Raw genomic sequence first — 288,358 nt, forward strand, 5'->3', positions numbered from 1 at the left:
TGGGAAAAAACGTATGCCCCCAGTTTATATCGTGAGCACATGAAAGGAAAAGAACGTATTTAATGTAACATTTGTAAACAAGTGTAGCATAGTCTCGAAAATACTAGCGTTGCAAGTTTACTTATGAATAAAAATATCATATTAGGTTCTTGTATAGTCGAATTCGTTTAGGGTATTAGTGCTCAGGAGGCAGTTAACAGTTTTCAGGGCTTCTCGGCCTTTAGTCCCTTAATTTAAAAACTCACAAAAGTCTGTAACAACACACCTGAAGTAAAGATATTGCAATATTAACATGAATGTATGTCTATCGTTACAAACCATCTGCAATACATCTCTAATATCTAGTTTTCTGTTTTCAAGACCTCAATTTTGTGCTCTCCCGCTCGCGGAAACTGATGACGAAAAAAGCTAAATTTGCCATTTCGCTGCAGAAAACTCCCTGCAAATGATAGTACCAACTGCTAGACGGTTTCATACTCCGGTAACACTGTAAAATCTGAAAATAAGCTCTTGATATATGTGTAATCCTTACCGTTTGTTCACTCTTCCATGGGGCCCCTGCTAAAATGACAACTCCACTAGAAGCTAGCTCAGCGTAGGCATGTAATCGCATTTCAAAATCAAGGCTACTCAACTTATTTTCTTTCTATAACCGAAACTCAATTTTTGCCACTGAAAGTTCAATTCTAGCAATTATCATTATTTTAAAGTACAAATATGCACTTCTATCCATTTATTGCCTCTTATTTGTAGATTTGACCCTCGAATTCGACATTAACAGCTGAAAACTGTTTACTGCCTCCTCAGTTAAAAAGAAACCTCATGTTTAGTCCAAATTCTGAACATTACATTCAGTAATTAGTTGTAAAACCTAATTTAGTGTACATTTTAACAAACGGTGAAAATATATAGGGGACCAGCATGTCAAGTCATTGGATAATATACATGTCTTGCGCATACTTTTTAATACCACTATACAAATGCACTCGCGAAACTGAAAACAACACCGTGTTTATATCATTAGGTTATCTCAAGCTTCGCTTTGTAAAGTAGTTATGAAAATGATGAATATATATAATATGATATCAAATTAATATGTTGCTATTTTTACTCGTTCTTCCTTATGTATGTCTACAATTCCAAAGTTTGACCCCAACAATATACGACAATATTATTCCTCGTTTTGATCAGTTAAATATACTATAGATGTTCTTAGTTACAAAGTAAACTAGGCAAGTGTTTCGCTATTAGCAGTTACAATTTTTGTACCCGATTTATACTCATTTACCACATAATCTCATAACAGAATAATCGGTTGCTTCAACTGAGAAAATATTAATTATCTGGCTTGTAATAAAACAAGAACATTGTTTCCAACAGAACTTTTAATTAACAAATACTCCTCAATAAGTGTTGACCTAGGTCCAAAATAGAGCCTTCATTATTTTAGTTTCATTTGCACAGTGCTGTAGTAATAAAATAAATGTTAAAGAATGCATATGTTTTTCAAACATAGATATCGTCGGATTATTCGGTTTCTATCCAAAACGTACGGGGCGCGTTACGTCAGAGCTGCACACGATCTGTATTGTCGCATGCTGGACATGTTTTAAAAACAAACTTAAACAGAATAGGAAATTGCTTCGTAATTAATATAAGCTTTGAACCTGAAATTAATTTTACAATTTTCATTACACATACAAATCGAATATGTATTTTTGTAAACTAGAAGTCTTATCAACGAATAAGAATGTTTTCAAAAATTCTATGATATTTACTGGTATTATACACAGATCAGTGCAGAGTCTAATTAAATACGTGTCAATGTGTTATGGAATTACAAATTCATTTATATAAATACGCGTATAGGTAAATTGATAAACATTTAACTAGCATAAGGTAAGTTAAGCGATGATAATAATTATAGAGGCACTTGTTACTTCTTTGTCGAAATTGATTTGAGCGACCTGGGAGTTTCCACTTTTTTTCTATTTTACTACTGTCATCAACTTAGAAATTTGTTACGACATAAATCGTTAAACAGGAATGGTATGCTAATTTTGAAAACAACTCTATATGTAACTAAATGTTGACTGCTTTTTAATATTAATTTTATTTGAATAAACTGCCAAGGTGTTTGAGATTCTATTTTGTAGACATTTTTGAGTAGTCTTTGACCCAGGAGACAGTCTGGCAGATATAGCAGAAATCGAATTCCTCGTAAGAAAATACACTGTTTATGTTGCAACAATTTAGTCATTGTAGACGAACATCTTTTTGTTTGTATATGTAGATGTTACGTTGATAAAAGAAAGAAATACTTAAAAGTTTAGTATAATTTTAAACATCAGTGTATTAGTATACGTTCTAAATTAAATTCAGTTAGTAAAGCCGAAGTTATTCAGTTATCAAGATTTTGGCAATGAAGCAGCTCTGACTTTAAGAGATCAGTGGTTATTTTATAACGTAGGTCAGTACTTTGATATCTAGGGCAATCTTTGCCTGAATTGCAAGCAAATACTCCCAAAAATCTCCCTAAAATGCTATTTTGTCACATGGTCCGACCTGTAGCAGAAAAAGTGACGATTTTTACGGGTACAGTTGCTGGCCGTTTCGATGGTTATGTTTTAAATCAGATCAGTGCTGCAGTTAAGTAGTGCTGTATGATAATTGATAACAGTTGTTAGATGATTTTGTAGTATACAACTACGCAAAATAATAGCAGACTGTATGAATTGTACAAGTTAGAGTTTTAGTACAAATTATGGCAGTTTTCTTAACAAGAAAATCTCTTGCTTGGTTGAATTCAACTCAGATTATGACCCATTTTTTATAAAAAGAATTTTGATATTGTTTTGAAACTTCACACATTACGTCCTTCTCATAACACGTACTTTCATATCAAGTAAGAGAACTCTTGACCGAAGTCATTCAACTTATGGCCCTTATTTGAAGCAACACACCTGGTTAAAGTTTTAAATGCAAGTTGCTATTATTGTCATATAAAATTCCAAATTTTAGCGGGTTGCGATAAAATGAGTCAGTTACACTTGGCACGTTATGGCTTTTGTTCAACTTTGAAATTGTCGAGTAGTTAAACGCACAGTCTTATGTAAAGCTCTTGTTTTATTTACACTGTCTTGTTTAACTGGCCGAAAATTTGGAAAGCGTGAGGCTGATGACATGCACCAAATGTATTTATACATTCCAGAGCGGCGTATCTATTTTCAGCTTTTTTTTTATCCGTTTAGAACTATTTGTTATGTCTATTGTTTTGTATGTTGATGGTGTTAAAACCTTCATTCAATCCCAACACTGTTTAATAATATGTCGCCTCTCCTTTTTATGCCTAAACCATTTTTATCATTTCTTCTCCCGTTTTGTAGCAAATTACCCTTTTAGATCATTACTATAGTATAAAAGTATGTAATTTCAAGGACACAAAATTGCATGGCAATCAAAATAGTATTTCGTTGGGACATAGTATATTTGTTGATTTCTGCTTTTGAACATAAAATGAACGGGAATTTTACTCTCTCGTTTAGATTATAATTTATGGATTGACTGAATCATGAAGTCCAAGAAAATAAGTCCCCGTGAATATTAACAATTTCACAGTAATTAAAACGTATTGGTTGCTGGGTGTTTAAAGCAACCCGACAACTACACCTTTTTTTCCAATACAGTTTATATCTATGATTGACCTACTTTACAACGTGTGACCACGGCTATGTTTGCTGCGCTCAAAGTTTCTGGGCAGAATACTCTTTCCGTTGGTGGTTTTATATATCAAAATATCCCAAGCGTAATTTCCCATTCAATTCAGATTAAAACTGTATAACTGTCTTTTGAATAATTCCGTTTTGAGTTATTGTGCCGAGAAGCACACAGAAGCGTAATGTAACAGAGAAGTGTTGTAAATTAATCAGTTTTTGTCTGTTTCAGAGCAAATTAAATTCAACGTTCCTTTCGTCATTTATGGATATTACTATCATAAAAACACACAAATACGACACCAAAGATAACTTAACAAGACAAGACGACGCACAGTAAGTGGCAACTATACAAAAGTCGACGTTATTAAAGTATCAATTGAATTATTCAATATTTATCAAATTGTTAACATTCTGCCAGTTAAACTATAGCGAACAACCAAAGTGATATTCTGTTTGTGCGATTTTGGCCTAACTAATCCCAATCCGGACTAACTTGTACGTCGATGCAAGTTTTGACTTCTAGTTCCGCCCTGCTTTCTGTAAAATTTTACTTCGCTCTGAAAGTTGTATTCGCTTTCTATTTTTTAGTTTTCATGTGTTATCACTCTGATTAAAATGTATAATCTAAAATGCAGATCACGAACTAGAAAATAAGATTTGACAAGCATAAAGAGAAGCTGAAAATACACACGATATACACATTACTATATCAAGATATATATAGCTACCCGATATGAAATACGTTTTGCAGGGGGTTTCCAAATATACGCATTAAAATGAAAGTGTAATTTGGACATAAAATGTTTTAAATGACTGAAATAAAAAGTGTTAATTATGACATATTGAATTCATATTCATGCGAGAACATATCTTAACCAAATTTATTAACTACAGTTCAACTGTGAAAAATCATATACAAGAAATGTTATAAAAGGGAATTAATTACTTCGTGGGATCGGTATGATATGATTTAGTGCTTTTTACATAATAGAAAGTTCTCGTATGAACAATTAGATCTTTTTATTCATCTTTTTAAAATAATTTGTGTACATGTTTTGAAAAAAATCAGTTTTTATCTTAGAACTTTGTATTCGAATTTGCGACACTTGAATATCCGCCACCCTCTGCGAAACATATTTTTGTAACCTTTTTATTCAGTCGCGACAATCAGTTAGATAGTCTTCTTTTGGTATCTGTTTGAGACACTGGTATTTACCAGAACTTCCTGTCTTCTATATACTCCAGAAGAGCATTTTCTGAAGCACTAGAAATATTAGAAATAAGAACTGGCATGAACTCGGGTCCAGTGAGTAACATACACGTTTTCAGAGACCAAGAAAACTTTAACATTCTCGAACTTGTGTTTGGAGGCAATGTCATAAATCGGATTGAACCTTGACCATCCTTTGCTTGGAAGATTCTTAGTGTAAAGAACTTTAAATTTCTTAAGCACAGAGTTATTAAAGAAGCGTCGATTAACTGTATGAGTTACGGAAAGGCATTTGCATCAACAGTACTGCTAGAATAAAACAGCGTCCAAAATATTTCAATACAATGTACATTCCCATATCAAGTTCTTTTTTTCTGGGCCGCTTATCAAGGATTCTATATCTCATTTTGTGCTTTATATTGTACGTTGTACAGCGGATAGATACGAAATAGTCGTAAGACAGTCTTTTCCTGATTACATTCTGTGCGGTTACACAGAGAAGCTGACTTTGATAAATCATCACCTTTAAAAAAGCCACTCTGACCTGTGGGTGTCCCAGAAAAAAATCAAGACAATTTTCTAGTGTTACATTTTTTTTTATTTCACATCCCTTTCGACAAAAACGCATACAAGTTAATCCTTTTTACATAAAAGCACTGAAAATGTGAGGAAAATTGTTGTTTACAAATTAAGCGTATAATGTACTAAATTGAATGAAAACGGTAGAACATTCCCCCTTTTGCAAAACATGAATTCTAGAGTTTAACAAAATGCCATTGTTCACCAATCTTGCATTTTTATCAATATCTATCTTTTTTTACTCACTTTATCATAATTCATTGTCGTATAGATATTCTAAACCAAACTTAGAGGTAAAGAACATGTTAACATAATTAACCAAAACTTTGGGCGAGTAACGTTAATGAGTAATGAATAATACTAGTTTAAAATATACTTGACTGACAAACTACTATACTTACGTAAACATTCCGGTTTAGTGTACCCGGTAGAAACCATCTATTATCTACGCATTTATAATAATAGAAGGTATTGTGCGGATGTAAAATTTTTGAATGACTGAAAGAAAAAGTGTTAGTTATGACATTCAGAGTTTATGTGAGAACAAATTATAAGCAGACATTTAACAAAACATCCAACTGTAGAAAAGGGGATAACAAAGAAACTGGAGTTATATTCCACTTAATAAAGAAGAATTTGTAACTCACGTTGTGGTAAGGCATGATTAGATCCTTTAAATATAATGTTTAACTAGAAGAAAATAACAGTACTAGTAAAAAGCTTTCTGTGTTACAATTTTCCATATGCTTTTAAAAAATAAAAAAATATTTTAAAACTTTGTATTCAGTGTTTCAACTTCTCAAAACTTTGCATTAACTATCATCTGCTACGTGCAATTGTTTTACAAAGACTTCAGCCTTCTCATTAAAAGATATTCTAATTATGTCGAATATTGCTTAAATTGAGTTTCCATCTAATCATTACACAGGCAGAAAGCGTGTAAGAGATCAGGCACAAAATTTACAAACACACCTGTTGTATTCCATTTAAAGCTTTTAAGGTCATTGGCAATAATATATATGTATATTTGTCGAGTTTACATTGTTTCTCGGGCAACTTCCAGTAAAATGCAAAACTATTTTGACGACACAACATAAGTAAACATTTATGTCAAAAAAGGGACCTTTGAACTTAAAAAACATAAACGATCAATATGTTTAGTTTTATCAAAGCTATCATACTTATAAATATCTATTTGCATATAGATAACATTGTGCCTATGATTTTGAAGATGTGTCGAGGAGTATATCGTACAATAATATTATTTAACTAAATAGTAACTACAGGTCATGTTAAACGCTAAGCCTTAACAAATTTTGAAATTTAAACCTTAAGTGCGCACCGACCGACACAACATTTATGGTATATTTGATCCAGATGATGATATTTTAGATGCGGTAGTATTAATAACCCAAAATAATGTCGTAAATTTTCTTCTTAAAATATCTGTTTGAAACTACAAAAATAAATCTAGCCAAGACCTTGGTCATTCTAAATCCACTTCTTTTGATAACGCAAAGCGTAAAAGATAAATGAAATATTTATCCCAATTTTAAAGGCATTGAACTGCATTTACGACAACAAAAAGTAAGAGAAAATGTTTGTTGATATCTGAAAATCGATGCAAACTTAGTTACTGACAGATTATATGTCATGGAAACCCATAAAGATACCTGTTTTTACCGATGTTTTCATTTAAAATTGAAAAAACGTTTGTAATGGGATCGAGAGGTTTAACTTTAAAGCTTTATACTTTACAACAATGAGGTACATATTCCTCGTCAAGAGAGCAGCGGCCCGGGTTCTGTTTCCCAACCGAGCAAATTTTTTTCTTAACTAGGCTTTTTTAAGATAATTTAGAAACAAAATCTTATTATTAATGTTTATGATATTAACAAACATTAATTTTAAAGAAAGAACATTTTTAGTCAAAATCTGCAGGTAAAAGCCTTTAAATGTAAGCTGTCGCTTTAAACGTTTGCTCTCCATTACATGTCTTATTGATTTATACTTTTTAAGCCCAAGTCTCGCTGGAGGGTAGAAAGTTTTGTGCGTAGTAGTTATCGAACTGGGTAACAGAAGGGCCGTGGCTCTATCCGGGTGCCCATCCATGATATAATGTCGGAGAAGACACCTGAGGTCTTCAACGATGAAAAGCTGGAATATCGCCGTATGACTTCATCTGTGTCAATGTGACGTTAAATCCGACGACAAATTAATACATATTGTGAAATATCTCATTCCATTCTAAACATTTACTGTTTATCAATTTTGTTTTAGAAGTGCCCTATTATCTGTTGTAAAGCTGAATATGTACAAATCTGCATGGAATACCTTCAAAAAGTGTCATGATGTCACTTTCATGTACTCTTAGTACTGTAATTGTAACAGAAGACTGCTGTATTTCAGAGACTTCATGTCATTGTTCTAAAATTGTTTGACAACTGCTTCATATGCGATAGCAGCAGATGATAGATTTTAAATTTTTGTAAAAGGTTTCACATTTCAACATTTATATTTTAAAAGTAATTTTTGGCACATATTTTTCCTTGGAAGAAGTTATCCAACTGGCTCGCTAAAGGAAGGTAGTTCTACCCAACTGTCCACCCGCGTCTGAAATCATTTACGATTTATATCTTCCGTCACCAACAAAAGCTGGAAAGCCACCAAATGACCTATAATTCTGTTGGTGTGATGTAAAATTCAACAACAACATCTCACCAAATGAACAATAACTCCAAAATATAGAATGTATGAACTTTTGTTATCCATCAGTGTATTACAATGGCATCCTTTGCAATATACTACGAAAGGTACACATTTTAGAGCCATATAAAGACAAAGTGGAAAAACATATATTACATTTATTTTTTTGAATCTATATACATGTATTGTAATATCCTTCCTTTACAAATGTGACTCATCTACATATGTTCATTAAGTATTATTTGCATTTATAAAGGGCGATCTTTAAATTTCAGGTGAAGTACGAACAAGTTTTCCACAAATATGATAAATAATGGAGATTATTGCTGAGCCTTTGAATATAGGTAATACATCTTCATTCCACGTGTAGATTAACAAAAATACTATTTGTTGCCATCCCTAACTTTAATACGAAATATAATGATTTACCAGATGTATAGGTATAATTTATGGTGTCTGATTTTTGCCATTTCGGTATTTAGTTCTGTCGCAACGACCAAACAGCTATTGTCGTCCCCCCGCCAAACGCCGCCCAACCGAACGTCTCCAAACTAAATGTCGGTATGGTGCCACTCCACATATCATCGAGCCGAATTTCGCCCCGCCAACCGTCGAATATCACCCTGCCAAACTTCGCCTACCTTAAAGTCGTCCCGACAAAAGGGTCGACATTTGGCTGATGGCAATATTCGGCGGGTCGACATTCAGGAAAGTATTGTTATATTTCTTAAGAAGACTTTAAAACTTAGTTACTGACAGACTAAATGCTATGGAAACACATGAGAATTAGTGTTACTATTTTTTCCATTCAAAATTAAAAAACGTTTGTAAAGGGGATACTAGAGGTAAACTGCCTTAATTATAATTCTAGTATGGCTAACAATGCTTTAATCATCACAGCGATGTTAAGTTGATGTCACGCCGACGTGGTATTTAGCACCATGGACGCATCTAGAAAAAGCGCTTTCAAATTTAATCAGATATTTTCCTTGAAAACATGTTTAAAACGAAATGTCACATAGCATAACTATCTTAGTAATTAACACACACAAGGAGTTGGTTATTAGCTGTGCAGAATAAATCGTCATCGTTTGCGCACTAATGAAACTATTCCGAAAGACGTATTATCATTTTTCGGTCCTAGCATGTAATAAGGAGCGCAAAGACTAATCATTTGGCGCCATACATGCTCCAAAAAACCAAAAAAAAAAACCCCCAAAAACAACAGTTCTATCATATTCGATCTATATTTTACAAAACAAGATATATTCGATTGGAAATAATTTAGAGCAAAAGAGTGCTTTAACAATATTTATACACCCTGCCCTCGTGAAATTATAACGCATATCGTATAACCGCCCATCATGCATACAAAGTGTTAAATAAAATCTGGAATTTAGATCCCTCGGAAGCATCGAGAACAAGGCAAACAGTGAAAATTGCAGACTCGGTTTGATTGAGTCTGTTCATGGGCAGTAATGAAAAATGCAAAACTGCCCACGCCCCCTAGCACCGGCTTAAGCAGTATTCAATCTTCAAATCTAAATGAGTTGAAATCAATGATCCCTAAAGACCAGAAAATATAACAACACTGAGATGAAAGCACTCTTTTGCTCAGAATTATTTCTTTAATCTTTATATTTTAGAGTCGTCATGTACGTATTCCTTAGCGGTGTATCTGTTTAGACCCGGGTTCAATACCCGACTCCGGGTGTTTATTTTCTTGATTTGGCTCTGTATCTGACAGTTTAGAAACAAACATATACGTTCTCTTATTATGACCAAACGTTAATTATATAGAAGAATCATTTTAAGTCAAACTCTGGTGGACAGTGCCTTCAAAAACAAGGATAAACATCGAACAGAAAAGTTACTTTCAAAGCACGCTGCCTTTCAAATGAAATGTGTGTATATACATATACGCATGTGAACACAGACACTACTGACACAATAGACATATAAAAGAATTCAGTTGGAGCACCACGTTTGAAAGGGTTAGTGGCAAAAACACGAAAAACTTAACAATCGCACATGTAAAACAAGAAATTTGAATATTGTTTCTTCATTTAGTGTCTCTGAAATGTGAATGATACTTGTATTGAATTCTAAAGAATATTTTTGAAATGTACCAGCATGCGTACATCTATATTAAAGGTGCAAGTGACTTATTGAAAGGAGTTGAATATACATATTGCGGAGGAGTATATATCCAAAGTGAAACACTTCTTGGAAGAAAATGTAAGTACGTGTTTTCTCAGAAATTATGAAAATCTGAAATTTCTCTACTTACATTAAACAATTTAAACATTTTATTTAAATTAATGTGATAAGGCAGCACATTTTGGCTGAGTTCCTAAAAGCGCGTTGTATTTGAATTAATGTAATATGGCAGCCCAGCTCAGCAAAGTTCTTAAAAGTATGGTCTATTCAAATCGTTGTGGTATGTCAATACAGTTCAGCCAGGGTCTTAAAAGCACGGTTTATTCAAATCAGTTTTATATGTTTTAACTTAATACAACTCAGTTGGAAATGCAATGTTAAATACAATATGTTCTGTTTTACAGGGAAATCGCGATATGCCATAATTTCTCAAGGTTGTTTGTACATATATACTAACAAGAATGCGAAGAAAACAGAATGTTCGTATTCTTTAAAACAGTTTGTAGGGTAAGTGTAAGTTGAATTAGGTTAAATTTGATAAACTTGAAATAGGATATGAGGAATTAATTACTCAATTAAGTGAGTTTGTAGGCTTTATTTAATAACATAATCACATGTCTGACTGGTTACAATGTCTGCGAGCACTTGTCCCTTGAAGAATTCATTCATACTACAATAAATGGTTTGTATGGATTGCAAAGGATCGGTGATTTATCCAGATCCTGTTTTATTTATTTTCAAGGCATAAACATTACATTATTATAATTGGTTAACGCATGTATATTCTGCTCAGTCTGCATTCCTATTTCAGTGCGGTGGAATGTGGTCCTGAAAATGGAGAGGATATTTGTTTCTGCCTCAGATACAAAAATGCACGAGCACCTTTAATTTTCTCCTGTGATACCTTGGATAGAAGAGAAGTATAAAAGTCATTTAGTAAAATATAAACTTACTATTTGAATAAGAAAAAATGAGAAAAAGAATCATTGTAAAGACAACGAATTCATTGTTTGAATGAAGTTAAATTACGCTAGTGTACATATTGTTCATTTTCATAATGTAAATGTCAATGATAATCTTAATTATATATACATGTATCTTAATAGTTGCCTGAACAGATTCGGGCATGATGAAAGACATTTGTAGGTAGCACTTTCAGAAAAAGAAGATTTTTCATCCCTTAAGTGTTGGTATCTGCACTTTGTTTACTAAGTAGCTATTATATATTTTAGAAATGGATTGATAATTTCTGCTCAGAAATTTCGGAAGTTCAGTCAACATTATATAATGTGTCGGCGTGAGTAGTTCTAGTTACGTCTTTAACTTTAGTAGAGGTTAATTAAATTTTGCTCATGTCATTGGTATGTGTCAGTTTCTAGATTTAACTCATTTTCGATCTGAAATTTTAAAATATAGATAATCCCAGTTTGCAGTATTCTTCAGCAAAAGATTTAACATTTTGCTTCTTTAGCAGTATAAATGCGTTTTTACTGCTGATGTGGGTATAAATGCAATGGTTGTAATTAAAGGCCCCTTTAAGGCCTTCATTCGCACATTGTTAACACACTCATGAATTTCATTTCAAAGTTATTGTGTTTTTCATTACAGGAGTAGATGTTACAAAACAAATAAACTTAAAACAGATTTACTTCATAATAATTATGATATTATTAGATTATTGATAAAAGTCATTTCAGAATCAAGAAATCTTTATTTTTCAGTGATAGCGGATTCGGAAGTGCAGCCACAGTGCCTAAGAATAGATTAAGTAAGACATCGTTAAATAGAAAACATTTGTTTTTGTATTGAAATGTTGAATATAGATAGCAATAACTATTTAACAAACTGATTTTACATCAACTATAGGCACAATTGATGTTGCATGTATACCTCGATTTAAAAACAGTTTTCACTATAAGGAAAGGAGTTTTGATAACTGAGCCTTCTGTGATTGCAAATAAAACTATTCTGACAATGTGTTATCATTTTTAGGAACAAAGCTGCTTAGGTAAACATATGAGAAATATGTACCCCGGAAATTATAACAAAAACATTGACTATGCTAATTTAGTCACAGAAGACTTGAAACATCAAGTCGAACAGCTTATAAACAGGGTGTATTATTTGATTGAAATAAATGTATGGTAGTCTGATGTGGAGTGTACGTTCATGTTACCATTCTTAAAGCAGCTTTATTGCTTTTAATTGAATAAATATACGTAATTCAAAATCGTCAGCAATTTTTTATGATATACATTTGTATTTTTTTTTAAACAAGTCATGTGAATTTTAAGGTTAGAAATGAAATGGAAAATTATCGTAAGCACATGCTGTACAAGACAGTTATTTCCAAAGAATGCTTGAATTAATGTTAATGCTAGCCCAATAATTTGAGCATTCAAGTAATAAGTTAAGACACATCCGTGTTAAGTCTAAGAATAACAAATGATTGTTCCTAAAAAAACTAGATGTAACAGAAAAACAAACAAGCAACTATTAACAATAACAAATTATATTTTTAAAATTTACATTGCAAATACTTTAAGATATCAACTTGATGTAAATTCTAATATTTAAGAACAGTTCATGGTCACATTTGAATTTTAATTCAGTCGGTATTAATTCCAAACTTTTCACAAAATTCAAACTGGATTAAAGCCGGGGCTAGGGGGGCGTAAGAGGTTTTGCACATTTCATTTTCTCTCATGAATAGACTTATCAAACCTAGTCTGATATTATTCTCCTTGGTTGCATTCTTTGCTTCCCAGGGATCTTTTTTTACAGATTTTAATACATATAACTGCTGTAACCAGGTCGTTACCATAGAATATGAGTCCCCTCTTCAAGGAAATCTTAATGTAAATCCATCAAATGTTAAATGTCCAAACTGGTAATATTTTGTTATTGAGAAGTTTAAGTTTTTCAACAAGATCTTAATTTAAGTTCTACCTAACCTCATACAGTTTTCTATGTAAAGCATCATGGAAGGTTCCAGAACCTTCTTCAATCAGCTAGAATCAAAAGTTAAATTCTGGCAAAACCTAGAATATTCCGCACTTTGAAGAATATAAGTACCGTTTTTTCAGTATTCGTGATAAACCCTTGTGCGGAAAACTATAGAATATAAATAAATTGACATTCATGAAGTCCAAGAACTAGGTCAGTGTTCACACTGAGCCATCAATATAAAAATAATAAAGTAATATATAAGGGGAAATGACATGTACATAAACATGTCAAGAATTTTTCTAGACCGTTCCTCATTCTGAGCTCACGGAAATACGTCTAGTAAATGAATGTTATTCCTGTTTTCTAAACACAACTGAATCAAATCTGTTCCGTCATATTTTAGAGGTACATCACGGAAAGGAAGAACCAGCAAGGTATGACGAAGTTAAGGAAAGCCATTTCAAAGAAGCAACATGTTCTCCAGTCCAAGCATGTGGTATGTAAACGACAATGCCTGAAGGGCTGCAGTTGCGTTTCTATTTTATTATTTAGTGTTATCAGTTTGAACGGAACACATGTATCATCAGAGAAAGGGATTTTGAAATGATAATACGTAATAACTTAAAGGCTACGAAAAAGAATTTCAAAGAGGCAACTGGGTTCTAAGTTATATTACAGTCTTTCTTTCAGAAGACGATAGGAAATATGACTTTCCGAAAGTATTACGTGGAGCAACGAGCACTGACCAGGACAGGTTTTATGAAAATGTGGAAACTAAACATACAAATACAACTTTTCAGTCAGGTAAGGACTACCATAGTTGATTTAGTTGTTTATTGGTTTCTTAAAAAGAAACGTGCGGTACTAAATCTTGAGTGGCATAAGTCTTTGAAGTTTTCTGAACAAGGCAGTCTGAAAGACAGCTAAATCCTCCGCCATTGTTATGGAAAGTGAAAGGGTAAACATTTGACCTTGAGCTGTGACCTTGACCTTGACCTGACATGGCTGACCTATAAATTATGCACATCGTCTTAATGAGGTGATTATTTGATCCAAGTTTCATGAAAATCCTTCAAGGGGTTTAGGAGATACAGATCTCAAACCTTTGACATTGAGTTGAGACCTTGATCTTGAGTTGACATGGCTGACTCATGAGTTCTTGATGAAGTGATCATTTGACCCAAGTTTGATGAAAATCCTTCAAGCGGTTAAGGAGATACAGAGTGGACAAAAATGAAAAGCTCAAACCTTAGACACTAAGTTGTGACCTTGACCCTGAGCCGTCATGGATGATTCATCAGTTCTGCACATCGTCTTGATGAGGTGATCAATTGACCCAAGTTTAATAAAATGCCTTCAAGGAGTTGAGAAGACATAGAGCGTACACAAAATGGAAGGCTAAAACCTTTGACCTTGAGTTGTGACCTTGGTCTTGAGCCGACATGGCTGACTAATGGGTTTTGCATATCGTTTGATGAGGTGATCATTTGCCCCAAGTTTCATGATTATCCTTCAAGGGGTTTAGGAGATACAGAGCGGACACAAAATGGAAGGCTCAAACCTTTGACCTTGATTCGTGACGTAGACCTTGAACCGACATAGCTGACTCATGCATTCTGCACATTGTCTTGATAAGGTGATCATTTGACCCAAGTTTCGTGAAAATCCTTCAAGGGTTTAGGAGATAAAGAGCGGACACAAACTATTACGGAAGGACGGAAGGACGGAAAGACGGAAGGATGGAAGGACGGACATAGACCATTCCTATAACCTCCCACCACTCGTGGCGAGGGATTGAAAATAAATCTCTCTGGTGCATAATATTTTATTACAAATTTTCTGAAAAGCTGTACGAGACTTTCACAAGGCGAGTCTTGAGAGAAAGGGATTTTTCTGAAAAAAAAAGTTCAATGTTCATACGATGAACGAAATATTTTTTGAAAAGATAACTACATCTTAGTTTTATTTCATTTTTTTTTATTTATGTCTCACCGACAAAATCAAATGTCATTAGGGGACTATCCAGTTTTGTTAGTGGAGGAAGACCCCAGGTGCCACTCCGTGCATTATTTTATCAAGAGCGGGCACCTGGAAAGAACCACCGACCTTCGGTAAGCAAAATTACAACAAAATGATAATTTTAGAGAATAAGCTGACTGGCTGCTTAAAGCAAGTGGTTGCTCAATACCTGTGGTCACTAAGTAAACGCAGGTTTAACTGTATACGTGTGGCTTTTATATGTCTGTGAAAGCAATTAAACAATATATAACTATAGATGTTACTCTTTTCTATATTTCAATAGAAATTTCCAGAGTGAAATCGAAAGCTTTTACAAACGAACTTAAGCTAACGATTGGTAGAAGACAAGGTAAGTATAATTTATACAAACACCGCGTTCATTTTGTTTTTGATTAATCAGCAATGTGTATCCAGACAACTTCATAGGTATTTTAATAAAGCAGTGTTTTATGAAATCACGACTTTCAATTTTTGATTTAATATATGTTAACTTGGCTGAACTTAGCTATTTATCTGTGATTTTTGGTAGCAGCATTAACAAGTATGTACAAATCATTTGTTTAATATTCTAAATTTGAATGTAACATTACAATGTGTTATGTATAGTCTGTGTGCAGATTTTAGGTAGATGTCTTTGTAAATTATATCGTTCGAAAGGCAACGCACTTTGCTGCCGAAGGCCCAATAATTTGTTACAAATTGTATGTATTTTTATGTATTTGTGATGGCATTACAATATCATTTATTACGATTTAGGTTAAGAGGTGTTATCCGTATTGATTTGTGTAAAATGAAACTAAATATCACAACTGAGTGCTTATTTGTTCAATTTGTGATAGTCAGTAGTTCTTGTAACTGATGAAATATTTTGTTAGTTACTGCGGCGGTCTGTACATCTACTTATAGAATCGTGTAATGAAATCGAAAACAACATAGAGTTGTAAATTGTAAAAGCCTTCATTATCATTATTTTTACAAACAGCTAATAAAACATCAATGGCGGAGAAAGGACCATTGCATACTACAAAATCTTTGTTCGCAAAAGGCTTGACGGCATCCAGTCCATTTACTGAATCATCCTTCGGGTCTATACGTAGTGCTGCAGAAAAATCCTTATCTCACCTGTCTGTGAGAAGGCAGGAAAGCTTGTATGACAATGATACAGACGGTAGAAGAAATAGCGACTGCACATCACGAAAAACAATTTCTGAAAACGCGGAAGAGTTGAAAAGCATGAAGGTATGTTTAAGTGTATTTCCATTTACCTAGCGCTGCAATGAAATTTTGTACTTTTTTATATATAGAAGACTTGCACTTCATTAGTTGATGTTGATAATCATTTAAAAAATAAATGTTTTATGTATGTTAACTCTTTTAATATTTTCAGAGGTTTGAAAGCTACGAGTATTTTTGTGACCAGAAGGAAAAAGCAAAAAGGTAAGTCATTGTGGTCGAAATAATATTACTTTTGTTTGAATACATTTCGTAAAAAATGAACTGCTTTTTTAATGATGTTAAACTTTGTGGAAATAATAGTCATATAATCCTCAATATACACGCTAATCATTCGAAACACACTTCTGCATTTCAGGTTATTAGATAGAATGACTGACGGAGTATTTGCAGTTATTCCTGGTGAATCGACAAAACACGTAAGTGGAAATCTTAACACTTCATTATATCAATTGCTCGGTACCTTCTAAATTAGAAACAAAACTTGGTGTGTTTGTTTCCTATGACACATTTACCATTATTTAGCAAGCAACTGTGTTACTGATTTTTTTTGCAGGTGCTTTGTGTCAAGACACCAAAGGGATTGAAATATTTTCGTATACATTGGCGGGTAATATTCTTGTTTTCCTTTGATTTACTCAAGGAATAATAACTTTTTTCCTTCGAAGCTATTATGTTACAGAATTTAAGTACAAATGATTGTTACTACAGGATTGTTAACGTTATTACCCGGTTAAAGGAAACACTTCATGTTTTAGTATTTTTTACATATAGTGAAAACGATTATTGTGAATTTCCCGTTTTTAAACGTCCCAATTTTGCCCTTCTAAAATGAAAAACACAGACAACTTTCCTGAAGGTAATTATCGGATATCCAAATCTTGAAATGCATCAGACTTTTTCCATATATAGTGAACACCAATAATTCATAATACTAAGAAATTTGTATAAAAATGTTACCGAACCGTCGTGTTTTTAGCCCACCATCATCAGAATTAGACTATTCAAATCACTCTGCGTCCGTGGTCTGTCGTCCGTCCGTCCTTCCGTCCGTTAACAATTTCTCGTTATCGCATCTCCTCAGAAACTACTTGGGGGATTTTGACCAAACTTTGTCAGAATGATGTACTGGTACTCTAGTTGTGTTCCCCTGAAAATAAGACTGGTTCAACAATTTTTGAGTGAGTTATGGTCCTTTGTTTATTTTTATAATTTACATAGATTTATATAGCGAAAATCTTCTTGTCCATAACCTACAACATTCAAGTTTGGACGACATGTATATTTTTGAGTGGCAAGATGAACCTTGACATGAGTTGACCTTCATCTTAACCTAGTGACCTACTTTCACATTTTTGTACCTACAGCCTTCAAATTTGGACCACATGCATAGGTTTGTGTACCGAAACAAACTTTGACCTTGACATTGACCTAGTGACCTATTTTCACAATTTTGAAGGTACAGACTTAAAATCTGGACCTCATGCATAGTTTTGTGTTCCGAAATGAAATTCGATCTTGATTTTGACTTAGTGACTTACTTTTACATTTCTCAAGCTACAGCCTTCAAATTTTGACCACATGCATAGTTTTCTGTACCAAAATGAACTTTGACCTTGATATTGACCTAGTGACCTAATTTCATATTTCTGAATCTACATTCTTCAAATTTGGACCACTTGGATAGTTTTGTGTTTTGAATTATAACTTGACCTTGATTTTTACATAGTACCTACTTTCGCATTTCTCAAGCTACAGCCTTCAGATTTGAAGCACATGCATAGTCTTGTGTACCAAAATGAATATTGACCTTGAAATTGATCTACTGGTCTACTTTCACATTTTTCAAGCTACAGCTTTCAAATTTGGACCACATGCATGGACCACATGCACAGTTTTGTGTACTGAAATGAACTTTGACCTTGATTTGACCTTGATATTTGGAACATTAAAAATGGCTAAATGGTGGGCGCCAAAATCACTCTGTGATCTCTTGTTAATAAGTGCTTTTTAATGTGTAAATGGTCGATATTGTTAGGCGCGACACCATGTGAAAACAACACACAATCATGTGAGACAATTGACGTATACCTCTCAGATAACTGTTTGCTTTTAAAAGCTTATTCTTAACTTATTCCAATTTTAAATTCTTCAGGATTTTACGCGGCGTATGATTTTAATTTTTCTCTTAAAAAGTTCAGTACTATTACACATCATAACAGAGAGCGCAAAACAAATGTTTATTATATGTTGCTCTACCATATGCATTTCCTTTCTTTTCATAATGTGTATAATCGTTCATCTACGTCTTTTGAATAGGAGAAAAGCGGCCTTGATCAACAGCAAAAGTGATTTACTTTTAACCGTTATCACCTTTTTTTCGAGATGACTGGGATGATATAATCATTAAAATCCTAGGCAAAGCAAGTAACCTGCATTCCGTCAGTACACGTTTAGCAAAAACAAACAACTAGGCACGATCAATCAATTCATTATATAAAATATGTTCATGATTCAAATACTGTTTATAAGGAATTTTTTCGTTATATTTAAAACAAAATCACCGGATTTAACGAAAACATTTGCTGGTCCCAAGGGGTTTACCTTTTTAATACAAATAGAAGAATATATTTTGTGTCCAATAACAAGATAGACTGAAGTGGAAACTTTTTAATGACCTTTGTTGTTTTAAGGAATTTTTAAGTAATGTATCAAATTTTTAAATTAAAAAAACAACAACAAAACAAATGTCATTTATAATATGTGAATGGTAAAGTCAATTGATTATATGAAACAAAGAGTGAAAAAAGATATTTCCGGAATTTACACTAAACAAATTCGGATACCGTTTGATTTTTTGAACATTAACTTTATATTCATCGTTCATAATACTCATGTACTGTTTCAGAATGAAAGAGTGTCCCTCTACAGATCGCATCAGTGTGATACATTTCCTTCTTTGGACGATTTATTGTCTTATTACAGCGCCAATGAGTTACCAGCAGCGGATTATGGAGCTAAACTCCAAAAGGGATACAATAGTATGTCGTAAATATGTGATATGTTACGTATATGAAACATAGAAAACAACGTACAAGTTGCACTAGGTAGAATACTACAATGTACAATAAACCATTGATGTTGACGTGTGGTTTAATATCAAACAGTATTATAAAACACAACAGTGTTGCATATATATATACTTCTGATTTTGTACTGTTTAAACCTTATTGTACTTTTGGTTCATGAATGTAGTGCTAATATAATTTATACTAGGCATACACGTAACAATATGCATATTGGCACAGAATCAACTAGTTTAAACATATTTTATTGCCAATATATACATATATAAACAGATAACTACGTCAATTGTACATATAATAGGCAAAAGGGTCGACCCACAAGTTCTCGCAACATTAGTAACGGGTCTTTCCTAATGCAAATACATGTATTTACATATTTAATTTACAACAATGACAACTAATAAAGAATCAACTAACCATATAAATGAAACTGTCATATACATCCTAATTTATGCTTTGTCTGGTTCTGTTCATTTTTTGTATGTCAAGGTTTTGAAAACTATCGAGCTGATATCTGTTGAAATTATCCGCAACATACAGTTGGTTAGCTCCTCAAATTAAGGTATTTGACTTTCAGACGATAGGAAGAAGATCATTTAAGTGTATATCATCTGAAGTCAGGTAACGGCCTGTCTGCATTTTGAGGTAGTTCTGCGTGTTTGAAAATACATTAAACCGTATTTTTTCAAACTTCTATGTACCAGTTTGAAAGCATTGGTCATTTTTTTCAATTTTAACAAAGAGTTTCTATGGAAGATGATACTTTGTATGACATTTTCGCGTACAGAAAATTTCCAAAGTGTATACTTTTCCTGAAATTTTTCATAGGTGTAGGTTTAGTTATTTTCATTCATAAGGCTAAACAAAATTCATTGGTCCTTTCACAATTCACCAAATATAAGTTAGATTCTTTGCACTGCTACTTGCTTTTTATTATAATTTTATATGATTTGTTTTGTACGTCAGCACCTGTCAACTCGTCAAAATCATTCTTAAGGAAATACAGGAGCGGTGACTGTTCAAACACTCAAAACACTGGATATAATAGTTTCTGCAGTATTTGTGATAACCGTTTAACAGCTACAAGGCATTACTCTAGATATTCCGAATAAATGACGTTACGCTGTCGTTTCTGGTTAATCAATCGAGCAGCTGCCTGAATAGGCACAGTATACATATATACGTACAGGGAAGTGTCCCACTTCGTGTTCGTCATTATGAGACTCTGACATAAAAATTGTCACAAACTGACATACGGGCCTCAATGTATCTGTAGTTTAATTGCAGGTATTTCTTCATCTATTTGTAAATTATTGAGTTATTGAGGTAAATGTCAGATTTTACACATAAAATACCTCTGATGTTTTTCTGTATTTTATAGCTTCCATTTCCATGTAAATTTAATTAAATTCGGTTCAATAATAAGAAAGTTGATATTTTTTTAGACTTCAGCTATTAATGTTTTTATCTCCAAAACCACTATAATGAGCCTTAAATTGTCCAATTCAAATCCGCGCCAATGTAGTTGGATTTCACGGCTGTATCGTGATTCCCGTGAAATCTAATATTTGGCGGGACATAAACCCTTCAAATAGACTGGACTAGATATCTTATAGTGCACAACATTTTATGACAGTCTTGAGACGAACTTATGTCATTTTGATTTTTATTGGTAGAAATTTTGCTCGATCGAGGTAAGAAATTTATTTGTTAGATTTTTGTATAATGTTTGAATTATGATTTCTATTTAGTAAATTTTTGTACATTCTACAGAATTTCATAAACGTTTACTTTTCGGCAAGAGATAAGCTGATTTCGGTATGTCAGGCTAATTAATTAAAATTTTCAGACTTTTGGAAACTTATTTTGAAAGAGGAATCTAAAATGTTTCGTTTGTATAAGCTCTAAGATTTGTACTGAAATTTGTGTAACATGATAGTTGCAAAGTACTCTTTGTCATAAAGTATGCCAATCATTTCGTTGTAAATTATGGAACGCCGGTACTGCATTGCTTTGTAATGTATAAATGTATATGTTTGCAAGTATTGTACTATGTATTTAATATGTAATTGTAATTTGAAATTATTGTGTGCCAATCTATAGCATACCTATACAATGTCCGTTTTGTTGTATGGTAGTTGTTCCGATGGTTGTTGTCCCTAGTTCGTCCATCCTGTCACAAAAAATCCTTCTATAAATATATTGAAGACACACAAAACATGTATGTAATTGCATATGACGTGATGAATTTACATGAAAATATAAAAAATAGTGTTTTTCTCACCTAAATTCTGTTTAGGATCAGCTACTGGTATTTGTGGAACATGAAGTTAATATTCAGTGGCAGTGAGTATAATTAAAGAAAAAGCTATACACCAAGACATTGTTAGCCATGACTCTAATGCAGTGTCACTTCGATTATGTTGTTCTGGTATTTCAGTTTGACCAAATACTGGAAGAACAGGCTTCAAATTACCCAAAAAAGCTTATTCGGATTTTCCTTGGTCCTTAGCAATTTAGGTCCTTGAACTGGTTACCATTGGTTCAAAGCGTTGAACAGTAAACTCTCTGTCATGTACATAAAATTAAGATTGGTAAAGCCCCTGAGTACCTGAATGATAAATATGTACCCCTTAGCTCAATGCATGAGCAATGCACAAGGTTTAGAGTAACTGCTTTCCCTGGTCAGGATTCCAGCGTTTGTTTTTGTACAACGATACTGGGCATTTCTCATTGCCCAAGGTTGAAAGCTTTGGTAAAAAGACATTTGCCTCCAACGGTATTGTTTTGTGGAATCACATTCCGCAGGATCTTAGATAGATTACTTGTCATTCAAAGTTCAAACATGCCATCAAAATCCAAATAATGGCCAGTTAGTTTATATACTTTCTAATTTCCTTTTTATATAGTCACTTTTATGTTGCGCATGATATATATTTCTGTTATTAATACTGATCCCTAGGTGTGTAATACTTGCAATAATGTAATAATACATAAAACTAAATTATCTGTGATACACTTGATTTCAAGATTTAATTTGCAATTTCATAGTTAAAACAAATACATAAGTTTCTGTGTCATGCCGCCAAATGGAAGTAAAAGGAACTCTATCTAATAGCTGAGGACCAAAGCTGATTTATATCTCAAAATACTTCAGTGAAATTCATAGAAGTAAGCTTTTTATAACGTTATCAAAACTTTGGGGATTTTTATGACCTAATAAACGTAGTGAGCGGACATGTTTTCTTGTCCTGATAAAAATCGGTATATGATTTAGGACTATAGGAATTACATTAACAAATTAAATCATGCAATCTGATAAATAGAATATAATTGATGCAAATATGATTTAAGGAGGTAAGTTACCTTAATATTTGTATGTGCGCATGTCCAACCGGAAGCTAACGTGACGATTTACGACGACGTTTACGACAAACTAAATTTGTATATCCATCCTTCTGGGGGAAAATCATGAACCTGTTTCCTATCTGATGCTTCATGGTTATATAATGCAAAACTGATGAATACATTGCTGCAGAAACGCTTCGAAACAGTGTTGCCTTAAAATGACCTCACTGACGTCATGACGTTACGTGTCAGTTACCGCGCAAAATTTATAGATTTAATTTTGAAAGTACGTAATTCTGTGCAATTTCTCTACTTTAATTATTTTCAAACAGCCATTACTTGCTGAAATATTTTTTATGAGTAGGCGGAAATGACGTTTCCGCATGTAAAGACATTAGATATTTATAAATCTCTACTAGACAAAGTTAGAAGAGCAAATAATCAAACAGAGGTGACAATATGTAATATTTGCCCACGTGAAGACACAGATGTAACAGACTTTAAACAATCATTGCAGATCTTGCCAGCCACTGGAATATAAGATGCATTGACGCATTTACACCGTTCTATGGAAGGGAACACGTTCTAACCAGTCGTTATTTTAATGAGCCGAATAGAATTCATCTGTTATATTCTGGTAAAAAACGCTAACTTGTTACAATAAATCATGAAGTAAATATTATGTCAAATTTCGACACATGTACCTTTCAGCAAAATTCGCTTATATGCCCCAGGTTTTATCAAGGAAAGCGTCAGGCCAAGCAGGATATTTCATTGCACTATTTGCAATGTAAACAATCATAAAACATGTGACAATAGAAATCGCCACGGGGCATTCACAGGAAAATTCTACAACTGTAATAACACTGGACATATATCCCGCTATGGCAAAGTTCAGTCAGGAGGATCTTAGAGAACTGGGTTCACAACTGGCACACATACTGAGTTGAAAGCTCAGCTCAGAGATGAAATTATACAGGAGTTAAAATGTGACATACTTGGCATTGTCAACCAAGATACTAAACATCTACAGGATGAGGTGAGTTCTCTGAAAACTTAAATATTAATATTAAAAGCACACGCGGAATCATCTCAATTCTAGCATGATGAACTGACACAAAATGTGCGTGGTATGAATCTAGATATTTCAGGAATTCCAGGAGGTACTGGCAGGACCAATGAAGATATTGAATCTAAAATTCTCGAAGAAGCCAGGAAGAGAAATATCCACCTCACAAGCCGTGACGTTGATAAGTGCCACAGGAAAGGTAAAACTGTATATAACGTTAACAGAAGAGTGATTATCAAATGCACTATTTCGAAGGTTGGCAGCGCCTGTATGCTTCTCTAGGAAGTTATAAGTCGATGGTATATAAGTACAGGAAAATTTGACTCCTTATCATGAAAGTCTGGCCTTCCATGCGCGACAGTTAAAAAGAGGAAAATACATAACAAAATGATGGGTAGCAGGCTGTAAGGTGTATGTTCAGCTGCGAAATGAGAAACCACGTTCGAGTGATATTGGGCAGGGATGTGATCTAGGAGATAAGAGACAAGGGTTCGTTCGCAACCCGGTGAAAGTGCATAGTTTGACAGCTGTCAAATACTGTGACCATGAATAGAAAGTTTATATACCTGTATATTGTATATTGTATAACATAGCAGAAGAAATTGAAATCGTTGTATATTTGTCATACGTACTCCACTTGAAAAAGAGACAAAACTTTAATACACATGTATATCCATTTTGTACATTCTTACTTATTCCAGTTTTTTCTTTGAATGTAAGAAGACTCCATAAATCAATTATTTCTTAATTTTGCGAAAATCACACTTACTTCTAATTAGACAGTTCAGGGGAAACAATTCATACGACAACAATGTCTCTTAATGTAAAAGTTATTAATCTTTATCCATATTTTTTATTCTTCGTAAGGTACTTAATATCTCATATTATGTGTATATTTATTTGGTTGCTTTTAGTGTAAAATTTAGGTGTATCTTCCACGAGAGAACACGGTATGCAACATTTTCACGAGTTGGCATAGCCACAAGTGAAAATGTAAGACATTTGTTACTGAGTAGAAGATATTTTGATAGGCAACTTTCTTTTTTCCCCCTTTGTTTTGACTAAATTAACTTATTTTGTAGTTGTTTTATAATTTCATACCTTAGAAATGTACTTTTGATATTAACCATTGTTAAAAAATAATCAAATGTATTTCACACTATTATTTCAATAGTTTGCTGAAATATTATTATAATACGCTATGTATCAACGCCTGTATGCCCGTCGGCATACTTAGTCTGTCTGTATTCCTGTCGATTATGTAAATATTTATGTCTTTCAGCTAAATTAATGTTGTTTATTTTTGTCGATGTAAATATTTGTTCGTTCTGCTGTAATATTAATGTCGGCTTTGTCAACGTAAAATCACAATGCCTAGTACTACTAGTATTATCGATTATCTTTTTTTTCACATCAGTACCTTCCGTTTGTACAAGGGAAACAATTCCTACGATAACATGTTTTCTTTTATGTTAGAGTCATTGATTTTTAACCCTAAATTGTGGCATTTGAATGTGCTGCATGACTATCTTGCCTGTATGTAGTCCGTCCGCACGACTGTCCGTCTACATTTAACTATGTAACATATTACTTACTTAATATATCTGTTTTCATATTAGTTAAAAGTTTCATAATGTAAATATTTTGTTATGTTGCCGTGTGTATGCATAAATGTCCGTCTGTGAACAAGTCTACACATCCGAATAATTCTGTACTTTGTATTATGCGCCTGTTAGACAACATTAGGATGCAAGAATGTAATCAAAACTGCACGAAATAGCAATAAGTGGTACAATCAAGAAAATTACTTAATTGAAGTCTATATATACATGAAACGGAACCCGGGGACCAGTCAATTAAGCACCTGACGTCCATAAATTGTAGGAATTTGACTGCTAATGCTACATTCTATAGCCTGTATCAGAATATATGACGTGCAAAACATGTAAAAAGTGTGATGCCACCATAAGATATTTATGTGCTACCAGACTGACAAAAATTGACACATGAATTTTCAAGAAGTCCCGAAAATCAAGCATAAAGGTAGAAATTTTTTCAAATGAACGCTATTTATAATGCCTTCTCCAGTTTCTTTAAAAGAAATAATGCGTCACAGGGAAAGTACCATGCATTTTTGTAAATGTGTTGACACAATCTAACGAAAAATGTCATTTAATTCACTCAAAATAAACGGGACACCATAAAAAAGGCAAACAATGTATTTTGCTATTAAAGGGAGGTAATTCAGATTCGTATTATCATATTTGGTCAATTGCGATTGATAATTTGTTTCCCTTTAGTGTGAAATATCGTTTATTCCGTATTTCTCACATAATTAGCGATGTGCTAAAGCAATTACGTGACAATATTTCAATAAATCAACAGTTATTTTAACCAACCATAAAGCCTCCTATTTACCGTTCAAATAAACCTTTGAAAGAGATACTTTTTTTTCTTTTTTTTCGAATATAGTACAAAAAATGAAGTTAAATTAACACCAGCGACTCCTTCAAATACAGAATTTTCTAAATTTTATACAAATTAACACAAAATGTATGAAAATGAAAAAGATCACGGTCCAGCTGTATCATTTCAGACATTCCCTTGGGTTTTACTTTAAAAAAAAGAAAAAGGACGCTTTTTTATTCTTTTTGTCAAATATTCATTTCTCGGATTTCCGATTTACACAGAGTTATCTGGTTCCCGTTATTGCTTACTGCATTCACAATTGAGCCCGCCCGCTTAGCTCAGTAGGTAAGAGCGTTGGTCTACGGATCGCGGTGTCGCGAGTTCGATCCTCGGGCGGGGCGCATGTTCTTCGTGACTATTTGATAAACGACATTGTGTCTGAAATCATTAGTCCTCCACCTTTGATTCAAGTGGGGAAGTTGGCAGTTACTTGCGGAGAACAGGTTTGTACTGGTACAGAATCCAGGAACACTGGTTAGGTTAACTGCCCGCCGTTACATGACTGAAATACTGTTGAAAAACGGCGTTAAACCCAAAACAAACAAACAAACAAAAGCATTCACAATTGTGCATATATAAGCTTGAAATTCAGTCTTATAATATAAATATGCATAGAACAGCATCTACGTTGCAATATAGCTTTCTGAGGCGGAAAAGAACCTCTCCGTCACACCAGTACCAATAGTAATCCCGTTTTTATGATACATTGTGATGAAAAATCTATGTGAAGACTGGTTTTATGTTTTAAAAGTTTCAAAACAGGCATTATCATGCAAATAAAACACATTCATATTGTATTTCTCTGTTTACAGCCACCCATATGGCATGGCAATATAACAATTCAAGGTGACCTTTAGGTCATATGGAACCAACTCAATTTTCACAGGCCCAAATTATAATGCTTCCGGTCATGGGCCTTTCCTGACATTTTAACCTTTGATGCCACCTACTCAGGATGAAGGAACTAAGAACTACCCAAGAACTATCGAAAAACTGCAGGAAATGTGCATGTTGAGCCACATTTTTGGGCACTTATTTTCTCTTTGAACTCGGTTACCCCTATTCCGGCAGTAATTTTTTTCTAGTTTTCATGAAAATGCTCTACTCGTAAAACATGCGTATTTCTCACACATCATTCCATATTATTTAGCCAGTAACCATGGATTACAGTTTCATTTTATGAAATAAGATAGTTTTCAAACTCATCCAATATATTTTACTACAATGGGTGATCACTTTACATGGTAATATACACCGCGGAATACCATATCGTTTATCAACCAATCAGCGATCTCGTTAGTTGGTTCCTTCTGACCTAGTAAAGTGACATTGAAAAGATTTGAATAGTTCCGTATTTGTTTCAAGGGCACTAAACTTATATATAAGGCGTATAATTATGCATTTTATATGCATTAATATTCAAGTAGTGATTTATCATTATAATAGAACAAAGGAGACGTAAAAGACTAAACAAAATGTACGACAAGGAACCCAATGAGTAGGGGTTGGTCAAAGTCGGACCTGAACGTAAAATAGCAAATTTTGATGTCGGTGTGCAGTCCCGCAACAGTAGAAGAAACAGGGGTGCCACCGGTTGGCCGTTGTAGAGAGGTTAGACGCCCACGACGCCCGGGATGTGGCCATCCTGGGTAGGGTTTGGTTTCCGAGCAAGGTTGGACTTCTGTGTTTGGTTAGGAAATCTGGCATTCTGTACCACTACAGACTTACAGCAGCTACGTTTGCCTTAGTCCCAGATTGAAAAGCTTTAAGCCAGCTATTTTGCGTACAGATATGGTCTGAGTTCCATATAAATCATTCAATTCATTACATATTTGTTTTACATTTATACCAAGCAATGTGCAATATTTTGTGTAGCCGCAAATTCAGTCTTTTCATTCAAGTAACATCGAGGTTACAAGGTGACTTGTACAATAGTCAGTGTATCTGACTGCAACGATTTCAAACTAAGATATCTCAATCCTTTTAAAAGAAATTTACACGATACAAAAGGGTATTACTGACTATTGAAATAGTTTAGAAAAACTTTTAAATGAAATCACGATGTTTTCATCTTAGTTTTGTACACATACTTTGAACTAAAAATGTACGTACTAGAGAGTGCGAGAAAGATGGGCGTCAGCTGCATGTTTTTAATGGCATGAAAACAAGGATGAACATCCAACAGGCAAAGCTACGTTTTCGAAACGCAGCATCTCCAAAGCGCACCCGACAGAAGGCGGATGCTCACAAACACACGCACACATAAAGCCAAACCAAACACTCGAGGACAATACGAACAAAAAAATAAATAAACAAACCGTATTTTAGATTTTTCCATAAGCAAGTTTTTTCTGAAAACATTTGTGCAAAGTCAAAACGCACTATTCGTATGGGCAACGTCGAGATGATGTGACTTTAGTTAACATGTTCACCATCGTCAAACGTCATCATCAGGAAATGTAAGATGAGCCATCGATATAGTTAGATCAAAGAAATCACATTTGCTGTAAATAGTAGTTTTGCCTTAAATATATTTCGAAGAGTATAGGACTTACAATTCTATTATTGTATTAAATATCAATAAAACCTCCGGCTTCAGGGGTACATAAGTTTCCATCAACAATAAAATATTCATGAATATTCGTGGTGCCATACCTTTCTTACATAACTCCTCTTGAACGTTGATCAACAAGGAATAAATCATCATCATCATAATCATCCATCATCAGTAACTACTCCACCGTTCATTATCATTAGTTTTCATCATCATCGTCCATTATCATTTATCATTAAATATCTTCGAAATTCGTTCGTTATCACTCACCCTCGCTTTTTATCATTACTTCATATCATCATCAGCTCTCATCACATTTATCATCAGCATTTTAGCTAATCAATTATTCATCATCATCAATATCATCATCATCTTTTCGTTAATTGTTATCATCATTCATCAACATCGTGCATAATTATAATCATTATTATAATTATTCATTATATCACTAATATTCAGCATTATCAGTCATCAGTATTCATCTTTACCATTTTTTTTATTACCATTTCTTATTATCGTCTATCTTAAATTATCATCATATTTTTTTCATAATCAGTGTTCGCCATCATTGTCATCATCCTTTTTCGTCATCATCATTGCCATCTATTATGATATTTGTAATTATCAAACATCAATCCTTCATCATCTCCATTTATCACGAATCATCACCATCGTCAACACATTTCTTTGTTTTTATGACACTATTGTAAAATCAGACACCTGATAAATTTTGTTCCCTTGGTCAATATGACTTTCTGCTTGTGAATAGTTATAGGTTGTTAGCTTTGCATCGGGGAATATGCGAGAGTTATGATATATACGTTACCAGTACTATTGTAACATAACGGTGGACAGAAAGTGAACGTGTATAGATTGAACAAAGATGACATCAATGTCTATATAAACTTGCCGAATTATTTTCTGTGATGCGGCATCATTATCACTTTTTGTAGTGTAATTCTAAGGAAAAGCTATACCGGTCTGCAATTCCTGTTCGCAAATAAGCTTGTCATTGGCCGAATCCTATGACGGGTGTAGAGTCGGCCATATTCATGTTTGCAAAATAGATTAATGAAGTTTAATCCGTGTCTGATGTATTCAAGAGCGAAAAGAATAGGAAAAAGTAATTTTGAATCGTGTGTGAAGTCGTGACGGAGCTCATTCATGAACACAAACACTTTCTGTTACTATCTAGTAATCACAGTCTTCATTGCCGAAAGATGTGGCATTTATTGCATATCTGAACGTTAATAAAATAATGCACGTTCGGAAAGAAAATGTTTTAAGCTAACCCATTTATAGTTTGATAACAGTACAAAATACATGTGCATGTCAAATTACGTATGTGATTTGTCAAATGGCTAAAAAGCTTATTCAACTATGCATATAAAAGATGTGTCTAACGATACAATATTGAAATAAAATTGTATTAATTGAACAAAGATGACATCAATGTCTATATAACCTTACCGAATTATTTTCTGTGATGCGGCATCATTATCATGTTGTCTTCTCGTTTTTTAGACAACAGCTCTATGGCCCTTATAAGGAATTAAAGATGTAAATCTGTATTTTATTCATTTTTTACATGTAAGTTGAAGTCGCTAAAAAGTCCGAAACCATACAACTATAAGATCCGTTACGGTAGTACAAAGACTGAAGTTCCAAAAGAATCACAAATATACATCAAGAACAGCCACGTTCCAGGAACGCAGGTAACCAAACCAAAAATCTTACAGCAATGTTTGTATGTTTGTGTAAATGATTGATAGATATACAAAAGAACATAGACAAAAAACCCCCAAAATAGTCAACTATGATGAAACGAACGCATACAGGAATACGGTTGGAGACCACCTTGGAACTGCCGCAAAAACACCATTAGGTTATTGCGCGCAAACCATCACAATTTATTCACTACATGTTCCAGATCTAGAGGACAATGTAATAAAAATTATCCCCGCCAAGAGAATTGTGGACCTACGTTTCGCTAACAAAATGCAAAAATATGTAAAACGCAAAGAAATGTATATTGTCAGATTGTGAAAACAACATGTTCACATGTACTCATTACTTTTGCAGAAGGCAGAACAGAAAGAGAACATAATTAAAGTTACGATGAAACAGGCAGGAAATAGTGAATTTCCAGTGAACTTAATGAACTGCCTATCATTGAGTCTTCTCGCAAGACAGAAGTCTAAAGCGTAGCGTTCAAGTATTAATCAGCTGAGGACCAAACGTGATGTATATTATATAAAACTTTGATCAATTTCTTTTGAATAAAATTTAAAATCTAGATCCCTCAAAAGCACCGAGAACAAGGCAAACAGTGAAAATTGCAGACTCTGTTTGATTGTGTCTGTTCATGAGCAGTAATGGAAAATGCAACACTTCCCACAGCCCCTAGCACCGACTTAAGTAGTATTCAATGTTCAGATCTGAATGTTGAAATCAATGATCCTGAAGGACCAGAAAATATAACAACTCAGAGCTAACAAAGCTTGGCATAACCTTACCAAACCTTTGGAAACGTTCTGTGAGCTAGATGCAAACAAGTTTGTCAATGATATCTCCATAGAAGCCCAGTATTAATTCACCTTGTCAAGGAAGAATCTTAAGTTAACTATGAAATTTAACAAGAGCTGTCGGATGACAGCGCGCTCGACTATTCGAAGCATTGATTTAAGATTAGGGTCATAATATTACAACAGATTTTCGACAAAAGAAAAAAAATAGATTAGACAAACCATGATCCTTTATTTGTGGATTTCGATAAGTCTAGCAATGTGTGACCATTATGGTTATGAAGTGTTCAGAGTTTCAAAGTCAAACAGTTTAAACAAAATATGGAATGGTATGAAAAATTTAACTGATTTCCAAGGCCGAAAAGGGCCATAATTCAGCCAAAATAGTTGTCAAAATTATGTACGTTTGCCTACAGATGGAAATCATGATGATAAACAAGTGTTCAAAGTTTAAAAGCCATATGTCAAATAATTTTGACAAAACATGGACTTGTACAAAAACAAAACCAATTTCCAAGTCCAAAAAGGGCCATAATTCAGCCAAAATAGACAGAGTTATGTACTCTTGCCTATAGATAGAGAATATAATACTGAACAAGTGATAAAAGTTTCAAAGCCATATGTCAAACACTTTACACAAAATATGAACAGGTACGAAAAACTTAACCAAGATTTCTAAGTCAAAAGGGGCCATAATTCAGCCAAAATTTTTGATGGAGTAATGTACTCTTGCCTATAACTGTACATGGTGATGGTAAACAAGTGTTGAATGTTTCAAAGCTTTATCTCAAAAGACTTTGTCAAAATATTAACTGGTACGAAAAAATTAACCATGATTTCTAAGTCAAAAGGGGCCATAATTCAGCCAAAATCCTTGGTGGAGTTATGTGCTCTTGCCTATAACTGGACATGGTGATGGTAAACAAGTGTTGAAAGTTTCAAAGCTTTATCTCAAAAGACTTTGTCAAAATGTGGACTGGTACGAAAAACTTAACCAAGGTGTGACGCCGACTCCGACACCGACGCCGTGGTGAGTAGGATAGCTGCTCTACTTATTCGTCGAATAGTCGAGCTAAAAACCACAGTTGAACTCCAATTTAACAGCTGAGTAAAGTATTTGTGTAATTTATGGAACCTCTTGAGGTATTTTTTTTGTAATATATTGATTACGTTCATTAAACTATTTAATATCACAACACAAGTAAATCTGATTAATTGGCAATCTTTGAAGATTAGTTTATATACATTTTGTACGTATATGGAATCTCCAAAGTAATATGTTTCATGCTTGATAGGAGTTTAAATTGTTTAATAGTAATAGTATTTTAATTAGGGAACCGTGGATACATTACCTTATCATTATTCTTCGAACCTTACTTAATCGCTGAAAAACGTTTTGTATTCACCTACAGAAATTGTGGATGATTGATCTTAAAAGTGTTGTTTTTTCGTCAAATGTTATATTAGAATTATAATCCTTTTGAGACAGGAAGTTTGCTTTTATATCAAAACACTAGTTAAAAGTACACATGACTGACAACCTACTATATGTAGGTAAAGTCCCGGTAGAAATAAAACCATTTGTTATTTACGCATTTAATTGAAAGAATGTAAAATATTTGATAACCAGAAGAGAAAGTGTAATTTATGACATTCAGAGTTTATATCAAAACAAATTGTAACGAGAATCAGCTATAAAGAAAGACATCACAGTGAAATTGAAAATATTCCACTTAATAAACAGGAATAAGTAAATTACGTTGTAGTACGTTATAAATTAGATTTTTTCTAAAATGAGTTCAACTCGTGAAAGTGTTAGTAAGTATGTAATATTTTAGTCTGTTTTAGCTTCTGTGATACATTATTCTACACATTTTTTCATAAAATAGGAACAATTTTAAATTTTGTAATAACTGTTGTGTTAATTTAAAAACCTTTACTATCATTTGCTAGTGCAATTGATAATTTATAAAGACTTGAACCGTGTCATTTAAATATTTCCTAGATATGTCAAAATATTCCTTTAAATAAATCGCGACCTGGTAGTTTTCATTTGATTATGACAGGGGCGGCACAAATTGATAGTTTGTGTAAGGGGTTATACTTTGATATTAGTCGGGTTTTGCATTGTTCAAAAATTTAAAGGTGCAGATATCATTATCGTCAATATACAGGGCATGATTTCCCCGTGCAGCGTCTAGTTAAATGCACGGACATTATGTGACGACACAACATCTTAAACATATCTGCCCACAAAAACTTAATTTTGACATTGTCGAACGTAAATGATCAATATATTTAGTTTTATCAAAGCTAACACATTACTGTAAATGTTACATTTTGCCCATGATTTTGAATAAGTGTAGAGGAGCATTTCCTATGATAGCATTATTTACTATAAAAAGCAACTACAAGATTATGTTAAACGACGCTAAGCCTTAGCATATGTTGAAAGTTTAAGCCCCAGTTCGTACCGAGAGACAACATTCATGGTACTTACATTAAGTTAAGATGCGGTAGTTTTAATAACTAAAAACAATGTCTTAAACTTTCTGTTTAAAACTAAAATGATTTAGTCAATTTTATATTTTGGTTGGGTTTAACGTCGCACCGACACAATTATGGGTCATATGGCGACATTCCAGCTTTGATGGTGGAGGAAGACCCAAGGTGTTCCTCCGTGCATTATTTCATTACGATCGGGCACCTGGGTAGAACAACCGACCTTCCGTAAACCAGCTGGATTGCTTTCTCACATGAAGAATTAGAATTCTTGACAACGAAAAGTGTGGAAATTAGTGAAATTTCATATGAAAGTTATAGCCACTTTATACATTTGCTCTCCATTATTTTTATTATTACTTTATACTTTTAAAAAGCACAATTATCACATCTACATAAATGTTTCATTAAATGCTTATGTAATGTCTAGGCCTACTTGGATTAATTAGTGCGATAACATATTGCTTAGATATACAGTTTGTACAATGTAACATGAATCACAAAAGATGGAGCGTAACTTCTAGTATAAAGTGAGGGGCCTCCGTTGCCGTGTGTTGTAGGTAAAGTCGCTGGCTTCAGATCACTTGACCCTCCCCGATGTGGGCTCAAGCCCCCTAGAAGCATGGCATTTTTTCTTGTAGGAAGGCGTTAAACTGGATTATCGAAGATCGGTGGCTCTACTCTTGTGCTCGTCTGTGAGAAAAGCTGGAAAGTCATCTTATGAAATACATGGCATCTGCAGTTCAGATCGAATATATCTTGAAAATTTCATATAATAAATAGTTTTTAACAAGAACGTGAGGTGTGTAAGTTGAAAACACATTCTTTTTTAACTCTAAGTCATACAATGTGGGAGTAGGTGTAAAGTTATACAATATTGTGAAAAATAGAAGTCGGTGACTCCTATGTATTTATGTGTCTGCTAGACGTACACATACTGTGAAAAAACATACCAAAGTTATATGTGTTTTTATCGAGCCGATTTTTCTAAGCTGGATTTTAAGGCAGAATTTGTAGCTTAACTTGATTGAAAACTTTTTCAGTTCAGTCGTCACAATATCGTCTCTCTCTGACGTCTTACGCGTCAATTTCATTTCGCTGAATATTGCACCATTGAGTAGCATTTTTGTATGCAAATTAGTGACAATTAATTTGTATTTTTCATTTTCATGACATTCAGAGCGCAGGAAAGGAAAAATGCCGAGAGTACTCGGAACTGGGCGTTGCACGAAAAGTGACACCAGGGGCCATGTTTCTGACATAGTAACAAAAAATTCGAACAAAATGGCGACAAACTAAAATCAGAACTCTGTCGCATATATGCTGAATTTTGTGCAGTATAAATTTCAGGACGAAACTCGGCAAAAAAAGAAAAAAAAATATATTGCGCATTCCACCTTACATTTTTAAATTTATGGAAAAATGAAGTTTTCAATTGTGTGTTTCTATTAATATACTGATGGAAACCCACAGTAAAGAAATATGAAATATGTAGGAAAGTGAATACCGGTATCATGTGATAAAAGTCATTTAATATCTACATAAAAAAATAAGAAAATAGATACTCAAAACCTTCTTTGAAGCTGCAATGTTATCTATATATGATCCTAATCTTAAGTTTGGCCGTTAATACAAACATGTCACATGCTGATAAAATTTAACTGCACCAAGAATATTTATAAAAGAATAAGGTAGTTTTCCCGGAAGCATTGCAAAGTAGGCCCACAACAAAAAAAAAAGCTGTAACGGAAAAAGTATTTTAAACGGGTTACTTCAAAACTTCAACAACAAGTACATTAACAATATATGTAAAATTCAGAAAATTTGGGGCGGGGTGGTAAGGGGTAATAAAAGGATCGGATGTTAGATAAAAGTAGAATAAGGATGACATTCAACAAGGAAAGCCACTTCCTTTAAACGCAGTATTACTACAATAACGCAGACACGCACCTACAAAACACATATATGCACGCACGCAGCCGAATAATATGTTTTCATATTTGCACATCACTTTTAAACTATGTGAAAAAAGAGTGAACTCGAAAAAAGAATAAACTGCAAAATTTCAGGTATGTTTTAATGTGAATATTACTTTCATTGTCCATGTGTTATATTAAAATGTACAATATTCAAGTTTAACTACGAATGTAGTTCTAAATGTTGATCGACTTTATGTTATGTTTTAATTCAATAAATAATTCTACTTGTAAAAGTTTGTATTAAAAAAAAATATTTTTTATTTAAAGTTGTAATTTAAAACAACATTTTATTAAACACGGAATTAGATCGCCACTCGTGTCTATCTGCAAATCTAATTCAGGGACTTGTACAAGTTCATTCGGTGTCATCAGTACACGTGTACTAAGACGGGCAAAAATTTCCATTGGGCACGATAACTTACTTATGGTAAAAGGAGAGAGTCAGCTGTTACAAGGAAGCATAAATGCAAGGGAAAGGGGTGGGATGGAACGATAAGCGTAATAGGGCTAGTGAGGAGAAAGAGGAAGGAAACGCTAATAACAAACAAGACAACATACACAACACAAAGTACGAAACGGACTGAAGACAGGTTGAAAATAGGGGCACCGCCTTGGAACGGTCAGTAACCTATAAAAAGTAAACTGGGGGTTTAAACGCGTTTATGGTATGCTAGCCTCGCACTTACCCTATTTTCAACATGTTAGACAAGACAGCGTAAATAAAATCGCTCCCCGCTGAAAAAAAAACTCTAACATTAGTGACAAGCGTAACGATTAACTGTAGAGGGGTAAATTACCAAACATGCATTGTATTGTTTTTCGCATTATATCCTCTTTTGATATTTTTTATATATTTTAAAAATATTTGTTTGAAATAAATATGTTTAATTATCCGAAATTTATAAACTACATCTTCAAAGTAAACCTGGTGTGTAAGGCCAAGTTTTAAAAGTGTTTTAAGGTTTGTGTTAGAAAAAAGTAGTTACTAAATTTTACAACATGTACTACCTTCGTGCTACGTACCTGAATCACTTTATCTTGTAAAACAAATAAGTTGCGAAATATAAACACCGTATGATGTCGGTCGCTCGAGGGACATCTCCATCAAAGTGGGGGCAATGGACATTTTCAAGATTGAAATAGTTTCTTTTATCATATATTTTCGTTTCTAGGTTACCATTCACAATTCTTGAATAGAAGTCCAAAAATGACGTTTCTATGTCTGAAGTATTAGCCTTGTAAAGCTGTAACTATTTTGGATAAATGTGTTTTACTTTTTCTAAATATATGGGTTGTCCATATCTAAAATGTCATCAAGGTACCTCGAAATAGGTTGGGCGCAGTTAGTCCCCATCGGGATACCAATAACTTGTCTGTAAGTTTCATTGCCAAATGAAAACATATCCACAACCTTCAGAATGTTCATAAATTGTTACTCATGCTCGCTGACAAATATTACGGATGCTTAAATCGTTTGGTCAGATCTCCACGTTAATAAATCTAGAAATGATAAGTTAAATAGACTGTCCGCATTATAAAGATGTAATACAGCGTTTATACCGTTTCTTTTATCCGACTTTTGAACAAGAGCATAGCAAGCATGTGCTACCTGATTATGTACTACCCTACAAGTTCAGTGAAACTGTTAAAGTACTTGGTTCTTTGTATTGTGGGATTCAATTTTAATATACAATACTGATGACAAAAACGAAATAGTTTTCTATGATTACTGGATAAGACAGTGAAGTCCAACATTTTCCAGAAAACGTTACACTAAATGATCAAAACATTGTTATTTTAAAACCGACTCAGATTTGACACAACCACACCACCTATTTGGGTGTCGACGCTTTTCTCCCCTACTCGAAATATCTTTTTCAATATTAGAAAGATTAGTAACCTTTATTGTTGGCGTATAATATTGGTTTTTTACTACCCATAATTTCTATATTTAGACACGACTGTCCAAAAAAATCATAACTTGAAATAAATTTGAATATCAAACGGACGGCATATTTAAAATATCTATATCTCATGAAGTAAACATAATGTAAATGTCTCTAGATAGCCTAGATAGCTTTGTATTTAATTGTAAACTAGTTAAGATGATCTTATTTGTTTCAAGACCATGTTGAAATATTGAACAGTAAATTTTTACTTTTAAAATATTACAAATTCATATAATTTCGCATTTTTGTGCTCCCATATGTGTCGCCGCTTCGTCCTTCCCGAAGTCCGTCCGTCCCACAATTTATGTCTTGAGTTTTACTCATCCGTCACTCGCTCGAGTTCAGCGAGAATTCATGAGATGAAAGCTATTGCCCTTTGATTATTCAACACTATTATAATTTAGCAACATATCTTGAAATATTCCTCAGCAACAATGCGCTTAAATCCATCCAGCTAAACTTCACATGAAGCTTCGCAACAAAGAGTAGAAACACATATCTTCCTGTTCCAATGGATGGTTTTTACTTAGTTATTGCCTTTGATCTTTCAACAGTAGTAAACTATAACGTCATCTAACTATATATTAAATATAGCGCCATGATTTTTAGAATTACTGAAACGTAATGTGTGGATGTCCAAAGGTTATTCACGAGGTAATGTTTTGATTAAATTGGCTTTTTTTCAAAAATAATTTGTTTATTATTGAGGCGATAAGCTCCAATGTTAAAAATCTTAATATTATCTGCCTACGAGCAGCTCTCGAAATAGTCTGAACATTTCAGCAGTACAGTAATAACATTCCTGGCATATAAACCTGTCCAATTTCTTCGTGATTCTTTAGATAGTTATGTCATACAGCTCCGTGTTATTCATTCAGATACCATTAGACAATATAACATAACGGAGGTGAAGTAATTCGCCGTCTATAAATGAAATATCCGTAGTTTAGTTTAATTATATTTTATTGCTCTCTGTTTCAAACATACACACAAGAGTACATACATTTTTAACACACAACAACAAAAAAGGGTTGGGCAACGAGTTATTTCAACATCAGAATAAATAATCGTATAAATGGAACGTTTCGTCTTTGTTGAGGTAAAACTCAATAACATGATATAAAAACTGTGTAATACGAGGGGTGTTCAATAAATACCCGGAAAAGTGCTCTCATTTCTTTATTTCTGGTCTCATTTTGCAAAAATTTGAAAATACGACGGATATGAACATACTGAATGCAAATACCTAAATTACAGATTTCATAACATGCACAGTATTTATTTGTCTCCTAGGCAACGCCATCACCTCACAAGTGGCCCAACGTCATTATGATGCTGTCATATCACACTCAATTAATCAATACAACTCGTGATTACCATTGTTTATCACCATTAGATGCATTTTACACCTTCCTAAGAATAAATAAATACTGTTCATATGATGTTCCTGTTGTATTGAAGAAATTGGACACTGAACTGATGCCCTACCAAGGAGCTCTTTAATTTATTAAATGTGGCTGAGCGTTATTTTTCATGTCTGTAACACAAGTCGTCAGCAATATTCTCCTGACCACTTTTAAACGTCACGTCACACTAATAAAATTTTGTTTTCTTCAGGGCATTGTCCCTTAAACCTTTTCCAGCATAGCATTTGTCTCTTTCCTTGATTTTAGATTCAGAACACAAAATGTTATCTCACATCTCCGTTCAACACGGATTTTCAAGCGACAACCAACTCAGTATGCCTGCCAAATACTTTAATGATGTCACATTTATAATTTGACGTTATTGGCGTAACGCTTACTTTTCATATCAATATTCACCGAATTTAAGAAAAGGTAGCTTGAAAAATAGGTAAGTGGCAAGTAATGTTTTAGCGCATGTAAAATAGAAAAAGAGACAAAATTGGGCCGGATGACGTCACATGACGTTGCCATGGGGACTCGCATTTACTTATTATTTATCCAAAGACAATCTAATTTTGATATATCAACTCAGTACTCCCTAGTCTACATTTTGTAGCATTTTCATTCATTTTTGATGATACTTGAAGAATTGAGAGCACTTTTCCGGGTATTTATTGAACGCCCCTCGTATGCATCTAGATATGCGAAATGCAAGATGTATGTAACACAAAAATACAGACACAATATTTTGAATTATTTTCTTTTCGAATCACATTGACAGAATTTATGTTCTTTAAACGGACATGTGATTCCATCTAACATTTCGTTATTATTAAGACCTTGGTCTATAAATAGATTTACGATATTTCAGACTGGTTTTTAGCACAGTTTCGTTCATAATAGACGTCGATATGAATTATCCTATGGATTATAAATATATCTTAAATAAAAGGAATACTTGTATTAGGTCCGACTTGGCATAAAATACAACAAATAATGAGCACAACATGTATAGAATGTAAAATGGAAGTATATATTTTTAAAAGCAATTCTTCCAGATCAGCTGCTAGGCTCTAGGAGAGGTAATCGCTGAGTGGAATTGCCCCAGTAACGATAGAAGAAACAAATGAACACATTCTACGACTTGTTTACCGAGACAGCGTACATGTTTTATTTTGTTACGGAAATAATGTTTACATTTACGATAGAAGCTGTAATATTATTTGAATTTAATCCAGCGTTTTTGACAATTTTCATACTTAACAAATTTGTTATGTATGAAACATGAATGCTGAAAGTAATATTGTAAAACGTGTCTTAGCTCCAGTTTGTTTTATGGGGGTAGATGTAAGCGATTTTTGTTATAAAAACATTTCCAACAGTATTTTAGGTTACATTAAGGCGGTTTTTTCCTTGTGGTGGTCAACTTTCCTAACCGTTGTATTAGGGAAAGAACAGGACTAGACCACAAGGTTAGTAGCATGGTTCGAACCATAAATGTCCTCCAGACTGATAAGATAATCGTTCCTTCAGTGCTTCCGTGCTTTGATTATATTTTTTCGAAAACAATACGCGGTCGAGAAAAATTACATTTTCCTCATGGCTACTTCACCATTTTGTTTTCAAAGTAACCATAAAAGACTTTGAATATCCTCTTAATTCTAAACGTTTTTGAAATTTACACAACTATTTCTAATAAATTTCATGATACTTCGACAAAAGTTGCGGCGAGTTTGATGCAAACACAGACATAAAACATATATGTAGAGTAAACCATTTTTGTACTTATATCATGTTATAAGATTTTTCAGAAATTTTTTCTAGTTGTTCTACGGCAAATTCTACTCACGAGCGAATATATCGTATGCTATATTGTTTTTCATCCAATTTGAATTCCCCATGACGAAGTGGTCGCTGGCTGCGGATCTCTCGCCCCTCTTTGAGTGTTGAATTCTTTCCTATGAAGGAGCCATCCAACTGGCTTCCTAAAGGCCGGTGTTTCTAACAAGATTACCATTCACGTCTGTAATGATGCACAAAGGGTATCTAAGATATTCTGCCACCGTTAATGGCCGCCAAATAACCTATATATAACCTATATATTTGTTGCTGTGCTGTAAAATATGTAATCCAGTGGACAATAACACTAAGCAATAAAATGTATTAACGTTAGCTAATCGATCCTGGGGTCCCTTGCAATATAGTACGAAGGGTTCAAATTTTAGAACACAAAATGGAAAACATATATGACACATATCTCTGAATTTATATACACGCGTTGTAATAACCGTCCTTCACAGATGTCACTCATCTACAATATTTGTTTATCAAGTGTTGTTTGTAGTTTAGTAAAGGGTGACTTTTATATTTCAGATAAAGTACGAACAAGTTTTCCACAAATAATGAAGATTCTTGATGAGCCTCTGAATATAGGTAATATATCTTCTTCAGTGTTCAAATGAGGTACCTGTACTTGAGCATTCAATTGGATATCATTGATTTGTTAGTCACCGTAAAGATCTAGAATGCTTTCTATTTATGGAAATACTCCGAAGAATAATTTTTCAAGTTCATCCCCATTTATCAGTAACCTACTTTTAACTAGTGACTCACTTATTGGTAAATTTTTAGAACAACAGAAAATACACCCAATCACTACAAATACATATTCGTTTGTAACAGTTAACCATCAGACTCGATATAACTGTTAACAATGATTTATGCAAAATGTAATGATTGGATTGGATGTCGTAAACATTTTAAAAAGGTACTCGGTACTCCGATAAATAGTACATTTTCACCAAATATGTTTCCTTGTTGCCTATGTAAGACTCTTTCACAGTATAAAATTACCTCATCTGATGTTCTTGCTATTACGTTAATCTGTTGTAAAATGCTATCTATACTTGTTGCCGTTTATAAGAATTCGGTAAAACTAAATTTGTTAGGAAAGAACTTACATCACACTATGTGCCTGGATAATCTTGACTCTGTTATGCGACCCTGACCAACATGATGGATGTGAAACCGAGAAACTTTGTTTTCTACATGATTTCAATGTATAACGGTACGTTTTAGCCTTGTGTTTTAAAAAGAAACACTGACAAACAAAGAACTTATTCAATAAAAAAATCTGAAAAACACTTACAAGCTTCTGTTGCCCCAACTATTTTGTTGTTTAGAAGCAAAATTTCACTACTTTATAGGCCCATTTACACCATGTTGTTATCCCAGTGCATATTGACGTATTATACCCTTAAATTTGTTGACAGCGAGAAAACGGAAAAGAGCCTAATGGTCCGAGAGCTCGTGGACTTTTATTGCAAAAACTGAAGTCTAAAGAAGCCAATTCGTAAGTGTTAAAGCCTGCCTGTCTACATTTTGTTCACTTATGTCTTTGATAAGGGAGGTAAATATGTAGGGGTAAGGTAAAGTTTACGGCTACCAGTTGTCTCATTGTTTAATTATAGTAACTATCTGATTGTCAGTAAATATATATATGTCAAACAATGTCAGAAATAAGAATTCTATCTAAAAGAAATGAGTGCAAACTTTATATTCAAGGACAAATGTCAGTTGATGTTAAAATCACAAGAAATGGCATATTTAGAATTTCATTTTTATTCTTAAAAATTTGTTTGTTATCATGTCACTCAACTTTATTTACGTATGTGTGTATCACAACAAAATGTCAAGGTAAGCCCTAATGATTGCAGATCAAAGTTAATTTTCATGCAAAATTGATAACTTTACTTTCCGTAATTTGTTTAATTTGTCTTCACATTATTAGTCATTGAAGTTAATTCGTTTATAATGTTTGTATGTCAGGCAAAGTCAGCATTAAATATACCACTAAAACTGCCAAAAGTAAAGCTATTAAGAAAGGCCAAACGTCATATTTGTGGGAAAAATTGCATGAATAGCTTCCTGTTTGAAATATAACAGATATTTTTTAATCATTATTAGTAACTGCTTGTGATTCATTTTAATGTAGATATAAAGATTGAATTACGAATATATTACGTACCGAAATATTTAAATGAATATGTTCACAGAACAGCAACTACGGACCGAAACTTCATATTGATATGTTTAATTCTTACGTTGGATATTGAATTGAAATGAGCACATGAAAATTGCAAAATCTTCGGAAATTTCACAGCCTTCATGATTAGTTTGTATCAACTTGAAAATGTGCGTTGACCACTAACGTATGCAAGTATGTAATCTTGTATGAGTAATGTCACTTCTAATTTAAAAATAACTTATATGTACATCTATATCAAATATTTCTTTAAATATTGGACTGATATATTTCAATAGGTAGATTTGTGATTAGTTATTTAATACAATAATATTTTATTTTTCAAATAGCTAAAAGGGGGAAAAAGTGGAAAATGCATGGACTGACATGGGGTGGGGACGGGGGAATTACAGAACTGCTAGCATCTATGGTTCACACAAGAAGCACGGATTAACAGCTATGTTTTCGTTTTGTTAGGATTTTATACATTTTAAGTTCATATTTATCCAAGATTGTTTCATGTATATAAAAAGTGGATTTTAAACTTAATACTGTTACACATTCTCAAAGAGATGTTTATTGATCTAATCAAGTTGATAAGTAAAGTAGCATTGCATTTTCAGGTACTTTAAAAGAGACTGAAACATAAACATGTTCATTTTGAATACTTTTTCTGGTACATTTTAATGAATTACACTGACATAAAGTGGTTTGTCGAACAAAGTAGTTAGTACAAAATCATGTTACCAATACAGGATATTATGGCTACAAAAAGTTTAACGCCAACATTGCAGATAAACGTAAAATTTGAAAAAGACAAGACAATTAACTACATCGTCTTATAGTTAGCCATGTTGGCACTGAATCAGGGTCGCTGAAGAGTCAAGATTATCCGGGTACAAAGTGTGTTACATAGGAACTACACCCCTGTTAAAATGCAACTCATCAACTAAACCTTTATGAAGACAGATTACGAATATATAATATCATAAAAGACACGAGAGAAAAACAAATAGAGAGTCTTCGCTGATGTCTGATATGTCTGATGTAAGCGCTAGTAGAACAACAATAATACTATTCGTTTCGTTCCCTAGCTTCAGTACGAATTTATAACGTTTACCATTCGCCCGATCGAATGTCATCCCTCCAAACGTCGCCCGGCCAAATGTCGCTCTGATAAAAAGGGCGACGTTAGGCGGATCGACGTTTGGTCAGGGCAGTATTTGGTAGGGCGACATTCAACGGGTTTAAGTTTTTTTGAATGATGTTCGTTTGGGTGCCATAACGACGTATAGTTGTATTTTATTAACTTGGTACATCTTAATTAAAGGTGCCAATGATTTGTTAAGAGGAGTTGAATTTTCATATTGCGGATGGATACATGTCCTGTGCAGCATACTTTTTTGGAGAAAATGTAAGTACCCGTTTCCTTAGAATCTCTACTAATACTTAAAAATTTAAACATTTTATTCTAATTAACGTGATATGGCAGCACATTCCTGTTGAATTCTTAAAATTTCGGTTAATATATATCAGTGTGATATGGCAGTACAGTTAAGCCGAGTTCTATTAAAAAGGTGATATGGTTCAACTTGATTCTTGAAAGCACAGTTTATTAAAATCAACGTGGTGTGGCAGCATAGTTCAATCGAGTTCTTTTAAGAATTGTTTATTCAAATAAGTCGTGTATGTCAGTACAGTTCAGCCAGATTCTTGAAAGCACTGTATATTCGAATCAGTGTTATATGTCAGAAACGTTAAGCACATTTTGTTAAAATTAATGTGGTATGCCAAAACCTCTCGGCCGAGATCTTAATAGCACGATTTATTTGCCTTGTCGTGTTATTTTTATGTTTTCTTGTCATATAAAATCATAAAGTTTATATGCTCACCAATGGGTGCGTTCCACTTAAGCAAGTACTACGCATCGTATAGGGGCGTCGCACTTTTCGCTTATAGATTCTCTCAGACCATATCTGTCATTAATTTGTATAATTCCATTCATTTTTTACTTCCAGGTGTTCTTCTAATATTTTGTATTAATGCAGTCTGGCTTATCTTATTGATACATTTTGGAAAAACACTTCCTTATATTAATCTAGAGACTAGAGTTATTAAGCGAGAAAAAACATCGTTAAGCAAATAATAAAGTTAACTCTGATTTCTATTAATATTGATTTTGCCTGTTATACCGAAGTCTCTTTAAGTTTTAAACAAACAGGACTTTTCTTTTGCAACAAAGTTCTATAGAAGATGTTTTCTTTACAGGGAAACCACGGTATGCAATAATTTCCCTAGGTTGTTTATACATTTATACCGATAGGAATGCACAGAAAACAGAATATTCATGTTCTTTAAAACAGTTTGAAGAGTAAGTATAAGTTAAATTGGGATTGACATATGATATGAACTACAATAAATCAAATGAATAAAACACTTAAGTTTCTTTCGTCACTTTTATCTTTATCAATTCAAATGTTTCACTAGGTTTGGTTTAATGACCTAATTACATGCCTACAATGTCTTCGAACTATTGTCCCTATTCTTTTTCATTCTAAACAATCATTCATACTTCATGGAAACGGCCTGTATAAGTTGCAGAAGCTTGGTGGTGACCTAGATTTCAGTCCGAGCATTGATGCATTTCCTTCGGGTACCTATTACACACTAAAAGCTACATATTGCCGTGTGTACGAAAATAATTCAAAACTGAAAGGTGAAAGAAGCTATTTGAAACAAAATTCTAAAAAATGCCTAAATATTTGCAGTATATATCTGATATACCTGTAAAATTGATTGAAAGATACGATTTGTTATTCTGAGATTTCTTTCTTTACTGTGAAATAATCTAGCGTTACACCTGTTAACTAATGAAATCGAAATAGGTGAGAAATTTCTGTAAATGCCTATTCAATGAACATATTCTTAATGAACTGATAGCTTTTTCAAAGTACGAAGTATTGTATTTTTTACCAACATTGAGACATTGAAATAAAAAAAAACATTGTCATAGAATTTAAACTTTTCTGCCCTATATATTTGGATGTTATTAATGCTCCCGAAATAACATTAACAGATTCCTAAAGAAGCTTAAAAGACAACATGATATCACACGAAATAAACATTACATTTTACCATATTTGTTTGGCACATATTTACATTCCTATTTCAGTGCGGTGGAATGTGATCCCGAAAGCGGGGGGAATATTTGTTTCTGCCTCAGATACAAAAATGCTCAAACACCTTTACTGTTCTCGTGTGATACGTCAGAAAGAAGAAAGGTATAAAAGTCATATATTGAATATTATTAAGAAAAAAATATCAAAAAAGTAATTGCTAACGAGATTCGTGAAAACGAATTCATTGTGTGAATAATGTCAAATTACGTTAGTGTACATACTATCTATTTTCACAATGCAAGTGTGAATGATCAGCTTTATTACGTTTATATTTTAATACAGTTGTCTGAACAGTTTTAGGCAATATGAAAGGAATGATATATTTTAGATATGGATTGAAAAGTTCACCTTAGAAATATCGGAAGTTCAATCCACATATAATGTTTCGGCGTGAGTATTTGTAGTTACTTTTTCAATTTTAGTAGTTGTTAATCACATCTTGCACGTGTCATCGGTATGCTGCATTTAAATTAATTTCGATCTTAATTTCTAAATTTGGATAACATTCTTCAGCAATATATTTGATATTTAGCTTCGTTTGCAGCATCAGTGCGTTTTCTTTTTTTGTAATTGTTGCCGATGTTTTTTTGTGTGTGTGTGTGTGTGTGGATTTCTTTTTCATTCAAATCTATGCTGCAAGTGAATTGGAGTTCCCTTTAAAAATTTAGCTCCAAATGTAAATTATTCAAAGCATGATATTGTTCCATTAGCTTATTTTGTTTTCATACGTCATTTTATCACATGAGCTACGTAGATTATTACTCGACTTCAGAAAATTTCTTTGTTTTTCCAAAAAGCGCCGATTGTTCTCAAAGGTAATTAATGTCATAAGAATGTAAGGTATAGTTCAGTTCAGAGAAAACTTGTTAATGAGTTCGATTAAACGATTCGGATTTACTAATTCTCATGTGCGTATAATGCAGTGCTTGTGCACAAAGGGTCACTTTAGACCTCGATTATTTCCCTCCCCGCCTCCTTCATTTCCCTTCCCCTAGGATTTTTTCTATATCTTTATTTACTGAAAGTATATAGCTAGAAGTGTCATTCTAGGAATTCTGCCATCACGTTGTCAGGTTCTTTTTCCTTTACAGTTGTTTACTGAAAATACTGGTTGGCACCATTGTCTGTCATAAATGGTTTCAAATTACACGTATAAATAGAAAATTAGCAGCTGTATATTTTGTTACAAAGTACCGATTTTGAGTTTGATTGTTTATTCATTTGGTTGGGTTTAAAGTCGCATCGACTCAAATATAGGTCATAGGACCATTCGGCTTTGATTGTGAAGGGAGACCCCAGGTACACCTTCTTGCATTAGTTCATGAAGTAAGCAACCTTGACTACTCAGCCAAGAAGGCTCCCCATTACACATTTTTTCGGTAACGTCTGGTTACATAAGCTTCTTTGTCAACGGTGAGCTACATTCAATTTTGTTTTATATTTGGTCGTTTAAGTTAATAAGATATTCCATTCTCAAAGTCTGAACGTCTGTATCAAGATAAGATGGTGTATCAAGTCTATTATTTGAGAAAAGAATGAAATTGTAATTTAGTTTTAAGTACCGCTTACAATAATTCATTAATGTACTTTTACACAATTGCTTAACGCTAAAAATTTAGAATCTGATAAAATACATGTACAACAGTTAGAATTTTAGACTTATCAATTGATCAATTGAACCTGTTTATATACCTTGAGTATATATTGATAGAAATATACGTAATGCAAATAAAAATCCAAAGCCACTAGCGTTGAAGATAACAGTTTTTGATCAAAACTACTCTTGAGTTTATTTGTTTCTGTCATAAAGACGCGTTTTTTAATTTTTTTTAAGTAAATAATTATCTGTTAGGTACATATATAAAATGCTGAAAATTATAAGGAACCCGATTTAAAAATAGCAGAATTCATAAACATGCTCTACAGACATGACTTTGTGCTTTAAAAAAATATGGTCATCAAAAGTTCCTAGGGGGAGTGTGTGTGTGTGTTTTTATGGGGGTGGGGGTGGTGGTTTCCCTTCCAGCTTGGGGGCTTTGAAGGCTGTTAACACGCGCATGAATTTCATTTCAGGTATTTTCTGTTTCACTATACGAGTAGATGCTACAAAACAAGTAAACATATGCACATGTTAATACACGTCTACTGTATAACACAGGGAGCTACAAGGACTTAACTTTACTTAAATGCGGCTGATATTTCTAATACAAGTCATTTCAGAATCAAGATATTTTTATTTTCAGAGATAGCGGATTCGGAAGTGCTGACACAGTACCTAGGAACAGATTAAGTAACAAATTATCCTTATCCTTCTGAAACCAAAAGAAATCGTTTCTTTTTTTTTGTTAAAAGTTGAATATATAGATAGCGATTTATTATTCAACAAAGTAATTAACATCAACTATATATATATACGAAGGCACAGTTAATGCAGCATATATCCCTTGATTTAACAACAGTTTTCGCTATAAGAAAAAGACTTTTCGGTAACTGTGCCTACCGTGATTGCAGATAAAACTATTCTTACAATATTATCTTATTTAGAAAATTATTTACTAGAGAAAATATTACATAACCATTGACTATCCTAGTCTAGTCACAGAACACTTGAAACTTCAAATCGCACAGCATATAATTAGGACGTTTAATTTGATGAAAATTAATGTATGATAGTAATATAAGATGCGTGTCTTGATGTCCACTCCGGACATTTGCCATTCTTAAAGCAGCTTTCTTACATGAAATAATATGTGTAGTTAAGATAATAACAAAATAATGCTTGCATTAATGTTAATGCTAGCCCGACAATTTTAGCATTCAAATAATGAGTTAAGACACCATGTTAGCTCTAAGAGTAACACATCCTTGTTCCTACAAATACTAGATGTAACAGAAAAGCAAACCACCAACTATTAACATTAAAACATTTTATTTTTAAAAGTAAGAATGCAAATATACCTTAAAGTATTAAGTAGATGTTAAGTCTAATTCTAATATTAAGGAATAGACCAAATGCTGTCCTGTTCAAATTTAAATTCAGTCGGTGTTATCTGCAAATTATATGCAGAATTCAAACTGAATTTAGTATATCTAAAGAATATGAATCTAAATTGAATTTAAAGACATTTCTATCAACAATCTTAATATAAATCCATCAAATGTTAAATGTACAAACTAGTAATATTTTGTTATTGAAAAATAGAGGAAGGTGCTTTTCAACAAGTTCTTACTTTAGGTTTTACTTGACCTCAAACAGCTTCCAATTAATGCTTCATGGATGAATGAAAATAAAGATTCTGAAAAAAAAACAAGAACAGAAACATCCAAACTGTATAATATTGTAAATTCAGTATTTGTGATAGAACCTTGTGAAAAAACATAGAATATATATATCTTATTGACATACGTGATGTCTTAGAACTAGGTCAGGCTTTACAATTAACAATAAACCATCAGTATAAAAATAAGTCAAGTATAAGGAGGAATTACATGTACATAAAACATGTAAAGATTTTTTCTAGGCCGTTCCTCATACTTAGCTCCGGAAATAGTCTAGTAAATGAATGTTATCCTTAATTTCAAAACATTACTGAACAAACCTGTTATGTCAAATTTTAGGGTCACATCACGGAAGGGAAGAACCTTCAAGGTATGACGAAATTGACGAAAGAAATATCGAAGAAGCAACATGTTCTCCAGTTCAAGCATGTGGTATGTTAAAGCCATTACTCAACGGCAGCACTTGCAATATACTTTTATCATTTATTCTTATCAGTTTTAAATGCAACACAAGTATGATCAGAGAAAGTGCCTGTGAAATGATAATACTTTATAATTGAAATGGTTCATAAAAAGCATTTCAAAGTGGCAAATGGAGTAGTCTTGAAACATTTATTTCTTTTTTAAACTATAGTTATATCACACTCTTTCTTTCAGAAGACGATAGGAAATATGACTAACTGAAAAAATTAAAGGGAAAGACAATGTTGCCTGTGTTAATTTCATTTGCTAGGATTTCTAATATCATTCAAAGAAATGAAAGGAATTTCAAAATCGGCTTATAAATGAGGAAGTTATGAGCATTTAAATATTTGATCATAATTGCGGAGTTTTTGTTTCCATGGCAACAAAAAACAAAATGGCGGATTTCATAAATTTCTAGATGCATATCTGAACTGTATTTACATGTTTCTGTAAAATAATTTCTCTACCTTTTCCAGCTATAATGAACGAAATTACTATATTTCACATCCTACAATTAAGAAAGATATTAAATTAATCTATTTTAAAGGCAATTTGCTAAATAAATAATTCAGTGCAGTGTGTACATTTAAATGACGCCATAAACACACTTAAATGGCTGCCTCCATGATCAGCCATTTTCTTAAATTTCAAACTACCAAATCATTTTCAATGGTGGTCCAATTCTAAAAATTTCTTTCAGCGTTATGAAACTGAGGAAGTCTTTCATATAAAATAACTTATTTTCAGACATTCCTTGCCCTTTAAGTGGAACATTGAGCACTGATACGGGCAGATTTTATGAAAATGTGAAAACCAAATATACAGATACCTTTCAGTCAGGTAGGGACTTAGATGTGTACTGGTTTACTTAATTAAACGAAACGCGTGGTTACCAACTTAGACTGGAATTAGTTTTTGGAATTCTTTGAAAAATAAATCTTGTAGTTGCAAAATCTTCTGTGTAAAAATCTTCCTGAAAACTATTCGAAACGGGATTGCTGTAAATAGTTCAATATTCATAAGAAGAAGGAAATTGATTTTTTTTTATTTATTGTGTTGAATACTCTAACTCGGCATACTGTTTTAGTTTAACACAAGGAAAATCTTTGTTTTTGCACTACAAATTTATTTTCGCAAAATTGATTGTACTTAATATGCTACAGTCAAATCTGTGTAAAGCAACAGCCAAGGTAGTCACATAGTATGGCAGCTTAAAACATGACTTCTTAAAATTATAACAATATGACAATTTTGGAAAGTTAGTTGCCTGATTGCCTAAAGCGAGTGGCTGCTAAATACCCATGGCCACTTAGGCAAGTTTAATCTTGTACATATTTGGCTTTAATATGTCTGTGAAAGGCAATTAAACATGATGTAAAGCATAGTTGGTATACATTCTATGTTTCAATATACATGTGCTAAACTCCTTTGCTTGGCAAACAACGATTTTTATGACTTAAAAGTGTAACAGAAATTATAGAGGATAGAAATTTAATGATGAAAAATCCTAACTGCCTTTGGTGGGATTCGAATCAGGGTTGCACGGGTGGAAGGATACAATGCTGTAACCACTGAGCCAAACAATCGACTCCTGACGCAGGTGTCAGAGATTGGTTTTTAAACGTGAGGCTATACTTAAGCGACCGTAACACGATGTTTAGTCGTTAAATATCATTATATGCACATATGTGAGTATAATATTACAGAAAGACAGACAGAACTAAGAGTGCAGCCTGGTAAAATATATAAAAAGTTTACAGAAGAACTTAAGCTTAAAGTTGGAAGAAGACAAAGTAAGTATAATCTATACAAATGCAGAATTCATTTTGTTTGTGTTAGAAAGAAAACAAAGTATTTGATTAATCTGCAGTGTATATCTAGAAAATAACTTCATAGCTATTTTAGAAGAAAAGAGTGTTATGAAGTGATTAGTAACAAATTTGTTTTAACATATGTCGACTTTGACTGTACTTATGTGGATGCAAAGTTAACAAATATTTTACGCATACTGTTATGAAACTGTAGTTTTGTTTGAATATTTAAAATTTGAATGTTACGTTACAATGTGTTTTGTCTAGTTTGCCTACTGATGTAAGGTAGTTATGCAAGTTTAATAAACCGGAAGTAATGGCGTAACGTCATTTATCCGGAAAACGTAGAATAACGTCTGGATTCAGCGTACGGAAATGAAAATCATTTTATGAATTTATCAATACCTGTGGGTAAATTTATTACAATGGCACTGTTGCTATATTTCTAAGGTCAACATATGATATTAAAACATATGGCACATTAAACAATTCAAAATAATGTCTAATAATAAGCGTGAAATATCCGGTCCATTTTAATCATGGTTGAATATCTCAAAAATAAGCACACGGACCTATACATTTTATTTCACCAAATTATAGGTCATGTGTTTATTTATTTATTTGAGATGTTTCATAAAAACCTACATTCATTTGAAGAAAAATTCTATTCGCGAAAATGTTATGAAAGTTATGATTTTCCCATAGACTGCCATTATGAAATATTGCGTGAGGTTCAAATTTTTCAAATCAGTCTAGCATAAAATCAAGCACACGATCCTATCTTTTTTATTTACTGAATTTTCTAGATATATTCTGAAGTTTCGAAAAATCGGAGTTTAATCAAGGTCTACATTGTCGAAAACTTTTTCGATCCAAACGTGCAGAACTACCTTAAGGTAGTTGCCTTTATAAAAGATATGGTTCGGAAAGTACTACACTTCTTTTCTGGTTACTTATTGCTGCCAAAGGCCCATGATTAATTATAAATTTTATGATTTTTCATGATGGCATGATATAATCTTTTATTACGATTTAAGTTTAGAGGTGTTATCCGCATTGAAATGTGTAAAAATGAATTAAACATCAAAATTGAGTGTTTATTTACTTAATTTGTGTAATCAATAGTTCTTTTAACGGATGAACTATTTGTTTAGTTAGTCCAAAATGGTCTGAAAAAGGGACATCTACTTATATTTTCGCGTAAGAAAATAGAAAACAAAATGGTGATATCCCTCTTAACAATTACTTTTACAACCAAGCAGCGGTCAGTTCGTCAATGGGGGAAAAAGGACCATTACCGACTAGAAAGTCTACAGGTTCTCAATCGTCTTTGTCCGCACACAGCTTGGCGACATCCTTTTCAAGTACTGAGTCATCCTTCATGTCTATATGTGGTGCTACAGAAGAATCATTGTCGCATCTTTCTGTGAGAAAACAGGAAAGCCTATATGAAAACGCTACTGTTGGTAGTAATAATAGCGATAACACATCACGAAAAACAAGATATGAAAACACGGAAGAGTTTGAAAGCATGCAGGTATATTTAAGTGTATTTCCTTTCACCTAGGGCTTATTTGGAATTTCGTACTTTTTACCTGCGAAAGAATGTTGTTGCTTATGACCGTGATTTTATACAATATTCTTAATTTTAGAGATTTACGTGCTGACAATTTCTAATCTTGTTAATTGCAGAGTAAAACAAAAATGTGTTGTTCTGCATGCAGACATTCTTTTGTGCTTCATTACTTGATGTTGATAATCATTCAGGGAAATGATTTGTGTATGTTTACCTGTCAATATTTTCAGAGGTTTGAAAGATGCGAGTACTTTTGTGATCAGAAGGAAGAAGTAAAAAGGTATGTCACAGTGGTTGAAATAATATTCCTTTCTTTGAATACATTTTGTAAAAACTGAACTGCTGTCTTGATGGTATTTTTAAAAAAACAATTTTCAATGAAGAAGTCATATTATTCTCATGGTCATCCTATGAAACACACTTCTGAATTTCAGGTTATCAGATCGAATGACAGATGGAGTATTTGCAATTTTTCCCGGTGAATCGACAAAACACGTAAGTGAAAAACGTAACACACTGAAATTTTTAAATAACTCAAGAAACCATAATATCAATTACAACTGCACTCAAAATATGAATCATACAGTAATGCTGTCGTAAAATGATGTGTCTAGCGGTTTCCAACTATTTCTACAGGTGTATATATTAAAGTCAATTAACAGTCAAAACAGGAAGCTTACCAATTTATGGAATTAGGTGTATAAATTGTTCTGTTCTCTGCATCGCTCCACTCTGTCTTGCCCAGTTAGGAAATGCATGGATATTATCAACGGTGAAATAAACACAGAGTCACGCGTCATTAGAAAAGAGACAGTCATCTCATAACCATCTCAACTTAAAATATTTATAACTTATAAAGGAGGAAACTGAACTGCAAAACTTAAGTCTGTAGTTTATAACTCACTGTACACCTGAAATAACCTTTACAATAAGCACTAACCATAAGCTCCTCCTGCAAGAGTACCGGCGACTTGCCTTGCAAAATGTCTGACTAAAACTATCTAAAAATGCCTCCTAAAGAGAAGAGTTCTGGTCATGTGAAAAGTTTTGGCGGCAACTAAAAATAAACAGATGTTAAAGGGAAAAAAACTCCTATAACTCCAAACTACACATGTTAAAACCTACCCTAGTTACATTACTGTGTTAATGATCTATTTATGTTTGCAGGAGCTTTGTGTCAAGACACCGAAGGGATTGAAATATTTTCGTATATATTGGCAGGTATACTCTTGTTTCCTTTTGATGTATTGAAGGAGTATTAACTTCTTTCTTCCAAATTCATTATGTGACAGAATTTTAAGTTTAAATACTAAATAATTTTAACGCTATTGCCTAGTTAAAAGAGACACTGCATTTCTTTTTCAGTAATTTATTTATAGCGGAAACGGGTATAGTGAATGTGCGGTTTTCAAATGTCCCAGTTTTCCCTTCTAAAATGAAAAACACAGCGAACTCGCCCAAAGCGAATTTTCAGATGTAAAGAACGCATTTTCATGTCCAAAGTCGGGATATACATAAAAGTTTCACAAGATATAGTCATGATAGTGAACACCAAGAATTCACAATTAGAAATTTGTATCAGGACTTCACCTAACCGACTTGTTTTTAACGAGTGCTTAATAATGGTCAATATTGTTTAGGGCGACACGGAATTAAATTATAACTATACCATGCGAAAACAGCACACAGTCATATAAGACAATTCACGTAACCCAATGTTAAATCGGTTAGCATTTTACACGACATATGATTTTAGAATTTAAAACTTCAGTATTATTACAGATCATAATAAAAGAGATCGATTCTTAACTGTAATCACCTCTTCTTTGTGATGATTGGTACATGTATAATATAATCATTCATTCATTCAACTCAAGGTAAATCAAGTAACCTACACTCCGTCAGTACACGTTTAGCAAAAACAAACAACTATGCACGATCAATCAATTTATTATGATTCAAATACTGTTCATAAGGACTTTGTTCTCGCTTTATTTAAAAAAAAATCCGGATATAACGAAAACATTTTGCTGGTCCCAAGGAGTTCACTATAAACGGAGTTTACCTTTTTAATACAAATGAATTTTTAAATGGATTCATTTATTTAATATTAAGTATCAAGTTTTAAAAACAAATGTACTTTCGAGGATTCCAGCGCAAGGAAAACAGTAATATATAATGTGTGAATGGTAAAGTCAATTGATGATATGTCACGAAGGGTGAGAAAAGATACTTCTGGGATTTACATCAAACAAATTCTGATACCTTTTGATTTTTGAACATTAATTTTGTATGTTTTTATCTCGTTTATTATACTGTTTCAGAATGGACAAGTGTCCCTCTACAAATCGCACCTGTGTGATACATTTTCTTCCCTGGACGATTTACTGTCTTATTACACTGCTAATGATTTACCAGCAGCGGATTATAGCGTTAAACTCCAGAGAGGATACAACAGTATGTCGTAAATGCACATTGTATTATGAGCTAAATAAAGTTTCACGTATATGGAACATAGACAACAACGTATAGGTTGCAGTAGGTAGAATACTACAAGAAGAAGTGATGATGACGTTTGGTTAGTATCAAACAACATTTGGAAAGAAAACTACATCAATTTGTTACATATCTAATCTATGTACTTCTTATTTTGTATCGTTTAAACCTTATGGTATTTTTGGTTCATGTTTCATTTTAACATCGCATTGACATGTATGTAATGTTTATATAATTGACACAAGGCATACACCATAACAATATGTATATTGTCACATAATAAACTGAACATATTAATGAAACTGTCATACAACCTAATTTATGTTTGGTCTAATTCTGTTTCTCCTTTCGTGACAAGGTTTTTGAAAGTTTAAAATCTTTGTCGATACCAGTTTGAAATAATCCGCAACACTTATAACTAAGAAGAGAGGACGAAGACTGTTTAGGAGTATGTTATCTGCAGCCGTCCGACCGATAGCGGCCAATCCGCTTTATAGATAGTTCTGCACGGTTACAAACAAAAACAAACGATATTCTTTCAAAGCATAACTGTATTCGATAAAAACTCAGCCAATAAAAAATAGAGTCTTACTCTTGATTTTCTGTGTCACTAGTGCGAAATTATTTGTCCTCCGTCGATTAAACAAAAGACATTTGTTGTAAAATGGTACTTTTGATGACATTTTCGCTTACAGAACAGTTATGATCCATAATATTATTTAAAAACAAATATGATTTTTTTCATTAAGGTTACAACATTATCTACTTCTGCCATAGTTACTTTCCAACATTTTGAGCCGTTCCAAATGACATTCGTCAAACGTAACGGAGTGTTAGAAGAGAATTTATTAGCGTAAAACGGAAATTATCATAATTATGATTACAATTTACTTATAGTTTTGTTATCATTGTCAACACAGCATAGATAAATATCATGTATATATCTTATATATTTCCTTTCTTTAACACAATTGAATGGGAGATGGATTACTACTGTAAGTAATTGCTATGTCAATGATTTGTCGGTTCTGGATTGATTTTTTTGCAGCAATATTTAATAAATATTTGTTAAAATCATGCTTTGTTATGCTACTAGGAAATAAATGAAGAGTTATACAAAGGGCATTGAAAATTTATGACAATTTATCATACGTGACGTGTGACAGCATTTATACTACATGAATGTGGAACTCATGACATTAATATAGACTACTTGAAAAACGAACAAATAAGTGAGCATAAGAAAAATCAACAAATTATTGATTTGTTTTTTAAAAATGTTTGTTAAAAGGAGAAGGCAATAATTATTTCAACAGATTCATGATTCTTTCAAAATCAGTAAAACATTTGCATCTGTGTGGTTCTTTGAAACAGTCATAACTGATAGCAATATATGGTGGCTGCTTTTAAAGTAAAATATTGGTCTCACCAGGTGCTATGTTAAAATAAAAATGTATCCAATGCTATAAACTAGAATTGAACTACAAATGAGGGTGTACACGGCTGAGGCATAGATTTTTCCTGAAAAGGAAAATTTGAGAATTAATGGGCACTTAAATTTTGAAACAGGTAACTTAGTATCCTGGTCAGTATGAGATGGTTGTGGTCTACAAAAAACTTGATTGCATTTGATTTAGGAGAGAGTTTAGAGAACGCAAGTTTTAATAGAGTTTTAATAGAGAACTGTTCATTTGAGAAGCGCTGTACTTACTAAAAGACAAACCGTGTCGTTGACGTGCTTATCATTCCACTTCTACCAGCTAATGGTTATCGTTGCAAAACAGTTGAACAACATTGACATTTTTTGCATTTAATATGTATGTTGAAATATTGTGTATACTCTACCAAAAAAAAAATGAAGAACTCAAAAAATACTAATTACTATTCCCTTTAAAAAAGGCGTGTAATCTCTACAAAAAGCTGAAATGTTACCCGTAAAAGATGCTGTTCGTTGATAACTTATTCTTTACATGTACCTTATACAATTCATTTTGAATGTACAGTTATAATATCTGAGGTTGTCGGGCTGATAATTTCAGAACTTTCAGCCTTTTCACCCATTAATTATTTTCGTTTTTTTTAAATAAATGAATGTTGTTGTTTATTTTTTTTCACTGTAAAACATTTCAGCTAAAGAATCAAAAGTTGGCCCATGTTAATTGATTATCAATTTTCAAACGGAAAGATCGATGTATGAGCCTAGTTTAAGACATATATTATAATACTTTTACCCCTTAGAACTACAGTAATGTTTTTCCAAAAGAATTTCTACACTATTTTTGTAGCGGTTACTTGCAGAGAGTGAGGACATAGTCGTTCAAATGCATGTTCGGTGTATATGCGTTAGTTGGTGTGTTAGTGAGTCCGTTCAGATTTTGTTGTCCAGAAAAAAAAACTTTTACAGGCGTGGAGTAAACTTGTTCAAATTTGGCAAGGATGTTAACCTTAATAAGTGTCGCACGCAAACACTAGGTTCCTATCTTAAAGGTCATGGTCACACTTAGGGTCAAAGTTCATTTTTGAGCTTGTCCGGGTCATAACTTTTATAAGTATCATGGGGCAATATTTTTATTTGGCATAAATGCCACCTCCGTTAGACGTAGTGTCGTGCGCAAACCTTAGGTTTCTACCTCAAAGGCCAAAGTCACACTTAGGGGTCAGATGTCATTTTTTGACCCTCCCTTTCGTGTCATAACTTTTACATGCAGTGTCTCACTCAAACTTTAGGCCCGTATCCTAAAGGTCAAGTTTACAATTATGGGTCACATGTCATTTCAGATCTTAGGCCATAACGTTGACATGCATTGATCAATCTAATTTTGTTTGGCAGATCCCATAATACATATGTCAAATGATTTCCAGACCTTTCTGACGAATATTGAAGCTGTACCGGTAATTATTCGGGTCGCATTACTCCCAGTGCTCCCTTCGGCAGAAGTTTATACCATTAATTTATCAGAAACAGTTCACTGACAGCCGCTTACTAAAATCGATAAATTTCAGCCTAATTGAACCGGATGATAACTACACGAGGACCTGTTTTCTTTGTCTAAATTCATTATTGTTGATACCTGAGAAGGCTTAATCCAGAATGGCTGTTCCGAGTGTCAATTTCGTATTTGCCAGGCTTATAGCACCTTTTAATATTTATACAGGCTTGTAGTACAAAGATCATTGATTGTAAAAGGTGCACATTTAATTTCTGCTGAAATTGTAATAAACATAATTTATGATTGTCACCTCGGTTCTTGTTACAAAGCTAAACTATATTGGCTAACAGTTGGCAGAGTCCCAAGTGTCTGTGGACGAGTACACAGCTTACTAACCCATAGACAAGGCGAATAATATAATTCGGCAATGTGAGTCCAACTGAATTCGTTACACTTAACTTTGTTAATTAACTTTTTTATTTCATACCATAATAAAAATAAAATGACAGATAAATAAATATTAACATATTTTTATTATTTTCAAACACTTTACAACAGACAGTTGAAGTTCATATTCTTCTCTCACAAATGTATGTTAACGTTAAATGTGTGCGTTAGCATATTTTCTACCAGCGACAAAACAACTAAATTGGATAGGAAATATTCTTACTAGGAAAATGAGTGCTCAAACTTCTCTGTTTCGTGCAGAAATAAAAAAGGGACCACAGCTTTTTTTAAACATTTTGCTTGTGTCTGTAGACAAAAAGCTATGTACAAGGACAATAATTCGAATGATAATTGGACGATTTGTCCCGTACAACACAAAGAAAGTTGCAAGTATATGCAGTATAAATACAAAACATGAAATTATAAGTTACAGTACAATTCTTTTTTGTTTAACGTCATTTGCAGCAAATCTCGTACATATACAAAAGTCACATTTATTGTCACGCATTTACTATTAAATCTGTCCAGTCGAGTTCTGAAAGTTATTTCAAAAATATATCATTTCGGTAAGGACAAAGACAATGCATATAAAATTGATAAGGAATGAAGTTTCAAAACTGTAAAGAAAATATATAAGAATAAACTTTGTACAGTAAGCACAGAATTAAAAATAGCAAAATAATAGCAGACTTGGTTTGAGTCTTTTTATGAGAGATGACGAGATTTGCAGTTCCTCCTGCGTCCCCTAGCTTAGGCTTAATCAGAAATCTATATCAGTCATACGTCTTTAGCTTCCAACCACAGAACGTTCTAATCTGAAATGAATTTTAACCAGGAGAAGGTTGAAATGTTCATAAATCTTTTAAATTAATGCCTAATGTTTACATAACAGTCATATTTACAAATATTTCTGCACAAACCCACTATACACAGTGCGGAAAAGAATGTAATGTGTTTTAAGACACAGTGACTGAATTGTAGTTGTTTTAATCATAGGAAATAGGAAGACTTTGCCTTTGTGAAAACTGTCGCGGTTGTATTCACTTAACTCTTGCACTTTTTGTTTGCAAACGAAAACATTGACGGTTTTATTTGAAAGATTTATATCCAGCTGAAATCTTTTAAGGTTTAGCAGTATTCCACAACACAACAGAAATTATTAGTAAACGAACAACATCTTGACAAACAACTTTTCTGTCCAATACATGTTTTACTGTTCTGTTACATAGAATTGGATACTTAAAGTATTCTAAAGGAGTTGCTCCCCACCCACCCCTCTTCCCCCTCTCTCATCTTTTAAAAAGAATGTCATTCGTAAAGAAATAAATGTAAACAATTGTAAAAAACGATGTTTTACATAGTTATGTTTAGTTTAAACACTGGTACATTGTTGCAAATGCATCAAAACGAAGACATGTAACAGCTTTTTAAAAAGGGTGAGTTTTAAAGGCGCTGAACTGTCCAGAAATGTTGACCCTTCATGCAGCTCCTTTCCGGAATTCAATACATATATGAATAAATTGACAATGGTTTTGTAGAATAATATACATATATTATACGTTGTTTAATTTTCATGTAAAACAATACTTTCTTTCTATGATTTGGTGATGTTCAAACTTTTATCTCCGGAACATGGACCTAACTCCTAATTGAATATGAAAAAAGAAGACAGCAGGTAGTATTCTATGTATTATTGTAATTTGCCTAAGAATGCTTTAATCATCACAACGATGTTATGTTGACGTCACGTCAATGTGATATTTAGCGCCATGTACGCATCAAGAAATAGCGTGAAATATTTTACTTAATAACATGTTTTAAACGAAATGTCACATTGCAAAAATGTGTTGATTAATTTACACAAATACTGATATAGTTATTCGCTTTGCTGAATAATTCGCAATAATGTTAGCCCGAACTGAACTCTGCCGTAAAACGTATTACCGTTTCCGGCCCTGGCGTGTATAAACAAAAGCCTACTATTGGCGCCATGCTTGCGCGAAGAAACAGTTTTATTATATTTTTTATAAATTTTAAGATAAAGAACATATTAGAATCGAAATAATTTATAGTAAAACAGTGCTTTATCGCTGTTTGTACACTCGGGCGGTCATACGTCGTCCCTGCGCCCTCGTGAAATTATTACGCCCGACGTATAACCGCTCATCGTGTATAAATAGTGATAAAGCACTGTTTTGCTATAGATTATTTCTTAATTCAAGGCACGATCGGATACCTGGATAAACAAAGCAATGAAGATGATTTCCTTTCAAGTCCAGAGTGCGACCCGATACAGATCAGGTAGTAAGCGTATAACTGTGTTTATGCTTCTAGAATTGGACAGTCATTACCAGTGTTTACCTATCTCCAATTTTGTACACTGTACACTGACATATAGTACGTGAGCAAATTTATTTACTTGAGTATATCAGAAATATATACATTTCTAACATTATAAAAAAGTGTTTACATCAGGATGACGTATTTTCACTCGGTGCGTACTGCCTTATATCACTTTTGCAGATGATCCTCACTCTCTGAACCAGTTGTCTTATCTTCTTTTGTTTTCTTATTTGAATCGTTGTCAGTTTCATACATACTAACTTTCATTTGTACTGACTGAGAACATTGTCAGATATATCATCTTCTTCTCGGATGGACAGAAATGATGATGTTACAGATGTCATTGAATGTCTTCTAAAAGTTGTAGAAGTTGGTACCTTTGTAGATTTTCCACGTTCTCCAAATGAAAACAAATAGTTTCGATAAGATCATTTTAACACTTTTCATATAGCTATTTGTAGGTAAAAAATTGTTTAGTTACACTAGCCTGTTTGTTATGATTAATCATCAGCCTAACGTTTTAGTGAAGTACATTATTTTAGTTTTATCGGTCACCACTGCCAATAGTTATCTGTTCAGTAATATTCAGTGGAAACATATCTCATTACGTGAGACAAGATATACGCATGCACTCAATGAATTTGTAGAAGGAAGAGAACAAGAGAAATAACACTTTGGACCACTTAAGCATATGCAAACGAGCGGCATGAGATGTGTTGCAAATATTGTTACCTCAGACTCTGATCTACGATTTGAAACAAGATCCGTAAAACTAATGTGTGTAATTTTATTCAAATAACTTTGCATTTCATGTACTGATTCTTCAGGAATATCTATATATGGCGCTCGTATAGCTACCACGAATACTGCAGTGTCTGAACGACTTACATATATACATTTCTGGGCAAACAAAAACATTTCTGCTTTTATATAAAATTATCCTAAGGTATATGACACAGAAAATACACTTACCTATTGCAAGGCCCATGTGACCAGTCTTGATTTTTGATTGGAGCTCACCTAAAAATGAATTTGGTTTCGTTTCTAAATGTTCCGTCTTCTTTATTCCTCCTACATACAATGTAAACAAGTTTCAATATAAGTTTTTTTTTTCAGAAATATCTATGCATATGCTCTACTGATAAGTAGTATGACCTAAATATAAAAGCAACATAAGAATAAACAAATTCATAAAACTTCAACACAATACATAGAGGATATCTGTTTGCTTCTGTGTAAGATCGAAATATATATTTAACAGAGCGAACACAATATGCAATACTTTTGCGCAGTATTTAGATTTTTGTGTTCATGGGTGAAATTTATTTTGATCTTACACTGAAACAAATTTTCTCTTTTTATGAGTTGTCAATGGTTTTAAATAAAATATATATTCATTTTGCACGTGCAAATTCACATGCATTGTATTATGACGTCATAAATGTCTATGTTGAAACGCTGTCAACAAGTTATATGATATTTAAGGTTTCCTTTAGATTATATTACGATAGAACGTTTATCTTTATGATCCTATAAACTTGTATGTAAATATATCTATATCTTTACTGAAGAATATTTGCTAAGTATTTCCGATTATTTATGATTTATATTATTTCGCATTCAAGTGTAGTTTCGTTCCAGAGAAAAATAAAAATGATAATTTCACTGTTTGAAAATATTAATAGTTGTTAATAGTAAAAATATCATTTTAATTTCATTGATATATTTCAGTATTTCACCGAAAAGCGCAAATAAATAATATTCTTTCATGCAGACGAAACATCATAAATCTCTGTCTGAAAAAGGCTATGTTGTCTCGTCCAAGCTGGCTCAATGGAAAAAAAAAAATTATAAATACATATAGCAAAATCTGTTGTCTTGAAACAGTTTGAATTCGTGTTTTTTTTTTTGTAGAACTAATAGGGGTTTGGGTTTTGCCAAATCATTCTGACCGCGAAATTGATGCTTTATCCCTTCAGGTCAAAACTTGATTCAATCTTAAAAGAAATGTATTTTTCTTTTCTTTTTTTTTGCAAAAGATTAGGAAAAGTAGCGTATATGTTAAACAGAAATTAAAAGTAAAAGCAAACAAAAGCCGTATGTTAAATTATGACCAATTGTTATTAACCTGAAAGTCCTTGGTTTGCTAGTTCAGTACATTTTTCTCTGTCGCATATTGAAGATGAGAACAGGTCTGTTAAATTTTCACAATCAGCATCGGATTCCTCTGAATGTGATTCATGTTTCACTTTTTGTTGTGTCTGGCCTTCCTTCTTCCCTGAAACAAGAGTATCCCAGTCAAACACTACATTAATCTACCTTTTGGGATGTAAGTTGTCGTGATATGATACTTTAACAATATTTCACTATACGTTTGACATAGTTGATATGCATCAGCAAGCTTAATAGTTATATTGCAGTAACCCGGTCAAAAATGTGTTTCCATGGTGTAGAAGTCCTTAATTAAATAGATCCTGATTTTTCATTTTTCGCGCATTTGCGCGTAGACAGGAAGCCAAGTGGGCATATTTTACTCGTGGAATGAATTTACATAAAATAGGACACTTTTCATGCTAATATTTGCATGTTTTTGAGTTGTTTACTTGAAAACGAAAGTAGTGTGTTTATCCTGCAGACCGCTTTCTGAAATGCGGCAATATAATGGTACCTGACTTCAGTTGACTTGCATTTCACTGCATACTATTCAACTCCCCTTTTTCGATTTCTTGAAGCAAATGCATGGATATTATGTGGAAATAGGTCTATGACGGAGTGAAAATCTAGAAACTGTAACAAAATTGTTCTGAAGTTGCTGAATTTTATATGAAACAAAGACCAATTACTTTTATTGTTATATAGCCTTATAACATAGCATTTTGACTGCTATTTTAAAATGTGTGTAGAGACTGGTGCAAAACTGTTATTTTTTTCATAAAAGGGAAACAAAAAAAATATTGTTTTTTTCACGGATAAAACATCGTGATACAATGTGTATTGGCTTTGGCGTTTTCTAATCTATTTGACATTACATTCCCGTTTCATTTATTCCAGTCTTGAAATGGTCAGTCATGTATGGAAAACTTCGAATAAATACACTACTGTCAACATTAAGAGTAGTAATTAATAATTGTAGTGCACTGCCGTTTGAAATCCCGCTCGAAAATAACTGAGAAATATACCCACATGTACCAAATTATTCCTTGGTCTAAGACAAAAACAATATACATGTATCTCTTCTGGCGACCGCGACTTGATCCGGAAATGACGTCATCAATATGACGATCGATCATTATGAAAATTATACTGATATATTGCATTTAGAACATTTCTAAAATCCTCTGCAAAAAGTTAGGCACAAGTAGTTGCAAACAAAATACTAATTACCTGTCAGAAAACTGCATGCCCTTTCCGGACACAAATGATTTCCAAACGAAAGGAGAGTGTTTTACAAACTGCGTCAAAAGTTATTTATTTTGTTAGGTTTAACGTCGCACCGACATAATCATAGGTCATATGGAGACTTTCCAGTTTTGATGGTGGAGGAAGACCCCAATGTGCCCCTCCGCGCATTATTTCATCATGAGCAGGCACCTGTGTATAACCATTGACCTTCCGAAAACCAGCTGGATAGCTTTCTCACATTAAGAATTCAACGCCACGAGGAAGGCTCGAACCCACATCGGTGAGGGGCAAGTGATTTAAAGACAACAAGCTTAACATCTCGGCCACGGAGGCCCCTTCGCCATGCAGAAAAACTTTATTGAAATTAAGTGCACGAAATGTAATACTCTCCAAGACAAAAGTGGCTTTAATTAAAGCGGCTTGTTTGTCATTTATTACAATAGGTGGTAAATTGGTATATAGGAATAAACAAAATAATATGTACTAACTGGAGAAGTCTTGTAATTGTTTATTATTATACTTATCTTGGATTTCGCCAGATTTGCTACTGACTTCATAATGTTTTTCCAGAGGTTTTATATACATAACCTTTTCACGCGGAGTTTAATATCAGTTAGACATGAAGTTATGTGATTGAAAAAAAAATACAGAGTGGTAAAACTTGTTCAATAAGCAATGCAATGACCTTATATAATTCTTTATGAAATTTAGGAATCCAATACATTTCCAAAACATCAAGCTGGCTTGTGGAAGGTTGGTGGGGTTCTCCTCCACCACAAAAGCTGAAAAGTCGCCATATGACCTATAATTGTGTCAGTGCAACGTAAAGCCCAACAAAGTAAATAAATAACTAAATCCTATTCTGTTGAAGGACAAAAGGTGAAGGGTTTAGTACGATAAACTTACACAAAAATAAATATAGTGTAGGCGTCAATCGATGATGACATTATTGTCAATAAAGTCTGCTGGAACAATAACATACAGAGAAAATAATTCTTGCGGTTTCTTCTTGAGGGGTCATACAGTATATTTTGGTTTAGTGGGAAGTATATATTCTTTACATTAATCGCTTTTCATATATTATTATTAGAGAATAGACATTGTCTAAATACAGTTTACGTTTTCAAGCTCTTTATACATAAGTAACAGCATTCTCTCGACTGTAACTTTTAACTGATTTTTTTCGATGGATATCGCATTTTTGTCACATTAGCCTGAACTGTCTCAAGGTACAATGTATATAAATATACATGAACATGTTACTAGAGGTAGACTTGATAGATTATCAAACTTTTTCTATTCTTAATAGAACATGCTGCACCATTAAATAGAAATTTGTTGACTTAATATCGTTTCTTAAGTCATTACGTGACAATTAGGATATAGTTTTCATTGTAAGCATAATACATTTCATCTTCTGTTTTTTTTCTTAAAAAAAGAAGCTTTTACCTGCTAGAATAAACATAACATTCACTAAGATTATCAATATTACAACTAAAACATCGCTTTGTAGGAAGTTGTTACCTGCAATTATTCAGCATTCATGCATTTTCTGTATTTCTTATTTTCTGTTAAGCCACCAAATTTATGACGTCATAACTTTTTTCAGCCGCGTGCCCGGAAAAAGATACATGGGAATTTTCGGTAACTTACTTCAATCTACAGTGTGGAATAGGTCTTTATATTTCTCAATATTTTCCCCCACGGCGGCCCATATCCTCACAAACAGCAATGTACTATAGTCTAGTCCCTGAGGGGGTATCTGTGTGCACGAGAGGTCCAGAGACAATTTCTGTAGAAATGATTAGAGGAACATCTAAGATGCAAGAAAATCGAGGGTGAACACGTCCTGACATAAGACAAATGCGGCATTGCATACATATACAACTAAACTGTATCACTTGCAATGATAGGAACATGGGCATTATTTTCAAATATTGGCTCCATTTGTGCATCTTCTACCAGTTGTATGGTAAAGGCATTTATAAACAATAATTGTCTTTCAAAATTAGTAACACAACTTTGTGTATTTCTTTCCCTTAGATTTAAGGATATTTAGTTTAAAGTGTCAAAATAAAGTGAAATATGAAAGGCGTTTCATGGCTGCCAGTTTGTATAAAGTACGCAGAAGTACCTAAAATGCCAACTGTAAGTACTAAATAGTTAAAGTGAAGAACTAACTCCAGAAATATACTTTTTACTTCAAAACTAACATGTTTCGTCCATTGGACTTCATCAGAGTATAATAACAAAACAGTATGACGTCACAGGAAAGTAAGACGTCAATGACAACGTCAAATGACGTTAGCCATTTTGGCGTAATATTCACATATAGTATAGGATCAAAAATAGATACTTCTTCCCTGCAAAAATTGCAAAGCAAAAATAATATTAAAACAGGCAAGGAAAACTAACTAATATGCAAAAATACATTAGAAAGAATCATGTATGATAAAATGAAAGACTAAAATAATATTATGCCATGAGGTCATGCTGTATTCAATGTATGAATCCAACGAGTCTCTTTCAAGGGCCTAAACCAGTCATTTTTTACCAAGTCGATTGGCATAAAAGAAAAATCACTAAAAGAGCGATTTTCAAAATTGAAATGTTCAGATACATTTGTAGGAGTATCAGGAAAATGTATAATATCAAATTTATGGCTGTTCTTTTTTTGTGAACATTTCTGATGTGTTTGTCCCACATATTGTAACTTACACTTTTTGCATGTGATTAAATAGATAACATTTTCAGACATGCAGTTAAGATTTTTCTTAACATCGTAAGTTTTTAAAGTTTGAGAGCTTGTAAACTGTGCAGATTCAGTGATATTAACGCAATGAGAACACCGTATTTTATTACATTTAAGAACACCACCATTTACATCCGAAGACACCAGGCTACTGTGAACCAAGATATCACTGAGATTTGTAGGTCGCTTGTAAGCAATAATTGGTTTGCATTTAACCAGGTTTCGTACACTGCTTTTCTCAGATAGTTCAAAAAGCCCCCAATATTTATTAAGGATCTGACCAATGTTTGGTAGGGATGGGTTGTATACGCAAACAAAGGGGATAATATCATCTGTGTTCTGCCTGTGAATGGTCATGGCTTCTTTGGTTGACAATTCTGATGCTTTAGCTAAAGCATCATCAAGGATATGATTTGGATAATTACGATTTTGGAAATACGTTCGCAATTTCTCCAATTTATTTGTGAACAAATCATCATTAGAAGTGAGACGCCTGTATCGCTTTGCTTGGCTATATGGGATCCCTTTCTTGCATGAAAGAGGGTGACAGGATGAGAATTCAATGTATTGATGTGTACTGGTTGCTTTTGTAAGTACTAAAGTTTTTAAATCGAGTTACAAAGTCATCCTTTCATATTTCATTTTAAATAAAATTAGTTTTTGCCATACATTCCTCTGGTTTTGTTTTGAGGTGCTCTGTGCTTCTGGAAATACTATCCCTACATTTTATCATTTTCAGTATATTCAAAGTGCACTCTGGTGCATCTGTTCTAATACTGGTAATATCAAAGAATTAACTCTTTTCATATTCAAGGTAAACAAACCCAGGATAGCATGCTTTACTTGTGTCATACAAGGTACAGTCTGTAAATCAATGTGGATAGCGTTTTCTAGTAATGATAAAATAGTGTAATGATTTGGGCCATTCCATGACTTGCATTAATGACAAAAAGTCAAAATACTGATACATAAGCGTTGTAAACACTTTCTTAACTTTCACAGACGTTCTCTTCATTATTTCAAGAGTCACGATGCCTTTATGAAAGTCAGCGATTGCGTTTAAGTTATTATTTTACAATTTGTGTTCACTTTAGAAATCCACATATAAATTTTTCTTCTTGAAATCCTTGATATTTGGTTCTTTGAATTAATATTTGGTTAAATTCAAAAAATGTACCTGCAGATCAAGGACCTTTTAATCCAATATCACTCGAACTCGAAAATGGAAGACCCTTGGGTCAAACCAATCAAACAGAAGTCTCAAGAACTTTTGTTTCTTCATGGCTTAACATACTACCTCTCCGTTGACCTTGTAAACCTTTTAGCATTTCAAAGATGATTTGATGGTACTGTATCACAACAGTGTTACTTTGTTGCCATATACAATGCATAAATGGAATTATGAACTCACTTGAATTGTCATTATTACTCTTTTTTTATCTACATTTTGCCAGTCTTATATGTACATCATTTTCAGTGATTAAAAAAGTTACACATAGCACGTAATAAGCCAACCAACACAGCATTTTTACCATCTAGTTAGTAGTGGATAAGTAGAGTTTTATAAAATTTTAACATAGCTATTGTGTTTTTTTTTTCTCCGCTCAATATTGTGTGTACTATATCGAAGACAGAAACATCTAAGTAAAGAAAGATGGAGAAGAAAATGTTACATTTAAAGATACCTGCCAACCACTAAAAAGCTGTTAAAAATAAATTTTCAGTGTAAGCATTGTTTTGGTTTGTTTTAAATACTGAATCAATGTTTAGAACGTCAAAATAAAATAATAACATTGATATCAATAAAAAAAAAACCAATAAAACCTAGGACTGAATTACAAGTATTTTATGATTTGTTTTTATTTTTCATCATCTTTTTCTCAGTATGTTTTTAGTAATTATGTTTAAGATGTTATGAAATATCTTTATTTTATTTACTTTATTTATTTTGCATTTAAGGCCATCGGCCCATACACAATAGTACTAATAAACTTTGATAATGTGGCAGTTGACCTAAATCCAATCGACACTGTTTATTTTCCAATACAGGTTAATCTAATATTTGTTTTACAATAGATCTATGACGGATTATCTTTGAACATCCCTGGATTTATTGGACTCAACTGCCACATTATCAAAGTTTATTAGTATAAGACAAGCATAGATAATAAAATATGTGTATGTTGTCATGACAAAATGTTCAGGTAAAAGTATATGGTAATACATAACTAAATAATTAAACAAAACGTAAGTGATGACAAGATGTTACATCTAAACAAAATTACATGACATTATAAATAAACACTGTGCCTGGTTACATTGCATACCTAATAATTTAAAGTTACGATATTATTTCAGAGCGTAATTTCATGGCATAATATATAAACTGTGAAAGATTACGCAGTAACAAACAATTCTAACTAAACATTAAAACATTAAATTTGTGTATAGTTGGAAGACGCCAAAACTTATCAGGTATATATCTTATGCGATAATCTCATAAAGTGACATTCCAGCAGGAAATGAAACCGTTCTCAATAACAAATTACATGACATTATAAATAAACACTGTGCCTGGTTACATTGATACCTATAATTTAAAGTTACGATATATTTCAGAGCGTAATTTCAGGCATAATATATAACTGTGAAAGATTACGCAGTAAACAAACAATTCAACTAAACATTAAAACATTAAATTTGTGTATATTGGAAGACGCCAAAACTTATCAGTATATATCTATGCGAATTATCTCTAAAGTGGACATTCAGCAGGAAATGAAACTCGTTCTCAATACAGATCCAAATGAATGCAAAAACGGGTTTCTTTTTAAAAGCCCATATATCTACCTTTTTCAATCATTAATTGATGACATGATGTTCTAAAAGATACAATACTACGTCGGAATTTAACAATATCTATGTGTTCAAGGTAATCTTCATAAACAAATCTTTGCTTAAACCCTTTATATAATACCAGTTTCTTATTGTTAACCATTTCGACGTTCCAAATCTGTAGATACTGATCTTTTAATCTTGTTGTATATTGTTTTAAGAATACATTTGGATTATCTATTGCTTGTTTCTCCCATATATATCCAAAGCCATTACTATACAAATTTTTTCTCAATGTAGTAACCCAGTTTTTTATAACCAAGATGGTCCCAGTGTTTAAGCATATTGTAACATTTCTTTACATATCTATCTTCAGGCATATTAACAAAACGAATCCAAAATTTTATACATCTCTTTGAAGCCCAGATATACATAGGAAATCTAGCACAACCACCTAAACAGCAGCATTGCAGGCATACAATGGCGCATTCATATACCTTTTACAAGCATATACATGAACACGTTCTATACAATCCCTGACTTCTAAGCCCCAAAGTTCTGAACCGTATAGTAAAACCGGAGATATCTTAGCCTTAAAAATCTTAAAGAAAGTTTTATACGACATTGGTAACAAATTATACATACTCTTTAAAAGGAAATCGAACACTTTTTTTGCTTTAAGTACCACATGTTTAGACATTTTATACAATGACAATCTGCAGGTAAAATGTAAACCAACAGGCCATAGAAACTGTAAATGCTTTTAGTTAAAAAGCATTTACAGTTTCTATGGCCTGGCCATCATACATCCAGTTTTCATTTTTTGATGAAGTACCACCATTTTTGAATACAACAATTTTAGTTTTGTCAACATTAACCTTTAATTTCTACTCTAAACAGTACTGATGTAAGACATTAAGTTGCCTCTGTAATCCATTAACAGTATCAGATACTAGGGCCACATCATCAGCAAACAGCAACAACAAAATTTCAACATCATTTGGTAAAAGTTGTATGCCACGAATTCCACTACTTCTGATTACATTATCTAACTCATTTATAAATAGACAAAAAAAAATTGGACTAAGTTTACAACCTTGTCTTAAACCAAGGGGGCAAGCGAATGTTGCGGTACATGATGCATTACTTCTTACACATGCTTTTACAGAATGATAAATACTTACAATTGATTTCAATAGATTACCATATATACAATTTTGAATCAATGCTGTATATAATTTTGATCTATGCACAGAGTCAAATGCCCTTTTAAAGTCAACAAAGGCCACATACAACTTTTCATACTTAGGTATTTACTAATTATAGAATATAAAACAAAACCATTATCAATAGTAGAGTATCCAGAGCGAAAACCAGCTTTTGCTTCGGTGATTATTTTAAATGCATTACAGTAAAATGTTATTCGTGAAGTCAATATACTTATATACCCTTTACTAAAAATATTAACAAGAGCAATCCTCTTTAATTATCAGGATTATCAGTGTTACCTTTTTCTGCAAAGGAATTATTATTAAACTGAGTCCAAGTTGATGGGAAGTGACCAGATCTATCTATTTTATTAAAAAGTTTCCTTATATATGGTAATAAGATTTCTATTCCAAAAATAAAATGTTCTGCTATAAGATTGCCTCCCGAAGCTTTATTTGGATTAAAGTGAATTCCTATAATTTTTATGCGTATCTTTCTGCGCAGCCGACACTTTCTATGGAAAACTGAAATGAAGTCAACATTTTTATTGAAACATGTGACAGACAACCTTAAATATGAGGAATCTTGAATGAAATAACATTTTTGATAAGTTTTATCAGTAATCAAATCTTGATACTGGTTTATGTTGTATTGACAGGAATCATGCCTGTCAGGTATCTTGCCATTTTTGTGTTTGTGTTTTCACATCGCATTTTAGTACAAAGACAGTGTTGTTCATATAATGTAAGACAAGACAATATCACCTTTTAGATTATTTAGTATTCAATTATAGAAAGAATTAAGAATTTTTAAAAACTTTTTTTAACTTCTAGCAGATATACATGTTATCAATTTGGTCAGGTTCGCGCTATTTTTCATCCAAACAGGTGTGGTCTTTACATAAAATTTAGCCTGGTAACCCATACATTTTTAGCCATTTCTATTCTCACAATACAATTATTTATACACAAGGAAAATAAGAAAAAAATCTATGAAACAGTTTTTTCAAAATTTGAAAAAATGTTCTTCACTATGGGTATTTTTCATTGAAAAAAAGTTCACAAAAGTGAATAGAAAACAAGATTTATTTTTCATTTTTACCCATTATTGTAAGGATATAATATTACAAATATGACTATGATATCTAATAAGTATATAATAAAATCTGTAAAAAGAATCAACCTTATTGTACTGTCTTGATGTATATTTTGGTTGGTATTTATAAAAAAGCAGAAAATTATGAAAATGTTGAAAAATCGCTGGAAGTTTCAGCAACAGTGGGTGTGTTCAAAACAATTTTTCACAAAAACAAGCCTGGTGACCCATTGTTTTTATTTGTTCATTGTTTTCAGCACAAACTTTTCTATCATATATGTGAATTTGAAAAATTCTATGAAAGGAAAAGAACTATAGGAATTCTCTTTAAGAGATTTAACTGCTTCAATAATTTCATCATCAGTTATATCTTCCACTTCATCTATAGTTATATTTTCGACAAATATCTCTGCATTTACATCATTTTCTTCTGGGTCACAGCTAAACACTTGTTTGAAATGTTCAAACCACTGACTAGATGTAATATTCGGAGTATGACTCCCACTACCTACATTACTCCTGAGCTTATTCCAAAACAATTTAGAATTTTTGACAGAAGCTTCAAGTTCATATAGACACTGATTTTTATACATTTTTTTCTTTTCCTTACATAATGCTTTATATTGTTTTTTTTACATCCCATGTATAAAAATTAGAGTAGAGGTGTAATAACAATGTTTACAAAATGGCATTTGCTTGGTATATTCTTAAAGATGACCGTGTTTCGCACTGTTTTGCAATTTTTTAACAACTTTTACCATGCCGTTTTTTTCAATTTTGTATTAACTTATGGCATCTCCTCTAGCTCAAGTAGAGACAAATTTCAAAGTGATGGCCGCTATATAAAACGTTTGCAGAGAACTCATTTGACCATCAATTTTAATAAAAGAATCATCAAACTATTGGTTAACAATTATTAAACACAAAATAAAAATGTGGATATCATTTTATACAGTGTTCCTCAAGTAAACGGATTTAATGATACAGAATTCTAATGTCAACGTTGAAAAAATAAGGTCGAATCCTATGTTTCTGTTTTGAATTTTGCTTACTTTATTCAAAAATAACCTTGGGACAGATGTAAACCTACCTAAATTTCTTCCACTAAAGAGTGAAAGCAAAATAGAGAACTTTTACCAAATGTAACTCAATATTTTTACAGATGTGTAACTCTACCCCTTCTGTTTAAGTAATAAATTCACTTTGAAAAGCAAGAAATTGCTTATCAAATTTCTTTTTCCATTTTTGTACAATAACTCTATCATAATTCTTAAAAGAAGTAAAAACTTACTAGAAAAAATTGAAAATAAGGGGAAAAACAATTGGTCCCAGTAGGGCTTAAAACCTACGCCCCCCCCCCCCCCCCCCCCTGAGAATTTCAGTAAATGTGGGTTTATGGTAGGAATTGAATACTTTTCAAAAAGGAGGTACTCTATTACGCCTCTACTAGCTTAAGGTCATTAATGCTTCTACTAGTGAGGAATTTTCTTAGAAGCTTATTCATTTTGAGTTTCAATTCACTGCAATCTTTGTCATACCAAGTATTTTTAAAGGACATTCTATTCGAAGATTTACCCTTTCTCCTTTTAAAAGGAACACTACAACTTAGTATAGCTTTTACAAAATTCAAAACAATGTCATCAATATCAGCATCTTCATCGATTTGCAAGTCTATTGCGTCAAACATACCGCTGATTGCATTTTCACGAAGACCATTTTTAAAATGCTCACTATTTTCTGTTGATAGTTATTCTTCTATCTACATTTGAACATTCATGGCTTATATTCACATCTTGAAAATCTGGGCATACATATTCATTCACTCTTAAAGATAAACAAATAGGTAAAAGATCACTTTCAGACCGAGATGCTATTGAAAAATTGGAACTTTGTCAAAAATATTCCTTGAACAAATATAATAATCTACTACACTGCACCCAAGATGACCAACATAGGTAAAGTCGCCTCTTTTTGCATCCTCCCCTAATCTACCATTTATTATAAATAGCGCATAGGATATACAAAACGAAATTAAATCTCGTCCAAACTTATTTACAACATTATCAGAAATTTTTTCTTGGTATTTCTATATCATCGTCAAGAATTTCAAGATACTCCAGTATTTCTGGAATTTGTTTATCAATTTTCATATTATCTAAAAGACTCAACAGTGTCATCAAGAAAAGACGAGTTTTCTGGTGGCACATATAGATATGCAAAAATAACATCAGTTTCTAGTCCAAAATAGCTTTTATCAAAACGGAGAAAAATACCTAATTCGTTTAACCCCATAAGGCAATGTTTTACGAATATGAACAAGTACACCACCCATATTACGACCCCCTTTCTTGGATACTTTTGCATTACAAATAAAACGTGTAAAATAGAAAAAAGTGGAAACTTCACCAGTCGGTCAACACGACAAAAACAAAAATGTTGCAGGCTCGGTTTGATCGAGCCTGTTCATGGACGGTAGTGGAAATGCATGCTACCGTCCACGCCCTCTAGCCCCGGGTGAGCAGAACTCAACAATTGCACATGCTAAAAGTACAAAAAGCAATTTAGAGACATCCGCAGATGTATTCAAACGGCGGTGAACATGGAACCTTCAATGATACACGTGTTGAGGCGTGTAATTCCATGAAGAGCGGCGTTTGGTCCCCAGATAAAATAATGGGTTTGCCCTAAACGAGAAAACAATGGAAAACAATGGGCAAAACTAAACAAACTGGAATTTTGGAAGGGGATCTGAGGTTATGGAGCCTGCGTATCATGGGAACTGTCAAAAGACAAAATTAAAAAGCAGGCACCATATCCAAGGGGTGATTATACAATACCCAAGGCTATGAAAGCGGGAGTATTTGAACCACCCAGGCCGAAATGGTCATATTGAGAAACTAAACAGTACCAATAACACGACATAAAAGTCGTGCTGAACGATCTGAGAAGATCGAAATATAACAGCTCTGCATCATTCTTTTCTAGTAAAATATTCAGTACGCCATTTTTAAAGTATCCCCATTTCCCATGTCTATTCAAATCTCTAAGTTGCTCTCTCTCTCAGCTGATAAGATCATTTGCAATTTTAATTTCTCTGTCACGAAGCTTATCACGTACACTAAACAATATAAGTTTGCAGTCAAAACTTTTCAATTTTAATAACACCATTCTAGGTTGACCCTCTTGTGATGTACCTACTCTTTTGGCACTAATAATAGAACTTTCACCATACTCATTATTCGGATAAGCAACTTTCAAGACCTCGTCACTTACTTTAATTGTTAACATATCTTCTGGTTCCATTTCGATTTCAGACAAGCCGAATTTTCTCAAATTGTTCTTACGGTGTTCCTTTTGTATGTAATGCACCTGTTTATTTATTTTCTCAAATTCTTCACACCTTTGTACAAAGCTAAATGCCAATTCCTGCATATCCATACTCGTAATACCATTCTTATATCTTAATTCGTCCATTCCCGATTCCATGTGTGACAGCCGCGAATCCATTTGTAACTGTTTCGATTCAATATCTTCAACTTTCAGCTTAATGTTCATCATTTGCTGTTTTACTTCGACAATAGCAGATCTAGCAGACAATACTTCATTTCAATCTTGATCAATTCTACTTCTAGATTCATGAATAGCATCGAGTATTTGTTGTGTTTCTTCTGATGGACCCGGATTTAATTCAACATCCACGGCCAACAATAACAGCCTTTGATGATACTGAACATAAAAAATTACTGATTGTGGACATGTATCCGTCGGCGTGAATAAGGGTTCATTAATGCTAAAAGATCTGCTGGATTCACTTGATATCCCTGGACAAAATAGTACGTTATCAATCATTGTAATGTTCCAGTTATATCTCACTTTTGAAGTACACCATTTACATTGTCTCCCAAGTCCTCCACAGAAAAGACCAATCCGACATCTGTACGTAATTAAATCAATGCCCATATTTGCAAGGATAACCAAAGATACACTCTACTATAAAACACTATATAAAGAATATTATTTTCTAGCAGTGGTAGCCCAAAAACGCTTCCGTAGATTTTATGCTGCAAGTATTTTCACAGGTATTTCACAGGTATTTTCCTACATACATATCTACACAGTGACTGTCAAAAGGGCCCCAATAACAAAGACAACAAAAGACGGATTAGCTGTACTGGATGTCAATGAATAAATGTACACTACACTAATTCAGTAACTTCTCTATTGTTATATCATTTTTCGATGTTTATCAAAAGTAAAGTAAAGAAAGTTTATGATATATCTACCAAATTATAGTCCGAAACACCACTTTTATGTCCATATAAATTTCAATATATTTACTCCATTTTAAACACTTTAAATTTGTGTAAAAGTCTCAGCCCAGAAAAACACGTCTGCCTGACAACATACACTGTACTGTAGTTATATCATGCTTATAGTATATTAGTGTAGATTAATATTAGCTTATACTAATTTATGAAAGCTTTATGTTTGTCTGAACCACTCTCGAGTCCACTTCCTGGAATGACCAGTACTGTTGTCATATGAGAAGTCATGGTCATGACCCCAGTGGTGCTGGAACCCATGACCCACGGGCTGAGCGACCGACATCTTAACCACTAGACCACCGCTCCCCTTCAGATCTCTATTAAAGATCTATAGATCTATATTTAAGATCTAATAGATTTATGTTAAAACTTCACTAACATAAACCAAATATTATATACGTACAAAATTTCATTATATCATTATATAACAAATTCAGATAATTATTAGATGTTTTCTCAGTTTTGACGGTCATCTTGTAATTTTTCTACTGTATAATGATGCAACAGCGTCACTTTTCGATCTTATTTGAGCCGTGCCATGGGAAAACCAACATAGTGGCTTTGCGACTAGCATGGATCCAGACCAGCCTGCGCATCCGCGCAGTCTGGTCAGGATCCATGCTGTTCGCTAACAGTTTCTCCAATTCCAATAGGCTTTAAAAGCAAACAGCATGGATCCTGGCCAGATTGCGCGGATGCGCAGGCTGGTCTGGATCCATGTTAGTCGGAAAGCCACTATGTTGGTTTTCTCATGGCACGACTCATTTAACCTTGCATATTCCTCTTATCAATACTGTAACTGGAACCAGTTTAAAGCGCTCATGATAAAATAAATTAAGAAAACTGGTCAAATATAAATTATAATCTTAAGAAAATGACCAAAATTTTCATAAATGTACCCCGCCCACTCAAAATGTTACTATTTATGATGTTTAAAGGGCCAATTATAAGTATATGTATTTTATAGATAGCAAAAATTTAATTTTTGGCACAGTAAAAATGAAATTTGAATGAAAATCATTCGATTTATGTGAATTCCAAATTTGTTGATTTCCTGGGTTGTTTTACCCCACCCACTTTCAGAGCTGTGCATGTTACAAATACCTATCCAGAATATGTTAATAAGCTTATATTTGTTTCCATAGCATAACAAACATTTATGGATGTTTTGCCTATAAACTAAAATCTATAACACACGGAAAAGAATATTTTAAAACAACCAGCCATTTTTAGCTATTTTCTTCTCACTAAAAATTCCACATATTTGAAATCGCTAAAATTATTATGAAAAAGAGGGTATATTTGAATTGAAACTTGCGTTAATTATCAAGAACAAAATCCAAAATTAGTTATTAAATATACTTTAGATAGACACATCGAATAAAGAGCGAAGTTTTTAATTTTTGCGGCCATCTTGGATTTTCTCAGACCGCACCATGATGCGACACCATCACCCACAATTTTCTTACATCTTAGATGTTCCTCTAATCATTTCTAGAGAAATTTTCTCTGGACCTCTCGTGCACCCAGACACTCCCTCAGGGAATGTATTACTAATAAAAGTCGTCAACTATCGGCGAGTGTAGTGAATTGCAAGCATTGTGATAATACATGCTTTCTTTGGACGACCTCTGTAAATGTTAGTTTGCTCAGGACGACGCTATATATACAAGCAATCTTAGCCAATCGAGCGTTGTGAGTTCTGGAATGCTCTTCCTTTCCGTAAAGTTTTTTTTTGAAATCGGTATGGATCAATTATATATAGCTTCATCTGAAGAAACACAATTATACTTGGGCAGAAAATATGAACATTTTGGTTTTCATGGCCTTGACTTGGAAGACGGATGTTGGGAAAGTAAGGAACACATTACTTTGTTTTGATACATTGTTTTGCGAAGTCGAATTAAAATCTCTTTGCCAACGAACGTATTATCTATACAAGAAAGTTAATGATCTATTACCAAAGACCCCTCTGAGATATGATTTAGAATTGTTGTAGATACTTATAGTTTCATATTAAAACTGTTCATTATCCATCATGAAACGGTACTATTTGTTAAATAATCATGTTTATTTGTTTTAAACTTACTTTCATCAAACATAAACCCAGTTTTTATTTCACATTTGCAGTGTCATTCAATAACTGGAAAACTTTAGACATTCCAAATTATCTTTCAAGTTTGTTCATTTCATTCTCCTGAGAAAAAAATGTGGTTATTGTGACAGACCATACATAAAGGGGCCTCCGTGACAAAGTGCTTAGGGTATCTGACTTAGAACCACTTGTCCATCAACGAGCTGGGCTCGACCTCACTTAGACCGTTTAATTTTTCATGTGAGGATGTGATTGAGCTCGGCGATACTGTCTAGGTGTCCGCCCGTACTGAAATAATGCATGATGGTGCACCTGGGGTCTTCCTTCCACCACCAAAGCTAGAAAGTCGCCATATGACCTATAATTGTGTCGATGCGACATTAAACCCAACAAAAATATCAAAAGAACAGACATAAATGACACTTTATGATCACGATAAAATAATGTTATTTCAGTTGTTAATAATAATTTTTATTGTTTCTGTTATGAATCGTTTTTAACAAAGGCATCTCAGCTAAAAGAGAGGTGAGCATGCTATATAGCGTCTTGAGGTTTTTTAAATACATTATAAGAAAAAACTTGTTCCTGTGAAATTGCCGGTTTTTTGTTGTTTTCTTCACTAACAAAAGCAAAATCTATCATTTCTTGTTTAAAATGCTGAGAAAGACTTCATATTGGTATGACTGCTTTCATCTTTGTCTCGACTGCCTTTCCTTACTTTTGTAGACTTATCGTTACGTTCTTCGATATTTGCCTTATCTACGTTATATTTGTCTGTCATATACATTACCTTGCGTTTGTACTATAGGCTGGGAGGATATAGATATCACATTATCAGATTGTTCATCTCCTCCTTGGACAGATACAAATGAGGATGCAACAGAGCCTGATGAATCTCTTCTCAATAAAGGTGTCTTAGCCTGTGTATCTTTTCCAACAACTAGAATGAGAATGCATCTTAAACTTGCAAATCTGTTTCTACCCCATCAGGTGAATTCGAAAATTAAGGGTTACATGTACAGGGGAGGTAACAGCGAAATACGAGTATGGTTGGAACGGAAATATATCAGCTATTAGAATATGTATATGTAAGTTGCAGAATCTTGTGCTTATTATTTCGACTCGGTTGAATGCACCAAAATTGAAGTGTGGCTTTTTGCTTTATGTAATAAATTCTACCTGTATGTCAAGGATGTGCTTTTTGTAATGATTTCAGATACATGATTCTCATGATTCTCATATAATACTATACTATTGAATGAAAAACAGTCAAACTAGAACAAGTTGGCGTAATCCCATTTCAGCTTAAAACAGTGAATTGTACAGAAAGTAGGAAACAAATTATACGCACAATGACACTATACAGATGAGGCAACTACAGCTTCATACTGATCTTCAGAAAAGCCTACATAATATTACTGTACATTTGTATTTGATTCTACTTCTTAAAATGTTATGGTGTTTTCTAAGTAAAGTGTTTATTATTGGATTTCCTTGATATGGCAATATGATATTCTGATGCAGATAAATTGTTCTCCTGAAAAAAAGGAACAATCTATCATCTTGTAAAAACCCACTGACATCACTAAAGCAAAGAGCTAAGGTAATTTAATTAAGACATATTCACGTTACATATCTAATATAAAGTACATCAGCAATTACAGAAGACATATGTTTTTGTCTAAAAGCAATGCAAAGAATGTAGTAAAGAGGGACTTGTGTTATTTCAAAAACATGAAAAAGTGGAAAACCACATCGACATAAATGAAAAATGTTGCAGGCTCGGTTTGACTGAGCATGTTCGTGGACGGTAGTGGGAATGCAAAGCTACCGTCAACACCCTCTAGCCCCGGGTTGAGCAGAACTGCACATTTATACATCTTACAAGTATCAATGCAGTTTAGAGACATGCGAAATTGTATTTATACGGCGGTATACACAGAACCTTCAATGATACATAGAGTTCAGTTCGGCGGCGTTTGGTCCCGAGTTCAAATAATGGCTTGTCCAAAACGAGAAACAAATGGGCAGAACTAAACAAATGGAATTAAGAGAGGGGATCTTAGGTTACGGAGCCTGCATATCACATAAACTGCCAAAACACAAAATTAAAAAGCAAGCACCGTATCCAAAGGGGTGATTAACCAATACCCAAAGGTAATAAAACTTCATTTTTGAATTAGTTTTCGATTACAAAAATGAAGCAAAATCAGTATAATCGACATATCTATAATCTCTCTCTCTCTCTCTCTCTCTCTCTCTATATATATATATATATCTCTCTCTCTCTCTCTCTCTCTCTCTCTCTCTCTCTCTCTCTCTATATATATATATATATATATATATTGTAGGTTTATGTGTTAATATTCCCTACTTTTCGATAAATCAACTATTACAGGGTGAGGCTTACTTATAATATTATACATGTTGTAACTCCATCAGTTGGTGAACAAAAATTATACACGTGAAGAATTTTTAAAAGATTTATTTATTGAAGGTTTTAGGATGATTTCTTTCTCGAATGAGTAATACAATCTGCATAGCATACAGTATTTTGCATGTACATAATTTACTGATTGGAGATAAATTTCCTTTCCAACCTTACACATAGTTTTTGGCGGTTAACTCTTTTGTCTGACTATGAGACTTTTTTTATTTCATCTCAGGGTGTATAAGGGTTGTTTAAGCTTGTTCATTATGAAACTAATTCAACAGAAATAAAAAAAAAGCAATCTTATATCAATGAACAGGAATACAATTTGATCACCGTCCTCTTAAGTCAATGTTAATGTACACATATCATTGGTATGAAATGTTGGACTCTTATTTGAACATATACCCGTAAGGAAATGTCCATTTGTGAACGTCAATGTCTCTTTATTTGTTAGTTTTGATTTGTGAATGCAATATTTGTACTGTAGAATTTGTTTATTTCGCACGCTATTACAATGCATGGTGCTGAAAATTAAAAGTAACAATAAGACGAAATCACAATATGGAACACAATATGCTATGTAACTATTGATTAATATAACCTATGATAGGAAATACGAGTCAAAGTTCTACTGCTATGTAACTATGGATTAATATAACCTATGATAGGAAAGACGAGACAAATTTCTACTGCTATGTTACTATTGATTAATATAACCTATGATAAGAAAGACGAGACAAAGTTCTACTGCTATTATTATTTTTATTATTATACCAGATTTATATAGCGCCCTTTTCATGATCAATTTCGCGTTCAAAGACGCTTTACATAGTTCAAATGCAGCCACACAGGGCGCATAATTCATCCTCTACTAGTACAGACACAGAACGATCTAACCAGAGAGACAGAGTGAGACAAAGCCCCCACGACAGAGAGATCAGAAATCAGATACAGGCTTGTCCGGCTAACTTATCCTAGCTCGTTTCGAATAGACAGCCTGGTTCTTTAACGTGCCCAGTGTATAGCACTGATACACGCAAGGATTGCTTGGGTTCCTGACCAGTACACCTCTAGTTGGGTGGGAAACACTGAAAAGCGTTTCTGAAAATTCCCGAGTAGCTGCCGGGGATCTAATCCCCGACCTCAGGATTGGAAGGCCGGTGTGCAAACCACTGAGCTATCCGTCCACCCAATATGTAACTACGGATATTTATTTTGCATCCATGTAAAATTTATCTGTTAGATCTATCATGATATATATTTCTAGTTTTTATTAAATCAGTCATTATTATTGCAAAAGTTTCATGAACATTATCGGGTGGAAAGTCAATTCCGTTTTAAATATAGATAGTTTATATACATTATAAAATCATTTTCGACATTTTTTTTTTTAATTTCACTATGTAACACCCTCAACGCCTTATTTACATTTAGCAGACTTGATCACTAAAATATTACAGAAAGCTGTAAATATATGATTTTTAAACTCGTAATCTGATAATATCTGGAAAAAAAAAATAAATTCAATATATAATTGAGCCGCGCCACGAGAAAATCAACATAGTGGCTTTGTGACCGCACGGTCTAGACAGGATTCAAGCTGTTCGCTTTCATAACCTACTGCAGTAAGAGAAACAGTTAGCGAACAACACATATCCTGATCAGACCGCGCGGATGCGCAGCCTGGTCAAGATTCACGCTGATCGCAAAGCTACTTTATTGGTTTTCTCAAGGCGCGGCTCATATTATGCAAAACTCCCGAAAAATAATAAGATATAAGATAACGAAGTGAAATCTTCAATTACCTCATCGTTAGTTCTAATAAGTCCTTTAATTTCTGATCTGTTTCTTGTCATCACACAAGTATTTTCAAGAAAATGCGAAATTTAATTCGTCCGTTGACGAAGTGCCATTATAGGTTACTTTTTAATTCCAGCGTAATTCTGTAACTTTTATGTTAAACACAATATCACAACTATGTTGAACAATGACTGTTTTCAAGTCTTTAATTTTCACGTGTACTTAATGCTTGACTAGTAACATTTTTATTGGTTAACGAACTCATCAGTGGAAAATTTTGAACATGACATGAAACACTCAAATAAGTAATCAGCTATAATTAAATTCATATCTCGGAATTAAAAACAAATGGGCATCATTGAACTTGTGGCAATTATCGACCACAATACGTTGATGAATGAAATCAACATCAATTACTTCAACATAAATAGTGTTTTATTAAATATTGTTGCAGTATTATTCAAAACCAAACTCATCTGGTTAAAATGAATTAGCTAATTATAGTATACGAGTTCAATGAAATTACATAACGCCGGAATTTTAAAAGCAATGACAGTCTTTTGTGCATTTATGAAATTATAGAATTTAATGGAAATTATACTTGAAATAGAGTAGTTAGAAGAAATAAATGCTTGCAAAATACAAAATACTATTTATTTTCATCTTGTCTAAATGAATTAACAAATTATACAGTAGTACATGTATATATACATGTATAATACAAGTTCAAAGACATAATGATATTAAATTTCATAACCCTGATGTTTTAAAAATATAATCCTTGCATTTATTAAATTTCATGAGTTAATGGAAATAACACCTGAAATAGAAAAGTAAGACGAAATAAATGATTCAAAAATATAAAACCTTGTTTAATGTCATCATTTCTTATCCCATCATAGTGTTGAAATTTTAAATTAACTGTATACATAACAACAAGCCACTGCATTTACCTGTAAATTGCGGCGATTCATCGCAATTCACCGCGAACCTCCGGCACTTCATCGCGATGCGCCGCGACCATCATCGCGGGACACCGCAATCGATTTTATTGCATTTGGTCGCGGCGGACGCTGTTAAATGTATTGCGGAGATGCATGAAAAAACGCGCATCCCCGCGGCTCAGGAAATTGTCCGCGCTAGGGTCCAATCGCGGGGAAGCGCGGACTTTGAAAAATCCGCGAGCCAGGGACTGTAACCTATGATAAGAAAGACGAGTCAAAGTTCTACTGCTATGTAACTATTGATTAATATAACCTATGATAGGAAAAACGAGACAAAGTTCTACTGCTATGTAACTATGGATTAATATAACCTATGATAGGAAATACGAGTCAAAGTTCTACTGCTATGTAACTATGGATTAATTTAACCTATGATAGGAAAGACGAGACAAAGTTCTACCGCTATGTAACTATGGATTAATATAACCTATGATAGGAAATACGAGTCAAAGGTCTACTGCTATGTAACTATGGATTAATATAACCTATGATAGGAAAGACGGGTCAAGTTCTACTGCTATGTAACTATGGATTAATATAACCTATGATAGGAAAGACGAGACAAAGTTCTACTGCTATGTAACTATTGATTAATATAACCTATGATAGGAAAGACGAGACAAAGTTCTACAGCTTAATTGGAAACTGTATTACTTAACATCTTAATTATAGTATTATTTACTGCTTTGAGAAAAAATATTATGAAAATAAAAAATAACTGAAGTGAGTTGCTATTGCTTTTAAATAAATACTGTATAGAATATCCAAAACAGAATACTCATCTCATCGTGGGCCATAAGTGATCTGCATTTAGATTTGAGAGTGATGGTATTTTGGTTTTGTTTCGTGCTGTGGTCAGTTAATATAGTAATATACCCCCATAATATTTCAATATAAATTGCACACAACGACTGTTTTCTATAAAATCAAAACAAAGTAAATGTTTGAAATGAGCAGTCATCTAATATAAAGTTGTTTCTTATCTTCTTATAAAAACCAAAACGAATGTTTCTATGACACTAAGGCCTGTGAAAGAATTTGTTTTGATGTCTTTAAATGAAACGAATATTTAAGTTTATGTCCTTGATTGGGTGAACCAAGCTGTTAATATATAATAGCCGCCGGTTTCTTTTTGCCACGCCGGTATTTGGCAAATTCAGCCCATATTTATACGCGCTTTACAAAAATGAAAATTGCCTTAAATTGTTACATTAACCCACCTATTTTAAAGTTAGTATGTTTTGATATGATATCATAACTAGTTTTTTGTTAATCAGTACGAGAAAATTACATTTGCCATGGCCAAAGCGGTTTTGCCATGGCAAATCGGTCTTTTGCCATGGCAAAATGTGTTGCCATGGCAAAATAATTTTGCCATGGCAAGAAAATTCATGATTTTGCCATGGCAAAATTGCCATGGCAATTTTTTTTAAATTTTTCTTTAAAAGTGATTTTAACTATTTCCAAACGAATGTATTGGTAGAAATATGTTGTTTCACATCGATAACTCAGTTTTTTTTATTTTGCCATGGCAAAAACTGGCCATGGCAATTTTGCCATGGCAAGATTCTGCCATGGCAAAATTGCCATGGCCAGTTTTTGCCATGGCAATTTTGCCATGGCAAGTTTCTGCCATGGCAACTTTGCCATGGCAAGATTCTGCCATGGCAAAATTTTACCATGGTAAGTTTGCCATGGCAAGATTTTGCCATGGCAATTAATTTTTTTTTTCAAATATTTTAAAGGAAGTTTGATAAATTTAGTGATTATGAAATACAATACTGGCAGAAACAGAGAAGATTTTAGCTTTCTTGGCACATTTAAATCAGCAAGAACAGAATCTTGCTACATATATTGTTTCACCATTACTGGGATAAATGCTGAATGATTTTCAGCGGCAAGAAGTAGTTTTTTACTTCCTTGTTTTTATGAATGAGAATGTATGAAATGTATTTGTAATATTACATAACAGTGACCGTGTGCCATATGTTTTTCTATTTAGAACAATACAAATATTACTTAAATTACGGAACATATATATTCATCAAATAAGTAAGTTTCTTTCGTTTATGAAATACGATATTAGTTATTATCATAGTATCTTGGTCTTTGATGTTATATATGACTCGAAAATTTTAGCAGGCTTGGATAATCTAAGCGCCGCGCAAAAATAGAAACAAAATATCCCAACAAAAATGTTTAGCGCTTTAAAGTTTTTTTTATATTCTTCATCTGCAATCAGGTACTTAAGCATTCAAGACATAATTGTGAATACAGCGATTTTTATTGACGAATAGGAAAAATATGTATCCGATTTTCCCTTGCACATATATATATATAATTGTGTGAGTCTTCAAAATACGAGACAGTGGTTATATCGTATTTTTATTTAAGAAGAAACAGATATAATCTATAATGGATATAACAGACTAGTTTGGCTATATGGAAAGAAACAGATATTATAATTCACAATGTGTAGCAAAGCTGATTGTCAAGTAACTATCTACTTGCAAGGTACACTATATGTTATGAAATAAAGCCATTTTTATTTATTAACATAATACGTCAGCAGTGTAATTTTCAAATAGAAAAGACCGATACAACGTTTTCCGTATACAGTAGACACGTATTTTCAATATCTTAGTAATGCTAACTTAAAGTAGCCAAGTGTTATCTATTTAAAGTATCTTTACAAATCCTCGCGCGATATAGTGTAAACTTAATGAATCGGCGAGTCGAATGTTAAAATATTATCCAGAGGTACCTACATTCAATCAAACAAGAAGCTGCGTTTAAGTGGCAGGGGACAGTTTCGCATTTGGCCCGGGTACGTTTTTTAAATAAAATAGACATATGCACTTTACAGGCATATGCATGTATATTTCAACTGATTATTTATGATGTGTATAGAACTAAGGATTCCTGCGTACGAGTGATTTTTGTTTAAAATAAATATGTGCATGTATCGATTTTCCTAGCTCCATGTAGACGGCCGAGTCTAAAACTTTACCTGAGGTAACGGAAGTCAGACGAATTGGAAACAGTCATCCATCCATCCAGCTTCAGCTCAAATTTGCGGAAAAAGTAAACGGTCATCAGTCACTTTTCTTCCCACTATTATTTTTATCTGGCCACATGCTTTAAAAGTATGCATGTGTTTTAGGTCAGTCATTTGCAGATAATACGGTACAGTTCGTGCAAGATGTGCATTTTGGGCCTTTTTTGTGTAAAAAATTAGTGTCCTGAAATCTGCGTTTTACTCGTTTTTATCACAGAAGCAACAGAATCGGCAGACTGAAAATGTCACATAATGAAGTGCTATGTGTATGCAAGACATTCAATAATTGCCTTGAATTTCAGATTTACTGTCCCTTGCCCCTATAAAAGATTCGGCCAAAATTAAATTTCGGTAATCTCTTGATTTTGCGCAGTTTTGGGTAGTTTAGAACCTCTAGATTGATATTTTAAACTTTCTGGGGACTTAAAACGTTAAATGACGGCACAGCAGATCAAAAATATTACGGTATATAACAACTATTTACTGTTGTGGTAAAAATAGATGTTATGAAAAAAATATGAACTTTTAAACGTAAGGAACAAGTTTTATATTTGTATGATGTGTGGAAAAAAACTGGAAATGCTTGTTCTTTTCTGACGAAAATAAGAATAAAGCAGACTTTTCAAGTAAGATATGTTTAATTAACACACATGTCTTTAATCAAAGTATACTGTATGATAAATTACTTGAATGAAATTATCTTTATAATGACAAAACAATTCGTAATATGATGATAATTTTATGTAGGTTTTCTTATGGTTGAGAGTTCTTTTGCCACACGTAAAGAGCGCATGCCCGTTAAAATCAAAACATCCGCCCGTTAGCATAGTTACCAATTACTTGTGTAAAATCATCTATACCAAATTTTAGGTTGATGCAAGACTTCCAGTTGTGAAACATAAGTGATCGATCTAGGCCATTATAACTCTCCGGTTTAAAGGAAAACGTATCTCATGCGTTGTACATCTCCAGCGCATGATATCTGAACTCAAGGGCACGACATCTTATCTCGAGAGCATGACATTTTACCTCGAGCGCGAGACATTTTACTTCGATGGCATCTTATGTCTCATTTCGAGATGTGAACATCTTTTATTATACCTATTTTTTGTCTACAATGATAAAATCCCATTACCCGAGAAAGAGATATTTTGACTATCGAAAACTTTCAACCTTTATAACACGTGACTAAGCGAAAGTGACCGTTATGTCATGTGACCGCACTGATATTTAGAATCTCATATAAGGGCAATTAACTGCTTCAAGGCTATATACCAATAAAAGAAATTGCTCTTTGTTACATATAAAATTCAGCTACTTCAGAACAATTTTGTTACAGTTTTAAATGTTCACTCTGACGTAGACCTATTTTCCACAACATACCCATACATTTGCTTCGAGAAAACGAAAAGAAAAAGGGATGTTGAATACCTGTAGTATGCAGTGAAATGCAAGTCAACTGAAGTCAGGTACCCTCATTTCGCCGCATTTCAGAAAGCGGTCCGCAGAATAAGCACTCTACTTTCAAGTAAACAACTCGAAATCATGCAATACTTGCATGAAAAGTGTACTATTTTATGTAAAATTCATTTCACAACTGAATGCCCATTTGGCCCCTGATTTACGCGCAAATGTGCGAAAAACGGAAAATCGAGGATCTATTTATCAGGAACTTCTTTCGACTACTTCACGGAAGCACATTATTGTACGAATAACTGCTATATAACCTCATCGTTTAGCTAAATGATTGCCTCCCTTGTACACATAATTATAGTAGTGACGTCACTATTTAGTGTGTACACAGGCAATAACCGCGCTAAAGATAAAACTGTTAAATTAAATTAATTAAAAACATTTTAAAACATCTTGTACAAAAGTTTGTTCGGTATAATAAAACAAATACTATATGGCAGCGTATGTGACACTGATATTGTCAACCTCGAAACAGAATGTCACCACGCGGCATTCGCCTCGGTTGACATTCTGCCCTCGGGTTGACAAATTCAATTTCACGCACGCTGCTGTATGATATTTATATACGAGTGTCGACATCTATCTCGACGGTATGACATTATATTTTGAGCGCAAGACATCTTAGTTCAATCGCACAACATCCCATCATGAGAGCATGACATTTTAACGCCAGCACTCGACATGTTAATTCGAACGCACGAAATCACGTCTCGATCACTTTACACCTTATATCTACTGAAAATGTATGATATATGCGTTATAGAAAGGCCTTGCCACCGAGGGATCACTCGAATATGTTGATAGACAACCAATGGCAAACTGATTGATATGCAAGAAGTGTAAACTGCACCGATCTTGAAACGCCTGTGCCTTTGCACAAATGAGACTTTAATCTGTCCATGAAGTATTCCTGTGTACCAGTGAAGCTGTGGAAAACGAATGATTTCCTGCCAAGTGATCATGGGTTCTAATTCTGTGTTGAAATTTTAGTAAATGTCATAAGGCGACTATCCAGCTGAAGATCATGTGTTGTCCTCATTGCACTATTTCAAATACCGAGCAGGGTGCCTTGATATTTTGCATATCTTTAGTTTCTTGGCATTACCTCCTAGTATCACATTATCATTCTACATTTCCAAATTGATCCCTTAGTCATCTACACTCACCCCACAAATCAATTTCTGTTTCCCTTAAAATTACTTCTTTACTATATTTTAGATTCCTGTATCATTATTAATAATAACAATATTATCATTATTCATTCATTCCTTTCCCCACCTTTACCCCATCCCTACCACATGCCTCAAATGCACGGCATTACCATCCCGTATCATTTAAGTGGAAACTTTAACATCTCCCTGTCACAAACACTCTCCCTATTTCAAAATAATTTCACCTTTTTCTTGCGTGACCCTCTATCAAAACAGCCAACTATAAAGGCAAGGTGAGCAAGGTCCTCGTCTTTCAATATGTACAAGGAAGTAAAATTTAGATAATTATACATGTTAAGACTGCTGTCTTCAGAAAGTATACATGTAATAGAATGTATAACTTCCATTGGGCTTAAAGCTAATACCACATTATTTTACTATTGAAGATCCAAGCCTATTACATAATTGATTATAAATACATGTCTTAGTTTTCAGTAAGCATTGTCGACATTAAAAGTTCATATTACGATATATATCTGTGTACAAATTCTTGCAACATTTAATGTCAAAAGTGCAACTTCTAGTGGCAGATGATTTTGCGGCAAAACGTTTGCTAACGGTGGATGCAACATTTAATTTCATTCTTGCGACGTTTAACTGTACTTGCGACACTTAACGCTAGTGCGAAAGTAAATAGTGCTAAAGTAAGTTAGCGTATGTTTTGGGCCGTATGTTAAATGCAGGATACGTCAGTTCCTCAGTGAAAAATCATATAGATGTGGGACCGCTGTTTTGTGGAAAATACATATTTCTATTCTATAAATTGACGTAAATACACATGTTCTGATACTTGTAAAAATAAATATGGTCATTATATGACCTTCACATTCGTTATATAGCACATTCTAACACACCCCGATTTATTTCCATACCAAACAAAGAAGACTGAAACTGTTTATTATTATTCAAAAACACAAACAGATCGTACGTCAGAATCATTACGCCAAGCGTAACGTCATAACGGTGCACTGTTAAAGAAAATCACATGGAACATGCAAATATTTAGAGAATATCTTGAAAAATGTAGACAAAAATCTTTAATAACTTGCTAAACTCAAAAGTATAATATCTCAAATTTCTCGCCATGTGTGGCTGCGTTTCTTTAGTGAAGCGCCGTTGAACGTGTTTATCATGATGATGATGATGATAATGATGATGATGATGATAATAATAATAATAATAATGATGATAATAATAATAATAACTTGGTCATGCCTAAAAACCAACTTAAATACTAATGATTCCCAGCAGAACGTGTAGGACATAGCTCGATTTGTAAACTAGAGGTTTCCCTTGCCATTCATAAACAACAATTTAAGAGCTCTATCTCTCCGCAAAAATAGTCTCTGTGTTTAAGTACTGTCATTTAATAATAATTTCATATAAATACAACTAAAATTGCACCGATGCACTTAAAATTCGCTTGCCTGACACGTTAAACTTCCGAACAAATGCTAGCTATCTGCCATCGATAGGTATCCCTGAATTAAATGTACGACAGTGACGTAATAATAATGCGGGGTCACTGACGGCGACAAGAACGACATTATAAGCCGGTGGGTGACTTTCTATGGGTATTGCAAAATGCTCATTTAGTAACATAGCATATGTTGCACAAAACTATCTGATACAAATTTTTTCTTTTCGTTATTATAAATTGATGTATTCACAATCATTTCCAGAAAGCTTAAGTACCTCAATATTCGCAATTAAATTTAGATAAAGATTGACAGAAAACTTTAAAGCGCTAAACCTTTCTATTCGGATTTCTTTTCTTTTCTTGCGCGGCTTAGATTATCCAAGCCTAAAAAAATCCTCGAGTTACATATAACATAAAAGATTAAGATACTGTGATAATAATTAATATCGTATTTCATATTAAACGAAAGAAACTTACTTTTTATATATGTAATTCGAGAAATATATGTATTGTTCTAAACAGAAAAAATATATGTCATATGATTACCGTTATATGATATTACAATTACATTTCATCAATTTTTATTCATTAAAGCAAGGAAGTAAAAAACTACTTCTTGCCACTGAAAATCAATCAGCATTTATCCCAGTAATAGTGAAACAACCTATGTAGCAAGATTCTGTGCTTGCTGATTTAAATGTGCCAACACAAGAAATCTAAAATCTTCTCTGTTCCTGTCAGTATTGTATTTCATAATCACTAAAATTATCAAAATTCCTTTAAAATATTTGAGAAAATAAATTAATTGCCATGGCAAAATCTTGCCATGGCAAACTTACCATGGTAAAATTCTGCCATGGCAGAATCTTGCCATGGCAAAGTTGCCATGGCAGAAACTTGTTGCCATGGCAAAATTGCCATGGTAGAACCTTGTCATGGCAAAATTGCCATGGCAGAATCTTGCCATGGCAAAATTGCCATGGCCAGTTTTTGCCATGGCAAAATAAAAAAAAACGATATGAAACAACATATTTCTACCAATACATTCGTTTGGAAATAGTTAAAATCACTTTTTAAGAAAAATGAAAAAAATTTGCCATGGCAATTTTGCCATGGCAAAATCATGAATTTTCTTGCCATGGCAAAATTATTTTGCCATGGCAACACATTTGGCAAAACCGATTTGCCATGGCAAAACCGCTTTTGCCATGGCAAATGTAATTTTCTCGTACTGATTAACAAAAAACTAGTAATGATATCATATCAAAACAGACTAACTTTAAAATAGGTGGGTTAATGTAACAATTTAAGGCAATTTTCATTTTTGTAAAGCGCGTATAAATATGGACTGAATTTGCCAAATACCGGCGTGGCAAAAAGAAACCGGCGGCTATTATATTACAAAAGATGCATTTCCGTATTCGCTATTATCTTAAGGATTGAAACATCAAAAAACATCAAAGATATTTGATTATATAAGTTCTTAACTTATAATTATGGCTGATTTTAAAACCCTCCAAAAGAAAACGGTGTTTTACACTGCCAAAGCATTCCCCAGTTGTATAAGATAATTATTATTATTGCCAAATAGGGACTTCACAGACACAGTATAACTTTATGAGACGTTGTTTTGTTAAAATCAATTATTTTAGCGGAAACAGGTACCAAACAGAGGCAGGTCCATTATTTGACTATTTCAAACACAACCGGTAGATAGATTCAAATAGATTTCAATTCATTTGACGCTCAAATATTTGGAACTGTGTACGATAAGTATTACCTGGCAAACGAAATAATTTCATGAACAATAAAATTTACCAAAAGTTAAGTTTAAATTTTCGATTATTATCTGGCAAATTGAATTCAAAATACAATGAAACGGCGTTGGTGTGTTAACGTTTAGACATTACATGATAAAAACATCCATCTTCTGCCATACATATACAATTTTGTTAACCCTACTATATATATAAATTCCGATATTCGCTTCATTTGAGCCTCATCTGAATTCAGTATATCAGTTTAAACAAGCAATGGATATTTCTATGTGGCTAAGAAATGGCTGAGTGTGATGTGCAATTAAATTCGAAATATTACAGGAGTACATTGAAACGTTAGTGCAAATGTTTATACCTTAAATAATATCTATCTATAGTTAGATTCTGAAATATGAATAAAATAATTACGAGGATTTTTAAACCTATATTTATGCATCATTGGTATGGAATCTAGATAAAGAACTTAACTGAAATATGGCAAAATGATGCAATGTTCAGGTGTGGTCACCATGCTGTCATATATTCTCAGTATCAAATATTGTGACTATTTTAATGTATATACTAAAACGGCAGTAGCGCTCGACTATTCAGTAACCTTTCAACCATAAACTTTGGAAGATTGAATACAAAAATCGAAAATGGGGCATCACATTGTAAACACAAGAAAAGAGTTACGAAACCTACGCATTGCACGTTAGATCATCAAAATGAACAAGTATGTGAAAGAAGCAATCCATTCCCAAAGATGAGTATTGAAATGCCAGCTTAAAATTGCTCAGTTGACAAATGGGCATAACCTTGTTAAAATGCAAAAAAGTTAGGAACCTACGCACATATTGTCAGAACTTTACAATGAACAATGTGTAAAGTTTCAATCAATAAACAGGTGATAACTGAGATACCAGCAGACACCGAAGCCAACGAATAAGTGAGTGCAAAAGCTCTAACTACTTTCCGAAATCTAAAATGGAAATTATATGTGCCCTTTCTCAGTTTAACTATTAGACGTCCGCGTCTCGATTCGGTTAAGGCTTGATGTAAGTTGTTATCTCAGTAACTACTATTTGGAGCAGGTGGAAACTTAACATATTTTACTGCCATGATTTAACATACAGTGAAAAGGTTCCACATTTCAGAATTTATAATGTTTTTCACCTTTTCCGACCTAGCTGTTTTGGTTAAGTTTTTGTATGTAAGCTGGTAACTCAGTAACCACTGGTGGGAATGGATTTAAACTTCATACCATGTTCCCTGGGATATTCTTTCATTCATCATGAAGATTCCATTATTTTATTTGGCATCTTTAAAAAAGTTACGCTCCGCTTTTACTTAGCAATGTTGGTTGTGTATGAAAGCTAATATCTCTGTAACTACTTGTCGGAATGGATTGAAATTTAAAACATTTGTTCACTGTGATGACATACAATACACAGGTTACTTAACTTGTGATTTGCTTTTGGACAAAGTGATACCCGCATGACTTCGCATTTTGTTAATTGTAAGCTTTTATCTCATGAAGCATCATGAGAAGGAAAAGTTTAATGAATCTAAACTGACGCCATTTGTTCTTTATATGTCTATGTTGTCAGTAGTGTAGCCATTGCAGTGCCTTGGATTTTGAATAGTTGAGCTTTGCTGTCCTCCGACAGCTCTTGGTAACGCTCGTTTTTTAATGAGTTATTTCTGTGAGAGTGTGGTTACCACACTGAGAATTATAGGAACTAATACATATTTCAACAAGTTTAACCACTTAAAATATCAAAACAAGTATATGACCTAAAATTAACATTGCTTTTTACCAATTCTTTAAAATAACAAATGTGTAGATATCTAGAGTGAATAAATTAGAAAACACACATACCGCTTGACAGGCCTCTGTGATCACTGTTCAATTTTGAAATGAGCTCTTCCATGTATATCTTTGGTTTCGTTATAATCTGTCCTTTCTTCTCTACTGCTCCTAGTACTTCTTTTATCAAATAATTAAACAAATAATTAAACAAATAATTTTGTCAGAAATATAAAATAACATGTGCTCTATTTTTAGACATCAATACAAATCATAACGAACGTTTTCTTAGAATATTTTCTGCATAAGAAAACTAGAAACCACTCTAACAACCAAGGCGTTGTTCTATCTATTAAGAGTAGACATGATTTGAACGTCTTTATAATATTTTGCACAAGCTTTTACGTAAAAAGTATAAAATGAATATTTCCACGGATAAGTTAATAATAGCGATATTGATATCAATTTGTATTTTACCATAAGATCCTTGAATTGATGGTTTAATGTCTATTTCTCTTTTGCATGCATCGGGTTCGCGAGGACAGTTTATAGGTTCATAATCATTATCCTCTGAATATAATTTATGTTTTATATTCCTCTGTGCCTGTGTGTCTTTTTTATCTGAAATATCAATATCCCTGTATAGAATGAAGACCACCGGAATTAAGCAACTGTTAGTAATAAGCGGTCGCTTTAAATCACTCGCAAAAGTCTACTACAAAAATACATCCTATTAAACGACTTTTTCACTGTGTGACCAGCGACCACATAAACCGACCTTCTTAGCAGTTCAATTGCACGCAAAAGTATCTATTAAACTACCATGTACGAAACTTCTCACAGTCGGCTAATTGAAAATGTATACAATGAGGTTTTCTTTTGGGATCATGGAATCCATTTAATATCTATGTAACAGAATTTCGCTTAAGCCGGTGCTAGACTGGGGGTGGGGGGAGGCGTAAGATGTGTTGCGCTTTCCATTACCTCTCATGAACAGACTCAATCAAACCGATTCTGCTATTATTTTGCTTGGTAACATTCCATGACCTTTTTACATATTTAAATTTCTGTCAAGCAAACCTGCGAGAAGTGCTTGACATCTTAACACAATCATTCAACAATACTTATCTTAGTTTCAAACTTGGATGCGCGTTTTATAGAAACATATTTCTTGTCCTTAAAAATGCACCAAATCTATTAAGAGACCATTCTACTAAGGACCACTGTTTTGTTGTCTATTCATTCGAAGTCCAACGTTTTAAGAATTACTTTGTATGCCTGCCATTAACTGACAATATACATATCGGTTATATGCTAAGTTACGTCCATTTATAGTTTTATAATGCAGTACCATAATATGTTTTACCTGGTTGAAATGCTTTATCAAACCGTCTTTCATCTACCTTATCGTACTTTCGGTCGTCCTCATCTAGTTCCGCAGTTTCGTAAATATCCGCTATAACAAGATAATCAATTCATAACGAAATATGTAACAATGCAAAGATATTTGTACCGCGCATTATTCTAGTTCTATACAATTATTATTTATCAGCAAAAATTGTCTTTACAGACTTGTTCGCAGGACTAGTTTTAACACTGCTAACACTGTTTATTGCTCCGAGCTTTCTGAGCGTATGTTGAGCTGTGCACATATGGACTACATTTCTCTCTCAGTTGCGTGTTCGGTACATGCAGTTTAAATTTCGTTGACTATATATATATTCTGTTATCATAAACACTTACACTCTCTAAAAGCGGGAACTGTCCCTGCACTTCCGTATTCACTGTCACTAAAATATTAACAAAAATAACTGACCAAAAGACAAGTAATTTGATGTTGAAATGATATGTATTTGATTAATTAAAATATTCGTTGTCATCGAAAATGAGATAAGTAGTTTTATTGATCTCTGTTGAACTGGTTCAGGGTCAGTGTTTACCATATAAAGCGAAGCGGCCGCTAACGTTAATATTTCATTGACACTGACCATGCTATTTAGCTCCTGTGGCGGTTTAAAAAGAAAGTGAGAAAGTACAAATTATTACTACTTTTAGTTCTTAAGAAAAGCAGACATAAAATTACGCACGCTGACAAATAAAACGTTGACTGTACATGCGACATTTCCAAACGTAACTTTTTTATCCATTCCTAAAACAGACAAAAAAGCAGTTTTCACAATGTTACAGGATGACTGTGTTCAAGGAGCAAAGCAGTCGCCTTGCTTACGCTAATCGCGATAACTTAATTTGGAGGTCATATACCTTCCTTGCTCAACTAATCGGGAAGTTAAATATTCGAGTTTTTTAAAAAAATATTCTTTTCTACATCATCTTAATACATGTAATTAGCAAGCCAATGCAAATGTGAAAATATTAAGAAAATTGTACAAATGCGTCGACTGCTTATATTTTTAACTGCATATAGAAGTTTTAAATTTTGCTGAAAACGGACAAATGGAAGCGTATTGTGAAACGTGTGTTTTTGTCAATTCTTTGATCTGCATATTTATAATTAATAGTTGGATGCATAATTAATACGCAATTGGAGAAATGTTGTTTATTGTTTTATATATATAACAATGTACATATCCATACGTACACTACTGCGCATAAGATTTCTGTTTTAGAGGGCTGTGTTCTTAGTGAAACCATTTACCACGTCCTCGAGTTATTGAATTTTCTTATTATCACACTTCACTGGCGGGGAAGTTTTATTTTCTCACCGTTTCGATCAATTTATGTAACAAAATATCCATTAAATTGTTGGAAAAATAAAAAAATAGATGACTAAGTACCGTTCTTGAACTTGGCCATTTAAATCTGCTATTAAACTTTTAACTCAAACTGACATTTTTTTTTTATATTATTTGCAATGGGCTATGTTTGTTGAAATAAGTAAAATCATGCATTTTTCGTGAAACAATTATCGTCTAGAATAATTTGTTTAAATTTCATAATGATATATATTTGTGGCAGACGTTTTTTGTATAATAATATAAACTGTATTATAGTCACGATGTAAGTTTTGTCTGCTTCTAAATACATGAACCGTTGTATCAACTCTGGTCTGGTCTTGTGATAATTTCTCCAATGATTTGGTCTTAGTAGTTCTTAAACAACAAGGTAAATGCATTTAAAAAAAAAACACATTTGAAAAAGAGATACACACATGTGTGCATAATTTGTTTTCGTGACAGGAAGAATATAAAATATAAAATGTGCCATGTCCAGACTTCTGTCTGAAATTATAAGGAACACTTTTATGTATTTGATGATATCTACTAAGGGTACTTATACAATGCCAGATAAATGTTCTCTTGAATTTTAATGTGACTCTTGTACACAAAAATAGCTATACTTCTCTTGTCTCATGTGTATCACATGCAAATAATCTTGGTGGTTTCCCTTTTCTGTAATGAAGACAAAAGCAAATATTCTCTCCATTCTCAGGTTCAGATTCCCGAACACTAAAACAAGAAGAAATGCGCGTCATTATTCTTATGAAATATAAACTGGCGATCAAACAGTGTAAAAGTCCAAAAGGAACCAACACATATGAGTTTTAATTATAAAATAAAAATGATTTGGGGTCAAAATCGTTACAATAATTTTGAAATAAAATAAAGTTATGACCTGGTAAAAATACGAAAACCTGTCCAAAAACTACTGCCTTGAAATCTACATATCAAACAATTAAAATCAGTTTGAATATTGATAAAAGTCTTTAACTCACTATTCAAAATGTTTGAGAGAGAACGATTCTATTGGTTTCTTTGAATTCTTGTTTTTGTAGATATATAAGCAACCTTTAGATAATATCACATATCGCTGCTCCCCTGTTTAAAAAAAGAAATGTGTAAATGATTGAAACGAATCTCAGTAGACGTATAAAAGAAGTCACTTAAACTATTTCACATGTCCTGAAGTTAAAAGATTCTTACAAGTAACAATGGTTGTAAGAGAATAAAAAGTGGCCATATTGAAAAAGTCAACACAGCATAGGATGTTTTTCTTGAAAAAAAAAAAAAAAACATGTCCGTTATTTTACATAATGCCATCTTTACTGATTCTCAGAAAGGTGTTTTCGAAATATTTTTCTTGTTTTTACACTCTTTACTATATGTATGTCACACAATTGATATTATGCAATTACTCATGAAATCGAAAGCAGTATGCAGTCAAATATGTTATAACATAAGATATTGAGACATCTTTGTCTTAAGTTCTCATTGATATTTTAGTGCATATAAACATGCTAATTTAAAGACCAACTCCAGACAAAGCCCGCTTAAAGCATATCCAAGCATATTGAATATATAACGTTTGATCAGCTGCTAAATTTACACAATAATTTCTTCTTCCTCTTGTAATGGATCCGGACAACATGTCTCAAAGTGCTTTTATCTACGGAAACACTCACATGGGTCTCCAAACGTCCTCTTTTCCGCATGAACAAATAGTACCCCATAATGTGAATGTTCTACACCGATTAACAAATCTTGTGCACCTGCAATATAAAAGTATCATTTGGCGGCTGTATGCTGCATTTCAATAAAATATTTTGTTTGCGTTTTAACACTTTATATGGACTGAAACTTACTACTGTACAGACACTAAGAAATGCTGGAATTGCATGCATTTGTTAAAGATATAGTTAATATTACTTTCAGTATTATGTTATGTGTCCATGTGTTTGCTCGTAGCTTAAGCTGACAAAACTGGAAAGGCAATAAAGCGTGCATGTATAACACAGCTCTGTCGTGGTTCATTTTGGAATCTATAATGAATAAGATGGTTCGAAACAATCCCAACTTGTTTTTGCGAAATTTGTTTCGCACTGACACTAGTAACAAAAGTCGACCTTAAAAGGAAACTATAAGTTGCATGATGATTCATTGATATTTGTTCTGATAAAGTTGGAACGCTATAGGTATATAAAACTGCGTATACCGTACGAACAGCGTGCACTTCGTATGCGTGTATCGTTCGCTTCGTGTGCTATCACGTATCATGTACACAAACGCTTTTGTAACAGATCATGTTTCATGTATATATCAGAGTTTAATGACATATTGCAATAACACTCGAATTTACTGTATTTTACAGACCAATTTACAAATTTGTTTTTTTTCCATGACGTTCGTGTACGTTAAGCTTTATACAAAGTATCACCAGGAAAAGTATGTAGTGGAGATTTATGATTAAATTTGCGTGTGTAAAGAACACGCTTATAAATTGATTTGAAATGTTTTATTTCCATAAAGTTAAGGTGACACTACAATTTGACTTTCGGGTGAATGACATAAAATAAAAACAATACATTCAGTTGCTTCCAAAAAATGATATCGTTATGATGTAAACCAGTATTTTCCGTTCCCTATATAAAAACCATTCTTACGTCTTGATTACGAGTTTTGGTACCCGTTTTGCCAACAATAAACTTAAACAATAGAAACTTTTACTGACATTTGTGAGCTCATCAAACAATTTTAGCACAGTTGTTATGGAATGTTGTGTAATTTTTAATACTACAATGTCCTTCAGAGATACTTACAAAAGCAGTGCATATGAAGATGAAGAAAGAAAAAAGACATATCATGAAAACTAATTACAATTTTTGACAGGTAGAAAAGACCTATGACCTAATAAAAGTTTGCTGTTATTTAAACCTTCCGATTTGTTTTCTTAAAAAGGTTCTTCTTTATTGTAACATACAACTCATATATTAAAACAATAAAAGCATCGTCCGTTTTCTCTATTCAAGTCCGGTAATAATTCCTATTCTCTCAATCATCTGATATTAATTAGGGTCATTTGTAATGTTGGAAACAGATAAAATAGATACTTTATTTTTCAGATATATATTGAGGATTACGCACAAGATACGAATATGTAGTTACAGCTGCATTAACAACACGTCTATTGCATTTTAATATACATGTATATAGTAAACTCAGGAAAACACAATGCGTTGCATATATAACATTCCTTTATATAACGCAATTTCATCGACAACATTGCTACCAAAACTTCCAAATCATGTGTACCACTTTTGTTGAATTTTATCTCTGCAAACACCTGAACACATATCACATGAGAGTCTTAAATTATCTGAAATGTAATCATCTATCTTATTCTTACCTATATCCAAAGGTTTCCAAATAATCGGCATTGTCTGTTACATCTTTATTTATTTCAAATATGCTGATCTCATCATATCACTCGGCCTTTACAAAGCTCTCTGAAACACAACTGAGATTGCCATTAATCTCAATAAAGATACATCTTCAATTTATCTTTGAATAACTGAACAATCATAGTAAGAACAAAAGTCTTGCCTAATAGTGCTATTACCTATTACTGCAAGTCTAAACCATGCGACGAGCCTATGGGAGGCAATCAATTGGTTCTCTCAGCCCCGGGAGCCAAAGAACTTGTTAAACGATCACTTGAATAAATCTTAAGCTTTTGTTTTTCTTTCTCATGTTAGCCTAGAAAAAACATAGAAAAGAAATTAATAATTAATATTTTTTCATTTTTCCGAAAAGCGATCAAAACTGTTGTATCAGACTTTTTAAATGAAAACAACAAAGTTACTTTGTATCACAAAATGCATAAATTCTGGAGTTGTTAGTTAAATAAACGTTTCCAGGATTTTCATTTTCCTTATTTTTTTGTTTAGGAAACTGCATAAATTAGAAATAGATTAATTGGTTTTAGTTGCTGTTGTTTGGTGGTTTGTGTGTGTCTTCTTTAAAGCGACCAAAACTATATACTGTAGTATAATTTGCACAATTTCTGCTATTTTCAGATATCTCGGGCGCAGAATGCCTTTCCTTTAAAAAGCTGACAACGAAACATCTAGAGATGAAGGGTTCCAGATGTTTCGTTGTCAACCACATTTTCTGCTTGATCGTAATTATTTCAATCTAAACCAAAAGGCAAGTTTTACAACAGTGTGTAGCTTCGGAATTCATTTATTTCCTGGTTGCGCAACCAAGATTCGTAAAGAGAGGTAATAATATTCCTAAAAACTTGTATTTCTAAGGAATTTCCGAACATCGGTCAAATACATACTTGTCACTGTAAATATTTGACAACTATAATACAAAGGTCTTTTATTCAAAAGACTTCGTAGGAAGAGAATGTTAAATAAATTTATATATGCTAAAATAGGTAAAGGTAATTTTTGTGAAACCAGGAAAGTCAAATTTTGAAAATTCATGCAGAGATAATCTAACATGTAGTAAGCAGTAAGTGAATCCAAATAAGTGATAATGTTCGTTTGTTAACGTTTCGACCAAATCCATTACTTGATCAAAATCTGAGTAACTACCTTTAAAGACTGAACCATAAAGAAACAGTTCATTTCATAAACCTTATTCATCGCATTTGATTATCGGAAAATCCATTTGGTATAAAATGATTCATAAAATTTAAAGCTCGGTAACGAAATTATAAGTTTTCACGTGTAAAAGTGTTGTTACATTGAATTTCATAACATATTAAGTTTGATGTTGAAGTTAGTTATCGTCATCAGACCACTGGTGTGGTAGGCACGTACTACAAAAAGATTTTAGGTTCAAATCGTACAGTCACGCAATTCATCTTTTCTACCTATTTTACTCAAAACATTTTCTTGTAAATTTTACTTATTTCATAGTGTTCCTTTGTTTGCAATGATTCAGTATTTCATACAGATATGTCTAAGACAGAAATCGAATATTTTGACCTTGACATACTAATATACATTAAGTGTATAATTTATGGATGCATTATATATGTCACTGACGTTTATATAAAACACAATACCTTCGTAGTAAACGTAATGAACAAAACACAAAACAGAGATAACAATTTTAGGTTAATATAAATAATCAGAAAAGTAAGAAATATTAAATTCACTGGCAACATTTCATATTTTCTACAAAAAAAAAACAAAACAAAGAAAAACAACAAAAAAAAAAATCCGTAGACACTCTTACGAGTTACTTTAACTTTTCTTTTCTTTTTTCTTTTTTAAGCTTAATGATTTTATAATTAATTTCAGCCATTGTATTTAGTTCGATCCCCATTAGAGGCGTACATGACAGTCTGGTAACAAAAAACGTCTGTAAATCAGTTGTTGATTCGGTAATAAGAATCAATGCTACCTACAATCGAATGACATTAATAAAATGGTTTAAATTTAAGTATACGGTTACATCGCAAATAGAAGAAAATTGCCTCATGAAATATGATCGCACGGGTCATCGACTGTCATAATATATTGGGATATTGCTAGAAGATATGAATAAACACTATTTTTTTTTAAACCTAACCGATATTTATAATAGTTAAAGAAATTTGCGTGTCGTATTTCACAGCTGATAAGATTGTCACTTCCTACTTGTATTTGGTTGGTGGCATTTGTTTGCTTATATATATATATATATATATATATATATATATATATATATATATATATATATATATATATGATACATACATTTCTAAATATATAGACAGCGTCAACTTGACATGTATACTGTTTGTACGGTAGCGCAGAGAAGACATGCACAGATTGGATAACGTGATGTTTACAAACATGTATGCAAATAGATTTAAATGAAGCATAAAACCTTTAACATTATTGTAATTATAGACTAAAGGTAAGGGGAGCTTTCCCGGAAACACAAAGCACCCTAAACACAGTCATAGGACAAAATTTGAATATTTTTAATATTCTAACCTGTTACAAATTAGCTTAGAGGTATAGCCTACCGATTATGTTTAACACATTTTTTTCATGTATGGGTTCGAATCTCGTTATTGGCAGTTTTTTATTTATTTTGTCTACGACACAACGACAGAGGCAGTTTTTAGGATAATATGGCAGATGAGAACACTTTAGCATAATGTTAAAGATAATATTAATTAAATGCATTTACATAATGAATATGTAGACATAAACTATTATGTAGATACAAAATGTTTAAAGAATGAAACGAATAATACGGCAATAGAAAGGTAAACGGGTAGGGCATACGAAAAGAATATGGTTTGAAAAGAAATCATATTGATTCGAACTTATACAAAGCGAGTTGATGATTTGTTACTGTTATTTGCATTTTATCCGACTGAGCTGTTTCGCCATGTAAATATCTAGCAGCAAAATGAAAGAACTACTTATAATTATTTGTAAAATAATGTTATAGCAATGCGATTTGTTATTTCATCAATAACCATGTCGCTTCTGGGCGGTAATGGGTGTATCATTGGGGATTAGTACATTGGAGCATGGCCAAGAAATATAAATAAGAAAACATAACAGAAAACATTAAGCTTTCTCGTTATAGTTCGACCGCGTGTTTGGAGCCGTGACGGAATGATACACTTTTTCAGTTGGGTTATATCGATATTTGCGATTCATGCTTGGCTGAAAAATCTCTCTAGACTAGGTTAATATGTGTGTTTTGTTTACCATGAACTCAATTATATCGCTGGCGCAATTGTTAAAACGTTATGGTTATAAACCGTGAGGTGCGAGATTGGTAGAACGTAATGATTATAAACCGTAAGGTGTGAGTTCAATCCCAGGTTACGACCATATATTTTCTCTACTATACATTTTTTTCAATTTTATTTTAGTCAAACATTTTTGATTTGTTTGTTTGTTTTGGGTTTAACGCCGTTTTTTTCAACAGTATTTCAGTCATGTAACGGCGGGCAGTTAACCTAACCAGTGTTCCTGGGTTCTGTACCAGTACAAACCTGTTCTCCGCAAGAACTGCCAACTTCCCCACATGAAACAGAGGTGGAGGATGAATGATTGCAGACACAATGTCCTTTATCAAGTCGTCACGGAGAACACACGCCCCGCCCGGGGATCGAACTCACGACCCCGCGATCCGTAGACCAACGCTCTCCCTACTGAGCTAAGCGGGCGGGACTAAACATATTTGAAGACTCGTTTTAAAAAAAAAACACTTTACATATTTCGATCATAATGCTTCACTGTTTCTACATTTTGGTTTATTTTGCTACTTTTATTTCAATTTAATTCATGTCATATAATTTCAACTTCACTTGCTGCGTTTATTGACAACCTTCAGTCGTCAGTGTCAGCCTCTCAGTCAGACGATGTATCGGAATCAGGGTTAAGCTCGATGATCACCGGTGCTGGAAGATCATTAACTTATCAATTCAATGAAAAGCACAGTATTCTCGAGCAATGACTATTGAAACAAACGATTAAAACATGTAAAAAAGAAAATGTGAAATTATCAAGGCTCAAACCTTGAAAAGCAAGATTGTTAAGCTAATGCCATATCCTTTGGACCATGCATTCGTTTACATTCAATTCCTTAACTTATACCGTATTAGTATGTATTACATACGTAAAATCAATCGATTTTAAAGAAAAAATATAAAGATTAAATTATGAGGAAAAAAATGCAGCATAATAACGCACATCACAAAATCAGTTTTATTGGGGTGTCATTTACAAACATAGTAAGATTCTAGATTATTAACGTGTATTACTAAGGAGGTTATGACTACTAAATTCAGAGATATGTAGTACTTTTACATTTGAAATGAACACCTTTAACATTTGTCTTCTGGAGTGTTTCTTCGAGCCTTTATTCATGTTTTCCTTGTCCAAGTAGATCGTTAGTACATGCATATTCATATGCAATTCTACTGTCACTTGTATCAGTGGTCATATTATCTTAAGAAATATGTTAACACAATTTGTTAACGTAGTGAAAAATATCTTGTAGAACACGTTTGGTGTCTTCTACCAAATATGTCGTTAGTTAAATTAAGAATAGCATCAGGTAAAATCTATAATTTCTAGATAACACAATTATCTCAGTACAAAACCGCTTTTTGTCTTGAATATGTTATATATATATACATTATAAACAACAATGGTCCATATAGTAACGCATTACAAAAAGAAAATCGACTTCAGGCGAGGAAAAACCATGTCAACGCTGTAGGTCTTTGAACAGAATCTATATGCGTTATTAGACACGTGTACCTGTACTTCGATTCTCCTAACGGTAGCCAGTCATTACCCTTGTTTGGAATGTCTCATCCTTTCATGTGAAAACTGTCGAGCTATCTTGCGGAGGGTCGACGGTTCTACCACTGTGTCCTCTCTTGCTTGAAATATACCAGAAGGATAACCTGTTGTTTAACTCAACCATTAAAGCTAAGAAGTCTTTATGTTACTTTAAGCCGTGTCGTTGTGACTTAAAAACCATAAAGTACAAAAACAACACAATGCAAATAGAACAAAAGGAACATATCAAGAAAATGTGGAACGTTTGTGCATGACAGAAGTGCAGTTTCATTGTTTGTATTATTATACCTACATTTAGTTGAGATAAAAATTATTTTCTACTTTATTTGTGTAATTCGTCACTAAACATTAACCATTTAGTATTTGACATAAACAGTTCTTATTAATAAAAAGTGTTGTGTTATATACATGGATAGAAAAAACATGTGTAAATATGTAAAACATAGCATTAAAGAATTTGGCATATCTCCTACAATCTGTTGTTTAATTTTGGATTCTGATTTTATTTACGCCGCTTTTTTGTCCTTGTCCCACTCATGAGGAAAGTGAGATTCCAGGTTTTAATATACAGATGAAATGACAAGTTATTTTGATACTATCGTATCAATATACTTAACAAGGTAGAGTACGTTCGACGAAACCATAAAGTTTGTTAAAATGGTAAGGATTTGTATATTATTATTTTGTGTTAAAAGATTGTAAATCTTCAGGTTTTTTAGTGTCTTAACAAATAAATCTAAACATATCTTAACGCATCTGGCTACAAATAACAACAACAAAAACAACAACAAAAACAAAAACAAAAAACAAAAAAAAACTGATAACTCAATTTTGTAACAACTTTTACTGTTTAAAAAAGACAAGTTTAAAAGGCATAAAATAGATACGACTTCTGTGACAGACAACTTCCGTCAAGCTTGGAAAAGTGTATACATTGCAGTAAAACTTCGGTATAGGGAAAACAACTTGTAACTAAAGATTTTATAACCTTCAGAGACAAACATTGTAGTTATAGGCGTATGGTTGGTTCGATTTTATGTGTTTATGGATTTAAAGATAAAAAGTGTATAGTTATAAAGATCAAGATTACTTCAATAATTATATACCCGTTATAAATAATTTTTACATGACATTACGTGTTATTTTATTTACATTTTGTCGCATAAAGGTAGATTGAGATAAAATAAGAGGAATAACAATTTACGCTACATCTGTTGAAACATATCGTGTTTAGATTGTTTCTAATTCCATATCTTATGTATTTGATGAAGGTTGTATGATAAAGAAAAGTTAACTTGTGATATAATCAAGGTTTGAATTGAACTAAATATATTATACTTAGTGACTTTAGGAAATGTCTGTGTTTAAATCAAAATGGAAAATCTAGAGTCATAAGGAAAAGTAATGTTGCGTCAACGAAGCTTTCTCTTCGGAAGTTAATGAAATCAAGGATGCAGAATGGAAAACTTTAAAATACATTTTCTTCAGTCGCAGGAAACATACGACTCATTGGTGTATCGACTTTGCGCTATACCATAAATATTTCTAATGAGCTTACCGTTCAAATTCATTCTGTGTAAGCATACATTATATTAGCAAATATTGGCCCTATATCATAAAATAGGCTATGATATACACAAATGATTGTAACTTTAGTCATCTTAAATGCCATTGGGAAGTAATCAAACGTATATATGTGTACAAAATATTTAATGTATTTGTTCTTTAACTCATTGCAAGTGTATTTACCTGGTGTAAGTTCCGGCAGTATCATATTTTCAGCACTGAACTGTGAGACACAGTGAAGAACAATAGTAATATCAATCACTGACTGATAGTGCCATAATTTGCGTTTTCTGCCCTGATCTTGCAAATTCTTCTTTTTTAAATAATATTTGCTTACTTATTCTGTTTTGTAGCAAATCTCGATGAATGACTACACCGTTATCGCTTTCTGGATGGCAGAACGCCTTCTGGATGGCATATTGCTTTCTGGATGGCAGCTCGCTTTTTGGAGGGCAGATCGCCTTTTGGATGGCAGACTGGGTGACAAATGACATTACGATGGCAGATTGCTGTCAGAATTATAGATAGTTTTATGACAGATCGCTTTCTTGATGCCTATGATTATCTTAACAGGTATATTTGAAATGAAATATAATGTAAAAGATGTTTTAAATTACTAGTTTTTCACTGCTATGACTTACTTTATTGTAGATTTCGGCTTGAAATTATAAGAACAATCAAAGTAGCATGTTACAGACATTTTGTGATACATTCATCGCATAAATCTAGACAAATGTAAGAAAATAACTACATTGTGTAACATATTCAATTCATAGACTTGTAGGTATATTCTACAAGTTTAATAGTAGGGAACCACCAAAGAGGTATGTTTTGTGTCTGATACTTGTTTTAACAGTTACCTTTCTATAGTTCTTTGGTTTTCTTTAAGCAGTTTTTTATTTTACCTTCTTCTCCCCTTGTTTATCCAATTTCCTATTCTATATCTTTCATATACTGCAAAATCTTTTTATTTCCTGTGCACGAAATGGTGGTGGTGGTCAAAACAGCTATTGCGTTTGGACGTCAATTCATTGATTTCAGTTTTCGAGCAAAAAATGGTTCGGCCTTCTTGGGATTCATAGTTGTGGATTGACTAAACCATGAAATCCACGAAAAAAAGTCTACATGAATATTAAAGATTTCACAGTCAACGAATATATGTTAGTCAGAGTATGAAACAACCCATTTCTAAGACAATTTCTTTTTGTGGTTGGCCTGCTCTGCGATATATGGCTCATGCTGAATTATTGTGATCCTTGCTTCCGGGGAATCTACAGTTACCTTTTTTGAATACCAAAATGTTCAAAACATAGTTTTAAAACAGATATCCGTTATTAAACTAATAACATTCCACAAGCTTAATTAAAGCGTTTGTGTGCCTGTGATAAAGGCTTCAACAATTAAATTTATATAATAGTATTTCATTTATGGAACGGTTGGTTGGACACTTAATCTACCTATTTGAACTAACCTGTTCGCCAACGTAACTTTTGATGTGTTCCGTTAAATTGTCTCGGTGAACATTTAATTCGCTTTGAGCTGGGATTCGCGACCTATGTTTTGGTTATCATGTGCTGTCACTCTGATTAAAACGTATGCACTGTGAATCAGACCACGAAATACACGTTTAAAAACATATATGTATGACATACTTATAACTATATTTAGATAATTATATACGCCGATATAATACACCCGGTAGAAATACATTTGCGCATTTCATTTAAAGCGTGATTTAGACACAAACTGTTAGAATAAGTGAATTAAATAAAGCATCGATTATGTGAATAATGACATCTAGATTTATGTGGAAATAACGTTTAACCGGAAGTATAATTTATCGTTGAACAGTATGGAAATATATAAAAAAGGAAATGTGACGTTCATAATCGTTTTATAAAGAAGGATTGAATATTACCTAGAGTAAATTGGTATGTTATACTTTTAAATTACCTCCTTTCTTTAAAATGAAGTTCGCGTGTGATCAGTATTAATGATTTGATCATATAATTATTCTGTTTATATCTATTATACCTAATTCTATCAAAAATGGTATTTAACTTAAAACTTGCTACTACTGTCATTTTCTTTGTAAAACTCATGTCTCACAGAGGCTCCAAATAAGTCCAAATAAGTCTTTACTATTCTTATGTTTTCCTCCGTTATCATGTTGAAACTAAAATAGTTCTTGAAAAATATGTGATAAGATAGACATGTTTCGATTTATGGAAGGCCGTACACGCCATAATGTTATAATTGAAGTTTTTTGGGCAACAACTGATGGTCTCTAACCAATATGACAGCTAAATATGACTTTAGTCGGAGGACAGATAGTGTTACTGGTCATCAATATCTTTCCAATGATGAAAAAGAAGACATTTTTTTCATGCAAAAATAAGCGTAAATTTGAATATATTCTTTTAATATTTCACCAATTTTCTGGCACGTGTGCCTATTTATGCCTGTGTGTTTTTTCCCTAAAATACACATTTTATGCAATACAATTACGTTAAGTCTAGATCTGGGCATTAATTGACAGGAGCCTTAGGAAAAATGTCAATATTTTTGTAAAGTCTAAACATTTCTTAACTCCCTGAGGCCGATATCGTAACATACCTGCTGCGGCGGGATAAGAATTACCACCTGACGTCGAAGAACATTATCTAACCTTATCATAATCACACTCGCGTGCAGTCAGTTGAAAACATGCAGGGAACATTTATTAACTTTGGTGAAAATTAAAATATACTTACAAAGTACTCGAAGTTTGAACAATTATTTTTTATATCCAATTTCGTCCGTAGCTTATATCCAAATAGAACAAAATTTTCACTAAACAATTTTAACACACCTATTGCGTTTAATAGATATTTGAACATTAAATTCTAATAAATAGAAATGCATCACTGAATATTTACATCAGCATTACATAAATTTACACCTGTTTTTGTGTGAATATCAGTGGTTTATTTTGATGTATAATCTATTTCTAAACATGTACACAAATGTTGTGTGTCACGCGCTGAGACAGTTAAGTTGTAATATTTACATCCATCTTTGAATAATTATTAAATTTACAAACATACGTTTATTTACATATTCTTTTTTTTTGTATTTTATGAAACATGATTCGTTGTGTTATTTTTATCTATTTGTATCGTATGTGATGTAAGTGTACCAATATTTCAGCCTTCTAAACTTAACATTTTCCGACCATTCATTTATCTGATAATGGAATCGCATCGAATCATCATCCGACGGAACTGATATTTCAGAATCAGCATGATAATAAATAAATATTTTCTTCATTTTAAGAAAGATCTCTGGCCGACGACATTATTTTACTCTTTTGAAATACAATATGAACGAACACAGCGGAGATCGTGTTTTTATTTCATTTACATCACCGCATAGTTACAGACATTTATTTTAACAAGGGAACTAATTATTAGCACAACTAGTAGTTATTACAGCAAAAAAAAAAAAAGCAAAACAGTATGCAAAGTATTTTTGCTTTTGTTAAGATTATCAAAAATTAACAAGTACTTATCGCAATTATCATGATCTCGGTGCCGCGAGTATACTCGTCAATCGCCGTCCTGAGGAGTCCTGATAACGCGCGTATAGTCGCATATCGACGCAACAGGGGTAGAAAATATAACGCCTATAGTCGCATTTCGGCCCCAGGGAGTTAATGAAACTTCGTAACGTGTTTTTACTGGGTGATACTTAATAATGATATAGAGAAATAAGATGAGAATCATTCCTTCATAAGACAGAAACTACCCATACAAATAGTAACAGAGAATAAGGTTATCGTCTTCATGGGAATGAGGTAAAGATTCGCCCGTTATAACCAGTAAGTAATGTAAACTCAAGAAAAGATTAAAATTAAACAAACCTTTTACTGCGTTTAAAGTATTTTATCTTGTGTTTTGACAATTTTGCTACATTTCATGTGTATTCAACAAGGTTTCATGAAACAGCTTTTTCCCAGCAACATTTAGACGCTGTAAACAGGGGGTCATATTATTCACGCGAAAAATACTCAAATAAAGTATCACTATTCATGTTTTTCGTCCGTTAGTATAGTGGAAATAAGATATATATATATATATATATATATATATATATATATATATATATATATATATAAAATGGGACTAGATATACATGTCATGTTTCGATTTACGAACAAGAATGTTATAATGGAAAACTTGGTTTTGGTCTCTTGCCTGATGTGACCTTTAATAATCTGTTAATCCTCGTAAGACTTTATTCATCAGAAATTGCAATATGATCGATTTAACTAAATATTATAATGCAAGCTCCGGCGTGAGATACATTTAAGTTTGACGTAAAATTTTGTTTTGTTTGCATCAACAAAGATTCAATCAGTAAAAACCCCTTTTTACTACGAAACTGGACACATGCATACTAGTAAACACCATTTATGAAAATAGGGGGAAAAATCGCAAAAAAAGAAGATTTTTGGTGAAAGCATTATACAAGATGTATGTAATAGCATACTAAGAGTATAGAAAAGTATCATGGTGCAAAATGCATTTTTGTTTTGGGGGGGGGGGGGGGGGGGGGGGGGTGAAAGTTTAAAAATATTATTGAAACTGTGAATTTCTGGAATTGACCAATAATAATGCTAATATTGTTATAAGAAAACGAAATTTTGCATGGTATTAGAGAATTCTAACACAAACAATTTAATCTCATGACTATTTTCAAAACAAACATCCCAGATGGCTACCAAAATCCAAGTTGGCCGCCATTAAATACTCATTATACAGGAAACCGTTTAAGTATTTCACAAAGCTCAAATAGTATGAAAGATGACCAGCATCATAGAAGAAACACACATTTATTTCAAAACACACTAACTTCAGTCTTTAACAGATTCAAGATGGCTTCCCAATTCCAAAATGGCCGGAACAAGGTCATTTAGGCATACAGACACTGAATAGGTAAATAAATTCTTGCATCAAACATGATTCCAACTTTTCTTCTGATTTTTATTCAGTACTGACAATATTCTTCAAGAAAATGTAAGTTACAGACATTTAGAGATGGTCCTGATGTGTGCTGCAGCCATTGGAAATATGACAATTTTATATAGAAAAAAGAACAGCTATTTGATGTGTTCTAACCTACAAGGGAAAATTGGTACAAATTGAAATCTGGCCAGATGAGCATGGAAAAGGTTTACTTTGAGTGGAGTTTGATAGAAAATGACATATTTATTGCAATTTTGTGTTAAATATTATATTTATATAAAACAAAATTATCACATTTTCAATGTTTTGAGTGTATTGTATTTTTTGTCAAAAACTGCATATTGGCCTTACCGGTAGCCTAAAGATTGCTAATTTCTAGTAGTTAGAGGTAAAATTGAACATATTTAACAGTTTAAATGTGTATTTTGACTGCAGATCAGAGCAGAAAATGACAAAACAGGGCAAAAGAAGGCTACAGTTATGGTAACTGATTGGAAATTATGTCTTGACAGCTATTTTTGGCAAAATTTGACGAGTTGTCATACGTTACTGAAATTGCCATAAAACCTTAGAAACTGTTGATATAATACAAAGTACAAAATAAGCTAAAAAATAAGAAATGGTGTACAATCTAAGTTTCCACGACAAATTCTGTCATGTTATTATTTCATTGTGAAAAATGCTACCTGCATGCCGAGCATTGATCTCTCATGTCATTTTAGCAAAAAATTGCAAAGAAAATAAGGAAAATAGCTCTACAGAGCAAAATAAACTGAGGACTTTTTGAATCCGTCATTATGCCATTTCTTTCGCGCCATGTTTCTATTTAGTGAAAAAGAAAAAAAAAACTGAAAACAACTTTTAATGTAATTTTGCCTCAAAACCATGATTATCAGATGGAAAACGATCTTACTAAGAATAAATATCCATAGAGTACTCATATGTTTTGTTGATAAATAAGGAAGTTATCGCTGCTCTACGACAATTTCTACTGCTGAATGACTCGGCAATTTTGTCTGTATACTTCACTATTGCCCTATATTGAATCTGTTGGCAGTATGTTTTCCGTCTTAGGTAAACTGCATACTGTATCTAACTATAACTAGCTTATCATATGTAAAAACAATGATAATTATGAGACAAGTTGACAGAAAATCGACGATAATTCTGGTTTAAATGTTGTGCCAAACTGGGACATCTTTAGATGCATAAGTCTGTTTTTATGGGTTGATTCCAGAAATACGCAGTTTCATTGATATTTTTAACATTTTACCCCAAAATAGACATTTGCATCATGATTCTTTTCTATACTTTTTATACGTTGTTAGATACTTACTCAAAAGATCAATTCTTTGCCATATTTTCCTTTATTTGGCATTTTGGCCATAAATGCCTTTACTAACGTCAAATGAACAAAGAATGTTGTGGTAATATTAGGATCATAAGACCACACAATCATCTTTTTTAGAAATCAGCCACTTTCTTCCTAAAAAAGAATGACACCCCGAAATCAATGGTAGTTATTATAGATCTAACACACATGACCACATTTGAGATCTCAAAATGGTAACTATTTATAAACCGAATGTCATCGTAAAAGCAAAATTTACAAATTTTGGGGGGTTTCCCCTAAGATATTTGATGGTCTCAATATAATTTCATGGACATTCATAAATATGTGCTCCAGATGTACGTTGATAGAAAGGAACAGATTATCAACATCATTATCATCATCATCATCCATCATCAGCAACAACATCATTGTTCATCATCATCAGTCATTATCATCGTTCGTCATTATTATAGTTCCTTCATTATCGTCTTTCTGTATCATTCTTCATATTTTTCATCATCATTATAATTATCATCATCATCATCATCATCATTTTTATTCGCCATTATTCATCATAAGCATTTATTATAGTTAGTATTTTTTTATGATTATTCACCATCGTTCATCATTATTGATCCCAATAATATTATTCAGTGTCACCACTCACCAATATATATTAATCATCGTTTATCACCATCGTTCATCAAATATCATTATCATTGTTATTCAAATTCATTTGCATCATCGTTCATCATTATAGTTATTATTGATAATCATCAGTATTCGTCATCATCATACCTCACGGGTATTCATCATAATTTATTATCATCACGTCATCACTTAGCGTTCATCATAACATCATCACAAATAATAATGAAAGCGACTGAAAATCAGAAGAGAAATGAGCTATTGGTTTGTTAAGCACAGAAAGTTTCGACATAGTTACCTATGAATTTGATAATAAACTCGGTCAAAATGACTTTTTGTACTCCATAAACAGGTAATGAAGGTTGGCGATTTACTTGCTAGCTTTAAACCATACATTCAAGCACATTTCCATCTGATTGAATGTTTTATTGTTAACCTGAATAGAATAAAACCCATTACTTGTTTACCGAAGTACAGGGAAGTGTTTTGCTTCGTGTTCGCATTGAGTAATAGGTAACACTCCTTATTGAAGAAACTCTGTAGTGTTACCGTAGAAAGGCATTGAATATCATATGATAAATTACTTCAGATCTACATACACGTTGGCGATATAGATATTTTTAGATAACATACCTAACTTCAAAAGATTTTTTGATTTTCTTATAGAATTTGTCTTTTAAGATAGCATTCGTACCGTAAAAACCACACAACACAGGCAGTTAAGAACACTTATTTTAGTTTAATACAATGTATTTCATAGAAGAAATTATATTATAGGTTTATTTAAACAAAAACTATTTGATATACAAACTTATGACGCATTCATATTTGAACACGACAATCTTTCAAATAATATTATGTAATCTGAAAAAGTTTGAAAATAAACAAACGGTGTCTAAAATCATAAAGACCATTTACATATCTCCGCTTTACTTAATTTTCTTTTAGACAAATAATTTATTAATTACTTTTGCTTGATAAAAATTGATATATTTCAATAGGTTAATTAAATGGTTAATGATCTCATTTATAGACATAAAACTTTTCTAACAAAAGTATAGAATTTTAACAAGCAGAAAATGATGAATTTTTATTTTTGATATGATTTCATCTAACTTTCCGGCATAAAAGTCATATTTGCTTTATAGCTAAGTCATTCGTGAATTATATGTTCATGTAAACGATTGAATATCCTAGAATTATATTGGATTTTCAACTCCTCTGCAGTCAACTCGTCCCCATTTATGTCATTTTGTATCTCTTGACGATTTCGACCCCACCGCACACACACACACACACACACACACACACGCACACAACACACACACATACACACGCACACGCACACACAAACGCACGCGTACACGCACACGCACACACACACACACACACACACACACACTTTTAGGCACGTTTCGCAGGTTAAAACGTGCATTGACTAATGCGGTCGTGTTTCTCTATAAAGATACATGTACTTCTTGTTAGAACTAATTCGTGATTTATTTTTATTTATACCGAACTGTTTTATGCTAATTTATGATGAGAAAGTCATTTCATTTACACCATTGACCTATTTCGTGTGGCAGTCATAACCAGTTTAATTTGTCTAGATTTCAAAGACCTTTCAAAAACGTGCTAGTGTACATACTACTTAGTGAGGCAACCATTTGGCACAAAGCCACAAACCTTTAATAAACCCAAGTGCTTGGTGAGAATCTCATGAGTTCTCCCCCGTTAACATGCCAAGAAAAAGCACCGTGTACCTGGCGTGTCTATCAATCAGACATCTCACAGCAGCAATGTTATTTGACTTCACTGTCTTTAAAGATTACCTGAACATTTTCAAATTTACGTTCCCAAATGTTAGCAATTTTCTCAGATACTGCAATCATGGAGTTTTCTGACTATCTGCCTCGCAGGTATTTCTAAAGAACACACGCTTTAATTTCAGATCTTTGTTCGCTTTTCATAGCTGCATCTATTTTGCTTAGTGTATATGACAACACGTGATACAAAAAGTAATATCTCCGAAGTGGTACAATAGTTAAAAAAAACAACTTTGCAGGATAGTAAAGCAGTCATTCATGCATCAGCCATGTAAACTATGAGTTTCTTGCCTGTCAAACTTCTATGGTAGCGGAAAATTGTCGTTAGTTTTAGAAAAAACATATGAAAAAGCAAAACATATTCTTATTGCGCCGGGCATTTCGGTTGCATGAAGACTCGTATATGTCTGTATGCTTGATATGGTTTAATTGTTCAATGATAACGGTATTTTAATAAAGGAACGGTGAAAACTTTACATTACAGGATGAATTTCCTTAAACGTGTGGTTTTCTGTTAACGTTAAAAACAAGGAAGAATATTCAACAGGGAATGCCACGCTCCAAAAACGCAGCCTCCCCAAAAGGCACACACGAACAACCCTCGCACACAACACACACACGCGCACGCACGCACACACACGCGCGCGCATACACGCACACACACGCGCGCGCACACGCGCACGCGCACGCACACGCACACACACACACACAACAAACACACAAGGACAAAGAAACAAGTACAGGAACACAGTGGGACGCCTTGGAACGGTCAGTGGCAAAACCACCACTGGGGTTATTGTGCACCTAACCTCACTCTTACTCCCACCATGTTTCAAAGTCACAAGACAGTGTAAATAAAAGTTATTCCCGCCAGGTGAAACCCTAACATACATGTACGTAAAGACAACAGAAGGCATGTAATGTAAACCAGGAAAGAAAAATATATTTATATATAAATGCAATCCTTAAGAACCTAAAACGCATACATGTACTCACTGCCTTTGCAGAAAACAGAGCAACAAAGGAAACACCCTTAAGGGCCCGACGAAACAGGCCACAAGACGGGGAAATCATAATAGCTCAGTCCTGGTGGGATTTAAGAACTATATTAATCATAGAATCATCCACCTGTTCCGTCAGACACAATCAAAGAGGAAAGCGTAGCGTCCAACTGTAAAAGGGCTGAACACCAAACATGCGGTGTGTCTCAAAACAGTCGGGTCATAACCTCTTTTCATAAAACGTTTAATGACTACTGAATACAATTTGAAAATTTCCATGACCCAGAGAGGTTAAAGTCGCGTAGAGCTCGGTTTTGTGATCTTTACACTATTTCAAAAATTCACATGGCTGATATACTGCTATATTTAGGTATACATTATGATATAATGTACCCGGTGTCTTATTTACGCAAGGCGTGGCTTGGATAAAAATTTCGGAATGACTGAAACAGAAAGTGGAAGTTATGACATTTTGAGTCAATGTGAGAACAAATTGTGCTAAAAAATATGACAAAAATATTCTTTACAGAAAGGCATAACAAAAAAAAAACGGGACCTTTATTCAACATAATAAAGCGGAATTAGTTATTACGTAGGGGTATGCTATAATTAGAATTTTAAGAACGATATTCGTATATAAACCCAACACTGAAGGCTTACATGTATTAGTAATACGTTTACGTATTTTGTTAATTTCTGTAATACAATATTCTATACACTTTTCAAAAATAGGTATACGTGAGCTGTTAAAAAAATAACGTAGGATTTGTCTCTAGCTTTTAGATACTTTAATAAAACAAAACAAGAAATACATTATCGCGATTTGCAATTTTTCTACAAATTCTAGGCAAATGTGACGTGATTATTATCGTAAAGTTAAAAATTATAATTCCTCGAAAACAGTCACTTTCACAAAATCGAAGTACGGTGATAATATTTTAATGACGCTAACGACGTCTCGACTTCAGCGATATGCTTCCACTAAGTTTGCATTAATTCATAGTGCTTAAATTTTATAAGCAATACCTAAGTCATCATCAGTTATTTGGTTAGAATACTGAAAAGAAGTATGAACACTTCCGCAAATCATCTCAGACAGGCTGTGCACCGTGAGAAGTTTGTCTTGAAGTTCATACGAGGTACCATAGTTTGACGTTAACGTCGTATCACATTTTTTTGGTCTACTTCCCTCGGCTTTTAGCAAAGCTGAAACATTTGTAAATAGTTTGAATAACTTGACAATTAGACACAAATGACTACCATTGCTGTGGCGTCATCTAGATCAATTTATAAATTTCAGTTAGTGGTTGCCAAAATCTCTACATAACTTAAAACTGTCCAATTATCTTTGCGAATCGATGACGTTATAACATTCATTATTCAGTTTAAACATTGTTTAATTCCACCTCCCACGTCCGAATCAGACCATACTTTCTGTGAATTGCGCCTTGACGTGTTGCTGCACTTGGCACGCTTTCTGTTAAACAAGTTCAAACATTAGCGATTTCAAATCATGGCAGATGAAAAAGCGACTGCGCCGGATATGTTTAGCCTTGGTAGCTGAAACTTTCTTCGAGTCTCAGAAGCAATGTTAGAAAATATGACCAAATAACACAAAAATTGCGAATGAAAATTGTATATTTCACAATTCCCTATGATGCCGTTTGAAAGCAGAAATCTACGCTATGTTTTCAATAGCCCTCGTAATTCTCAACATTGCATTTATTTTTTTAACATTTTCAAAGCTTGCAATAGCTGTCATCAAATTCGTACACTTTGTGTTTCATAAAGGCTCTAACTTTGCCATTAAGGTGTATCCTAAATATGTTAAAATTTCCCTTTAAATGAATGGCGACGTAGTAGTTTTCATCTGCTTTTAACATTGGCAGATCATCTAAATAAAGTATATAAAGTGACCGGGTATTGAATGAGGCACACGCTTCGCGCTTCGCAGACACTTGTTGTATTCAATAACCGAATGAAAATTTAACAAACTGCAATTAAAGTTTATCTTCAATAATAACTTTTAAAATCTAGTGAGTGATGCATTGTTCAGAAATGAATAGATGCCGATAGCACTATCTTCGAGCTACAAAGCACAATAAACAACGTCAAGGTGAATGCCCAAATATGTTAAGACGACGTGACGTATATGTAAACATGTCTCTGCCCAAGATAACAGACCTTGACAAACGTAAGTGATAATGCGATCAATATGTCTAGTTTTATCAAAGAAAACAGATTCGCTTTTAATTATGAATAAGTTTGTACTTGTCACTTGTTATTTAAGTAAATGGTAACTACTAGAAAAAAAAAAATTCAAATTAAATTTTGACATTTCAAGCCAACATACACCCCGACATACAAAACATTTGTTGAAATATGAGCATATATACACGTCAAATAAGCAAAATCGATGTGGTAATATTAATAAACCAGATATCGAATAGTTTTATTTTTCAGACTGAAGTGGTAGAGCGTCCGCTTCGAGTGCGGGTCGGGTTCGATCCTGCCGCGTCATCCCAAAGACGTAAAAAATGGTACTAGCAGTTCCGCTTGGCGCCACACATTAAGGGGATAGTGCTAGGACTGGTCAGCCCGGTGTCAGTATAATGTGACTGGGTGGGGTATCATGCTACGTGTCTACGGCGTGATATTCCAGTGAGGCAGCACTATAAAGTTGGGCACTGTGCTCACTGCTACAACTAGACACCGTCGTTTATATGACTGAAAAATTGTTGAAAAAGACGTTAAACCCAAACACACACACACACAAAGCTGAACAGATGCCATATGACCTATAATTGTGTCAATGTGACGTTAAACCCAACAAAAAAAAAATATATAAGTCACTTTCTTTCAAAATGATTGTTTAAAATTTTGATAAGTTAGTCAAGGTCGTTGACATTACTAGTATCTTTCTTTTGAAGGAACAAGTTTGAAATTATCTGCTTAGATATTCAGTTTATAACGTAAAACTGTCATAAATTGGAGCATAACATCAGTGTTTAAAGTTCTTTTTGTCTATATAAAATAGTCACAATTTATTGATTTTGTTTCAAAAGTATACATATTAGGACAACATTATTACCTTCTATAAACCAGATTATGTACACATCTGCATTAAACCTAAAAAAAGTTGTTTATATTTCTTCATCTTACAACGAATAGAGATAGGTACACAGTATATTTAGTACAGGGAAGTGTTCCAGTTACTTGACAATATAAATAAACTGACGGGAACCCTGAGTTTCGGAAAATATAAAAAATATAGGTTAGTAAATATCAGGTGATTAATGACTAATCATCGTAATACATAATATATATAAGAGTTTGAGATATTGTGGTTTGTAATTGCCACCTTATTCTCATTTTCTGTTTATAGTAGTTGTATGAAAATGTCATACGCTGTTTAAATTTAACTTAACCATGTAGATCTGTAGAAATAAACGTTTACGGTGCATATCTACAATCCATAGATCATTATAATTTTTGTTACTTTTGATTGCTGACCAAACAAAAAACAAAAAAAAAAAAACAAAAAAAAAAAGCAGAATATATATGCAATACATACTGCTGGGATGAAAAACGTTTAACACTGCGATTTTGTCTGTCTGACATGGCAGGTAAAATTCAGTCAGTTAAAATATTGTAGGCCGGGGTTCTTTATATTGTGGCATTCAATTTTCAGAATCAAACAGTTTCCAATATTTACTTGATTACTAAATGAAGTGCAACCTTTACTTGATAACTTAACACTGAAAAGGAACGACATTATTACTTTACACTGACTCAGATTTAATACAACTACAAGCCAATATGGCAAAGAACGCTTTTCTCAGTACTACTTTACTGTATAGTTTTTTCGGCAACCTTTGTTTTTGTGTCATATCTTTGATACGTTTGCTTATATCTTACTGTAAGTCCACATAAATATTGTCGAACATACAAAGTATGTGCAGGGGCTGTGCCCATTATACCAAAGGTCAAGTTCTCTAATGTGTTATATTTAGGTTATTTTTTAGGTTAAAGTTTTTCAGCAACCTTTGTTTTTGTGTCCTATCTTTGTTGCTATTGCTTATGTCTTACTGTAAGTTCATATAAACATTGTCCAGCAGATAAACAAAGTAAGTTCAGGGGCTTGACCCATTATACCCAAGGTCAAGGTCATCAAGTTGTTATACTTAGGTTATTTTTAAGGTTGAAGTTTTTCGGCAACCTTTGTTTTTCATGGGTCCAAACCTTTTCGACCGGCGGTTTGTGGGGGGGGGGGGGGGGGGGGGGGGGGGTTAGCGGCATGGTATCCTCAGTGCATTATTCGTGACAAAGCCTCAAATACACATACGACTAGGCACTGAACTGTCATAATCAGTCATATTATGGATTGTTCTAATTAAGTATGCCATTTTTTTACATTCTTCTGTTGAAGCCCTGGACATACAATCAATTAGCACTGCATTTGTCTAATTGTGGTATAAAGTTGTGGAAATATCATTTCCCTTGAACGGACAATGAAAAACAAAAAATACATAACGTTTACATGCGTAAACAGGCTTAATAGTTAGGCCTACATTGATTTTGCAGACGCTCAAACCGGAACTGTAGTGATTGCGCTCAATGATATATTATTTTTATAAAATGTAAACGATTCTTGGCGCGGCCCGTACAGATTTCAGTACTCACACTACGGAAAGAGACATTTTTAGTCAGAATACAAGGGAAGGCCAAATGCAAATCAGAAATCAGGTTGAAAAGAATTATATGATGCTAAGTAAATGTTATATTAGACTGCAATTTATATCTCTTTTCCAAAATATTTGGGGGGGGGGGGGGCCAAACTATACTTTGGCCCCCCCCCCCCCACTCTCCTTGCTTTGGGGGGGGGGGCCTGGCCCCCGCTGCCCCCCCCCCCCCTTTCCTGCTCCTACGCCTATGTTTTTCTATGATATCTTTATTACTTTTGCTTATATCTTACTGTAAGTTCATATAAACATTGCCCAGCAGACAAACACAGTATGTTAAGGGGCTTGGCCCATTATATCCAAGGTCAAGGTCATCAAGGTGTTATACTTAGGTTATTTTTAAGGTAACGTTTTTTGAAAGCCTTGTTATAGACATATTTTTGGTTCTTTAAAAGAAAATGACTTGAAATTAAAATTATTTCTTTATAATGTTTGTTACAATCCGCATAATTCTGATTGTATTTTTGACCGAATTATGCCCCTTTCATACTTAAAATGTTTTGGCAATCTTCGCTTTCTTGATGATACTTTAGTACAATAAAAGACAAAGACCTAAAACTTGAAATGTATGTTTATCAACATCATCTGCATGAGTGGTAACAGTCCCAATAACTCTGATTTGTATTTATGACCAAATTATGCCCCTTTCATACTTTAATTTTTCGACAATCTTCATTTTCTGGACATAGCTTTGATACTTTATAAGATTATGACTTGAAACTCAAAATAGAGTTTTACCATCATCATCTGCATGTGTGGTAACAATCTCAATAACTCTAGTTTGTGTTCTTTACGGAGTCATGCCTCTTTTGTATCTTCCTTTTAAGGTAGAGGTCTCTTATTGAGACATATATTCATTTTACTGTCAAATCGCCGAACAGTGGAGCGCGCTGTCTTACGGACTACTCTTGTTATTTATAGAAATATACTTGGCATATAATGTTCATTATTAATACCTGATAATATTTAATACATTTATATAGTCTTTTTTAAACAATGTAATCTGGAAATACATCTAAATATCAAACAAACAAAATGTCTAAATACATTTCTGTCGCTTACTGAAATTGTACCCCTACAATTTATAAATGCTATTTCCATGACTGATTATCATGCAATGTACACAGTGTACAAGTCTGAGGCACTTTATCAGTTTATGACAGTGTTTACTCACAAACTATTTTCATGCTGCTTCATTCTTTTGCAAGAAAAGTAATTATGGTGAAAACTTTGCATTGATTATATAATTTATATTTTTTTTTTCTTTTGATACTATATATTAAATTATTCATTTCACTTCAGTTTATATTTATTTTACATTGGTAAGGGTCAACTTTTTCCCACTTTAAGTAGTTTATGGAGACAAGTACAAATCTCTTTTCAGGCTTCAAAAAATGATTTGTCTTATATGTCATTAACAGTTGAAAAATGTGCTAACCTAGTGCATTTGGAATAACGCCATGCTTTTAGAGGAATACAGAAACAGTGAATGGATGTCGTCATTCACCAGTTTCTGTTACGATGTAACTGACTATTTTAGAAATAATAGATTTATGAAACAATAATTATGTATATTTGTTTTTGTTATAGATTGTAATCAAAGAGTTAACCGTCTCATTTCATAGCAAATACAACGCCATTGTTTCTAACATTAAGCATGAAATTTAACTTTTGCTAACAGAAGTCAGCTTTTGATCTTACGATTTTCCCCTTGTATAAAACTACATTTTTCTTTATGGCTACGCCACTATTTTATCTTAAGTTTTTACTATCCAGGGAAAACATTGACTATCAAAAATTTCCACAGGATTTCAAATTGAATATTAGATAATATGAAATAAGGCACTGTCTCAACAGGAAATCGATTTCAGGAAACAGGAAATAACTCGTGTTTACCGCTTTAGTCGAGTCATTTAAGACCATCAGCTTACGCACAAATATGCGTTTGTATTAATTTGTAAGTAGATTTTGGATTAAAAAATCAACACTGCCCATATTTTTACTGATGTGCAAGACGTTGCGGTCCGGACAAGTTATGTGAACGCTTATTAGGCACAAGGAAAAAGCATAATTATGCTTATAAAACACCCGAAGTCAGACGCTCTTTGCAAGCGCCAAGAGTACTCAATTTCTAATTCGAAATGATATCCCATTTGGTAAATCACATGTTAGCGTAGAGGGGTCGATCCCGATTTTCGTCGATTCGGTAATAAAACTGTTGCAGAGTTCCGATACAGAGTGATCTCCCGTAAACGATTTACAGTCAACTAGTCCCATAGTAAACTCGTCCTCTAACCAACTCGTCTCCACTTTGGTTCCTTCACATTTTTTCATATTTGTCATTTTGTTCCCCACTTTTCGGCCCTTCCTTTTAAGTCTGACATTTTTTTGTCAAAGCTTTCCTAGATTTTGATGAATATAATTATGATGTAAAGTGTACAATTTGGCTGTATAAATACGATATCTTATGTAAAAGTGCAGAGTGCATGCACGTTTCGTAGCTTAAAGTGTACATTGTTTAATGTTGCCGTGTATCTTTTTTAAAGCTATTTCTTGTGTAAACTTATTTTATATCTACATATTCTTTTACTATTCGTCAAGTGAAATTCGTTAACAATTGGCATAGTGAAAGTTTACACACGTTGTTTAAAGTCTTACATACAATTTAAGCAAAGGATGATATGTATATTTCAGGTAAATTATGAATTCGTTACAGAACAATGATTTCAACAAATATGATCGATAATGACGATTATTAAAGAACCTTTAAATATAGGTAATACATTTTTATTAGTGCCTTTGACCATAAAAATGCATACCCCACTGTTTTCCTAAACTTGTTTGCTTTGTAGTTGCAGTCTACATTCTTGACTCGTTGTTTATTACTAGACTTTCGTTTCACAGACGTTTACTTCGTAGTCATTGTGCTTATTTTTGACTTTCGTTTCGTAGACGTTGCCCATATTCTTGACTTTTCTTTTGTATTCGTTATATATATTCTTGACATTTGTTTCATAAACGTTGTCTATATTCCTGACTTTTCTTTTGCAGTCGTTGTCTATACTTGACTTCAGTTTAGTAGTCGTGTCTATTTTTTTACTTTTCTTTCGCAGTCGTTTTCTATATTCTTGACTTTCCTTTCGTTGACGTGGTTTATATTGAATTTCTTTATCCTTGTCTTTATTCTTGACTTTCGTTTTGTAGTCGTTGATTATATTCTTGATTTTTGTTTCGTAGAGTGAGTCTATATTCTTGACTTTCGTTTCGTAGTCGTTGTCTATATTTTTGAATTTTGTTTCGTTGTCGTTCTATAAGAGTGCAAATTTCCTATTTACTATAATCAGTTCTAAATATTCTTGAGTTACTTGGGTATAAATTGCAAAAGAAGCTTGTAAAGGTATTTTGAAAGCAATACAATCAATTGAAATATGAATTTAAAAAACACGCAATTTCTTAGTCTATCTTCAGTTTTATAGTAAGTCCAGCTTTTGATATATTCGTTGTCAGCTGAAAAACAAGAACATATATCCAATACAATGTATACTTTCCAAAAACGCTACCTCCAAGCATAAGAAAGAAATTTGAATATTTTTTTCTTATCAAATATAAACGATGTTTGTTTATTTCTATAATTCTATCTTATAAACATGTATATTTAAGGTGCAAGTGACTTATTAAAAGGAGTTGAATATACACATTGCGGAGTACTACACATCCAGTGCAACACAGTTTTTGGGAAAAAATGTAAGTATCTGTTTTCCCAAAGTCTGCAAAATATGTATTTTCAGGTCATATTGAATCGCGGAGTTTATCATAATTTTACAAATAATTGAAATCCGCTTGAGCCAGTGATAGGCATCATGAAGGGGGTCGCACGTTTCTTTTTCTCTCTTGAACAGATTCAATTAAACCGTGTCTGCCAATTTGTTGCATTGTTGCATTCTATGCTAAGCCTTGGAAAAGTTATCCTTGTATATTTTACTTATGCAATCTTTGTTACTTAATTTACCGGCATCTTTAGAAACAAGTGAGGGACAGTACGCCTAATGATCATTCTAGTGACTGTTAGAGTCATTAAACGAGAAAAACGTCGCTATGCAAACACGGTATTTAACTTAGATACAAACAAAGGTTTCAGCATTAAATTCAACAAAAATTTACTTACTGAAAAACACAAGGTACCTTTGGTTTTAAACAAACAGACGTTTCTTTATCAATAAAATACAACACAATCCGATAAACGACTTTTAAAGTGTACTTTTAAAAACAGTATTTTATGTTTTACAGGGAAACAGAGGTATGTCATAATCTCTCAGGGTTGTATATACATATATGCTAATAGGAATGCTAAGAGAACGGAACAATCGTATTCTTTAAAACAGTTTGAAAGGTAAGTTTTAGTAACATTACGTAACATTCAATACAATAAAAAATGCGACATGAAGTCAATCAAGTACTGTTTTTTATTTGCCACGTTTATTTATATCTAACAAGTAAGTAACTGACCTTTATTATATGACGTAATTTCATGATCGATTGGTTAAAATGTCGTCAAACACTAGACTTTCTCTCATTTGAAAAAAAAATCATTATTACCACAAGAAAGCAGTTTTCAGATCAACAGGTTCCAGTCCGTGCATAAAATCATTTTCTTGCAGGCACCTGGGTTATTCATCCTCCACTAAAAGATTAAATTGCCAAATGAGCAAAAGTACTTGCGTAGCGGCTTAATGGCCTAAAAAAGAAGAAAAGATGAAAGAAGTAAAATCCTTAAACAATATCTAAATATTTGCAGCTTATTTCTAGATTAAACAATATTTTTAGAATTTTATTTTTCTTTTCTGTGCTGCAAAACGTTTCAAATCTAAACTATTATCAATTAAGGTGTCACCCAACATACTCTTTATAAACTCAACAGCTTTTTCAAGTTCGTTAGGTCTGCAAATTTAAAACAAATTTAATAAAGCATTGAAGAAGAAATTGTAACAAATAAACATAATTACATCTTAATCAACAAGACACAACGGGATCTTAAGAAGGTACTTCACTTAACAAAGGAGATACCTCGTATTCATCTAACATAAGACAGCTCTAGCATTCCATACTTAAACCCTTGATTATTTAACCAACATTCCTATTTCAGTGCGGTGGAATGTGATCCCGAAAGCGGAGAGAATATTTGTTTCTGCCTAAGATACAAAAATGCACAAGCACCTATACTGTTTTCGTGTGATACTTTGGAAAGAAGAGAAGTATAATAGACATTTAATAAATAAAATATATAAACATGTAGCATTAGAAGAATATACACAAATATTGCTAATGGCATTCGTATAAAATGAGATTATATTTGAATTATGTGAAATTATGCTACTACAAATTGTATTCATTTTATTATGTAAGTGTGAACGGTGGACTTTATCATGGTTTTGTGGAGTCATGAAAGGCTCTTGTGGACTATTACTAGAAAAAGCATATCTTAAGCTCCATTTTTGTCTTCTGTACTTTATCTGTTTTATTTTTCAGAAATGGATTACCAAGTTATGCTCAAACATTTCAGAAGTACAATCAAATTTATATAATGTTTCGGCGTGAGTAAATTCTAACTACTCTTTTACTTTTGCAGATTGTCATTGATATTTTTCGATTTTAACAGATAATTAAATTTTAACCGAAAATCATTTTAACCTGAACAGATTACTCAGTAATCAGTAAATATATATGTTCAACTGCAGATCAGATGTGATTTCGCTGATGCAACTTTATACACCAGTTGCACTTCAAAGGCAAAGTAGTCTTCGGGTGTCAGCTCTCTACTGGCCACTTTTTTGACATTACGAGGGGCTATCAAAAAATACGTAGACACATGTAACTGACTACTGAAATGTGGCGTTATCTATAATTGATTTGTTAATTTGTGTTTATTCATGTATAATTTACCTAATATGAAAAACAAATAATATATTATAACGTTATAAAAATGTGTTTCTTGTGTTTAAACGACCATATGTACGCTCCTATGGCGCAAGCCGAAATAATAATCAAATAAGAAAAATACTCCAACTTGTTTATGCATATTGTCCTGGTGATTAAAGACAAATTGCGCCAAAACAACACGTTTACGTTGTCTGACGTCATTATAATAAGTGTGCAAAATTATGACGTCATAATGTAACACGTTATTGAAATATTCAATGTTTTGTAGTACAGGTGTGAAATCGTAAAACGAAAAAAATGACAACGCCGAAATTGACGGAGTAGCGCGCTGCTATTAAATTCTGTGTTAAACTGAATAAAACGCCCTCGGAAACCATGAATATATTGTCAGATGCCAATTTGAAACCGCCGGTATGTAGGGCACTTGTGTATAAGTGGCACAAACGTTTTCGAGAAGGAAGGGAATCACTCGAGGACGATTCCGGAAGAGGACGGCCAAAACTTGTGTCTTCTGCAATGATTCAACGAGTTTCAGTGTTTTTCCTGCCTTAAAGTCCGAATTGCGCGGTCACAAATTTGACAATCTTGATCAGTTGCGATACGCCACGAGAACTATACTTTCCCAGAAGTCATGTGATTGGTACAGAGGCATTTGGGTCCGGAGACACACGAAATGTATAGAGAAAAACGGCGAGTACTTTGAAAAGGTTTAAATGACTGACGTCACTGACGTCGTTTTACTTGCACCGTGTGCGCCGTGCTGTAAGCAGTGACTAATTTTAAAATACCATGAAAATGTAACTATTTATTTGTTTACTGTAAAATTTTCAACATTTATTGGGTGAAAATTAAATATTTATGCTGTGTATATTTCGATTATCTGTTACAAACCATTTGCTTAATATACCGAATGTCTACGTATTTTTTGATAGCCCCTCGTAACGTAACATTACAAAGAAAATGACCAGTTTAAGATATATATATATATATTTTTTTACATGCATGTATAATTTCAATTGTATGGTACTATAAATATAAGTTTTAATGTTTGGAAAATATGTGCATGTATATCGTCGTATATCTCATATACACTATTACGTGGCATTAGAGCGTTTATCATTCCAACAAATGCCGTTTGCTTATGATTTTGTCGTTTCGTAGACAAATTGTTAATAGATTGTTACGATTCGTGTTTTTATTATTTATTAATTTTCGTTTGAGTTCATATCTATTGCTTGTGTTTAAAGATTGCTTGAAGGACTTCATCCGCGCACCATAAACATGCGAATGAACAGCATACCATAACAGACAGTATTGAACCACGATTCATATCATATTTGGTATAGAGGTAAATGAGGCAAATAAACATGTTAGAACATCACTAAACTGACGACTGATAGGGCTAAATTCTGCTTCAAGTGTAGCCGATACTGTTGAAATGAACTTTCGTATAATGTCGTTAACGTAATTAAAATATCTTTCCTTCAGTGACAGTGGATTCGGCAGTGCTGAAGCAGTTCCGAGGAGTAAATTGAGTAATATATTATTCTTCTGAAATTAACAGATAAAAATATGTATTTATATTTTATTGTACAGACATCCATGAAAGTTATTGAATTTACATCAAATACTTACGACATTCACAATTCATGTAAAATTTGCCCCTGGATAAAGAACAGTGTTTGCAACAAGAAATGGATTTTGAATAATTGCTGCTTAGGTGATTGTAACAAAAGCAATTTTTGCAAAACGTCCCCCCTTTTTTAGATAAAAATGTTCTTAGGTTGGTATATGCGAATTCTTTGAACGGAACTTAAATTTGACGTTGATATGCTAGATTAGTCTAAGAACATGTTAAACTTCTAGTTATAAAACATGTAAAATACATGTTGCAGTAATATGTGAAACATATTAAATGTCTGCTGTGGACAAGTGTCTTATTCTTGATTTCTAGAATAGATCAATGTACACGTAGGTCAAAATTACTGGTACATTTGTGTATAATATATATTGTCGGACGCATTGAGAATTATATAGAAATGATAAAAAATTATCACAGGCATACAGTTTATGACTTAAATCCATCTGAAGAATTTTTAAATTAACGCTTATGCTAAACCTTCAGTTGGACAATTCAGATATATGTATTACATTAAGATGGACCATTTTTAGTAGACCGTTTCTCATACTGTAGCAGACTGCAGCTCCAGTAAATGCTATCTTTTGTACGTGTTTTAAAATAATATTTTTTCTTATTTTAAATCATAGTTGAATTTGCCTTTTTCTTTAATATTTAAGAAGTACATCAAGGAAAAGAAGATCCTGTAGGTTATGACGAGGTTGACGAAAGAAATTACGAAACTCCAGTACAGGCATGTGGTATGTAAACAGCTTTGCCTCAAGGACACTTAGAATATTTATTTAATTATCTATTCTTCTTATCAGGTTAAAATGAAAAACACGTGTAATTAGAGAAAATATTTTTGTGAAAGTAAAATACTTATACCTTAAATTGTACCAACTTGATGGATATCGTTTTTGAACTGAAGTTACATCACATTCATTTCAGCAGACGATAGGAACTATGACTTTCCAAAAGTATTTAGTGGAGCAACGAGCACTCAGGACAGATTTTATGAAAATATGAAAACAAAACATACAGATACATTTCAGCCAGGTAGGAACAACCGTAGTTTATTTTGATATATTCGGGTTTCCTTAAAAGAAAAAGTTTACGTGTGGTATTTAACCCAGACTGTCATCCGTCGTTAGAGTTTTTTAAATATGAATCTTTTAGCTGAAAAATCATTTTGAAAAACTTCTGAAAAATGGTACAAGACTCTAAAGAGATAAGCCTAGAGAGAAACGGGGCAACTAAAATTTGTTCAAAGGTCGTATAAAGAATTAAAGATGTTTATCACAATTATTTCTAGCGGACGGAATATGTAATATTATAAACAGTTTCATAACTAATTTTCTTACTAAAATACTCCTTTAAGGGTTCATGCCTCTAGGTCAAATACTTTTTTAGGTACGTGCTAAACATCTTTCATGCCATTTACGTTTATATTTGACTAAGTCAAGGGACATAAATCTGTCTTTACTGAGTGAAACCTCAACATAAAAGCGCTGGTGCACAACTTCGCATGCTGAATTTAATTCTTGTATGGTTTCATGACTCTAGTCCATATACTTTTTGAGGTGTACACATGCGACACAAATTTGAAGGCCCTTTATGTACATTTTGACTGTCAAGGGCCATAACTCTGGTCTAACTACGTGAATTCCGGGATGGGGCACAAAAAGTAAAACCACATTTTTAGCAAGTCACATTTGAACTTTAAGGAGATAGATCTACGTTAAGATATTTTGGAATTTTATGTGACTTAGAGTCGGCTGAACCATTACTCAGCGAAATAGTTTAACTTGTCTGCCCACAATGTATTCGATGCGAGCATGATGAACTTCCTACGACTACTCCTTCCATAAATCACATTTAAAGGTAAAATATGCACGACCTATATTGTCAGTATATACGCTATTTTTGTTTAGCAAGTGCGCTGCATATTCGATAATTATTCCTTTTCGGTGGCGAATTGTGAAATTTGCTTACAGTGGTTACCGTTTGCTGTGCGATTGAGTGGCGCACAAAATATTGTGATGAACTCCTTTAAATAGATTTTTTAATTTATGTATAGATTACAACATCTCCTCATACATTTTAAGTCTTAAGCAAATAAAGGAAGAGTAGATCTCAAGCACAGAACACCCAAATCATAGCCATAGAGCAATGCTTTGAAACGTAGGTCCCATAACAAAACGAAACTGTAACGGAAAATAGTGTAGACGGGTAGCTAAAAGGATAAGTGGTGGGGGAAAGTGGAACAAGCATTGAAATCAACTTTCCTAAAATGCAGTCTCTCCATACCGTAAACCACCGCAGCGCAGACACACGGGTTAAAGAGGCAAACACATACATACAACTAACATACACAGATAAACAAACAGACAAGTAAGAAAAGACAACACAGTGCGGTACTGCCCGTGCAGTGTGGTCTTGCCGCACGGGCACACACAAAAGCACACACGCACGCACGTACACACACATACGCAAGAAAAAAACAACAGTTGGACACAACCTAAGGACGGCGGGTGGCCAAAATTATGCTGAGTGCGATAAATCGCTCATAGTACTATGGGATGCTATTGCACAGGAGTGCAATGGCAAACGGAAACGTGTGGGAGGGGTCGATGGAGGTAGTGAGGAGAAAGAGAAAAGAAACGCCAACAACAAACAACTCAATATACGCAACAAAAAATACGAGACGGACAGAAAACAAGTTGAAAATAAGGGCACCTCCTTGTAACCTATATAGAGGCAAGTTTAAACACGATAGAGTATACCAACCTCGCACTTAACCTATTTGCAACAAGTCAGACAAGACAGTGTAAATAAAATAACTCCCTGCAATAGATCACAGAGGATGTTTTTTTCACCATAAATTCATTTTCTAAATGGACTTAATTTCTATTATGCTACAGTTAAACCTGTGTCAAGTTGCAGCAAAGGTAGTAATACTGTATGACTGCTTACGGCATGACTCCTTAAGACATGTTGAGATTTGAAGGAAATGTTAATTTTTGAGAGTCATTCGACTGGTTACTTAGGGCAAGTTGCTCTTTAATACAGGTAACCGTTAAGGGTTTAACTCTCTATATATGGATTGAATGTGTGTGAAATGCACTTTATCAGTATATAAAAAAGGATAAATGTTTAAAAGGGAATGCCACGTTCCAAAAACGTAGCCTCCTCTAAACGAAACAGATGTGGACAATAATAACACGTACACACACGCAACATTACGAGGACAAATAATGGAACACAGTTGGGCATCGTTGACACAATACATGGCTGTTTAAGTTCTTTATGTTTCATTAGAAATGTCGAATAAATATATATACGTAAAGTGATTTCTTTTGCACGCTATGTTTATTCGGTAAATATCAATATTTGCTCATTTGTACGTATATTACAGATAAACCTGCACAACAAAAAGTGCAGAAAGTGCAACGAGATGTAAAATCGAAAGCGTTTACAGACGAGCTTAAGGTTAAAGTCGCCAGAAAATCGATTTCCACAAGTACGTACAATCTAAATAAACACTAAATTCATTTATTTGTGTTATAAAATAAACTTCTATCAATCAGCTCTAATTTTTAAAGTGTATACTAGAGTATGGAAACAAACTTAAGAGTTTTCTGGAAAAAAAAATGTTTTCTGATATCATGAGATACTTTTTTGATATATGTCGAACGTGGCTGTACTAATATAATTATCTGTGATTTCCTTTAAATACGAAATAGAAATTGTGTACGCATGCTGCTTGCTAAACAGTATTTGTTTTTTAAATTTGAACATTACGTTACAATATATTTGCTTAGTTTCTGTAGATGTATTTTAAAATGTAACATTCAAAAAGAACTACACTATATTCTGACTAGTCACTAAGCCAAACGCAAAATCACTAATTTTGTGTCTTTTACATTTTCATTTTTTAACGATTTTGGTTAAGTGACATTTTCCAAAACTAAATTATAAATCAATATTGAATGTTTAATAATACAATGTTTGCTAGTCAATAGTTCTTTTCGCTGGTTAAATATTTTGTTAGTTACCGCGACGGTCTGATAAAGGACATTTGAATTTGACATCTATTTATATTGTCTTGTAAGATAATCAAAAAGAGCATAAAGTTATAAATGAAGAAACCCTTCTTTACCATTACTTTTAGCCCGCCCGCTTAGCTCAGTAGGTAGAGCGTTGGTCTACAGATCGCGGGGTCGTGAGTTCGATCCTCGGGCGTGGCGTATGTTCTCCGTGACTATTTGATAAACGACATTGTGTCTGAAATTATTAGTCCTCCACCTCTGATTCATGTGGGGAAGTTGGCAGTTACTTGCGTAGAACAGGTTTGTACTGGTACAGAATCCAGGAACACTGGTTAAGTTAACTTCCCGCTTTACATGACTGAAATACCGTTGAAAAACGGCATTAAACCAAAAACAAAGAATTTACCATTACTTTTGACAACTGAACAGCTAATATTTCACCAAAATTCATCAATAGCGAAGGAAGGACCATTGCCACCTACAAAACCTACATGTTCTCAGCCTTCCGGACCAGTCTCTGAATCATCATTCGTGTCTATACGTGGTGCTACAGAAGAGTCCATGTCGCTACTGTCTGTGAGAGAACAGGAAAGCTTGTATGAAAATGATACTGACAGCAGTAATGATAGCGATAATACATCGCCTAAAACAATTTATGAAAACCCAGAAGAGTTGGAAAGCATGAAGGTACATGTAAGTGTAAATCATTTCTCAATGTGCTAAAGAGGCATTTTATACCTTTTACTTACGAAAGCCTACTTTTGCTTATGGTCGTAATTTCATACAATATTCATTATTTTATGGAAATTTATTTGCTGATCATTTCTAATCTTAGTAATTAGTATTACAGAAAATCTGTTGTTGAAACATTTGCATAGAGTCTGGAGCGTGTTATCACTTGATGTTGATAATCATCCAAGCAAACGTTTTTATGTATGTGAACATTTCAATACTTTTCAGAGGTTTGAAAGATATGAATATTTCTGTGACCAGAAGATCAAGGTAAGAAGGTAGGGTCATTTTTTTGTCGACATAATATTACTTTTGTTTCAGTGCATTGAAAAAAAATTAAATTGTTGTCTTGCTGGTGTTTTCGGAAACAATTATCAGTGAAAAAAATCATATAACATTCACAAATTCTACGAAACACACTCTCCTGCATTTCAGGTTATTAAATCGAAAGGCTATTGGAGTTTTTGCTATTTTTCCCGGTGAATCAACAGAACATGTAAGTTGAAAACTTTATTCATTAAATCAACTCACCGAATTACAATACGCCATTTTATCAGTTGAAAGGTAAACTTTAAATATGAATCATACATCGTGTGCCATTCCATTTCATTTGATACATTTATCGTAATTACGCCTAATACTGTGTTAAGGATTTATTTATTTTATGTTTGCAGGAACTTTGCGTTATGACACCAAAAGGCTTGAAATATTTTCGTATATATTCTCAGGTATATTTTTGTTTCCATTAAATTTACTCAAAACACATACATTTTTCCTTCGAAATCAAATAAAGCACTAAGTAGTTTGTACTGTCATTGCCTAGAAAAAAACATCTTAATTTGTTATACTTGTTATCAATCATGACTATATGTAGAAATAATGGATATCGTTTCTATCCGATGAGAACACTGATAGTAGTGTGCCAACGTCTTAAAATATGTGACTTCTGGTGGCATTCTTTGTTAATGTTCGGGTATAAGTACATGTATAGAATTGGTCTTAAGGACCAAACGTGATAATGACAAGAAATTTGAAGGGGTTTGTAGCTTTCTAGGCTTTCCATTACCCTATAATGAGCTAAAATGTCAATGAGCGCATTAATAAATATAACATGCCGCCGTAACCTCGTTATATTTTCATCTAACCTCTTTTCGTGCCTCAACGCCTATAACTAATTTAATAATAAAAGGGATATAAGTGTCAAGAAAATTATATGCTTATTGACATATTTATAAACTTAAGTTATACTTGTAAAAGTAACCTCGGATCGCAAAGTATGTTCTTGACATATATGCAAATCTTTATAAATGGTTTAACTGCAGAACAAACTATTTTGGTACGGTCATATCTTGGAGTCATATTGAGTCTTTAAAAAGTCACAGAAAGATCAAAGTTAAAAACATAACTTAAGAAAACGTACTTCTTAAGTATTAACGATAGCAAAATGATATTTATAGTGCGACTTCAAAATGGCACTGCAAGTGTATTTCCTGCATTTCAGGCAGCAATAAAATTTGAATTTGAACTTTTCACTTATAATAAACGGATGATGGTTTATTGTATACTGAGAATAAGTTTCGAATAGGAAAGAATTGTATGACTAGGATGGATAATGAATCATGCATAAATATATAAAATATTTGATACTCAACCAAGTATTTTCTGTCCGACCGCTTAGCTCAATTAGACGAGCACAGATCTACGGATAGCTTTGTTGTTAGCCTGATCCTCCTGCGAGGGGCATGTTCTTAATGACGAATTGATGATTGACTCTGTGTCAGGAGAGTCATTTTGTCCCCACCTATGAATCATAAGGAGAAGTTTACAGCTTCCTGTGGAGAACAGGCTAGTACTGTTAGAGAATAGAAAACACTAGTTAATTTAACTGTCTGTCGTTACATGACTGAAATACTATTGAAAAAGAACGGTGTTGAAGAGCGTCATTTTTATGCTAATGGAATGTAACAGACAACGAGATTTACAATCATATAATAATCTACTTTCAAGGTTTGATATCAGTTATTTTTGTACATAGTTATATCAGTATTTCTTAACGCCAAAACGTTCCTAAAAGTACTACAGCACATGCGTCAACTACTGGAACAGATTTTTCATTGAAATCAATTTATAGGGCGTTTTATATAATACATGAGGGGATTTGCACATCTGACGTACTAGTTTTGATGAAATACAGATTGAAGATTAATTCACCATGTAGTGGTCATACAGGTGACAAAGAAACATTTTATAAAATTGTTAGCCTATAAACAGAACTTTTAGAAAGGATATCCGTTGTATATTAATAAAATGTCCCCGCACACGAAATGTTTAGCTCCTTCTATAGAATACTTGAGTCTTTTTGAATTTTGTCGGTCTAAAATTTAAAAAAATCTACACGACATTATTTGTTTGACATCTCAAATGCATAATTATCACCAAAACATTACAAGTATATATTTTAAAAGTAGCAAGAATTGCGAAAAAAATCTTCTGTAAGTAGCAAGAATGGCGAAAGTAACTTCTGTCTTTGACAAAAAATGCACATATTTGACTTTAGACCTTTTTATTTGCTGTGACTCTACTATGGCCATATGAAGGCAACATCCCCAGCATTCTGACAATTTCCTTTTTTTTTTAAACATTGAACACGGCTGTCGGGCATTAACACAGAATGGTATCAAAAGGCGATTTCCTAGCCTCTTTATCGCAGGAAGACATACTTTAGAATAAGAATATGTTCACGGCTTTTGTCATTTTGAGCAATTTAAAAATATATTCATTTTGTATAAAGAGACTTAAAGACTTATGCATTCAATTTTAATAGAATTGTACTTCTTACAATATCAATGCCAGGCAAACGCATACAATTGAAAAATCAGGCTCGGTTTCACTGAACCTGTTCATAGATGGTAAATAAACTGAATTTTAGAGACTGAAGTGATTGGAGGATACGGAGCCTGTATATCAAGGAAGTAAAATACATGTATTATATTTGGATGGGGGGGGGGGGGGGGGGGGGCGGGTGTACTAGACGATTAGACAATACCAAAAGCTATGAAAGCGGTAGTATTGGAACCAGCCAAACTGAAACGTTCAAGTTTAAAACCAATACAGTACTACTTTCAAATAATAATGTAACTCTGGACGATCTGAAAAGATCGAAAGCCGTTTGATCATACGTGACATTTTACGTCCGCCACAAGGCACAAACAAAGCTGCTGTTATAATAAATCAGAAAAAAAGCTGAAACCCCACATTTCGTTCAACACGAGAAAAATGAAAATATTGCAAGCTCGTTAAAAATGTACCTGCCCTAATCGAGCAAAAAATTGGTAGAGCTAAATAAACTTGAATTCTTAGAGTGTATCTGAGATTATTGATCCTGCATATGTCAGAAACATTAAAGAATTGTAAATGGTAAAGTCTACTGATAGTATGTCGCAAACGGTATCAAATAATATTTGTAGGCTTTAATTTGTGAACATTTTCGGTAAAGTCAACTGCTATTATTTAAAAAACAGTATCAAAAGAGATTTGTTGGCTTTATATTTTAAAATCGTTAAAACAGTATCAATTTCTTTTCGATTTCTGAGCATTATTGTTTTTCTCCTTTCATTATACTATATATACATGGTATATTTTTTATTCAGAATGAACGAGTGTCCCTCTACAGATCACACCAATATAATACGTTTCCTGCTTTGGATGATCTACTGTCTTACTACAGCGCTAATGATTTACCTGGAGCGGATTATAGCGTTAAACTTCAGAGAGGATACAACAGTATGTCGTAAATGTGCAATGGATTAGGTGCTAGATAAAACTGCCACGTTCGAAAAAGTGACTGTTAATAAAAAACATATAGTACAAGAAGCCAAACTGTATTAATGATTAGGACGTGAGGTTAATAGCAAACAGCATCGTTGTGGCATAAAATTATATATATAATTTTAATTTCTAAACCTTCTTTGTATTTAAGAATCTACAATTCTGTTTTAATTTTATTTTCGCATGGCATTAGCATGTATGTAATGTTTAAACGATTTACACATGGCAAACAATATGTTTATTGTCACAAAATCAACTTAACATATACATGTACATATAACATATACATGACATTGTCATCCAGCCTAATTTATGTTTGGTCTGATTCTGTGCATTCTTTCGTGTCAAAATTTAGGAAGTTTGAACACTTCCAAGCTGATATCTGAATAATCTGCATCACTCAGTTTGTTGACAAGATAGGAAGAAGACTGTTTAGTAGTATGTTATCTGAAGGTAACGGTCCTTTTGCTTTTTGAGGTAGGTCTGCACGATTCAAACGTATTTTTCTACAATGTAGAATTTTATTAATCTTTATTCTTTCAAAGCACATGACTGTTTAACACTCAATACACTGTATATAATAGATTCTCGGCAACATTTATGCTATCCGTATAAGGGCAGCCAGGCCTTATTCTATGTTTTCTGGATGCATGACGTCACGCTTTCTCTTCCGATAAATCAAACGCACAGAACTACTTATAGTACAGTATATTAAACAAACGTATGTAGATTAGCGACCGCGAGAATATTGCCACACACCGTTGAAACAAACGATAATGAAACTTCTCCTCTATACAATGTTCTGGAAGTAGCTATATCATTAAGACAAAAGCAAATCTAAATTTAGAATCACTGTAGGTCGCTCAACAAAATGTTAATCTTATAGAGTTCTAAGACAATAATGAGAAGGAACTGCTTGCGAATAGTCCATACCGGGGTTGTTATGTAACCCTACCAAGGACTGTGTAATTAATGTCGACACTGCAACATTTTTCACTTCTATCTAAAAACATTATTTAATCAGGTCAAAAAAGTGAGTAAAGGTATTAGAAATATGTTTTTCTTCAAGTGTAAGACCAAAAACTCATCTTTGCTTTAATATTGTGATACTTTGTTTTCATTAAAGTATTTTCTACGGTCCGGCAAGGTCAAAAATGACACGGTGATAGATGAGTTGAAAAACCTGCATCTGCATTTATAGTTAGATAATTCTAACTTGTCAATGAGCTATTTATAAATGCATATATTTATTGACTTTCGTGTCTGTTTAGTTAGAATATTACTTTTCATTTGCATTGTTTGTATTGTTTCTTTAAACTTATTAAGTTATTAAGTTCATTTTGAAGTGCTAGAAGGACAATGTAAGATGTAAATACTGAAAATACTCATTATGTGATAGAGCAAACATGTTTACAAGTTATCTCAATTAGGGAAAGGTATGTTCATATTTAATGAAATGAAATATGTATTATAGTAATATATGATAAATTTGTTTGTTGGTCTTGTTATTTCAGTGAATGCAACATTCTTTAAACAAAAAGGTGGTTTATTATTATTATTATTAATATACCAGATTTATATAGCGCCCTTTTCATGATCAATTTCACGTTCAAAGGCGCTTTACATAGTTCAAATGCAGCCACACAGGGCGCATAATTAATCCTCTATTAGTACAGACACAGAGCGATCTGACCATAGGGACAGAGTGAGACAAAGCCCCCACAGAGAGATCAGAAATCAGATACAGGCTTGTCCGGCTAATTTAGCCTAGCTCTTGCGAATAGATAGCCTGGTTCTTTAACGTGCCCAGTGTACAGCACTGATACATGCAAGGATTGCCTAGGTTCCTGACCAGTACATCTCTAGTTGGGTGGGAAACACTGGAAAGCGTTTCTGAAAATTCCCGAGTAGCTACCGGGGATCGAACCCACGACCTCAGGATTGGAAGGCCAGTTTGCAAACCACTGAGCTATCCGTCCACCTGATATGGATGGGTCTGTAAGTATAGGTACTATACTTAAATTTGTCTATGAAAACACGAGCGATTAATCAAATTCTAGTGTAGTCAATTCCTATAACAAAAGTAAACATACAACCCTATGAAACATTAAATAGATCCAGGGCAGAGAATCAAAACTATCAAGCTAAAATGTGGACGCAGTGGTCGAGTGGGCTAAGACGCTTTCCTACGGTGGTGAAGGCCACTGGTTCGAATCCTGGCTATTCCCATTGCGGTGTGTCCTCGGGCAAGGCACTTTATCACGATTGCCTCAGTCGACCCAGCTGTAAATGGGTACCAGCAAATTGCTGGGGGTAAGGTATAATTGGTTTTAACTGTTCTTAAAATAGGGTCGCTCAAAAGCTCTACAGAGCTTATGTAAATTGTTTCACAAAGCGACGGTAAAAAAAAAATTTACCTTTACCTTTACCTTTAAAACCAAGATTATCTTCAATCATTGGAAAGATATGGCTAACATATTTATTTTTGAAAAAATCACCAATCATCATCATAAAAAGGACAAATACATACGTAGTTTTGATATTATTTATAGAATAATAGGAGAAAGTAACGATCATTTGAATGTTTGATAAACAAATCGCAGTCATTACGTTCCATTATTACAGTAACGTTAAACCAAACGATTTATTTTTAGAGTTTAAAATGCTACAAACATAATTTTGAAAACCAGACACTCTTATTTCATACTTAGAACGAAACATACTACATGTATCAATCTTTGCCTCAAAAGCTTAGGAAAATATAAGTTTAAAGGTATTTGCTGAATACATAATTAGTCGTCTGCAGTAAGCTATTTTCCTTTTTTTATTTATAATCAGTCAATCGTTAGGCTATCATTCTCCATCATATGAAATATGTAAGAGGGAACAATAGCTATGGCATCAAACGGTACAAGCAATTATCAGGTGGAAGAATAGACACCGAATTGGAACAGTCAGTCGACAGGACCTGAATACTAACGCCACCTATTTACCCTTACTTCAGCTTGATAGACGAGTTAGTGTAAATAAAACTTATTCTTGCTGAGTTAGGCTCTGACAAATACCTGCGCTGGCGTTGGTATAAAACATAGCTGTAGGTGTATTCTTGGAGTATGCACACGAATGTACACTATTGTATTTTTGGACTTATTTGTAAATCTTGATTTGACCTTACAAATTGATGACGTTATGACTGACTGTGAAGAGATCAAACACCAAAAAACGGGTGGCTGATTTGTGCCATTTCGAATTTTGATTTTGCACCCCGACTCCAAGAAGAGAACACATGAGAAAGTTTAAAAGGAAGATGGCCAAAAGTTGAAATGTTAGAATTCAAACGGCGAAGCCGCGGAGCGAAGGGAGCGAAGTTAGCGTCCTTTTGCTCTGAGACCTGTCATTATGTCCCGACCTCTCGCTGCATGGTCATGTGTTTTTGTTCTACAACACCGCTCTTTAGCGATTATTCGCTCCATGCCATCGCCATTTTACTTAAATCCGAGTAGTGACGACTTTTGCTTCGCACCCCCTTTTTCAGGTACGTGTTGCTAAATTCTGTCATTTCGTGTTTTCAACCCGCGTCCAACGGTAGTAAATAGCTTAAATGCCGGGGTCGCAAAGCGAAAACTGTACGTGAAGAGAGTGCAAGATAACATCTTAAAATTGCTCTGAGATGTGCCATTGTGTCTCCTAAATCTCGGCCTTTTGCTCCGCGTTCGTACTTAGCGTTGTGTTTTCGCGCTACGACACTGCTGTCTTGCGAATTTTGCCACTTAATACTGCCATTTTACTTCAATAGTGACGACATTTGCTCCGTGTCCCCGTTGTCTAGCACGCTTGGCTGAATTCTGTCATTTCACTCCGCAACCAATGGTATTAGCTGCGAAGCAAAATCACGAGAATTAGTAGGATCGCGGCGCGAACATCCTACGTACAAAAAGAGCTTTTTTTCTCTCCTCAACACCGCAAATACATCTCTTAAATATTCACTTATCACCCCACCTGCATCTACTGCTACCATTGGATTTATATTCGCAATTTAGATGTTCGATATTTAACAATATATACACAAGTATCAGCATATGAGTATTTTTTATATCACGATGTTATCAGTACTTGGAACCAAACTAAAAACTTATACATGTATTAGTTACTGTTAAATATATAGCATGTAAGCCTGTACAACAACTGAGCAAATGTTAATGTTACAAATATATCTAATAAAAATGAATGTGTGCAAAGAATGACTATATTCGTAAACTTTGAATTTCAGCAGCCATACAAAGGTAAAACAACCAACAAGGGGTTTCTACACAAAATGATAAAAAAATGTAAAAAACATGAAATATCATAAACATCTTGACACACATATATTGACACCTATTTATAATATTATTATACACAATTTTATCAAGAAATTAACAGATGATATCAAAACCATCATAGCTTCTATTTAGATCTTTTGATCAGAAATAATACCATAAATAAGAAAACGTCATGCAAAATATGTCACCATCTTCAAGTCACATTCCTCTTCATTGCGTAAGCTGCTTTCTACATAATGCTGACTAATTTCATATCAGCTTTATGTTGTTTTGTTGAATTCATACAGATATCGACGAGGTATTGTTTAATTAACATGATTGACAATTGAATCCATATAAATTTCACTTATATCTATTCTTAAAGTGTACGTAAAACTATGTACATGTACACCGAAATTATTGACAATGAAAGTGCTAGACTAGTTCCTAGACTATGATATACATTTGTATCTTTTTACATTTTTATGATTAAATGTAGTGAACTGAGCCAGTCTATATCCTATGACCAATTGATAATTTCAACATCATTCCTCCGTGAAAATCTCCAAAATAGACTGGGTTTTGTCTTTATGAAATTGAATTTGTCAAGAAAGGGAAAAATGTAGAAATATAATTATTATCAGTCTAGTGGCTAGTCTATGAAAATGCCACATGGCTATAAAAACCTGCTTAATATCAAAGCTATTAAACATATTGTAATATAACAACGCCAGTAATACAATAATATGCAATGCAGTTGTATAGTCCTCAATAAATGTATAACTGCATTTCCTTATTGCGGCGTCTACTTCTGCGACATACTGTTGTATTATTTTTGAAGTTTAACACTGTAATCCGCTGCGGGTAAGTCATTGACGTTGTAATAAGATAGTTGTTCATCTAGTGAAGTGAAAGTATTCTTCTTGTGTAATTTGAACAAGACATTTTTCATCCTGAAGGTCTAGTTATAAGTTATTTGAAAGTTATATAAGCTATTTGTTTTAAAAAGACTAACAAACAAGATTTCCAGTTAATTCTAACCAAAATTCTTGATATCACGTAACATGTGCTCTTATATATAAAGTGAAATCCTGATACTGTAATATAGCTTTATTATCTAGAGGCCATTTAAAGACTTACCTAAATTCGAAAATATTTCAACCCATGTGGTGTCATGACATAAAGCTCCTGAAATTATAAATAAAATATAAGATAGTATTAGCAGTTTGTCGCCAAATGCGAAAACTTAAACAATTTAAATATAGAAATTCGTAATCCATGCAGAGACAATATTACATTTCAATCACTTTGAGAGGAAACGGAAATGTGGGAAGAGCGATTGGAAGCATAGAACGCAACCAAGTAAAACAGTAACAGACTCGTTCTTGTGATTGAGTCTGTTAATAAAATGTAATGAAATGTGAACACCCTTCATACCGCTAGCACCGGCTTAAATGGGATTCGTTTTAAGCAAAATTAAATGTTCTTCATAATCGCAAAGGACTGGAAAATGTAACATCACTAAGTCCAAGTATGGAACGACATTTTACAACCGCCGCATGGCACTTAAAACTATTATTATGATATGTAATAAAATATGCAAGAGATCCTTTGGAAGATAGTCATTACGTATTGTGGTGAATCACCGCGAAAAACAATACCCTGTGTTTTATTCAGTCGGGATAAGAAAGGTTGGACATAAAATAAGGCCCTTTTAAACTTTTTATCGATATTTCAAAGGGACCGTCTCAACATAATTCGATGATATTATGTGCGGTAGGAAAAACATGCCCATATGGGTAAAAAAGTATGGTTTATTATGTCCCCTATTGGTGGTAGGGATATATGGCTTTGTCTGTTCGTTTTTCCGTCTGTCCGTCAGAACACTTCGTCCATAAATACCTCCAAAAGTATTTGAACTACCGTCAGTACCCTTTACTGATATGTTATTCAGCATTAGAAGTTGTGCACCTGTGTCCGTCGTCGTTGCCGGACGTGAACAATTCCACTTTAACTCAAATACTCACAATTGTGGTCGAATTGTAATACGATTTAATCAATATGTTTGTTTTTACAACCGATCGGACTGGATTTGAAACTGGATCAAAAAGTAGGTCACTCTAACGAATCATACAATGACCGTGTTAACATTGTAAAGGCCATGTTTTCTACTAGAACTGTAATGCTCGTCTGTATGAAAGCTTGAGCGATTTGAAATTGGGTCATCTGAGGTCTAGTATATGTCACTAGGCCGAATCAAAGCCTGTAGAATCATGACGTTTTTTTCTGTGGTTTGATAAAGTGGCCTTACAGTTGAATTTTTCTTTCTCCTACTCTGGTCTAGATTGCCCTGCATTGTGGAGTTATTTTATTTAATGATGTTTTGCAATAAAGGGGCATCTGTTCTTTCCTGATTCGTATCTATAGCGTTTCATTTAAATAACACAATTTATTGGTACGTTATCTATCTGCGTATAAAAAAACGATAACAAGATGATTGTTAGGAGTGTCAAATTAGATTTAGGAAAATAGTTACAAAGCTATGTCGAAAACGTCTAGTTTATTCAAACATGTCAAATTCATTTAAAGACCTTTGATCTTGTAAAGATTAGACAAAAAATATCCTTAGCAAAATAACAAGGATATAAAGAATTGCTTTAGAATAGTAAAATTGGATTTAGGGCAAACTCTACATAATGTGAGTCAACTGTTTACCTCTTTCTAGCTATATTTACAGAAATCTGTGTACGATTGGTTTTATTTTATGTGTTAGGTGCCTAGTTTTAAAAGTCCACAAAAGTACAGATATGGAAAAATTACCATACCCTCCAAGATTTTCACTGTAAATATGTACTCTGTTTTCAATAAGCGTAGATTATTATAGAGGAATTAGATTTAGGATTGCAGTAAAATCATAGACTTTCACAAAATCGAGTTTAGTCTTAGTGGGTATTTCGCGTTTAAGTTTGAACTAGTAAAGATAATATTTCAATATTTTACCTTAAAATATTTGTATTTAAGCCTGTTCTAGAAGCTTGAGGAGCATTGAAGATTTCCTTTTTTTATTATATTGATAATAAAGGACTGGGTTAAACGAAGTCTGCAGATATGTTAATTTGTTGCATTTTGGTTGCTTCCCGTGTTTCTACAGGATTGTCTAATAATTGTGATTTCTCCATAAACTTTATGTTCCTGAATGTCATATAATAAAGAATAAAAGTTCTATAAAATATTCCTTAACAATACGTTTGGTTGATACATGTTTATAATACTAGTAATAATAATAATATGTTAAGGTTTGCTAGGGGGCGTGAGAGGTGTTGCACATTTCATTACCTCTCATGTATAGGCTCAGTCAAACCGAGTGTGCTATTTTTCTACTTGGTTGCATTCTTTGCTTCCAAAGACTCTTTTTACAGATTTATTAACTATCGCAACAACAATCTTTAAATGCCGTGTGGCTGCTGTAAAACTCTCCCTGTACTTAGATTCGGTGTTGTTATATTTTCTGGTCCTTTGGGATCATGGAGATCATTCAACATGTGTAATAGAGTTTCGCTCAAGCGGGTGCTAGGGGGCGTGAGAGGTGCCGCACATTTTATTACCTCTCATGAACAGACTCAATCAAACCGAGTCTGCTAGTATTCTTCTTGGTTGCATTCTTTTTACAGATTTATTGCTATTTCATTTTAGGAAATTGAATTACCTTGTACAAGCCGTGATGATAATTCTTCAAGTGATAGACGTTGGTAAGACTTCTATTCCGTCTACTTCATTTTCTGAACTATTATGTATTGTCTGAAGAAAATGTCTTTCTGTCCTTCACAACTATGTACAAAGCATAATTTTTTCACAAAGAAATATTCAAACTGCGTTGGTATTGCGTTCACTGAAACAAACATTTTGACTTCTTAATCTCCATACTACTGAAATAAAGGACAGACAGATTGGACGAAGTCATATTTTATATCATTAAAGATATATTACACTATGAACGTAGATTTGACATTAAGTTACCTGGTGTGAAGTGTATCACTGATTTTCAATAAGTAGGTAAATTTTTTCCCCCACCTTGATATGAGACTTTATCAAGTATACGCATTAAATCTTTGGTGTTTTTATGTGGACTGTCTTGCAGCTATCAGGGAAAATAACTTTTTTGGGGTCTAATACTCAAAAACAATATATATTTACATTATCTGTCTGTCTAAATATAAATGTTCGTTACTGTCCCAGAACGTTTAAGCACGGTTGAAGTAAAATAGCATACTGATACAGAATACTGATGAGCCTTTCTGTCTTTCAATTTACGATATAAAACATTTTAACACTTAGGTGGGATATACTGAAACTTGGTTATTCAGACTATTTAAAAGAACTGTTTATTATTGTTTTACAACCTGGTTGAGTTCATGGAACAACCAAATTGGCATGCCGCTATATTTCAAGAAGAACGTAATTTCTATTAGCACTTTTTGTAAGTCAATCCTCTTTTCAATAAATAACAGGACATTAACAAGTCATACATTTTCAGAAAGTCTAAACTTTAATTATGTTTCATCAGTAAAAATACACATGATTCATGGCTTTGTTTTTCATATATGTACTGTTTTGGCAAGAAAAGATAACTGATACAATTTATGTTTGCTCAATAAAAGCGTCAGGATTTAAATATATCAGTTATGTGCAACACATATGGCAAAGACAAAATGGTGAAACTTATTAATAAAGATTTTTATATTTCGACATTTCTCTGTAATGTAAATTGATAATAAATAGTCAGCAACCATACAAATTTAAATTTCCGTATTCACAAATTTATTCTGCTTCCTTTAAACAATAAAACATGTTCCAATTTTATATTATGTTTAATAATCGGACACATATGCGTTAAGTTGTTTATATTTCTGTTCAATTATCGCATACAAATTATCATTTTCATGTTACGTTTGTTCGACGATAAAAACAAAACGTATTTGAATATCGCACAGACTTTGCTTTTAACTATATTTATATGTCCAATAATCGAAGACATATTTGATACATTACTGTATATATACGTTAAATAATCGAAGACATATAAAATTTTGGTACACACTTCTAAATATGTGTCCAATAATCGAAGACTTATTTAATGCATGCTACTTTCGATTATCGAACATATATAGTAGCATGCATTTAATAAGTCTTCGATTATTGGACATTAAACTTCTGAACTAAGCACTTTAAAAGCTAAAAAAATGTTGCTTTAAAAGTAATGTTTTTTAAGTCTCACTGGTCCTGCTAGTGATCTATCCAGTCGTCTTGCAAGCGGTCTTGCCATTCACGAAGTCAATCAGAAATTGTATATAAATAGTTTTTTCTTCAGTCAAAGTGAAAAGAATTTTGTTATTGTCTGAGATGAAATTTACAAACGCTTAAACTCTTGCATGAAATAATCAATAATTTGATGAAATAATCGATGAAATCGGCTATCGGATTTCAGAAGGTAATGCATGGAGAATAGATTCAGTAAATGTCCATTACAAACATAAATAAATATAAAGTCCCTGGCCATTTCAAGTTACAGCTTCCAATGAAAGGTTGAATAATGAAGAACGATAATAATGAACGTTTAAGGTGATGTCATTTTGTTTAAAACCTCAGGTAAATGAGAAGCCTCAAAGAAAGTCAAAATGTAAACATATGCAAGAAATGTGTGACTGCACTGGCGTAAAATTTCCTGTAACATTAAATCAAATATCTTAATTAGAAATTCAGAATAGTATCTCATTTACTGTATCTGGCTATGATTGTTTATATCAAACTTTCAATATAAAGAGCAATGTGATATGTTATTAATTAAGGAAAATAGATCAACTCAAAAAGAACGTTTTCTCAAAGAACCACAGTACTTTCATTAATTTTATAATACCAAACAACTTATACGGATTTTTGCAAGGACAAGAATTTATTTGACACAAGTGAATGTAGTTCGGATTCAAAATTTAATTTCAAGAATAATACAAAACTAATTGACAAATTAAAGGATGAGGCTGCAGGCATTCCAACTGTGGAATTTGCAGGATTAAGAAGTAAGATGTATTCAAATTTATTAGGAAAAGAAGTAAATGTTAAAATAATGTAAAGGTATTCAAATGTTAGTGGTAAATAGATCAATGGTACATGCAAACTACAAATTTTAAAATACTTTTTAGATAAAGGTCAAAGTATAACAGCATAACAGTTGAGTTATGTCCTTAATAAAAACTTCTTTGTCATGTTATTATAAAATATATTTTCGACAACTGTAATGATAAATTAGCCCATGGTTGTGGATGAAATAAACCTCTAATTTAGTGGTCACGCCATAAATAGTTAACTGAATATCTTTTTTACATTTGTTTGTTTTTGTCGGGCTTAACGTCGCAACAACACAATTATAGGTCATGTGGCGACTTTTCAGCTTTCCAAACCTTATAAGCACAAATATGGCTCAGGTGCACGACACAAACACACCCATACGCGCGCGCGCGAGCGCACACACACAAATCAGAGCAGAGCAAAGCAAAGAGTAACGAAACAATAAACTATACAAGCAGGAAAACAACACAATGCTCAACCTAGTTAGCATTAACAATAATTTAAGCAGCAGATGTAAAACTGAGACAATTACCAGCAAAGACCATATACATGAATTCCATTCGAAACAAAGAAAGTAAATTGATTTTTAACCTTGAAATTGAACAATGTGTTTAACGATCATAAATTTAAACATTTAGTGTGTATTCAACGAGTACGTATTGTGTCCCGTTTAGGACACGAATGCAATGTTTATAGATAAACGTCTTGATTGTTTGACATCATTTTACCCTACCACCAACAAACATTTCTCTGTATGCTGTAGATTACCTTTCTTATATGGCCTTTTCGCCAAAACAGACGGTTCTACTTCAACTGCCATTATTTCCCGGTCATTTTCTTTCACAGTAATCCCCATTTTGATAGAGTAAAAACACATTAGGCACATTTACCTTGTTTATCAACATATATTTGTAAAATAGATTTCGTTTTTCGCATATAACTGTCATTTTCCATGATAACTATTGATCATTTTACATCTAAGCTTTACTTTTTTTATCAACTACTAGAATCAGCAATTCTGTTTTACTGAACACTGTTTGAATTTTACTTGATGATTATAAGAAAAGTACTAGATTATGTTCATTAACTATTGTGCGATCAAGAGCATGTTTGTATTAGGGAGATTGGCCTTTTCGTGAGAAAATACCAATGAAAATTGTGACTAGTGATTTATCTGCATGACCAGAAATATGTACTTAAAATTTTTACTAAAGTGTTGTGTCGTGGAAAAGGCCCATATATCTGTCTAACAACTCCTGCTAGAAACTTTGTCTAAGCTCAAAAGTATGCATAGGAAGTTGGTGTCTACTCTAATGCAGAATATTATCGGATATTGCAGCCTGTTTTGCAACAATGTCCTTGACATTTCCATCTAATTAATCAAAATTAAATATTGTGCAGTTTCTGGTACTGTTAAGTGTTTTACTAGTATTCTCTCGATACAAGCAGAAATTCATTTCCTTACCTTCAGAAAGAGTAGCCAGGCTGAGCGTATTTTATTTTCTACTTGACCGAATCTCTAGCTATATCTAAAAACATGTTTATGCAAACAGCCAACTCTGTCATGATTCAAGAAAATGTATTTAGTGTCAAACAAACATGATTACATCTAGAGCTATTTTCAATCAAACAATGTATTCAATATTAGAATAAATTAGTAAGTCGTAGCAAAGTCATCAAAACAAAGTGAAAATTAAATCAATACAAACATTTAGGAATATATATTCTTGCCTCAGTAAAATGATAGTAACAAAACTATAGGATTTTATTAAGGTTACTATGTTTGTAATTTTTTTTTTATAACTAACCTGCTTACTTCCCTGTAGTGCGATCAAGTATACATTTCCTATAAGAATAAACGTAACACGTTGTAAGTGAGAGAGGGCGTATTTTGGAAACATATTACAACATATACTGCAGGTCAGGAATGTTATAAACGTGTGCAATGAGTGATAAAATTAAAATAATTTCTCATGTAAGGAATATATAGAAGGTCAAAGCAAAATGGATCGTCCACATTTACTAAACACATGCGATTTGCACATATTCACTTGAATTGTTCATCATCGAGGCATATTTGACTTACAATTTTGAAAAAAAATCTACGGCAAAACAGATAATGATAAAAACAATTGCATCATCATTAGCGTCAGACATTAAAAGTTGCTCCGTGGTACATTTTAATAGATTTCATAAGCCGTGTACATATGAATTTAGTGCTGTTATTGTCAGCCTTAGGTTCATATTTAAGGAGTGGTTACGATAAATCATGTCATCAAAGAGTGCTGGAATTTTTATAAATGAAATTAAATAGGTTGGAAAATATGTATACCTTTTAATTTTATTCTGACTGATATATCTTCGATTGTGATGCAGGAAATGTCGTTTTAAGAAAATATGATGGAACTGACGACGGACAGATGGACTCACAAAATAGTTTACTAAGAGCACTACGTAAGCTCAATGTAAGCTCAAAAGAAGAAAAACCAGACTATTATTTCTTATTTCATTTATCATTTAATATCTGCTTTCTGTTGTACCTCCTTTCGTTTTTTACTCATACATTATAATTTATTGAAGGTGTATTTATAACGAGTACTTAGTCTACTGGAAGCTCTAAGATTTTCTTTTCATGTATTTCAAAAAAGTAATACAGTAAGAGACCTGTTATTTTCATATTATGCAGGTATATTGGAAAGCAACAAGGAGTGTAACACATGGATATTTTCACGTGATTTTTTACCGATATGCGATTGGCTTATCGCATTTATGGAACGCCGCTTTTTGCAATAAAGCTGACATAGATAATTTTCAGTTGTTTTTCCTCTATAATATAGAGAAACGCTTGTGACCTGAATTCCTCCTTCATTATTTCATATCATTTATTCAAACTTTCAGCAATGATCAATATTGATACCTAGGTGTGCATAAGGAAATGATTTTTTGAGTTGCATTTTAATTTCCTGGATTATGGTCCTGTGTTGTTTTTGCTCTATATGTCAACGAAGTCCATATGAAGGCATGAATCGCATTTTTGATAGCTCTACTTAAGTATTTTAATAGTCAGGGAATGTAACCAGTTGAGCTAAAAGTTATGTTATACATGAAAGGGAGGTATAGTTGTTTTTGTGTTCAAAACAATAACTTTCAGTATTACGAAATACATATTTCACAGATCTACTTGTAAAACATGAAGAATGGAGTAAAATTTCCTACATTAAGGCGTAATGGTATAATAAAAAACAAGCACGCTATTCACCCATAATATTACTTTTTAGGCTTAGTGGTCACACATACGTCCATGACAATATCTAGTTTGTACTGGCCGCAGGAAATCTTTTAACTTGTGCTATAGCTATCTTTTGTTTATAGTGAAAACTTCGGAATAAGATTGGAGCCGTTACTGAGAAGACCACACACCACTAAGTAAAACGCTTTTGTATGCTGGGTAAATTAAAATTATTTCGGAAGGCCCGTAGAGTTAAACTTCTTAAGTTATTGTACGCAATTCATTTCGAAATGTTGCTTAGGTATGATATCAAAATTATAACATAAACAGACAATCATCTTCTATGCCTGTGTTTATTTCTTTGGATACTCTTCTTCTTGAAACACGATATGCTCATGAGCAATCGCATTTATCAAGCAATTGTCTTGAAGGATAATGTAAACAAAATGAATTGCATTATGGTTAAATGACATTATATAATGTTTTGTCTTCAAGCTGGCTTAAATGTAACAGAAACATATTCTTCCTAGCCATTATAGCAGAGTGTAGACATGACATATTTGAATAAACAGCTATCGATCAAATATCATACATGGTTTATTATCATTTCGCATGTTGCAATTGTCGAAACCCTCTGAATTCCTTATTGCAGAGAAGTGTTAAGTAGCATTACTTGATTATGTATTAACAGTAATTTGCCTTTGCTAGGCATGTAAATGTCAATTTTTTTAAGCAGTTACTTCTGTTCTGATATTTCACACATATTTCTTTGAAAAGCCGACATGTCTTAAAATTTAAGTCTTAAATTCATTTTATCATCAGATATGTGCAGAGCAAATACCTATCCACATTGTCACAGCTGGCATGCGTGCTCAAAGTCATGCGGCGGGGGAACACGTAAAAGAATGTGTGAATCATGTGTTTTGTATCAAGACAAATGGTTCTCTGAAGGCTGCAATGAGTTCTGCCACTACGGTCATAGCTATTTTTCCGGAAGATGTCACTGTCCCTCGTGGAGATATGGTGAATGTTGTGAACGTAAGACACAATTGCTTGCTATGTTTTATTACAACTTTATTGTCTTTAAAATCCTGTCAAAAGTTCAATATTCTCTTCTGTCAACAGGTGTGATTGTTTAGTAGACACATGTTCTCTTAAGCCCACAAAATAGGCATAGGAAATATATCAATATAAGTGCACCTTTACTAGTATTACTATAGAAAAATAACGAATAACAATACTTTCTTTTTATTATAATAACACATCAATATACCACACTGTCGTCCAGGCCAACAAAGCTGTGGTGGAACTCCGGATGGAATAAAATGTACGGAATGTGAGGATAGGTACTATTCTGATGGATACGATAATGGATGTAAAGGTTACCACACTCTTTAATTCTTGATTTTATTAAACATTAATTATCAATCAACAAATGAATTTCAAACACGGCATTTCCTTTAGTTTTACCTTAGACTTTCCCAATTCTTGAAGCGTTTAAGCTGATCCTGTTCTATATACAAATCAAAATTATTTGTTTCTTACTAAGTGTGAATATGTTTTAACTGATGAGAAGTCTTTCATTTTCTAGAATGCACAACTTTCCCCGATTGTCGTAATCTGACTTGTACAAACACCGGTAACTCCATATGCCACGAATGCATTCCTGGAAAAACATTGTCAACTGATGGCAAGATATGTATAGGTATGTAACGTTTTGTTATTTATGTATGTCTACAGTAAATCGTATTGGATATTAGTATAGTTATAATTTGTATAAGTTAACATTATGATTGCATATTAAAGTACAAAATTATATACATAATTATAGTCTTCGGAAAATAACAAACTAATATATTCATTGTTTTTTGAAAGGTGCGAGTTGAATAAAACGTTACATAATGTAACCGAATCTACTTCTCACTGATTCAGCTAATAGTTGGCAGAAACTTTCCTGCCTTATAAATCTCATATATTCGCTGCCACCATCCCTTACTGGGAAATCAAGTTGCTATCCTGGTTAGCGTTGGCAAAATAATGTCTGTACTGCTGCCACTAGCCAAGTTAGCATAATAATAACAAAAGTGAATTTACTAATACTAATTTATTCTTTCACTCTGAATAAACACAGTCATACATAATCCAGAAATTGCAACATATAACTTTCATATAGAATTTTAGTTCTTCAAAAGTCAAGTATTTACTTTTAATACAAAACACAAGAGATGCTTTCAACAGGATACTCTAGAGCTTAACTTAATTCGTCTTAACTTAGTTCATCAAATTCTTCCCTCTTTTAGATATTCAGATCTTTATATACTGGAGCACCTGAAAATCACAGATAGACCCGAAGACCCAACTCTCTCGGGTAGACCCAAAGACCCAAATGTTTCAGGTTACTTATGGTGAACTACAGTACAAAAAAAAGAACAAAGGATTTAAGTCTTACTTTTCCAGAAATGATGGGTTAACCTGTAAATGTCATAAATTAATGCAATTACAGACCCAATATGTCAAATTAACTCCAGGCCTACTTATTCCAGTTACAAGGCAGAAATATAAGATTTACAACAGTATCTGAAACTTTCAGGTTAACCTGATAATCAATGGTTACGTTACATAATAAACTGGCTGGGAATCCCAGGTTCTTACTAACCAATACTTAACACCCAAATAATCAATTAACAGTTTCATTATACTTTACCAATTATAACTATTAAAGATAATTATGATAAAAGTATCAAAATTAATATTCATATCTCTTAAGAGAAAGGTTTGCATGATTGTATTGTTGATATTTTATATTTTCATATGTATGTATCTTGCAAATTGAAACGTTAATAAAAATGATATTTTTCCGTTAATACAAAGAAAAATGTGTTGCATTTAAGAAATTACAACAATACCAATCCGAACAGACTACATAGCCGATTTATATTGTCTAGTCATAGTATGTCTGGTCGAAAGAATATTATTTAATATTTTAAAATGAATATTGAAGTACCTTTAATGCATACTATGCCTTTCTTGACCAGTAGACTGGTGTTTCTGTTGATCTTGCCTATCTGGAAGTACCCATTTGGCATTCCACTTGCCAGATGACTCACGTGCAGTTAATGACAACTAACGATTCTTAGATTGATTATATTTTGTCACGTACAATTCGATACAAATCAAATAATTTGCTAGTTGCCTTTTGTTTCATATAGTATATTTTTCGATTCAAATGTACCTGTTTTACTTGGAAAAACAAAACACACGCTACAAATGATAGAAATAAACTGGAAAGTTGTTGGTGAGCGTTTTTGATATGTTTTTGAAATGTCATGACGTCATTTTGGTTTGGACACTTATGTAAATACGCTACTATAAGAACGAGTGCTACAAAGAGTTTCGTTCTCTTATTTAAAAAAGTTAGGTAAGCAAGAAGTCTACCACCTGTGGTTCAGTTGGGAATTTCTGGCTTTCGGGTAACTCTTTTATCGATAATTCGCCAAAGCATCGTTAACGATAAAACAAGTACCTTCCTATTTTCTTTTATAAACATTGACAGATTATTATAATTTTCCAAGCTGATATTGTACACATTATATTTTCTCTGTTCAGATATCATGTCAGGGGCGCGAATAAAATGTTTTGACACTTGTATTGTCGTATTTCAACGCAGGGAAACATGGGAAGATGCCGAGGTTGGTTAGCTATTAGATTGTTTTTTTTTTTGTTTTTTTTTTATTTGCTAAGGTTTCAATACACTAGGAATTAGGCCATTCTTATCGTGTAGAGTATCATATAGGCTTGTCATGTACCATGACAGATGTACTAAATAACTTTCCTAACCCTACACGCAGTTGGTTTCTCTATCAAATATTCATTTATAATAATGTCAGTGAATAGGACACTCTATAAGATGATAATCATTAGATAAGAAATACATTTTCATGTAATTTATTGAATCGTTACTGTTGCACAGTGTATCATGATGTGTATTTACAATGACAATCGCCATTAGAATTTTGTTAAACAAATTTATGTCCAAAGAGGCGCAAAACTTTATCAAAATGATAGCATAGGTTACGAAATATAATGCCACACAGTTAATATTTTCATGGCAAGTTTTATTCGGTTATGATGTATACCTAGAGAGATACATATATGCTGACATTCGCTTTCAAAAAACATAGTACAAAAAAGGGCCATGATTTCATAAATGCAAGTAGTCCAATTCGTTTTAAAGATTTAACAGTTTTGCCGTTTTAACAGAAACACTCTTATTAGGCAATGTAATGCTATTTCGCGAGTATACGTCACATATATTCGTTTTACGCTGGGAATATTGCGCGACTTTAATAGAGGATTCTAATAGTTGCATATCCTGTTTTTGTTTATAACATGATACACATTAAATTAATTTACCTGAATAAATGGATTATTATCTAGATTTTACTGAAAAATAAAAAGGCCCTATAAATTGCATTTGAAGGTAAACTTAGATATTTATTCATTTAAAATGTGTCAATAAAGCACACACTTTAACGATTATCCACGTAGTTGTAGAAAACGTTCACGTTTAATTCCATTTTTACAAATTTGCTCAGGCCGTGTGTAAAGCTAGAGGTGGACATTTATTTGTACCAGAAACATCAGAACAGGAATCATCAGTCAGCACTTACTTGGAGGCTGTATACAGTAAGATAATATAAATAATAGTTTTGCTGATATATTCCGTGCCATAGTGAAATAAGAAATACAAACTACATATTAACAAAATTATTCAAATACCTTTAAAGACAGGCCTTTATTTATTAACATTTCACATAACATTTTAATATCTATTTTGAAGTTTATTTTTAGTACTTTTTCTCTTTATTTCTAAAGGTAATGGAAGAGATACAAACTTCTGGATTGGAGGACAGATCCTTGAAACTAACCAGGAACAATGGTTGAGCGATAGAGTAGTAAACTATCCCTATCTGTATGTGAACGCATTTTATGATTTATATTTCATTTACAAGAATTAATTCTATTATAAGCAATCATCGATTTACTTAATCAAAATACGGTTCTGGATTATAAGATACACTTTCTACAACATTTTGATGAACCTTACTTGGATTCTCACAAAAAAGATTAATTAAGGTATCCGATCCACAAATAAGCAAGTTTTATATAACAGTGCTATATAAATATATCAAATATTGATGCCTGGTAACCTCATATAATTTTGGTATCATTTGAAAGTATATCATCTACTGAAAAAGAAAATATAAATTACATGATAAAAATATGTTATAGAATTTTTATTTTTTTACTTTATAGTCTTCAATGACACTTCAACAGAAATCCAGTTGTTACAGTGTAAGAGTTATCATTTTGCGGTCATAAAAGAGGACTGTAATTATTCTTGCATATTATTTATGGTCATCTAATTTATCAATTCTTGTTCAGCAGACACAACTCTTTCAAATGATACCAAAAAAGCATGGGGTCACCAGGCATCGAAATTTACCTATTTGTGGATTGGATACCTTAAGTAAAGAATATGTGCCAAAAGTGTTGTTTTCGTAATTGATACATGCTGGTGTTTGAAGCTACCGCTAAAATTGCCGTTTCTCTCTAAAATCAATACACTTAAAGATAACCTTTTTTAAAAAATAAACTTAATTTAAACTGAGGATATATACATTAGTAAAATGCCAACATTTCTCGTTAATATTTCAAGTGCGAGCACATACGTGAGTAATGTTTACATATGATGTCTATTCGGTCCGTGAAAAATGTGTTATTTGACATATATTGTGGTTTTAGGTCAAGTTATTATTAAGTTCATGCGGACTCATTGACAGTTTATATAGAACAAAGATGCACATATCGCTTTGACAATAAATACAACGTATTCTTTTATAGTCTGAGTACATAGATAAAACGTAACTCAAAAGCGGAGATTTTGTGGGTTGCTTTTAAAATCTTGTTGGCAGCTAGAACACTAATGTATCCTAATTTTAGGTCTAAATGTTTGACTTTGACATGAAAAAGTTAAATTCAATTTGCCATTGTTTCTTATATTATATATCAAAACGGCTACATTGATGAAAAGTTTTGTGAAAAAAAGAGTTTTCTGTCACTGAAATAACACACACATAAACAAACATGAAACGAGGACCTTACTACGGAAGGTATGTTTTACTCAGGTACCTACCCATGATGAAATAATGCCTTTCAATTGTGGTACTAGACACATAGGTATTCTCTTACCATTACAGCTGGACGTCTTCGTTTGATCTAAATTGTGTATTTGTGACGTTAACCCGGCGAAAAACAAACAACAAACACACAAACACACAGAAGGAAAAAAAATATCGCCGTAAACGCCTTCGTTTATTTAATGTGTTTCCTTCAGCGCTGTTAACATGCGCAAGTTTTGCACCTCGCGCAAAATTTGCAAATGTTGTTTAGTTTCTTTTTAAACATATTTTATTTCAGTGATAAATGAAACATTTACTGAACATTAATTAAGGAATTAGACAGAAAGCTATATCAGCTTACGGCTGTCCTCTCCTTAAAATGTTGTTTATTTGACAAATACCTGTACATTTAACTGTTTTCAGCTGGGGAATTACAAAGCCTACAGCAACTGATGAGCCTTTGTGTATTGCCATGGATCCAACCAAAAGCTTCCGGTGGACAGCATATTCATGCAACAACCCATCATTCTTCCTTTGTGAAGAAAAGTAAGCCCTTCCTACCCTGACTTGTAAGCAATATGATTTGAATGCGACTTTATGAGCAAGAAAGCATCCGACTATGTTTTTTTCGGCGAACGCCGTCTAAATTCGTTTTCGTTACCTATGCCACGTTACTTCAGTTTGCAAATCAAACTACTTGATAACGCATTATAGATAATTTATCAAAATGGAAGATTTATGCAACACTCTGCCTGATTGGACGAGAGTGTCAATTCCTTTCACTCTGTTGATTGTGCTACGCTGAGTGAAATGTAGACAAAGCGTTAATCCTAAACGACGCTGTTCACAGTTTTAAAGCTAACTTTGGCTCAGTATATTTAGCAAGAATATTGATATATTTCAAAATGATAAGTAAGTTTAATAAATATGATAAAAACCTGTTCAAATACCAACATATATCAAATTAAAGAAAGAGCTGAATACGGTCTGCGTATCACATTAATAAGGGTGTGATAAGAGTCTTTTATGTAGAGAAGTGCTTTTTAAAAGATTTTTCTTGTTACAATTGTCGTCTGTATATGAAAAGGTTTCTTGCTTTTGTGACTTATTCAGATTGCATATTTAAATGAGTGCTTGTTTGCTTTGATATATTTGTTATAAATTATTTAACTGATTTATTATATATGAATATTTTTCTTTAGTATTGTATGCAAATATTGAACTCAGTTGAAATCTGTTTTATTATATATATGCTATATAATGACTGAATCTCAAAAGTTACTGTCATATTAATTGTCAACCAATGACATTCTACACGTAGTCACAGTAGTGTACGCAAGTGCACATGTTTGAGCATTATTTAGAATCTATCACAAACTTATTAATCTATATTTATATAAAAGCTTACCTTGAAAATATAATTGCCGAAATTAGCACAATACAGTCAATGAAGATAATCCGATAAGAATACAAATAACACATAACAGGTCACCCACGTTTTGCTCACATTGAAATTGACACAGTTTATTTCTAGACAGAGGCATGCCAAAGTGACCAGTAAGATTTTAGCAATGTTTTAAGGTCAACTGTCGATACACATTCACTTATAGTCTCTTTCAAAAATGTAAAATCAATATTTACAACGAGAAGTAGTAATGTCCCCACCAAGATACCCCCTTTTTTCTTTTTTTCATTCTTTTTTTTTCTGTAATGACAAGTGTATTTTTGTTGTTGTTGTTGTTGTTGTTTTCTTTTTGTTTCATGTTCACGATATTTTGTCACGTGATCCGATTTGTAAAGTTGGAATTGCTTTGTATACTCATATACCTTTATTTATGGTGTGAGTTTAATAAAGTGCTTGTTCTGTTCTGTTCATTGCACTGAAATGAAGGTACGCTGCATACAGTTTATCTCTGTGATATGACTACGGTCAAACTTTGCTTTGTGATATGACTACGGTCAAACTTTGCTTATGAAACAGAAATATTGAAATAATTACAATTGTATGTTTTGCTTGACCTTCACTTTTTTATAGGTGTGACATCATTGTCCAAAAATTCATGAATAGCGAATATGCATTTGTTAAAGCGGGATCAGTTGGCCTATTTTAGAAATAAATAAAAATAATAAATAAAAAAATCCTTTGATTTTTTTCTCATGTATTCTAATCAAACTTGATTTGTAGCATCTTTATTAGGCCCGCAGCCAACTTTGTTCAGCTGGGACATTTGACCCCTTTTAGGGGCTGCTAGAGCTAAAACTAGAAATGCCTTTATACAGCGTCTCATGAACAGCTTGGTGGATCTTTGTCATACTTGATCTGGAGCATCATTATAAGGTCCTCTTCCAAATTTATTTATATAGGAACTTGGGCATTATTAGGGACCACTATAGCTAAAAGTAGATATGCCTTTCTTCGCATTAACCACTAAAATGTAATGGATTTTTATCAAACTCGATGTGTAACAATATCGTAAGGTCTCCTGCTATTTTGTTACAAATGGGGATAGGGACCAATTTAGCTAAAAATATAAACACGTTTAATGACCTCTTCTCATGAACCACTTCATGAATCTTCATTAAACTACTGCTGTAATTATTCGTCTAAGGATAAACGAAACAAAATTGCAACCCTACGAAACCTTTGCGAAAAATTAAAAGAGAACCATTTAAATTGTTAAAGTGCGGTGTTTAGTTTTGCAATTTGAAAAATGTTAGATGAAAGATGAATGTTAGATGAAAAATTCATAAACTTCTTTCCTTATTACAATTCGCCGACCATCATTTTTAAAGATATTTCTTGTTATATTGTATGTTACACTAGAAGTTTACGTTATTCAGTTTTTGAGCGAAACTTCATAGCAGTGCATACGACGAATGATCTAAAGTCAGGGTGAATGTTCTCATTAACATAGATCTGGTGTGGATTATAAAAATTAACAAAATAAGCAATAACAATATACAAAAATTGACATTTCAGCTTCGGAAAATGATGTAATACGGAACAATAAAATACTTACTTTCAATCTCTTTGCTCTTACCAATAGAGCCAGAGACGTCAATTATTACCATATTGACTTGCAAATTTCATATGTGCGCGACGTCATATGAGACGTCATTTCTTATTTGACTGTCGTCGCGTTCAGTTAGTAACGAAGAAATATTGTAGTTTATTTACATTAAAAAACTAGTCATATCATTTGATGATTGAAGGCACATATTTTGATTTAATGTTTATTACTTATGCATCGAGAAATATGCACTCGTTCTTTCATGGAATAATACTGCGCACATGAAGTCGTGCACTATGCATATATCTACTACCGAATTTGTGTATATTTCTCGATACAAAGCTAATGACCTAAAAATACTGGCCATGGCAGCGGCACCGATAGCATGTCCATACGATCAATTCTATAAACCTTGAGAAACTACCAGTATTGGATTCATTTAACAGAAATTAATTAATTTCGGACACAGGCAATATTGAGTAATACTCAAAATGGGAATATAAACCAACGTTGTTACGTCGTATTTATAACGTTATCTACTTTAATTCATACAAATAAAATTCATTTGAAGAAATCTAAATAGTGTCTTGGATTATTTGTTGGAAGTTTTAAATAGCTTTTGCTGCATAATTATCATTTTTTATCCATTCTATACATAATTACATCAATGAGTTGTATTTTATGAAATTTGCTGCATTATATTTGTAGCAACAGTATTAATATGATCGGCCGTCTTGTGTGATATGAATTGAAAACTGTTCTAAATCGTTTAATTTTTAAAGGGTTATATGGATGAAGTGTTAAAAAATGATGGGAATATTTATTGCTTTTAATCATTTATTTAATGATAGGTAATATTTACTGTTCATCACCTGTTAAAAAATAACTCGTCAAAAAATAACAGTGATTTATTTCTACACACAATTAGCACTGATCTCTAACAGGAATAAATAAGATCGTTTAGTTATTAAGACATGTTTGTATCCTAACAAGATATCATTTCTTTTTCCTCCTTTTACTAGATTTATGTTTATCTTTTTTTCAGGACACCATATGAGTCTCGTATTTTTGGTTAAACACATATGCACGGAAAAGGACTGCATTAACTCTGTCTGCACATACGTGATTTTGTGTGTTCTAATATTATTTTTTTAAAGACAATTGTAAGATATATAGCCATTTATTATTCAAAACGAGATCAAACATTGTTAACATTTTACTAACTAGAATTTAAAAACGAGAGTTTTTGTTATTTTGCATATTTTGTTGACTTTCTGCGAATAAAAGTATATCAGTTTTTAACTGAATAAAAATTATAAATACAGTGTTGTTATATTTTTTGGTTATTGGATCTATCTAACCTTACAAACTATGAACTACTTAGAGGAAACTATATTATACTGACAGAAATGTTGCGAAAATGTTGCAAAATATGCCAAGATATAGGACTTCACTATAAATAGGGTAGATATGTGTAAGATGCAGGCAGCACAATCGTAAGGCTATGAAATGGTTCTCAGAGGCCCCGATTATAGCTGTACATTTCCTCACCTTATGATTTTTGGAGACAGAAATTACACTGAAGAGCCCCACACGTCTAATTTGTTTGATTCATAAAGTGCCTAGAGAATTTGAGACAAGTTCCTTCTCACTTTCTTTCTTGTGTTAGACCAGAAGATCTCGTTAAATGGCAATCTAGCGCTAGCAATGATTTTAACAGTGCTCACAGAGTTGATCCATGAAGAACATCTTACTGCTCACCGTGTTCGGTACCTCAAAGCGCTCGCAACTAAAGAAAGCAAGTTCTCACGAATCCTGTCCTAAAACGAAACTTTAATTAATTTATAAAATAATGAATCTATTGACAAGTGTAAGCTGCTCTGGTCTAGTACACAATGAGTTTTCCATGTTCAATCGGTATGAGTCACATTTTTGTCATGGACATTCGAGCCAACATCGTCTTTCTGGTATACATGTACATACATAATTTGTAATATATACTTCCCGTGCAGTATTTTGAACAGCTACAACAACGCGCTAATTGAATCCAAATGAAATGACAAAGGCATCGGAGTCCTTTAAAACTACTGTATCGGAGTCCTAAAGTGTAATTATGTCAGGGATGTTGCACATTTCAATACCTCTCATGCAACCGCCTCGGAAGCCTAGTGGTAGAGCGTCCGCTTCGAGTGCGGGAGGTCGTGGGTTCGATCCCCGGCCGCGTCTTACCAAAGACGTACGAAATGGTTCTATAGCTTCCTCGCTTGGCGATCAGCATTAAGAGGATAGTGCTAGGACTTGCCAGTCCGGTGTCAGTATAATGTGACTGGGTGGGGTATCATTGAAAAAGACGTTAAACCCGAACACACACACACACACACACACACACACACACACACATTACCTCTCAAGAACAGATTCATTCAAACTAATTGTAAGCAAAATGATCCATAAATTGCCGTGAACTATCCATTAATGTCCATAGAATTTCCATAAATGGTCAATAACTTTATCAGAATTTCCATATCTTGAACAATATTTAATTTAGTGAAATTATTGCAATCCTGGAGCTGGTTCAAATATTCTATTTGTCGCAGATCTTGATGTCTGAATCGTAAAATTATGTGTTTACTTATAACATCTTTATTTTTTATATTTGTATACAGATCATAATAGGTAATCTGTCAGAGTTTTTGTATAATTATTGTGTGATATCTTTAATAATGGCATTGTACCAATAATTGATACGTTTTCTGAGGAATTGATACGTTTTCTAAAGAATTAATAGGTTTAGGTCTTTCACCGATACTGTTTCTCCATTACTGTAAGTTCAAACTGCCTGAAGATAGTCTGTTATTTTTAGTTTAAAATTAAACAAAATATTACTTGACTGTTATATTGGGCAAAATTAATGCAAATATTATATCGGCATGTTATTGCCTTTGTTTAATAAAGTTATAAAAAAGCTACTCGTTCACGTTTTTTTGGAAAATAAATGAATATTTCCCATGGAGTTTGTGATAAAATGTATGTCTGTCATTGCAAAATAAAAAGAGCAGAGAAAACAAGAATTAAATATCACTGTTGATAGTAGAATTTCGGCATAACAAACGTATTTTATGTTGCGCGACAAGCCCGGTTTTTTTTTCAGATAAAACGAAATTCCTTCTTCCACACGAGTAATCATGACTTACTGTAATTCATTGAAGTAGGTATGAAATGCGAAATGAGATAAAGTACGCAATGTTGACTCTTCGTTATGATCGTGGTAGGACCAAAAGTTGCTTCTCGCTGTTTCTGTTTCTGGCTCATTCATGATAATGGACTTTTGTTTTTATCCGACAACAGTTTATAAAAATTAGTCAAAAATAAGCACACCTCTATTTAGAAATTCAAACTTTCATTAATACACGTAAAGCGTTCTAACAATTTTGACCACATTAAAGGTAACCACTAGGTGACGTGACCTGGGTTCAAACTCGGTTGAGTAATAACAATTTTTTATCCTATTTGCGTTCCAGTGCCCTACATACCTACTAAAATCAGGGCCGCATTTTAGGATTTTCTGAATAATTAAATGTGTTCTAAAATTAAAAGAAATTCGAATAAGTACTGCCTGCGTACCTGCAATGATATATGCCTTTCACAAATGCGAAATACAGGTCTCATGATTGACAAAATCCCTTAAATTAGGTTCTGTCTGATGGATTTTAAATTAGGTTTTTTTCTAGTCCTTTGAGAGAACATTCAATTTTACTATAATAGACTTCCGCTAAAGCTGGTGCTAGGGTGCGTGGGGGTGTTGCACATTTCATTACCAAGCCAATCTGCTATTATGCACTTTGATTTATTTCTATGCTACCAAAGGATTTTTTTCACAGCTTTTATAACTGTATATATATATATATATATTCTCAAATCACTAGTAATATGTATATAGTCGGAAGCCAGAATATCACAGATATAGAGATGGTAATATTATTTTAGATACTTTTTCAATCGACTCGAATAACGATTTACTTAAAAGAAAGATCTCAGAAAATGTGCAAAAAAAAAAAAAGATTTAAATTTACAAACTTGCCAACAATCAAGTATAGCATAAAACATATCTACATAGCAAGAAACTATTCTTGTTGATGTGACCAGTATGTGTGACCCGCTTTAACATCTCCCGGACACTGAAATACTATCAATAATGTTACGTTTTCTTTGCTTAAAACGCAATGGAACTAAGCAATAATAGCATACCTTTACAATGCCTTTACTCCCAACTAGAGTTTAGGTATAGCCTGTAAAAATGGTAAATTAATAGCTAAAGTAATACCAGTTAAAGTAATACCAAACAATTCTATTGAATGTGTAATTCACAATAATTAAAAGAGAAATTGTCAGGAATGTTTAACATCGTCCGAACAGTATAATACTATCAATACAATAACAAATTGGTTCTCTCTTGTAATGTTTTATAAAATTACTCCAAAACATACTTTTAGTGTATAAATCTTTAAGTAAATCATAAAAAACATTTCAACAATATACAATATTATGTACTTTAATCTTCAAAGACATCAACATAATTATATTCAGGCATGCCCGCATTTAAAAGTCTTCAAAGTATATAGTATATAGACTTATTTCAATCATGCTACATCTTAACAATCTTCAAGAAAAAAAAAATATAGATCTATTTCAACCATACTACATCTTTAAGAATCTTCAAGAAAATAAAACATAGACTTATTTCAATCATGCTACATATTCAAAACTCTTCAAGAAAATTAAATATAGACTTATTTCAAACATGTTCCAAGTTTTCAAATCTTTAAGAATAAACAGTATAGCATTTATACAAATGTACAACCTATATGTTAAAGCGTAGTAAATTTAGCTGTTAATACTGGATGAAGAATTTTACATTCGATTACAGTAATTATATGTCAGATATGGTGTTTTCCATGAAGTACTTTCAATATTTTCTCATTGGAAGTGCTGACTTCATAAAAGTAAACAAGAGACCCATGAAGTCCCTGTGCTGCTTATCCAGCCTAGTCTTATCCTAAATACTTAGAACTGTAGATTTCATTGAAACAAACATTCTAATGACGTTTAATTTTTCATAGTGGCATAGGTTTTGACGCTAACAGGCCAGAATGACAATCGATTATAAAATGTGGCATCAGTAAGTATGTGAAAAAAATTGTTCTATTGACTTAAGATTCATCTAATTTAGCTCAGTTTTGAATTTAACTAAGATAACGTAAAGACTAGCATTTATAATGACACAATTGGAATAAAATGTGGATTCTGAAGCGCTCGCAACGTTTCCCTTCGATATAACCATGCAGATGCAGTACTTATCCTAGATCTAAAACAGACAAACGTTTCTCATGAAAATCAAACAGATATGTGACCTCTTTAGTGCTTAAAAGGTTTTTATATGAGAAGACTTTGATTTATTTTTTGAGCTCAGATTACTCAATTTGGTTCATGACTAGAGCCTATAGAGACAAACATTCTGATAAAGTTGAATGGAAATCAATAGAAATAATGGTATGTAGGGTATTAAAACTATCTTTATGGGAAACAATAAAGTTGTCTGTATAATGCTATAATATGCGAGTGATCAGGACGTTCGGTTGATTACAAACACAAAGTTTGTGCATATCTGTATACTTCCGATTTTGTATTATTTAAAACTTCTTGTATTTATAGACCTAAAATTTGGCGTATGTCTCATTTCACATGGCATAAACATGTATGTAAATGTAGATATTATTTACACCATAGCAATATGTTTCTTTTTTTTTTTTTTTTGCTATAGAATCAACTTAACATATAGACGGCATTGCCATCAAGCCTAATTTATGTTTGGTGTGATTTGGTTTTGACAGTTTGAATACTTCAAAGCCGATATCCGTTTGGAATAATAAGCAAATCCTTACATGAAAGCATTCTTCTTTGAGAAGATAGGATGAAGCTTGTTACGGCGTATGTTATTTGCCATCGCCCGATCAGTAATGGTTCAATCGCCTTTTAAGCTGGTCAACTACACATGTCTTCACGCAAGAGTTTGAAACTAAACAATAACGAAAACATACATCTGTACAATGTTCATGGAGTATATCATAACGCAATAAGGAAGTCTGAATTCAGAGCCTCGGTAGATCACTATTCAAATCTTAAACGTATAGAAGTCCAAAAATACAATATCTAGGACTTGCGAATAGCTTGCATTATGGCAGTTATGTAGAGTTTTCAAGGGTTGTTTTAGTAAGTGTCGTGTGCACGTAGTACAAACGTCTTTCTAAATTTTTAGTCAGGGTGGTAGAACTCAGTATAGCAAGTGTTCTTAAAATACAGAGGATATGCCGAATACAACCATCTGATCCCTCCGGGATAGTCGCCACAAGTTTGTAATGGCCTATCCTCGTCTTCCCTGTGCCTTCTTTAGCGCTCCTACCTCCAACCCCGGTGGTTTCATTCCTTTTAAATGAACTATATAATATTAGATATATATTCATTATCGTGTCAGTGTTGTTAAAATATTTTGTCAACGTTTTTACTATTGCTATTTGCAGCATATCCATATCAAATCTAGAGATAGAAGTTATTTTTTTAAAGAGAGAAACAAATTTGTTCGAATAACCAAAACAAACTTAATGTGAATATAAATGAAAATTTTGTTTATAACAATAGCTGAATTTTGATATATATTTTAAAGCTCTGTTTGCTAAGAATTACAACCCATGCCTAAGGTAAGTACTTCGAAGCATAGATTATATCCATAAATTTACTATACTTGCACTTACACAATAGAATGGAAAATGAAAACGGTTTTGGAAACACATCATCACATTTTACAATAAAGACATCTTGTATGTGTATATTTTACCCTTGTTAAACTACTTCAGATGTTTTTGTCAGCTTATTTATGGTACAACAATAATTTGTTACAATCTGGACACAAAAGCACTTATTAGAACTCAATTTTTGACCTTAACCATTGACCTACCAACCTAATTGATACGCTGTGCACATCGCCTAATGGCCACCTACCGATATGCTGTGTTAGAAGTCAATACTATTATAAAATTCTGCTCCGGACACAAAATATGGCAGACAGATTTGACCTTGCTAATTGACCTACAAACTTGGTTAATGCACTCTGCATATTTTCTCATCGGCACGTACCTATATGCAAATATTGAAATCAATACCTTAAATGGTTATTCAGTTATTCTATGGACACGATTTAAGGATAAATTTGACATCTGAACTGCATCTGTGACCTTGAGCTTTAACCTACGAATCTTCTTAATGCGCTCCGCGAATTGTCTTATCGCAACCTACCTAAATGCCAAAAATAAAGTCAATATCTTGAATGGTTAATGAGATATGCTCTGGACATGGAATATGAGGGACAAATTTCATTTTGACCTCCATGTGTGACCTTGACCATTGACTAATCAACCTGGTTCATACCCACTGCACATCGTCTCATAGCCACCTATCTATATGCAAAGTTTTACGTCAATACCTTGAACGGTTATTGAGTTATGTTTACGACACGAATTGTGAAGGAGAGACAGTCGGACATAAAATAATCAGTCCGTTTTTTCCAATACGGTCGTATAAAAATGGTTACAAACTAAACAGAAAGTTACGAATATTTCAATATTTGATAAAACAAATTGCAGCCACTCTGTTTTCATGGCAGCGTTAAAGCACTTGATAACATTGATCTATTTTCATTTAGAACGAAATGAACTATCAACTTTTACATTAAAAGCCCACGGAACTATACAGAGACATATGTATTGCTGAGTTAATAATTTGCCTCTGTATTCAGCCATTTTCTTAAATCTTTGGTTGTTTATAGTTAAATTTTTTATTCTCCTTTAAATGCAATATTTAAGAGGGATTAAAAAAAACAATCGAATCAAACTATTATTAGGTTAAAAGCTTGGCCACCTTCTTGAAAACGTCAGTCGACAGGAACTTAATGAAAATGACAATCTTGACAGGCCTTGATTCAGCTTGAAAGACAAGTTAGTGTAAATAAAACATACTCCAGCTGAACAACAACTCTAACAATACACCTGCACCGGTGGTTCTATAAAGGCTTACTCTAAGAATTCGCAGAAGAATGGACGCTGTTACGTGTTTGTTCTTATTATTAAGTAATTTAAAGTCTTGATAAAGCATTGCATTTACTGAGCTATCAATGTTAAAACGAGGGTGTCTGATTTGTGCAATTGCGTTCTTTCCAAAATGCAACTCAGTAAAGTTTAAGAAGTAAAACATGCGAGTGCGGGACAAACAACAACAACAACAACAACAAAAAACAGATTAGCGAGGGCGCGATGCTAAAAACCAAGATTTAAAAATTCAGTGGGCTAGGTTGCGAAGCCAACCCCGACGTAAAAAGAGAGCTAGTTAGTGTCATGTTGCTCCATCACCTGCCATTATGTCTTTTAAATCTTGACCTTTCCCTCTGCGCCCCCGATATTCAACGTGTTTTCGCCCCGTGACACCGTATTTTAAGTTCAATAGTCACGATTTCACTCCGTGCCCCTGCTGTTCAGCATATGTTGTTGAACTCCGTCATTTCGTGTTTACACACAGCCCGTGGCCAACAGTATAGAATAGCTTGAATTGTGAATTGAAAAGCAAAAACATGACATTAATCTCAACTTATCGCCCTACATCCATCCGGTTAATATCATTTTGCCCCAAGACCCCGATAGTTTACGCCCTAAATCTTGATCTCCCCATTCCCGTACCATTTCCAATATAATTCGTAGAAAGAAACATCTAAAATGATGCCGAATGTTCTCAGTCTAAAAATCGTTGGTCACAACTGAATATGGTACTTTGGTCACGTCTACATATGGTACTTTGGTTACATCTACATATGGTACCTCGGCCACCCCTGAAATGGTACTTCGTTTCATAATCCCGCCTCTTTGGTAGATTTTGTACCGTAAAACCGCATTTATTCCTTGCATTCGTGATAAACATTTCAGATACAATGCATCGTCTCGGCGTATATTTACAAAATATAGGACAGGAGGAGAGACGGATTTGCTTTATTTCAAAGTGTAGTGTAGTGCTATAACAATAAATAGAGATTAATCAACTCAAATAGAGCGATTACAAGGAATGAATTTGCATTGGCAATACTTGATTTGGATGTTCATTATTGAAAACATAATATATTAGAATCATAAGCAGTGAGTTACTATACTATTAGAAATGCTCAACTTTATTGTAATTACTGGGTACAAAATGTAATAGTGTTTTGTAAATTCAAGGGTCATAAATATTGTGTTACTAATCCGATTTTACCAATAATCTAATTAGTCCTTATAAACAATCTTATCAAATGTGTTAACGAACGCTCATGGAACGAAGTCTTTACAATTCTGAAATATAATTCATTCCTTTAATAATAAGAACCTTGAAAATGTTTGCACTCTGCACATTTACTTACATTCAATGGACAAAAATGTAGCCATTTGGCTCAGAGATCGTGGGAATAATAGCCGCATGTGTTCAAAATATAGTCAAATTTCTTTTTAAGTTTCGTGGTTATTTTGCATTGATAACGCCAGTTGATATCAGATATAATAGATTTATCACTTGTTAGACTAGCTGTTATGTGTTCGGAAAAAAAATTAACCCTTATAGTTAAAGATCATTAATTCACAAACAAAACAAACGACAAACTTATATAAGTATCTTTATAGAACATCATATTTTCCTACTTTTCACGGCAGTTTTATTATAAATTAGAGACAAAATAGAAAGAAAAATAGTGAACTTAAAACTTGTTCCTAGTGAAATGCCAGTCAATGGCACCAAACATGGTCTGCTATCCTAAATTAGACGCATATTTGTTTTAGTCCGAACATTAACCCTTCCTTTCGGTCTGGATGTGAAAACTTGATGCCGAATAAAACCATTTCACTTCATGCAAAATGTTTCAGACAGCATAAAAATGTGATCAAGCATTCGTTCTACACGAAAATGCGACAGAATTTCTGACCTTATTCCACAACAAAGACACTTCCGTCGCGAAATCTCATTTATAATTAAATCGCGTGAGCTTTAAGTTAATATATCAAAAAAACTCTATATGTAACAAATTGTGAAAAGACCTTCATCATATTAGGCATAGTCAAAGAAATATTGAACGTATTTAGCAAAACTCTTGATTTGCTAAAAATCAGTTTGTGGACAGTACATGTAGCGTAAGTCAAGTAAACGTCGCAGAAACTCATTTATAATAAAACCACGGGAGCTTTAAATCATCTATTAAAAACAGATCTGACAATAATCATTATTTATGTAACCTTCAGCATACTAGGCAAAATCTAAGAAATACTGAAAAATAGTTTGTGAAACTTTAATGATCAATAAAACTGTTTATCTATACTTGAGCCTGCCCGCTTAGCAAATAGGAAGAACACTGGTCTACGGATCGTCGGGTCGTGAGTTCGATCTCCGGGTGAGTTACAGGTTTTCCGTGACGATTTGATAAAAGACATTTTGTCTGAAATCCTGAACTCCACCTACGATTCATGTGGGGAAGTTGTCAGTAGCTTGCGTAGAACATGATTGTATTGGTACAGAATCCAGGAACACTGGTTAACTGCTGATCGTTAATAACTGAAATACTGTTGAAAAACAAAACGGTGTTAAACCAAAAAAAAAAAACAACTATACTTGTTTTGTGTATTCACGGTAAAATGATGCGCTCAGATGCACTATAACCACTTCTATGTCAAGCGCTTTCATCCCTTTCGAGTGCATTAACATGGTAAATATATAGTTACAGGAAAGGAACACATTATAAACACAATATAAATACAAATTTGAATGTAGCACACCGAAAAAGATAGCCTTAATCGCAACGAAAAATTAAGACGACTTAGATGTGCAATGAAATCTAATCTCAAAGTAATTGATTATAACATCACAGTCTTACGTATGATACGAAAATGTAAGATCGCTAATGTTTCATGCTTAATGTAAAAAGTAAGATAAAAAATGGTATACTTTAGTGACATATTGAATAATCACAATAACCATCAACACAATCACATAGGAAACATGTAATATAAGTTGAGTAAAAGTCAGACTGTAGTGTGAATAGCTATAAAAAATCCTATAACGGATTTTGGTTTATAAAGAACAAAACAGAACAAAATAGTATAGAAGAAAATTATTTTACATTTTGAGCGGACAAAATTTAAAAAAAAGTATTATGACTGTGACATGCATCACAGAATGCAAACCGTCCCGTATGATTCGGTCAATTCCAGCTTAAACGGTCCGGAATCCATCTGTGACACATCTCACAGAGAGGGTACTTCATCGTTTTATTACTAGAAAGGCATAGAAGACATAAGCATATAATAAGTCATATTAATAGTCTCTAATTATATGCAAGTATATACAATATCATATTTACATGCTTATTAAATATGATATATATAACTTCTCATAGACATGTGTAGTTTTCTTGTTACTAAAGTTTTAAGTAACTGCTAAATGAATCTGCTGTTAGCGTTATTATACGACAGTTTATTACTCAATGTATAATTACATACAATTCGATGTCATGTTGTAGACACTAGTCAGGAAGACTTTAAAACACGATCCTCTTACATAGTCGTCAAGATCAAAAGAAGTAAAACCGCTGAACATTTCTAGCAATTGTTACTCTGGCGAAAGGCTAGGCGAAAAAACACAACGCAAAAAGGCGAAATAGAAAGATATTTTAACGCGTCGCGTTAAAAATCCCGCCTTTTCGCCTTCTCGTTTTGTGGCCCGGAACGAAGCATAAAGGCGACAACCCACAAATACAAGCAATTTTGCCTTTTCGCTATGTCGCCGTCATGTAACGCATGTGCTATATAGAATTTACATTCGTTTGGGGTAACTTAAACAGGAGTTTCCAGGTATTAACACCGGGGACAAACCGCTTAAGATGGAGTAACAAGAAATATCTTTAAAAATGATGGTCGGCGAATTGTAATAAGGAAAGAAGTTTATGAATTTTTCATCTAACATTCATCTTTCATCTAACATTTTTCAAATTGCAAAACTAAACACCGCACTTTAACAATATAAATGGTTCTCTTTTAATTTTTTCGCAAAGGTTTCGTAGGGTTGCAATTTTGTTTCGATTATCCTTAGACGAATTATTACAGCAGTAGTTTGATGAAGATTCATGAAGCGGTTCATGAGAAGAGGTCATTAAACGTGTTTATATTTTTAGCTAAATTGGTCCCTATCCCCATTTGTAACAAAATAGCAGGAGACCTTACGATATTGTTACACATCGAGTTTGATAAAAATCCATTACATTTTAGTGGTTAATGCGAAGAAAGGCATATCTATTTTTAGCTATAGTGGTCCCTAATAGGGCCCAAGTTCCTATATAAATAAATTTGGAAGAGGACCTTATAATGATGCTCCAGACCAAGTATGACAAAGATCCACTAAGCTGTTCATGAGACGCTGTATAAAGGCAATTCTAGTTTTAGCTCTAGCAGCCCCTAAAAGGGGTCAAATGTCCCAGCTGAACAAAGTTGGCTGCGGGCCTAATAAAGATGCTACAAATCAAGTTTGATTAGAATACATGAGAAAAAATCAATTAAAGATTTTTTTTATTTATTATTTTTATTTATTTCTAAAACAGGCCAACTGATCCCGCTATAACAAATAGCATATTCGCTATTCATGAATCTTTGGACAATGACGTCACACCTATAAAAAAGTGAAGGTCAAGCAAAACATACATTTGTAATTATTTCAATATTTCTGTTTCGTAAGCAAAGTTTGACCATAGTCATATCACATAGATAAACTGTATGCAGCGTACCCTTCATTTTAGTGTAACGAGATTCACTCATTATATAGCATATATATAATAAAACAGATTTCAACTGAGTTCAATATTTGCATACCATACTAAAGAAAAATATTCATTTATAATAAATCAGTTAAATAATTTATAACAAATATATCAAAGCAAACAAGTAGTCATTTTAATATGCAACCTGAATAAGTCACAAAAGCAAGAAACCTTTTCATATACAGACGACAATTGTAACAAGAAAAATCTTTTAAAAAGCACTTCTCTACATAAAAGACTCTTATCACACCCTTATTCATGTGATACGCAGACCGTATTCAGCTCTTTCTTTAATTTGATATATGTTGGTATTGAACAGGTTTTTATCATATTTATTAAACTTACTTATCATTTTGAGATATATCAATATTCTTGCTAAATATACTGAGCCAAAGTTAGCTTTAAAACTGTGAACAGCGTCGTTTAGGATAAACGCTTTGTCTACATTTCACTCAGCGTAACACAATCAACAGAGTGAAAGAAATTGACACTCTCGTCCAATCAGGCAGAGTGTTGCATAAATCTTCCATTTTGATAAATTATCTATAATGCGTTATCAAGTAGTTTGATTTGCAAACTGAAGTCACGAGGCATAGGTAACGAAAACGAATTTAGACGGCGTCGCCGAAAAAGGCGACAACGCCTCAAAATGAAAATCTCGCCTTTTCGCTTTGTCGCCTCCCTGTAGCGCATGCGCACACCACGGTTATGAGATGTGACAGTGCATGATTCATGCAACTGCCACATCTCATAACAACGGTGTACGCATGCGCTACAGGAAGGCGACAAAGCGAAAAGTTGAGATTTCTCTTTAGGTGCGTTGTCGCAATTTCGCTTTATCCCGGGCAGCAAGGCGAAACAGCGAGATTTTATTAATAAACGCATTCAGTGACGGCGTTAAATTACGCTATTTCGGTGTGGTTTTATACTTGCCGGTTCGCAACAAAGCGGACAGGCGACAACACGCCAAAACTAAAAAATATCGCCAATTTGCTTTGTCGCGGGCGCCAGAAATCAGTCACCATAAATTACTGCTGTAGGTCTGAGTCGAATTATGTCACAAGTAAAAGCTATTACGCTTGTTCCTAGGCAGTTATACGCAGACGCTCTTCCATGCTAAAACTAATACCCTGGACACATTTGGTCTTCTTAAAGTTGTAGTATTGCCAAATATAACGTTTTACAGTGTCGATCGGATTCAAAATCTAACGAAAGAAATCCGAACAGAAAGTCTGATATTTCGTTAGTGCCATTTAAACAAGAGTTTTACATACATGCTTACTTGTGCAATCTACACCCTGTAAATGAGACAGATACATATAATTAATATTGAGCACAGGAGCATTTTTCAATATCACAATGAGTTAAGTAATTTAAAATGAACTTAATCACTGTTGTATATGATATTACTTAAATTGTCTGTCATACAACTGAGCAAATATAAAACGATACAAGTTCCTTTCTTATATTTAATTACAATAAATGTGTCCGAAACAATAACTAGCAGCCACATAAAGGCTATACAATCAACAGGAGACTTTCTATAGAGAAATATAATGTGAACCACCAGTTACATAAATTATAAAACTCATCACCCCACATATCGATTGACACATATCTATAGAGTTATTATACACATTTTTGTCAGGATAGAAGACTTAAACTCTATATTATTTTTTACTTGTTACATAAGATATAGAAACCATTACGGCTTCTACTTAGATATTACCATATTCTTAATAAGAAACTATAGCATGAATACGAAAAAAACATGCCAAGACCTATCACGACCTTTAAGTCACATTCCCCTTCACTTCTTAGTCTTCTTTTCACACGATGTTGAATAATTTTGTATGAGCTGTATGTTGTTGTTTTGTTAAAGTATGATAGATATCGGTACGAAACTATTCTTGCTATCAAACACTTAAGAGACATCAGCCATTAAATAACCTGACTTTGAATTGAATCAATGTCTCTATATAATTATAAATCTTTCGTATGTAAATGTAAAATATCAACGTCAGGAACACAATATTAGGCAATTTGATATGTAGCCTTTAAGTCATCCCTTAACAGCATGTTCATCATAACAACATGTATAACTGCATGTACTTATTGCAGCGTTCGCTTTTACGACAAAATGTTGTATCCTTTCTGAAGTTTAACACTGTAATCCACTGCGGGTAGGTCATTGATCTTGTAGTAAGATAGTAGTTCATCTAGTGAATCAAATGTATCCTTCCTGTGTGATTTGAACATGGACACTTTTCCATCCTGAAGGAGTTGTTATAAGTTATTTAAGCAGTTATAAGGTATTTCAACAGTTATAGGCTATTCGAAATGATAAACAAGGACAAATATACAACAAAGACTAACTTTTACTATTACTTTTGTCACACATCTTTAAGACGACCATTCAATGCAATTAAGAAACCTAATGGCAGGCTTGTTTCTGTTCATGAGCGGTAATGAAATGTTAAACCTAATACCCGTTACTACAGGCTAAAAATGAATCGCAATGGATCACAACTCATCTTATCACGCTGTACGCATTAAGTGAAAATGAAATTCTGGTGTAAATAATAATTGTTACTGTATTATTATCAAACAATTTAGAGCCATACCTTGCAATAAATTCGAAAATATTTCAACCCATGTGGTGTCATGACACAAAGTTCCTGTAATCATAAATCAACAATAAATAAAACTCAACAGTTTGTCGCTAAATGCAAAAAAAAAAACAATAAATTAATAATTGAATTATGGAATGTTGTTACACATACAGAGTGAATATTTGATTTTAATCGCACTCAGAGAAAACGAATAGCAGTATGTCAATACCTGAAAAATGAATTTTGTGAGAAGATCATTCGGAAGCATATCACGCGATTACGCAAAATACATGTAATAACAGACTCAGATTGATTTTATTGATAAAATTAAATGTGCAGCATCTCTCTTACCCTCTGGCACCGGCCTCATGTGCAGAAAATGTTTTTGTATATTTTTTTTTTGTATTTGAGGCCGCGATCATATTGAATAGGACAAGTATTTGCACGCTGGGGAAAATATTTCATGATGGACCTGTGAATTCTTTACTTATGGGTGAAACAGGTCTCATAAGCGTAAATACGACTAGCTTCTACTGATTAATAAGTAAGTAGACTCGCCCAGTTTAATCAATCTAGACGCATAATCTAACTATACGAGCGTCTATTTCACCCGATTTACATTCGGAACATTTTCACGCGTTTCGGGCTTTATCGTATGTTTAACATGGGATTTTTGAACCCTCCAAAGATGTTGGAAATGTTTGTCTCATTGTTTATTTTTTTTAATAGGGGGAAAATCATACTTAAATGTGCATGATAATGGGTACACTTGGGAATTATGAAAGGCATGTCAAAATTCATATATATTTTGAAGACTGCTAATGTGTATGAATTTTATTTATCAATCAGACATTTTATATCATTGCTGTATAACATACAACCATAGCAGTTATCAAACACATTGTCATAATAAAAATGAAAAAAATATGAAAATTTTTTGAGGTTTGTGTTTTATTTCGTATTGTATGTAGTAATGATTTACTGACAACTTAGCTGTTATTATTTCCGAACTCCCTAACGCTTTCAGCTTGCTCATCATTTATAACTGACAACATCTCTGTAGCAGGTTTGTTTAGTTGCAGTAGTTGCAAAAGATAAATTATAGCAAAAGCAAGTATTTGGCGATCGCTCAGTTCTGAATATGTTACAACTTTACCTGCTGCATATTATTCCTACATGGTTTCATGTCTCATTTTTTAAAATAAATGTAACAAAAATCTAGGAGCACGTAATGACATACATGCGACACAATTTTATGTATATTTTTGACTACGTCAAGGGCCATAACAACGGTCTGACTGTGTGAGATCAAATCAAAACATTATATACTCAAATGGAAATACTGATTACAGATTACTCTGGGTCAATACTTTCTTAGATACGTCCGACACTATTTCGGACTGACGGACGGACGGGCGAGGGGAACACTAATTGCCCCGACCAAACATAACGTGTATAGGGCACATGAAAAAACATGTTTCATATTGTTACATACTTCATGCAAAGAAATCATTTACCACCAGTTGCACCGTATATTATACTTAAAACACATCTTGAAATATGTCCTTACATTTCATGCGAAAAAAAAGAGTTCGCCTTTTTTTCCACCACGGAATACAACGAAAATTCAGATTATTTCCGACCAAATATTTGTCTGTACGTGTATATGTACTTGCTTATTTTGTTTTGTCTCGCAATTGTACAATGTTAGTAAGTTACTTGAACATTACCACATATATTCAAGTGATAAGAAAACTATGAAATATAATGATTTGGAAATACAAGAATGAAAGTATGTTTTAGAAATATTAGATTTTTTAAAACGGAATGGCTAAATATCTATTTGCAAACAACATACACAGTTAATATATGACGTTTGCGTAACGTCAGAAAAAAGCGGGAAAATGTGCAACGTCAAACGCCGCTCATAGCGCCATATGAGACTTAATCATTTTTGCGACTTCGTAGCTCGAAAACGAAGTTGGTAGTGAAGGACTTTTTTTCGTTTTTTTGCTAAGAAATGCCTTTAAAATAATTGTGATTTTTTTTTTTAAATTCTATGAACCAGTAAATGCATGCTCCCTATTTATACAAGAAACGTCATTTCCGTAGAGGTCAGACTTTGGACACATGCTAACATGGTTACAACTTCATTGATCGGAAAGAGTCAGCCTTAAACTTATTACTTAAACAACTCGCGTGCAGTTAATGTCGCTGTGGGCTAACATTTATCTGGTAGAAGTGTATTTTAGTGATTTATCAAATGATTTTCTTATGATTTTTTATGTTTGAAAAATGCACGAGAAAATGGGGGTAGGGTAAAATTTATGACAATACTGCGAAAACGAAGTCGGTGACCTCTGATTTTTATTTGCTCATTTTACGGTAAAATAAATTTATAAGAACATTTTAGTTTTCTGAAAAATTCTATGGATCAGTTTTTGTACACTACTTAGTCATTCCGCACAAAAACAATAATTTCATAGAAAGATTTTGGCATGATTTTTGCATAAAATAAGCATTCTTTCAGCGAATAGCGGGAGTATGTATTTGAAAATTACATCACCGTGTAGGTTTCGACTGGCATATTATATAAAACGGAAAACAAAATACTTTTTAAATAAAATGAATGCCCCGAGATTAAATTTATCGCCAACGGCAACGTCACAACTATTTCCGACCAGGCTTAAAGGTGAAATTTCGACGTCATTTGCGTAAAAAGTGTGCATTTGACCTTTTCAATAATTGTAAATCGGGTGAAGATCAACTTTTGCTGTTATCTAATTATGTTATCTAGGATGTAACTTGTTTTTGAAAATCTCGCTCATTACACCTGCTTCACCTTAAGAAGCGAAAATAATATGCCCCCACTCCCTATATGCCTATATCATGGGGTTCCACCCTCCAAGCATTCCCCTGATTTGCTAAATATGCGCTACGTGGGTTAAGAATAATGAAATTGATGTTTTTACGGTCCTAAATCACTGTTAATGGTGGTAGAATTTTTAAAAAATCGTATCTGTACATATTGTCTTTCATACCGTGATGTGTCCTCACCGTAACATTTTTGAGCTGCTGTGACGTCAATTAGCAACTTAAGTCCCCAAAAAGTTAAAAATATCAATCTTGAGTTTCTAAACTATGTAAAACAGGGCAAAATCAAGAGATGTTTCGAAATTTAATTTTGACCGACTTCACTTATGGGGACAAGGGTCTGACAGTAGATTTGAAACTTCCACAAATCTGTGCTGATACCAGTGCAACAAAAATCATGAAAAATTCTTTTGATAAATTCAAGGCAACGTTTTAACCGAATGTATTACATAGACTTAGCACTTCATTATGTGACATTTTCAGCCTGCCGATTCTGTTGCTTCTGTGATAAAAACGAGTAAAACGCAGGTTTCAGGGCACCAAATGTTGAGGCATAAATGGCCCAAAATGCACAACTTGCGCGACCCTTTATCGTATTATCTGCAAATGACTGACCTAAAACATGTATATTTTTAAAGCAGGTGGCCAGATGAAAATGGTGGGAAGAAAAGTGTCTCACAACCGTTTACTTGTTTCCACAATTTTGAGCTGAATCTGGATGGATGAATGACCGTTTCCATTTCGTCTGAATTCCGTTACCTCAGGTAAGTCTTACGACCCGGCCGTCTACACGGAGCTAGGAAAATCGATTCAAACATATTTACTTTACACAATAACTACTCATACGCAGGAATCTTCAGTTCTATAAACATCATAAATAACCAGTTGAATATAAATGTCTTTAAAGTGCATCTGTCTGTTTTATTTAAAGAAACGTACCTGGCCCTTGCCACTTTAAGCTCTGAAGACGCGAGCTATTGCTAGCCTCGTTCTGACGACCTTTCAACTAGCCAGTCAGAAAACTTACATGCAAAAAATCTATATTTAGTATGGGTTTTTCATATTTATAATTCTTATGACGACCACATCGCGACTACGCCCTCGGTGTTTGAGAGAAATCATGTCATGATACAGACTTTGTCACATATTTAGTGTTAGACAGCCGGTTAGCTCAGTCGGTAGGGTAGGGCATTTGCCCTGTAAGCGAGGGGTCCCGGGTTCGATCCCCGGACTGACTGCACATTTCTCTTACTCTTTGACATTCAACACTATTTTGATGGTTCAGCCTAATACTTGTTGATACAAGCCATCTGATTGGTTCAAATAAAAATAGATTTGTGGAAATAAAAATAGCAATATTGGAAATCCAAAATATACAGAAGACGAATGTGAAGTGGTCATTCTCAGATCTTCGTTTAGAAGACCAATTACTTTAGTCAGATTGTTTTCACTCGGACTGACCTTTAATCTGGTCAAACACTCGGCAACAGGGACAGAAACTACAACTTTACGTAAAACGAATCTTGCATTAGTACTCGAGAAGAAATAGCTCATATATGGTTACTCCATCAACTGACGTATAATTCATGTCTTCTTTCTTCTCATGCAAAAACTTAGCAACACTTACCGTGTCGATGAATAAATTGTTACAGTGCATTACATGTAATGTATTTATCATTGTCTAGACAGAGCTGTCGTAAGTTATAACCGAAGTTTTCCAATCATCTGTCTGTAGGAAGCCAGAACAATGTTGAACAGTCGTCGTCGGTAATAATTCAAGAATCTAAACACCTCCCGATTTATTTTTAATCTTGTAAGTCACATAACATGCTCAGAACAACACATCTTTTTATCATATTGCGAGTATAAAATTGAAGCAATAACTGTAATAACTAATTCATATTTTCAACTACTTTGTGAAGGTCTCCGCCCCTGAATATTCTGAACAAAATAATACTGTTTCAATCAGTATAAACAATATCTTTTATCTTCCACATATCCCCATAATATCCTGACAATGAAATACATTTCTACCTCTATATGAATAAAAAGTCACTTTTCAATTTTATCTTAACAATAGTTTACATTTGACTTAAACATTAAAACGCTGAACATTGCTCATTCATACTCAACTGTCATTTATATTTCTATTTAAATGTAGGTCAACCTCTTTGTCATACTAAGATATACGGAAGTTTTTTTATGAGTCAATATGTTTAGAAAGTGAAACATCATTAGACTGCACTTAAAATACGTATACTCATGTTAAAACTAATTCAATATAGACGGGTTATGTTTGAAAATCAGGTCAATTGTATTTTAAATACATTTGTATGTAAAAATGACAATTATTAACGGACAGTTGCAGTAGTATTTCATCAAACGTTAACTGCGTGTCATACATAATAGACATGTATTTTGTAAATATTTTGTCGCATGTATTTGTATATATTTTGCCGCAGGTATTTTGTACATATTTTGCACCAGGCATTTTGCACATATTTTGCACTAGGTATTTTGTACATATTTTACACTATGCGTTTGTGCATACTTTGCACCAGGTATTTTGTACATATTTTGCCTCGGGTATATGTTGTACATATTTTGCACGAGGTATTTTGCTGCATGTATTTTGTATATATTTTGCAGCAGGTTTTTAGTACATATTTTGCATCAGGTGTTTTGTACATTTTTGCCGCATGTATGTTGTACATATTCTGTCGCAGGCCATTTCTTTGAGAGCAATAACTTCATCATGAGAAGACGGACACACTTAGAAAAAATAACAATCACACTCTTCCGTAGAAGTTTGACAGGCAGGGAAACCGTCAGAATACTAAGCAAAATCTAAGAAATGCTGAAAAGTAGTTAGTGAAACACATATTGATTAATAAAACTGTTCATCTTTACTTGAGCCCACCCGCTAAGTCCAATAGGGAGAGCACATATTTACGGATTGCGGGGTCTTGTGTTTGATCCACGGATGAGGTGCAAGTTTGTCGTGACGATTTGATAAAAGACATTTTGTCAAAAATCATTCGCATTCCTTCTCTGATTCACGTGGGGAAATTAGCAGTTACTTGCAGAAAACAGGACTGTATTGGTACAGAATCCAGGAACACTGATTAAATAACCGCCGTTAATAACTGAAAAATTAATCCATAATGATAACGTGCTTCCCGCGTAAACGCTTCATGAAACAATTCATAATGCGTGTGCAATGCGCTCTCGTCTCATTTGACTGCTGACTTTTCACGATGTGTTGATGTAAATAATAATTGTATTTATTCTTACCAATATTTACTAATGATTAAACGTATTTCAAGCAACTTTTCAACGTAATTGTAAACATCTTTACTTAAATTTTGCTTACATTTTACTTATCTGTGGCCTTAAGCCTGTTACCAATGTGTGTCCGAGCCGAACTATGTCAAGAGTAAAAGCTACTGAGCTTGTCCTTAGGGGGTTCTGTGCAGACGCACATATACTAGTATGCTTTCGTTAAATTCAGATTGATACCAACACGTACTGTATCGTTCATGCTATCATACACTTGCCTTAAGAGAAATTAGTCATTAAGTAACCTGAATTTGAATTGAATCAATATCTATATTTCCATAATGCTGACGTTTGCAAATTTATGCCGAAATTATTGACAATTGTTATGAAAAACAGATATAAACATAATAACTAAACTTTATAGCAAACTAAATATCAGTTTTTTAGTAATAACGTTTTTTTAGCAGATACAAAGACGAAAGTCCATTTGTTTAAATCTTTATACACACATGTTACATATACATATGTACATACATAATTTTGAATAAATCAATGAACAGAAAAAAAGTAATTTTTAAAAAAGAGGGCCATGCTGGCTCTGTATCGCACACCTGAGTACCAATTGCTCAAAATGATATGATCAAGTTTTGTCATAGAGCACATAGGCATACACATTAAATATCATCAGGATGAACATTTCCTTGTAACAGTCCCTTTTGACCTAGTCAGGGCCGATTTCCATACCAAGTTTGAGGGTCCTAGGCTCAAATGCTGCATTTCTGTACTAACATGACTATTCCTTACCCTGGAAGATTTAAATAACATTTAAAACCAATCACATTAGACGCTGCTGAGATATGTTCATTTACATAAGATAAAGGGAGGTAATTTGTCATTAATTCAGTCAATATGTATCTCCACTGATTGTCCAAGTCCATCTGTTGATATAAATGAAATTTCAGATTAGTATCTTCATTAGTTACGGAGATATACCCATTTTAATTTGAACTAAAGGGAGGTAATTTGACATAAAATCAGTCCATAGTTATCTACCCTGATTGTCTAAGTCCAACTAATGACAATAATGAAATTTCAAATAAGTCCTATAAGTACTTACTGATATAAATCCATTTTGATTACAATCAGGGGAGGTAATCAGATATAAAATAAGTCTGGAACCTACGACTGGATCTGACAGATTCGTCATGGAATCCAGGATTTATTGTTGTTGAAGATATTTAGGAAATTTGTGTCAAATCAAACCATAAATGAAGTCTCTATATGGCTGCAAAAGCCAAAATAGCAAACTTCGGACCTTTAAGGGGCTATAACTCTGGAACCCATGATGGAATCTGGCCAGTTCAAGAAAGAAACCAAGATCTTGTTGTGGTACAAGTTGTATGCTAGTTTGGTTAAAATCAAATCATATATGAAGCTGCTATTTTGCAGACAAGGTCAAAATAGCTAATTTCGGCCCTTTCATGTGCTATAACTCTGGAACTCATTACGGGATCTGGCCAGTTCAAAAAGGAAAACCGAGATCTTATGGTAATACAAGTTGTTTGCAAGTTTGGTTAAAATAAAATCATAAATGAAACCACTATCGTGCAGACAAGAAATTGTTGACGGACGGACGGACGCACGCACGACGGAGACGGACGAAGGGCGATCACAAAAGATCATCTTGTCACTATATGACAGGTGGGCTAAAAATAGGTACATAATGTAATATATTGAGATTCAAATTTGAGCGTGTGAAGTATGGTGTTTTGTTATGAAATAAGAGTCTAAAGGCGACATAAAGTTAGAAGATGAGGTGGAAATTAAGGAAAACTAAATATCAACTTAACAATTATCCATATTGTTATATAACAACGACAGGAACACAATTTAAGGCAATGTTGATGTATAGTCTTTAGGTCATCGGTATATTATGTAGCCCTAACAGCATGATCATCATTAACAACTTGTATAATTGCATGTTCTTCTTGCAGCGTCGGCTTTTACGATATACTTTTGTATCCTTTTTGAAGTTTAACACTGTAATCCGCTGCGGGTAAGTCATTGGCGTTGTAGTAAGATAGTAGTTCATCTAGTGATTCAAATGTATCCTTCTTGTGTGATTTGAACAATGACAGTTTTCCATTCTGAAGTTGTTGGTATAAGTTATATAAATAGTTATATGTTATTTAAACAGTTTTAAGTTATTTATTAGTTATAGGCTATTCTTAATAAAAACATGGACACATATTCAAGAAAGACTAACGGGAAAAAAATCCAATTGCTTTTGTTACAAAATTTCAATGCGACCATTTGGAAGCATTCAATGCAATTTAGAAATGTAATGGCAGTCTCGTTTCTGTTTAAGAACGGTAATGAAATGTGACCGACAAAAGATGAATCCCAATGGAATACAAATCAAGTTCTTAAAGGTGCTCGCTACAGTTTCGTATTTTTTTTTCTCAATAATAGATTTTGATGAAATGTTTTGTATTAAAAGATCATGTTAAGATGTATTGAAAAATGAAATAAAAATACTAGGTCACCAGCTTTGTTTCAATTTAATTTGCCCCTAGATATGGTGCTATTTTAAACATTTTTCAAAATTTCTGTAATCCTAAAATATCTTTCAGTAAAGTACAATAATAAGCATAAATTTGATTATCTAAGCATTTTTATAACGGAAAACAATATATCTATTTGAAACATGCTCAGAGAAATCAAAAGAACATGATTTTGTAAAGAAAGGAATACTTGTTCAGCAGACCCAAGTGCTATTTTTGCATATTTTTGTCAGTTTAAGTTGGTACTTCTGCTATTTTATCGAGTTTCACATAATAGAATTTAATCAAACTCTGCACATACCTTTGGTTATGTCTAACTAATCTAAAACAAAAAGAAAATTGATAGGTCACCATATTAGATTTCGCTTAAATCAAATTACAACGAGGTGGGGTGTGGCGGGCATTTATACAACGCAGGTTGGTACGAAATACTCTTTCAGTATTTCAGCAAATGACTTAGAAATATATATATAAAATTATCAAACGGCAGATTTCTTAATAAGCGGATTTTAAGGTGTTTCTGAAACATTTTGATGGCATAAAACGATGAAAGTTTCCGCCCTTTTTTTAACAAAACCTGTAGTTTACGAATGTACGGTACGGGTACGGTACGGGATTAAAAACAGCTGTGATCAATGCAGAGTTTGAACGCTGGTAATAAATAACAGACTCCAGTATATGTCGGACTGAAGCAATTTGAACTAAAAGTACTTTAAATGTATATATTTTGTAACCATGGTGATACTTACCTTAACCTTTAGTCAGTATATTAAACATTTTTTACATTAAATGCATGCGAACATAAATTTGCCGTACGCGACATAAGATAATCACTTCCGGGCATGCGCAGAAGACTGCACCAAGTCTGCAGTGAGCAACATCGAAACCAAATGGGCACGGTGTTGGGGTAAATATCGACCCGTCTGGAATAACTGTAGCGAGTGCCTTTAAGAGAAAGTGCGAAAGTGCAATACTGGTGTAAATACAAATTGTTACTGTATTATTACCAGGCTATTTAAAATCATACCTGGTGATATATTCGAAAATATTTCACCCCATGAGGTGTCATGACACAAAGTTCCTGAAATTATAAATAAAAAATAAATTAAATTCATCAGTGTGTCGCTAAATACACAAAAAGAAATAATTTAATTATGAAATGTTTTTACCCATACAGTGTGAATATTTGACATTAATCACACTCAGAGAAAAAGAATAGCAATATGTGAATACTTGAAAAATGAATTTTGTGAGAAGATCATTTGGAAGCATATCACGCAATTACGCAAAATAAAAGCAGACTCAGAATCATTGATTTTATTCATAAAATGAAATGTGCAACATCCCTCATACACTCTAGCACCGGCTTCAGTTGAATTATATTTTGGTAAAATTTAATGTTCTTCATGAATGCTCGCTAAGGACACTTAGTCTACGTACGGGGAGATGTTATACAGCCACGGCACTGAAAGACTTAAGATGCTGAGATAGCTGATAAAATAAATGATAAAATCCTTCGTACGACTGTCACTTACGTGTTGTGTTGATTCACCGCGACAAACAGCAAATTCTCCAGTCGTCTTTTGATGCAATGCCCTGTGATAAAAAAACAACGTTGCTTTACTCATTCGGGATAAGTCAGGAATATCTTAAAATAAGGCTCTTTTAAAAATTTCAGCGATATATGCCTGCCCCTTATTAGACTTTCGCAAATGGTGAGCGAACAAGAAAAGTGAATTGAAAATTAATTTAAATATTTGACCTCTAGGTGCGACCTTGACATTTAAGTTATAAGTATGGGTACTGAACGCGACACATCGTACTGCAATGGTAATCATTTCTGCTTAGTTACCTCAAAATTCAAAATAACAACAAAATTATAGACACCCTTTTTGTGTACAGAAGACTGACACACACACGGAAAGAAGTAAAAAAAAATTCTCCAGTTTAATGACACGAGTATAAAAATGACATCTAGAGTGAACAAGCTTTAATCTAGGACTTGACCTAGTCACCCAGCTTTGAGCCAAGATAACACAGTTTCAAAACCTGTTGAGATTTAAAAACACAAACATTCGGGCAATGTTTCATAATGATTGGGCTAAGATTGTGACAAAACAAACCTCGAACATGGTGAGCTCACTTTGAGCACTTTTGCTTGAACAAGCTAAAAACAAAATCTCAGGCGCAAAACTCCAAATGTTAAATAACATACCTATACATTTTAGTGACGTTTGTTCAAATCATTTTGGCAAATGAATATAATATGTAACATAAAATTTCATGGCAAATAGACGAACAGACAAAGCCAAAGCTAAATCCCACCGCAAATAAACGGCCTACCGGGCATATTACAATTAAATTATGGTAAAGATGTCTCCTTGAAATTATGAATCCCCCAGAGTGTTTAAACTCAACTTCGTCTTAATTCGCACATTTGTGGTAAGTTGATGGATTGGTCTAATTTGTTCACGCAAGACGCTGTTTCCATGTCATGCGTATTCGATTTTTGGCCTCGACAAAAATTCAAATTGTAATATTAACCTTTATAACTTATTCAACAGCCCATCAAAAAAACTAAAATTATTCATTTCTAGATCATATACAAATCTTAATACTTCCACTGAACATATACTTGCCTTTTCACCTCGTCCTTTCTATCGCAAATATAGTCAATGCTCGCGAATTTCTGAAAAGAAATAATGAGAGATTAGAATAAAAAGGTTTTTTTCTCAAATGACTACATTATAATAATAAATGAAAAACAATACGTGTTGTCAAGTTTATTTATAGGTTTACTATCAAAAGTGACAATATTTAGGTATCTTCCAAGCAATGTACTACTGTTATAATTGTGGTTACTGGATTTACTGTGGTACCTCGACTTGCTGCACTTATAATACTTGCTGCACTCACAAAAGTCACTGCTCAACCTTGACCTGCTACACTTCCTAGATATGCTGTGTAACTTGGACTTGCTGCGCAACTTGGACTTGTTGCGCTTACTAGACTTGCTACACAACTTGGATTTGCTGCGCAACCTGGACTTGCTGCGCTTACTGGACTTGCTTCTCTTACTGGACTTGCTGCACAACCTGGACTTGCTGCGCTTACTGGACTGCTTCTCTTACTTGACTTGCTGCGCTTACTGCAATTGCTCTTCTTATTGGACTTGTCGCGCAACCTGAATTTGCTGCGCTTACTGGACATGCTCTTCTTATTGGACTCGCTGCGCAACCTGGACTTGATGCGCCTATTGGACCTGCTCTTCTTACTGGACTTACTGTTCTAATTGGACTCGCTGTGCAACCTGGACTTGCTGCGCCTATTGGACCTGCTCTTCTTAGACTTGCTCTTCTAACTGGACTTGCTGCGCAACGATAACTTGCTGCGCAACCTGGATTTGTTGGACTTGCTGGATTTTCTGCTTCTCCTAAAATACTGCGCAACTTAGACTTGCTGCGCCTGCTGGACTTACTGAAACACTTAAGTTTCGTAAGTGACAATACTGGGAGTTTCTTTCTGGACCTAATTTTTTTTTATTTCTAATCCATTTCACATATAAATACAAAACGCGCGAACCGGATAGAGAGACGCCATTGTGTGGCGGCAAACTGTGTTTGTCTTAAAAATAAATTGGTTATTTTTGACACGTGTATTTTAATAGAAGAGCAAAACAGCTACTTCCTTTATACATGAAATATGACTGGACATTTTACAAAAAATATTTAAATAGATCTGACTATCGGTGATAAAGATCCCTGAAAGAACGTGTAACTCTGAAGAAAAACAGCTATACACAGACAACTAAATAAATTTATCTTTTATTAGTAAAATTGCACGAATAAATAGGTGCAGAAAAATACACTTACGCATTGTTTTAAAGATTCTTGCTCTTGTGCATCTGTATAGCGTGATTTTAGGCATGTATCATCGCTGTAAACGCTGTCATCCAGGTTTCTTTCATTCGCATAAACACTGTCCTGTCCATGCACTGACAAATACGATATGGATTGTTCTTCATCGGCTGGATCAATATTACCTCGTACAGACATGAACGATAACGATACGGAAGAAGGTAATGACCTTGCAAGCAGGGATCGCGGAGAATGTGTAGTTTCTGCATGTGCTTCTGACCTTTCCTTTGCGGAAAGATGTGCTGTCCTTTTCGATAGAGCTGTCGATTTAATATATGAAAAATATCACATGTATTCGTTATAATCTATAATAGTCTATTGTGAAAATAGTGTTCTAGGTTGTTTATATGACACAAGATCATCAAATATATAGATTATCAAAGATCTCGAATTTATTTGTCGTCTCGTGATATTCCAAAGCATAATTACTTTAAACAAAAACGAAACACGAGAAGCAAACAAAATAAATTGTTTTCATGTTGAATTTAACTGTAGGTGATATAAATTTGATTTTATACCTTTTGATGCCTTTAGCTCATTCATTAAAGCATCTGACTTAACATTTCTCTGCGCGTTTTTCGTAGTCCCGTGTCGCATATCATCTAAAATGGACATATCATACATATATACAAGTTGTTTTGCATATAGGCATACAGTGGTGAGAAATACGTAAAATACTGAACAGACTGCAAATGTATTGTTACACATTATATATTTATACAACCAAGCACGGTAAACATATTTTCTTTTTATACCAAACAATTCCAGTAATTATTACTAATTTGTACCTTTGTGTTGATAGTTCACATTTTCATATAAACTGTCCGTCCGCGTGCTGTAAGATCTTCCTGAAGCGATTGGAATTTCATAGGCATCGTCATCTACAATAATTATTTGTTTCTGTTAAATAATATTTCAGATATATATGATTTTGATCAAATTGTGTAATATTCATAAAAAAATGCAAAACAAGTTTCTTCCACTACCGTCCATTAACAGTCTCAGTCAAATCGAGTTGCCAACATTTTCACTGATGTCGAGTTAGGCGACCTGTGGAATTCCATTTTTTTTTTATTTTAATTTTACGAATAAATGCTAGTGACAATACAGGATCCAAAACGTAGTTAAATAAGTGAGTTATATCGCAGGTTCACTACTTGTAAAGGCTTTATCTTACATGTTGTAAACGTACCGGCACAAGCCTGAACAGGAAAATTATTGGTTTCTTCAAATTTTCTGTCATTAACTTCATCATAGCCTGGTCCATCTTCGTACGTCGGCATATCTGCAATACAAAAACAATTATTGTTTTAAATTACCTTTAACGATAATAGCAGCAAGAAGCGTTTACTTTTTTCTATATAATGTTCTATGCTTTTGTTTTCCCCTAAAAAGGTAACCATATCGAACAAACTATCACATAAACTGGAAACATATAAACAAATATGATTGAAACCACACTCCGTATATGCGTTGGATTATAACTGCCTATAATAACCCGTAAAACATATGAGTCGTGCCATGTGAAAACCAACATAGTGGCTTTGCGACTAGCATGGAGCCTGCGCAGTCTGGTCAGGATCCATGCTGTTCGCTAACGGTTTCTCTAACTGTAATAGGCTTTGAAAGTGAACAGCATGGATCCTGACCAGACTGCGCGGATGGGCAGGCTGGTCTGGATCCTTGCTGGTGGCAAAGCCACTATGTTGGTTTTCTCATGGGGCGGCTCAAATGTATTTTACATAATAGGGTATGTATATCATTTCAAGACAAAGAATTCTATGCATTTTGACCATTGAAACAAATGAACATTTATATTATATCGAAACAAGTGTTATGTAATAGGCTGAATAATGTCTTCAAAACTAGAAAGATCCATTATACTGTAATATGGAACCTTGGACGCCTGTTTCGATAGTCCTTTGATACTAAATTAAACAAATCATTAACTTTATTATTTTATGTAAATTTTTCGATATTTTAGTAATTAATACAGGTTTAAAATCTCTTATACATATTTTCTTCTTTATGTGCGTAATATCGCTGGAAATGGAAAAAGCGCTAATGAAAAACGGACAAGATAGGCATGATTTTAAAAGGTCCAGCTGTGCAACTGAATTGTATGATGTCATCCCTAAAATCAATTATCTAAATCAAAAACGAATTAAAATGAAACATACGTAACAGCCCTAGATTGTTGTTAGGATAATTTGTATATGATATGTATATAGGTGTATCGCTCTGCGAGAAACCAGAAGAGCGGACGCAATAAACCAGTGGGTATACTGATAACGGAACCAGGATCGCGAGTTGTAGCTCTCTCTCTCTCTCTCTTCTAACTAAACATTACAAAATTGAGAGAAGAGTCATATAATGAGGATGCTTTACACCTGGCATTTTCAGGAACCAGGAAATCTACTGGAATTGAACCCTCTTCTTATCGTGTTTTCCCACTAGCATTAAATCGTTTGAAGGAGTCGTACATATGGGTTATGAGAATTAAATGGGCTTACAAGGGACCAAGCAAAAAGCAAAAGACATAAGCCTACGGAGTGGTCTAGAGTTAATAATGGCTAACTATTAAACAAATGGCTGTGAGTTCTCCTCCAAATTAAATCCTTAAACTTAAATTATGCCATGTATGTTTTTTTCACCTGACACGCTAACGAACAAGGGAAGCTTTTGAAATAGGAGTGTCTTCTGTATTTTCCCGCTTATAATTACGTTCTTCTTATGGGCTACCGGTAACGATTAAACATACGAGAAATCAAAAGGTGTTAGACGCAGTAATTCATTGGTAATACCCTAACTAAATTGGAACAAGAGGTTAAAGTGAACAAATAAGGAAATACTTTTCTATAAGTTACTAATATTTCCTGTAATGAGTGCCTTAATTTCATCGTATGACAGGGCCATAATGACCTTGTTTATAATGTGTATGTCACAATTGTCGATATGAAAAATAAAATATACCAAGTGATTTAACAAGTTATTCTATTTTTCTGAGACTCTAGATGTCTAGGACAAACCTAAAATATAATTATGGCCCAGTATACCTGAGTACACCTCACTAAAATGATTATATTTTTACTTTGTACCTGCCTATTATATTTATACAGCATTGTGTTCCCAATAAATTGCTCTGTAATGTACCGAAACCCGCATTTAAAAATAACATTACATAATGAACGCCCCTCGTATGTGAACACTTTATTTGGAGAGTTGTTTTTTCTGTTTAAATAAAGTTTACAGATTTTTGGGACTTAGAACTTCTTTATTATATTGTTGCTGTTCATTCCTTACCAACTGTATTTCTTGGAACTGTCTCAGCACTTCCATACCCACTATCACTGAAAGAAAAAAAACTTCTGAAACATTTTTTTCTACAGTTATACGATATATATATCATTCGATAAGAAACAAATATATTCAAATGCCTACTATGTTTTTTATTCTTCACATAACTTAGTCTTTATATCGCATACGGATTATCGTTTTTAGTAATCAGATTCTTTTATTTAAAGTATGGATTCTTTCATTTAATGTATGGAGTTAAAATTACTCACAGTGACAGTTTATTAAATGTTGTTTCCACTTCTGAAATTACGGCCCAGAAAGTATTCAGCCACTTCTATAATAGATAACAGAATGATGCATAAAAAGTAACATATTTGAGTAAAACGCTGAAAATGTACGAAAGAAATATTAACTCCATCATAAATTTACATTTCAATAGGACTTTTCCTACATAAATAAATTCCTACAATATTCACAATTTTCCCAGTAGATTACACCAATGTATATTATTTCGGAATATTTCCAGAATTTTAGAATAACCTATGATGTACACCATTCAAACTACTTTCAGACATAAGTCACTCCTAAACCTCGGTTGTAATTTTGGAAAGGTTTAGTAGGATCACTATGTCTCGCTACGGCAGTCTCCCATACAAAGGTGTCGCTCTTCCGTTTCTGCTGACGTAATAGAAAAATTTATTCGCGGTGAACTGATTTGTGAGATAACTGTTTTAATTCGTCGAAAAAAAGATATAAGATGACGTTTCCAGAATTAATTCATTGAATGTATATGCATATTTCAAATAAATGACACATTTGTATGATTTGCTATGAATTACATTCATTTCGACTGAAGGTTGTTCAGTTCATTCATACGTCTAATGAAATGGAAATGAAGTTTACTAAATACTTAGTCTGACGTTTCGCCACCAATCAGATTAGATATTTATTTGGTGGGCCATGTAAGGTTAACAGCAAGTATATATCATACCTCTCTAGTTTCCCGTGTATCACAGGAGAAAAGTATAGAACCGTGTCCATTTTTGTATCTGAGACAGAAACAAACAGTCTCTCCGTTTATGGGGTCACAATCAATTGCACTGTAATAGAAATATGGTGTATTGAAGGTGAACCAGTTGTGAAACGCATAGTTAAACACACAAACGGCTTTATAAGCACACACACTCACGTATTGACTCTCTCATGTAATGAATGTGTCAATCAATAGGTGAGTCAGTCAATAAAGTGAACACACATGCATCAAGAAAGGTATATATCATTAGCTAAAATAACATAACGTATTGAATGGCACTTAAATTGAAATTAAAACCAAAACTTCCACTACACTGTTCTAAATCATAACTATTAAATAAACATTTGTATAATATCGTATATATACCGACCTGTCAAACTGCTTGAAAGAGTAAGCATGTTCTGATTTCTTAGATTTCCTGTCAGGATATATGTATAAACAACCTTCAGAAATAATAACATACCGCTGCTTCCCTATAAGAAAAAAATATTGTAAAAGCGTACGGTTCGTGTTTTCAAATTGTTGTTGTTAATGTTTGAATACGAATATATGTGAATATTTTAGCTCGTCTGATTAAAACAAAATCTAGGAGGTATTGTCGTCACTTGTTTATCGGCGTCGGTGTCGGCGCCGGCGTCAGCGTCGAGGTTGGTTAATTATTTTAGGCCCACCTTTTTTCAAAAACTATAAGTGTTACAACTTTGAAACTTTGCACATTTGTTTATCATCACTGTTTTACTATGTAGGCCAATAACCATAGTTCTGATAAACATGTTGTTAGAATTGTGGTACTTTAAGTACTAAGAAATTTTTACTTTCTTGGTTTAAATTTTTGTTAAGGTCCATTTTTCTCAAAAACTATAGAAGCTACAGCTTAGAAACATTGCACACTTGTTTATCATTGTTAGCTAAGTACTTAGACCAATATCTATAACTCGTTAGCACCCACAGGAGGTGCAATTTTTTTTTTAGCTATTGCACTGACAAGCATTTCTGACTTGTTTCTGTATATTAGACTTATCATTAGTTTCTGATATCAGCCTAAATTTATGTCATTGGAACTGAACATTTTATCTACTTACATTTCTTCCCAAAGTGCGAGTCATTCTGCACATAAAGAACCCCACAGTGTGTATATTTAACACCTCTTAATAAGTCGCCCGCGCCTAAAATTTGAATGAACACTTGAATATATAAAATGTCTTTTTACAAATAGAAATCGTCTCAACAGACGTTATGCATAATTAATTATGCAAAAATAATCTTACATGAACATTTAACTTCTATCTATAGATTGAATGAAAATAATGCTGTTTTATTTTACATTACCTATAACCAAAGGCTCTTCAATTAACGTCGTACTCGCCATGTTCGCCATTTTTCACCGCACTTGAGAAATAAAATCTGTAAGAAGATCCTTGTGCGGTGCGTAGATTTCAGAATATCTGAAACATATTTGTTTGTCCTTAACATATTTCATTTACATGAAGACACAACGGTTTAATGTAAGAATATAATGAGAACACTTGTAATAAAATCTGTAAAAAAAAAAGATCCTCTGGAAGCATAGAATGCAACCAAGCTGAATACTAAGTAATAGCAGACTCGGTTTGATTGAGTCTGGTCATGAACTTACCTAATGTGTATATATATCATATATGTAACAAATATCAAGAGCATTAAGGTGTTGAAAGTTATGTGCTATATGGAGCGCGGCTTATTCTCGCTAAGCTCATATTCGGATAAGTATTTGGTCGTTAGTAGCGCATGTCAAATAACCGTTAAAGTCTTGAGACCGTTTAAAAACCAGTTTATAAAACATTGATTTGATTTTCAACTTATTAAATGCTTACGCAAGTACGTGACGTAATTAAATACGTTAACGTGGTTGTATTACACGTTGAACCCTTGGCTGCCTGGTATGCTTTCGGTGACAGATTTTGTACCTTTTGATTAAAAACTGACCGTTGGCCAACAAGACTAAGAACAAATATTTGCCATGTTTACCTCATCTGAAACTATGTCAAAATTGTCCTTTAGAGGAGATAGCTAAATAATGTATGCTCGAAAGATGGTAATTATATTTGTATTAGAAGAGGAAAGAAAATAAATGCATGCATAAATACGTCCTTAATTTCTCCTGAAAATTTGAATATGTTGTTGAAGCAGTTTAGCTTTACATAAATACCAAGTGGGCACTTTTAAACTTGTTGCAATTTCGAAGAAGCTTTATATATGTTTTACTACAATGGAGCAGTTAGCGTATTTTAAGCACTTTGTTCAAAACCATATTCATATAAAACGTAACTTCCACGCACTTCTGCAGTCGCGAAATCCGAGAAGTAAACGCTGCAGAATAGTCTCCCCTTGGTATGTTCTTAAGGTGGAATGCGCCTAATTTGAAGTTACCGGGTTTCTCGTTTCGAAATTTTGATTAATATAAAATTCAGCATATTCCTCGTAGACTGCGGATTTTACTTTTTTGATATTTCTGTAACTTTTTTCTCTGCAAACCTTCAAAAACGACCATTGACGTCCATTTTTGATGAACCGCCATTTCACGTCCATCAGACGATTTTTGTAAATCGTTCTGTTCATTCTACAAAAATCGATTTGCTTGCTAATCATCATATTTTAATTCAAAAATGTCTTTAAAATGGTGTATAATTTATGGAGATCATTTTAACGTAAACGTCGATATTTACGTTTAAGTGACGTCAGAGCGACATATATGACGTTGAGTTTTGAATAAAATTTTTGCTTCAATCTTATCTCATGTAAAATCCAAACGATAGAATTTGACAAAAAACTAACATGATGATGAAAACTTCATTTTCTGTCGATTTATGGAATAGAATTATGGGGTCACCGAATTCATTTTCGCGTAAAATTACATTACGCTACCCCTACCCCCAAATCACAACATAGCTTAGTTTACGTATTTTTCTGATATATCTCTATTAAAATCTAAGTATTTTACACTCTCATTCATCAGAGGCTCACTACAGATGTGAAACGAATCTTGGTACGTGAGAAAGAGGGTTTTCTTTTTCAAAAGAGGTGTGTATAACTGTAAAGCTGGCGATCGGTGCGAAATGGTTTCAATGCAGAATTTTTTACATACGCCAATGCGACAACTTTGCGTAAAATACTGATCATGTTATTTTCAAAAATCGCTTTAAATATATTTCTTTATAATAATGATTATTTTTTCATCTTTCTCTTATTCAAAATACCAATAAATAAGTTTTCCGTTGTAATACACTGCTAAAATGAAAGAAAAATATGCATATGCAGTTGTATATATAGTTCGGAGTTTTCATACTTGAAACATAATTATTGTAAAATATCATAGTTCAATATTATACAAGTTCAAATATTTTAAAGTTTGTTATTTCAGGCGTATGACTATTGACTTAGCCGCCCCGTCACGGTAGTAAACGTTATTTGAATCTTCTCTTTTTATTATCCCTAACACTCCCTAAGCACGCACGAAAGCACGCACGCAGGCACGCACGCACGCACGCAAATCCCATAAGATGACCATAAGTTTAGTTGCCACGGGCTTGCCCGGTAAATTACCTGCTCTACGCAAATGTTCATATATACGACGGCAGAATTCGGTTTCAAAGGTCAGAGTTTATTTTCTATTCTTTTGATCTTTTATACCACAGGCGCTATTTGAAATAAATCATAACTTCTATAATTTCCGTAATCATGGTATAAGAGATACTATCTCTAGGTTACATATACGCGTAAGTGTATCCTTATAAACTTCCGATGAATGTTGAATATCGTTACATTCTGAATTTGGACATCTAAGACGCTTATTAAAATAAAAAGTGAAACCTTACACATATACACGTGCCCGTACAAATCCCAATATCTCGTAAATACGAAAGCAGGGTTTGCAAGTTTGAGCCTCCAGTCCTCCGTACAAAGTTACGATTCTTGAGTCGCACATATAGATAATGGCAACATAGAATTACACATGTTTAACAATCAACCGCTGTTGAATTACAGAGAGTCTCAGTCACAACCGCTACTTTCTTTCTTTCTTTTACCCAAACCGCTGAGCTCAATAGAAGGAGCGCAGATCTATGAATCGTGAGTTCGATCCCCGGGTAGGGCATGACAACTTGACAGGAGGCACGTGTCAGAAATCATTTGTCCTCCAACTCTGATTTATGTGGTGAAGTCGGAAGTAACTTGTTGAGAATACAGAATCCAGAAACACTGGCTAGGTTATTTCTCGCCGTAACATAGAAAACAGCGCTAAACCCAAAACAAACATTTTTTCGTGGAATATTTATCAGTTTTAATAGAATGTTTACCCATATTGGTTTCTACTGTTAGAAAAAAGAATTACATATGGAATATGTTTCTATCACGTGTCTATGAATTCAATGATAACCTTCTTTACACACTTATCCGGAGAGCTAAAACCTCTTAGCAAAGGATGGTGTTTCTGTTCTAGCCAAGTTACTAAATAAATTAACATTTTTAGAGCAACAGCCTCCGTATAATAAATATACTCTGTTTCCCCTGAGGTATTCACAGAGAATGCACTTTATTTGAAATCAGGGTGTCCGACCACTCTCCAAACAATCGAAATATTTCCCAAACGTAAAATTTGTAGTAAAGTTAAATAAATTAATAAAGTTTATTCAAACATGATGATATAAATTACCTTAAATTTTCTGAAGTTGTATTCTATTTGTTTGTCTCTATGCTATTACATGCATAAAATTTCATTTTCTTTATGTATCCAGTTTTACGCTCAGATAATACGTAACGGAAATAGCGGCTTGTGATGGAATTCTGTACAGGAAATTGTTAAAATTAAAAGGTTGAGATAATTCAAATAAAAGATTTTAATTATATTCTATCGTTTTCTTATTTATTTTTGTAAATGTGCATCGATACAGGACTGTTCACGTATTACCATTAACTTGCGAAATAAATCATTTCAATCATAATGTCAAATGAAATTATTGCACAGTTGTAAAGAACTCAAAATGTGTTTGTCTTTATCCCAAGACATAAGAAAATCCATTGAGTTACGCATTATTTTTTAAATCTGGGATAGGGATAGAGTAATGTAATTCAGGGCAATATTAATCTAAACATTAAAATCTGAGTTCTACACTGAAATGATTTCGCCGAAGATAGCAGAGTTTTAAAGAGTATTATGATTTAATTGTACTTAGAAAAATAAAATGGTAGATTTATGGAAGAAAAGAGGATATACTGCAAAAAATACTCAATTGCGCTATCTTGTGATTTTGGGGTAGGGGTAGCGTAATGTAATTTTACGCGAAAATGAATTCGGTGACCCTATTATTTTATTCCTTCAATCGATAGAAAATAAAATTTTCATCATCATGTTAGTTTTTTTCTCAAATTCTATCGTTTGGATTTTACACGAGACAAGATTGAAGTAAAATTTTTATTCGAAACTCAACGTCATATTTGTCGCTCTGACGTAACGTTAACGTAAATATCGACGTTTACGTTAAAATGATCTCCATAAATTATACACCATTTTAAAGACATTTTTAAATGAAAATATTATGAGTAGCAAGCAAATCGATTTTTGCAGAGTGAAAAGAACGATTTACAAAAATCGTCTGACAGACGTGGAATCGCGGTTCATCAAAAATGGACGTCAATGGTCGTTTTTGAAGGTTTGCAGAGAAAAAAGTTACAGAAATATCAAAAAAGTACAATTCGCAGTCTATGAGGAATATGCTGAATTTTATATTAATCAAAATTTCGAAACGAAACCCGATAACTTCAAAATAGGCGCATTCCACCTTAAGTAACTAAAATTGCCACACAAAAGTGCTGTATTCGATAAATAGTTGCGACCAGCCAGCATCTTTTTCAGCCCTTGAAAGAGGAAAAATGACTTAGATCTGTCGAAGAAGGGGGATGCGTTTTCATCTTTCAGAAACTTTTGAACGATAGCACTTCTGATATCTATCAACTGGAGACTGATCCTTGGACGCATTTTTTTTTTTTGGTATTTTCGTTTAACATCTTTTAGTTCTTTTGTAGAACAGTATCGCTTAAGATAAAGAATATGGAATACAAAGCCCAATGCCTACATGGAGCTAGGGCAGTAGCGGACAGTAAGATTACAGCGCTCCGTGGTCAGAAGACCGAAGGACCAGAAGTGCGATGGTCCGCTTATCAGAGGGCCTGTCAGACCGAAAACCTGAAATAAAATAATAAACTAACCCGTACCTTTACCCATTCCCTAAATTGAAGAATGAACTTACGATTACTCTATGTGATCACGTTTTTATTGAAATGCAGATTTTGCGCTAGTATGTATTGGGACTGGCAAGCCTTCGGGTAATTGGGTGGATCTGCGGTCAAAGTTGACTAGTGTGTTTTTGCCATACTGGGCGATCACTTGTAACCTAACCTGCGTTACGCACCGATCTTGACTTGTAATACGCAAGTCACTGATAACTTCTTTAAATGACACAGAAGCGGAGAACGAATGATTTCAGGCACAAATGAACTTACGTTTAACGATATAGTTCTATCATGTAATAAGCAAATGATGCTATTTGTCTGTTATCTGAAAAATTGTTTATGACGAAATTCTTGAAATCTTTTATGCAAAAACCTACAACATCCTTCTTGTATCAAACATGTCTCACACAACCACAGTCTCCCCCTCAAGTTTTCCATATTTTCTGCATCATTGTTTAGTACAGTTCTTTTATGTTGCACTTGTTTCAGTCAGCGCAATTTCGTGCGTATATTTGTTAAAAGCACCATGCTCTAAACGATTCAGCATTTCCAACATGGCAGCAACCTATATACTCAATATTTTGCAGATAAGCATACAAAATTATGCCCACTGAATATTTAAAAAGCATTTGCTGTAAACATTAAACATATTCAAAAACCAAAATTCTTTATTCTTACAATTATTATCCCTTGACAAAGTCAACCTTAACATATTTTGTCCTAGCGTCCTTAAACTCGGGACTCGGAATAGTGTGGTAAATTCAAAAATGTTCTACAATGGTTAAGATATGACTGAGTGTTTCAATATACCATTTATACCATAGGATCACCTTTGCCGACCATGTTATATAAATGTTTGTTCTGAACTAATTTGTGAGAGCCACATTTTCCGTTTGTCCTTAAACATGTTCCAAAACAACTCGCTACCATGATATCCCAAAAGGTCTGTCTTAAAACAGACTTTAGGAATCGTATATATTGTAACCAGTCAAAACAGAGGTTTTGAATAATGGAATTAGGGTCAGTCTTATGACTTTTGCAAACAGTTACTAATGTATCTTTTAAATTTGTTATAACGAATTAAAGAAAATTCGATCCATACAAGCTTCAACAATCATTGGAAATCAAATATACTATTTAACTTATCGAGGAGTGAATCAACGTCCTTCATATCATAATACCACGTTTCCATCCATGCGAACATGAAGTTAATGTAATTATGTTTCATAAATCTATTCATAGAAACATTCTATCAATTTCAACAAAATGGGTCCGTACAACGAGAAGTATTACGTATTAAAATCAGAGATATGTGATTATCCATTACAAAATAAAAACTAAAATCTTTTCAAATATAGAGCGATGATAAATAAATTTTGAAATAAATCATTGTTGGCGCAGCTATATTAAAGTTTGTTTAGATTTTTTATAATCATCAGTTCTAGTCGACATACACTTCATTCTACAGTTAAATTCGCACACAATATTTCATATGTTTAAGGGAAGAAATTACCAATTTATTGTTTATTTCTGAGTCAGAGAAAAGCGGGTGGGTCGTAAATGTCGGCGAGTATTTCAGTGTTACCTGATAAATTTTGATTCTGAGTATCGTAAAGTTATTTCTCGAAGTGACTAGAATAATTCCGCTTAAGTCCTAAAACTTAGCTGGTAGGAACACCGAGTCAGTATAATGTTGTATTCGAAGGAATGTCTCGTTTTGCAATAGTTTTCCTTCGAGTCAAACCGGGAAATGGGTTTTCTGCGTAAGCTAATCTGTATATTTGCTTTTCCGGTTGTCACGCCAATAGCTTTCAGTATTTCGTAAACAAAAACATGCATCTAAATAAAAAATGAACGACCTAATTTTATTGTGAGTACCGTAAAGTTATTTCTCGAAGTGACTAGAATAATTCCGCTTAAGTCATAAAACTAAACTGGTAGGAACACCGAGTCAGTATAATGTTGTATTCGAAGGAATGTCTCGTTTTGCAATAGTTTTCCTTCGAGTAAAACCGGGAAGTGGGTTTTCTTCGTTAGCTAATCTGTATATTTGCTTTTCCGGTTGTCCCGCCAATAGCTTTCAGTATTTCGTAAACAAAAACATGCATCTAAATCAATAATGAATTACCTAATCTTATATTGAAAATTTGATGATTTGATTTTGTTGACAAAATATCCCCACTCATAAAATATTGATCTTACGTTTATTTTTATATAAAATATTTTACAAAAAAATATATATATTGTCATTTGATTTATCATAAACTTGCATCCACTGTTATTGGAATATGGCTTAAGGGGCGAAAATCAAATTATTGCCTTTTATCTATTGACAAATATTGACCATTGCAATTCATATAGAGCGCTTGATTTACGTAGATTTGTTCATAAGACATTTATGAAATACACACAGATGTTTGTTTAAAGGGGCGTCCATGAAATTGCCTGCTTTCCCTTGAATTGTGTTAAATATTTTGCCACTACAAAAATGTTATAGGTTAATGAACAGGAATAATAAATGTTTGTGAGAGGCTATGCTACTATAACGCTTTCGGAATGGTATATCATAATACACTCGGACACTTTCATACCTGCTAATATTTCTTTCAGTAAATGTAAAGATTAACTCATTCATAATGTGTTGCATGTAATCTGTATTTTCAGAACGTAGACAGGCTTCATGGGTGTTTAGCATTGTTGATAATTCAATCGCTAATCAATAAAATCCAAAACTAATCCTTACATCCAAGCAAAATAATAGCAGATTCGGCTTGACTTGGCTATGCAACACTTTTCACGCCCCCAGCACCAGCTTAAGTGGAATTTTGTTACGTTAAATTGAATGGACTCCATGATCGCAAAGGACCAGAAAAATAAATACAACATTGAGTTCAAGTATGAGCCGCCACAAAACACTTGAAGAATTAATAAAATCTGTATATTAAGAAGATCCTTTGGAAGCATAGAAAGCAACCAAACAGGTTTGATTGAGTTTGTTCATAAGAGGTAATGAAACGTGCAAGATATTTCTCGCCCCTTGGCATCGGCTTACGCGAATTTGTTAGAATAAAAAAGAGACCCCTTCATGATCCCAAATGACAAGTAAACATAACAACACTGAGTCATGTTACATGTTGCCTTAATCTAAATTGATGAAGTATATCCCAGTGACCTTATAAAATGTTTCTTAACCTATATTTGTATACAATATTAAGATTAACAATTCAATTTTTAAAAGAAAAAACGAAAACTGTGTCATTAGCTCATCTGATTTTTTTTAAAGAAAATAAAGATTAGTTACTGTCATCACTTGATCGGCGTCGGCGTTGGCGTTGCCTGGTTAAGTATTGTGTTTAGGTCAGCTTTCCTAAAAAACATCAAAGATATTGCTTTAAAACTTGCAACACTTGTTTACCATCAAAAGCTGACTTTGTACAGCAAGTAACATAACTCCATCCTGCTTTTTGCAAGAATCATGGCCCTTTTGGACTTAGCAAATATCAGATTTCTTGGTTAAGTTTTGCGCTTTTTCTCCTTAACGGTCAAAGCTATTGCTTTAAAGACGCTCGCGGTGGTTTCGTGATTTTTTTCACAATAATAGATTTTGATGAAATGTCCTGTATTATAAGATCATGTTATAATGTATTGAAAAATGAAATAAAAATACTAGGTCACCTGCACTGTTTCAGTTTTATTTGCTCCCAGATATGATGCTATTTTGAACATTTTTCAAAATGTCCATACTCGTACCATTTATTTCAGTAAAGTACAATAACTAGCATAAATTTGAAATCTAAGCATTGTTATAACAGAAAACAATATTTCTAGTGGAAACATGCTCAGAGAAATCAAAAGAAATTGATTTTGTAAAAAAACAACAACAATAGTTATTTATATTTTTGTCGATCCTAAGTTGGTATTTCTGCTATTTTATCGAGTTTAACATAACAGAACTAAATCAAACTCTGCACATGTATTTGCTTATGTCTACCTAATCTAAACCAAAAAGAAAATTTCTTTGTCGCCATATTAAATTTGGCTTACATAGACTTAGAACGAGGTGGGGTGTGGCAGGCATTTATAGAACGCAGGTTGGTAATACGTAATCAATTTTTATTTCAAACAAGGACATATATTCAGCCAAACTCTTGACAGTATTCTGTTTTTGTCCTTTGATTAAGGCAGATATAGTTAACAAGAGGACCAAATGGTCCTAGGTCGCTCACCTGTGGAACATCTGGAGTAAACTGGCTTAACGCGTGACGGGAGAAACTGTTTCTTCTGTATTTTTAAAGAAAGAAACAGAGAGGAATCCTTCCGGCTGCTGCATCCTTAACCTTTAACCTACTGATCTTGAAAAAGCAACAGAGGTTATCTACTCCATTTGGCCAATCATTCTACCAAGTTTGAAGGGTGTAGGTTAAAGGCTTCTCAACAAATGCTACGGAAATTATTTTCAGTGTTTATTCATATTCGGGAACAATCTGTTTTGTACGGATAATGGCGGAAATGTACGGAAGCTGAAGTCTGTTAGAAATATATTTTGCGGTCGTTTATATTTTTATATTTAATAAATCATTAAATATAGATATATCAAATTATCAAACGGCAGATTTCTTAATAAGCGGATTTTTACGTGTTTCTGAAGTATTATGATGTTATAGATGTAGGTTTCCGCTATTCTCAGAAAAAAACGATAGTTCACGAAAACGGATGTACGGTACGGGTACGGTACGGGGATTAGGAACAACCAATTCGTTGGGGTTAATACCGACTCGTCCGAAAAAACTACCGCGAGCGCTTTTAAAACTAAGAGCATGTATTTGCCATTAAAAGCTTACTCTGCATAGCAAAGACCGTAATTCTACATTGCTTTTTGCAAGAGTTATGGCCTCTTTTGGAATTAGAAAATCAGATTTCTTCATTAAGTTTTGTGTCAGCGTTTCTCTTAAACTATCAAAGTTATTGCTTTAAAACTTCCTTTTTTGCAAGATCTATGGCCCCTTTTGGACTTAGAAAATATTATACAGAGACAAAAAACAAAAAACAGATGAGCGTCTACACCTGCAAGGCGGTGCTCTTGTTTTTACGACAAAATAACCATAGATCCATGGGTAAAAATAAACTTATTGATAAGTGAATTACTAAAGATATGACTGATTTATTATAAAAGAATGGAAAGACTGAGTGTGTATTTGCATTTGAGAGTAAAATAAATATATAAAAACTTTGGCAATTTTTGACGGAAATAGAAAATACTGATGAAGAGATTTGTAAGTTTTGGGTCACGATTATTTTTCAGAACAAAGCAGTTGTTACATTGGCAGTTTTAAGATGTGCAATAACTAAGTTGCTATTCCAGATTGTATACCAGTTATAGCCCGGCTTATAAATCTTGAAATATGGCCGAACCTTGCAAACCTTAGTAGAAACTTAAGATAATACATTTCTTGAAGATAATTTCCGGATATGGAACACTCGAATCAGTCAACCATGAAAGCCGGAGCAAACTGTTATGACGTCATCACTAGGACATTAGAGTTCATAAAAATAATTTGATCATGTTCAGCCAGCAACGTGTAAACTTTTATCGCCCTTTCTGAATTTCTAGTAATCTGATGGCAAAACAATTGGGCTATGTAGAGCTTCTCAAAATTACAATATTTTAAGAAATACTAAAGAAATTTACCTAACGAATAATTTGTATGAAAAGGAATGATTCTTAAACAACATATCACAAATTGTAAACTTTCTATTCTGTTTTCAAACAAAGACAAACTTTTAATAAAATAGTGTCATAAAAAAGAGGAAGCATGTCGTGTAGATGTAAAATTCGTCCGACTGAAAATGCCTTTTTTGGCAATTTTAAACTTGTCCACGGGAGAAATGCCTCATTTGCAGACCTTTTCTAATTGTTAACAAAAAATCAAAGAAAGGTAGATAAAACGGTAAAGAAAAAATATCCCCTTAAAGTATACTTGTAAGGATATTTCAGAGAGATTTTATTTGTACCGCCAGGTTGCATACAGCTGTAAACTGAATGACACAGGCATTTACTTTATCTTCTAGCATAGTACCTAGACTTTTTCACATACCTTTCAAATTACTACAAGCACATGTTATTTACTCATTTGGAAAAGTATATTGTTAAGAAAATGTCAGAACTACAGCTAATTGAAATATTCAATATTATATACTTTTATTCACATCATTTAGAAGCGGCCGCAAATTGACGAATCAATAAAAAACTTACATTTATTTATGTATATAGTTCACATTTTATTGTACATTGATCTTTTCAAATATACTTTTTGACTGATGAACAGAACTGAGCAACTGCGTATGTTTCATTACTGAATTTCAGTTTTGAGGGGGTGTTTTTACATGTCAGAGATACATTATTTTATTATATAAATTCAATTTGTAGATACTTACTTTTCTAAAAGCTATGCTCTTAAGATAACATTTCTGTCTAATTTTGCCAAAACGATTGTGTTATTGCAAGTTTTATTATTTGCTTTTGTATTAGAATTTTAAAATATATTAACGTTATATATTTTTGTGACTTTAGAAGCACACGGATTATGTCTTATAATGAATAAAGTATGTATGATTGCTTAAATTTGTTTTATTGAAATTTCTGTATGGCATTACAAATACTATTGTTTAAACGTTTGACAAGTTTTAGTAATGTTTAAGATATTTGAAAATCATTGCGGTATTACCTTAACATGTTTTTGCGTGAACTGCACGATTATAGATCTAAATTGAATAATTATGTAATGCTGTATTTGATAGCAGAAATGCTTGAAATGTTTAATGTTCTTTTTTTACAGTGTGGCGACTTTTATCTAACCTAGATGATATACTGTGCTTGTCTGTCGCATGACTATGGACAAAATGTTCATAAATGTACATTTTACATAGGTTTCAAAGTCAGCAAAGTACATTGATATTTGGTCAGACTACCGCATTAGAAACGATAAACCTATGTACCATTGCTATGGCGTTACGTTAAGGCGGAACAATCTAGAGGTCGCTTACAATTATGGTAAATGTTTATGTTACCGGATGTGACCAATGAGAAAAGTGCATTGTGACACGACATTAGAACGTTTGTCCTTCTAAACAGCCACTGCATGGTTTAAGAGAAGTATAACTCCCAAGATATGAAACAATAGACTGAATAATTTCAAGTAGTAGTACATAGTAATAAACTATACTACATCATCGTGGTTTAGAAATTAATGTTTGTTACGAAATACACGGTTTTTGTTTAAAGTGTGTGTGAAGACTGCCAACCTGTACAAACTTAACACGCCCATATGTTTCATACCTAAATGTGAACTACTAAACCGCGGTCTTTTCCTTAGTGAAAGTGAATGGAAGGTGGACATAAGTATTTTCCTATACCACTTTGTACTCTAAAGCAGTCAAGTGCATTTGATGAAATGAAACAAATGGTTCTACCGAAGTTAGTTGGCCTTTCCAAAACGGTTCTACAAATATCACAATGTTTGCTTGGGTGTGCGATTGTTTACAGACGTGGCGGCGCCATTGCTTTAGATTACACTGGACATTAGTCATAAGACACTTTCATGATGATTCATGCTAGTTTGTCTGCTGTTCTAATAGTTGCCGTAAGTTGAAAAGCGTATTGTTAAAAAACGTCAAAGTATGCAAAATTGAATCAGTGTAAACAATGTTAAAGGAAGACCAAACAAAACTGTTTTTATATGATATAAATATAGCGGTTTAACAGTTTCCATTTTGGTGTGTAATACATGGGCGCGTTTGAAATACGCATCCATAAACACTTAAACACGTACACTTTTTATACTCAATTGAACAGTACTAAAAATCCGAAAAGTAGATCCCTCGGAAGCATCGAGAACAAAGCAAACAGTGAAAATTGCAGACTCGGTTTGATTGAGTCTGTTCATAAGCAGTAATGGAAAATGCAACACTGCCCACGCCCCCTAGCACCGGCTTAAGCAGTATTCAATCTTCAAATCTAAATTAGTTGAAATCAATGATCCCGAAGGCCCAGAAAATATAACAACACTGAGATGAAGTCGGGGCGACTTTTTATGGCCGCCACACAACACTTAACACCCGCTGTTGTGAAGTATATAAAATCTGAAAAGTATATCCCTCGAAAGCACCGAGAACAAAGCAAACAGTGAAAATTGCAGACTCGGTTTGATTGAGTCTCTTCACGAGCAGTAATGGAAAATGCAACACTGCCCACGCCCCCTAGCACCGGCTTTAGCAGTATTCAATCTTCAAATCTAAATGAGTAGAAATCAGTGATCCCGAATGACCAGAAAGTATAACAACACTGAGATGAAGTCGGGGCGACTTTTTACGGCCTCAACACAGCACTTAACACACGCTGTTGTGAAGTTCAATGTACATAAAATCTGAAAAGTAGATCCCTCGGAAGCACCGAGAACAAAGCAAACAGTGAAAATTGCAGACTCGGTTTGATTGAGTCTGTTCATGAGCAGTAATGGAAAATGCAACACTGCCTACGCCCCTAGCACCGGCTTAAGCAGTATTCAATCATCAAATCTAAATGAGTTGAAACCAATGATTCCGAAGAACTAAGTCGCGATTTGTTTCTTAAGTTAATCAAACTGATTTTATATCTGAATAATGAATATTTATAAATTGAATAATAATGGATATTAGAACATGATTTAGTAACACAAAGCATGAAAAAGTCTTACAGAGTATTTATTGACCTATCATCTCAAAGGTCGATGACAATAGTTTGATAAAAAGTCAGCTCAGAAAAAAAATCATATTCGGGCACAATCGTACGATTTGTTATCTGAATATAAATTTTGTATTACGTTAGTTTGCGAAAATATACAGATTTCACTGGTAAGGACATACATTTCCTTGCGAAACGATACACACATCATGACTTTACATTTGTTAGATGTATAGATACATTTTACTTAAAATATTACATCCCTGTCTTTATATAAATCACATTGAAAAAAATATCGCATTTTAGTTAGGTATATTAAAAACATTTTAGTTCAGTTCCTGCGCATCTGATTTCAGACTATATTGAGAAACCCCCGGTTTCGATCGACGTGCATAATTCATTTACGTTTACATTGATACATTGATACAGTTATTGTATCCTTAAAAATGAGCCGCGCTATGAGAAAAAAAACATAGTGGGTTTGCGACCATCATGGATCCAGACCAGCCTGCGCATCCGCGCTGTTTGGTCAGGATCCATGCTGTTCGCTTTTAAAGCCTACTGTAATTAGAGAAACGGTTAGCGAACAGCATGGATCCTAACCAGACTGCGCGGATGCGCATGCTCGTCTGGATCCATGCTGGGCGCAAAGCCACTATGTTGCTTTTCTCATGGCGCGGCTCAAATATTTTTGCAAAGATATGCTTCATAACTAGTTTGGATAATAGAACTTATAACGTTGATACCTTTTCATACATGGTGCCTTCCATTTAAATATATATATCTATGACATCAAAATATGCACATAATATAATTTGTACAAAGTAAAACACTGTATGTTACACTGCATTCAATAACTTTTAAAGATGAAAATTAATACAAATCCATTGCTATTAAATTGTTGTCTGCGTACATGTTTATTGAAATGATATTTTACAGTAACTGTTTCGTATTCATATGTAGACTTTAGATTAAAAACATACCTAAATAGTCCTTTAAAAATGCAGGTGGTATATTTTCCCACGTCCAACTGAACGTCGTTTAACAAACATTCTGTGCAATTTTGAGTAAAATCCAAATACAATGTGAAAAATGGTGAAAATATTGCATGGAAACCCATCATTACATCAATGTTATTGAATTTTGCGAAATAATGTTTACAACAACTTTAAGTACAAATAAAGACATGTTTAAAATGCGTGAATAAAGAACATAAACAGATTCACTGTATGAAGTATGACTCATATATCGCTTATACGTACATAAATAGCTTATAAATAAATACCTGTACCTAGGTAATACCCTTTGAGAGTTTTCTATCTTTAGTATACACGTAACCGAAATTAAACAAAATAACCCGACGAGTGAAAACATTTCTTCCTTATTTACTTACTTATTTACCTCTTAAATGATCTGTCAGTGAACGAAGATTTATTGTATATGGAGAGGATATTCAGTGTAATCGAAATAACTTTTTTCACCAAGTGAACATCGGATACAAGACTGGTGTAATGAAATTATAAGACTTTTTGCACACGATTGAAATATACTATATGTTTACATGCAATATATATATATATATATATATATATAAAATCATATCTTGATTTAACGAAATTTAAACCCATTTTAATAATTTATATATTTCATATTGACCACTTAGCAAATAATCAAGGCCTTCGAGTTGTTTATCGTCTGATTTACCACGGGTCAGAGTTCAGATGCGTAGGAATTGAACCACGAGGGCGATAGCCCGTGTGGTTAAATACTGAAGCATCTGAACGATGAACCCTGGTAAATTAAACGATATATAACAAGAAGGTCTTGATTGTTTTCATTCTGACATGCTCATTGATATATTTTGATAGATATTATACTGGACTTCGTTTACGCGAGGAGTAATATATCGAACGTCATGCGGCAATATGACGTCAAAATTAACGTCATAATGCTCTCTTACCGGTCCGCGCGTCAACCGTTGTTTATCGCAGAATATATAGAGCTTGATTTTCTTCTTTGTTTAACTGGAAATCAAATCGAGCCATGATTTAGAATGTGAAATATACCAAATATATTCCGTTCAAATATTTCACTCATAGATTGAAAAACATGTAATAAATAATATACAATTCTTTGGGTTTATAACATACCTGTACAATAACAAAGTGTTTTTTGTTATATGATTTATTTTGATTCTCCCATCATTATGCGTAATCAATATTAAGATATTCATAGAACGGATGGTATTGTCTTCTTGGTCGCCCCAGAGGCGGTGGTCTTATATTTTAACTGATGTGAGAGGGGCGGTCATAACTGGAATCAACTACACATAATTAGAACGATTAAAGGTTTGTTTCCAAATATCGTAAAAAAAAACAAAACAAGTACAGTAACAAAGTGGTGTTAAATTTGTTTATTTGAAAACATAGTAATGTATTTAACAAACAATTCCTTCAAAATTAGGTCCCGGGGAAACCTTTCCTTTCAATGAACCTTCTGTACTATGTTTTAGTCAGGACCATGGATTTCAACAAACTATATGATATGTTGTTTTTTTTAGAATAAGTATATCTATAAATTACTGTGTCCAATAATTTACGCGTATGTTTTCAACAAATCTATATACATCCAGACAGGAGTCTAGATATTGAATTTAGAAATTGATAGTTTTAGAATCTATTTGGCAAGTACTATAAATAGTAAGCAGTTTTAGTAAATATAGTATTTACAGGAAAGTGCAAGTCCTGTTTCCTTGTCTACGGTTATATGCATACTGCGTTCTTGTTGGAATAAATAGCCTTATTTACTGATTGTTATCAGTCACAGCGGTGGTTAAAATGGTGCTGAAACCTGAATGCAAGACCATGAAGTCAAAATAATTTAACCGGTTAAATTGGTAATTGTAGCTGCTTTAATATTTGCTATAACAGCATACCATGTCAACAAAACAAAGCAGCTGCAAGCTACCATTCAAGCCCTCAAGCCCCGGGTTGAGCAGGCCTCAATAATTATTCATGCGACAAGTACAAAAATACAATTTCGAGATATCCGCAGATGTATCAATACAGCAGTAAATCTTATAACTTCAGTATGCGGTCATGTGATACTAATTTGTGTTCAGACTTCAGCAAATTTTTCAAGGAGTTCAATTTAACTGGTATATCACGCTGCGAACACGTGTCATGACATCACAACCAGTCACAATACATTTACTTCGGGTTGAAAAGTCCCAGTACTATGCTCTTTAAAGCACGTCATAGAATAACTTTATTTTATTTTCATGATGGTAGTTGTACATAATTTGCATGAAAAAGTTGGGAAATATATCTACTTACAAACTGTACGTGAAATAAATTAGGTTATTACAATATGTTTAATGAGTAAACATTTTACTGAATGAATGTAGCAGTATGCAACAAATCCTTTAGAAATTGTTTCGCTGAGTTTAGACCTATTTTGGTTTCTACAGGGGAAGACAGCTATTTATCATTATTTTCAAAGCTATACGGAAATGAAATACGGTCAAACCTGTCTATAAAGACCACCCTTGGGAGAGCCAAAATGTGGTCTTTATTGGGAGGTTGTCTTTGTTCACAGGTTGAAATACACTGTAAATGTCAAAATGGGAAACAAAACATGTGGTACTTAGAGCCAGGTGGTCTCTGTTCAGTGGTGGTCTTTAACACAGGTTTGATTGTATACCGAATAGTTTGTAGATTAAGTACTGAAAACACCTTAAATAGGTTATGGCCTCAGTTGTCCATCCAGTATTATCTGAAATATGTTCACGAAATTCAAGTTGGAGGAAAACGTAGGTCACTAGGTTGTTTTAGAAGTGAGGAAGCTAGTAGTAACATTTTACGGCTTTGGTATGACGCAGCCAGGTAGTGAACCAAAGACCTCCCGCACTCGAGGCGGGTGTTCTACCATTAGGCTACTGAGGCGGTTCTGTGATCGGTTTAAACCATCGCAATTTAAAAATCATTTAAATTCAAAATTAATGTTATTTGAATGTTGCTTATATATAGGCACTATATAATGTTACTTTGCGTAAATGAGGATCTGAAGGGTTTCTTGTATTCATGTATACAGTATGTTGATTATTCTGGCTTCATTTACGAAGCCTTAATGGCCTGTCTTCATGTTTAGATTCAAAGTAAAGTAAATTCTAAAATGAAACCAAGGTCTATATATACATGTATGTACACATATTACAGATCACCATTTTTTTCTCCCACTACGACGTTTACGGTCTTCCGTCAAAACCTATACATTTTGATATATTTTCCCAAAGACCTATCCTAGTTCACCAAAATAACAAACGGATACAATTAGTTGTACCTAATTTGAGTAATTTTCACGTAAACAATAAGAACTTCTTTTCACATTGTTGATATCATAGGAGAAAAAGCGTTAATTTAAATTGCATAAAATACACATCAAATGTAGCAAATATTGTCAAAGGTTATAATGAATAATGAATTTCTGCAAACCAACAAAAAGGTTGAATTTTGATAAGAAAGAATTCTCCTCTTTTGTTTAAATAAAGCAAATATCCCAGCCAGTTCCATGTACAGTTTTTAAAAAAGTGGTCCAATACCTGCATCAAGCGAATATTTTGCTGCATAGGACGGATTTGGAAGAACTGGTGGCGTTTTGAGAGTCATTGTGTTTGAACCGCTATTCTCCTAAACAATCGTGGATGAAGCCATATTGCTCTGCTAGGTTTTGCATCAAAATTTTCACCATCATTATAGAACACACATAACTTCCATGTCACATGATAAAGCACAAGTGTTGCTTCTATCTAACATTTAAAATGCAAATGAAAATAGTGTTACTGTATATCCTGTACGTTCAAGACATTATGGAAAGCTCGACTTCCTGTCACCTTATGGTTCCGCGTTATAGACTATTTGGGAATTGTGTTAACAATCACATTCCTTTTTGAAAGCTATTCTAGTAAATAAAACTATTACGTACTTTAATTAAATTTAAGGTATCATTCAATGAAGTTTGTGTAGAAAACGCTATACATGTATATGCTCTTTCGAAGGTCATCCGCTATAATTTGTAATTCTAAGCTTGCAGTCAAGCTTAATTAGTATATCAAATAACACATGTACTAACTATCTAAGTTTCTAGCCTGGTTTGCCTTATTAAGTTTGATTTAACCATAACTACATGTGTGCAAAGCATAATGTGGGCTCAAACATGAATTTCTGTTAGTAACAATTTGAAGTTTGAGAGAAAATCATGCTCTAGGTTTTGACTTGCAATACTTTAACAAAGATATTTGATCTAAAGAAACGTTTGTTTTCTTGAGTGTGAAACCTCGATGTACTACATAAACAGTATTTTGCGTTATATTTCAATTACGGACCTGACACCTTCAGAATAGAATCAAACCCGTTTTCAAAGGAATGTACGGTATTTTCATTTAAAAGAAAGCAATTATAGAGTGTAACGTACGGTGCCGCTAAAGTGACATGTTACACACTTTTTTTCCAATTAGGTAATGTGAGACTTTTTCTTATTTCGTTTAAACGAAATCATTTCGTTTAAACGAAATAAGTTATTTCGTTTAAACGAAATCATTTCGTTAAAACGAAATCATTTCGTTTAAACGAAATAAAAAAAAGTCTCACATTACCTAATTGGAAAAAAAGTGTGTACATATCACTTTAGGGGCACCGTAGTAACGTAATTTGTTAACAAATATATGTTTTAGAATTTATTCCTGTAATATTTGCAGTACTGAGAAAACTCACGGAATTCAAAAATTAGTATAACTGGACGCTTTTTGTATTCAAAGTTTGTTATGATAATTGTTTATTACGATGACTGCATACGGTACAACTTACAACATTGTTTAAAATTTCATATCAATAAATAGTTGATAATCTATAAAATACATACTGAAACAAACAAAATACATAATCTGTATTTTGGCAAACAGTTCTTTGTTTTGGCATATAAATAAGGTAAAAATAACAAATAAAATCATATGAAATGTTCTAGTTTAGACATATGAATGAATTTAACAGTTACTAACAAATTTAAAGCATTTTCTCCCTTGTTTACTAATTGTCATTTTTGTCATATGTATGTTTTTTTTAATTTTTTTTGGTTTGGCGAGGTCACTTGACGAAAAGACTAAATGGCACCATACCAATATTATACTTTTCAACATATTTTACATAGGACGCAAGAAGCTTTTATCAGCCATATACTTACAGCATTTATCTTAAGGAAAGCACAATATAAATTCGAAACACTGACGAAGATGAAGACGCGCTTTCCCTTTAAAGGTACAAACATCCAGATTTGTGTCAGTTTTGGTATTTAATTTAGAAAAGGCTTTCTTTAATTAGTGATTGCAGTAGGGAGAAATTCTGAAGTAATTTCCAACATTTTAGAACTATACTGAATTATGCCATTTCAGTCAATGAAATATATTTAATTCTCTCAAAGAGTCTAGCTGTACCTTGTATCTTACACAAATACATTTATTCATACAATGCTTGTTTCGAGTTGTCGATATCCGATACTAATTTCTTTCGTTTTTATAACCTTTAAAACTTTGATGATGATCTGAAGTTGTGTCCCTTTAACAGTTAATTCTAAAATCATACAAACGTTAGGCTAGAACCCGGAAGAAATTTATATTGGACATAGAACACTTTGATACCATTGACTGCAGTTAGCAATGTTTCATCTACCACTTAAACAAATTCCATGACTTAAATTGTATAAAATCAGAACACTCAGGCATTCCTGAAATAAAAAAAGCTAACCTTTTTGAAAATGTTATTTTCTATCCTAAAATTACTTTTCAAATCTAAAAAATCGCATTCACACGTTGCATATTAAACTGATACTAAACCATTAAGAGACATACAAAAAATATTCCGTTCAAAATGCTGACTGCAATTTTCAATCATAAAAAAAAATATCATTATTATTCAGAAACGACTGCGTTCTATAGCTAGCTAAGATATAGAAACCAACTATTATATAAATATTTTTTTATTATTTAACTGGGTCCGTTACTACCCGATGAATGAAAACGTGTACTTCCTTGTTTACTTTTTGTCCATTTCATCTTCCTTATTTAATAAATCTAAAATTTGTAATTTATATACCCTGCTAAAACACACTCATTTCTTTAATCGAGATGTTTCACTAAATAAAAAAACTGTTAATGGCTCAGAAGGGATGATGACTCCACAATTTTTCACGACTCGAAAATGGAAAACGACTCAATAACGAGTTTTATATAGTGTGCACATTACGTTCTATTAGGCAGGTCAAACATAATGATCTTGATATAAGCCCTCTAATTGTATAACTAATCAACGTGCCTACAAAAATACGAATACAAATAAGAATATCTTTAGTAGTATAAAACAAAATAACAATGTTTATAGCCATTTCGAAACGAAATACAGTGAAATATTATTTCCAGAAGAGCAAAAGATACAATGAAGAAAATACGTACTAGGTAATATTTGTCCATACAAAATTTATTCAAATATTGGCAAAATATTCAAAAGAAATGTTGAGCAGATTTACGAAATGCGCTTTTAGGTTGCAATATATATATATTGACAAATCAAGAATAGTCTTTCTAGATTTCGAGGACAAGAGAGTTTCAAATTGCTTCATTGTTGGCCAGTTACAAAACTATGGTTTAAAGTATTTATTTCGTAGATCACGGCATTTTGGGCAATTATGTGATTTAAGACCCCATAGTTGACAATTATATTCTATATGTATTCCCATAGTCTGTTAGGTTTCTGGCGATTTTGCAAAAATATTTTGATCATTAGCATACAAGATGAGCAATACTTTTAATTCATTCATTGTGAAAATATCATCAAGATCCGAGTTAATATTATCCATCAAATCAATTGCCAATAAAAAATAAAGTGAGCTCGGATTACCCTGCTCTAAGCTCATGTCCGAACTGAAAAATATCGTAGTGAGCATATCCACTTGAATCTTACGCATAATTTTACGACACAATACATGGATTTGACAGATGAGCAAACTATTCGCAGAAATTGCTTCGTATTTTTGCCATTTTGTCAGTCTGTTAAGTGGAAGTTGCGAGTAGATTTTCGATAAAACATTTATCAGTCTGATCTCGTGGTAGGTTTTAGCATCGTTAGCATCTCCTTTTTCGAATATTGGTGTTATGATACCTTCGCCCCATGAACGAGGGTGTTTTCCTGTAGCAAACATTCTATTGTAAAAATTTAACAAAAATGTTGAAATGAGATCATAAGAGCATTTTACGATTTCGCTGGTGAAATTGTCAGTGTCAGGCATTTTATATTTATTTCACTTTCTTTGAGAAAATAATGCCTTGCACAGTTCTATGTCTGTAAATTGCATGTCCATCATCATTCGATTCGTAAATGATACTATAAAAACTGAAATTGATATATTTGTTGTTAGATGTTGTCTCGCCGAATAGATTTTTAAAATTATCATGGTAAATCTTTGGTCGTCAATGTTTCAGCTTTATCGGTACTTTTCTTCCATGTCTTTTTATTACTTTTCCAAACTTTCCACGTTTGTTATTCCTTTTTTTTTTGCTAAATCATTTAACCATTTTCCTTCATTAAACTTAAAGTGTTGTTTCGCTTTCTTTTTAACTGTTTTCGTTCATGTGCAAGTAAATTTTTGCGTCGTCTCGTCATTTCTCTCCAGGTAAAAATATTCCGTGCCCTCTTAAACTCTCGTTTCGAATAGTAGTAAACATGAATCGATAAACTATTTATTATTTACTCTTTTATGACAGGAGGTATGCCTGTTACTATACAACTTATCAAATACGCCCGTGGAATTATCAAACCTGTGTAACATTTTTAAGGATCGCTGATCGCACCAGCAAACAGGACATGAATAACCTCCTTAAAAATTCATATATTTGGCGCAGAATACGTCGATTGTATCATTATCCCATACGATTTAGGGTTTTTATAGACATAAATCTAGTAGGCTAGGTCAACTGCTATCGAGCACATGGTCTTTGTTTACGCGATGAGGTATTCAAATTTGTTAACAACCGATAAATGATGGTCAGGATATTTGTCAAATGTTAATTTATAAAAGGACTCTGATGTCCGGCTATGTAAAAGCAAGAAACTAAGACCTTACCTTAATGATTTAATTTAATTGTATCTAGTTCCACTTGCTCAAAATCTCTTCTTTTTAATCTGATGTAGAAAAAAAACAACTTCTGAGTCATTAATGGGAATATAAACTTGAGAAATAAAAACATCTTGAGGGACAAACTCTGCAGATATTTAACCAACATTATCCCACTTTGTCGTTTTCAATGATTAAATGTATTTTAGTTAATTTTGTAATAAAAAGAAATGTACCCACTGAGGCGTCCTTTGTTTTTGGTTTTGGCCTTTTTGCCAAATATTTGTTTACAACAATAGGCATTCCAATCAAAAATTAAGTTTCACTTAAGAATATTGAGCCGTATTTCATTATTATAAATTCTTATCTTGATCTGCAGTTATGCGCTTCAGACCTTTGACATTCACAAAAGTATATTTAACTCCTCATGACGAATCTTATGTTTCATTCATGAATGGCACTCTTCTCAATATATGAAAAGTATGTTTCCCACAAATTTCGCCGATTTATGTTAACGTTTTGCCTTCTTCATCGCAGGATATATTGCTTTTTTGCTTCCCCTACACTCTTTGCTAGCTGCACACTGACTCCTTTGTTGACTGACTTTAGTACGTCTGAGTAGCCGAACGATCTTGGTCTTACCTTCTCCTTTTCTGACGGATAGTGGAATTTAACTAAGATCGGACGGGCATTCGTTCTTTTTGTCTGTCCCAAACGATGTGCTCGGTAGAATATAACGTCCTCTGCGTTGTCGATTTTCAGTGTCTCTTTGTAGACCTCTTTCACAAGCATAGCGCCAAATCGATGACGCCATCTTCCGGGATGCCATTGAATACTAAGTTGTCCAGCATCGGCCGTGATACTAACTCACTAACTTTTTCTTCCGTTTCAAGCATTGTTCTTTAGTGATTCATAGTTTTTGGCCAGATTTTGGCATTAATGGTTACCTGCTTCAAATCATATTTTGCCGTCTGCAACTCCCGTTATTTTTATCATTTTCACTAGATGTGCAGACTTTCTCGGTTTCGCATACACTAATGTCTAAACATTATATTTTAGTTTCTTGATCCGAAACTTTGCATTTGATGGAGTTGACCGTCTTCTGTATCTCATCAATCGTTTGGAGTTTTTGTTTCATTTGTTTTATTTCGTCTAAAAGTTCATTTGTCCGTGGAGATATAGGAGCCTGAAAACTGAATGAACCACAGGTGAAGTCCGTGGGTAGGGGATATTTACTTTGTGTCTTAACGAATCCAGGTTGTGACATGTTGTTTTGTTATTTCATGATAGAGCAAGGCTAGTTATATTTGACCGATTTTACTATTTTCATACTGCCAGCACTTGAGCAAACAGATTATTTACAACTAAATCGCATATACATTAGTTTAGTAGAAAATGTTTGTCATTCATCTATGTTAGACTTAGTGTACCACTGTAATCTTAAACAAATCATCAAGTTTAAAAGCCAGTATACAAACCTTGTTTTACATTTTGAAGTCATATTAACTTATATGATTTTTATATTTCAAAGAAGTATTTCACAATCTGCTCCTGTTTATTTTATACAGCATGTTATTACAAAACGGTTGCGCCATGATTGCATAGGTTGTAAAATTATTGCTATTATAAGCTGTGAAACTTTATGTTGAATTGTCAATTCATTGACAAATGTTTCTTTTTAAATAATGTATCCTTTAATTTTTATTGCATCTTACGTCACACCGACATTATTTAGTGTCATATGGTGGCTTTATAGCTTTAGACAATGGGACAAGACCTCATGTGCCCCTCTGAATAATATTTTAGACACGGACAGCCTTCTGCCTGTAAGATGGATAACTCCTTTCATGCAAAAAATACATCCGAGCCGGGTATCGAACCCACATCGGTAAGAGGTATGTGATTTAAAATAAGAGACCTCAACCACTCGACGACGGAGGCCAAAATGCATCCATGTATGCATAATGCGTAAGAATATATCACGACAGCAGTAAGCCTGAGTGATATACTGTTTCGCATAAGAACGAAAACCTCGGGCTATTCTACGATAAATCACACTTGGGAACTTGTTTTTTTTCGATTCTAACACGTCATACTAGTATCTTCAGTGTTAGAAAAAAAATATAACTACTTTTTACGACCGTGCTAAGCACTTGGATCGGATGACGTCATTGCACGCACCGGGGTTATTGCAGAAAAAAACTAAAGTACATCTCCTATTTACGCTACTCATAGGATCTGAGAACGACTTATTCATAGCCTCGCTCTGACGACCCTTTCGCTAGCTAACCAGAGCTTAACTTACAACATTTTGCAAATCTACGTGTAGCCTTGACTTATGATATTTACAATTCTTATGTCGCAATGTGTCAGATAGCCGGCTAGCTCAGTCGGTAGGCCATTTGCTTTGTAAGCGAGGGGTCCCGGGTTCGAGTCCTGGACGACTGCATATTTTTCTTACTCTTTGACATTCGAACAAGTCGTCTGATTGGTTGAAATAAAAATAGCAATACTGGAAATCCAAAATATACAGAAGACGTATGTAAATGGGTCGTTCTCAGATCTTCGTTTAGAAGATCAAGTACTTAAGTCAGATTGGAATTACCCGACATAGATTTTGCTCAACATGTATGTAGGTTATTTGGTCGTGTTAGAATTATTCATAAAACGATTTTCATTATCGTAAGACGAGTCCAGGCTCTATTTTACATTTTCCGGAAAAATGGAATTAAGCTATTACTTTGTACTTTTGGTTTACCTTAAAGCGACACATAATAGGATAATAAACATTAGTTACATAAAATATACCACACAAATCACTTGGCACATAACGGTTTCTTATTAAATACACGTCTGGCAAAAGAAAAATAAGTTATTGCTATAACAAATATCACAGCTTAAGCATTCTGGATCAGCTATAGTTGGAGCATATATGTTTCAAATTGGACGAGTATCCCTCTACAGATAGTATAACAGCGTTCCCTTCTTTTGACAATTTACTGTTTTATTACAACGCTAATGATTTACCAGCAGCGGATTATAGCATTAAACTCCAGAGAGGGTACAACAGTATGTCGGTAAATGTACATTGTATAAAGAGCTTAATATGAAACAGAGACAACAACGTATAGGTTGCAGTAGGTAGTATACTACGATGAACCAGTGAGGATGACGTTTTGTCAGTATTAAACAGCATTTAAAAAAAAAAAACATTGTTACAGATCTAATTTATGTACTTCTAATTTTGTATTTTTTAAACCTTATGTATTTTTGGATCATTTTTCATTCTAATCTCGCATTATCATGCATGTTATGTTAATATAATCTACATAAGACATACACCATAATAATGCATTGTCACGAATCAAATGAACATTAAACTGTCATACATCCTAATTATTCCCCACAAAACGAAGTTGCTTTTTTATCTGTTTATGGTTACGTGGTGTTACAGGGGTGTTGAATGACGGTCGGTCGGCCGACCGGTGTTTGGTTTTCATGGTTTCCGGACAATAACTCATGAAAGGCTTGACAGATTTCAATAATTTTCGGTACTCGGGAGTAACATCATAAACTACACGTCAAGCTCGACTTTGGGGTCAATAGGTAAATGAACCAGATCACAACGACCCGGAACACTTAAACGGTTTGCTGATGATAACTTGAGAACCCTTAGGCCCAGGGACCCAGATGTTATATCATAAAATACAGGTCAAGTTCGACTTTGAGGTCAGTAGGACAAGGATCCAGATCACAATATCTCGCAACAGTCAAACGGTTTCTGGATGATAACTTGAGAACCAATGGACAAGGGCCTAGGATCAATTTTGACACACAGGTGTAACGTCATAAGATACAGGTCAAGATTGACTCTGAGGTCAGTATGTCAATGGTCAAGGCCACAATGACCCTGAACAGTTAAACGCTTCCCGGATGATAAGTTGAGAACCCTTTGGCCTAGATTCACGAAAAGTTAAAAGAATGGTTGGTCATGAACAGCAGATGACCACTATTGATTTTGTGGCCGGTAGATTAAAGATCAAGGTCACAGTGACCCGTAAAAGTTAAACCATTGCCAGACAATGACCTGAAAAACGCTGTTGTCTAGGATCATGAAAATTGATAGGAAGGTTGGTCGTGACTAACAGTTAAACTTACTGATACTTAAGTTTGACTTTGGCATTGGCTTACCTCAGTGACAAGGCCGAAATGCAGGGGTATAATTCGTCACTCTTGTGACAGCTCTAGTTTATGTTCAGTCTTATTTCTCCTTTCGTGACAAGGTTTAGAAAGTTTAAAAACCTCCTCGGCGATACCCGTTTGAAATAATCAGCAGTACTCAGTTGGGTAACTCCTTTGACTAAGAAGAAGACTGTTCAGGAGCCATAAAAAATGAGTCGTACTATTGATTTTCAACGCCACCAGCTCGAAATTATTGGTCTTCATCTCGATAGCACAATAGTCTTCTGTTGTAAAATAATGGTTTTGATGACATTTTTGCTTATAGATGTTTTTATTATTATTAAACGATAACACCTGTCAATTATTAAAACAAATTTTAAGAAACCTTAAGCCAGTAGCACTCAATTTAAAGCAGAGTTTTTTATGCGCTAACTATCACAAATTTAAGTCTAAGGATATGCTTCGTGTATATATTTAATTTTAGTAAATGCGTTAACCAACGATTTTACTAATTTCAAATTAGCAAGGGTAATTTTCAGTGACAGTAAAATGATTAAATGCTTCCTAAACATAATTTCTACACCAGTAGGAATATTAGTTACACTGCTTGTTGGTGACAGGATACGGGATATACGCTGTCGAGGAAATCCATATCAGGCGAGAGCGAAGATAGATGTGTAATCAACACATTTTGTAAATTAAGGGGACGCATATTGCTACATTCACAGTTCATACAGAAATGCGGAAGGGGTGCATATTCAAGAAATCGATGGTGGGAAAATAAAAAACATATTCCTAAACTGATATAATACTGATGGACACCTGTAATATTCAGTAATTTGTGGATAAGGATGTTGTACTATGAATGTAATAGGAAAACAGAGGTCTTTGTGAAAGTACATTCAACACAAAATATTAAGCTTTTGTATAAGGAAAAAACAGGTTTTTTACAGTAACAGTGTTCCAAATAATGTTGAAGGGATGAGATTTTCTTTCTAACACACCAGGTTTGCTTAAACATGTAAAAATTTAACGCCACGTCATTTCAGGTCGGGATGGACGCCATATTTCTCATTGATAAAAATGTAAACAAAAAAAAAATCAGAGTGGGATTAGCATTGCAAGGGCATAACATGACATTCTACACAATGAATACCTTAGAACAGATATCTAAGATGCTACACAGGTCAGGCGGGTTAAATGCATAATGGCGATCACTTGAAATTCATCTTGAAAAGGTGGTTAGTTTTAGTTTATTTACATGGTTTTTAATTTTCCCACGACTTCTCGGCGATTCACTGCAAATGTATTACTGCGCCGGACGAAAGGTAACTCTAATAAACAACGGGAGACAACTTAGGTGTCAGCACGTGCATGATTTTTAAAAAAACATGTCGATGATTATAATTTCTTATCAAATAATGAATCCTAATCAGATATTCGTCTTTAATATTAGAAAATTATTAATTTCTGTGGACATTTGTCAAAAAATATTACTTACATTGGACTACTTTGCGCATCAAACTGGTTTCCGCTTCAGTTGTGAGGCACTTCCGTTATACTTTATGACAACAATAACAAAACACAAAATGAATCAATAAAGTCACTTATAAACCGACTGCTACTTAAATCAGTGTAAGTAAAGTTGTTGTGACAACATTATACATGTTCGTTACGTTATGAGATAAAGTTTATCTTGAACTGCATAATCCATTAATTACGTTTAGATGATATTGCTTTACAACTTATTTGACCCCATTTTTTACGTGAATGACAGCATTCTCGTACAACTCGTGCAAACAGAGTTATGAAAAGTATGGTGGAGAATTCAAGGACAAATTATAAATGACATTAAAGTGAGGATAACTGTATATTCGTCCAGTTTTGATCATTGACATGCCTGCTGTGTATTAGTAACTTTTGTGAACAAGATTAGAATGTTACTTTTGCACATATACACATTGATTGGACCTCTCAACCAAATTTCATACCTTATTTTAGGGATTTTTAAGACAATACATTTTCAAAAGTTTGTTGAATGTGTTTTAATATTTAAGTGCATTGTAGTTCATGAATACCAAGTTAAAAATTAATAATGGCAACATTTCTAGGCCCTTATTGTAAGCCACTAGACTTTTGTAACGATAAATGTTTAATGTATTAAGGGGAATATACTCTTTTAGTTTTGGAATGTGGCATTCCTTGACCACCGTTTCTTTTCTTATGCACTACTTTGTAAACAAACTAAATAATGTGTTTTAGCTTACATATGCGAAATGAAAAGCAAGACAGTGACCATATTTCACATTCTTTCTTTAAATTAGAATCTGTAGGACATTGATAAATGTTTGGACAAAGTGAAGCACAATTATTTTCGCACTAAAAAGTCTTAATTGTTGACTTTGAATGTACACAATAAGTCTTATGTAATTCAACAATAACTTCATTGTTTCAGTTTTCTCATTTTTATTTTAGGGAGCAATCCTTTATGTACTTATAACAGTTGAAACAGTATCCATTTCATGTACCAAAACCTTGTACCTTTTTGCAGGTAAATTTTATCATACCCCACCCACTTTTTTCTAATTTCAAAGTATGCGTCCCCTTAACAAAGCTACTTACTGTGCAGACTGGAATCCTACAAATCCTTTGTTTGGTCATCACTAGTTGATTTACACCAGCCATAAAATGCACAATGGCCTGTGTTTTGGTTAAATCACAAAACACAAAAGCTCATTTACACAGGTTATGAACTGGTTTAGATTAGAAACACTAAAAAACTTCTTGTTCCATCCCTTCGAAAGTTACCGGATATCACGATGTCATAAATGTCTTGATACTTCGGCTTTCATCCCGTTTCATTTTAAATCATTTATCTTGCACGTAGATTAAATGATCCTACAACAAAATGCTGAGTAACAAATATGTCAATTCCTTAATTTCACGATGATTTAACTATTTAACTTCCAAAAAGATTTCAACGTCCGTTATCCCATACAGAGTTATTCCGCTTTTACGGCTAATTTTGTCAAACTTCATGAGCCTCAACTTAGATATAGAATGAAATCGGCAAGAAAACACTAAATTTACTCTCGGAAACGATACTCTCGTTGGAGCTAATATATAATCTGACTTGATTCAATTACGCCAGCAGTTTGGCAGCCATTTTGTTTTGATCAAAATTCATATCTGAAATATACTAGCAGGATATGGTATATATCCTGTCTCCACGTGATGTCTATTGACCAACAGAAATGCAAGAAACTTGTAGGAGGCGAGATAATATACAATGCTATGCTGCAACTATCTTTATGTTAAATATCTCTTCCTCTGGGACCATGTATATATTCTAGCATACAAATGCAGTTATTGTCATTTTTCGGGGGTGTTTTAAAACAGAGAGATTCTTGCGCTCAAGTGCTGTTGTAACACCTTTTTATATATGCACGTTTCATGGCAAAGTGTAAACGCATTACGGTAAAAAAAACGGATAATTAAAACGGAAATGACGTCAACGTGAAAAAACAATGCAGACGTTCCCGCGCGTTTCATGGAATAATGACGTTAAGGGAGAATGTATTCATTTACTGTTTTTCTTTTTTTTTCGCGTTTAATGCTAGAATAGCATTAGCGCATGTTCATTTCCTGTTATAACGACTTAGAATCCCTCAGGATTCTGCAGACGTTATAACAAGATAAAACATGCGTTATCCCTACAAAGTAAACGGCAACAAGTTGCTCCTCAAAAACACGAGTACATGTAATATGTGAAATGGAAATGCTATTGTTCGATAAAACTGTAGAGAAAATGAAGAGTTTTAAGTATACTGTATGCGAAAGTAAACTTGAATTTGAAGCACAACACTATGTACACATTATGTACTTTTTCTGTACCATCCAAGTGAATTTATGCGTCAAGTGTTTGTATTTAAACAATATGTATGTGAATTAGGACGATGCGGCTTATTACCTTTTGATATCCTAAAGATGTTCTTCAAATAAGGTGGACAAATTTAAGATTTACATTTTCATTTTCAAATATTTCATGCTTTCAGTCTTTGTTTAAACGGAGTAGAGATGGTCTATAATATGATATAAAACGATTGCAATCTCAAATTTAGATATTTCTTTAAGGTTACAACCTTGTCTGCTTCAGCCGTAGTTACTTTCGAACATATTGAGCCGTTTCAAATGACATACGCCAAACATAGCGGATTGTAGGAAGAAAATTTATTAGAGTAAAAAAGAAAATATTATATGATAACAATTTACTTATAGTTTTGTTATCATTGTCAACACAGCATAGCTGAATATCATGTATATATCTTTTATATTTCCTTTCTTTTCTTTTCCCAATTGATTATGCAGATGGATTACTGCAGTACCTGTAAATATGTAAATAATTGCTAAGTCAATGATTTGTCGAGTCTGATTTGATTTTTTGCAGCATTCTTGTATAAAAACTACTTTTTTCACTGGATCCGCCCATGTATAAACGGGAGAAAAATCGTGTGCAAACAAGGCAATTCACGTGCTGTTAATACACGATTTTTATTTTTGAAATGCTTTGCCAGGGACGTATGTATGTATTTCTGCGCAGACTGATATTTGGCATCTGCATCTTGTTTCTTCCATAATAACCTCTTCTTGTAGCATTATAGACACAATGTAATCTAAAGTATGTTTAGCTGTATCAGTTTCCAACCCCAAACGTACTGCCCCCATCAATGTACGCACTAGCTTTTCTTAGAGTTTACTCCCTTTACAAAGCGTCTGTTCAGTTATTGTAAATAACTGTGAATAATTAAGTATCGCATGTAACTTGTGCTATTGCCCGTTTTTAGGTATTATATTAATGACTTTTGTTAGTATCAGTCGGTTTGTTTTTACCTGATTGTTCGCAGAATTCATATAATAAACCTCGAAAGCTAGTCACTAGCTTCGTACTCATCCGTACTCTGTTTGTTCGTACTCAAAATAATTCGAATGTAAAATTGTTATTCTTAAAATAATTGTGTTCCTGTTTATCAAAATTTTAAGTTATATGCAAAATTATGTGTAATGTAACGTTTGTAATAACTAAAAATATAAATAAGATGCTCAAAAACCTTCAAATCACGCTTTTAGTAGTGTTGTTGTTATGTGTGCCCTGGTTATGGATATTTAAAACATGTTTACCGTTTCCAAGAACAACAAGAATGTTAAATAAAAAATGTACCGGAATCGTCAAGTCATCGCATATGAAAACAATGCATTTAGTCGTCGTGTAATGTTTTTTTATGCAAGAATAGCGACAATACACGTTTGTTTTGTGTATTAACGCCTGCAGAAGCCCTTGGGATATGTTTGTAACCTCGACCTTCGGTCTCGGTCACAAACAATCCCGCGGGCTTCTGCGGACGTTAATACACAAAACAAAACGTGTATTATCCCTACGATGTGCAATATTTTTTTGTTAAATCATGCTCTGTTATGCTACTAGGAAACAAATGAGTAGTGGAACACAGGCAATTAATTATTCAAACAGAATTTCTCATACATGATGTATGACCCTTCTAATATTACACAAAAAAATGCGGAAATCATGTCATTAATATAAATTACACAAACACATTTTTGAAACAGTCATAAATGATAGCAATATATAGTGGCTGCTTTTAAAGTAAAATATAGATCTCACTAGGTGCAATGTAAAAATAAAGAAGTATCTAATGCAATGAACTAGAACTGAACTACGTATGGGGTGTATACGGTTAAGGAGTGCATTCCAGGTGTAGATTTTTTCCTGAAAAGTAATGGGCATTTAAACTGTGATTCAGGTAATTAAAGTTCCTGGTCAGTATGAGGTGATTGTGGTCTTTATATACTTGATTGTATTTGATTTAGGAAAGAGTTGAGAGAACGGAAGTTTTAAAAAAATACTGATTATTTGCTCCCATCAAAAGACAGCCGTGTCGTTGACATGCTTATTATTCCAATTCTGTAATTATACAAGATAATTGATATAGATAGAGTTACAAAACAGTTGAACAATATTGATAGATAAGGACGAACACAGACTTTTTTATTTACAATAAAACAGAGAAAATTATTTTGCATTATATATATGCCCAGATTAGATATTTTACAATCGTAACATCGAGGTACAAAGTAATTAAGAAGTGTATATACAATTACGTCAGAACTTTTGTTAAACAGTTTATAATAATTTTAAATTGGAAATGTAGAAACACGCCTATTTCGGACATTTACGTTAGTATTATGACATCATGCGGAAGCATGTTTATACATGTATTAGCAATTTCAATATCTGATTAATGATCTTGTTTTTAACTTTATAAATCTTGTATTTTCTCAAAGGTTGTTGTTATTGACTGGTGTTTGTTGAACAAAGACACTTAGGGCGAGGCCCTCTTTCGTCATCCTCTATCAACTTTAAGCCAATATCTTTTATCATTTTAACACAAAATGAGAATAAGGCCCGATAAAAAAAATTGTTTTGTTACAATTTTAGCATTATTTTGAAAATGCTGCTTTTACTATCAATGCCTCTTATATTAAGGCATGCAATTATGAAAAACTTGGAAACAATTCTCTACTCAATTTTTAAAAATTGCCCCTACATATTTATCCCTGTCATTAGTCGACCGGTCTGTTACCGTTCCGTCACATGATGCCGGTACTGCCAACTGAAACTCCGGTTTCAAAATGAAAATCAGTTAATTTCATAAATCGATGATTTTTTTCTTCGTGTGAATTGATACCTGCTTTAAAATCGATACGCATTATTTTTGATACCCTGGAAGGCTTAATCCAGAACGGGTGTTCCCAGTGTCAATTTCGTATTTGCCAGGCTTGTATTACTTTTAATATTTATAGATCAAGGCTTGTAGTACAATGAGCATTGACTGTAAATGGTTCATATTTAAGCTTTGCTGAAATTGTAATAAACATGTTCTATGATCGTCACCTAGGCTCAGTTCTTGTTACAATGCTAAAAGATATTGGCATAAAGTTGGAAGGGGCAGAGGTTTGAGGATCCTGCCAAAAGTGTCTGTGGACGAGTACACAGCTTAAATAACCCATCTCTGGATGAGACGAATAATATATTTCGGCAATCTGAGTCCAGTTTGTTAATTAACTTTCTAGTTCATGCCATGATAAAATATTAAATTACAGAAAAGCAAATATTAACACATTTTTAAATGACAATTTGAAATATTTTAAATACTTTGCAACAGAAAGTTGAAGTTCATACTCTTCTCTCATAAAATATATGTCAATGTTAGATGTGTGCGTTAGCATGTATCATGTTTTACTCCCAGCGTCAAAACAGTCAAATCGGATAGGAAATGTTCATTCTACGAAAATAAGTGTGCTTCCTGCAGATATAAGAAAGTGACCACAGCATATTTTTTTTTAATTTTGCTAGTGTCTTTAGTCAACATAGCTATATACAAGGCCAATAATGGGAGAGCTTTGCCGTACAACACAAAGAAAATCGCAAGTATTTGCAATATAAAATAAAATATGAAATTATCAATTACAGTACATTTTTTTTTTGTTTAACAGCAAATCTACATGAACAAAAGTCTGTAAACAAAATAGCAATGCAAAGTACAATGTACTAACAAAAAGATATTAATTTACTGAACATCAAAAATATTATTAAACCACAAAACAACATTTAAAAACAGTCACAGTGTAACCTCACCATATATTATACCTCTAATATTACGTTTGAGGCAGACAGTTGTTATGAACTTCAAACTCAATGGTTATAATTTCAGCTACTCAAGTTAAATTCAAGTCAAGTCGCAACAAAAACAAATTTCACTTTTAACTAATAATAGTATATAATATCAAAACATTAGAATACAAACTTTGAAGATTGAAGAAACCATGTCTTTTTGTTTCAAGTTCTTACTTAATACGTTGTACGAGTATAACGCGATGTTAAACCAAAATAAAACGGCTACCGCGTTCTGACAATTTTTACAAAAATACATTACTTAGGTTAGTACAATGCATATTAAATTGGAATGGAATTTCAAAACTGTAAAAAAATGAGGATGTGACACGACTATCTTTTTATATGAAATTTTTCAAATGAGTTGGATAAAATAATAAATAGCGAGTTTCTGCCGAGCATTTTATCAATCTTATTCAACAAGTTTAATAAATTTAATGTGGAAAGTCACAAATGTAATATTCTTTTTATCATATGTTAGCTTTTTCTGTCGAAATATAAAAACAATCTACTTTCTTTTACTATTATAAAATGTCAATTTGACCAATGTCTCATATACTTAAACGACACTGACGTCAAAGTCAAAGATTTATTACACAAGTTTATTATGATTTTTATGTAATGGCTTTATTTTCCTCCCGCGACATCAAACATGTGATAAATAAGAATAAACTTTGGAAATACAGAATGCCACCGAGCAAAATTTTAGCAGACTCTGTTAGATAGAGGTGATGAGAAGTGCAGCTCCTCCCACTTCCCCTAGCCTAATGTACAGTCACATATACGGATATGACATTGCGTTGATGTACGGTGCGGATGGGATTGGTCTGTGTGTGTGGTGGTGGAGAGGGGGGGGGGGGGAGGGGTGCGACACGGATTAGTACGGAGCAGTACGTCTCAGCACGGGGAAAATGGAAGGAACGGTACAGAGTTCTACGTTAAACTACGTTTTACTGCGCGCGGCAACTTGCTCAGCGGCTGAACGGGTCTGCGGTGAACTACGTTGACCTTGGATAACTACGTTCAGCTACGGCAAGGTATGTTTCAGTACGGATAACTGCGTTTTAGTACGTTTAACTTCAGATGTTTCAACCAAGTTGGACTAAAGTCACGCTGAAATGCCTACGGATCGCTCAAACTTGTGTGCATGTTCAAAAGTTGGAGAAACGTGCAAGGTTTGGATAAGTCTTGAATACGTTTGACCAAGTGTTGGTATGAATTGATACGATTACTAATTTGCGGTACGGCTCAGGTACTGATCGATACGAATTACTACGTTTCTATTCGTGACTAGATGTAGATATCCGCGCCGTAAGCATTTGAGCGTGACTTTAGCCCAACTTGGATGAAACTTATTCATCCGTAGTTAAACGTACTAACTCTTAGTTATCAATACTGAAACGTACCTTGCCGTATTGATATGTAGCTGAACGTAGTTATCTGAGGCTGCCCGGACTTGAACGTAGTTCAACGAAGTCCACCGCAGACCCGTCCACGCGCTGTGAAAGTTGCCAGGCGCAGTAAAACGTAGTTCAACGTAGTACTTATTCGCGTCCTGTATTTTTTGTATCTCCGATTATAATCATTTTTCCCGTACTAAGACGTACTGCCCCATACTTATCCGTGTCCGCACCCCCACAGACCAATTTTATTCGCACCGTATCTCAACGCACGATCATATGTGTGATTGTAGCTTTTAGGCTTAATCAAAAATCTATAACAGTCATACGTCTTTAGCTTTTAACCACTACGAAACTAAACATATCAGTTGTTCTACTCTGAAAGGAATTTTATCTAAGAGAAGGTTCAAAAGTTCATAAATCTTTTCCATCAATGTCTAATATAGTTTACAAATATATCTGCATCAACCCACTATACACTGCTGAAAAGAATGTAGATTTGTTATAAGGCACAGTGACTGAATTGTAGTTGTGTTATTCACAGGATAATGGAAGAATGTGTCTTCGTGAACACTGTCGTGTTACAGAACTTCCTGTTGTTGGGGTTTTAATCACTAAACACTTTCACATGTTGTTTGCAAACGAATAAATTAAATGTTTTATTTGAAAGATTTACATCCAGCTGAAATCCTTTAATTGAAAATGATGAAAGAAGACCGCAGATACTATTCTATGTATGATTCAAGGTACGATCGGTCACCTGAACAGTACAACTGATGAAGATGAATTCCTCTCAAAGCCAGAGTGCGACTCGATCCAGCACAGGCAAGTAAGCGTATAAATGTGTTCATTCTTCTAGAACTGGATAGTCGTAATCATTGTTAAAATTAAAGTTAAACCTACCTCCCATTTAGTACACTACAATATTGCTATGTACGTGAGCAAATTATATTTTTAAAGAAATTTGAAGTATATTTTGAATCCTGACCCTATGCACCAGTTGCCTTACCTTTTCTGTTTTATTGATTGAATCTTTGTTAATTTTATGCATGGTATTGCTAACTTTCTGACATGCTATGCTGACTGGGAAGGTGAAACTTAACATTGTCAGATATTTCATCTCCTCCTCGGATTGACAATATGAGGATGCAAAAGATGAATCTCTTCTAAAATTTCCACGTTCTCCAACTGAAAAGAATAGTTTCGATAAGATCAGTTTTACACTTTTCATTTAGCTATTTGTTTGTAAGAATTTGTTTAGTAACACTAGCAGGTTTGTTATGATTAGTCGTCAGCTGAATGTTTTAGTGAAGAATATTATTAAGTTTAACGGTCAAAACCGCCAGTAGTTATCTGTAAGGTACAATTATATTCAGTGGAAATATATCTCATTACCAAGTAAGTTAACAAAATCTAAGACAAAATATGTCAAAGGAAAACAAAACAAACAAACAATAAAACCCCCCAAAAAACCAAAACAACAACAACAAAAAAAACAAAAAACAAAAAAAAAAACTAAACAGTGGAAATTAACACATTAATACCTAGACAAACTGAACTAACTGAAAACGAAGACACAAGAAATAAAGATATATTGAGAAAAAACATTGCAGCAACATGTATATTACAAATGCGGCAGTGTGTGGTCGACTTCCATATATGCATTTCTTGGCAAACAAATTTCTGCTTTTGAAATATAAGATATTGCGTGGGTATATGACAAGTGAAATTTATTGTGATTTTACACTGAAACATGTTTTTATGAATTTTTAGTGATTTTAAACAAATCATCATCCATTTACCCGTGCAACGTCACCGTAGGTTTACGCAATAATGTCTATGTTGAAAATGTGTCAAACAGGTCTATGATGTTTAAGGTTTCCTTTATCTATGTTACGATGGTGCGTTTATCTTTATGATCTTGTAAGTATTTAAATGTATCTATATCTTTACTGAAAAATATTTTACCAAGTATTCCGATTATTTATAATTCACATTTTTTCGCATTCCTGATTAGTTTCGTTCAACAGATAAAAATAATAATTTCACTGCTTGAAACCTAGTTTGTGTTCAGACCCTCTGTTTTGTTCACAGGGGATAACTCCTGAGGCTATTCAAATTTTGTATACTTACGTCCCTTTTCTTCTCAATACATAGGTTGAAATCAGAATATATATAAGATATATTTTTTCTAAAAACAAAATTATTATCTAGTCGGTAGGCAGACTACTTGAAACCGTGAAAATCCACATCGTTTCAGGGGCAAGTGATTTTTAAGAAAAACGACCATAACTGCTCGGCCACGGAGGCCCCTTTGCCGGATGTTAAAACGGTGAAATACTTAAGCAAATTTCGTAGCAAGCAGAAAAGCTGTATTGAAATTAAATGCACGAAATGTATCATAGGTGGCTTTAATTAAGCGGCTTGTTTGTCATTTATTGATTTATTGCAATAGGTGGCAAACTGGTACAAAGGATAAAAAGAAAAAGATATATAATAACTTGAATAATCTTGTAATTGTTTATTGTTATATTTTTCTTGGATTTCGCCTGATTCGCAACTGACTTTCCGAGTTTTTATATACATAATCTGTTCACTTGGAGTTTAATATCAGTTAGACATGAAGTAATATGATTGAAAACAATAATAGTCTGGTGTAACTTGTTTAAGTAACAATGTAATGACTTTATATAATTATTTATGAAATTTAGGAATCCAATACATATCGGAAAAGGGTGCCTCCATAGCCGAGTGGTGAAGGTCGCTGGCTTCAAATCTCTTGCTAGACTCACTTATGCTGGTTCAAGCATCATTCGGACGCTGAATTCTTCAGATGAGGAAGCCATTAAGCTAGCTTACGGAAGATTAGTGGTAACCATGTACTCAACTGTGATAGAAAATGCAAGCAAGGTGGGGCAGATGGGGTCTTCCTCGACCATCAATGGAGGTACAGTTGCCATATGACCTATCACAGTCTCGGTGCAATGTTAAATGGAACAAAACAAACACATAAACATATCGGAAAATCGAATCTTGCTGAATATTAATTAGACCTTTGAAAACACGGATTAATTTCCAAATTCTGTTCAGTTGAAGGAATAAAGGTGAAGGGTTTAGTACGATAAACATACACAAAAGTATATATAGTGTAGAAGTAAATCGATGATGAAATTATTAACAATGTTGGAACAATAACATACTGAGATTAGTTTTTTTTTGTGTAAGTTTATAAAACCATATACAAAATGTATCTATAAAGGATAATATTTATCACTTTCACAAAAGCAAAAACTTTCATCTTTGTCTTGACTGCCTTTCATTACTTTTGCAGACTTATTGTTATATTCTTAAACATTGGCCTTATCTACGTTACTTTTTCTCTTATATACATTACCTTGCGTTTGTACTACAGGCTGTCCAGTTGAAGGTGTCACATTATCAGACGTTTCGTCTCCTATTTTGACAGATAAATATGATGATGCAACAGAGGCTAATGAAGCACTTTTCAATAAAGATGTCTTAGCCTGTGTATCTTTTCCAACAACTGAAATGAGAATGCAAATCTGTTTCTACCCCATCAGATGAATTCAGATATTAAAGGTCCACTACTAACACCGAACGAGTATTATATGAAAACCAGGGTCTGTAGCTGAGACTTCATATTTACTGAAGATATGACCCACTGCAATGTATCTGACCAAATAGTCATGAATATGTCCAAGAATAACCAAGGAATAAACAATTTTAAACCGAAAGTATATTATATGACTGCTTACGTGCATCTTAGGATTCTTTTCAGAAGAATGCTCCGAAAAGAGGCTATATTTATATAAAGATGCAAAATATATGCCCAAATGATAACGTCATGTTCACAAAGATGGCATAGGGAATTCAACATTTTTGTAGTTCACAAAAACGTCATGAAAATCATTTTTATAATACAGGTAATATACAGTTCTACTACAAGTTTTCGAATGGACAATTTAGGCCCTTTCCGAATAAATGTGTTTTCACAACTTCATTTGCAAACTTATTTAGTCAATCTGTTTTCAGCATTATTTTAAGAATATAGATGAATAACTATCTTACACTGTAGAAACAAAATGTGATTGAAATTTACCTAAATTCACTGATTTAGATACATATTGCTACATTATTTTAATAATAATATAATAGATATAAACATACTTTTTTGGCTAATGTATGTCATTGTCTTGTATATCTCATATTTTTCATGCAAATCATGTATGCCTGCCATTATGGAAATACAAAATAATACAGTTATTTCGTGACACGTCTTTGAACGGATATTCGTTTGAATTAATTTTAAGAACTCGTGATCCAAAAGAATTTCCGACCGCTTACGGAAAAACGAAACACACGAAAGTAGGACAAAATTACCACCCAAGTCAGTCTAAGAAAATATAATAAAAGAATAATTCGTTTCTCTGCACATATTTTGACTTGTAGGGAATATTGCACGACTATCGTAATGTTTAGTAGTATATTTCAAAATGTATATTCTTTTTCGTTAAGATTTATGCCTTTTATTTGTCTTTCATTTGGCATCTTTTAGGGTTAAATGTACACGAGAAGTAACAGCGAAATACGAGAATGGTTAGAACGGAAATATATCAGCTATCAGAATATGTATAGGTAAGTTACAGAATCTTGTGCTTATTATTTTTACTCGGTTGAATGCACCAAAGTTTAATTGTGGCCTTTTTGCGCTATGTTATGAATAAGTGAGTGCAAAAGCTCTATCTACTTTTCGAAATTTAAAATGGAAATTATATTTGCCCTATTTCTTAGTTTGTCTATTCGACGTTCGCGTCTCGATTTGGTTTAAGTTTCATGTAAGCTGTTATTTCAGTAACTACTGTTTTGGAGTAGATGGAAACTTCACACATTTACTACCATGATATAACATTCACTGGATAGGTTCCATAATTCTGATTTTTACAAAGTTATTCTACTTTTCCGACCTAGCTGTTTTTTGTTAAGTGTTTGTATGTAAGCTGGTAACTCAGTAACCACTAGTGGGAACGGATTGAAACTTCACACCGTGTTCCCTGGGATATTCCTTCATGCATTATGCAAATTCCATTATTTTATTTCAAATTGGCATCTTTACAACGTTACGCTCTACTTTTACTTAGCAATATTGGTTATGTATGAAAGCTGGTATCTCTGTAAACTACTTGTGGGAATGGATTGAAATTTCAAACATTTGTTCACTGTGATGACATGCAATGTACAGGTCTCTTAACTCTTGAATTGCTTTTGCATAAAGTGGTATCCGTTTGACTTTGCATTTTGTTAATTGTTATCTTTTACCTCGTGAAGCATTTTGAGAAGGGAAAGTTCAAGAAACAGAATTGAAGCAGAGGATTATGAATAGCTGAGCTTTGCTGTCCTCTGACAGCTCTTGTTAAATATTCGTCCTTTAATGATTTATTTCTGTGCGAGTGTGATAAACATATTGAGAATTATAGGAACTAATACATCTTTTAACAAGTTTAACAACTTTGAGAAATAAATTACTTAAACTATCAAAACAAGTATATGACCTAAATTAACATTGCTTTACCAATTCTTTAAAATAGCAAATGTGTAGACATCTAGAGTGAATAAAATAGAAAATACACTTACCGCTTGACAAACCTCGGTGATCACTCTTCAGTCTTGATTTGAGCTCTTCCATGTATATCTTTGGTTTTGTTTTAATCGGTGCTTCTTCCCTATTGCCTATTGCTCCTAGTCCCTCTGATGTTCAATAAATAAACAAAAACTTTTGTCAGAAATATAAAAATAATATGTTCTCTATTTTTAAACATCAATACAAATCATAAAGAACGTTTCTTAGGTTTTTTTCGGATAGGAAACTACGTTTCTATGAATGAAATGATTAATTGTTCCTTCACGTTGTTTGTAAATAACACAGAGACTAAAAGGTATTGATTGATTGAATTAATTGTGGTAAAATAGACAATAAATCATAAATTGATACATCATAAAACAAATCCAAATTCAACGTCAACATAATAAATGTGAACATTAAAATGCAATTGTAGATGACATATAATCAGTACCAAGGATAACACAAAAAGAGAGCAGAAAGCTTTTTATTTCCATTGTGGTCTTTTGAATTGATCATATGACATCGGAAAGGCAAATAAATAAATCATGTATTGCATAAGTTGGATTAAATTTAAATAGCACACGTCTTTAACATTTATATTATAATATCACAGAAAGTCGCTTGATATTGAAGAGGTATACTAAGACCCATACTGAAACACTAGACTTAAGAAATAAATATTATATTTCAGAATAAAAATATTGACCAGATAAAAGGACTAGACATTAGGCTCTTGCTTGACCATAAATCACTCTACAACGAAGGCGTTGTTCTATCTTAGACTATTAAGAGTAGACATGATTTAAACGTCTTAATAACCTTTTGCACAAATCGTTTAACTAAAAATGTATAAAATGAATATTTTCGCGGATATGTTAGTAATAGCAATATTGATATCAATTTATATATTACCAGAAGATCCTTGATTTGCTGGTTCAATGTCATTTACTCTTTTGCATACATCGTGTTCGTGAGAAAAGTTTACAGGTTCATAATCAATATCCTCTGAATGTAATTCATGTTTTACATTCCGTTGTGCCTGTGTGTTTTTCTTATCTGAAACATTACTATTCCAGTATAGAATGAAGTATAGCGTTAAATATACTATATAGTTAACGTCGCACATGTGACCACCAGAATTAAGCGACTGTTAACGTTTGTTATAAGCAGCCGCTTTAAATCACTCGTAAAAGTCTTAAATACAAAAAAGACCAATTAACAGACTTTTTCACTATGTGACCAGCGACCGCATTCAATATAGCAGTTTAATTGTATGCATAATATCTATTAAACTACATGTACCATGTACGAAACTTCCGGGAACCGTCTGTGACTGAAAATGTATACAATGAGGCTTTCTTTTGGGACCATTGAATTTATTCAATATCTATGAAATAGAAGTCCGCTTATGCCTGTGCTAGGGGGTAAGAGAGGTGTTGCACTTCCTCTCATGAACAGACTCAATCAAACCGAGTCTGCAATTATTTTGCTTAGTTTCATTTTATGCTTCCAAAGGATCTTTTTACAGATTTTTTTTCCAACTGTCCAGCAAACAGTTGCGACAGTCAGTGGATTGAGAAAAAGTGCTTTACAATACTTATCTCAGTTTCAAACTTTGACGCACGTTTAATAGAAACATATTTCTTGTCCTTAAAAATGTACAAAATCTATTAAGAGACCACTAAATTACATCAATATATAGTTTTATGGTGCAGTACCATAATATGATTTACCTGGTTGAAATGCTTTACCAAACAGTCTTTCATCTACCTTATCGTACTTTCGGCCGTCCACATCTAGTTCTTCAGTTTCGTATGTATCTGCTATAAGAACATAATCAATTCATAACGAAATATGTAAGGAGGCATTAAGTCATAAGGTTAGTACTTTTATCAAAAATGTTTGTACCTGGCATTACTCTATTTCTATACAATTATACAATTATCAATTATTAGCAAAAATTTTCTTAATGGACTTGTTCACAGGACTGGTTTTAACACTGCTAACACGGCTGATTGCTCCGAGCTACGTTGACCTGTGCATATATAGACTACATTTTTCTCTCCATTGCATGACCGGTACATACAGTTTTAATTTCGTTGACGAGAAAAGTGTACATAAATATATTCTGCTATCAAAAACACTTACATTCTCTTAAAGCGGGAACTGTCCCTGCACTTCCATATCCACTGTCACTAAAATATTAACAAAAGTAACTGCCCAAAAGACAAGTCATTGGACGTTGAAATATTATATAGAATTGATATATATATTTAATTAATTATAATCTTCTCTGTCATGGAAAATGAGATAAAATAGTTTTATTGATCTCTTTTGAACTGACTCAGGGTCATTGCATACCAAATACTCGATTCGACCAACGTTGATATTTCGTTGACACTGACCATGCTATTTTGCTCGTGTGGCGGTTTAAAAAAGGAAGTGAGAAAATACAAATATTAATACTTTTAGTTCTTATGAAAAGTCGATATATAAAATTACGCACGCGGACAAGCAAAACGTTGAATGTACATCTGACATTTCCGAGCGTAACTTTTTTTATCCATTCCTATAACAGACAAAAGAGCTGTATTAGTAATGATATGTTTACAATGTTACAGGATGACTGTCCCACTGCTTATCTAAATCACGATAACTTGATTTGGAGATCATATAATTTCCTTTCTAAACTAATCGGGCAGTCAAATATAAGAGTATTTCAAAAACAAAATATCAATGTGAAAATATTCTGAAACGGTTGACTTCTTATATCTGGAACTGCACGGAGTATGGAAATGTTGCTTAAAGCAGACAAACGTAAACCTATTGTGAAACGTGTGTTTTTGTCAATTCTTTGATCTGCATAATATAATTAATGGTTTGAAGTTTACACTGCTGCGCATAGGATTTCTGTTTGAGGGGGCTACCTTCTTGGTGAGACCATTTACCACGTCTTCGAGTAAAGGACATATTTCAAACTAAGGATTGAATTTCCTTACTACCACAACTTCACTGTCCGTTTCGATCATTTTATTTAACAGAATAGCCATTATATCATTAGAAAAATGAAAAATTAGCAGATTGGATACTGTTCTTGAACGTGACTAATTTAAATCTGATAATAACCTTTTAACTCAAACTGACTTATTTTATTTTTATATTATTTGCAATGGGGGATGTCTGTTTGTTAAACTAAATATTATTATACATTTTTGTCTGCTTCTAAATATATGACTCGTTGTACCAACTCTGGTCTGGTCTTGTGATAACTTTTCTGGTCTTAGTATTTATTAATAAAAACAAAGTAAAATAACTCTTCAAACGACATTTGAAAAAAGATGAGCCGAAAACACTTCTAATTTGTTTTCGTGACAGGGAGAATATGAAATATAAAATGTGCCATGTCCATACTTCTGATTGGTTGAATTTATATTTTTAATACACTTTTATGTATTCGATGATGTCTAATAAATTGGAGGAGGTGGGGGATGGAGGTGGAGAGCGCTACTTATTTTTGAATTATTTGAATGCGACTCTTGTACACACAAAATAATTATACTTCTCTTGTCTCAGGTGTATCACATGCAAATAATTTTGGTGGCTTCCCATTTCTGTAATGAAGACAAAAGCAAATATTCTCTCCTTTCTCAGGTTCAGATTCCCGGACACTAAAACAAGAAGAAATGTGCGTCATCATTTTTATGAAATATAAACTCGGAACAAAGAGTGAAAAAATCCAAACGGAGCCAGTACAGGAACTTTACTTATAAATAAATGTGATTTGCGGTCATAAAAGTAAAATCATTAATTTTTAAAATCAAAATTATGACCTGCAAAAATTACGAAAACCTTTTTAAAAACCACTGCATTGAAATCTAAAAACCAAACAATTGAAATCAGTTTGAATACATATAAAAGTCTTTAACTCACTATTCAAAATGTTTGAGAGAGTACGACTCTTTTGATTTCTCTGAATTTTTGTTTTTGTAGATATATAAGCAACCTTCAGATAATATCACATAACACCGATCCCCTGTGTCGTGGAGACATTAAATGAAGACAAAAGTGTTGTCCGTTTTACGTTGACTGTTTACTTCATAGACCGGAAGAACAACAAGTGACGTCCAGGACGTCATAACATACAACAAAAGAGCGCGTTACGTAGACGTAACGCCAAGAATGGCGCGTCGTTAAATATACATGTTACTTAACGTGACACTCCGGGGCCACGATGCTGATTTTTAAACATAAAACATGTTATTTAGAGTATGTACAAACAAACATATAAAACATAGTAAATCACTTTCTCTGAGAAATAACAGTCTTTGCTTATTCCAGAATATGTTATATCACTTAGAACTGCGGATAATGGTTAACCTAGAAAGTCAGTTAAACTTCTGCATAATCACATATTTTTGAACAAGTGTTACTGTCACGTTAACTTAAAACACGATCTCATATCACATTACGCGTATTACAGTTTGTCTGATCTCTTAGATATTCATTATTACAATCACTAAGTAAGTTCTGTGTAATAGTCACTGGGTAAGGTAACTGTTCTATAAGGAAGCACGCACATCTGGTTACTTCAGCTCGAGTGGATATAGTTTTGATATGGGTCGGGTAGTTACACCTCGTCTTGATCTAACACGGGCTGCTCAAATAAGTCCATCGTTGCCAACGATAACGTCTTCAATCACGCCAAGGGACCAGCGATTTCTTGGTAAGCTGGTGTCATGTATCTGCACGACGTCACCAATCGTAACAGCATCTCCATGGTTACCTGATGTTCTGTGAAACTCTCGCAAAGATGTGAGGTATTCGTGCTTCCATCTCGACCAGAAGTGTTCAAGTGTTGCAGACTTAAATCTATAAAGTTTGTCTGCAGAATCATGGGATAGGTCGTCTGCTGGGGACTCCGTGTCGTCTGGATAAACAGGGGAGGTAACTCTTCTTCCATACAGTAGATGGGAAGGGGTAAGGGGTTCCTCATCCAAGGGGTCTGCAGATGTGTGTGTGAGTGGGCGGTCGTTTACGATACATTCTACTTCTGCTGTAATTGTTTGAAGAACTTCCATGCTAACCAATGACTTTCCAAGTACTTTTCTGATACAGGTCTTTGTTATACCAATAAGCCTCTCCCACCACCCTCCGTACCATGGCGCGTGCTGGGGAATAAATGACCATGTTATACCATGTGTTCCAAGGACCTTTTCCTTCAGGATTTTGGCGGTGGCGATGTACGTCAGGGCGTTGTCCGACATAATGACCTTGGGTATTGCTTTTCTGCTGAAGAAACGTCGTAGAGCTAAAATAAATGATTCCACAGTCATGTTCGGTACTATTTCTAGATGGACAGCTCGCGTATTGGCACATGTGAAAAGGCAAATGTATGCTTTCTGTAGTTCTCCTCTCGATGCCTTTACTGTTAAAGCTCCGGTAAAGTCTATGCCGGTTACTGTGAATGGTGGCGCAACCTTCAATCTGTTGCTAGGTAACGGTGGGGGGTCAGGTACTCGATATGCTCTTCCTGTGACCTTACGACACGTAACACACGAGCGGACTATTTTCTGAACACGCTGGCGAATGCTAGGAATCCAAAATATTTGGCGAAGATAGGTGACTGTGCTCTCAGTACCGGAATGCATATGTGTAACGTGTGCGTCCAAAATAATAAGCTTTGTAAGGTTGTCTTTGGAAGGAAGTAGGTAGGGAAATCTCGTGCTGTGTAATAACGGTGCGTTAGATAATCTGCCGCCACAACGTATTAATTTGTCGTCATCAAGAAACAAATCAAGCTGTCTCACTAGGTTGGGTCTTTTCAACTGGATGTTTCTATTCTGGTAGATGTACTCTATCACGTCCGGAAAATGACGGGACTGTACGTACTTTATCAGATGCTTGGCTGCTGCGTTGATCTCGTGCGACTCTAGAGGTCCGTAGACCTTCTCAATATTTCTGCAGTTGTTCACAAATCTTAGAACATATGCTGTAACACGTATCAGCTTACGGTATGTGTCGAATCTATTGATGTCTATAACATCTAAAATGCCGGGATCGGGTGTAATTTCTCGCGATGTAGTCATACAGGCGGAATAGTTGGTATCTTCGTGTTCACTGTTGGTGTGCGTACTCAGCATTAATTCATATCCGGGAAATGTTGTCTCGTCGTTCAGCCAGCTAGGACCATGCATCCATGATATGTTGTCGTGAAATTTCTCATAGGTAAGTCCTCTCGACAGAAGGTCTGCTGGGTTTGAATCGGTTGGGCAATAGTGCCACATGAAGCCGTCTGTCAACTCATGTATTTCTGTTACACGTCTGGCTATGAATTGTGGCTGTGGTTTGGTTGTAGAAATCCACTTCAGCACGATCTGGCTGTCGCTCCATAAGTATACTTTATCACAATGTATGGTGGATGTTATGTGTTGACTAAGTTTAGCGCCTATAAGTGCTGCACACAGTTCAAGTTTCGGCACGGTAAGTTGTTTAATGGGAGTTACTTTGTTCTTCGCCATCACGAGAGTACTGTGACAACCGGACACAAGGTATGCGCATGAGCCATAAGCTTTTGTGCTGGCATCGCAGAAGACGTGAAGAGTTACTTCCCTTGGTGTTGTGCCTTGGAAGTATCGTCTGCTAAACTTGGTTTCGGTAGCTTTCGCGGTATCTTCTCTGATCTTACACCACTCTGTAATGATGTCATCTGGCAACGGTTCGTCCCACTCAAATTTACGTTTCCACAGCGACTGTATCAACATCTTGCCTGTCACGGTGATCGGGCTAAGTAATCCAAGTGGATCATAAATGGAGGAAGATTCTTGAAGGATCACACGTTTCGTCAGAACACAGATATTCGACGCTGCCTTCAGTCTTTGTGGAAATGATAGTTCGTCTGTTGAAGAATCCCAGCGCATGCCCAGTACCTTTGTATTTCTGTCCTTATCGCTCACACCATCGGATTTGATTTTCTCACGCAGAGCTGGGTTGTTTGAGCTCCATGATCTCAAATTAAAGGATGCTTTCTGGAACAGTTGTCTGCTGTTAGTGTAGAAATCTAGCAGTGTAGACTCGTCTGGTACGCTGGTAAGTATGTTATCGACGTATAATCCTTGTTGAATACGTTCTGTATCGTCGCATCTGTGTAAGGCAAGGTGTTTTGTTATTGTAGCGTTTAATATAAACGGCGAGCACGTAGCTCCAAAGAGCACTGACTTGAAGCGATATATCTGTAGTGGACTGTCTGGGTTGTTCGGATCTGATAACCAAAAGAACCTAGTGACGTCACGGTCGTCTGGATGTAGACCGATGTTCAAAAACGCCTTCTCGATATCTGTGGATACTGCAAATTCGTGGTATCGGAAGCGTAGTAATATAGCTGTTAGGTCGTTAAGGATGGGTGGGGTATTCATCAAGCACTCATTTAAGGTGGGGGAATCTCGTGTTGACTTGCAGCTGCAGTCGTATACAATACGTATGGGTGTGGTCGCCGAGTCTTTCTTTACGGGATGGTGGGGAATATAATGAACTTTGGTATTCTCGCTTGATTTAACATCTGTAATCTTTTCTATGAAGCCTCTCTTCTCCTGTTCACTTAAAATCTCTCCATACTTCTGAAGTAGTTCTGGTTCTTTTCTAAGGCGGTTTACTACACTAACAGTTCTTCGTCGGCTTATCAGCTCATTACTTGGCAAAAATGGATGATTTTCTTTCCAGGGTAATTTTGCAATGTACTTTCCATTCTCATACGAAATGCCTGTGTTCTGGTACTGTTTGGTATATTCTTCATAGCCTTGGTGTACCGACTTCTGTTCTACTCCTAATGATTCTACTTCCCAAAATCTCTCTAGATTGACTTCTTCCTGCACGTGCATAGTCATAACGTTCAACATAGACACGGGAAATTGGGATGGCTGTATCTGATTTTCGGTACTCAAAGGCCCGGACAAAAGATAGCCGATTCTCGATTGTATAGCTGTAGGCCCGTCTCCTCTAATGATAGTATCTTGCACTATGTCCCAGTAATGGTCAGCGCCCACTAATATCTCGATCTCGAAGTTATCTTCTTCTGACATGGGATGAGCAAGTTTGAGTCCTTTCAGGTACGGAAGATGACCAACGTGTTTCTGGTACGTTTTTAGCGGCACGGAAATTTCAGGTACTATCAGCACTTTGATTGGGATGTTAAATTCTGGAGTTTGTAAATAGACGGTGGCTGTATCTAGGTGTCGTATGCGTCTCTCTGTGTCTCCAAATCCTGATAAGCATAGCGCTTCACTGCCGGTTGGCTGTAGCTGCAGTTTCTGTGCTAGACGTTCAGTGATAAACGAACTCTGGGAACCTTCATCAAACAGGATGTTCGCGGTTGTGGATGTGCAAGATGATGTAACCATGGAAACGGCTGTCTTCAGTAAAACGGGTCCTAGTGCGAAATTATGGGCTGAGTGAAGCACGGATGACTGGGTTTCCTTCGCGTCATGTGTTTTAGGGGGTTCATCTGTAGATTTTTTTTTGATTCTTCCTCACATATGCTAGTATGGTGTCGGCGCGAACATATCATGCAATTGAATTTAGATCTACACTCGCTAACCTTGTGACTGCGTAGACAGTTAAAACATAACTGCTTTTCTTTTACAATATTGAGTCTCTGTTCGCGATCTTTAATTTTCACACAGTTTGTACTTGAGTGCTCTCCCTTACAATATACACAGGTTGGTACTTGAACGCTTTTAGGTTTCACACTTGGTCTGGTTGGTCTATGAATATTTTTTCTCTCCGTCTTTCGCGTGTCCGATTTCGTCAGGAAGGTTGCTGTAGCAATGAGTTCTTGCCCGGTATTCAATGCACTTCCGGCGTCCATAATATTAATTTCATTTATGAGACACTTCATTAATTCATTCAAACACCAAGATAATGTTCCGTGCGCACGTGTAATGTTTGTTCTGACTTCCGGTGGTAATTTCTGAAGGATGATGGGAGTGAGAAGAGATCCATATGTGCTCTCACACTGGTTAAGTGAATCAAGTCCCCGTATGTATGTTTCTGTAGTATCGTAGAACTTTCTCAGACTGGTAACGGTGTTCAGGGGAGCGGGAACCTCAAGTAAAGCTTTCATGTAGGTCTGTATGATTCGGTCTTTATGTCCATACCTTTCGTGTAATAACGACACTGCCTTGTCATAGTTAGCATTAGTTAACGCAAAACCTGCAATTGTTTGTCCAGCTTCTCCCCTCAGAGACGACTTCAGGTAGTTGAATTTTTGTACACCACTGAGTGAAGGGTTCGTGTGAATAGCCGACTCGTATGAGTCCCAGAATGACTGCCAGTCAAGAATGTTGCCATCGAACCGCGGTAGATCTAGCTTCGGTAGTCTATGGTATACAGAGCTGTGGGTGTGGTTAAAGTTAGGCTCTCTTTGGGAAGAATTATCGTGGATAACATTCTCATCGTTAGTTTGTGATGATTCGCCGTAAACAGACACACGGAAAGCCTGAGAATTAACATTCAAATTAGAAAATGTTACCTTTTTGAAACTTGCTACTTTCTGTATCTTTGTCTGTAAATTATAGATGTACTCATTATGATCCAGTATCTCCGTCTCGATTTGTTCCCCGTCATCTTCTGGAATGAAATCTATGATTTTCTCATGGATCTCGGTGATCGTCTGCTTTTTCTGTCTCAGGGAATCTTCTATCGTCTGCAACTCTTCCAAATCACCTGCTTCTTGCTGAATCATCTCGAATTTTGACAAAAGTCGTGTAACTGCACCCTTGTGCCCCTTCTGGATTGATCGTAGTTTAGTTGCCATTGCTAATGTTATCCTGGTCACGGCACCAAAATGTCGTGGAGACATTAAATGAAGACAAAAGTGTTGTCCGTTTTACGTTGACTGTTTACTTCATAGACCGGAAGAACAACAAGTGACGTCCAGGACGTCATAACATACAACAAAAGAGCGCGTTACGTAGACGTGACGCCAAGAATGGCGCGTCGTTAAATATACATGTTACTTAACGTGACACCCTGTTTAAATAAAAATGTTTGTGTAGATGATTGAAACGATTCTCAGTAGACGTTTAAAAGAAGTCGCTTAAATGATTTCACATTTCCTGAAGTTATTAGATTCCTACAATTAACGATGGTTGTAAGTGAATTAAAAGTGGCCATATTAAAGAATCTAAACAACATAGGATATTTTATTATTCTTTATAACATAATGCCATTTTTAGTTGTTTTCATTTTGTTGTTGTCTTTATTCTCTTTAATATATGTATGTCACACAATTGATATCATGCAATTACTCATGAAATCAAAAGCAGTATATATACAATCAAATATGCGATAACATGTTAAGATATTGAGACATCTTTGGGCTTAAGCTCTCACTAATATTTTAGTGCATCTAAACATTCAGATAAAGCTCACTTACTAGCATTTAGGAGTGACCTGTCGCTTTTATAAATAGATTTGAAAGGTTACTGGAATAACCCACTTCAGTAAAGGGGTACCCTACCTTTTTATAACTTTTTTATAATAAATATTTAAATGCCTGCGTCCTTCGATAATTAGACGCTTTGATGCAGTGGTAAGCGTGACGGCTCTAGAATCTAACGTTTGTGAATTCAAATTCCCATGGAGATCAATATTTTATTCAGTTTTGATTTTGCTAACATACATGTTAAAATGATGATAATGTTAAATACGTATTTGAATTGCATTACTTGTATCATTTTTTGCTATTTTCGCATATAACATAAGTCTTTAAAATATCTTGATTGTGAGGTTGCTCCATTGGACGCATGTGTTTGAAATGTATTGAGTGTATTAAAATTATATGAATGAAATTAAAAATGAAATTGAAATGACGAATTAAAATGAAATAAAAAAACAAACAAAAATATAAATAAAACAAATTCAATCATAAAACAAATCACTCTGTGTAGGATTCGAGCCATCCGCCTCCTAATCGCAAAAGTTAAATCTTTGGCAACATTCCTCGGTCCTACCAACTGAACTACTGAGGCAATTTCAATGTACGCATATGTTTTAAAATATATTCATAGTTTTAAAGAAGTCAAATATCTTTCAAACCTTATTTAATAAATGGAACAGTCTGGTAAATCCCAATCTAAAAATAAAAGCGACAGGTCACTCCTAAATGCTAGTAAAACGTAGTGAATATATAACGTTTGATTAGCTACTAAATTAACACAATATGTAAATTCTTCTTCCTCGTCTAATGAATCCGGACAGCATGTTGTCTAAAAGTACTTTTACCTATGAAAAACACTCACATGGGTTTCCAAACGTTCTCTTTTCCGCATAAACGTATAGTACCCCATAATGTGAATGTTCTACAGCTATTAACAAACTTTGTGCACCTGCAATATAAAACTGTCATAGTTATTTGACTGTATGTTGCATTTCATTATAATATTTTTTTGCGTTTTAAAACTTTATATGGACTGAAACATATTATTGTACAGACACTAAGAAATGCTGAAATTGCATGCGTGTGTTAAAAAAAAAAAGTTCCATGATTTTGTGTACGTTAAGCCTTCTACGAAGTAACACCAGATATATGATTTACTTTGATGTAACACAATGATAGCTCGCAGGTCAGTTTTTAATTAATTAATCATTGTGTTTATTTTATCTGTTATTGATTTTGGTAAAAAATTCTGATAATTCTTACAAATAATTCTCATTTTGTTTACATGTGTAGGTCATTTTTGGTATTTACTACTCTAGCAAATTTCGTAACATTGGAATGTTTTATCCATTAGGTTTTGGCCTAAATGACTTTGGTTACAAATATAACTGGTCAGATATTGCGAAGCTCTCAACAGAAATTGATTTGGTCAGCCTTAATTATTTTGTTATTGTTTTCGATGGAATTTTCAGTAGTTGTTCAGAAATGTTAATTTCTTTGTTTACCTGGTTGTTTATAATTTTAGCAAAATGAATCATAGTCGAATGTTTTGTTTATTATGTATGGCCTTAATTACTTTGTTTGTTTCAGTACCAGTCATTTATTTACGAAAATACCCATTAGTGACTGATTCTACAGCTGTTGGTTACAGTTACATGAGTACATAATAGACATTTTGATTGACATGTTTTTGAAATTGCTATGAATATTTTGAAATGCTTTTAAACATGTTATTGTGATGCAGTTCGTGAAAAAGGTATCCATATTCAGGAAAAATCCTTTAAGGATAGAATAGGGACTGAATTAGGGAGTGACTGAATTAGGAAGAGAGGCGGAATCAGAGAATTAGAAATGTTTCACAAGAACGGAATAGGATGATAGTTCAGTTCGGGCTCGGGTTAGAGAGCGGGTTAAGGAATATTTAAAAGTGGTTATTAGGTTATAGAACTTTTTGGGTTAGGAGTATAACATATTTACAAGTTTGGCGTGGGACAAAACTGTTTAAAAAGCTAATGTATTTATACCTAGATCGATTCTTAGTATGGTTCATCTTGTAAATGAACCCGTATGTGTTAAAAAACTGCTGAGTTTCTTAATCTATGCAACCTACAAAAAGGCGTGTGGTGTTAAATTTGAATTACGTGCGTAAAGAACACACTTATTAATCGATTTAAAATGTGTTAGTTTGTATAAACGTAAGGTGACACTACATGTACGTTTTGACTTTCCGGTGAATGACAGAAAACAAAACAAAATACTCAGTTGCTCTCAAAAATGATACCGTTATGATTTAAACTAATATTTTCCTATACTCCGATAGGAACCATTCTAACGTCTTGATATCAAGTTTTTTACCCGTTTTGCCGACAATAAACTTAAACAATAAAAAATCTTACATCAATGGGCTCATCAAACAAGTTTTAGCACAGTTATTGCTTTGGAATGTTTTATATTGTTAAACACTACAATGACCTTAAAAGATACTTACAAAAACAATGCATATGAAGACTGGAGAAGGAAACAAAAATGACAGATCGTGAAATCTAATTACAAAATCGACAGGTAGAGAAGACTTATGACATCATTAAAAGTTTACTGTTATTCTTACCTTTCAATTTGATTTTCTTAAAAGAGTTCTTCTTTTTTTTGTAACATAAAAGTGGAAAATTAAAATGATCAAAGATTTGACATTTAACTTACTGTCGTTTTCTCTGTCCAAGTCCGGTAACAATTCCTTTTGTTTCAATCACTTAGTTTAAACAGTATTTATTTCAATCAATCAAGTACACATAATACAAACATTGTAACAAATACAGTTAGGATTAGGAAAAAAAGTTACAAGGTAACTTATATGAATCCATTTCCTAATACATACAAATAATTTTTGTTATGACAGATTGCAACAAGGTTAGTACTGTTAAATGATTAACGTCGAAGAAAAATAAACTTAGAAGAAAACTGAAGTAGAAACTGGTAAAAACTGAGTATTTTTTCAACCTAATGTAGACGGATGAAAAACAAAACAATACGAAAATAGAAGAAAAGTTCAGCTACTCAGGGACCCATACTCATCAACCGTTGTGACTCGGATCAAAACGACCTGTCGCTGCTACTAATTGCTGAGCTTTGATTATGACATGCTTATTTTGTTCAAAAGACAGATGCTCATTGCCGAACAGAAGGTTGTGAATCGTAGCGGGACAAGGGAGGTTAGTCAAAAGATTTTGCCTTTGCTGGGTGTAGTTGGGACAGGATAGAAGTGACTAACTGTTTCGACTTAGCCACAGCTACACAATGGAGAGTCAATTAGTGAACGCCGATGGAGATCAAAGTTTATTGAACTACAACCCAGTCTTAGGCGAGTATGAAGAATCTGTAGCTTGCGCTGACCAATTTTAAACAGAGCGTAGGGTTTCAGATTGCTTCTATCATTTAAAGCATTTTTTGAAAGAATGGATGGTCGTTTGGTCTGTAATAGAAGCTGGTTAATAGTTCCATTCCCGAATAGCAGAGTGTAAGAAAGATGTTCTATAGAACTCTGTTCTACATTGTATCAACGGTAACCTTTGAGAGTGTCTAACTTAGACACTTTCAATCACTTGATACTAATTAGTTCCATTTGCAACAATAAAAACAAATAAATCAGATACTTTTCTTCACATATATATAGGGAGGATTGCACACAATGTACGTACATGTAGTTACAGCTGCACAAACAACACGACAATCGCATTTTTAATTTTTTTTTATATAGACTCATGAATAAACTTAGGAAACCACAATGCTTTATATCTTTCTGAAATCATTCTTCTTTTAAACGTACATTTTGTAATTACAATGACTACATTGACGCCAAATATCCAAATCATGTACATGTATATTAATTTTGCTAAATTTTATGTGTTTTATCAAACACGAACACGTGTCATATGTAAGTCTCAAATCCTCTGAAATATTATTATCTATCTTATACTCACTTATCTTCAAAGGTTCCGGAATGATCTTCATGGTCTGTTACGTCTTTATTTATTTTAAATATGTTGATCTCATCCTATCCGTTGGCCTTCGACAAGCTGTCTGAAATACAACCGAGATTGACGTTAATCTCAATAAAGGTACATCTTCAATTTGTCTTTGTATAACTGAACAATCATAGCAAGAACAAAGGTCTCTACTAATAGTGCTATTACTGAGATCTCAATATGCATATACGAGGAGCGTTTGAAAAAGTAGTGGCAACAGTGTCGTGCTATCCAGACTTCAGTCATTTTCCAAAAAATGACTAAAGTGAGACCTTCAACGTTTTCTCCACCTGACTGTATATACTTTTCCGGGCACAAAAGCCACTCAGAAAATGCATTTTGGTAGCTCTCCTTAGGTATACTGTTTATACACTGGTATAGAGCGCTTCCGATTGGGCTGCGCGATTCAAAGCGGCGTCCTCTTAAGAATGATTTAATGTATTGGTTCAACCAAAAGTCACAAAGGACGAAATCAGGGCTATGTGGTGGTTGTGGTAAAACCTCAATATAATTCTCCTTGAGGTAATACGGAACTACGGCTGAACGATGGGCCAGGGTGTTGTCATGTAGCAGCTTCATGCCACGCGCCCCTGTCTTTGGGCGGTTTGCTGTGTAGTGGTCGAGAACAGCAGAGAGGTCATTTTCTTTGTAAAATGTACCAGTAACACTAGTTCTGTTCAGGGACAGGATCTCGAGCCATAATTCCATTGGAGGCAAAGAACAGGGCTGACATAACCCGCATGACGCTTCTGCTCCGCCGAGTAAGAACGGGCCTCACATTATTTTCACCTACCAACAATTTATTATTTTCTTTATTTTCTTTATTGTAAGGCTCAAAAAAGTCAGGTCTCACCACCTGTAACAATTTCTTTGCTACTTGTTTTTATATTTGACGAGTAGGGCAAAGTTTTGTCTACCCTCTCCCTCTTTTGCCCAGGGGTCAATAAATGCGATATCGGGCGTGCACAAATCTTACGCCGGTTTAGCCTTATTGTGCTCCCATCCCATGAATGGTGGGGGCATATAGATTTGCTTTTGTCCGTGCGTCCGTCCAAAGATCGTGACGCGCCTAGCTCTAAAAGTATTTGATATAAATTGATGAAACCTTGCATGAGTCTTTATCATGATACGAATTTGCGCACCTCCTATTTTTCGTCTGGCTCCGTTCCCTATTTTCAGAGTTATGGCCCCTGAAATAGTAAAAAATGCACATTTTCACCTTGTGACGTGTCTAGCTCAAAAAGTATTTCATATATATTGATTAAGCCTTGTATGAGTCTTTATCATGATATGAACTTGCACATTTCCTATTTTTTCATTTGGTCCGCTCCCTATTTTTAGAGTTATGGCCCCTGAAATAGTCAAAAATGCACATTTTCACCTTGTGACGCGCTTTTCTCAAAAATATTTCATATAAATTGATGAAACCTTGCATGAGTCTTTAACATGATATGAACTTGCGCACCTCCTATTTTTCATTTGGGTCCGCCACCTATTTTCAGAGTTATGATCCCTGAAATAGTCAAAAATGCACATTTTCACCTTGTGACATGCCTAGCTCATAAAGTATTTAATATAGAATTACGAAACCTTGAATGAGTCTCAATTATGGTATGAACTTGCTCACCTTCTATCTTTTATTTTGGTCCGCCCCTATTTTCAGTTATGGCCCCTGAAAAAATCAAAAATGCACATTTCCACCTTGTGACACACCTAGCTCAAAAGGCATTTCATATAAATTAAATAAACCTTGCATGAGTTTTAATCATCATATGAACTTGTGCACCTTCTATTTTTCATCTGGGTCAGCCACCTATATATAGAGTTATGGCCCCTGAAATAGTCAAAAAATGCATATTTTCACCGCATAATTGTGACGCGCCTAACTCAAAAAAGTATTACATATAAATTGATTAAACCTTGCATGAGTATTTATTATGATATGAACATGCGCACCTCCTAATTTTTATTTGCCTCAACCCCTATTTTCAGAGTTATGGCCCCTGAAATATTCAAAAGTGTACATTTTCACCTTGTGACACACCTAGCTCAGAAAGTATACGATATAAGTGGATGGAAACTTACATGAGTAAGATATGAACTTGCACACCTCTTATTTTTTTGCTGGCTCCTCTCCATATTTTTAAAGTTATGGCCACTAAAATAGTCAAAAAATGCACATTTTCACCTAGTTATGTGCCTAACTCAAAAAGTATTTAATGTAAATTCATAAAACTTTGCTTGAGTCTTTATCATAATGTGACCTTGCACACTTGGTATTCTTTTTGAGAATCTTAGTATTTATTACAGAGTTATGACCCTTGACATAGCCAAAATAGTGGATTTTTTGTTTGTGATGCTCATAGCTCAAAAAGTATATGGTATAGAATAATGAATCCTTTTCATAAAATGTTTCTGTTTAGGCTATACCCCAGTAAGACTGTAAACATTTGAATTATTTCCCCTTATTTGTGACAAATGTACCAGTGGGTGCACACCCTGTGTCCTACAGACACATTCTAGTTTTTAAATCAGAAAAACCGCTGACGAATTAAGGCCCGACATTTCTCCTATCTGCTCCACTTTGCACCTTGCATCTTTCTCGATTATTATTTTCACAGCATCAATAACTTTGTCAGACACAGCATTCAAAGGGCGCCCAGGACGGGTCTCATTTTTGGTGCTCAATTCTTTTCTCAAATATAGTTGACAACAAACCATTTAGAGATGAAGGGTTCCCTTTTTCTATTATGTCACTGTCTAGTCATAATTTATCTAATATAAATGGAACTTTGTCAGGCTGTTTGTCTCATAAAGTCATCGATAAGATGGACACTTTGTCCTCTTTGGTAAAACACCTAGGTCACATGTTCAAGTCTTAAGAGTGAGGGTAAGAGTGAGGTTGGGTGCGCACCATAAACCGGTTTAAGCTCCCCAGTGGTGTTTTTGCCACTGACCGTTCCAAGGCGGTGCCCCACTGTGTTCCATTGTTTGTTCGTTTTGTCCTTATGTGTTGGCTTTGTGTGTGTGTGTTGTGTGTGTGTGTGTGTGTGTGGTGTACGCGTCTGCGTGCGGGGGGTGGGGGTTCGTTTTGAGGAGGCTGCGTTTTTGGTGCGTGGCATTCCCTGTTTGATATTTGTCTTTGTTTTTTAAGAATCGTAACAATCGAGAGGCTATATTTTCTGTTTGACCGTAATGATTTCAGTGACGTCCCTGTTAGCGTGGTAGGTTAAACTAAAGACTATGTAGGCTCACGAGTTTGATCCCCAGGAGATAATTTTATTGAATATACTGAGTACTTGTGTAAAACAATCCACGAAAACTACAGAGTAATGACGTCAGTAAACTTAAGTAATTGTCTCAAATCCACATTTACGGATGGTTTATCTGACTTAATTTGTTTTGTTTCTTAAACCAATTTAACTTTAATAAAACAACAAAAATTATTAATTTAAAAGGTTGTCAGGCACGTTTGAGTAATATTTTATAACATTTTTCATTATTAGTATTCTCTTTTAGATATATATTTAAGAACTAAAATAAAACTCATTTCATACAGTTAGACCTATATCAGAATTTAATGGGTTTTTTTTTGTTGTTGTTTTTTTACTTTTCATGAAATTTTGAAATTACTCAACCTTAATAAAAAAAGTATTAAAAAGTATTGATTTCAATATAATTTCTTATTTTACATTTGCATTTGACATATATTGGGATATTTCAACAATTTGACCCAAAATTCAAGTTTTAAAACAGAGTGTAGCTTTGGAATTCTTTTGGTTGCATAACCAAGATATGTAATGAGAGGTTATGATATTCAAAAAAAACCCTGCATTTTTAATGAATTTCCGAACATCGGCTAAATATATACTTGTCACTGTAAACATTTGACAACTATAATACAAAAGCTCTTATATTCATATGACTTCTTAGGCAAAGAATGTTTATTAAATTTATATATGCTTAAATAGCTAAATCTTTCTGAAAAGCCAAGAAAGTCAAATTTTGAAAATACATACAGTTATAATCTAACATGTATTAAGCAGTCAGTGAGTCCAGATAATGTTAAAATTTTGACCAAACCCATTACTTGATCAAAATTGGAGTAACCACTGAAGCATAAATACCTTTTCATTTCATAAACCTAATCTACCGCATTTGACAATTGGAAAATTCATTTGGTATCGGACGACTCATAACATGTAGCTCGTTTTCACGTGTAAAAATGTTGTTACATTCATAAGATATCAAGTTTGATATTGAAATCAATTTATCGTGATCAGACCACTGACGTGGTAAGCACGGACTACAACAAGGTTTTAGGTTCAAATCTACGGTGTACGGAAGCCTAGAAGGGCCTTCAGTTGTGAGAAAATGTTTTCACAAGTACAGAAAACTAAGACGAGATGTCTAAAACTTTATGGTTTTCTCGCATTAAAATGCTCGCACTGTAGTCTATTTTTCCACCAACACGATTTAAATTTAGTTGCAAAGAAAAAATCTTTTGTCATTTCGAATATTGTTATATCGACACTTAGCTCTGAATAAACATGTTGGAATATTTTTCATGAGATGGCTAGATATGTTTTGGTGATGACGTCTTAAATATTTCACGATGCCGAAAAAAAAACTTTTTGCATTTCGCGTATTTTTATCGACATTATTTTTGGAAGTGGCATCTCAAATACTTCTTTGAAAGTAACTGCGAAGACGTTATACGGTACATGACCACGTGCATAAGACTGTTTTCTCAGAATGTATGTTTTAGCTGCCTCTGAACAAAGTGTACTACATCAATTAGTTTCAGAGAATAGATAGGGTTCTTACAATCATCCATGTGTCTGCATCTACGTCGGCTTCCTTATTTGTATAAGTTTTATCTATCTTACTCGATCCGGCCCTTCCGCAAACACACCTTAGTTAAGGTTTTAATGTACTTTCTTTTTTATCTCTGTAATTACTTGATGGAATACTTCAACCATAAAATAGTTATTTCTCATCATCACCCACATCATATGGCACAAAGGTCATATCTCTCGCACCAATAGTTCATGAATTACCCCCCTGTTTTACTCAGAATTTCAGTTTACAGTTTTTCGTGCTTAAGCTTCATCCGGTTTAGAGTCATTAAACACTCCAGTGACAGCTCCAGCTTCCTCAAATGTGCTCAATGTCGCTATCCAGCATCGAAATTAGCAAGAGCGCTGTCTCCTGTGACGGCTCTTGTTTTATAATATGCTAATTATAATAATCAGGCCAAAGATTTTTCAGGATTGGTTTAATGAAAATCGAGAATTCGGGCTTTACAGTGTAGATTTCCATGCTTCCGATTTTTGACTGAATCCTTTGCCTATAATTTAGTAACAGTGACCTTGACCCAAGGTACCAAATTCCACTCAAATATACGTTGCTCTTTTTTAAGGCTACACACCTAGCAGATTTGGTCTGCTTATCTCATTTTTGTGAGAAAACAAGTTTTCTATATTTAGTAGCGGTGACATTGTCATTGACCCAAGTGATCAGAACGCGTACCTCAGTCAAGAAAGTTTGATATGTACAAAACTTGGTTGCAACATCCCATTTGCAAAGAAATGTCATATATAGTAAACATTATACAAGTACTAAGGGCACTATTCTGGTACAGTGCCGCATTTACCAATGGCAGTCAAAATTATTACCACGTTTTATTGAAATACCCCTTACAATGTCTTAGATATGGTTCCAGGTGGATAGAAAGACAATAAAACTCTACATAAGTAATATATGTATATAAGTACAAGGGGCATTAACTCGTTTCATCTGACTGAAACTTGCATGATCGCATTTCCTTACCTCAGTGTAGTAAAGTCAAGTTTCACTTTATTTAAACTGATAAATGGATTCACAGTCATTTATTTATAGTCAGGTCGTATATCGATGATCAGTACTCCGTATTCCGTTGTATCATGTTTGTACTCTGTATTTCGTTGTATCATATTGTATCGTACTCCGTGTTTGTATTATTATGTTCAGTCATGTGTCCACTCGTGCATTTGAACTTGTTTTGTAGATAGAAGACGTTTTCATTGGTCAGTTATCTTCATGCACAAATAACAACTTTTGGCGCGAACTAACAATTGCACGGCCCTCTATTCTTCATTCTTGAGAACCGTTGTCCTAGTGAACGCAAGTTCTTCTAGATCTATTGTTATACTAGTAATTTAATGTCCTTACCTTTGGACAATTTACTATTTCATAAGTGTACCTTTGCTAGTCGATTCTGGTAAGATATTTTCTTTAGCATTTGTTCTTTTTAAATGCAATGATAACTTATTTACCGCGAGAGATCTATTTTGTGAAATCTGCATTTTTCACATCTCCTATTGTTTTATTGTAATTCGTATTTTCTATGTTCATGATTTTACTGTTTTATGTTCTAGGTTTTTCTCTACACGTACTATACTGGTACTGTCCAATAAATTGAAGAAACCTCAAAATAGTTGTGTTATACAAACTACCTATACTACATCAGTTTACATTGCTACCATGTTTCATGAAAATAGTCTAAACCATATTTTAGGTATGGCTTTGGTAAGGGCGATAAACATTGTCTTTCATAGACAATCTGACTGAAACTTGCAAGGTGGCATTTCCTTCTAGCAATTAACATTTCTACCATATTTTATTTTAAATACTCCAAACAGTGACATGTCTCTGATAAGGCTCCAACCGGACTGAAACACGGACGACGGATGGACGGATAACGCAATTTATCCATATCCCTGTGGGAAGGATGAAAAGCAAATGTAATGTTATGGTATAGAGACACTCAATATGGAACGTGTGACTTATTTTTCATTGCAATAAGCTGAAGTCGAGATGTTAGAAATAAATTACTTCAATGCGAGTATTTTTGGCGAGGAAGGCAAATATCTTATCAATATCGCGCAAAGACTTTTCCGCGATGTAATTAAGTACAACTTCTCGACAATAATAATACGAAAAATTAAATCTTTCTGTCTTTGTACGAAGATTCAAATCAAGTTGTTTGAAAAGTTCGAACCAATGCGGAAATTTCAACGCGAAAAAACCTTAAAGTTTTAGGGATTTCGCCTTAATTTTCGGAACTTGTGAAAACATTTTCTCACAACTGAAGGCCCTTCTAAGCTTCCGTAACGGTGCCCCTAAAGTGACATGTTACACACTTTTTTTCCACTTAGGTAATGTGAGACTTTTTTTATTTCGTTTAAACGAAATCATTTCGTTTAAACGAAATCATTTCGTTTAAACGAAATAACTTTTTCGTTTAAACGAAATCATTTCGTTTTTACGAAATAACTATTTCGTTTAAACGAAACCATTTCGTTTTAACGTAATAACTATTTCGTTTAAACGAAATAACATTTATTTCGTTTAAACGAAATCATTTCGTTTTTGCGAAATGTTATTTCGTTTAAACAAAATAGTTATTACGTTAAAACGAAATGATTTCGTTTAAACGAAATAGTTATTTCGTAAAAACGAAATGATTTCGTTTAAGCTTATTTCGTTAAAACGAAATGATTTCGTTCAAACGAAATAACTATTTCGTTTATAAACGAAATCATTTCGTTTTAACGAAATAACTATTTCGTTTAAACGAAATCATTTCGTTAAATCGACATCATTTCGTTTTTACGAAATAACTATTTCGTTTAAACGAAATCATTTCGTTTTTACGAAATAGCTATTTCGTTTAAACGAAATCATTTCGTCTTAACGTAATAACTATTTCGTTTAAACGAAATAACATTTATTTCGTTTAAACGAAATCATTTTGTTTTTACGAAATGTTACTTCGTTTAAACGAAATCATTTCGTTTTTACGTTTAATAGTTATTTCGTTCAAAAGTAATGATTTCGTTTAAACTTATTTCGTTAAAACGAAACGATTTCGTTTAAACGAAATAGTTATTTCGTTTTAACGAAATGATTACGTTTAAACGAAATGATTTCGTTTTAACGAAATAGTTATTTCGTTTTAACGAAATGATTACGTTTAAACGAAATGATTTCGTTTTAACGAAATAGTTATTTCGTTAAAACGAAATCATTTCGTTTAAACGAAATAGTTATTTCGTTTAAACGAAATGATTTCGTTTTAACGAAATAAAAAAAGTCTCACATTACTTAAGTGGAAAAAAGTGTGTAACATGTCACTTTAGGGGCACCGTACAAATCGTATACGCGATGCATCTTTTCTACCAATTTTTCTGAAAACATTTTCTTGTAAATTTTACTTATTTCATATTGTTCCGTTGTGATATATTTTGCTGTGATTCAGTGCGTCGTACAGATATATCTATAACAGAAGTCGAATATTTCGGTCTTGACATACTAATATACATAAGTGTGTAATTATAGATGCATTATATATGCCACTGACTTAATAAAACACAATACCTCCATAGTATACGTAATGAAGAAAACATTTTAAGAAAACAGTTTTAAGTTAAAATAAATAATCAGAAAAGTAAGAAATATTAAATGCAAAGGGTAAGTTCGCTCGCGACATTTGATAATATCTACAAAAGAAAACTGTAATCCGTTACGTTATCAATTGCTCTTAAGAGTTACTTTAACTTTTCTTTTTTTTCTTTTTATTAACTTTATTAATTTCATAATTAATTTTAGTCATTTTATTTACTTCTATTCCCGGTTGAAGCGTACGTGACAAGCTGATAACACAAACGTCTGTAAATCAATTGTGGGTTCAGGAATAAGAATTACCTACAATAGAATGACGTTAAAATGGTTAAGGAGGTAGTATACCTTCACATTTATATGTGTGAATGCCCAACGTGATACGACAACGTTTACAACAAACCAAATGTGTTTGTATATTTATTCTTCTAAAAAAATACCATTAAACTGTCTTTGATCTGTTGCCGCAGAAACGCTACAAAACGCTACAAAACATTGTTATCTTAACGTCATCGATGTCATGGCATTACATGTCAGTTACCGTGCAAAATTAATAGCTTTTATCATGGAAATACGTAATCTCTATTTATTTAAACTATTTTAAACAGCTATTATTTGCCGAAATATTTTATGAATCTTTCGTTCTGAATAATGATCTATATTTTGCGGCTTTTATTTAGTTATATTGAAATGTTATGCGGAATGTAAGAAAGTGGATAATGGTAACTGATGTTACTGGAAATTTAGCTGGGTGAAAGGGGTTACATGTTACGGACGTTTCCAAATAAAAATTGGGCAGTTTGATTTGTAATACCTATTTTATCGTTTTCATTTTTTTTTCAAATTTCAGTAGAAATAGCGATTTCTTGAATTAGATTAATGTTACCATGGAAACTAATCCCGTAACCTATATAACTAAATGTAAAATTCAAAGGCGTTGACACTTGTCTATTTAAGGAATACAGATTCAGCTTTTTATCTGTATTTCAACACTATCCAATGGCATTAAAATGATAATTTCAAGCACAATCATTTCTCTATAAAATTGTCAGGCAAAGGGTACTGCTGTAAGTATTTTAAGCTTTGTGATTTGTTTAAATAAATGCAAATAACACGAAAATATTACTTACTTTGAAAATAAACCGTTTTGAAGCGACATTAGCGAGAATGATTCCAGAAATCCCTTGATGAGGGATCCCTACCATTCCAGTGGAGGTCGGCTATTGTTGCCCCTGTTTACAAAAAAAGTCGACAGGTCAAACCCCGCCAACTGCAGGCCTATTTCTCTAACATATGTTCTGTGTAAAGTATTGGAACACATTGTTTCCTCCTCAATTGTAAAACATTTCACCAGCCACAGTATCCACTACGACCTACAACATTGGTTTCGTGAAAAAAGATCGTGTGTCACTCAACTAGTGACGTTAGTTAATGACCTGGTTAACGCAGTCTATGATAAGAAACAAGTGGATCTCATACTACTAGATTTCAGTAAGGCTTTCGATAAGGTCAGCCATGATAACTGTATCCAATCAGTTGTCCTGAATGGCACCAGTTCCGATGCCATCCCAGTCCCATCTGGTGTTCCCCAGGTGTTCGTCCTAGGTCCCTTACTGTTTTTAGCTTATGACCGCCCACAAAATATTAACTCCAAAGTCCGCCTCTTTGCAGATGATACAGCAGTCTATCCCACACTGTCATCATTCTGCAAATAAATCAGTTACCCTCTAAAATGACCTCAAAATGTTAGAAGAGTGGGACTTGGAGTTGGATATGGAATTTAACCCCTCGAAATGTCAAACTATCTACTTCAGAAAAAGGAATCATCCTATTCCCACCCAGTACTACCTCCATGGAGTCCTACTTGAATAAGCCATCTCGGCCAAATACCGTGGCATGGATATATCAAATAATCTTTATTGGGACGCCCACATCAATAGGTCAACAAAGAAAGCAAATCAAACGTAAGGCTTTCTGCGCAGAAACATCAAGGTCAAATCTGAACCTATTAAGTCCATGGCTTACCAGAGGCTCGTAAGACCCCAGCTGAAGTGAGGTCACCCTATACCCAAACCCCCATAGACCAGATAGAGGCTGTCCAGAGACGTGCAGCTCATTGGATTAAGGCAACCTCCAATGTCACAGACATGCTTCAATCCCTCAAACGTCGTCGCCTTGATCTCCGACGTATTGATAATAGACTTTCCCTTATGTACAACATTCACCATGATTTAGTTGCCATCTCCAATAAAGGCTTCTTAGTTCTCTTCACTAGCCAAGCACGTCACTTTCATTCCCTCAGTTACACGATATTCAAGTATTCTTTCTTCCCCAGAACAGTGTATCACTGGAATTATCTCCCTCCTGCTGTTGTCCACCAACCTACCCCTGAGCAGTTCAATGCAGCCATTTGCTGTATTGATCATGTCTCACCCTAAACTGCCTGATAGCTGCTTTTAAACTTTTACTTTTAAGCAAGCTATTTTCCTTGCTTTTAACTATCTTTTTTACAGTTCAGTCTTTAAATATTCTTTGTGGTTTGACGCTCCAAATGTCTACGTCCCCGTGAGGGGTTTAACATTAACGGAAGATAACTAGATAAGGAGGGTACTATGTAAAGTGTTTGATATTCTGCTAAAAATATTACCCTAATATTCCATGTTGGTAATTTACAGAATGGAACTGAAGCCGTCGAAAAACACGTTATCATAATTAGTTGTTTAAAAACGCAACAAAATGCGTTACCATGGAAACACGAGTCAGGTGAAATACACATTTTAAGCTTATATTAGAAAGCTCAAGCCTTAGGGCTTACTGGTAAAATTATCAACTACGCAGACTTTTACGGATAACAGTAAAACCGAAATACACTAAAAAGTGTTAAATATCCGTATTTTCCTTCTTCTCACAATATAAAATAGCTTTGGAGGATTATGTATTTCAAACCTGGATAAGAATTGTACTTGAAGGGGCAAAGATAAACGAGCCTGAGACTGCAGCAGCTGAAATATTAAATTACACGAAATGTAATAAATTTCTACGGCTCAACTAATTTGAATTTTCCCTGGTAACAATGTATTCTACCTCCTTAAATTAATATATATACTGTTACATAACTAATAAAAGGAAAATGCCATTCAATAATGCATATTGAAATATGATCTTACGGGTTAGGTTATCGACTGTCAAATTTTTGAGTAATCGCTAGAGCGTATGAATAAACAATAACCTACACTGTAATTGATATCTATGTTTATAGTAATTAAAACATATTTGCATCGTAAGATTTTCACTTCCTTCTTGTATTTGATTGGTGGCATTTGTTTGCTTATATTTACATACAAACATTCTAAAAATATAAACAGCGTCAACTTGTAAACTGTTTTGTACGGTAGCGCAGAGGACATGAACGGATTGTATAGTGTCCCAACGATAGGGTGGTGTTAACAAACATAACTGTAAATAGATTTAAATGAAGCATATTGAATTCATCATTTTTGTAATAGATAAAAGGTTAGAGTAGATTTCCTGGAGTCACAGAGCGCCCGAATATAGCTATGGGTCAAAACCTGAATATTTTTAATATTCTTACCAGTTACAAACAAGCTCAGAAGTAAAGCATACAGAATATGTTCAACAGATCATTTTCCTGTATGGGTTTGAATCTCGGGATTGGCAGTTTTTGTTTTATTTTTGCAATGAAATAGTTCAATTCCTTTGAATGCTTATTATTTTCTCAATGACAGTTCCGAGGCTGATATGGCAGACGAGAAACATTTAGCATAATGTCCAAGATAATATTAGTTAAAGGCATGTATATAATGAATATGAAGGCATATACTATTATGTAGATACAAAATCATTAAAGAATGAAGTGAATAATACGGTAATAGAAAGAAAAACGGGTAAGAAAAAGGAAAAGAATATGATCTGAAAAAAAATCTCCATAAGGATTCAAACTTACACAAACTGAGTTGATAATTTGTTACTGGTATATGTATTTTATTCGACTGAGCTGTTTTGCCATGTGCATATTTGGCAGTAAAAATGAAAGAAATACTTATAGTTATTTGCCAAAAAAATAATGTATTAGCAATGTGATTTGTTATTATATCAATTATCATGTCGCTTCTGGACGGTATCAATGTATCGTTGGGGGATTAGTGCGTTATAGCGGGATCAAGAAATATGAATAAGAAAACATAAAGCTATCGTGTTAAAATATCATCTTGTGACCACTAGGTATAGAATATAAAAAGCAACAGTAAGCTATCTCGTGGCAATCCGCTGTCTCGTGGCAATGAGATACAAACAAGTTAAAACTATATAGGAAGAAGCTACCTCATCGCCACGAAATATAAAGAAGGAATAACACAGATAAGTGTTTGAAAATAGAAAAAAGGCCGATGTATTTAATTTAGTTAGACTGATATTGCAAACTTTATCTAGCCTGAAGTAAGACCAAGACATCAGGTCTCAATATAACTGTTACAAGAATACTATCCACTCTAAACATCAGAATGGTTAGAGAATCAAATGAAACACTGATTGTGGGAGACATATTTCTTTACCTTATTTGGGTTTTAAAAACTGAGAAACTTTTAATCCACTTGAGCGTTTGACTTCTGACTCCATAATTGTGTATTCTCATGGCTGACCTTATCGAAAGCCTTACTGAAATCTAGTAGTATGAGATTAACTTGTTTCTTATCATAGACTGCGTTAACCAGGTCATTTACTAACATTACAAGTTGAGTGACAAATGATCTTTTTTCACGAAACACATGTTGTAGGTGATAGAGGATGCTGTGGCTGGTGAAATGTTTTAAAATTGAGGAGGAAACAATGTGTTAATTTTGCTCTCCCGTACGAATAGTGAAATAGCCCGTAAACTATATTTGATAATTTTCACCGTTAAAATACCGGATAAATTTCACTCTAATATTTCGATAATACACTGAAAACATGTAGTAATATGCTTTATCTATGCTTAATGATGTCCATTATGGTATTACTGACAACTGTTATGAATGACTGACAAAACTGACAAATGATTCTATCGACGACTTCTAGATATAACATATATTAAATGAAGCAGTTGAATTAAGGGATGATTAATTCCTTTTACAAGGACATTCTGAACTGAATGTGTGTAAAATGATGCAATAATTGCTGTTCCGTCTGTTAATGGTTTATGCAATTTAGTATATGGTAGCCAAGTACTTCTAGGGAAAGAATTTGTGGCCTTACAGGACAAGATTTATGGTTCGTGTACAACATAATAATTACTAAGGTTTCTCTGTCAAAATGGTTGTTTTGTCTTTTCTAAAGTACAAAATCTAGAAAGTGATTGCTGAGTGTATGAAGATTGCATGATTTATTAAATATTGTCGGGCCAATCTCCTAGATAGTGGTTCCACTTACAGTACAGAGACCTCTGACATCACAAATATTTTATCAAGATTTTAATAAATCGTTAGATTGTTTCGAGTGTCTTAAGATATTTAATGCTAATGTGGGTGATTAAATGAAAAAAAAAGAAAATAATATTTGAATTTCTTTTCAAATGGCATGAAGCTTTTATGGTCAAGTGGTATTTGTGACGACAGTGATTATTGTGGCGCTAGGGGAGATAATCGCTTCTGAGAGTTTGATGTTAAGCATATTCGACCATACGTAACTATTGTGTACGTCAAAAAATGTTAGTATTTCAGTGAATCGTCACACTGAATTAATATCTGTATACATCATGAAGTTTTATTTTCATATGTTAATCATGTTTCGCTTCGCTTGCTAAAGTAATAAAATATGTTGATAATGTTGTATACATTTACACAGTCTATTCAAAAAGGACGTTTTGATATCTTTAACTCTTTCAAGTGGTTAAATATGCCATTTAGTGTCATTATAAACACGTGGAAATCTGGATTAATCTTTTGAGGTAATTTGATATCATGTTAATAAAACAGTCGTACAGCATATTGAAAATTAAAATAGTACCATTTTGTGTCTCTAAACATTAAGTTATCATGGGAACAATGATGTCAAAAATATTTCATATCTTGCATTTTTCATAATTTCTCAAATGATTAGCTTTATAAAGTAAGTAATGTATTTGTTTTATTGTCATTAAAGCAAACAAATAGCAAAGCTCAAAAGACTTACCGTAGTACGCCTCGTCAAACATTTATACGAAAAACTCAAGTGTATTTGCAAATCTTTTTCGCACAGGCCTTTTTGCAAAACAGTTAAAAAGCTGAAACGTTGTTTCTTATGTAGGTCAGTGAAAAGCCTTTGAACTTTAAAGTTAGATAATAAAGGTACCGTGGCTTATTTATAATTGTAACATGTATTTATCACTTTTTTCTACTAAAATATTATAGCGCAGTAATTAATACATGAACAACAATTCATCTATGAAAACTAGGTACTACAAATCAATCTGCCCACTTTATTTGAAAATGGCCGTGATATTTAACCTCGAATCCGTCTATCTTCCCATTAGTATCAGCCATTAAAGTAGTTCTGCACGTTTGGATCGAAATTTTTTCTACAATATAGAATTTGATTAAACTCTGATTTTTCATAACTTCAGAATATAACTAGAACATTCAGCAAATAAAAAGGATAGGGTCGTTTGTTTGATTTTTTGCTAGACTGATTTGAAAAATTTGGACCTCTAGCAATATTTCATAATGGGAGTCTATGGGAAAATCATTACTTTCATAACATTTTCCCGAATAGAAAATTGTCTACAATGTAGATTTTGATGAAACTTCTCACAATTGTAAATAAACATATGGCATATAATTTGGTGAAATAAAATGTATAGGTCTGTGTGCTTATTTTTGAGATATTTGACCATGATTAAAATGAACCGGACATTTGACGCTAATTTTAAGACATCATTTTGATCATTTTAACGTGTCATATGTTTAAATATCATATTTTGACTTTAGAAATATAGCAACAGTACCATTGTAATAAATTTTCTCACAGATTTCATTTAACTGATAAAATGATTTTCATTTCCGTACGCTGAATTCAGGCTTTATTCTACGTTTTCCGGATAAATGACGTTACGCTATCACTTCCGGTTTATCAAACGTGCAGAACTACCTTAATTGCTATTTTCTTACATTCCGCATGGCTCAACTAACAGTACCTAAAAGCTGCAAAGATATTGGTCATTATGCAAAGCTGAAGACTCATGGAATTTTTAGAAAATAATGGCTGTCTCAAGAAAACGATATATCACGTGCTTCCATGATAAAATATATTAATTTTGCGCAGTTACTGACATGCTATGTCATTACGTACGTGACGTCATTGTAACGCAATAATGTTTTATTGGGGTAGTTTATACATTATATAACTTTTAGTCATTAAGATCATATCAGTTGATACGATTGTCCAGAATACTGTACAGTGTACAGAAACACGTTTATTTGGTCGTAAATTTTGTGGTAAAGGTCACACACGCCTTAACAATATTCCCTATATATTCTATATAAAACTGACATTTTTAAAGAGCTACCAAACATAGCTAGAACCATTTCAGAGAACAAATCCTTACCTCATTTCAAAGGGTTTTGATAAAACTGACATAAAATGAAGAGAAAAGTAGGGGTCATGTATCTTCTAAGAGAGATTTCTCATGTCATATTTGTTTACTGTAAAATCCCATCAAAATCACATTGCTGTGACCTGGAAGTACTACCCATATAAAAACTGAGTTTCACTTCACCAAATACAACATCCTCTCCCATTTGTTCTACCCAAATGTCAAAAATACATCCACAATGAAATTTAAACAGAAACCAACTTTAATATAGACCCCTGTGGCCATGCAAAAAGAAAAACTAGTGTTCAAAAAACTGTCCGCCATTACGCGATTAGACCAGATGGCTCCCACGCTGGTTCCTTTTCTATAGTTAGGCCTAAATTATCAACACCTTCTTCCGGTTAGACATGTACACATTCAGATTTTATGGTTACGTAATCCAACGTCAGGAGAATATATATAGATTTCATACTCCGGGATTTTCTCCATTAAAGGAAAAATTAAATTACCTTTCAAAGTTTTACATATTTTGTCTTTAAGTGTTTAAGTATTTCTCCATAAAATGTTACTCACTATCAAGCAGTTTGTTTGTTATAATTATGAACTATAAAAAGTCATACTGGTTATCGACATAACATCTACATGGCGAATGCGTAATCGTGGAAATCCAATTATATGTTTCTACCGGGTGCATAAGATAGCATACATAATTGAAACTAACAAATATAAACAATTACTTTAGATTACTTCAGATGGGTGAAATGACTGAGAAGGAAATATATAAGGCGGAAATGAATTAAACAAAATTCAAAACATCCAACTCTTATTTAAGACCATATGACCATATGAACTGCACTAATTTAGAATTTAACTTGTGGTTTTGAGCATGACATGTCCGTATTTCGTAATATTCTCAAATGTCATGTAAATAAAGCTCTAAATGGACTTCATGGAAATGTACACATAGTATGTTCATTTACATATGTTCACAAACGTCTAACAAAAATGTCTTTGATAGTATTTTCTCACGGGTGTTTGTGCCATACTTACTTTCTCCGAGTTTTCAGTCTTATTTCAAAGAAGGTGCGGGTACCTGGGTACAACTACAAACCTCCCGTGGGTCAACTGGATGTCATTCTCACGTGAAAGGACTTTACACCAAAGGTAGGGTTCATACCCACAGCGGCGATGGGACAGTGATTCGAAGTCAACGAACATTACTTCTTGTCTATGATCGACAGGAGATCTTAATCGTTTGTGGTGTCGGTCAAAATGGTTATCGTGGCGTCATGAGCTAAACATTTATGGGAAGTATCTTTCTAGTGGGATTTTGGTAACATGGATTTAAGCGACCACGATATTCACAAAGATCAAGTTCATAGCATATAAGCTATTATTGGAGTTAGCATGCGCAAACGTCTGTCACTACTGGATGCACATGCCATTGAAAGGCTCATGAAATTGGCCTTAATTTTTTCAAACATTTTTAACAGAGTTTTAACAGGTCACCGTTAAAATTCACCTCTTACTTTTTACTATGTAATGGCATTTTCATGACCGTATCTTTAATGCCATATATTAAAAAGCCATGAAATAAGTACATTAAAACCGTGGTAAAATATACCTTGTTAAAATGACTTTGAGGGCCATGTAAAGCTGCTAAAAATAAACCATTAAAATAATTTAATTGGCTCCTTAAAACCCCATGAAAATTTCTTAATTGCCATTAAAAAAGTACCCCTTAATTTCACATTAATTAGTAAATACTATGAGGGCTATTAATTTTTTTAATACTCTTGTAATGTCTGTTAATTATTAAGAATTAGTTAATGGTCTCATTTTATATGTCAGATTCAACTTTAATGAGTTTGTAATATTTTAATGGTATATCAAATTAAGTGCCATGAAAATTTACCACCAGAATTAGACATCATTAAGATAATCAACTTCATATTGAGATTTGCCTTATTGATTTAAACTACGTATTACTACACATGTAATAGTATCTATACATATGTACTGTTTTGTAAAATGCTAGAAGAATATCTCATTATTTTGTTATGTAAACAAATGTAACAGCCTTGTACAAACATTTGTCATATTGTATCCTCATTCTGTCATATGTTCATATGAAATGAGAAAATAAATGGATATTGTATTGTATTGTGTTGTACTGAGAAGGGTTTACAGGTACCAGTTTTACTATTAAGATCGAGTGACCATGTGGGTAGTTTTAACTAACCAACATTTTTATACTGACAAACATTCTGACCAAGTTTTTATTGGTACATTAGGCGTCATGTTTATTCAAAAAGCCACTGTTGATGACAATCTAAGCACACAATGGGCGATCACAATTTAGCTCTCCTTCAGTATTTGTGCTCATGTGCATGCACTTAAACAGCTAACAGCAAATGTTTGAGGGATTGTATCACAAGTAGCTCCCCCAATCAAGCGTAACACACTCTTTGATTCATTGAAACGAAGAAGCCATTGGTCTGCCTATGCCCCAAGTGAATTTAAATCAGACTGTAAACTTCGCAATCATGTGTACTGTTCACTTCTCTAGTTTCTACTCGAGGATTTGAAAATTTGAAAATCTAAACATGTCTGAACACAACTCATAACGTAAATTCTTTACCCCACCCACTTTCATATACAAATGCTGATTATTTGGACAGGAAAAACAGAAAACAGAAAAGTGGCATGCATCAATATGTATTTACCCTTACCAAAATAATGTAGATTGATGTTATCAAATAAATTAGTATGATTTCATCCGACTTTCATTAAAATAAATCCGATTTTTTGTAGGAACACAATTTGGCAAACATTTGAAGAAAACGGCATAACTGCATCAAGGGGAAATAACTTTAATGCAACTAAATATAACATCATGATATATTATAGACGATGTATGCGTAGTATGTATTTATTGTGATTAACGTCCGTTATAGAACAATATGGGACTGGAATTATAAGCATTCAATGGGGCGAGCGCAAGACCTAGTCAAAAAAAAAAATACTGTGTTTCTGAAAATATAGGAATCACATTTTACAGAATGTAGGATGGGCATCACATTGCTGTTAAGGGCCATTAATTTCACTCTTAAATGAAATCGAACAGAACCTAAACATTTAACGGGCATTAAATCAAAGTTTAGGGCCATAAATAATCCTGTTAAATTCAAAATATACAGAATTTCATTATTTTTTCAAAGCCATTAACATTTTTAGCTTCCAAACCAAATTTTTAACGGCATGATTCATGGTCAAAAATGGGTGTTTTAATGGTATTTTAACATGTAACCCATTAATATTGTGAAAACTGTTAAAAAAAGTGATGCAAGAATTAATCGGGTTAACAAACGGTTTTTCCTATTTTAATGGATATTCTACAAGGGTTTAAACCATGTTTAATAGTATGTGCATCCAGTAGTGTGTCAAAATATGTGTTTTATATTTAACTTTAGATTGAGCTGGCTTGCAGTTATTATTCATCGGATTTGTTTAAGAAATAATTTATAGCAAAAGAGTGCTTTAACACTAGTTATGCACGATGGTGATTATACGTCGGGCGTTATAATTTCACGAGGGCGCAGACCGAGTGAAATTATTTGAACGACATATTATCACCCGAGTGTATAAATAGTGTTTAAGCACGCTTGTTCTACAAATTATTTCTATTCTAATATGCCCTTAATCTCAAACACTAGATAAAATGTAGAAGCGTTCTTTCTTGGTCGCAACGTTAACGTGGCGTCATTCTAGCGTAAGAGCGTTTTAACAGAGACAAGCATATTAGAATTCTTTTTAAATCAGTGGACTGATACAATGCTGTTAAGTAACGAGCCGGACCACCATAGGTTGTATTTGACTGGTTATCAAACGCATGTGTGTTATGTGAAAACTGTCTATGATTTCATTAACGAGTACTGCATCTGAACATGTTTTGTCGATTTTACCATTTCATACACGTTGGTAATTTACATTCATACCAGATATTGAAGAGGAAGAACTGCAAACTATTGCATAAAGCTATTTTCAAAACAAGAAGATATTGCAAAATAATTACTTCATTAAATTTTTTTGATGATTTCTTTATTCGAACTATATCAGTATTACTCTTTATTTTTAAGTTGGCCATTTGCTTCCTTTGTCTTAGTCTTGATGAAAATCTTTACGCTTTACGAAGAAAGTTTTAAGCAGTTTAATCACAAAGAACTGTATATCTGTTTCTGATGTCCTACATAACATGTAACTATTCTTTTGATTTCATTAAAGATGCACAGCATATGCATTTTCCTTCAAATCGGGATGAAGTGGGCTGCCATTCTGTATTTATAGCCTATATTCAGAGATCTTTAATAGTTACTTTGTCAAAAGCTTTCTTATGGAAATCATGTCATCCATGATAATTTGTAAGTTTAGTTTAAGACCAAATTGTTTGAAACTTTGCTTAATAAGTGAACCAGGGAATAAAAATAAGTAATCATGTAGAATTTTGTCTGTTCTTATCTCTGTTACCATAACTGTGCTAGAAAAACCTTCAATTGAAAAATGTTTTACCGTAAGTATTAGATTGTAATTGCAATATCTTTTTAACTAACAGAGTTTTTAAAAAATCTTGATTCTTATGCTTACTATCTCCTTGATTTTCATAATCAGCATGCTTAGTAACAGTATTTAATTGTAATAGGCATGCGTTGAGTCACGATACTGTACTGGGAAGTCTTTCAGTTATGCGTTATCAAAACAATCAGATATCTGTATTTAACACAACTCTTTATTGACACTTACTGGTACAAACTCTGAGTTTCTTATATAATCAATTCTGTTTTATTAAACATTTTCAGACTGGATTCCCAGGCTATTATGACACTTCCAGTTTAAGTTTTCAAATGACTAGAATCTGCACATGTATTATTCAGTTCACATATTGTAAACGTTTAAACTGATGTAAAGATCAGGAGATCTTAGTAGTTTCAAGACGTGCTTACTTCAGTAATTTGCACGTACCCCTGCTTCGATTTGAGGTGTTGTTTGGGTAGGCTCGTGGGTTAAATCTAGTTCTTCCTGACGGATTAAATCTGTTGTAAATTATTACATTATTTGGGCATTTTTTTCATGAAGACGACACGGCTGAAATAAATACTATTGTAAATGTTATTTACTTATAGGACATATAATATTTGAATGATTTTACTATTTCATACTTCTTGTGCTTGCACTTTCAGAATATTTACAATTAATTCAGATATGGAAGAAGAAGAACTGTAAACTAATACATAATTCTATTTGTTAAACAACTGTTGGAAAAATACTTTTGTATGTGAGTGGTTGACAATTTGTTTATGAGCATTGTTTATTTTGTTCTATATCTTTTCTACATTTTTGCCGCTCCTTTGAAATGAATGGATCCGAAACCGTCCCTTATGTTATCAAATCTTTTTTTAATCGTGATAAGAACTGTTTACGCCGAACGAAACCTATTAACAACAACATATACAAGTTTATACTGCTTATTCACAAAGAACCTATCCTTGTTTCATTGTTCAATTCACTTGTCCTCTGCGTTTATCGTACGTACTGATCTATGTTCCTACTGTCGTACGAAAAATATAATTATTTTCCTACTTGATTTCGCACTTGTTCTATTGTCTATGTCTACTTAAAGTCAGTAATTTTTTTTATAAATAAAGGTGTGTCGAGCTATTTCGATTGTTTACATAAATGATGGCACCCACCAAAATTAAAATGTTATTTTTAAACCAACTGTTGGTCACATTAGCAAATCAGAGACCAAGGAAATGTTCGTGTCCTTAACCTTTCATTTCTTCATTCTTCCTCATTGTCGATAACTTTGCCTTATAAAGCATTGATGCCTTAATGATTTGCACATGTTACCAATTTATTCAAACTTTTAGGTTGCATTTATCTTTTCATCTAACGGGTTTAAAATTGGAAAAAGAAATTCTTCTTCATTTAACTGTTGGTCAACTCACTGACGTATATTGTTATATCATTTACATTTATAGTATGATCAGTAGCTATACTTCATTTTATAAAGGTAATATACATGCTTCTGTGTGACAGTTATTCTAACTAATGTTAAAATATAGGGGTATGACATATGTAGTAATTGAAAACTGTAAAACTAATACAATTACGTGTGGCATCCGGCGACACCACATTTTAACACATATTCAATTGTACCAACATCGCGATTTGGTAAAAAAATGGAGATACGAGAACTTAGATATTAACAAAAGATATATTCCGATTTCAGAGGGCGTTGCCTTGTGTCGATGATTTAATAATTCACTAAAATGCGTAATCAGATTGTCCATGAATTGTCATGAATTTTCCATAAATGTCAATGATTTTCCATACTTGTCAATAACTTTATAATCAATTCCATACCTTGAACAATATCAATGAAATTATTGCAGTCCTTGTGCCTGTTCGAATATTCTTTTGGTCATCCAAACTTGAAGTTTGAACCGTAAAATTATCTTTTTACTTGTAACACTTGTACAGATCATAATAGCTTATCTACCATACAACTTTGAATATTGTCTGATCTAATTGATAATGGCATTAAACAAATAAATGTATCATTTTCTAAGCAATTGATATTTAATGGTGTTTTCATCTGTGGTTCCAACTGCCTGAAAATGGTCCACGTTTCGGTTTGAAATTTTTTTTCTTGTTTTGGGCAAAATTAATTCAAGTGTTATAATGGCATGCTTTTGTCTTTGATTAATGAATTTGTTCAACAAGCTAACTGTTCACATTTTTGAGATAAAAAGGAATATCTTCCATGGAGTTCGTGATAAAATGTATATCTGTCATTGAGAACGAACAAGAGAAGTGAAAATAAAAATCAAATATCACTGTTTATAGTAAAATTTTTGCAAAAACAAGCGTATATTTTCGATGTGGCGGGAAAAGCCCATGTTTTTTATTTTCAATGAAATACACGAATAATCATGGAAGTTGGTTTGAAATGCATATAACGAATTGACTCTTCGTTTTAATTAGTAGTGTGGTTGGACCTTTCAATCTGTTTTTGGTTCAAAAATTATTTAGATCTTAAATGGATATCTTTTTTCTTCTATATTTAATTATGTTTAAAAGGATCAATAAGTAAAAATTAGTACATCTTAATGAATATATGAAATTGAAACAATTGAAAATAACATAATAGTAGTAAAGTTTAGTTTTCTGACAGACATATTAGCATTAAATACTATTATGGAATGACAAAAAACTTATTAAAAGCAATCACTAGGCGACATGTCTTTGCTTCAAACCCGGTAAAATAATACTTATTTGTCACCGTATTAGCATGCTGACGCTTTTGGATTTTAGCGTGTTCTACAATGAAAAGAAATTTGGATAACCAACATCTGTGTACCTGCATTCGTGTGCGCATTTCAGAAATGCAAAACGCGGAAGCTTCATTTTTGACAAAATCTTTTAAGTGAAATGAGAAAAAAAATCATGTAGTCGTTAGGCAGACTACTGCAGGGCTAGAGACTCTCTGACATTGACTACATTTTGCAAATTTACATTTACCTGTTAATATGGAGATGCGAGCATAATGACAAATCACGGTTTACTTCGAAGAAATGCACATGTTTGTGAATTTTCATAAATTGAAAGAAAAACATTTTCTATTCTGATTGAAGTGTGAACAAGTCGCTTTGATATCTCCCGAAGACTGTAATACTATCTACTTTAGTTTACACGCAACGAAACTTAGTAATTATAGCAGAATATTAGAACGCCTAAACTTCAAGATTAAATGTGAATACAGATTGTTTTTATTGTAAACGCTTTTGAAGTAAATAGAATATTAATTCTCTGGAATGTCTTGCATTGTCCGAATACTGCTATAATATCAGTTGACATTAAATAAAAGAACAATTGTCCGGAAAGTTTAACATCGTCCGAACAATATAGTTTAGAAGATAGTTCATTTTTCTTTCATTTGCAGTGTTTTATTAGCATAGCGCCAACAAGGTATATTTTTAGTGTTAAAATCAGTTTCAACAGTATTGTTTTCTTAAATTTTCAAGGACGCCAAATATATTTAGCCATGACACACCTTAAAAAATAAAAGGTGAGAGTAGATTTCCCGGAGGCATACAGCACTCCAAAGACAGTCTTCAAAGGATATTGCATATAGATGATATTTCAAGTATGACAGACCTTTTAAAATCTTCAAGTTTATACAGTACAGACTTATACAACATGTATGTTTAGCTTAGTCCAGTTGGCTCGATCAAACTGTTAATCCAGGATAAAAATTATTCAAAATAAATACTCATCTTTTCGATCATAGTTATTTTTCTTGCTCAGTTACGATGCTATTTCACGAAGCACTCTCGGGACTTTCGCAATGGAAGTTTTTGAGCATTTAGTTGCGGTAAAATAAATGGCTCATTTTTGCTTGTTTGTGATCTTATTGTTAGTAGCATAATTCAAGTTTTGTATAGATTTCATTAAGACAAACATTCTTACAAAATTTTATTTAAGGCAAACAGAACGTTACCCAACGTTTTCAAATGTTTGACTTAGTGACCTAGTTTTCGATTCTAGTTGATCTGTGTTTTATCTTCACCTAGATTTTATTAAAGAAAAATATTCAGACAAAATTTATGATTATCCGATACAAACTGTTTTTTTTTTTCAGTACACGTATGTAAACACGACGATTTTATGAATTTGCCTGTTGACTTTGTTTTGCATTTGAGCAGACATGGCTTTGAATTTCACCAAGTCTTAGATTTCATAGAGACAAAAATGTGAAATAGTGTCATAACGATTGTATGGCAATTTTTGATTTTGAACTGCTTACAAGCTTTTGTTAAGATTTGAATTTTCAATTAACTTTTAGGCATGAAATGACCGAGTTAAAGTTGTCCTAGAGTTTCCTGAACATCAGTTAAAAAGTGATCTTGCTGAGTGTTTCAAGGTTTCTTTATTATTTGACTTTGTTACCTAGTTTTTATCTCAGAAAACCCAATTTCGATCTTACTCTTTGAACTTTTAGGGATCAGTAAGTAACATATACATAAAGAACACATTACTTGATGAACGAACAGCTGCTTAAAATATAAAAATGAATAATTATATCTAATAAATTTGGTGAGGCAAACAGTGAATAAGTAATTAATAGTTTTTTTTTTTTTTTACAAAAATCATTTGCCGGCCGGCATATGGCGTATACGTCTCATGTTTGATATCGCATATGAGATGAGAAAATAATACAGGAGGTTTAAATGCAGTTCTAGCAAACAGCCAAATAATAAATTGAACTCGAAGAATTAAAATTATAAGTGATATAAAAGACAAATTTAAAATAAAGGCATGCCATACATGTTTCAACTTGAATAACGCAAGAAGTTAAATTTCATTTATTAAAACTTTGCTTGTTTTTGTTGTCTTTTCTTTTCTTTTTGCGGATTTTTTAGAATGCATTAACTTTGATTTAACTATATACAGTGGCCAAAAACATCATTTGAGTTGTTACCATACGTCAATATGCCATGAGAAGTACGTGAAATTTGTTTTATGTTGCACAATCTAAGCGTTTGTTGTGATGAGATCCGTTTGTTATTCAAACAACTTAGTGGACGATTTATTCTGTTTAAAAAAGAAACATTATTTTCAATACACTGAATCAATAGAAAAATGCAAATGACACAGAAAAACACTGTAGTTATACTCATAAATTAGGAATTTTGCGAACAAAATTATTTTTGCTACTTTCACTTACTGTCCGTATTCGTCATATAAATACTTGCGTAAATTGTGCTTTTGTAAAAAAAAATTGTTAGTGTCTTCAAAAAGTACGCATAGATATTTTCAGTTTTGGCTTACCTGTCATTGAGACACACCCGTATGTTTCATACCTGATGAATATTGTTTTTAAATCGCTGTTAGCTCTTTTCGAACAAGAACATAATTTAACAGGAGGAATTATCATATTTCATAATAAACAGTACCATTTTAGTCGAAATTTTATGCAATACAACTGCATATAAAAACAAGGCTACTTTCCTGTGTTACATAGATATATTCCTCATATTCCACATGACGCAAGCAGATTTTATTATTTCTATGTTTCAATGCTTCCAAGCGATATTCTAATAAAATTATTTCGTATACATATATACAATATAGAAATAAAATGTACCTTAATAATCCACTCAAAATGAAGGTATAACTTTTCCTCTTTGAACTGCACGTCGTTTGAAACTGTGTTGCGCAATTTAAAACAAAAGGGCACATTATGGATATCCCCGTAAAATTTGTATACTGTATGGAAACCCAGTATGATATAAATCTTCCTTGTTTAAAAAATCAGTTAAACTTTGAAATATTCTCATACCCGTATCACTGGAGATTTCAATGATAAATTAGTTTGAATATATTTAAAGCAAATTGATAAAAATTGTAAAAATGCATAACTAATGACTTCATATAGATCCATAATTATGATGAACGACTCATGTAGTACATATCCGAAAAACTATTTAAATTTATATATGTGACGAAGTCTTTTGAAAGTTTTCTATTTTAAGTCGGTATGTAACAAAAGGTCTGATTGTAAGTCAATGAATAGAAGCTTTTTCTTCCTTGTATAATTTTAGCTTTTTTATCTTCCTTATTTAACAAAAACTCCACCCGCTTAGCTCAATAGAGAGCTAGCGCAGATCTACGTATTGCAGTGTCATGAGATCATTCCCCGGATGAGGCGTATGTTCTCCATGACGATTGGTAAAGAACTTTGTGTTTTATTCATTAGTCCTACATCTCATGTGGGGAAGTAGTAACTTACTTTCGGGGTACTGGTTAGTAATGGTAAGTTACAGTGGTTAAATAACATAACTGAAATATGTTTGACAAAACGGGGCTAAAACACAAAACAAATACAGATTATTGAATTGTTTGTTTGCATTGGGTTTAAAACCGTTTTTCGACAGTTTTTCAGTTATGTAAGGCGGCCAGTTAACCAAACAAATATTTCTGGATTCTGTAACAGTATAAATTTGTTCCCCGCAAGTCACTGCCAACTTTCCCACATGAATCAGAGGTGGATGACTAATAATAAAAAGCTATATATTTCATCAAATTGTAACATATGCCTCGCCCGTGGATCGAGCTCACGACCCAGCGATCCCGTACATCTGGCGGAATTTATTTGATTTAAAGTATCTGATCCACAAATAAGGAAGTTCTATATCTGCTATTGAAATATACAAAAACTTGATGCCTGGTAAGCTCATATGATTTTGGTATCATTTGAAAGTGTATTGTCTACTGAAAAAGAAAGTATAACTTACATGACATCATGTTTTAGAATGTCTACTTTTCTCTTTATAGTCCTCTATGATACTTCAACAGAAATTATGTTATTATAGTGTCAGATTACTAATTATTTTTCAGCAGACACAACTCTGTCAAATGAAACCGAAAAAAACATGGGGTTACCAGGCATCGAAATCTTACCTATTTTTGAATCGGATACCTTATGGGAGACAAGGTTTTAGAGCATACATAATTAAAGGTCTAAATTAATACTGTCATTATGAAGCACACATGCCTTCCATATAACAGGATAAAGCGCAGGTTTTGCTTCTTTTTAACATTTAGAAGTGCAAGTGGAAATCTTGTAGTATCCGGTACGTGCTTGACATTATTAGAAACCCCATTCCCTGCTTCATGGTTCCGGATTATGGTCTTTACGAAGGTTTTATATTGCTTTCAGATACCAATATCTAAAAAATTCACTTATTTAATACGTAACTTGGAAATCGTAAATCGATTGATTTTTTTTTTTGCATTTGCAATGATATAGTTTAATCATTTTTAAAACTTGAACAGCTTTAACTAGAGTATTGCAAATCTTACATTTTTGTGTGAATTGGTTTTTTTTATGTGTTTATAGTTTTTTACAAAGCTAGATTATATTTGTTTACAGCTCGTATTATCAACCAATTGATATTATTATCATGTGTAATCTCATTGTTTATACTACACCAATAATTTCACCACTCAGATCAATGGAAAAGATCAATATTAACACTGTATTTATGATCCTGTCTTCATGAATCTTGGTCAGAATGTTTATCTTGATGATTCCAAGGGGAGCGATATAGGGTCATCATGACCATTTTATCATCAAACTGTGGCAGATGACAATTTATTATGATAGTACCTGTACCTACATGGACATGTATGATTTTATATGAATTCATATGTATTGAATCCTGAAGTTTATAATATTAAGACATCATAATAAAGATACATATTTATAAATGTATAACTTTACCTTGACAAAGCTATTTTACAACTTTCTGTTTTAAGTGGATAAGCAGCCGAAAGCGCAAAATATAACATGATAAATTGAAACTTGTACTTCCTTGTTGATCCAGAACGTTGCACCCGCTGACCAAACAAAATTGATAATGATAATGACGCACGTGAGTTTGCAGACTATTAACAATTAAACAAGATATCGAAAAATAAGAACTGCAGACTAATGTAAAACAAAATATTTTGTCCCTTTGAGAGATAATATCTTGTAGTTCGTAAAAAGTTGATGGAACGCATATAATTGTAGATACAATTTGGTGTCGGCCCAGTAGCCATATTGTTGGTGAATGTTTTATAGAATACTTCTGCAAATTCACTGTATATTCTTATTTTAAGCTCATTTATGGAGAGGGAATTTCAAGGTTCTGGCGAAATATAATATTTTGTACATACAACCAAACCTTTTTTAGTTGTTTTTACTTAGTGTAATCGTGAAGTACGAGTCATTCAGTCTGTCGTATATTTGTGACTCCTTTCGTTTTCTGTTCCTTTAATGTATAATAAATTGAAAAATGTAACGACTTTAAAGACAAACTGCATTCAGCTTTCCTTCTTATTGAAAACAATGTTTTGATTAATGTACGAGTTATTCCTTAGTGTTATAGAACAACAGTTTTTCATACATGTACAGTAGACTTTTGTATCAGTTTATACATCTTAAAAATCATCAGAATTAATATACTATATACAAACACACTTTGCAATATAAAATAGTTTTAACTGAGACTATTTATATATTTCAAAGAAGAATTTGACAATATGCACATGTTAAAACGGTTATGATGTTGCACCATGAGAGAATAGATGTGAATCATGAGCTAGACTAAGCTATGAAATTTTATGTTTGATTTTCCATTCATTTGACGTATGTACCAGGAGGGTCATGAATACGGCCAAGGTCCAACACAACAGATCCGCATCAAGGACCACTTGCTAAGCTATAGCCAAAACACGCGTCTTAGATGATCATTTTTTATCAAACCTGTTTATAGATGATTTGCATTCCCTTAAAAATGAACCGGTGTTCGCGCACAAACTAACGTATTATAGCGGCGCCGTAAAAAAGGAATACTGGTTCAGGGCCTTACAGATTTAAAACAAACGCAGTGTTCAAAAGACTGTCACGTATCAGGTCAACGTACAAATTACACACTTAAACAAAGTGTTAGGTAGACCGACAGTTTATTTCATTACGAGTAAGTTTTGAAAAACCAGTATAAACCTGTACAATTCTTTCCTTTGATAAAGTTGAATTATTATTTATGGTTTATTTAGCATACATTTTCAATGAATAGTAAGATTAATTATTAATCGATCATCTTCGGCTTTTAAATACAAAGTGTATTGAAACCATTGAGATTGATACGAGCTATATCTTAAATTGAGAATCAACTATTTTATAAATATGGATCCAGACATGGGTAAGACCACTGGCTGACTTTGAATAACGTGCACCTCACTATTTTGGTTTCGGAACCTCGCTTGGGTTGGCGTTAAACTGAACAATAAAGAATATGTTCAAATACTTGTGCCAAAAACCGTAATGTTTGGGTCACTACTGTTTGATAAAATGGCCGTTTTGTCATGTTTATTTTAATGCATAACATCAATACTTTTTCAATGGTTTCAATGAGGAATTAATGAGGCCTCCGTGGTCGAGAGGTTAAGGTCACTTGTTTTGAATCACACGCCTCTCATCGCAGTGAGTTCGAGACCTTGTTTGGGTTTTATTTCATCATAAAACCTGTCAAATCTGTCTACCAAAGGTTTGATTCCTACACACCAATAAGGTGATGATTTAGTAATAAGTAGGAAAACATAACAATAATTGATATTTATTTTGTAGCATTATGTAATGCCATTATATCGTCTATATAGTATATTAAACGCACTAAATTCTAATAATGCATGCGTATGCAATATATCAAACATGATATTGCCATTTCATCACAGTATACATGTATAGATAATCTCAGTATAAATGCCTATTACCACTAAAACAATAAACTGTTACTGCATGGTTTATAATTTTGAATGCAGCTCTATATGCAAACGTAATTCATATATTACTAAAAGTTAAATAAATTTGATGAGGATTTGATACATTTGAAGAAAATATCTAAAATAGAATATTTCAGTGAAAGATTGGTATTAGATATCTTTACACTTTTAACATGTTATGTTATAATTATTTTATTAACAAGAAAGCCTTTTGACATACTATAATAACAGTAGCATATAAAAAGAAGATATTTTCTTATCAAACATTTCATAGATGCTATCCCAAATCCATTAAGTAACAACACTACTTTATTGTCTCTCCAATTATAATCTTGAAGGCATTTTCAACACAGTTCGTGGCTTTCCTTTTTCAAATTACACAACAGCATTGACCATTGAAGTACAGAAACAAAATACTTATATAAGATTTAAAGTCAAGCAAGCATATCCTTTTTAACCACAATTCCTACAAAAGCCATGCACAGAATTTCTTTTTCACTCCATAAAATTGAATGCATCGTGAGATGTAATCAACACATTACATAAATAAATGACAACTGCTGATGTGCAATATATATAAGATTTAACGATATGCAAACTGAATATAACAAATAATTATTTTCAGTTTCAATTATATTAACTAAAATCACCAAAAGATACTGTAAGAAACATAATACAGTTACCATAAAAATACGTAAATTGCCAACGATGGCACATTCGCATTATCTGTTTGTATTGTTTAAAAGTTATCCATGTACATGTACAAACATCCACATTAAGTCACAATATATGGACACCAACACACACTCGTGTAAGTTCAACTAACTTAAAGTTAAAACATAAATATATTTATACAAATATAAACCAAACAAGACAAACAAATTTTAATCTTAAACATTAAAAACAGATTACTCTGTCAGTTAAATAGAAGTTAGGGATTTTTAATTGACATGAAAGTAGTAAGTGCATCTTTAATATTAGGGCGGGGTCCCATAGTCTGAAACTAGTGCATCAGACTTATAACCTAGTAGAAATGATATCTATAAGAAGATCGTTCGGAACATGGAATGAAACCAAGCAAAATTATAGCAGACAAGATTGAGTTTAGTCATTAAAGGTAATGAAAAGCGCAACACCCTTCTCGCCCAGCTAATACATTGGAAATCGTTTAAAGGAAATCAGCTGTACTTGGAATACTTAATATAGGTAAATTTGGAAGGCTTGGTGTTCTTATATTAATGTTGCTGATATTTGACTGCACTTTCTAGTTCTTTTTTTATTATTCCTGTTATCCTATCGGAACAATGAAACATCATAATACGTCGATGAGCAACGAATAACTTGCTTGCTAATGCAAACGCCTTTGCTTCCTTGGGATTGTTCATAGGCTACTGAAATTACAGCTTAAGACTGGCTTGTGTGTTCAATTAGCTGCCCAGTTTCTACTGTTCATCCATCTTCTCCAAATCGAACGTTTTAAGCTCCAGTTCTTTACCCAACTAACGTCCAAGAATATCTAAAATATTCTTTATTGGTGTAACAACCGCGGTACAGTCATTGGCAATCAGTCCTATCACCATTCCAATGCAATACAAACGATTACTATCATCTACAAGAAACACTGCGGAACCAGAGTCCCCAGCTTGGCAAAATATCTTCTTAACATATGAATCTACCATAAGCTGGCTTTTTATAGCATATTTTTCTCTACTCCCATTATAAAGGTTTTCTAAAGTTGTGCAATATGCTGTTTCCCTCACAGACACTTGGGGTTCGGATCTCCACACACCCCATTCTCCTACGCCCCTGGTTAAGTTTAGCCAATATATTTTAGCATTTTACCATGTATTGAGCATAGGTGACGATCATAAAACGCATTTTGTAACACTTCAGCGTGTTTTTAAAAAATGCATTTTTACCATCAATACTAGAAGATATGCAACTTCTCACGAACACTAGGGAAACAATAGCCAGTTAAACGTTTAAATGAACCACTACCAATGAATCACTGGTATCAATCGTCAGAACTGTTACCATTCTGTTAAATGACACCGGTCCCGACAACTGTCGTTTGTATTCCGACGAGAAATCAATAAATAATATAAATCAATCTATCTAAATTCTATGGAACACTTCCTTGCGAATAGATCCCTGCTTTGAACTGCGCATATCATTGCCGGGTACCAAAATCACACCCTGGTACCGGCGCTCCCAAGTACAGGTGGCACTCACACATACAGCGCTCGATAAGTGATTTTAGAGGAGCGGTAGTGTAAGTATTTCTTATTGTATCTCCGGTAATTCAAAACTTTTCTTAAAATGAAAGATATCAGCGCGCTGATGAATAAAATACTCAGTAAATACTCCAAATGTATTCATTTTTGATACAGTATCGTATAGCCATGTCTTCCTTCAATAACCAGTTCAAATTCCAAGACTTAATTTGTTATATTTAAAGAATGACTCGTGTTTAAAGATGGTATGGGATTTCAAAACGGCACTCACATGGCACAGGTGTTAATTTTTTTGGCGCTCAACAAGTACAGCTAGAGAAAAGTCTTCAGAAACGTAGACCTTGCTGTTTTCTCTCAGTGTGGTGCCTGTATGATCATAAATCTTTATACCGTTAAAAAACTGACTGTAGAAGTCGACCTTTCTATGTTAAAACTTACGGCGACAATATTTTAACATTATTTTTTTATTAAAAAGCTTCTTGAAAACTGATTAATGCTAAAATTTGATATGTCCTAGGATTTCGTTGAAAAATGAAAAACGTGCTTCAGAACATTCATATGACTCAGTGGGATCAGTGGACGGTAAGGTTTGCAAGAAGATATGTGTGTGCTTGCGTGCGTTTGTGCGTGCGTATGCGTTTGGTTAAACGCCGTTACTAAACAATATTTCAGGTCAATCTCAACGTTTTTGAGTACCAGTATAATGCTATGAGCATCCGTATGATATATATAGAGCCAGGTCGATACTTTTTTTGTTGGGGTGTGGAATAAATGTTTAATCATAGAGTTAGTAAAACTCATTTATAACGGACTGACAAGTTTTCTATTCTTTTCTTTAATTTTAACAACTTACCATACGCCTACATTGAATGTATAATAAATGTTGAACTTTTTACGAAAGATATTTTACTTGTTTCATTAGATTTAAGATTCAGTAAACACTCATAACAGAAAAATAGAAGGTTTTTACAGTGGATGATTTATACCATTTCATCAATTTGCCACGCGACCCCGTCAAGCGAAAACACGAGAATTAGAAAAAGTTAAACGCGGAGTGGTTAGCTAGCAAAAATTCGATAACATGTGGCGACGCGAAGCGAAAACACGATTATGGGGATGGGGGAGGGAGGGGGAAGTGGGTGCTGGCGTTGAGTGAGATTCAAGATGTAAAGCGGCTGTGTGCCCGCGGGTGCCCACCAATGTTATGCCTTTCAAACCTCAACTTCTTGCTCGGAGCCCGCTGATCAGCCAGTTTTCGCTCGACTCCCCCCGACGATTTACATATTAAATCTAAACATTTTGTCTGCGATTCTCCATACAGAAAATACTAGGAATAAGAAAGGGCGGGAGCGTGGATTGAAAACATGATACTTAGTGGGGGGCGCTGAGCGAAAAGTCGATATTTACGTTATAAATCGGCGCCTAAAATTAGCGGAATGGCATATATCAGCCACCAAAGAAATTTGTTAAAATGTCTGTTCGGTACAAAAGACGCTCATATTTTAATATCTTATTAATTCAAGGAATTTATCATTACTGTACATGTAATGTTTGTATTTCAATATAATTTTGTATATTTTTGGGAATAAAATATGTTTAAACCAAGGAATTTATCAATTAATGAGTTATTGTTTGGCTCTCTCAGGAATCGATGCGAGTCATTCCGATTTAATAGCAGACATGAGACGTAATGACTAGTTCCATTAACTACTGTTTAATCCAACATCAAACTGTTCTTGGTGGTGTAATCTCTACCACACATAACTAACCAGTCCGATTCATCTCTTTTCCGTTGTAGTTGCCTTAGAGCTGACGATTTCTCCACATTTCTGAAGAACTTTCTCTAGCTGTACTTGGTGAGCGTCAAAAAATACACACCTGTGCGATGTGAGTGCCGTTTTGAAACCACTTACCATCTTTAAACACGAGTCATTCTTTAAATATAACAAATTAAGTCTTGGAATTTGAACTGGTTATTGTAGGAAGATATGACTATATGAAGATGTATCAAAATGAATACATCTGTAGTATTTACTGAGTATTTTACGTGTTTTTTTACATTTGACATTTTTGAGTCAAACGTTCACGTTTAACTCGCCGTATTTTGTTTATTTCAAGATGAAATGTTGTGACACTCACGGAACATAGTCATCAATTATTCACCAGGGCGCAGATATCTTTCATTTTACAAAACGTTTTGAATTACCGGAGATACAATAAGAAATACTTACACCGCCGCTCCTCCAAAATTGCTTATCGAGCGCTGTATGTGTGAGTGCCACCTGTACTTGGGAGCGCCGGTACCAGGGTGTGAAAATTGATACCGATTCGACTGCATTATACCGGGTTATCGCTTCACCACGTGTTACACGAGGTTTGTTTACATAAAAGAAGTGATGATCTGGTTTAACATAGCCGTAAGAGTAACAATTTTGGTTCCCGGTTTATGACATGCACTACACAAAGCGAGGGTCCAGCGCAAGCAAGTGTTCCCATTGTTCGTGAGAAGTTGCATATCTTCTAGTATAGAGAGCATTGATGGTAAAAATGCATTTTTTAAAAACACGCTGAAATGTTACAAAATGCGTTTTATGATCGTCACCTATGCTCAATACATGGTAAAATGCTAAAATATATTGGCTAAACTTAACCAGGGGCGTAGGAGAATGGGGTGTGTGGAGATCCGAACCCCAAGTGTCTGTGGTTTCCCTGACGACTCCGTCGGTCGTGGAAAGCGTTCCTTTCGTTAGAGATGTTGTACTTCCAATCTTAATGATTCTTCTGGTAGCATTATCTTTCACTGTTAATATTTTAGCGTCCATATAGGCCCCGTCGTCATATGTCGGTAGGCTTGTTGGTGAGAGACCTAAAATAGTTGACACATAATCAAGTTATATACTCAAAGTTCTATTGTGGCTTCAGTACAAACGTTCGAAATACGAAAAATCATAAGCACTGAAAATTTATAAAATAATTACTGCGAATTAAAATATTATTATCTTGTGTTTTTTAAGCGGAACAATGCTGTTCAGCGATCGTCACCGGATGCATTTAACTGGTACATGTATCCTATTGTTTTACAGCCATACATGTACATGCAGATAAAAAAAACATAAAATATTACAGCAGTGTTCAAAAATATAAGTCTTTACAACTTTAAACACTGACATTTATTCCATCAATTCTTTTTTAATCGCCATGTGGTATTTCATTTCAATTATCTTACCTTGAAATTATATAAAGCTTTCCGCAACAATTGGAATAATAAGCAACGTTAAATAATCGAACACTTCTCGAATAACAATTATATTTAGGTGCAAGTTACACCATTGACAGTCTTTAGATTATCATTTTCAATCCAACATTCTGTGAAATAAACTTCATCTACCTTATCATCTACATTTCGTGTAGAGTGACTCGCGACACAGGCCATTTTTTATTAGCAAAATGAAATATAAACTATGGGGTTGAATTCTTCATGTGAGGAAGCCATACAGCTGGCGTGCGGAAGATGCCAAACCGTGATGAAATAATGCACGGAGGGGCATCTGGGGTCTCCTTCTACATTAAAGCTGGAAAGTTGCCATATGACCTTGAATTGTACCGGTGCGACGTTAAGCCATTAAAACAGATCAAATATATATATATATATATATATATATATATATATATATATATATATATATATATAGCGGAAAAAAAGATGAATCAAGATGCCTTTTTTACATATTTAATTATGCTAATCCAAGTAAATTATAT

The 288,358-nt window shown here is 33.5% G+C and overlaps 7 protein-coding genes and 2 long non-coding RNA genes across 30 annotated transcripts; 6 read left to right on the forward strand and 3 right to left on the reverse strand.

Moving 5' to 3' along the window:
- Positions 1–4,469: 4,469 nt before the first annotated feature.
- On the forward strand, positions 4,470–25,379 carry LOC123524186 (uncharacterized). Of its 3 annotated transcripts, none has more exons than XM_053539137.1 (15): positions 4,470–4,674; positions 8,487–8,555; positions 10,366–10,449; positions 10,776–10,878; positions 11,183–11,291; positions 11,604–11,668; positions 12,093–12,139; positions 13,724–13,816; positions 14,011–14,124; positions 15,623–15,688; positions 16,322–16,578; positions 16,727–16,776; positions 16,931–16,991; positions 17,129–17,182; positions 19,481–25,379. In XM_053539137.1, the coding sequence occupies exons 2-15, from the start codon at positions 8,525–8,527 to the stop codon at positions 19,622–19,624; spliced, it is 1,278 nt and encodes a 425-aa protein (XP_053395112.1). In that variant the 5' UTR covers positions 4,470–4,674; positions 8,487–8,524; the 3' UTR covers positions 19,625–25,379. The 3 variants fall into 3 exon arrangements, with proteins under 3 accessions (XP_053395112.1, XP_053395113.1, XP_053395111.1); XM_053539136.1 differs by lacking the exon at positions 4,470–4,674 and adding an exon at positions 5,908–6,158; XM_053539138.1 differs by lacking the exons at positions 4,470–4,674; positions 17,129–17,182 and adding an exon at positions 5,869–6,158.
- Positions 25,380–33,234: 7,855 nt separating this feature from the next.
- LOC123524177 (uncharacterized) lies at positions 33,235–56,595 on the forward strand. 6 transcript variants are annotated; one of them, XM_053539132.1, is made up of 15 exons: positions 33,235–33,441; positions 41,833–41,892; positions 44,814–44,897; positions 45,752–45,854; positions 46,656–46,764; positions 46,991–47,052; positions 48,906–48,952; positions 50,281–50,373; positions 51,154–51,246; positions 52,113–52,199; positions 53,477–53,754; positions 54,024–54,073; positions 54,228–54,288; positions 54,961–55,014; positions 56,118–56,595. In XM_053539132.1, the coding sequence occupies exons 1-15, from the start codon at positions 33,417–33,419 to the stop codon at positions 56,259–56,261; spliced, it is 1,350 nt and encodes a 449-aa protein (XP_053395107.1). In that variant the 5' UTR covers positions 33,235–33,416; the 3' UTR covers positions 56,262–56,595. The 6 variants fall into 6 exon arrangements, with proteins under 6 accessions (XP_053395107.1, XP_053395110.1, XP_045158106.2 ...); XM_053539133.1 differs by having other exon boundaries at positions 33,236–33,441; positions 53,480–53,754; XM_053539134.1 differs by having other exon boundaries at positions 33,265–33,373.
- A 3,157-nt stretch (positions 56,596–59,752) lies between these two features.
- Positions 59,753–111,218, reverse strand: LOC123524173 (uncharacterized). 9 transcript variants are annotated; one of them, XR_006681232.2, is made up of 14 exons: positions 101,831–102,037; positions 100,034–100,196; positions 99,423–99,525; positions 99,048–99,156; positions 97,777–97,838; positions 97,433–97,479; positions 97,056–97,145; positions 96,167–96,310; positions 95,762–95,869; positions 80,513–80,662; positions 64,138–64,287; positions 62,982–63,080; positions 62,137–62,406; positions 59,753–60,481 (listed from the first exon to the last, which is right to left on the reverse strand). XR_006681232.2 is itself a non-coding variant. In XM_045302155.2 (14 exons), the coding sequence occupies exons 2-14, from the start codon at positions 101,859–101,861 to the stop codon at positions 62,273–62,275; spliced, it is 1,314 nt and encodes a 437-aa protein (XP_045158090.2). In that variant the 5' UTR covers positions 101,862–101,930; positions 111,080–111,218; the 3' UTR covers positions 61,796–62,272. The 9 variants fall into 9 exon arrangements, 8 of the variants coding, with proteins under 8 accessions (XP_045158090.2, XP_045158092.2, XP_045158091.2 ...); XM_045302155.2 differs by lacking the exon at positions 59,753–60,481 and adding an exon at positions 111,080–111,218 and having other exon boundaries at positions 61,796–62,406; positions 100,110–100,196; positions 101,831–101,930; XM_045302157.2 differs by lacking the exon at positions 59,753–60,481 and adding an exon at positions 102,044–102,504 and having other exon boundaries at positions 61,796–62,406; positions 100,110–100,196; positions 101,831–101,930.
- Positions 109,869–126,648, forward strand: LOC128555758 (uncharacterized). The gene is made up of 3 exons (XR_008370335.1): positions 109,869–110,257; positions 125,577–125,658; positions 126,543–126,648. It is a non-coding gene; the product is annotated as an uncharacterized LOC128555758 (long non-coding RNA).
- A 476-nt stretch (positions 126,649–127,124) lies between these two features.
- Positions 127,125–140,543, forward strand: LOC123524175 (uncharacterized). Its single transcript, XM_045302170.2, has 12 exons — positions 127,125–127,272; positions 128,026–128,134; positions 128,409–128,473; positions 130,308–130,354; positions 131,118–131,198; positions 131,389–131,496; positions 133,856–133,960; positions 134,947–135,182; positions 135,450–135,499; positions 135,657–135,717; positions 135,896–135,949; positions 138,872–140,543. The coding sequence occupies exons 6-12, from the start codon at positions 131,463–131,465 to the stop codon at positions 139,013–139,015; spliced, it is 684 nt and encodes a 227-aa protein (XP_045158105.2). The 5' UTR covers positions 127,125–127,272; positions 128,026–128,134; positions 128,409–128,473; positions 130,308–130,354; positions 131,118–131,198; positions 131,389–131,462; the 3' UTR covers positions 139,016–140,543.
- Positions 140,544–145,873: 5,330 nt separating this feature from the next.
- On the forward strand, positions 145,874–153,734 carry LOC128555759 (uncharacterized). The gene is made up of 3 exons (XR_008370336.1): positions 145,874–146,048; positions 147,044–147,099; positions 153,525–153,734. It is a non-coding gene; the product is annotated as an uncharacterized LOC128555759 (long non-coding RNA).
- A 233-nt stretch (positions 153,735–153,967) lies between these two features.
- Positions 153,968–163,219, forward strand: LOC123524179 (snaclec B7-like). Its single transcript, XM_045302180.2, has 7 exons — positions 153,968–154,083; positions 154,294–154,407; positions 156,309–156,391; positions 157,298–157,388; positions 157,578–157,674; positions 159,308–159,430; positions 162,941–163,219. Exons 3-7 carry the CDS (start codon positions 156,314–156,316, stop codon positions 162,969–162,971), a joined length of 420 nt encoding a protein of 139 aa, XP_045158115.2. The 5' UTR covers positions 153,968–154,083; positions 154,294–154,407; positions 156,309–156,313; the 3' UTR covers positions 162,972–163,219.
- Positions 163,220–182,097: 18,878 nt separating this feature from the next.
- LOC123524172 (uncharacterized) lies at positions 182,098–210,563 on the reverse strand. 2 transcript variants are annotated; one of them, XM_045302152.2, is made up of 15 exons: positions 210,366–210,563; positions 195,726–195,841; positions 195,479–195,562; positions 194,767–194,869; positions 194,355–194,463; positions 193,633–193,697; positions 193,370–193,416; positions 191,259–191,351; positions 190,855–190,947; positions 190,585–190,668; positions 190,022–190,326; positions 188,789–188,838; positions 187,685–187,745; positions 187,177–187,230; positions 182,098–185,732 (listed from the first exon to the last, which is right to left on the reverse strand). In XM_045302152.2, exons 2-15 carry the CDS (start codon positions 195,772–195,774, stop codon positions 185,589–185,591), a joined length of 1,341 nt encoding a protein of 446 aa, XP_045158087.2. In that variant the 5' UTR covers positions 195,775–195,841; positions 210,366–210,563; the 3' UTR covers positions 182,098–185,588. The 2 variants fall into 2 exon arrangements, with proteins under 2 accessions (XP_045158087.2, XP_053395115.1); XM_053539140.1 differs by lacking the exon at positions 210,366–210,563 and adding an exon at positions 196,250–196,402.
- Positions 210,564–228,261: 17,698 nt separating this feature from the next.
- Positions 228,262–278,544, reverse strand: LOC123524178 (uncharacterized). 6 transcript variants are annotated; one of them, XM_045302174.2, is made up of 10 exons: positions 278,182–278,544; positions 251,924–252,023; positions 248,809–248,895; positions 241,074–241,182; positions 239,663–239,709; positions 239,248–239,334; positions 238,427–238,570; positions 237,526–237,639; positions 235,268–235,417; positions 228,262–233,061 (listed from the first exon to the last, which is right to left on the reverse strand). In XM_045302174.2, exons 2-10 carry the CDS (start codon positions 251,952–251,954, stop codon positions 232,820–232,822), a joined length of 1,011 nt encoding a protein of 336 aa, XP_045158109.2. In that variant the 5' UTR covers positions 251,955–252,023; positions 278,182–278,544; the 3' UTR covers positions 228,262–232,819. The 6 variants fall into 6 exon arrangements, with proteins under 6 accessions (XP_045158109.2, XP_045158108.2, XP_053395119.1 ...); XM_045302173.2 differs by having other exon boundaries at positions 239,248–239,337; positions 278,182–278,543; XM_053539144.1 differs by lacking the exon at positions 278,182–278,544 and adding an exon at positions 241,445–241,547 and having other exon boundaries at positions 239,248–239,337; positions 251,924–251,951.
- Positions 278,545–288,358: the final 9,814 nt, after the last annotated feature.

This window comes from Mercenaria mercenaria, chromosome 3, assembly GCF_021730395.1.
Source record: "Mercenaria mercenaria strain notata chromosome 3, MADL_Memer_1, whole genome shotgun sequence".
NCBI lineage: Eukaryota > Metazoa > Mollusca > Bivalvia > Venerida > Veneridae > Mercenaria > Mercenaria mercenaria.

What these genes read in the sequence shown, in the direction of transcription:
- LOC123524186 (XM_053539137.1), top strand. Translation starts at nt 8,525, where the DNA reads ATGGAGATTATTGCTGAGCCTTTGAATATAG. An exon ending in ATACCTTGGATAGAAGAGAA is followed by an intron (nt 11,292 to 11,603) that starts GTATAAAAGTCA and finishes TATATATTTTAG; the next exon opens with AAATGGATTGATAATTTCTG. An exon ending in TTCTCCAGTCCAAGCATGTG is followed by an intron (nt 13,817 to 14,010) that starts GTATGTAAACGA and finishes TCTTTCTTTCAG; the next exon opens with AAGACGATAGGAAATATGAC.
- LOC123524177 (XM_053539132.1), top strand. Translation starts at nt 33,417, where the DNA reads ATGAGTTCAACTCGTGAAAGTGTTA. An exon ending in TGATGAGCCTCTGAATATAG is followed by an intron (nt 41,893 to 44,813) that starts GTAATATATCTT and finishes TCTTAATTAAAG; the next exon opens with GTGCCAATGATTTGTTAAGA. An exon ending in TTCTCCAGTTCAAGCATGTG is followed by an intron (nt 50,374 to 51,153) that starts GTATGTTAAAGC and finishes ACTTATTTTCAG; the next exon opens with ACATTCCTTGCCCTTTAAGT.
- LOC123524173 (XM_045302153.2), bottom strand. Translation starts at nt 100,157, where the DNA reads ATGGGGTACTATTTGTTCATGCGGAAAAGAGGACGTTTGGAGACCCAT. An exon ending in TCTCTCAAACATTTTGAATA is followed by an intron (nt 99,157 to 99,422) that starts GTGAGTTAAAGA and finishes TTCTTGTTTTAG; the next exon opens with TGTTCGGGAATCTGAACCTG. An exon ending in AGCAAACCAAGGACTTTCAG is followed by an intron (nt 63,081 to 64,137) that starts GTTAATAACAAT and finishes CATTGTATGTAG; the next exon opens with GAGGAATAAAGAAGACGGAA.
- LOC123524175 (XM_045302170.2), top strand. Translation starts at nt 131,463, where the DNA reads ATGAAAACAAAACATACAGATACATTTCAGCCAG. An exon ending in CAGAAGATCAAGGTAAGAAG is followed by an intron (nt 135,500 to 135,656) that starts GTAGGGTCATTT and finishes CCTGCATTTCAG; the next exon opens with GTTATTAAATCGAAAGGCTA. An exon ending in CCGGTGAATCAACAGAACAT is followed by an intron (nt 135,718 to 135,895) that starts GTAAGTTGAAAA and finishes TTATGTTTGCAG; the next exon opens with GAACTTTGCGTTATGACACC.
- LOC123524179 (XM_045302180.2), top strand. Translation starts at nt 156,314, where the DNA reads ATGTCAGGGGCGCGAATAAAATGTTTTGACACTTGTATTGTCGTATTT. An exon ending in AAACATGGGAAGATGCCGAG is followed by an intron (nt 156,392 to 157,297) that starts GTTGGTTAGCTA and finishes AAATTTGCTCAG; the next exon opens with GCCGTGTGTAAAGCTAGAGG. An exon ending in TTACTTGGAGGCTGTATACA is followed by an intron (nt 157,389 to 157,577) that starts GTAAGATAATAT and finishes TTATTTCTAAAG; the next exon opens with GTAATGGAAGAGATACAAAC.
- LOC123524172 (XM_045302152.2), bottom strand. Translation starts at nt 195,774, where the DNA reads ATGGCGAACATGGCGAGTACGACGTTAATTGAAGAGCCTTTGGTTATA. An exon ending in CTCGCACTTTGGGAAGAAAT is followed by an intron (nt 194,870 to 195,478) that starts GTAAGTAGATAA and finishes TTTTTCTTATAG; the next exon opens with GGAAGCAGCGGTATGTTATT. An exon ending in AGAAAGGACGAGGTGAAAAG is followed by an intron (nt 187,746 to 188,788) that starts GCAAGTATATGT and finishes TTTTTATCACAG; the next exon opens with GGCATTGCATCAAAAGACGA.
- LOC123524178 (XM_045302173.2), bottom strand. Translation starts at nt 251,954, where the DNA reads ATGAAGATCATTCCGGAACCTTTGAAGATAA. An exon ending in AGTTCCCGCTTTAAGAGAAT is followed by an intron (nt 239,338 to 239,662) that starts GTAAGTGTTTTT and finishes ATGTTCTTATAG; the next exon opens with CAGATACATACGAAACTGAA. An exon ending in TCACCGAGGTTTGTCAAGCG is followed by an intron (nt 235,418 to 237,525) that starts GTAAGTGTATTT and finishes TTCTCATTTCAG; the next exon opens with TTGTTGGAAAAGATACACAG.